Below are 286,660 nucleotides of genomic sequence, written 5' to 3'. Positions count from 1 at the left end.
TGTGCTCCTTGTCAGATGGAAGCAGCAGCACGCACATAGGAGTTTGGCAAGAACTAAAGAGCCACAGAAGAGCGTGGTCTAGCAAAATGAAACAGGAAAAAGCATTTGCTGCATGTGCCCTTGTTGTCGCCTAACAACAGGTAGCAGCATAAACCAGATGCGGGTGAAGATCTTGCAGGCGACTTCTAACGTCAAATGAGCAAACGGGCTTACCACAGCTGCGGTCCTCTGGCAGTCTGAAAGCTTTGCGCACAAGCCGGATGCTAAGCGCCTTCCTTTGCCTTTTGGCAGTGCTCGTGCATTGCCAGCACTAGGCGGGAATGGTCACTATCCCACAGACACGTTTCGTTGTGCCCGTTGCTAAGCGCTCTGGAGCACTGTTTATGACGTAAGCGGAACACCTCGCCGTTCCATTCTCAGAGCTCCTGAGTTAAGTATTCTGCGACTCTTGCTGCGAATGCCAGAGGAAAACATTTCCAATGTGTCTGGCAGGGAGAAACTGAACCTGGAGAACACCTTTGTCAGGAGCTTGCACCTGCACCTTACACACACACAGATTTGCAGCACATCTAAATGGCCAAGCTCTTTCTTAGACAAGTTGAAAGCTGCTGTCAGAAGGCTGTGCTCCTTGTCAGATGGCAGCAGCAGCACGCACATAGGAGTTTGGCAAGAACTAAAGAGCCACAGAAGAGCGTGGTCTAGCAAAATGAGGCAGGAAAAACGCTACATGTGCCCTTGTTGTCGCCTAACAACAGGTAGCAGCATAAACCAGATGCGGGTGAAGATCTTGCAGGCGACTTCTAACGTCAAATGAGCAAACGGGCTTACCACAGCTGCGGTCCTCTGGCAGTCTGAAAGCTTTGCGCACAAGCCGGATGCTAAGCGCCTTCCTTTGCCTTTTGGCAGTGCTCGTGCATTGCCAGCACTAGGCGGGAATGGTCACTATCCCACAGACACGTTTCGTTGTGCCCGTTGCTAAGCGCTCTGGAGCACTGTTTATGACGTAAGCGGAACACCTCTTGCCGTTCCATTCTCAGAGCTCCTGAGTTAATCAAACTGAGACTCTTGGTGCGAATGCCAGAGAAAAACATTTCCAATGTGTCTGGCAGGGAGAAACTGAACCTGGAGAACACCTTTGTCAGGAGCTTGAACCTGCACCTTAGACACACACAGATTTGCATCACATCTAAATGGCCAAGCTCTTTCTTAGACAAGTTGAAAGCTGCTGTCAGAAGGCTGTGCTCCTTGTCAGATGGAAGCAGCAGCACGCACATAGGAGTTTGGCAAGCACTAAAGAGCCACAGAAGAGCATGGACCAGGGAAATGAGGCAGGAAAAAGCATATCGCTACATGTGCCCTTGTTGTCGCCTAACAACAGGTAGCAGCATAAACCAGATGCGGGTGAAGATCTTGCAGGCGCCTTCTAACGTCAAATGAGCAAACGGGCTTACCACAGCTGCGGTCCTCTGGCAGTCTGAAAGCTTTGCGCACAAGCCGGATGCTAAGCGCCTTCCTTTGCCTTTTGGCAGTGCTCGTGCATTGCCAGCACTAGGCGGGAATGGTCACTATCCCACACACACGTTTCGTTGTGCCCGTTGCTAAGCGCTCTGGAGCACTGTTTATGACGTAAGCGGAACACCTCTTGCCGTTCCATTCTCAGAGCTCCTGAGTTAAGTAATCTGCGACTCTTGCTGCGAATGCCAGAGAAAGACATTTCCAATGTGTCTGGCATATAGAAACTGAACCTGGAGAACATCTTTGTCAGGAGCTTGCACCTGCACCTTACACACACACAGATTTGCATCACATCTAAATGGCCAAGCTCTTTCTTAGACAAGTTGAAAGCTGCTGTCAGAAGGCTGTGCTCCTTGTCAGATGGAAGCAGCAGCACGCACATAGGAGTTTGGCAAGCACTAAAGAGGCACAGAAGAGCGTGGTCTAGCAAAATGAGGCAGGAAAAACGCTACATGTGCCCTTGTTGTCGCCTAACAACAGGTAGCAGCATAAACCAGATGCGGGTGAAGATCTTGCATGCGACATCTGACATCAAATGAGCAAACGGGCTTACCACAGCTGCGGTGCTCTGGCAGTCTGAAAGCTTTGCGCACAAGCCGGATGCTAAGCGCCTTCCTTTGCCTTTTGGCAGTGCTCGTGCATTGCCAGCACTAGGCGGGAATGGTCACTATCCCAAAGACACGTTTCGTTGTGCTTATTGCTAAGCGCTCTGGAGCACTGTTTATGACGTAAGCGGAACACCTCTTGCTGTTCCATTCTCAGAGCTCCTGAGTTAATCAAACTGAGACTCTTGGTGCGAATGCCAGAGAAAAACATTTCCAATGTGTCTGGCAGGGAGAAACTGAACCTGGAGAACACCTTTGTCAGGAGCTTGCACCTGCACCTTAGACACACACAGATTTGCATCACATCTAAATGGCCAAGCTCTTTCTTAGACAAGTTGAAAGCTGCTGTCAGAAGGCTGTGCTCCTTGTCAGATGGAAGCAGCAGCACGCACATAGGAGTTTGGAAAGCACTAAAGAGCCACAGAAGAGCATGGCCCAGGGAAATGAGGCAGGAAAAAGCATATCGCTACATGTGCCCTTGTTGTCGCCTAACAACAGGTAGGAGCATAAACCAGATGCGGGTGAAGATCTTGCAGGCGACATCTAACGTCAAATGAGCAAACGGGCTTACCACAGCTGCGGTCCTCTGGCAGTCTGAAAGCTTTGCGCACAAGCCGGATGCTAAGCGCCTTCCTTTGCCTTTTGGCAGTGCTTGTGCATTGCCAGCACTAGGCGGGAATGGTCACTATCCCACAGACACGTTTCGTTGTGCCCATTGCTAAGCGCTCTGGAGCACTGTTTATGACGTAAGCGGAACACCTCTTGCCGTTCCATTCTCAGAGCTCCTGAGTTAAGTAATCTGCGACTCTTGCTGCGAATGCCAGAGAAAGACATTTCCAATGTGTCTGGCAGGGAGAAACTGAACCTGGAGAACACCTTTGTCAGGAGCTTGCACCTGCACCTTAGACACACACAGATTTGCATCACATCTAAATGGCCAAGCTCTTTCTTAGACAAGTTGAAAGCTGCTGTCAGAAGGCTGTGCTCCTTGTCAGATGGAAGCAGCAGCACGCACATAGGAGTTTGGCAAGAACTAAAGAGCCACAGAAGAGCGTGGTCTAGCAAAATGAGGCAGGAAAAATGCTACATGTGCCCTTGTTGTCGCCTAACAACAGGTAGCAGCATAAACCAGATGCGGGTGAAGATCTTGCAGGCGACTTCTAACGTCAAATGAGCAAACGGGCTTACCACAGCTGCGGTCCTCTGGCAGTCTGAAAGCTTTGCGCACAAGCCGGATGCTAAGCGCCTTCCTTTGCCTTTTGGCAGTGCTCGTGCATTGCCAGCACTAGGCGGGAATGGTCACTATCCCACAGACACGTTTCGTTGTGCCCGTTGCTAAGCGCTCTGGAGCACTGTTTATGACGTAAGCGGAACACCTCGCCGTTCCATTCTCAGAGCTCCTGAGTTAAGTAATCTGCTACTCTTGGTGCGAATGCCAGAGGAAAACATTTCCAATGTGTCTGGCAGGGAGAAACTGAACCTGGAGAACACCTTTGTCAGGAGCTTGCACCTGCACCTTAGACACACACAGATTTGCATCACATCTAAATGGCCAAGCTCTTTCTTAGACAAGTAGAAAGCTGCTGTCAGAAGGCTGTGCTCCTTGTCAGATGGAAGCAGCAGCATGCACATAGGAGTTTGGCAAGAACTAAAGAGCCACAGAAGAGCGTGGTCTAGCAAAATGAGGCAGGAAAAACGCTACATGTGCCCTTGTTGTCGCCTAACAACAGGTAGCAGCATAAACCAGATGCGGGTGAAGATCTTGCAGGCGACTTCTAACGTCAAATGAGCAAACGGGCTTACCACAGCTGCGGTCCTCTGGCAGTCTGAAAGCTTTGCGCACAAGCCGGATGCTAAGCGCCTTCCTTTGCCTTTTGGCAGTGCTCGTGCATTGCCAGCACTAGGCGGGAATGGTCACTATCCCACAGACACGTTTCGTTGTGCCCGTTGCTAAGCGCTCTGGAGCACTGTTTATGACGTAAGCGGAACACCTCTTGCCGTTCCATTCTCAGAGCTCCTGAGTTAAGTAATCTGCGACTCTTGCTGCGAATGCCAGAGAAAGACATTTCCAATGTGTCTGGCAGGGAGAAACTGAACCTGGAGAACACCTTTGTCAGGAGCTTGCACCTGCACCTTACACACACACAGATTTGCATCACACCTAAATGGCCAAGCTCTTTCTTAGGCAAGTTGAAAGCTGCTGTCAGAAGGCTGTGCTCCTTGTCAGATGGAAGCAGCAGCACGCACATAGCAGTTTGGCAAGCACTAAAGAGCCACAAAAGAGCGTGGTCTAGCAAAACGGGTCAGGAAAAAGCATTTCTTACATGTGCACTTGTTGTCGCCTAACAACAGGTAGCAGCATAAAGCAGATGCGGGTGAAGTTTATGCAGGCGCCTTCTAACGTCAAATGAGCAAGCGGGCTTACCACAGCTGCGGTCCTCTTGCAGTCTGAAAGCTTTGCACAGAAGCCGGATGCTAAGCGCCTTCCTTTGCCTTTTGGCAGTACTCGCGCATTGCCAGCACTAGGCGGGAATGGTCACTATCCCACAGACACGTTTCGTTGTGCCCGTTGCTAAGCGCTCTGGAGCACTGTTTATGACGTAAGCGGAACACCTCTTGCCGTTCCATTCTCAGAGCTCCTCAGTTAAGTAATCTGCGACTCTTGATGCGAATGCCAGAGGAAAACATTTCCAAAGTGTCTGGCATATAGAAACTGAACCTGGAGAAAACATTTGTCAGGAGCTTGCACCTGCACCTTAGACACACACAGATTTGCATCACATCTAAATGGCCAAGCTCTTTCTTAGGCAAGTTGAAAGCTGCTGTCAGAAGGCTGTGCTCCTTGTCAGATGGAAGCAGCAGCACGCACATAGGAGTTTGGCAAGAACTAAAGAGCCACAGAAGAGCGTGGTCTAGCAAAATGAGGCAGGAAAAACGCTACATGTGCCCTTGTTGTCGCCTAACAACAGGTAGCAGCATAAACCAGATGCGGGTGAAGATCTTGCAGGCGACTTCTAACGTCAAATGAGCAAACGGGCTTACCACAGCTGCGGTCCTCTGGCAGTCTGAAAGCTTTGCGCACAAGCCGGATGCTAAGCGCCTTCCTTTGCCTTTTGGCAGTGCTCGTGCATTGCCAGCACTAGGCGGGAATGGTCACTATCCCACAGACACGTTTCGTTGTGCCCGTTGCTAAGCGCTCTGGAGCACTGTTTATGACGTAAGCGGAACACCTCTTGCCGTTCCATTCTCAGAGCTCCTGAGTTAATCAAACTGAGACTCTTGGTGCGAATGCCAGAGAAAAACATTTCCAATGTGTCTGGCAGGGAGAAACTGAACCTGGAGAACACCTTTGTCAGGAGCTTGCACCTGCACCTTAGACACACACAGATTTGCATCACATCTAAATGGCCAAGCTCTTTCTTAGACAAGTTGAAAGCTGCTGTCAGAAGGCTGTGCTCCTTGTCAGATGGCAGCAGCAGCACGCACATAGCAGTTTGGCAAGAACTAAAGAGCCACAGAAGAGCGTGGTCTAGCAAAATGAGGCAGGAAAAACGCTACATGTGCCCTTGTTGTCGCCTAACAACAGGTAGCAGCATAAACCAGATGCGGGTGAAGATCTTGCAGGCGACTTCTAACGTCAAATGAGCAAACGGGCTTACCACAGCTGCGGTCCTCTTGCAGTCTGAAAGCTTTGCGCACAAGCCGGATGCTAAGCGCCTTCCTTTGCCTTTTGGCAGTGCTCGTGCATTGCCAGCACTAGGCGGGAATGGTCACTATCCCACAGACACGTTTCGTTGTGCCCGTTGCTAAGCGCTCTGGAGCACTGTTTATGACGTAAGCGGAACACCTCTTGCCGTTCCATTCTCAGAGCTCCTGAGTTAATCAAACTGAGACTCTTGGTGCGAATGCCAGAGAAAAACATTTCCAATGTGTCTGGCAGGGAGAAACTGAACCTGGAGAACACCTTTGTCAGGAGCTTGAACCTGCACCTTAGACACACACAGATTTGCATCACATCTAAATGGCCAAGCTCTTTCTTAGACAAGTTGAAAGCTGCTGTCAGAAGGCTGTGCTCCTTGTCAGATGGAAGCAGCAGCACGCACATAGGAGTTTGGCAAGCACTAAAGAGCCACAGAAGAGCATGGACCAGGGAAATGAGGCAGGAAAAAGCACATCGCTACATGTGCCCTTGTTGTCGCCTAACAACAGGTAGCAGCATAAACCAGATGCGGGTGAAGATCTTGCAGGCGACTTCTAACGTCAAATGAGCAAACGGGCTTACCACAGCTGCGGTCCTCTGGCAGTCTGAAAGCTTTGCGCACAAGCCGGATGCTAAGCGCCTTCCTTTGCCTTTTGGCAGTGCTCGTGCATTGCCAGCACTAGGCGGGAATGGTCACTATCCCACACACACGTTTCGTTGTGCCCGTTGCTAAGCGCTCTGGAGCACTGTTTATGACGTAAGCGGAACACCTCTTGCCGTTCCATTCTCAGAGCTCCTGAGTTAAGTAATCTGCGACTCTTGCTGCGAATGCCAGAGAAAGACATTTCCAATGTGTCTGGCATATAGAAACTGAACCTGGAGAACATCTTTGTCAGGAGCTTGCACCTGCACCTTACACACACACAGATTTGCATCACATCTAAATGGCCAAGCTCTTTCTTAGACAAGTTGAAAGCTGCTGTCAGAAGGCTGTGCTCCTTGTCAGATGGAAGCAGCAGCACGCACATAGGAGTTTGGCAAGAACTAAAGAGCCACAGAAGAGCGTGGTCTAGCAAAATGAGGCAGGAAAAACGCTACATGTGCCCTTGTTGTCGCCTAACAACAGGTAGCAGCATAAACCAGATGCGGGTGAAGATCTTGCAGGCGACATCTGACATCAAATGAGCAAACGGGCTTACCACAGCTGCGGTGCTCTGGCAGTCTGAAAGCTTTGCGCACAAGCCGGATGCTAAGCGCCTTCCTTTGCCTTTTGGCAGTGCTCGTGCATTGCCAGCACTAGGCGGGAATGGTCACTATCCCACAGACACGTTTCGTTGTGCTTATTGCTAAGCGCTCTGGAGCACTGTTTATGACGTAAGCGGAACACCTCTTGCTGTTCCATTCTCAGAGCTCCTGAGTTAATCAAACTGAGACTCTTGGTGCGAATGCCAGAGAAAAACATTTCCAATGTGTCTGGCAGGGAGAAACTGAACCTGGAGAACACCTTTGTCAGGAGCTTGCACCTGCACCTTAGACACACACAGATTTGCATCACATCTAAATGGCCAAGCTCTTTCTTAGACAAGTTGAAAGCTGCTGTCAGAAGGCTGTGCTCCTTGTCAGATGGAAGCAGCAGCACGCACATAGGAGTTTGGAAAGCACTAAAGAGCCACAGAAGAGCATGGCCTAAGGAAATGAGGCAGGAAAAAGCATATCGCTACATGTGCCCTTGTTGTCGCCTAACAACAGGTAGCAGCATAAACCAGATGCGGGTGAAGATCTTGCAGGCGACATCTAACGTCAAATGAGCAAACGGGCTTACCACAGCTGCGGTCCTCTGGCAGTCTGAAAGCTTTGCGCACAAGCCGGATGCTAAGCGCCTTCCTTTGCCTTTTGGCAGTGCTTGTGCATTGCCAGCACTAGGCGGGAATGGTCACTATCCCACAGACACGTTTCGTTGTGCCCATTGCTAAGCGCTCTGGAGCACTGTTTATGACGTAAGCGGAACACCTCTTGCCGTTCCATTCTCAGAGCTCCTGAGTTAAGTAATCTGCGACTCTTGCTGCGAATGCCAGAGAAAGACATTTCCAATGTGTCTGGCAGGGAGAAACTGAACCTGGAGAACACCTTTGTCAGGAGCTTGCACCTGCACCTTAGACACACACAGATTTGCATCACATCTAAATGGCCAAGCTCTTTCTTAGACAAGTTGAAAGCTGCTGTCAGAAGGCTGTGCTCCTTGTCAGATGGAAGCAGCAGCACGCACATAGGAGTTTGGCAAGAACTAAAGAGCCACAGAAGAGCGTGGTCTAGCAAAATGAGGCAGGAAAAACGCTACATGTGCCCTTGTTGTCGCCTAACAACAGGTAGCAGCATAAACCAGATGCGGGTGAAGATCTTGCAGGCGACTTCTAACGTCAAATGAGCAAACGGGCTTACCACAGCTGCGGTCCTCTGGCAGTCTGAAAGCTTTGCGCACAAGCCGGATGCTAAGCGCCTTCCTTTGCCTTTTGGCAGTGCTCGTGCATTGCCAGCACTAGGCGGGAATGGTCACTATCCCACAGACACGTTTCGTTGTGCCCGTTGCTAAGCGCTCTGGAGCACTGTTTATGACGTAAGCGGAACACCTCGCCGTTCCATTCTCAGAGCTCCTGAGTTAAGTAATCTGCTACTCTTGGTGCGAATGCCAGAGGAAAACATTTCCAATGTGTCTGGCAGGGAGAAACTGAACCTGGAGAACACCTTTGTCAGGAGCTTGCACCTGCACCTTAGACACACACAGATTTGCATCACATCTAAATGGCCAAGCTCTTTCTTAGACAAGTTGAAAGCTGCTGTCAGAAGGCTGTGCTCCTTGTCAGATGGAAGCAGCAGCACGCACATAGGAGTTTGGCAAGAACTAAAGAGCCACAGAAGAGCGTGGTCTAGCAAAATGAGGCAGGAAAAACGCTACATGTGCCCTTGTTGTCGCCTAACAACAGGTAGCAGCATAAACCAGATGCGGGTGAAGATCTTGCAGGCGACTTCTAACGTCAAATGAGCAAACGGGCTTACCACAGCTGCGGTCCTCTGGCAGTCTGAAAGCTTTGCGCACAAGCCGGATGCTAAGCGCCTTCCTTTGCCTTTTGGCAGTGCTCGTGCATTGCCAGCACTAGGCGGGAATGGTCACTATCCCACAGACACGTTTCGTTGTGCCCGTTGCTAAACGCTCTGGAGCACTGTTTATGACATAAGCGGAACACCTCTTGCTGTTCCATTCTCAGAGCTCCTGAGTTAATCAAACTGAGACTCTTGGTGCGAATGCCAGAGAAAAACATTTCCAATGTGTCTGGCAGGGAGAAACTGAACCTGGAGAACACCTTTGTCAGGAGCTTGCACCTGCACCTTAGACACACACAGATTTGCATCACATCTAAATGGCCAAGCTCTTTCTTAGACAAGTTGAAAGCTGCTGTCAGAAGGCTGTGCTCCTTGTCAGATGGAAGCAGCAGCACGCACATAGGAGTTTGGCAAGCACTAAAGAGCCACAGAAGAGCATGGACCAGGGAAATGAGGCAGGAAAAAGCATATCGCTACATGTGCCCTTGTTGTCGCCTAACAACAGGTAGCAGCATAAACCAGATGCGGGTGAAGATCTTGCAGGCGACTTCTAACGTCAAATGAGCAAACGGGCTTACCACAGCTGCGGTCCTCTGGCAGTCTGAAAGCTTTGCGCACAAGCCGGATGCTAAGCGCCTTCCTTTGCCTTTTGGCAGTGCTCGTGCATTGCCAGCACTAGGCGGGAATGGTCACTATCCCACAGACACGTTTCGTTGTGCCCGTTGCTAAGCGCTCTGGAGCACTGTTTATGACGTAAGCGGAACACCTCTTGCCGTTCCATTCTCAGAGCTCCTGAGTTAAGTAATCTGCGACTCTTGCTGCGAATGCCAGAGAAAGACATTTCCAATGTGTCTGGCATATAGAAACTGAACCTGGAGAACACCTTTGTCAGGAGCTTGCACCTGCACCTTACACACACACAGATTTGCATCACATCTAAATGGCCAAGCTCTTTCTTAGGCAAGTTGAAAGCTGCTGTCAGAAGGCTGTGCTCCTTGTCAGATGGAAGCAGCAGCACGCACATAGCAGTTTGGCAAGCACTAAAGAGCCACAAAAGAGCGTGGTCTAGCAAAACGGGTCAGGAAAAAGCATTTCTTACATGTGCACTTGTTGTCGCCTAACAACAGGTAGCAGCATAAAGCAGATGCGGGTGAAGTTTATGCAGGCGCCTTCTAACGTCAAATTAGCAAGCGGGCTTACCACAGCTGCGGTCCTCTTGCAGTCTGAAAGCTTTGCACAGAAGCCGGATGCTAAGCGCCTTCCTTTGCCTTTTGGCAGTGCTCGCGCATTGCCAGCACTAGGCGGGAATGGTCACTATCCCACAGACACGTTTCGTTGTGCCCGTTGCTAAGCGCTCTGGAGCACTGTTTATGACGTAAGCGGAACACCTCTTGCCGTTCCATTCTCAGAGCTCCTCAGTTAAGTAATCTGCGACTCTTGATGCGAATGCCAGAGGAAAACATTTCCAAAGTGTCTGGCATATAGAAACTGAAACTGGAGAAAACATTTGTCAGGAGCTTGCACCTGCACCTTAGACACACACAGATTTGCATCACATCTAAATGGCCAAGCTCTTTCTTAGACAAGTTGAAAGCTGCTGTCAGAAGGCTGTGCTCCTTGTCAGATGGAAGCAGCAGCACGCACATAGGAGTTTGGAAAGCACTAAAGAGCCACAGAAGAGCATGGCCCAGGGAAATGAGGCAAGAAAAAGCATATCGCTACATGTGCCCTTGTTGTCGCCTAACAACAGGTAGCAGCATAAACCAGATGCGGGTGAAGATCTTGCAGGCGACTTCTAACGTCAAATGAGCAAACGGGCTTACCACAGCTGCGGTCCTCTGGCAGTCTGAAAGCTTTGCGCACAAGCCGGATGCTAAGCGCCTTCCTTTGCCTTTTGGCAGTGCTTGTGCATTGCCAGCACTAGGCGGGAATGGTCACTATCCCACAGACACGTTTCGTTGTGCCCGTTGCTAAGCGCTCTGGAGCACTGTTTATGACGTAAGCGGAACACCTCTTGCCGTTCCATTCTCAGAGCTCCTGAGTTAAGTAATCTGCGACTCTTGCTGCGAATGCCAGAGAAAGACATTTCCAATGTGTCTGGCAGGGAGAAACTGAACCTGGAGAACACCTTTGTCAGGAGCTTGCACCTGCACCTTAGACACACACAGATTTGCATCACATCTAAATGGCCAAGCTCTTTCTTAGACAAGTTGAAAGCTGCTGTCAGAAGGCTGTGCTCCTTGTCAGATGGAAGCAGCAGCACGCACATAGGAGTTTGGCAAGAACTAAAGAGCCACAGAAGAGCGTGGTCTAGCAAAATGAGGCAGGAAAAACGCTACATGTGCCCTTGTTGTCGCCTAACAACAGGTAGCAGCATAAACCAGATGCGGGTGAAGATCTTGCAGGCGACTTCTAACGTCAAATGAGCAAACGGGCTTACCACAGCTGCGGTCCTCTGGCAGTCTGAAAGCTTTGCGCACAAGCCGGATGCTAAGCGCCTTCCTTTGCCTTTTGGCAGTGCTCGTGCATTGCCAGCACTAGGCGGGAATGGTCACTATCCCACAGACACGTTTCGTTGTGCCCGTTGCTAAGCGCTCTGGAGCACTGTTTATGACGTAAGCGGAACACCTCGCCGTTCCATTCTCAGAGCTCCTGAGTTAAGTAATCTGCTACTCTTGGTGCGAATGCCAGAGGAAAACATTTCCAGTGTGTCTGGCAGGGAGAAACTGAACCTGGAGAAAACCTTTGTCAGGAGCTTGCACCTGCACCTTAGACACACACAGATTTGCATCACATCTAAATGGCCAAGCTCTTTCTTAGACAAGTTGAAAGCTGCTGTCAGAAGGCTGTGCTCCTTGTCAGATGGAAGCAGCAGCACGCACATAGGAGTTTGGCAAGAACTAAAGAGCCACAGAAGAGCGTGGTCTAGCAAAATGAGGCAGGAAAAACGCTACATGTGCCCTTGTTGTCGCCTAACAACAGGTAGCAGCATAAACCAGATGCGGGTGAAGATCTTGCAGGCGACTTCTAACGTCAAATGAGCAAACGGGCTTACCACAGCTGCGGTCCTCTGGCAGTCTGAAAGCTTTGCGCACAAGCCGGATGCTAAGCGCCTTCCTTTGCCTTTTGGCAGTGCTCGTGCATTGCCAGCACTAGGCGGGAATGGTCACTATCCCACAGACACGTTTCGTTGTGCCCGTTGCTAAGCGCTCTGGAGCACTGTTTATGACGTAAGCGGAACACCTCTTGCCGTTCCATTCTCAGAGCTCCTGAGTTAATCAAACTGAGACTCTTGGTGCGAATGCCAGAGAAAAACATTTCCAATGTGTCTGGCAGGGAGAAACTGAACCTGGAGAACACCTTTGTCAGGAGCTTGCACCTGCACCTTAGACACACACAGATTTGCATCACATCTAAATGGCCAAGCTCTTTCTTAGACAAGTTGAAAGCTGCTGTCAGAAGGCTGTGCTCCTTGTCAGATGGCAGCAGCAGCACGCACATAGGAGTTTGGCAAGAACTAAAGAGCCACAGAAGAGCGTGGTCTAGCAAAATGAGGCAGGAAAAAGCATATCGCTACATGTGCTCTTGTTGTCGCCTAACAACAGGAGGCAGCATAAACCAGATGCGGGTGAAGTTCTTGCAGGCGCCTTCTAACGTCAAATGAGCAAGCGGGCTTACCACAGCTGCGGTCCTCTGGCAGTCTGAAAGCTTTGCGCACAAGCCGGGTGCTAAGCGCCTTCCTTTGCCTTTTGGCAGTGCTCGTGAATTGCCAGCACTAGGCGGGAATGGTCACTATCCCGCACACTGTTTCGTTGTGCCCGTTGCTAAGCGCTCTGGAGCACTGTTTATGACGTAAGCGGAACACCTCTTGCCGTTTCATTCTCAGAGCTCCTCAGTTAAGTATTCTGCGACTCTTGGTGGGAATGCCAGAGGAAAACATTTCCAATGTGTCTGGCAGATAGAAACTGAAACTGGAGAACACCTTTGTCAGGAGCTTGCACCTGCACCTTACACACACACAGATTTGCATCACATCTAAATGGCCAAGCTCTTCCTTAGACAAGTTGAAAGCTGCTGTCAGAAGGCTGTGCTCCTTGTCAGATGGAAGCAGCAGCACGCACATAGGAGTTTGGCAAGAACTAAAGAGCCACAGAAGAGCGTGGTCTAGCAAAACGGATCAGGAAAAAGCATTTGCTACATGTGCTCTTGTTGTCGCCTAACAACAGGTAGCAGCATAAACCAGATGCGGGTGAAGTTCTTGCAGGCGCCTTCTAACGTCAAATGAGCAAGCGGGCTTACCACAGCTGCGGTCCTCTGGCAGTCTGAAAGCTTTGCTCACAAGCCAGATGCAAAGCGCCTTCCTTTGCCTTTTGGCAGTGCTCGTGCATTGCCAGCACTAGGCGGGAATGGTCACTATCCCACAGACACGTTTCGTTGTGCCCGTTGCTAAGCGCTCTGGAGCACTGTTTATGACGTAAGCGGAACACCTCTTGCCGTTCCATTCTCAGAGCTCCTGGGTTAAGCAATCTGCAACTCTTGGCGTGAATGCCAGAGGAAAACACTTCCAATGTGTCTGACAGCGAGAAACTGAACCTGGAGAAAACCTTTGTCAGGAGCTTGCACCTGCACTTTACACACACACAGATTTGCATCACACCTAAATGGCCAAGCTCTTTCTTAGGCAAGTTGAAAGCTGCTGTCAGAAGGCTGTGCTCCTTGTCAGATGGAAGCAGCAGCACGCACATAGAAGTTTGGCAAGCACTAAAGAGCCACAAAAGAGCGTGGTCTAGCAAAACGGGTCAGGAAAAAGCATTTCTTACATGTGCACTTGTTGTCGCCTAACAACAGGTAGCAGCATAAAGCAGATGCGGGTGAAGTTTATGCAGGCGCCTTCTAACGTCAAATTAGCAAGCGGGCTTACCACAGCTGCGGTCCTCTTGCAGTCTGAAAGCTTTGCACAGAAGCCGGATGCTAAGCGCCTTCCTTTGCCTTTTGGCAGTGCTCGCGCATTGCCAGCACTAGGCGGGAATGGTCACTATCCCACAGACACGTTTCGTTGTGCCCGTTGCTAAGCGCTCTGGAGCACTGTTTATGACGTAAGCGGAACACCTCTTGCCGTTCCATTCTCAGAGCTCCTCAGTTAAGTAATCTGCGACTCTTGATGCGAATGCCAGAGGAAAACATTTCCAAAGTGTCTGGCATATAGAAACTGAAACTGGAGAAAACCTTTGTCAGGAGCTTGCACCTGCACCTTAGACACACACAGATTTGCATCACATCTAAATGGCCAAGCTCTTTCTTAGACAAGTTGAAAGCTGCTGTCAGAAGGCTGTGCTCCTTGTCAGATGGAAGCAGCAGCACGCACATAGCAGTTTGGCAAGCACTAAAGAGCCACAAAAGAGCGTGGTCTAGCAAAACGGGTCAGGAAAAAGCATTTGCTACATGTGCTCTTGTTGTCGCCTAACAACAGGTAGCAGCATAAACCAGATGCGGGTGAAGTTCTTGCAGGCGCCTTCTAACGTCAAATGAGCAAGCGGGCTTACCACAGCTGCGGTCCTCTGGCAGTCTGAAAGCTTTGCTCACAAGCCGGATGCTAAGCGCCTTCCTTTGCCTTTTGGCAGTGCTCGTGAATTGCCAGCACTAGGCGGGAATGGTCACTATCCCGCACACTGTTTCGTTGTGCCCGTTGCTAAGCGCTCTGGAGCACTGTTTATCACATAAGCGGAACACCTCTTGCCGTTCCATTCTCAGAGCTCCTGGGTTAAGCAATCTGCGACTCTTGGCGTGAATGCCAGAGGAAAACATTTCCAATGTGTCTGACAGGGAGAAACTGAAACTGGAGAACACCTTTTTCAGGAGCTTGCACCTGCACCTTACACACACACAGATTTGCATCACATCTAAATGGCCAAGCTCTTTCTTAGGCAAGTTGAAAGCTGCTGTCAGAAGGCTGTGCTCCTTATCAGATGGAAGCAGCAGCACGCACATAGCAGATTGGCAAGCACTACAGAGCCACAAAAGAGCGTCGTCTAGCAAAACGGGTCAGGAAAAAGCATTTGCTACATGTGCTCTTGTTGTCGCCTAACAACAGGTAGCAGCATAAACCAGATGGGGGTGAAGTTCTTGCAAGCGACATCTAACGTCAAATGAGCAAGCGGGCTTACCACAGCTGCGGTCCTCTGGCAGTCTGAAAGCTTTGCGCACAAGCCGGATGCTAAGCGCCTTCCTTTGCCTTTTGGCAGTGCTCCTGAATTGCCAACACTAGGCGGGAATGGTCACTATCCCACAGACACGTTTCGTTGTGCCCGTTGCTAAGCGCTCTGGAGCACTGTTTATGACGTAAGCGGAACACCTCTTGCCGTTCCATTCTCAGAGCTCCTCAGTAAAGTATTCTGCGACTCTTGGTGCGAATGCCAGAGGAAAACATTTCCAATGTGTCTGGCAGATAGAAACTGAAACTGGAGAACACCTTTGTCAGGAGCTTGCACCTGCACCTTACACACACACAGATTTGCATCACACCTAAATGGCCAAGCTCTTCCTTAGACAAGTTGAAAGCTGCTGTCAGAAGGCTGTGCTCCTTGTCAGATGGAAGCAGCAGCACGCACATAGCAGTTTGGAAAGCACTAAAGAGCCACAGAAGAGCGTGGTCTAGCAAAATGAAACAGGAAAAAGCATATCGCTACATGTGCCCTTGTTGTCGCCTAACAACAGGTAGCAGCATAAACCAGATGCGGGTGAAGATCTTGCAGGCGACTTCTAACGTCAAATGAGCAAACGGGCTTACCACAGCTGCGGTCCTCTGGCAGTCTGAAAGCTTTGCGCACAAGCCGGATGCTAAGCGCCTTCCTTTGCCTTTTGGCAGTGCTCGTGCATTGCCAGCACTAGGCGGGAATGGTCACTATCCCACAGACACGTTTCGTTGTGCCCGTTGCTAAGTGCTCTGGAGCACTGTTTATGACGTAAGAGGAACACCTCTTGCCGTTCCATTCTCAGAGCTCTTGAGTTAAGTAATCTGCTACTCTTGGTGCAAATGCCAGAGGAAAACATTTCCAATGTGTCTGGCAGGGAGAAACTGAACCTGGAGAACACCTTTGTCAGGAGCTTGCACCTGCACCTTAGACACACACAGATTTGCATCACATCTAAATGGCCAAGCTCTTTCTTAGACAAGTTGAAAGCTGCTGTCAGAAGGCTGTGCTCCTTGTCAGATGGAAGCAGCAGCACGCACATAGCAGTTTGGCAAGCACTAAAGAGCCACAGAAGAGCGTGGTCTAGCAAAATGAGGCAGGAAAAACGCTACATGTGCCCTTGTTGTCGCCTAACAACAGGTAGCAGCATAAACCAGATGCGGGTGAAGATCTTGCAGGCGACATCTAACGTGAAATGAGCAAACGGGCTTACCACAGCTGCGGTCCTCTGGCAGTCTGAAAGCTTTGCGCACAAGCCGGATGCTAAGCGCCTTCCTTTGCCTTTTGGCAGTGCTCGTGCATTGCCAGCACTAGGCGGGAATGGTCACTATCCCACAGACACGTTTCATTGTGCCCGTTGCTAAGCGCTCTGGAGCACTGTTTATGACGTAAGCGGAACACCTCTTGCCGTTCCATTCTCAGAGCTCCTGAGTTAATCAAACTGAGACTCTTGGTGCGAATGCCAGAGAAAAACATTTCCAATGTGTCTGGCAGGGAGAAACTGAACCTGGAGAACACCTTTGTCAGGAGCTTGCACCTGCACCTTAGACACACACAGATTTGCATCACATCTAAATGGCCAAGCTCTTTCTTAGACAAGTTGAAAGCTGCTGTCAGAAGGCTGTGCTCCTTGTCAGATGGAAGCAGCAGCACGCACATAGGAGTTTGGCAAGAACTAAAGAGCCACAGAAGAGCGTGGTCTAGCAAAATGAGGCAGGAAAAAGCATTTGCTACATGTGCTCTTGTTGTCGCCTAACAACAGGTAGCAGCATAAACCAGATGCGGGTGAAGTTCTTGCAGGCGCCTTCTAACGTCAAATGAGCAAGCGGGCTTACCACAGCTGCGGTCCTCTGGCAGTCTGAAAGCTTTGCGCACAAGCCGGATGCTAAGCGCCTTCCTTTGCCTTTTGGCAGTGCTCGTGAATTGCCAGCACTAGGCGGGAATGGTCACTATCCCGCACACTGTTTCGTTGTGCACGTTGCTAAGCGCTCTGGAGCACTGTTTATGACGTAAGCGGAACACCTCTTGCCGTTTCATTCTCAGAGCTCCTCAGTTAAGTATTCTGCGACACTTGGTGGGAATGCCAGAGGAAAACATTTCCAATGTGTCTGGCAGATAGAAACTGAAACTGGAGAACACCTTTGTCAGGAGCTTGCACCTGCACCTTACACACACACAGATTTGCATCACATCTAAATGGCCAAGCTCTTCCTTAGACAAGTTGAAAGCTGCTGTCAGAAGGCTGTGCTCCTTGTCAGATGGAAGCAGCAGCACGCACATAGCAGTTTGGCAAGAACTAAAGAGCCACAGAAGAGCGTGGTCTAGCAAAATGAGGCAGGAAAAAGCATTTGCTACATGTGCTCTTGTTGTCGCCTAACAACAGGTAGCAGCATAAACCAGATGCGGGTGAAGTTCTTGCAAGCGACTTCTAACGTCAAATGAGCAAACGGGCTTACCACAGCTGCGGTCCTCTGGCAGTCTGAAAGCTTTGCTCACAAGCCAGATGCAAAGCGCCTTCCTTTGCCTTTTGGCAGTGCTCGTGCATTGCCAGCACTAGGCGGGAATGGTCACTATCCCACAGACACGTTTCGTTGTGCCCGTTGCTAAGCGCTCTGGAGCACTGTTTATGACGTAAGCGGAACACCTCTTGCCGTTCCATTCTCAGAGCTCCTGGGTTAAGCAATCTGCGACTCTTGGTGGGAATGCCAGAGGAAAACATTTCCAATGTGTCTGGCAGGGAGAAACTGAACCTGGAGAACACCTTTGTCAGGAGCTTGCACCTGCACCTTAGACACACACAGATTTGCATCACATCTAAATGGCCAAGCTCTTTCTTAGACAAGTTGAAAGCTGCTGTCAGAAGGCTGTGCTCCTTGTCAGATGGAAGCAGCAGCACACACATAGGAGTTTGGCAAGAACTAAAGAGCCACAGAAGAGCGTGGTCTATCAAAATGAGGCAGGAAAAAGCATTTGCTACATGTGCTCTTGTTGTCGCCTAACAACAGGTAGCAGCATAAACCAGATGCGGGTGAAGTTCTTGCAGGCGCCTTCTAACGTCAAATGAGCAAGCGGGCTTACCACAGCTGCGGTCCTCTGGCAGTCTGAAAGCTTTGCGCACAAGCCGGATGCTAAGCGCCTTCCTTTGCCTTTTGGCAGTGCTCGTGCATTGCCAGCACTAGGCGGGAATGGTCACTATCCCACAGACACGTTTCGTTGTGCCCGTTGCTAAGCGCTCTGGAGCACTGTTTATGACGTAAGTGGAACACCTCTTGCCGTTTCATTCTCAGAGCTCCTCAGTTAAGTATTCTGCGACACTTGGTGGGAATGCCAGAGGAAAACATTTCCAATGTGTCTGGCAGATAGAAACTGAAACTGGAGAACACCTTTGTCAGGAGCTTGCACCTGCACCTTACACACACACAGATTTGCATCACATCTAAATGGCCAAGCTCTTCCTTAGACAAGTTGAAAGCTGCTGTCAGAAGGCTGTGCTCCTTGTCAGATGGAAGCAGCAGCACGCACATAGCAGTTTGGCAAGAACTAAAGAGCCACAGAAGAGCGTGGTCTAGCAAAATGAGGCAGGAAAAAGCATTTGCTACATGTACTCTTGTTGTCGCCTAACAACAGGTAGCAGCATAAACCAGATGTGGGTGAAGTTCTTGCAAGCGACTTCTAACGTCAAATGCGCAAGCGGGCTTACCACAGCTGCGGTCCTCTGGCAGTCTGAAAGCTTTGCTCACAAGCCAGATGCAAAGCGCCTTCCTTTGCCTTTTGGCAGTGCTCGTGCATTGCCAGCACTAGGCGGGAATGGTCACTATCCCACAGACACGTTTCGTTGTGCCCGTTGCTAAGCGCTCTGGAGCACTGTTTATGACGTAAGCGGAACACTTCTTGCCGTTCCATTCTCAGAGCTCCTCAGTTAAGTAATCTGCGACTCTTGATGCGAATGCCAGAGGAAAACATTTCCAAAGTGTCTGGCATATAGAAACTGAAACTGGAGAAAACCTTTGTCAGGAGCTTGCACCTGCATCTTAGACACACACAGATTTGCATCACATCTAAATGGCCAAGCTCTTTCTTAGACAAGTTGAAAGCTGCTGTCAGAAGGCTGTGCTCCTTGTCAGATGGAAGCAGCAGCACGCACATAGCAGTTTGGCAAGCACTAAAGAGCCACAAAAGAGCGTGGTCTAGCAAAATGAGGCAGGAAAAAGCATTTGCTACATGTGCTCTTGTTGTCGCCTAACAACAGGTAGCAGCATAAACCAGATGCGGGTGAAGTTCTTGCACCGACATCTAACGTCAAATGAGCAAGCGGGCTTACCACAGCTGCAGTTCTCTGGCAGTCTGAAAGCTTTGCACACAAGCCGGATGCTAAGCGCCTTCCTTTGCCTTTTGGCAGTGCTCGTGCATTGCCAGCACTAGGCGGGAATGGTCACTATCCCACAGACACGTTTCGTTGTGCCCGTTGCTAAGCGCTCTGGAGCACTGTTTATGACGTAAGCGGAACACCTCTTGCCGTTCCATTCTCAGAGCTCCTGGGTTAAGCAATCTGCAACTCTTGGCGTGAATGCCAGAGGAAAACACTTCCAATGTGTCTGACAGGGAGAAACTGAACCTGGAGAAAACCTTTGTCAGGAGCTTGCACCTGCACTTTACACACACACAGATTTGCATCACACCTAAATGGCCAAGCTCTTTCTTAGGCAAGTTGAAAGCTGCTGTCAGAAGGCTGTGCTCCTTGTCAGATTGAAGCAGCAGCACGCACATAGCAGTTTGGCAAGCACTAAAGAGCCACAAAAGAGCGTGGTCTAGCAAAACGGGTCAGGAAAAAGCATTTGCTACATGTGCTCTTGTTGTCGCCTAACAACAGGTAGCAGCATAAACCAGATGCGGGTGAAGTTCTTGCAGGCGCCTTCTAACGTCAAATGAGCAAGCGGGCTTACCACAGCTGCGGTCCTCTGGCAGTCTGAAAGCTTTGCGCACAAGCCAAATGCTAAGCGCCTTCCTTTGCCTTTTGGCAGTGCTCGTGAATTGCCAGCACTAGGCGGGAATGGTCACTATCCCGCACACTGTTTCGTTGTGCCCGTTGCTAAGCGCTCTGGAGCACTGCTTATCACATAAGCGGAACACCTCTTGCCGTTCCATTCTCAGAGCTCCTGGGTTAAGCAATCTGCGACTCTTGGCGTGAATGCCAGAGGAAAACATTTCCAAAGTGTCTGACAGGGAGAAACTGAAACTGGAGAACACCTTTTTCAGGAGCTTGCACCTGCACCTTAGACACACACAGATTTGCAGCACATCTAAATGGCCAAGCTCTTTCTTAGGCAAGTTGAAAGCTGCTGTCAGAAGGCTGTGCTCCTTGTCAGATGGAAGCAGCAGCACGCACATAGCAGATTGGCAAGCACTACAGAGCCTCAAAAGAGCGTGGTCTAGCAAAACGGGTCAGGAAAAAGCATTTGCTACATGTGCTCTTGTTGTCGCCTAACAACAGGTAGCAGCATAAACCAGATGCGGGTGAAGTTCTTGCAAGCGACTTCTAACGTCAAATGAGCAAGCGGGCTTACCACAGCTGCGGTCCTCTGGCAGTCTGAAAGCTTTGCGCACAAGCCGGATGCTAAGCGCCTTCCTTTGCCTTTTGGCAGTGCTCGTGCATTGCCAGCACTAGGCGGGAATGGTCACTATCCCACAGACACGTTTCGTTGTGCCCGTTGCTAAGCGCTCTGGAGCACTGTTTATGACGTAAGCGGAACACCTCTTGCCGTTCCATTCTCAGAGCTCCTGAGTTAAGTAATCTGCGACTCTTGCTGCGAATGCCAGAGAAAGACATTTCCAATGTGTCTGACAGGGAGAAACTGAACCTGGAGAACACCTTTGTCAGGAGCTTGCACCTGCACCTTAGACACACACAGATTTGCATCACATCTAAATGGCCAAGCTCTTTCTTAGGCAAGTTGAAAGCTGCTGTCAGAAGGCTGTGCTCCTTGTCAGATGGAAGCAGCAGCACGCACATAGGAGTTTGGCAAGAACTAAAGAGCCACAGAAGAGCGGGGTCTAGGAAAATGAGGCAGGAAAAACGCTACATGTGCCCTTGTTGTCGCCTAACAACAGGTAGCAGCATAAACCAGATGCGGGTGAAGATCTTGCAGGCGACTTCTAACGTCAAATGAGCAAACGGGCTTACCACAGCTGCGGTCCTCTGGCAGTCTGAAAGCTTTGCGCACAAGCCGGATGCTAAGCGCCTTCCTTTGCCTTTTGGCAGTGCTCGTGCATTGCCAGCACTAGGCGGGAATGGTCACTATCCCACAGACACGTTTCGTTGTGCCCGTTGCTAAGCGCTCTGGAGCACTGTTTATGACGTAAGCGGAACACCTCTTGCCGTTCCATTCTCAGAGCTCCTGAGTTAAGTAATCTGCGACTCTTGGTGCGAATGCCAGAGAAAGACATTTCCAATGTGTCTGACAGGGAGAAACTGAACCTGGAGAACACCTTTGTCAGGAGCTTGCACCTGCACCTTAGACACACACAGATTTGCATCACATCTAAATGGCCAAGCTCTTTCTTAGACAAGTTGAAAGCTGCTGTCAGAAGGCTGTGCTCCTTGTCAGATGGAAGCAGCAGCACGCACATAGCAGTTTGGCAAGAACTAAAGAGCCACAGAAGAGCGTGGTCTAGCAAAATGAGGCAGGAAAAACGCTACATGTGCCCTTGTTGTCGCCTAACAACAGGTAGCAGCATAAACCAGATGCGGGTGAAGATCTTGCACCGACATCTAACGTCAAATGAGCAAACGGGCTTACCACAGCTGCGGTCCTCTGGCAGTCTGAAAGCTTTCCGCACAAGCCGGATGCTAAGCGCCTTCCTTTGCCTTTTGGCAGTGCTCGTGCATTGCCAGCACTAGGCGGGAATGGTCACTATCCCACACACTGTTTCGTTGTGCCCGTTGCTAAGTGCTCTGGAGCACTGTTTATGACGTAAGAGGAACACCTCTTGCCGTTCCATTCTCAGAGCTCCTGAGTTAAGTAATCTGCTACTCTTGGTGCAAATGCCAGAGGAAAACATTTCCAATGTGTCTGGCAGGGAGAAACTGAACCTGGAGAACACCTTTGTCAGGAGCTTGCACCTGCACCTTAGACACACACAGATTTGCATCACATCTAAATGGCCAAGCTCTTTCTTAGACAAGTTGAAAGCTGCTGTCAGAAGGCTGTGCTCCTTGTCAGATGGAAGCAGCAGCACGCACATAGCAGTTTGGCAAGCACTAAAGAGCCACAGAAGAGCGTGGTCTAGCAAAATGAGGCAGGAAAAACGCTACATGTGCCCTTGTTGTCGCCTAACAACAGGTAGCAGCATAAACCAGATGCGGGTGAAGATCTTGCAGGCGACATCTAACGTGAAATGAGCAAACGGGCTTACCACAGCTGCGGTCCTCTGGCAGTCTGAAAGCTTTGCGCACAAGCCGGATGCTAAGCGCCTTCCTTTGCCTTTTGGCAGTGCTCGTGCATTGCCAGCACTAGGCGGGAATGGTCACTATCCCACAGACACGTTTCATTGTGCCCGTTGCTAAGCGCTCTGGAGCACTGTTTATGACGTAAGCGGAACACCTCTTGCCGTTCCATTCTCAGAGCTCCTGAGTTAATCAAACTGAGACTCTTGGTGCGAATGCCAGAGAAAAACATTTCCAATGTGTCTGGCAGGGAGAAACTGAACCTGGAGAACACCTTTGTCAGGAGCTTGCACCTGCACCTTAGACACACACAGATTTGCATCACATCTAAATGGCCAAGCTCTTTCTTAGACAAGTTGAAAGCTGCTGTCAGAAGGCTGTGCTCCTTGTCAGATGGAAGCAGCAGCACGCACATAGGAGTTTGGCAAGAACTAAAGAGCCACAGAAGAGCGTGGTCTAGCAAAATGAGGCAGGAAAAAGCATTTGCTACATGTGCTCTTGTTGTCGCCTAACAACAGGTAGCAGCATAAACCAGATGCGGGTGAAGTTCTTGCAGGCGCCTTCTAACGTCAAATGAGCAAGCGGGCTTACCACAGCTGCGGTCCTCTGGCAGTCTGAAAGCTTTGCGCACAAGCCGGATGCTAAGCGCCTTCCTTTGCCTTTTGGCAGTGCTCGTGAATTGCCAGCACTAGGCGGGAATGGTCACTATCCCGCACACTGTTTCGTTGTGCCCGTTGCTAAGCGCTCTGGAGCACTGTTTATGACGTAAGCGGAACACCTCTTGCCGTTCCATTCTCAGAGCTCCTGGGTTAAGCAATCTGCAACTCTTGGCGTGAATGCCAGAGGAAAACACTTCCAATGTGTCTGACAGGGAGAAACTGAACCTGGAGAAAACCTTTGTCAGGAGCTTGCACCTGCACTTTACACACACACAGATTTGCATCACACCTAAATGGCCAAGCTCTTTCTTAGGCAAGTTGAAAGCTGCTGTCAGAAGGCTGTGCTCCTTGTCAGATTGAAGCAGCAGCACGCACATAGCAGTTTGGCAAGCACTAAAGAGCCACAAAAGAGCGTGGTCTAGCAAAACGGGTCAGGAAAAAGCATTTGCTACATGTGCTCTTGTTGTCGCCTAACAACAGGTAGCAGCATAAACCAGATGCGGGTGAAGTTCTTGCAGGCGCCTTCTAACGTCAAATGAGCAAGCGGGCTTACCACAGCTGCGGTCCTCTGGCAGTCTGAAAGCTTTGCGCACAAGCCAAATGCTAAGCGCCTTCCTTTGCCTTTTGGCAGTGCTCGTGAATTGCCAGCACTAGGCGGGAATGGTCACTATCCCGCACACTGTTTCGTTGTGCCCGTTGCTAAGCGCTCTGGAGCACTGCTTATCACATAAGCGGAACACCTCTTGCCGTTCCATTCTCAGAGCTCCTGGGTTAAGCAATCTGCGACTCTTGGCGTGAATGCCAGAGGAAAACATTTCCAAAGTGTCTGACAGGGAGAAACTGAAACTGGAGAACACCTTTTTCAGGAGCTTGCACCTGCACCTTAGACACACACAGATTTGCAGCACATCTAAATGGCCAAGCTCTTTCTTAGGCAAGTTGAAAGCTGCTGTCAGAAGGCTGTGCTCCTTGTCAGATGGAAGCAGCAGCACGCACATAGCAGATTGGCAAGCACTACAGAGCCTCAAAAGAGCGTGGTCTAGCAAAACGGGTCAGGAAAAAGCATTTGCTACATGTGCTCTTGTTGTCGCCTAACAACAGGTAGCAGCATAAACCAGATGCGGGTGAAGTTCTTGCAAGCGACTTCTAACGTCAAATGAGCAAGCGGGCTTACCACAGCTGCGGTCCTCTGGCAGTCTGAAAGCTTTGCGCACAAGCCGGATGCTAAGCGCCTTCCTTTGCCTTTTGGCAGTGCTCGTGCATTGCCAGCACTAGGCGGGAATGGTCACTATCCCACAGACACGTTTCGTTGTGCCCGTTGCTAAGCGCTCTGGAGCACTGTTTATGACGTAAGCGGAACACCTCTTGCCGTTCCATTCTCAGAGCTCCTGAGTTAAGTAATCTGCGACTCTTGCTGCGAATGCCAGAGAAAGACATTTCCAATGTGTCTGACAGGGAGAAACTGAACCTGGAGAACACCTTTGTCAGGAGCTTGCACCTGCACCTTAGACACACACAGATTTGCATCACATCTAAATGGCCAAGCTCTTTCTTAGACAAGTTGAAAGCTGCTGTCAGAAGGCTGTGCTCCTTGTCAGATGGAAGCAGCAGCACGCACATAGGAGTTTGGCAAGAACTAAAGAGCCACAGAAGAGCGTGGTCTAGCAAAATGAGGCAGGAAAAACGCTACATGTGCCCTTGTTGTCGCCTAACAACAGGTAGCAGCATAAACCAGATGCGGGTGAAGATCTTGCAGGCGACTTCTAACGTCAAATGAGCAAACGGGCTTACCACAGCTGCGGTCCTCTGGCAGTCTGAAAGCTTTGCGCACAAGCCGGATGCTAAGCGCCTTCCTTTGCCTTTTGGCAGTGCTCGTGCATTGCCAGCACTAGGCGGGAATGGTCACTATCCCACAGACACGTTTCGTTGTGCCCGTTGCTAAGCGCTCTGGAGCACTGTTTATGACGTAAGCGGAACACCTCTTGCCGTTCCATTCTCAGAGCTCCTGAGTTAAGTAATCTGCGACTCTTGGTGCGAATGCCAGAGAAAGACATTTCCAATGTGTCTGACAGGGAGAAACTGAACCTGGAGAACACCTTTGTCAGGAGCTTGCACCTGCACCTTAGACACACACAGATTTGCATCACATCTAAATGGCCAAGCTCTTTCTTAGACAAGTTGAAAGCTGCTGTCAGAAGGCTGTGCTCCTTGTCAGATGGAAGCAGCAGCACGCACATAGCAGTTTGGCAAGAACTAAAGAGCCACAGAAGAGCGTGGTCTAGCAAAATGAGGCAGGAAAAACGCTACATGTGCCCTTGTTGTCGCCTAACAACAGGTAGCAGCATAAACCAGATGCGGGTGAAGATCTTGCACCGACATCTAACGTCAAATGAGCAAACGGGCTTACCACAGCTGCGGTCCTCTGGCAGTCTGAAAGCTTTCCGCACAAGCCGGATGCTAAGCGCCTTCCTTTGCCTTTTGGCAGTGCTCGTGCATTGCCAGCACTAGGCGGGAATGGTCACTATCCCGCACACTGTTTCGTTGTGCCCGTTGCTAAGTGCTCTGGAGCACTGTTTATGACGTAAGAGGAACACCTCTTGCCGTTCCATTCTCAGAGCTCCTGAGTTAAGTAATCTGCTACTCTTGGTGCAAATGCCAGAGGAAAACATTTCCAATGTGTCTGGCAGGGAGAAACTGAACCTGGAGAACACCTTTGTCAGGAGCTTGCACCTGCACCTTAGACACACACAGATTTGCATCACATCTAAATGGCCAAGCTCTTTCTTAGACAAGTTGAAAGCTGCTGTCAGAAGGCTGTGCTCCTTGTCAGATGGAAGCAGCAGCACGCACATAGCAGTTTGGCAAGCACTAAAGAGCCACAGAAGAGCGTGGTCTAGCAAAATGAGGCAGGAAAAACGCTACATGTGCCCTTGTTGTCGCCTAACAACAGGTAGCAGCATAAACCAGATGCGGGTGAAGATCTTGCAGGCGACATCTAACGTGAAATGAGCAAACGGGCTTACCACAGCTGCGGTCCTCTGGCAGTCTGAAAGCTTTGCGCACAAGCCGGATGCTAAGCGCCTTCCTTTGCCTTTTGGCAGTGCTCGTGCATTGCCAGCACTAGGCGGGAATGGTCACTATCCCACAGACACGTTTCATTGTGCCCGTTGCTAAGCGCTCTGGAGCACTGTTTATGACGTAAGCGGAACACCTCTTGCCGTTCCATTCTCAGAGCTCCTGAGTTAATCAAACTGAGACTCTTGGTGCGAATGCCAGAGAAAAACATTTCCAATGTGTCTGGCAGGGAGAAACTGAACCTGGAGAACACCTTTGTCAGGAGCTTGCACCTGCACCTTAGACACACACAGATTTGCATCACATCTAAATGGCCAAGCTCTTTCTTAGACAAGTTGAAAGCTGCTGTCAGAAGGCTGTGCTCCTTGTCAGATGGAAGCAGCAGCACGCACATAGGAGTTTGGCAAGAACTAAAGAGCCACAGAAGAGCGTGGTCTAGCAAAATGAGGCAGGAAAAAGCATTTGCTACATGTGCTCTTGTTGTCGCCTAACAACAGGTAGCAGCATAAACCAGATGCGGGTGAAGTTCTTGCAGGCGCCTTCTAACGTCAAATGAGCAAGCGGGCTTACCACAGCTGCGGTCCTCTGGCAGTCTGAAAGCTTTGCGCACAAGCCGGATGCTAAGCGCCTTCCTTTGCCTTTTGGCAGTGCTCGTGAATTGCCAGCACTAGGCGGGAATGGTCACTATCCCGCACACTGTTTCGTTGTGCCCGTTGCTAAGCGCTCTGGAGCACTGTTTATGACGTAAGCGGAACACCTCTTGCCGTTTCATTCTCAGAGCTCCTCAGTTAAGTATTCTGCGACACTTGGTGGGAATGCCAGAGGAAAACATTTCCAATGTGTCTGGCAGATAGAAACTGAAACTGGAGAACACCTTTGTCAGGAGCTTGCACCTGCACCTTACACACACACAGATTTGCATCACATCTAAATGGCCAAGCTCTTCCTTAGACAAGTTGAAAGCTGCTGTCAGAAGGCTGTGCTCCTTGTCAGATGGAAGCAGCAGCACGCACATAGGAGTTTGGCAAGAACTAAAGAGCCACAGAAGAGCGTGGTCTAGCAAAATGAGGCAGGAAAAAGCATTTGCTACATGTGCTCTTGTTGTCGCCTAACAACAGGTAGCAGCATAAACCAGATGCGGGTGAAGTTCTTGCAAGCGACTTCTAACGTCAAATGCGCAAGCGGGCTTACCACAGCTGCGGTCCTCTGGCAGTCTGAAAGCTTTGCTCACAAGCCAGATGCAAAGCGCCTTCCTTTGCCTTTTGGCAGTGCTCGTGCATTGCCAGCACTAGGCGGGAATGGTCACTATCCCACAGACACGTTTCGTTGTGCCCGTTGCTAAGCGCTCTGGAGCACTGTTTATGACGTAAGCGGAACACCTCTTGCCGTTCCATTCTCAGAGCTCCTGGGTTAAGCAATCTGCGACTCTTGGTGCGAATGCCAGAGGAAAACATTTCCAATGTGTCTGGCAGGGAGAAACTGAACCTGGAGAACACCTTTGTCAGGAGCTTGCACCTGCACCTTAGACACACACAGATTTGCATCACATCTAAATGGCCAAGCTCTTTCTTAGACAAGTTGAAAGCTGCTGTCAGAAGGCTGTGCTCCTTGTCAGATGGAAGCAGCAGCACGCACATAGGAGTTTGGCAAGAACTAAAGAGCCACAGAAGAGTGTGGTCTAGCAAAATGAGGCAGGAAAAAGCATTTGCTACATGTGCTCTTGTTGTCGCCTAACAACAGGTAGCAGCATAAACCAGATGCGGGTGAAGTTCTTGCAGGCGCCTTCTAACGTCAAATGAGCAAGCGGGCTTACCACAGCTGCGGTCCTCTGGCAGTCTGAAAGCTTTGCGCACAAGCCGGATGCTAAGCGCCTTCCTTTGCCTTTTGGCAGTGCTCGTGCATTGCCAGCACTAGGCGGGAATGGTCACTATCCCACAGACACGTTTCGTTGTGCCCGTTGCTAAGCGCTCTGGAGCACTGTTTATGACGTAAGCGGAACACCTCTTGCCGTTTCATTCTCAGAGCTCCTCAGTTAAGTATTCTGCGACACTTGGTGGGAATGCCAGAGGAAAACATTTCCAATGTGTCTGGCAGATAGAAACTGAAACTGGAGAACACCTTTGTCAGGAGCTTGCACCTGCACCTTACACACACACAGATTTGCATCACATCTAAATGGCCAAGCTCTTCCTTAGACAAGTTGAAAGCTGCTGTCAGAAGGCTGTGCTCCTTGTCAGATGGAAGCAGCAGCACGCACATAGGAGTTTGGCAAGAACTAAAGAGCCACAGAAGAGCGTGGTCTAGCAAAACGGATCAGGAAAAAGCATTTCTTACATGTGCACTTGTTGTCGCCTAACAACAGGTAGCAGCATAAAGCAGATGCGGGTGAAGTTTATGCAGGCGCCTTCTAACGTCATATGAGCAAGCAGGCTTACCACAGCTGCGGTCCTCTTGCAGTCTGAAAGCTTTGCGCACAAGCCGGATGCTAAGCGCCTTCCTTTGCCTTTTGGCAGTGCTCGTGCATTGCCAGCACTAGGCGGGAATGGTCACTATCCCACAGACACGTTTCGTTGTGCCCGTTGCTAAGCGCTCTGGAGCACTGTTTATGACGTAAGCGGAACACTTCTTGCCGTTCCATTCTCAGAGCTCCTCAGTTAAGTAATCTGCGACTCTTGATGCGAATGCCAGAGGAAAACATTTCCAAAGTGTCTGGCATATAGAAACTGAAACTGGAGAAAACCTTTGTCAGGAGCTTGCACCTGCATCTTAGACACACACAGATTTGCATCACATCTAAATGGCCAAGCTCTTTCTTAGACAAGTTGAAAGCTGCTGTCAGAAGGCTGTGCTCCTTGTCAGATGGAAGCAGCAGCACGCACATAGCAGTTTGGCAAGCACTAAAGAGCCACAAAAGAGCGTGGTCTAGCAAAATGAGGCAGGAAAAAGCATTTGCTACATGTGCTCTTGTTGTCGCCTAACAACAGGTAGCAGCATAAACCAGATGCGGGTGAAGTTCTTGCACCGACATCTAACGTCAAATGAGCAAGCGGGCTTACCACAGCTGCAGTTCTCTGGCAGTCTGAAAGCTTTGCACACAAGCCGGATGCTAAGCGCCTTCCTTTGCCTTTTGGCAGTGCTCGTGCATTGCCAGCACTAGGCGGGAATGGTCACTATCCCACAGACACGTTTCGTTGTGCCCGTTGCTAAGCGCTCTGGAGCACTGTTTATGACGTAAGCGGAACACCTCTTGCCGTTCCATTCTCAGAGCTCCTGGGTTAAGCAATCTGCAACTCTTGGCGTGAATGCCAGAGGAAAACACTTCCAATGTGTCTGACAGGGAGAAACTGAACCTGGAGAAAACCTTTGTCAGGAGCTTGCACCTTCACTTTACACACACACAGATTTGCATCACACCTAAATGGCCAAGCTCTTTCTTAGGCAAGTTGAAAGCTGCTGTCAGAAGGCTGTGCTCCTTGTCAGATTGAAGCAGCAGCACGCACATAGCAGTTTGGCAAGCACTAAAGAGCCACAAAAGAGCGTGGTCTAGCAAAACGGGTCAGGAAAAAGCATTTGCTACATGTGCTCTTGTTGTCGCCTAACAACAGGTAGCAGCATAAACCAGATGCGGGTGAAGTTCTTGCAGGCGCCTTCTAACGTCAAATGAGCAAGCGGGCTTACCACAGCTGCGGTCCTCTGGCAGTCTGAAAGCTTTGCGCACAAGCCAAATGCTAAGCGCCTTCCTTTGCCTTTTGGCAGTGCTCGTGCATTGCCAGCACTAGGCGGGAATGGTCACTATCCCACAGACACGTTTCGTTGTGCCCGTTGCTAAGCGCTCTGGAGCACTGCTTATCACATAAGCGGAACACCTCTTGCCGTTCCATTCTCAGAGCTCCTGGGTTAAGCAATCTGCGACTCTTGGTGCGAATGCCAGAGGAAAACATTTCCAATGTGTCTGGCAGATAGAAACTGAAACTGGAGAACACCTTTGTCAGGAGCTTGCACCTGCACTTTACACACACACAGATTTGCATCACATCTAAATGGCCAAGCTCTTTCTTAGACAAGTTGAAAGCTGCTGTCAGAAGGCTGTGCTCCTTGTCAGATGGAAGCAGCAGCACGCACATAGGAGTTTGGCAAGAACTAAAGAGCCACAGAAGAGTGTGGTCTAGCAAAATGAGGCAGGAAAAAGCATTTGCTACATGTGCTCTTGTTGTCGCCTAACAACAGGTAGCAGCATAAACCAGATGCGGGTGAAGTTCTTGCAGGCGCCTTCTAACGTCAAATGAGCAAGCGGGCTTACCACAGCTGCGGTCCTCTGGCAGTCTGAAAGCTTTGCGCACAAGCCGGATGCTAAGCGCCTTCCTTTGCCTTTTGGCAGTGCTCGTGAATTGCCAGCACTAGGCGGGAATGGTCACTACCCCACAGACACGTTTCGTTGTGCCCGTTGCTAAGCGCTCTGGAGCACTGTTTATGACGTAAGTGGAACACCTCTTGCCGTTTCATTCTCAGAGCTCCTCAGTTAAGTATTCTGCGACTCTTGGTGGGAATGCCAGAGGAAAACATTTCCAATGTGTCTGGCAGATAGAAACTGAAACTGGAGAACACCTTTGTCAGGAGCTTGCACATGCACCTTACACACACACAGATTTGCATCACATCTAAATGGCCAAGCTCTTTCTTAGACAAGTTGAAAGCTGCTGTCAGAAGGCTGTGCTCCTTGTCAGATGGAAGCAGCAGCACGCACATAGCAGTTTGGCAAGCACTAAAGAGCCACAAAAGAGCGTGGTCTAGCAAAATGAGGCAGGAAAAAGCATTTGCTACATGTGCTCTTGTTGTCGCCTAACAACAGGTAGCAGCATAAACCAGATGCGGGTGAAGTTCTTGCACCGACATCTAACGTCAAATGAGCAAGCGGGCTTACCACAGCTGCAGTTCTCTGGCAGTCTGAAAGCTTTGCACACAAGCCGGATGCTAAGCGCCTTCCTTTGCCTTTTGGCAGTGCTCGTGCATTGCCAGCACTAGGCGGGAATGGTCACTATCCCACAGACACGTTTCGTTGTGCCCGTTGCTAAGCGCTCTGGAGCACTGTTTATGACGTAAGCGGAACACCTCTTGCCGTTCCATTCTCAGAGCTCCTGGGTTAAGCAATCTGCAACTCTTGGCGTGAATGCCAGAGGAAAACACTTCCAATGTGTCTGACAGGGAGAAACTGAACCTGGAGAAAACCTTTGTCAGGAGCTTGCACCTGCACTTTACACACACACAGATTTGCATCACACCTAAATGGCCAAGCTCTTTCTTAGGCAAGTTGAAAGCTGCTGTCAGAAGGCTGTGCTCCTTGTCAGATGGAAGCAGCAGCACGCACATAGCAGTTTGGCAAGCACTAAAGAGCCACAAAAGAGCGTGGTCTAGCAAAACGGGTCAGGAAAAAGCATTTGCTACATGTGCTCTTGTTGTCGCCTAACAACAGGTAGCAGCATAAACCAGATGCGGGTGAAGTTCTTGCAGGCGCCTTCTAACGTCAAATGAGCAAGCGGGCTTACCACAGCTGCGGTCCTCTGGCAGTCTGAAAGCTTTGCGCACAAGCCAAATGCTAAGCGCCTTCCTTTGCCTTTTGGCAGTGCTCGTGAATTGCCAGCACTAGGCGGGAATGGTCACTATCCCGCACACTGTTTCGTTGTGCCCGTTGCTAAGCGCTCTGGAGCACTGCTTATCACATAAGCGGAACACCTCTTGCCGTTCCATTCTCAGAGCTCCTGGGTTAAGCAATCTGCGACTCTTGGCGTGAATGCCAGAGGAAAACATTTCCAAAGTGTCTGACAGGGAGAAACTGAAACTGGAGAACACCTTTTTCAGGAGCTTGCACCTGCACCTTACACACACACAGATTTGCATCACATCTAAATGGCCAAGCTCTTTCTTAGGCAAGTTGAAAGCTGCTGTCAGAAGGCTGTGCTCCTTGTCAGATGGAAGCAGCAGCACGCACATAGCAGATTGGCAAGCACTACAGAGCCTCAAAAGAGCGTGGTCTAGCAAAACGGGTCAGGAAAAAGCATTTGCTACATGTGCTCTTGTTGTCGCCTAACAACAGGTAGCAGCATAAACCAGATGCGGGTGAAGTTCTTGCAAGCGACATCTAACGTCAAATGAGCAAGCGGGCTTACCACAGCTGCGGTCCTCTGGCAGTCTGAAAGCTTTGCGCACAAGCCGGATGCTAAGCGCCTTCCTTTGCCTTTTGGCAGTGCTCGTGCATTGCCAGCACTAGGCGGGAATGGTCACTATCCCACAGACACGTTTCGTTGTGCCCGTTGCTAAGCGCTCTGGAGCACTGTTTATGACGTAAGCGGAACACCTCTTGCCGTTCCATTCTCAGAGCTCCTGGGTTAAGCAATCTGCGACTCTTGGTGCGAATGCCAGAGGAAAACATTTCCAATGTGTCTGGCATATAGAAACTGAAACTGGAGAACACCTTTGTCAGGAGCTTGCACCTGCACTTTACACACACACAGATTTGCATCACATCTAAATGGCCAAGCTCTTTCTTAGGCAAGTTGAAAGCTGCTGTCAGAAGGCTGTGCTCCTTGTCAGATGGAAGCAGCAGCACGCACATAGCAGATTGGCAAGCACTACAGAGCCACAAAAGAGCGTGGTCTAGCAAAACGGGTCAGGAAAAAGCATTTGCTACATGTGCTCTTGTTGTCGCCTAACAACAGGTAGCAGCATAAACCAGATGCGGGTGAAGTTCTTGCAGGCGACATCTAACGTCAAATGAGCAAGCGGGCTTACCACAGCTGCGGTCCTCTGGCAGTCTGAAAGCTTTGCTCACAAGCCAGATGCAAAGCGCCTTCCTTTGCCTTTTGGCAGTGCTCGTGCATTGCCAGCACTAGGCGGGAATGGTCGCTATCCCGCACACTGTTTCGTTGTGCCCGTTGCTAAGCGCTCTGGAGCACTGTTTATGACGTAAGCGGAACACCTCTTGCCGTTCCATTCTCAGAGCTCCTGGGTTAAGCAATCTGCGACTCTTGGCGTGAATGCCAGAGGAAAACATTTCCAATGTGTCTGGCAGATAGAAACTGAAACTGGAGAACACCTTTGTCAGGAGCTTGCACCTGCACCTTACACACACACAGATTTGCATCACATCTAAATGGCCAAGCTCTTCCTTAGACAAGTTGAAAGCTGCTGTCAGAAGGCTGTGCTCCTTGTCAGATGGAAGCAGCAGCACGCACATAGCAGTTTGGCAAGAACTAAAGAGCCACAGAAGAGCGTGGTCTAGCAAAATGAGGCAGGAAAAAGCATTTGCTACATGTGCTCTTGTTGTCGCCTAACAACAGGTAGCAGCATAAACCAGATGGGGGTGAAGTTCTTCAAGCGACTTCTAACGTCAAATGAGCAAGCGGGCTTACCACAGCTGCGGTCCTCTGGCAGTCTGAAAGCTTTGCGCACAAGCCGGATGCTAAGCGCCTTCCTTTGCCTTTTGGCAGTGCTCGTGCATTGCCAGCACTAGGCGGGAATGGTCACTATCCCACAGACACGTTTCATTGTGCCCGTTGCTAAGCGCTCTGGAGCACTGTTTATGACGTAAGCGGAACACCTCTTGCCGTTCCATTCTCAGAGCTCCTGAGTTAATCAAACTGAGACTCTTGGTGCGAATGCCAGAGAAAAACATTTCCAATGTGTCTGGCAGGGAGAAACTGAACCTGGAGAACACCTTTGTCAGGAGCTTGCACCTGCACCTTAGACACACACAGATTTGCATCACATCTAAATGGCCAAGCTCTTTCTTAGACAAGTTGAAAGCTGCTGTCAGAAGGCTGTGCTCCTTGTCAGATGGAAGCAGCAGCACGCACATAGGAGTTTGGCAAGAACTAAAGAGCCACAGAAGAGCGTGGTCTAGCAAAATGAGGCAGGAAAAAGCATTTGCTACATGTGCTCTTGTTGTCGCCTAACAACAGGTAGCAGCATAAACCAGATGCGGGTGAAGTTCTTGCAGGCGCCTTCTAACGTCAAATGAGCAAGCGGGCTTACCACAGCTGCGGTCCTCTGGCAGTCTGAAAGCTTTGCGGACAAGCCGGATGCTAAGCGCCTTCCTTTGCCTTTTGGCAGTGCTCGTGAATTGCCAGCACTAGGCGGGAATGGTCACTATCCCGCACACTGTTTCGTTGTGCCCGTTGCTAAGCGCTCTGGAGCACTGTTTATGACGTAAGCGGAACACCTCTTGCCGTTTCATTCTCAGAGCTCCTCAGTTAAGTATTCTGCGACACTTGGTGGGAATGCCAGAGGAAAACATTTCCAATGTGTCTGGCAGATAGAAACTGAAACTGGAGAACACCTTTGTCAGGAGCTTGCACCTGCACCTTACACACACACAGATTTGCATCACATCTAAATGGCCAAGCTCTTCCTTAGACAAGTTGAAAGCTGCTGTCAGAAGGCTGTGCTCCTTGTCAGATGGAAGCAGCAGCACGCACATAGCAGTTTGGCAAGAACTAAAGAGCCACAGAAGAGCGTGGTCTAGCAAAATGAGGCAGGAAAAAGCATTTGCTACATGTACTCTTGTTGTCGCCTAACAACAGGTAGCAGCATAAACCAGATGTGGGTGAAGTTCTTGCAAGCGACTTCTAACGTCAAATGCGCAAGCGGGCTTACCACAGCTGCGGTCCTCTGGCAGTCTGAAAGCTTTGCTCACAAGCCAGATGCAAAGCGCCTTCCTTTGCCTTTTGGCAGTGCTCGTGCATTGCCAGCACTAGGCGGGAATGGTCACTATCCCACAGACACGTTTCGTTGTGCCCGTTGCTAAGCGCTCTGGAGCACTGTTTATGACGTAAGCGGAACACCTCTTGCCGTTCCATTCTCAGAGCTCCTGGGTTAAGCAATCTGCGACTCTTGGTGCGAATGCCAGAGGAAAACATTTCCAATGTGTCTGGCAGATAGAAACTGAAACTGGAGAACACCTTTGTCAGGAGCTTGCACCTGCACTTTACACACACACAGATTTGCATCACATCTAAATGGCCAAGCTCTTTCTTAGACAAGTTGAAAGCTGCTGTCAGAAGGCTGTGCTCCTTGTCAGATGGAAGCAGCAGCACGCACATAGGAGTTTGGCAAGAACTAAAGAGCCACAGAAGAGTGTGGTCTAGCAAAATGAGGCAGGAAAAAGCATTTGCTACATGTGCTCTTGTTGTCGCCTAACAACAGGTAGCAGCATAAACCAGATGCGGGTGAAGTTCTTGCAGGCGCCTTCTAACGTCAAATGAGCAAGCGGGCTTACCACAGCTGCGGTCCTCTGGCAGTCTGAAAGCTTTGCGCACAAGCCGGATGCTAAGCGCCTTCCTTTGCCTTTTGGCAGTGCTCGTGAATTGCCAGCACTAGGCGGGAATGGTCACTACCCCACAGACACGTTTCGTTGTGCCCGTTGCTAAGCGCTCTGGAGCACTGTTTATGACGTAAGTGGAACACCTCTTGCCGTTTCATTCTCAGAGCTCCTCAGTTAAGTATTCTGCGACTCTTGGTGGGAATGCCAGAGGAAAACATTTCCAATGTGTCTGGCAGATAGAAACTGAAACTGGAGAACACCTTTGTCAGGAGCTTGCACCTGCACCTTACACACACACAGATTTGCATCACATCTAAATGGCCAAGCTCTTCCTTAGACAAGTTGAAAGCTGCTGTCAGAAGGCTGTGCTCCTTGTCAGATGGAAGCAGCAGCACGCACATAGGAGTTTGGCAAGAACTAAAGAGCCACAGAAGAGCGTGGTCTAGCAAAACGGATCAGGAAAAAGCATTTCTTACATGTGCACTTGTTGTCGCCTAACAACAGGTAGCAGCATAAAGCAGATGCGGGTGAAGTTTATGCAGGCGCCTTCTAACGTCATATGAGCAAGCAGGCTTACCACAGCTGCGGTCCTCTTGCAGTCTGAAAGCTTTGCGCACAAGCCGGATGCTAAGCGCCTTCCTTTGCCTTTTGGCAGTGCTCGTGCATTGCCAGCACTAGGCGGGAATGGTCACTATCCCACAGACACGTTTCGTTGTGCCCGTTGCTAAGCGCTCTGGAGCACTGTTTATGACGTAAGCGGAACACTTCTTGCCGTTCCATTCTCAGAGCTCCTCAGTTAAGTAATCTGCGACTCTTGATGCGAATGCCAGAGGAAAACATTTCCAATGTGTCTGGCATATAGAAACTGAAACTGGAGAAAACCTTTGTCAGGAGCTTGCACCTGCACCTTAGACACACACAGATTTGCATCACATCTAAATGGCCAAGCTCTTTCTTAGACAAGTTGAAAGCTGCTGTCAGAAGGCTGTGCTCCTTGTCAGATGGAAGCAGCAGCACGCACATAGCAGTTTGGCAAGCACTAAAGAGCCACAAAAGAGCGTGGTCTAGCAAAATGAGGCAGGAAAAAGCATTTGCTACATGTGCTCTTGTTGTCGCCTAACAACAGGTAGCAGCATAAACCAGATGCGGGTGAAGTTCTTGCACCGACATCTAACGTCAAATGAGCAAGCGGGCTTACCACAGCTGCAGTCCTCTGGCAGTCTGAAAGCTTTGCACACAAGCCGGATGCTAAGCGCCTTCCTTTGCCTTTTGGCAGTGCTCGTGCATTGCCAGCACTAGGCGGGAATGGTCACTATCCCACACACACGTTTCGTTGTGCCCGTTGCTAAGCGCTCTGGAGCACTGTTTATGACGTAAGCGGAACACCTCTTGCCGTTCCATTCTCAGAGCTCCTGGGTTAAGCAATCTGCAACTCTTGGCGTGAATGCCAGAGGAAAACACTTCCAATGTGTCTGACAGGGAGAAACTGAACCTGGAGAAAACCTTTGTCAGGAGCTTGCACCTGCACTTTACACACACACAGATTTGCATCACACCTAAATGGCCAAGCTCTTTCTTAGGCAAGTTGAAAGCTGCTGTCAGAAGGCTGTGCTCCTTGTCAGATTGAAGCAGCAGCACGCACATAGCAGTTTGGCAAGCACTACAGAGCCACAAAAGAGCGTGGTCTAGCAAAACGGGTCAGGAAAAAGCATTTGCTACATGTGCTCTTGTTGTCGCCTAACAACAGGTAGCAGCATAAACCAGATGCGGGTGAAGTTCTTGCAGGCGCCTTCTAACGTCAAATGAGCAAGCGGGCTTACCACAGCTGCGGTCCTCTGGCAGTCTGAAAGCTTTGCGCACAAGCCAAATGCTAAGCGCCTTCCTTTGCCTTTTGGCAGTGCTCGTGAATTGCCAGCACTAGGCGGGAATGGTCACTATCCCGCACACTGTTTCGTTGTGCCCGTTGCTAAGCGCTCTGGAGCACTGCTTATCACATAAGCGGAACACCTCTTGCCGTTCCATTCTCAGAGCTCCTGGGTTAAGCAATCTGCGACTCTTGGCGTGAATGCCAGAGGAAAACATTTCCAAAGTGTCTGACAGGGAGAAACTGAAACTGGAGAACACCTTTGTCAGGAGCTTGCACCTGCACCTTACACACACACAGATTTGCATCACATCTAAATGGCCAAGCTCTTTCTTAGGCAAGTTGAAAGCTGCTGTCAGAAGGCTGTGCTCCTTGTCAGATGGAAGCAGCAGCACGCACATAGCAGATTGGCAAGCACTACAGAGCCTCAAAAGAGCGTGGTCTAGCAAAACGGGTCAGGAAAAAGCATTTGCTACATGTGCTCTTGTTGTCGCCTAACAACAGGTAGCAGCATAAACCAGATGCGGGTGAAGTTCTTGCAAGCGACATCTAACGTCAAATGAGCAAGCGGGCTTACCACAGCTGCGGTCCTCTGGCAGTCTGAAAGCTTTGCGCACAAGCCGGATGCTAAGCGCCTTCCTTTGCCTTTTGGCAGTGCTCGTGCATTGCCAGCACTAGGCGGGAATGGTCACTATCCCACAGACACGTTTCGTTGTGCCCGTTGCTAAGCGCTCTGGAGCACTGCTTATCACATAAGCGGAACACCTCTTGCCGTTCCATTCTCAGAGCTCCTGGGTTAAGCAATCTGCGACTCTTGGTGCGAATGCCAGAGGAAAACATTTCCAATGTGTCTGACAGGGAGAAACTGAACCTGGAGAACACCTTTGTCAGGAGCTTGCACCTGCACTTTACACACACACAGATTTGCATCACATCTAAATGGCCAAGCTCTTTCTTAGACAAGTTGAAAGCTGCTGTCAGAAGGCTGTGCTCCTTGTCAGATGGAAGCAGCAGCACGCACATAGGAGTTTGGCAAGAACTAAAGAGCCACAGAAGAGCGTGGTCTAGCAAAATGAGGCAGGAAAAAGCATTTGCTACATGTGCTCTTGTTGTCGCCTAACAACAGGTAGCAGCATAAACCAGATGCGGGTGAAGTTCTTGCAGGCGCCTTCTAACGTCAAATGAGCAAGCGGGCTTACCACAGCTGCGGTCCTCTGGCATTCTGAAAGCTTTGCGCACAAGCCGGATGCTAAGCGCCTTCCTTTGCATTTTGGCAGTGCTCGTGAATTGCCAGCACTAGGCGGGAATGGTCACTACCCCACAGACACGTTTCGTTGTGCCCGTTGCTAAGCGCTCTGGAGCACTGTTTATGACGTAAGTGGAACACCTCTTGCCGTTTCATTCTCAGAGCTCCTCAGTTAAGTATTCTGCGACTCTTGGTGGGAATGCCAGAGGAAAACATTTCCAATGTGTCTGGCAGATAGAAACTGAAACTGGAGAACACCTTTGTCAGGAGCTTGCACCTGCACCTTACACACACACAGATATGCATCACATCTAAATGGCCAAGCTCTTCCTTAGACAAGTTGAAAGCTGCTGTCAGAAGGCTGTGCTCCTTGTCAGATGGAAGCAGCAGCACGCACATAGGAGTTTGGCAAGAACTAAAGAGCCACAGAAGAGCGTGGTCTAGCAAAACGGATCAGGAAAAAGCATTTCTTACATGTGCACTTGTTGTCGCCTAACAACAGGTAGCAGCATAAAGCAGATGCGGGTGAAGTTTATGCAGGCGCCTTCTAACGTCATATGAGCAAGCAGGCTTACCACAGCTGCGGTCCTCTTGCAGTTTGAAAATTTGCGCACAAGGCGGATGCTAAGCGCCTTCCTTTGCCTTTTGGCAGTGCTCGTGCATTGCCAGCACTAGGCGGGAATGGTCACTATCCCACAGACACGTTTCGTTGTGCCCGTTGCTAAGCGCTCTGGAGCACTGTTTATGACGTAAGCGGAACACTTCTTGCCGTTCCATTCTCAGAGCTCCTCAGTTAAGTAATCTGCGACTCTTGATGCGAATGCCAGAGGAAAACATTTCCAAAGTGTCTGGCATATAGAAACTGAAACTGGAGAAAACCTTTGTCAGGAGCTTGCACCTGCACCTTAGACACACACAGATTTGCATCACATCTAAATGGCCAAGCTCTTTCTTAGACAAGTTGAAAGCTGCTGTCAGAAGGCTGTGCTCCTTGTCAGATGGAAGCAGCAGCACGCACATAGCAGTTTGGCAAGCACTAAAGAGCCACAAAAGAGCGTGGTCTAGCAAAATGAGGCAGGAAAAAGCATTTGCTACATGTGCTCTTGTTGTCGCCTAACAACAGGTAGCAGCATAAACCAGATGCGGGTGAAGTTCTTGCACCGACATCTAACGTCAAATGAGCAAGCGGGCTTACCACAGCTGCAGTTCTCTGGTAGTCTGAAAGCTTTGCACACAAGCCGGATGCTAAGCGCCTTCCTTTGCCTTTTGGCAGTGCTCGTGCATTGCCAGCACTAGGCGGGAATGGTCACTATCCCACAGACACGTTTCGTTGTGCCCGTTGCTAAGCGCTCTGGAGCACTGTTTATGACGTAAGCGGAACACCTCTTGCCGTTCCATTCTCAGAGCTCCTGGGTTAAGCAATCTGCAACTCTTGGCGTGAATGCCAGAGGAAAACACTTCCAATGTGTCTGACAGGGAGAAACTGAACCTGGAGAAAACCTTTGTCAGGAGCTTGCACCTGCACTTTACACACACACAGATTTGCATCACACCTAAATGGCCAAGCTCTTTCTTAGGCAAGTTGAAAGCTGCTGTCAGAAGGCTGTGCTCCTTGTCAGATGGAAGCAGCAGCACGCACATAGCAGTTTGGCAAGCACTAAAGAGCCACAAAAGAGCGTGGTCTAGCAAAACGGGTCAGGAAAAAGCATTTGCTACATGTGCTCTTGTTGTCGCCTAACAACAGGTAGCAGCATAAACCAGATGCGGGTGAAGTTCTTGCAGGCGCCTTCTAACGTCAAATGAGCAAGCGGGCTTACCACAGCTGCGGTCCTCTGGCAGTCTGAAAGCTTTGCGCACAAGCCAAATGCTAAGCGCCTTCCTTTGCCTTTTGGCAGTGCTCGTGAATTGCCAGCACTAGGCGGGAATGGTCACTATCCCGCACACTGTTTCGTTGTGCCCGTTGCTAAGCGCTCTGGAGCACTGCTTATCACATAGGCGGAACACCTCTTGCCGTTCCATTCTCAGAGCTCCTGGGTTAAGCAATCTGCGACTCTTGGCGTGAATGCCAGAGGAAAACATTTCCAAAGTGTCTGACAGGGAGAAACTGAAACTGGAGAACACCTTTTTCAGGAGCTTGCACCTGCACCTTAGACACACACAGATTTGCATCACATCTAAATGGCCAAGCTCTTTCTTAGGCAAGTTGAAAGCTGCTGTCAGAAGGCTGTGCTCCTTGTCAGATGGAAGCAGCAGCACGCACATAGCAGATTGGCAAGCACTACAGAGCCTCAAAAGAGCGTGGTCTAGCAAAACGGGTCAGGAAAAAGCATTTGCTACATGTGCTCTTGTTGTCGCCTAACAACAGGTAGCAGCATAAACCAGATGCGGGTGAAGTTCTTGCAAGCGACATCTAACGTCAAATGAGCAAGCGGGCTTACCACAGCTGCGGTCCTCTGGCAGTCTGAAAGCTTTGCGCACAAGCCGCATGCTAAGCGCCTTCCTTTGCCTTTTGGCAGTGCTCGTGCATTGCCAGCACTAGGCGGGAATGGTCACTATCCCACAGACACGTTTCGTTGTGCCCGTTGCTAAGCGCTCTGGAGCACTGTTTATGACGTAAGCGGAACACCTCTTGCCGTTCCATTCTCAGAGCTCCTGGGTTAAGCAATCTGCGACTCTTGGTGCGAATGCCAGAGGAAAACATTTCCAATGTGTCTGGCATATAGAAACTGAAACTGGAGAACACCTTTGTCAGGAGCTTGCACCTGCACTTTACACACACACAGATTTGCATCACATCTAAATGGCCAAGCTCTTTCTTAGGCAAGTTGAAAGCTGCTGTCAGAAGGCTGTGCTCCTTGTCAGATGGAAGCAGCAGCACGCACATAGCAGATTGGCAAGCACTACAGAGCCACAAAAGAGCGTGGTCTAGCAAAACGGGTCAGGAAAAAGCATTTGCTACATGTGCTCTTGTTGTCGCCTAACAACAGGTAGCAGCATAAACCAGATGGGGGTGAAGTTCTTGCAGGCGACATCTAACGTCAAATGAGCAAGCGGGCTTACCACAGCTGCGGTCCTCTGGCAGTCTGAAAGCTTTGCTCACAAGCCAGATGCAAAGCGCCTTCCTTTGCCTTTTGGCAGTGCTCGTGCATTGCCAGCACTAGGCGGGAATGGTCACTATCCCGCACACTGTTTCGTTGTGCCCGTTGCTAAGCGCTCTGGAGCACTGTTTATGACGTAAGCGGAACACCTCTTGCCGTTCCATTCTCAGAGCTCCTGGGTTAAGCAATCTGCGACTCTTGGCGTGAATGCCAGAGGAAAACATTTCCAATGTGTCTGGCAGATAGAAACTGAAACTGGAGAACACCTTTGTCAGGAGCTTGCACCTGCACCTTACACACACACAGATTTGCATCACATCTAAATGGCCAAGCTCTTCCTTAGACAAGTTGAAAGCTGCTGTCAGAAGGCTGTGCTCCTTGTCAGATGGAAGCAGCAGCAGGCACATAGGAGTTTGGCAAGAACTAAAGAGCCACAGAAGAGCGTGGTCTAGCAAAATGAGGCAGGAAAAAGCATTTGCTACATGTGCTCTTGTTGTCGCCTAACAACAGGTAGCAGCATAAACCAGATGCGGGTGAAGTTCTTCAAGCGACTTCTAACGTCAAATGAGCAAGCGGGCTTACCACAGCTGCGGTCCTCTGGCAGTCTGAAAGCTTTGCGCACAAGCCGGATGCTAAGCGCCTTCCTTTGCCTTTTGGCAGTGCTCGTGCATTGCCAGCACTAGGCACGAATGGTCACTATCCCACAGACACGTTTCGTTGTGCCCGTTGCTAAGCGCTCTGGAGCACTGTTTATGACGTAAGCGGAACACCTCTTGCCGTTCCATTCTCAGAGCTCTTGGGTTAAGCAATCTGCGACTCTTGGTGCGAATGCCAGAGGATAACATTTCCAATGTGTCTGGAAGATAGAAACTGAAACTGGAGAACACCTTTGTCAGGAGCTTGCACCTGCACTTTACACACACACAGATTTGCATCACATCTAAATGGCCAAGCTCTTTCTTAGGCAAGTTGAAAGCTGCTGTCAGAAGGCTGTGCTCCTTGTCAGATGGAAGCAGCAGCACGCACATAGCAGTTTGGCAAGCACTAAAGAGCCACAGAAGAGCGTGGTCTAGCAAAATGAGGCAGGAAAAAGCATTTGCTACATGTGCTCTTGTTGTCGCCTAACAACAGGTAGCAGCATAAACCAGATGGGGGTGAAGTTCTTGCAAGCGACTTCTAACGTCAAATGAGCAAGCGGGCTTACCACAGCTGCGGTCCTCTGGCAGTCTGAAAGCTTTGCGCACAAGCCGGATGCTAAGCGCCTTCCTTTGCCTTTTGGCAGTGCTCGTGCATTGCCAGCACTAGGCGGGAATGGTCACTATCCCACAGACACGTTTCGTTGTGCCCGTTGCTAAGCGCTCTGGAGCACTGTTTATGACGTAAGCGGAACACCTCTTGCCGTTCCATTCTCAGAGCTCCTCAGTAAAGTATTCTGCGACTCTTGGTGCGAATGCCAGAGGAAAACATTTCCAATGTGTCTGACAGGGAGAAACTGAACCTGGAGAAAACCTTTGTCAGGAGCTTGCACCTGCAATTTACACACACACAGATTTGCATCACACCTAAATGGCCAAGCTCTTTCTTAGACAAGTTGAAAGCTGCTGTCAGAAGGCTGTGCTCCTTGTCAGATGGAAGCAGCAGCACGCACATAGCAGTTTGGCAAGAACTAAAGAGCCACAGAAGAGCGTGGTCTAGCAAAATGAGGCAGGAAAAAGCATTTGCTACATGTGCTCTTGTTGTCGCCTAACAACAGGTAGCAGCATAAACCAGATGCGGGTGAAGTTCTTGCAAGCGACTTCTAACGTCAAATGAGCAAGCGGGCTTACCACAGCTGCGGTCCTCTGGCAGTCTGAAAGCTTTGCGCACAAGCCGGATGCTAAGCGCCTTCCTTTGCCTTTTGTCAGTGCTCGTGCATCGCCAGCACTAGGCGGGAATGGTCACTATCCCACAGACACGTTTCGTTGTGCCCGTTGCTAAGCGCTCTGGAGCACTGTTTATGACGTAAGCGGAACACCTCTTGCCGTTCCATTCTCAGAGCTCCTGGGTTAAGCAATCTGCGACTCTTGGCGTGAATGCCAGAGGAAAACATTTCCAATGTGTCTGGCAAGGAGAAACTGAACCTGGAGAACACCTTTGTCAGGAGCTTGCACCTGCACTTTACACACACACAGATTTGTATCACATCTAAATGGCCAAGCTCTTTCTTAGGCAAGTTGAAAGCTGCTGTCAGAAGGCTGTGCTCCTTGTCAGATGGAAGCAGCAGCACGCACATAGCAGTTTGGCAAGCACTAAAGAGCCACAAAAGAGCGTGGTCTAGCAAAACGGGTCAGGAAAAAGCATTTGCTACATGTGCTCTTGTTGTCGCCTAACAACAGGTAGCAGCATAAACCAGATGGGGGTGAAGTTCTTGCAGGCGACATCTAACGTCAAATGAGCAAGCGGGCTTACCACAGCTGCGGTCCTCTGGCAGTCTGAAAGCTTTGCGCACAAGCCGGATGCTAAGCGCCTTCCTTTGCCTTTTGGCAGTGCTCGTGAATTGCCAGCACTAGGCGGGAATGGTCACTATCCCGCACACTGTTTCGTTGTGCCCGTTGCTAAGCGCTCAGGAGCACTGTTTATGACGTAAGCGGAACACCTCTTGCCGTTTCATTCTCAGAGCTCCTCAGTTAAGTATTCTGTGACTCTTGGTGCGAATGCCAGAGGAAAACATTTCCAATGTGTCTGGCAGATAGAAACTGAAACTGGAGAACACCTTTGTCAGGAGCTTGCACCTGCACCTTACACACACACAGATTTGCATCACATCTAAATGGCCAAGCTCTTCCTTAGACAAGTTGAAAGCTGCTGTCAGAAGGCTGTGCTCCTTGTCAGATGGAAGCAGCAGCACGCACATAGCAGTTTGGCAAGAACTAATGAGCCACAGAAGAGCGTGGTCTAGCAAAATGAGGCAGGAAAAAGCATTCGCGACTTTTGCCCTTCTTGTCGCCTAACAACAGGTAGCAGCATAAACCAGATGCGGGTGAAGTTCTTGCAGGCGACATCTAATGTCAAATGAGCAAGCGGGCTTACCACAGCTGCAGTCCTCTGGCAGTCTGAAAGCTTTGCGCACAGCCGGATGCTAAGCGCCTTCCTTTGCCTTTTGGCAGTGCTCGTGCATTGCCAGCACTAGGCGGGAATGGTCACTATCCCACAGACACGTTTCGTTGTGCCCGTTGCTAAGCGCTCTAGAGCACTGTTTATGACGTAAGCGGAACACCTCTTGCCGTTCCATTCTCAGAGCTCTTGGGTTAAGCAATCTGCGACTCTTGGTGCGAATGCCAGAGGATAACATTTCCAATGTGTCTGGCAGATAGAAACTGAAACTGGAGAACACCTTTGTCAGGAGCTTGCACCTGCACTTTACACACACACAGATTTGCATCACATCTAAATGGCCAAGCTCTTTCTTAGGCAAGTTGAAAGCTGCTGTCAGAAGGCTGTGCTCCTTGTCAGATGGAAGCAGCAGCACGCACATAGCAGTTTGGCAAGCACTAAAGAGCCACAGAAGAGCGTGGTCTAGCAAAATGAGGCAGGAAAAAGCAATTGCTACATGTGCTCTTGTTGTCGCCTAACAACAGGTAGCAGCATAAACCAGATGGGGGTGAAGTTCTTGCAAGCGACTTCTAACGTCAAATGAGCAAGCGGGCTTACCACAGCTGCGGTCCTCTGGCAGTCTGAAAGCTTTGCGCACAAGCCGGATGCTAAGCGCCTTCCTTTGCCTTTTGGCAGTGCTCGTGCATTGCCAGCACTAGGCGGGAATGGTCACTATCCCACAGACACGTTTCGTTGTGCCCGTTGCTAAGCGCTCTGGAGCACTGTTTATGACGTAAGCGGAACACCTCTTGCCGTTCCATTCTCAGAGCTCCTCAGTAAAGTATTCTGCGACTCTTGGTGCGAATGCCAGAGGAAAACATTTCCAATGTGTCTGACAGGGAGAAACTGAACCTGGAGAAAACCTTTGTCAGGAGCTTGCACCTGCAATTTACACACACACAGATTTGCATCACACCTAAATGGCCAAGCTCTTTCTTAGACAAGTTGAAAGCTGCTGTCAGAAGGCTGTGCTCCTTGTCAGATGGAAGCAGCAGCACGCACATAGCAGTTTGGCAAGAACTAAAGAGCCACAGAAGAGCGTGGTCTAGCAAAATGAGGCAGGAAAAAGCATTTGCTACATGTGCTCTTGTTGTCGCCTAACAACAGGTAGCAGCATAAACCAGATGCGGGTGAAGTTCTTGCAAGCGACTTCTAACGTCAAATGAGCAAGCGGGCTTACCACAGCTGCGGTCCTCTGGCAGTCTGAAAGCTTTGCGCACAAGCCGGATGCTAAGCGCCTTCCTTTGCCTTTTGTCAGTGCTCGTGCATCGCCAGCACTAGGCGGGAATGGTCACTATCCCACAGACACGTTTCGTTGTGCCCGTTGCTAAGCGCTCTGGAGCACTGTTTATGACGTAAGCGGAACACCTCTTGCCGTTCCATTCTCAGAGCTCCTGGGTTAAGCAATCTGCGACTCTTGGCGTGAATGCCAGAGGAAAACATTTCCAATGTGTCTGGCAAGGAGAAACTGAACCTGGAGAACACCTTTGTCAGGAGCTTGCACCTGCACTTTACACACACACAGATTTGTATCACATCTAAATGGCCAAGCTCTTTCTTAGGCAAGTTGAAAGCTGCTGTCAGAAGGCTGTGCTCCTTGTCAGATGGAAGCAGCAGCACGCACATAGCAGTTTGGCAAGCACTAAAGAGCCACAAAAGAGCGTGGTCTAGCAAAACGGGTCAGGAAAAAGCATTTGCTACATGTGCTCTTGTTGTCGCCTAACAACAGGTAGCAGCATAAACCAGATGGGGGTGAAGTTCTTGCAGGCGACATCTAACGTCAAATGAGCAAGCGGGCTTACCACAGCTGCGGTCCTCTGGCAGTCTGAAAGCTTTGCGCACAAGCCAAATGCTAAGCGCCTTCCTTTGCCTTTTGGCAGTGCTCGTGATTTGCCAGCACTAGGCGGGAATGGTCACTATCCCGCACACTGTTTCGTTGTGCCCGTTGCTAAGCGCTCAGGAGCACTGTTTATGACGTAAGCGGAACACCTCTTGCCGTTTCATTCTCAGAGCTCCTCAGTTAAGTATTCTGTGACTCTTGGTGCGAATGCCAGAGGAAAACATTTCCAATGTGTCTGGCAGATAGAAACTGAAACTGGAGAACACCTTTGTCAGGAGCTTGCACCTGCACCTTACACACACACAGATTTGCATCACATCTAAATGGCCAAGCTCTTCCTTAGACAAGTTGAAAGCTGCTGTCAGAAGGCTGTGCTCCTTGTCAGATGGAAGCATCAGCACGCACATAGCAGTTTGGCAAGAACTAAAGAGCCACAGAAGAGCGTGGTCTAGCAAAATGAGGCAGGAAAAAGCATTTGCTACATGTGCTCTTGTTGTCGCCTAACAACAGGTAGCAGCATAAACCAGATGGGGGTGAAGTTCTTGCAAGCGACTTCTAACGTCAAATGAGCAAGCGGGCTTACCACAGCTGCGGTCCTCTGGCATTCTGAAGGCTTTGCGCACAAGCCGGATGCTAAGCGCCTTCCTTTGCCTTTTGGCAGTGCTCGTGCATTGCCAGCACTAGGCGGGAATGGTCACTATCCCACAGACACGTTTCGTTGTGCCCGTTGCTAAGCGCTCTGGAGCACTGTTTATGACGTAAGCGGAACACCTCTTGCCGTTCCATTCTCAGAGCTCTTGGGTTAAGCAATCTGCGACTCTTGGTGCGAATGCCAGAGGATAACATTTCCAATGTGTCTGGCAGATAGAAACTGAAACTGGAGAACACCTTTGTCAGGAGCTTGCACCTGCACTTTACACACACACAGATTTGCATCACATCTAAATGGCCAAGCTCTTCCTTAGACAAGTTGAAAGCTGCTGTCAGAAGGCTGTGCTCCTTGTCAGATGGAAGCAGCAGCACGCACATAGCAGTTTGGCAAGCACTAAAGAGCCACAGAAGAGCGTGGTCTAGCAAAATGAGGCAGGAAAAAGCATTTGCTACATGTGCTCTTGTTGTCGCCTAACAACAGGTAGCAGCATAAACCAGATGGGGGTGAAGTTCTTGCAAGCGACTTCTAACGTCAAATGAGCAAGCGGGCTTACCACAGCTGCGGTCCTCTGGCATTCTGAAAGCTTTGCGCACAAGCCGGATGCTAAGCGCCTTCCTTTGCCTTTTGGCAGTGCTCGTGAATTGCCAGCACTAGGCGGGAATGGTCACTATCCCGCACACTGTTTCGTTGTGCCCGTTGCTAAGCGCTCAGGAGCACTGTTTATGACGTAAGCGGAACACCTCTTGCCGTTTCATTCTCAGAGCTCCTCAGTTAAGTATTCTGTGACTCTTGGTGCGAATGCCAGAGGAAAACATTTCCAATGTGTCTGGCAGATAGAAACTGAAACTGGAGAACACCTTTGTCAGGAGCTTGCACCTGCACCTTACACACACACAGATTTGCATCACATCTAAATGGCCAAGCTCTTCCTTAGACAAGTTGAAAGCTGCTGTCAGAAGGCTGTGCTCCTTGTCAGATGGAAGCAGCAGCACGCACATAGCAGTTTGGCAAGAACTAATGAGCCACAGAAGAGCGTGGTCTAGCAAAATGAGGCAGGAAAAAGCATTCGCGACTTTTGCCCTTCTTGTCGCCTAACAACAGGTAGCAGCATAAACCAGATGGGGGTGAAGTTCTTGCAGGCGACATCTAATGTCAAATGAGCAAGCGGGCTTACCACAGCTGCAGTCCTCTGGCAGTCTGAAAGCTTTGCGCACAAGCCGGATGCTAAGCGCCTTCCTTTGCCTTTTGGCAGTGCTCGTGCATTGCCAGCACTAGGCGGGAATGGTCACTATCCCACAGACACGTTTCGTTGTGCCCGTTGCTAAGCGCTCTAGAGCACTGTTTATGACGTAAGCGGAACACCTCTTGCCGTTCCATTCTCAGAGCTCTTGGGTTAAGCAATCTGCGACTCTTGGTGCGAATGCCAGAGGATAACATTTCCAATGTGTCTGGCAGATAGAAACTGAAACTGGAGAACACCTTTGTCAGGAGCTTGCACCTGCACTTTACACACACACAGATTTGCATCACATCTAAATGGCCAAGCTCTTTCTTAGGCAAGTTGAAAGCTGCTGTCAGAAGGCTGTGCTCCTTGTCAGATGGAAGCAGCAGCACGCACATAGCAGTTTGGCAAGCACTAAAGAGCCACAGAAGAGCGTGGTCTAGCAAAATGAGGCAGGAAAAAGCATTTGCTACATGTGCTCTTGTTGTCGCCTAACAACAGGTAGCAGCATAAACCAGATGGGGGTGAAGTTCTTGCAAGCGACTTCTAACGTCAAATGAGCAAGCGGGCTTACCACAGCTGCGGTCCTCTGGCAGTCTGAAAGCTTTGCGCACAAGCCGGATGCTAAGCGCCTTCCTTTGCCTTTTGGCAGTGCTCGTGCATTGCCAGCACTAGGCGGGAATGGTCACTATCCCACAGACACGTTTCGTTGTGCCCGTTGCTAAGCGCTCTGGAGCACTGTTTATGACGTAAGCGGAACACCTCTTGCCGTTCCATTCTCAGAGCTCCTCAGTAAAGTATTCTGCGACTCTTGGTGCGAATGCCAGAGGAAAACATTTCCAATGTGTCTGACAGGGAGAAACTGAACCTGGAGAAAACCTTTGTCAGGAGCTTGCACCTGCAATTTACACACACACAGATTTGCATCACACCTAAATGGCCAAGCTCTTTCTTAGACAAGTTGAAAGCTGCTGTCAGAAGGCTGTGCTCCTTGTCAGATGGAAGCAGCAGCACGCACATAGCAGTTTGGCAAGAACTAAAGAGCCACAGAAGAGCGTGGTCTAGCAAAATGAGGCAGGAAAAAGCATTTGCTACATGTGCTCTTGTTGTCGCCTAACAACAGGTAGCAGCATAAACCAGATGCGGGTGAAGTTCTTGCAAGCGACTTCTAACGTCAAATGAGCAAGCGGGCTTACCACAGCTGCGGTCCTCTGGCAGTCTGAAAGCTTTGCGCACAAGCCGGATGCTAAGCGCCTTCCTTTGCCTTTTGTCAGTGCTCGTGCATCGCCAGCACTAGGCGGGAATGGTCACTATCCCACAGACACGTTTCGTTGTGCCCGTTGCTAAGCGCTCTGGAGCACTGTTTATGACGTAAGCGGAACACCTCTTGCCGTTCCATTCTCAGAGCTCCTGGGTTAAGCAATCTGCGACTCTTGGCGTGAATGCCAGAGGAAAACATTTCCAATGTGTCTGGCAAGGAGAAACTGAACCTGGAGAACACCTTTGTCAGGAGCTTGCACCTGCACTTTACACACACACAGATTTGTATCACATCTAAATGGCCAAGCTCTTTCTTAGGCAAGTTGAAAGCTGCTGTCAGAAGGCTGTGCTCCTTGTCAGATGGAAGCAGCAGCACGCACATAGCAGTTTGGCAAGCACTAAAGAGCCACAAAAGAGCGTGGTCTAGCAAAACGGGTCAGGAAAAAGCATTTGCTACATGTGCTCTTGTTGTCGCCTAACAACAGGTAGCAGCATAAACCAGATGCGGGTGAAGTTCTTGCAGGCGCCTTCTAACGTCAAATGAGCAAGCGGGCTTACCACAGCTGCGGTCCTCTGGCAGTCTGAAAGCTTTGCGCACAAGCCGGATGCTAAGCGCCTTCCTTTGCCTTTTGGCAGTGCTCGTGAATTGCCAGCACTAGGCGGGAATGGTCACTATCCCGCACACTGTTTCGTTGTGCCCGTTGCTAAGCGCTCTGGAGCACTGTTTATGACGTAAGCGGAACACCTCTTGCCGTTTCATTCTCAGAGCTCCTCAGTTAAGTATTCTGTGACTCTTGGTGCGAATGCCAGAGGAAAACATTTCCAATGTGTCTGGCAGATAGAAACTGAAACTGGAGAACACCTTTGTCAGGAGCTTGCACCTGCACCTTAGACACACACAGATTTGCATCACATCTAAATGGCCAAGCTCTTCCTTAGACAAGTTGAAAGCTGCTGTCAGAAGGCTGTGCTCCTTGTCAGATGGAAGCATCAGCACGCACATAGCAGTTTGGCAAGAACTAAAGAGCCACAGAAGAGCGTGGTCTAGCAAAATGAGGCAGGAAAAAGCATTTGCTACATGTGCTCTTGTTGTCGCCTAACAACAGGTAGCAGCATAAACCAGATGGGGGTGAAGTTCTTGCAAGCGACTTCTAACGTCAAATGAGCAAGCGGGCTTACCACAGCTGCGGTCCTCTGGCATTCTGAAGGCTTTGCGCACAAGCCGGATGCTAAGCGCCTTCCTTTGCCTTTTGGCAGTGCTCGTGCATTGCCAGCACTAGGCGGGAATGGTCACTATCCCACAGACACGTTTCGTTGTGCCCGTTGCTAAGCGCTCTGGAGCACTGTTTATGACGTAAGCGGAACACCTCTTGCCGTTCCATTCTCAGAGCTCTTGGGTTAAGCAATCTGCGACTCTTGGTGCGAATGCCAGAGGATAACATTTCCAATGTGTCTGGCAGATAGAAACTGAAACTGGAGAACACCTTTGTCAGGAGCTTGCACCTGCACTTTACACACACACAGATTTGCATCACATCTAAATGGCCAAGCTCTTCCTTAGACAAGTTGAAAGCTGCTGTCAGAAGGCTGTGCTCCTTGTCAGATGGAAGCAGCAGCACGCACATAGCAGTTTGGCAAGCACTAAAGAGCCACAGAAGAGCGTGGTCTAGCAAAATGAGGCAGGAAAAAGCATTTGCTACATGTGCTCTTGTTGTCGCCTAACAACAGGTAGCAGCATAAACCAGATGGGGGTGAAGTTCTTGCAAGCGACTTCTAACGTCAAATGAGCAAGCGGGCTTACCACAGCTGCGGTCCTCTGGCATTCTGAAAGCTTTGCGCACAAGCCGGATGCTAAGCGCCTTCCTTTGCCTTTTGGCAGTGCTCGTGCATTGCCAGCACTAGGCGGGAATGGTCACTATCCCACAGACACGTTTCGTTGTGCCCGTTGCTAAGCGCTCTGGAGCACTGTTTATGACGTAAGCGGAACACCTCTTGCCGTTCCATTCTCAGAGCTCCTGGGTTAAGCAATCTGCGACTCTTGGCGTGAATGCCAGAGGAAAACATTTGCAATGTGTCTGGCAGATAGAAACTGAAACTGGAGAACACCTTTGTCAGGAGCTTGCACCTGCACTTTACACACACACAGATTTGTATCACATCTAAATGGCCAAGCTCTTTCTTAGGCAAGTTGAAAGCTGCTGTCAGAAGGCTGTGCTCCTTGTCAGATGGAAGCAGCAGCACGCACATAGCAGTTTGGCAAGCACTAAAGAGCCACAGAAGAGCGTGGTCTAGCAAAACGGGTCAGGAAAAAGCATTTGCTACATGTGCTCTTGTTGTCGCCTAACAACAGGTAGCAGCATAAACCAGATGGGGGTGAAGTTCTTGCAAGCGACATCTAACGTCAAATGAGCAAGCGGGCTTACCACAGCTGCGGTCCTCTGGCAGTCTGAAAGCTTTGCGCACAAGCCGGATGCTAAGCGCCTTCCTTTGCCTTTTGGCAGTGCTCGTGAATTGCCAGCACTAGGCGGGAATGGTCACTATCCCGCACACTGTTTCGTTGTGCCCGTTGCTAAGCGCTCTGGAGCACTGTTTATGACGTAAGCGGAACACCTCTTGCCGTTTCATTCTCAGAGCTCCTCAGTTAAGTATTCTGTGACTCTTGGTGCGAATGCCAGAGGAAAACATTTCCAATGTGTCTGGCAGATAGAAACTGAAACTGGAGAACACCTTTGTCAGGAGCTTGCACCTGCACCTTACACACACACAGATTTGCATCACATCTAAATGGCCAAGCTCTTCCTTAGACAAGTTGAAAGCTGCTGTCAGAAGGCTGTGCTCCTTGTCAGATGGAAGCAGCAGCACGCACATAGGAGTTTGGCAAGAACTAATGAGCCACAGAAGAGCGTGGTCTAGCAAAATGAGGCAGGAAAAAGCATTCGCGACTTTTGCCCTTCTTGTCGCCTAACAACAGGTAGCAGCATAAACCAGATGCGGGTGAAGTTCTTGCAGGCGACATCTAATGTCAAATGAGCAAGCGGGCTTACCACAGCTGCGGTCCTCTGGCAGTCTGAAAGCTTTGCGCACAAGCCGGATGCTAAGCGCCTTCCTTTGCCTTTTGGCAGTGCTCGTGAATTGCCAGCACTAGGCGGGAATGGTCACTATCCCGCACACTGTTTCGTTGTGCCCGTTGCTAAGCGCTCTGGAGCACTGTTTATGACGTAAGCGGAACACCTCTTGCCGTTTCATTCTCAGAGCTCCTCAGTTAAGTATTCTGTGACTCTTGGTGCGAATGCCAGAGGAAAACATTTCCAATGTGTCTGGCAGATAGAAACTGAAACTGGAGAACACCTTTGTCAGGAGCTTGCAGCTGCACCTTACACACACACAGATTTGCATCACATCTAAATGGCCAAGCTCTTCCTTAGACAAGTTGAAAGCTGCTGTCAGAAGGCTGTGCTCCTTGTCAGATGGAAGCAGCAGCACGCACATAGCAGTTTGGCAAGCACTAAAGAGCCACAAAAGAGCGTGGTCTAGCAAAATGGGTCAGGAAAAAGCATTTGCTACATGTGCTCTTGTTGTCGCCTAACAACAGGTAGCAGCATAAACCAGATGGGGGTGAAGTTCTTGCAAGCGACATCTAACGTCAAATGAGCAAGCGGGCTTACCACAGCTGCGGTCCTCTGGCAGTCTGAAAGCTTTGCGCACAAGCCGGATGCTAAGCGCCTTCCTTTGCCTTTTGGCAGTGCTCGTGAATTGCCAGCACTAGGCGGGAATGGTCACTATCCCGCACACTGTTTCGTTGTGCCCGTTGCTAAGCGCTCTGGAGCACTGTTTATGACGTAAGCGGAACACCTCTTGCCGTTTCATTCTCAGAGCTCCTCAGTTAAGTATTCTGTGACTCTTGGTGCGAATGCCAGAGGAAAACATTTCCAATGTGTCTGGCAGATAGAAACTGAAACTGGAGAACACCTTTGTCAGGAGCTTGCACCTGCACCTTACACACACACAGATTTGCATCACATCTAAATGGCCAAGCTCTTCCTTAGACAAGTTGAAAGCTGCTGTCAGAAGGCTGTGCTCCTTGTCAGATGGAAGCAGCAGCACGCACATAGCAGTTTGGCAAGAACTAATGAGCCACAGAAGAGCGTGGTCTAGCAAAATGAGGCAGGAAAAAGCATTCGCGACTTTTGCCCTTCTTGTCGCCTAACAACAGGTAGCAGCATAAACCAGATGCGGGTGAAGTTCTTGCAAGCGACTTCTAACGTCAAATGAGCAAGCGGGCTTACCACAGCTGCGGTCCTCTGGCAGTCTGAAAGCTTTGCACACAAGCCGGATGCTAAGCGCCTTCCTTTGCCTTTTGGCAGTGCTCGTGCATTGCCAGCACTAGGCGGGAATGGTCACTATCCCGCAGACACGTTTCGTTGTGCCCGTTGCTAAGCGCTCTGGAGCACTGTTTATGACGTAAGCGGAACACCTCTTGCCGTTCCATTCTCAGAGCTCCTCAGTTAAGCAATCTGCGACTCTTGGCGTGAATGCCAGAGGAAAACATTTCCAATGTGTCTGACAGGGAGAAACTAAACCTGGAGAAAACCTTTCTCAGGAGCTTGCACCTGCACTTTACACACACACAGATTTGCATCACACCTAAATGGCCAAGCTCTTTCTTAGGCAAGTTGAAAGCTGCTGTCAGAAGGCTGTGCTCCTTGTCAGATGGAAGCAGCAGCACGCACATAGCAGTTTGGCAAGAACTAATGAGCCACAGAAGAGCGTGGTCTAGCAAAATGAGGCAGGAAAAAGCATTCGCGACTTTTGCCCTTCTTGTCGCCTAACAACAGGTAGCAGCATAAACCAGATGCGGGTGAAGTTCTTGCAGGCGACATCTAATGTCAAATGAGCAAGCGGGCTTACCACAGCTGCAGTCCTCTGGCAGTCTGAAAGATTTGCGCACAGCCGGATGCTAAGCGCCTTCCTTTGCCTTTTGGCAGTGCTCGTGCATTGCCAGCACTAGGCAGGAATGGTCACTATCCCACAGACACGTTTCGTTGTGCCCGTTGCTAAGCGCTCTAGAGCACTGTTTATGACGTAAGCGGAACACCTCTTGCCGTTCCATTCTCAGAGCTCCTCAGTTAAGTATTCTGCGACTCTTGGTGGGAATGCCAGAGGAAAACATTTCCAATGTGTCTGGCAGATAGAAACTGAAACTGGAGAACACCTTTGTCAGGAGCTTGCAGCTGCACCTTACACACACACAGATTTGCATCACATCTAAATGGCCAAGCTCTTCCTTAGACAAGTTGAAAGCTGCTGTCAGAAGGCTGTGCTCCTTGTCAGATGGAAGCAGCAGCACGCACATAGCAGTTTGGCAAGCACTAAAGAGCCACAAAAGAGCGTGGTCTAGCAAAACGGGTCAGGAAAAAGCATTTGCTACATGTGCTCTTGTTGTCGCCTAACAACAGGTAGCAGCATAAACCAGATGGGGGTGAAGTTCTTGCAAGCGACATCTAACGTCAAATGAGCAAGCGGGCTTACCACAGCTGCGGTCCTCTGGCAGTCTGAAAGCTTTGCGCACAAGCCGGATGCTAAGCGCCTTCCTTTGCCTTTTGGCAGTGCTCGTGAATTGCCAGCACTAGGCGGGAATGGTCACTATCCCGCACACTGTTTCGTTGTGCCCGTTGCTAAGCGCTCTGGAGCACTGTTTATGACGTAAGCGGAACACCTCTTGCCGTTTCATTCTCAGAGCTCCTCAGTTAAGTATTCTGTGACTCTTGGTGCGAATGCCAGAGGAAAACATTTCCAATGTGTCTGGCAGATAGAAACTGAAACTGGAGAACACCTTTGTCAGGAGCTTGCACCTGCACCTTACACACACACAGATGTGCATCACATCTAAATGGCCAAGCTCTTCCTTAGACAAGTTGAAAGCTGCTGTCAGAAGGCTGTGCTCCTTGTCAGATGGAAGCAGCAGCACGCACATAGCAGTTTGGCAAGAACTAATGAGCCACAGAAGAGCGTGGTCTAGCAAAATGAGGCAGGAAAAAGCATTCGCGACTTTTGCCCTTCTTGTCGCCTAACAACAGGTAGCAGCATAAACCAGATGCGGGTGAAGTTCTTGCAAGCGACTTCTAACGTCAAATGAGCAAGCGGGCTTACCACAGCTGCGGTCCTCTGGCAGTCTGAAAGCTTTGCGCACAAGCCGGATGCTGAGCGCCTTCCTTTGCCTTTTGGCAGTGCTCGTGCATTGCCAGCACTAGGCAGGAATGGTCACTATCCCACAGACACGTTTCGTTGTGCCCGTTGCTAAGCGCTCTGGAGCACTGTTTATGACGTAAGCGGAACACCTCTTGCCGTTCCATTCTCAGAGCTCCTGGGTTAAGCAATCTGCGACTCTTGGCGTGAATGCCAGAGGAAAACATTTGCAATGTGTCTGGCAGATAGAAACTGAAACTGGAGAACACCTTTGTCAGGAGCTTGCACCTGCACTTTACACACACACAGATTTGTATCACATCTAAATGGCCAAGCTCTTTCTTAGGCAAGTTGAAAGCTGCTGTCAGAAGGCTGTGCTCCTTGTCAGATGGAAGCAGCAGCACGCACATAGCAGTTTGGCAAGCACTAAAGAGCCACAAAAGAGCGTGGTCTAGCAAAACGGGTCAGGAAAAAGCATTTGCTACATGTGCTCTTGTTGTCGCCTAACAACAGGTAGCAGCATAAACCAGATGGGGGTGAAGTTCTTGCAAGCGACATCTAACGTCAAATGAGCAAGCGGGCTTACCACAGCTGCGGTCCTCTGCCAGTCTGAAAGCTTTGCGCACAAGCCGGATGCTAAGCGCCTTCCTTTGCCTTTTGGCAGTGCTCGTGAATTGCCAGCACTAGGCGGGAATGGTCACTATCCCGCACACTGTTTCGTTGTGCCCGTTGCTAAGCGCTCTGGAGCACTGTTTATGACGTAAGCGGAACACCTCTTGCCGTTTCATTCTCAGAGCTCCTCAGTTAAGTATTCTGTGACTCTTGGTGCGAATGCCAGAGGAAAACATTTCCAATGTGTCTGGCAGATAGAAACTGAAACTGGAGAACACCTTTGTCAGGAGCTTGCACCTGCACCTTACACACACACAGATTTGCATCACATCTAAATGGCCAAGCTCTTCCTTAGACAAGTTGAAAGCTGCTGTCAGAAGGCTGTGCTCCTTGTCAGATGGAAGCAGCAGCACGCACATAGCAGTTTGGCAAGAACTAATGAGCCACAGAAGAGCGTGGTCTAGCAAAATGAGGCAGGAAAAAGCATTCGCGACTTTTGCCGTTCTTGTCGCCTAACAACAGGTAGCAGCATAAACCAGATGCGGGTGAAGTTCTTGCAGGCGACATCTAATGTCAAATGAGCAAGCGGGCTTACCACAGCTGCAGTCCTCTGGCAGTCTGAAAGCTTTTCGCACAGCCGGATGCTAAGCGCCTTCCTTTGCCTTTTGGCAGTGCTCGTGCATTGCCAGCACTAGGCGGGAATGGTCACTATCCCACAGACACGTTTCGTTGTGCCCGTTGCTAAGCGCTCTGGAGCACTGTTTATGACGTAAGCGGAACACCTCTTGCCGTTCCATTCTCAGAGCTCCTCAGTTAAGTATTCTGCGACTCTTGGTGGGAATGCCAGAGGAAAACATTTCCAATGTGTCTGGCAGATAGAAACTGAAACTGGAGAACACCTTTGTCAGGAGCTTGCAGCTGCACCTTACACACACACAGATTTGCATCACATCTAAATGGCCAAGCTCTTCCTTAGACAAGTTGAAAGCTGCTGTCAGAAGGCTGTGCTCCTTGTCAGATGGAAGCAGCAGCACGCACATAGCAGTTTGGCAAGAACTAAAGAGCCACAGAAGAGCGTGGTCTAGCAAAATGAGGCAGGAAAAAGCATTCGCGACTTTTGCCGTTCTTGTCGCCTAACAACAGGTAGCAGCATAAACCAGATGCGGGTGAAGTTCTTGCAGGCGCCTTCTAACGTCAAATGAGCAAGCGGGCTTACCACAGCTGCAGTCCTCTGGCAGTCTGAAAGCTTTGCGCACAGCCGGATGCTAAGCGCCTTCCTTTGCCTTTTGGCAGTGCTCGTGCATTGCCAGCACTAGGCGGGAATGGTCACTATCCCACAGACACGTTTCGTTGTGCCCGTTGCTAAGCGCTCTGGAGCACTGTTTATGACGTAAGCGGAACACCTCTTGCCGTTCCATTCTCAGAGCTCCTGGGTTAAGCAATCTGCGACTCTTGGCGTGAATGCCAGAGGAAAACATTTCCAATGTGTCTGACAGGGAGAAACTGAACCTGGAGAAAACCTTTGTCAGGAGCTTGCACCTGCACTTTACACACACACAGATTTGCATCACACCTAAATGGCCAAGCTCTTTCTTAGGCAAGTTGAAAGCTTCTGTCAGAAGGCTGTGCTCCTTGTCAGATGGAAGCAGCAGCACGCACATAGCAGTTTGGCAAGAACTAAAGAGCCACAGAAGAGCGTGGTCTAGCAAAATGAGGCAGGAAAAAGCATTTGCTACATGTGCTCTTGTTGTCGCCTAACAACAGGTAGCAGCATAAACCAGATGCGGGTGAAGTTCTTGCGGTCGCCTTCTAACGTCAAATGAGCAAGCGGGCTTACCACAGCTGCGGTCCTCTGGCAGTCTGAAAGCTTTGCGCACAAGCCGGATGCTAAGCGCCTTCCTTTGCCTTTTGGCAGTGCTCGTGCATTGCCAGCACTAGGCGGGAATGGTCACTATCCCACAGACACGTTTCGTTGTGCCCGTTGCTAAGCGCTCTGGAGCACTGTTTATGACGTAAGCGGAACACCTCTTGCCGTTCCATTCTCAGAGCTCCTGGGTTAAGCAATCTGCGACTCTTGGCGTGAATGCCAGAGGAAAACATTTCCAATGTGTCTGGCAGATAGAAACTGAAACTGGAGAACACCTTTGTCAGGAGCTTGCACCTGCACTTTACACACACACAGATTTGTATCACATCTAAATGGCCAAGCTCTTTCTTAGGCAAGTTGAAAGCTGCTGTCAGAAGGCTGTGCTCCTTGTCAGATGGAAGCAGCAGCACGCACATAGCAGTTTGGCAAGCACTACAGAGCCACAAAAGAGCGTGGTCTAGCAAAACGGGTCAGGAAAAAGCATTTGCTACATGTGCTCTTGTTGTCGCCTAACAACAGGTAGCAGCATAAACCAGATGGGGGTGAAGTTCTTGCAAGCGACATCTAACGTCAAATGAGCAAGCGGGCTTACCACAGCTGCGGTCCTCTGGCAGTCTGAAAGCTTTGCGCACAGCCGGATGCTAAGTGCCTTCCTTTGCCTTTTGGCAGTGCTCGTGCATTGCCAGCACTAGGCGGGAATGGTCACTATCCCACAGACACGTTTCGTTGTGCCCGTTGCTAAGCGCTCTGGAGCACTGTTTATGACGTAAGCGGAACACCTCTTGCCGTTCCATTCTCAGAGCTCCTGGGTTAAACAATTTGCGACTCTTGGCGTGAATGCCAGAGGAAAACATTTTTCCAATGTGTCTGACAGGGAGAAACTGAACCTGGAGAAAACCCTTGTCAGGAGCTTGCACCTGCACTTTACACACACACAGATTTGCATCACATCTAAATGGCCAAGCTCTTTCTTAGGCAAGTTGAAAGCTGCTGTCAGAAGGCTGTGCTCCTTGTCAGATGGAAGCAGCAGCACGCACATAGCAGTTTGGCAAGCACTAAAGAGCCACAGAAGAGCGTGGTCTAGCAAAATGAGGCAGGAAAAAGCATTTGCTACATGTGCTCTTGTTGTCGCCTAACAACAGGTAGCAGCATAAACCAGATGGGGGTGAAGTTCTTGCAGGCGCCTTCTAACGTCAAATGAGCAAGCGGGCTTACCACAGCTGCAGTCCTCTGGCAGTCTGAAAGCTTTGCACACAAGCCGGATGCTAAGCGCCTTCCTTTGCCTTTTGGCAGTGCTCGTGCATTGCCAGCACTAGGCGGGAATGGTCACTATCCCACAGACACGTTTCGTTCTGGCCGTTGCTAAGCGCTCTGGAGCACTGTTTATGACGTAAGCGGAACACCTCTTGCCGTTCCATTCTCAGAGCTCCTCAGTTAAGTATTCTGCGACTATTGGTGGGAATGCCAGAGGAAAACATTTCCAATGTGTCTGGCAGATAGAAACTGAAACTGGAGAACACCTTTGTCAGGAGCTTGCACCTGCACCTTACACACACACAGATTTACATCACATCTAAATGGCCAAGCTCTTCCTTAGACAAGTTGAAAGCTGCTGTCAGAAGGCTGTGCTCCTTGTCAGATGGAAGCAGCAGCACGCACATAGCAGTTTGGCAAGAACTAAAGAGCCACAGAAGAGCGTGGTCTAGCAAAATGAGGCAGGAAAAAGCATTTGCTACATGTGCTCTTGTTGTCGCCTAACAACAGGTAGCAGCATAAACCAGATGGGGGTGAAGTTCTTGCAAGCGACTTCTAACGTCAAATGAGCAAGCGGGCTTACCACAGCTGCGGTCCTCTGGCATTCTGAAGGCTTTGCGCACAAGCCGGATGCTAAGCGCCTTCCTTTGCCTTTTGGCAGTGCTCGTGCATTGCCAGCACTAGGCGGGAATGGTCACTATCCCACAGACACGTTTCGTTGTGCCCGTTGCTAAGCGCTCTGGAGCACTGTTTATGACGTAAGCGGAACACCTCTTGCCGTTCCATTCTCAGAGCTCCTGGGTTAAGCAATCTGCGACTCTTGGCGTGAATGCCAGAGGAAAACATTTCCAATGTGTCTGACAGGGAGAAACTGAACCTGGAGAAAACCTTTGTCAGGAGCTTGCACCTGCACTTTACACACACACAGATTTGCATCACACCTAAATGGCCAAGCTCTTTCTTAGGCAAGTTGAAAGCTGCTGTCAGAAGGCTGTGCTCCTTGTCAGATGGAAGCAGCAGCACGCACATAGCAGTTTGGCAAGAACTAAAGAGCCACAGAAGAGCGTGGTCTAGCAAAATGAGGCAGGAAAAAGCATTTGCTACATGTGCTCTTGTTGTCGCCTAACAACAGGTAGCAGCATAAACCAGATGGGGGTGAAGTTCTTGCAAGCGACATCTAACGTCAAATGAGCAAGCGGGCTTACCACAGCTGCGGTCCTCTGGCAGTCTGAAAGCTTTGCGCACAAGCCGGATGCTAAGCGCCTTCCTTTGCCTTTTGGCAGTGCTCGTGAATTGCCAGCACTAGGCGGGAATGGTCACTATCCCGCACACTGTTTCGTTGTGCCCGTTGCTAAGCGCTCTGGAGCACTGTTTATGACGTAAGCGGAACACCTCTTGCCGTTTCATTCTCAGAGCTCCTCAGTTAAGTATTCTGCGACTCTTGGTGGGAATGCCAGAGGAAAACATTTCCAATGTGTCTGGCAGATAGAAACTGAAACTGGAGAACACCTTTGTCAGGAGCTTGCACCTGCACCTTACACACACACAGATTTGCATCACATCTAAATGGCCAAGCTCTTCCTTAGACAAGTTGAAAGCTGCTGTCAGAAGGCTGTGCTCCTTGTCAGATGGAAGCAGCAGCACGCACATAGCAGTTTGGCAAGAACTAATGAGCCACAGAAGAGCGTGGTCTAGCAAAATGAGGCAGGAAAAAGCATTCGCGACTTGTGCCCTTCTTGTCGCCTAACAACAGGTAGCAGCATAAACCAGATGGGGGTGAAGTTTATGCAAGCGACTTCTAACGTCAAATGAGCAAGCGGGCTTACCACAGCTGCGGTCCTCTGGCAGTCTGAAAGCTTTGCGCACAAGCCGGATGCTAAGCGCCTTCCTTTGCCTTTTGGCAGTGCTCGTGCATTGCCAGCACTAGGCGGGAATGGTCACTATCCCACAGACACGTTTCATTGTGCCCGTTGCTAAGCGCTCTGGAGCACTGTTTATGACGTAAGCGGAACACCTCTTGCCGTTTCATTCTCAGAGCTCCTGGGTTAAGTATTCTGCGACTCTTGGTGGGAATGCCAGAGGAAAACATTTCCAATGTGTCTGGCAGATAGAAACTGAAACTGGAGAACACCTTTGTCAGGAGCTTGCACCTGCACCTTACACACACACAGATTTGCATCACACCTAAATGGCCAAGCTCTTCCTTAGACAAGTTGAAAGCTGCTGTCAGAAGGCTGTGCTCCTTGTCAGATGGAAGCAGCAGCACGCACATAGCAGTTTGGCAAGCACTAAAGAGCCACAGAAGAGCGTGGTCTAGCAAAATGAGGCAGGAAAAAGCATTTGCTACATGTGCTCTTGTTGTCGCCTAACAACAGGTAGCAGCATAAACCAGATGCGAGTGAAGTTCTTGCAAGCGACATCTAACGTCAAATGAGCAAGCGGGCTTACCACAGCTGCGGTCCTCTGGCAGTCTGAAAGCTTTGCGCACAAGCCGGATGCTAAGCGCCTTCCTTTGCCTTTTGGCAGTGCTCGTGCATTGCCAGCACTAGGCGGGAATGGTCACTATCCCACAGACACGTTTCGTTGTGCCCGTTGCTAAGCGCTCTGGAGCACTGTTTATGACGTAAGCGGAACACCTCTTGCCGTTCCATTCTCAGAGCTCCTGGGTTAAGCAATCTGCGACTCTTGGCGTGAATGCCAGAGGAAAACATTTCCAATGTGTCTGGCAGATAGAAACTGAAACTGGAGAACACCTTTGTCAGGAGCTTGCACCTGCACCTTACACACACACAGATTTGCATCACATCTAAATGGCCAAGCTCTTCCTTAGACAAGTTGAAAGCTGCTGTCAGAAGGCTGTGCTCCTTGTCAGATGGAAGCAGCAGCACGCACATAGGAGTCTGGCAAGAACTAATGAGCCACAGAAGAGCGTGGTCTAGCAAAATGAGGCAGGAAAAAGCATTCGCGACTTGTGCCCTTCTTGTCGCCTAACAACAGGTAGCAGCATAAACCAGATGCGGGTGAAGTTCTTGCAGGCGACATCTAATGTCAAATGAGCAAGCGGGCTTACCACAGCTGCGGTCCTCTGGCAGTCTGAAAGCTTTGCGCACAGCCGGATGCTAAGTGCCTTCCTTTGCCTTTTGGCAGTGCTCGTGCATTGCCAGCACTAGGCGGGAATGGTCACTATCCCACAGACACGTTTCGTTGTGCCCGTTGCTAAGCGCTCTGGAGCACTGTTTATGACGTAAGCGGAACACCTCTTGCCGTTCCATTCTCAGAGCTCCTGGGTTAAACAATTTGCGACTCTTGGCGTGAATGCCAGAGGAAAACATTTTTCCAATGTGTCTGACAGGGAGAAACTGAACCTGGAGAAAACCCTTGTCAGGAGCTTGCACCTGCACTTTACACACACACAGATTTGCATCACATCTAAATGGCCAAGCTCTTTCTTAGGCAAGTTGAAAGCTGCTGTCAGAAGGCTGTGCTCCTTGTCAGATGGAAGCAGCAGCACGCACATAGCAGTTTGGCAAGCACTAAAGAGCCACAGAAGAGCGTGGTCTAGCAAAATGAGGCAGGAAAAAGCATTTGCTACATGTGCTCTTGTTGTCGCCTAACAACAGGTAGCAGCATAAACCAGATGGGGGTGAAGTTCTTGCAGGCGCCTTCTAACGTCAAATGAGCAAGCGGGCTTACCACAGCTGCAGTCCTCTGGCAGTCTGAAAGCTTTGCACACAAGCCGGATGCTAAGCGCCTTCCTTTGCCTTTTGGCAGTGCTCGTGCATTGCCAGCACTAGGCGGGAATGGTCACTATCCCACAGACACGTTTCGTTCTGGCCGTTGCTAAGCGCTCTGGAGCACTGTTTATGACGTAAGCGGAACACCTCTTGCCGTTCCATTCTCAGAGCTCCTGGGTTAAGCAATCTGCGACTCTTGGCGTGAATGCCAGAGGAAAACATTTCCAATGTGTCTGGCAGATAGAAACTGAAACTGGAGAACACCTTTGTCAGGAGCTTGCACCTGCACTTTACACACACACAGATTTGTATCACATCTAAATGGCCAAGCTCTTTCTTAGGCAAGTTGAAAGCTGCTGTCAGAAGGCTGTGCTCCTTGTCAGATGGAAGCAGCAGCACGCACATAGCAGTTTGGCAAGCACTACAGAGCCACAAAAGAGCGTGGTCTAGCAAAACGGGTCAGGAAAAAGCATTTGCTACATGTGCTCTTGTTGTCGCCTAACAACAGGTAGCAGCATAAACCAGATGGGGGTGAAGTTCTTGCAAGCGACATCTAACGTCAAATGAGCAAGCGGGCTTACCACAGCTGCGGTCCTCTGGCAGTCTGAAAGCTTTGCGCACAAGCCGGATGCTAAGTGCCTTCCTTTGCCTTTTGGCAGTGCTCGTGAATTGCCAGCACTAGGCGGGAATGGTCACTATCCCGCACACTGTTTCGTTGTGCCCGTTGCTAAGCGCTCTGGAGCACTGTTTATGACGTAAGCGGAACACCTCTTGCCGTTTCATTCTCAGAGCTCCTCAGTTAAGTATTCTGCGACTCTTGGTGGGAATGCCAGAGGAAAACATTTCCAATGTGTCTGGCAGATAGAAACTGAAACTGGAGAACACCTTTGTCAGGAGCTTGCACCTGCACCTTACACACACACAGATTTGCATCACATCTAAATGGCCAAGCTCTTCCTTAGACAAGTTGAAAGCTGCTGTCAGAAGGCTGTGCTCCTTGTCAGATGGAAGCAGCAGCACGCACATAGCAGTTTGGCAAGAACTAATGAGCCACAGAAGAGCGTGGTCTAGCAAAATGAGGCAGGAAAAAGCATTCGCGACTTGTGCCCTTCTTGTCGCCTAACAACAGGTAGCAGCATAAACCAGATGCGGGTGAAGTTCTTGCAGGCGACATCTAACGTCAAATGAGCAAGCGGGCTTACCACAGCTGCAGTCCTCTGGCAGTCTGAAAGCTTTGCGCACAAGCCGGATGCTAAGCGCCTTCCTTTGCCTTTTGGCAGTGCTCGTGCATTGCCAGCACTAGGCGGGAATGGTCACTATCCCACAGACACGTTTCGTTGTGCCCGTTGCTAAGCGCTCTGGAGCACTGTTTATGACGTAAGCGGAACACCTCTTGCCGTTCCATTCTCAGAGCTCCTGGGTTAAGCAATCTGCGACTCTTGGCGTGAATGCCAGAGGAAAACATTTCCAATGTGTCTGACAGGGAGAAACTGAACCTGGAGAAAACCCTTGTCAGGAGCTTGCACCTGCACTTTACACACACACAGATTTGCATCACACCTAAATGGCCAAGCTCTTTCTTAGGCAAGTTGAAAGCTGCTGTCAGAAGGCTGTGCTCCTTGTCAGATGGAAGCAGCAGCACGCACATAGCAGTCTGGCAAGAACTAAAGAGCCACAGAAGAGCGTGGTCTAGCAAAATGAGGCAGGAAAAAGCATTTGCTACATGTGCTCTTGTTGTCGCCTAACAACAGGTAGCAGCATAAACCAGATGCGGGTGAAGTTTATGCAAGCGACTTCTAACGTCAAATGAGCAAGCGGGCTTACCACAGCTGCGGTCCTCTGGCAGTCTGAAAGCTTTGCGCACAAGCCGGATGCTAAGCGCCTTCCTTTGCCTTTTGGCAGTGCTCGTGAATTGCCAGCACTAGGCGGGAATGGTCACTATCCCGCACACTGTTTCGTTGTGCCCGTTGCTAAGCGCTCTGGAGCACTGTTTATGACGTAAGCGGAACACCTCTTGCCGTTTCATTCTCAGAGCTCCTCAGTTAAGTATTCTGCGACTCTTGGTGGGAATGCCAGAGGAAAACATTTCCAATGTGTCTGGCAGATAGAAACTGAAACTGGAGAACACCTTTGTCAGGAGCTTGCACCTGCACCTTACACACACACAGATTTGCATCACATCTAAATGGCCAAGCTCTTCCTTAGACAAGTTGAAAGCTGCTGTCAGAAGGCTGTGCTCCTTGTCAGATGGAAGCAGCAGCACGCACATAGCAGTTTGGCAAGAACTAATGAGCCACAGAAGAGCGTGGTCTAGCAAAATGAGGCAGGAAAAAGCATTCGCGACTTTTGCCCTTCTGGTCGCCTAACAACAGGTAGCAGCATAAACCAGATGCGGGTGAAGTTCTTGCAAGCGACTTCTAACGTCAAATGAGCAAGCGGGCTTACCACAGCTGCGGTCCTCTGGCAGTCTGAAAGCTTTGCGCACAAGCCGGATGCTGAGCGCCTTCCTTTGCCTTTTGGCAGTGCTCGTGCATTGCCAGCACTAGGCAGGAATGGTCACTATCCCACAGACACGTTTCGTTGTGCCCGTTGCTAAGCGCTCTGGAGCACTGTTTATGACGTAAGCGGAACACCTCTTGCCGTTCCATTCTCAGAGCTCCTGGGTTAAGCAATCTGCGACTCTTGGCGTGAATGCCAGAGGAAAACATTTGCAATGTGTCTGGCAGATAGAAACTGAAACTGGAGAACACCTTTGTCAGGAGCTTGCACCTGCACTTTACACACACACAGATTTGTATCACATCTAAATGGCCAAGCTCTTTCTTAGGCAAGTTGAAAGCTGCTGTCAGAAGGCTGTGCTCCTTGTCAGATGGAAGCAGCAGCACGCACATAGCAGTTTGACAAGCACTAAAGAGCCACAGAAGAGCGTGGTCTAGCAAAACGGGTCAGGAAAAAGCATTTGCTACATGTGCTCTTGTTGTCGCCTAACAACAGGTAGCAGCATAAACCAGATGGGGGTGAAGTTCTTGCAAGCGACATCTAACGTCAAATGAGCAAGCGGGCTTACCACAGCTGCGGTCCTCTGGCAGTCTGAAAGCTTTGCGCACAAGCCGGATGCTAAGCGCCTTCCTTTGCCTTTTGGCAGTGCTCGTGAATTGCCAGCACTAGGCGGGAATGGTCACTATCCCGCACACTGTTTCGTTGTGCCCGTTGCTAAGCGCTCTGGAGCACTGTTTATGACGTAAGCGGAACACCTCTTGCCGTTTCATTCTCAGAGCTCCTCAGTTAAGTATTCTGTGACTCTTGGTGCGAATGCCAGAGGAAAACATTTCCAATGTGTCTGGCAGATAGAAACTGAAACTGGAGAACACCTTTGTCAGGAGCTTGCACCTGCACCTTACACACACACAGATTTGCATCACATCTAAATGGCCAAGCTCTTCCTTAGACAAGTTGAAAGCTGCTGTCAGAAGGCTGTGCTCCTTGTCAGATGGAAGCAGCAGCACGCACATAGCAGTTTGGCAAGAACTAATGAGCCACAGAAGAGCGTGGTCTAGCAAAATGAGGCAGGAAAAAGCATTCGCGACTTTTGCCCTTCTTGTCGCCTAACAACAGGTAGCAGCATAAACCAGATGCGGGTGAAGTTCTTGCAGGCGACATCTAATGTCAAATGAGCAAGCGGGCTTACCACAGCTGCAGTCCTCTGGCAGTCTGAAAGCTTTTCGCACAGCCGGATGCTAAGCGCCTTCCTTTGCCTTTTGGCAGTGCTCGTGAATTGCCAGCACTAGGCGGGAATGGTCACTATCCCACAGACACGTTTCGTTGTGCCCGTTGCTAAGCGCTCTAGAGCACTGTTTATGACGTAAGCGGAACACCTCTTGCCGTTCCATTCTCAGAGCTCCTGGGTTAAGCAATCTGCGACTCTTGGCGTGAATGCCAGAGGAAAACATTTCCAATGTGTCTGACAGGGAGAAACTAAACCTGGAGAAAACCTTTGTCAGGAGCTTGCACCTGCACTTTACACACACACAGATTTGCATCACACATAAATGGCCAAGCTCTTTCTTAGGCAAGTTGAAAGCTGCTGTCAGAAGGCTGTGCTCCTTGTCAGATGGAAGCATCAGCACGCACATAGCAGTTTGGCAAGAACTAAAGAGCCACAGAAGAGCGTGGTCTAGCAAAATGAGGCAGGAAAAAGCATTTGCTACATGTGCTCTTGTTGTCGCCTAACAACAGGTAGCAGCATAAACCAGATGGGGGTGAAGTTCTTGCGGTCGCCTTCTAACGTCAAATGAGCAAACGGGCTTACCACAGCTGCGGTCCTCTGGCAGTCTGAAAGCTTTGCGCACAAGCCGGATGCTAAGCGCCTTCCTTTGCCTTTTGGCAGTGCTCGTGCATTGCCAGCACTAGGCGGGAATGGTCACTATCCCACAGACACGTTTCGTTGTGCCCGTTGCTAAGCGCTCTGGAGCACTGTTTATGACGTAAGCGAAACACCTCTTGCCGTTCCATTCTCAGAGCTCCTGGGTTAAGCAATCTGCGACTCTTGGCGTGAATGCCAGAGGAAAACATTTCCAATGTGTCTGGCAGATAGAAACTGAAACTGGAGAACACCTTTGTCAGGAGCTTGCACCTGCACTTTACACACAAACAGATTTGTATCACATCTAAATGGCCAAGCTCTTTCTTAGGCAAGTTGAAAGCTGCTGTCAGAAGGCTGTGCTCCTTGTCAGATGGAAGCAGCAGCACGCACATAGCAGTTTGGCAAGCACTACAGAGCCACAAAAGAGCGTGGTCTAGCAAAACGGGTCAGGAAAAAGCATTTGCTACATGTGCTCTTGTTGTCGCCTAACAACAGGTAGCAGCATAAACCAGATGGGGGTGAAGTTCTTGCAAGCGACTTCTAATGTCAAATGAGCAAGCGGGCTTACCACAGCTGCAGTCCTCTGGCAGTCTGAAAGCTTTGCGCACAGCCGGATGCTAAGCGCCTTCCTTTGCCTTTTGGCAGTGCTCGTGCATTGCCAGCACTAGGCGGGAATGGTCACTATCCCACAGACACGTTTCGTTGTGCCCGTTGCTAAGCGCTCTGGAGCACTGTTTATGACGTAAGCGGAACACCTCTTGCCGTTCCATTCTCAGAGCTCCTCAGTTAAGTATTCTGCGACTCTTGGTGGGAATGCCAGAGGAAAACATTTCCAATGTGTCTGGCAGATAGAAACTGAAACTGGAGAACACCTTTGTCAGGAGCTTGCACCTGCACCTTACACACACACAGATTTGCATCACATCTAAATGGCCAAGCTCTTCCTTAGACAAGTTGAAAGCTGCTGTCAGAAGGCTGTGCTCCTTGTCAGATGGAAGCAGCAGCACGCACATAGCAGTTTGGCAAGAACTAAAGAGCCACAGAAGAGCGTGGTCTAGCAAAATGAGGCAGGAAAAAGCATTTGCTACATGTGCTCTTGTTGTCGCCTAACAACAGGTAGCAGCATAAACCAGATGGGGGTGAAGTTCTTGCAAGCGACTTCTAACGTCAAATGAGCAAGCGGGCTTACCACAGCTGCGGTCCTCTGGCAGTCTGAAAGCTTTGCGCACAAGCCGGATGCTGAGCGCCTTCCTTTGCCTTTTGGCAGTGCTCGTGCATTGCCAGCACTAGGCAGGAATGGTCACTATCCCACAGACACGTTTCGTTGTGCCCGTTGCTAAGCGCTCTGGAGCACTGTTTATGACGTAAGCGGAACACCTCTTGCCGTTCCATTCTCAGAGCTCCTGGGTTAAGCAATCTGCGACTCTTGGCGTGAATGCCAGAGGAAAACATTTGCAATGTGTCTGGCAGATAGAAACTGAAACTGGAGAACACCTTTGTCAGGAGCTTGCACCTGCACTTTACACACACACAGATTTGTATCACATCTAAATGGCCAAGCTCTTTCTTAGGCAAGTTGAAAGCTGCTGTCAGAAGGCTGTGCTCCTTGTCAGATGGAAGCAGCAGCACGCACATAGCAGTTTGGCAAGCACTAAAGAGCCACAAAAGAGCGTGGTCTAGCAAAACGGGTCAGGAAAAAGCATTTGCTACATGTGCTCTTGTTGTCGCCTAACAACAGGTAGCAGCATAAACCAGATGGGGCTGAAGTTCTTGCAAGCGACATCTAACGTCAAATGAGCAAGCGGGCTTACCACAGCTGCGGTCCTCTGGCAGTCTGAAAGCTTTGCGCACAAGCCGGATGCTAAGCGCCTTCCTTTGCCTTTTGGCAGTGCTCGTGAATTGCCAGCACTAGGCGGGAATGGTCACTATCCCGCACACTGTTTCGTTGTGCCCGTTGCTAAGCGCTCTGGAGCACTGTTTATGACGTAAGCGGAACACCTCTTGCCGTTTCATTCTCAGAGCTCCTCAGTTAAGTATTCTGTGACTCTTGGTGCGAATGCCAGAGGAAAACATTTCCAATGTGTCTGGCAGATAGAAACTGAAACTGGAGAACACCTTTGTCAGGAGCTTGCACCTGCACCTTACACACACACAGATTTGCATCACATCTAAATGGCCAAGCTCTTCCTTAGACAAGTTGAAAGCTGCTGTCAGAAGGCTGTGCTCCTTGTCAGATGGAAGCAGCAGCACGCACATAGCAGTTTGGCAAGAACTAATGAGCCACAGAAGAGCGTGGTCTAGCAAAATGAGGCAGGAAAAAGCATTCGCGACTTTTGCCGTTCTTGTCGCCTAACAACAGGTAGCAGCATAAACCAGATGCGGGTGAAGTTCTTGCAGGCGACATCTAATGTCAAATGAGCAAGCGGGCTTACCACAGCTGCAGTCCTCTGGCAGTCTGAAAGCTTTTCGCACAGCCGGATGCTAAGCGCCTTCCTTTGCCTTTTGGCAGTGCTCGTGCATTGCCAGCACTAGGCGGGAATGGTCACTATCCCACAGACACGTTTCGTTGTGCCCGTTGCTAAGCGCTCTGGAGCACTGTTTATGACGTAAGCGGAACACCTCTTGCCGTTTCATTCTCAGAGCTCCTGGGTTAAGTATTCTGCGACTCTTGGTGGGAATGCCAGAGGAAAACATTTCCAATGTGTCTGGCAGATAGAAACTGAAACTGGAGAACACCTTTGTCAGGAGCTTGCACCTGCACCTTACACACACACAGATTTGCATCACATCTAAATGGCCAAGCTCTTCCTTAGACAAGTTGAAAGCTGCTGTCAGAAGGCTGTGCTCCTTGTCAGATGGAAGCAGCAGCACGCACATAGCAGTTTGGCAAGAACTAATGAGCCACAAAAGAGCGTGGTCTAGCAAAATGAGGCAGGAAAAAGCATTCGCGACTTGTGCCCTTCTTGTCGCCTAACAACAGGTAGCAGCATAAACCAGATGCGGGTGAAGTTCTTGCAGGCGACATCTAATGTCAAATGAGCAAGCGGGCTTACCACAGCTGCAGTCCTCTGGCAGTCTGAAAGCTTTGCGCACAGCCGGATGCTAAGCGCCTTCCTTTGCCTTTTGGCAGTGCTCGTGCATTGCCAGCACTAGGCGGGAATGGTCACTATCCCACAGACACGTTTCGTTGTGCCCGTTGCTAAGCGCTCTGGAGCACTGTTTATGACGTAAGCGGAACACCTCTTGCCGTTCCATTCTCAGAGCTCCTCAGTTAAGTATTCTGCGACTCTTGGTGGGAATGCCAGAGGAAAACATTTCCAATGTGTCTGGCAGATAGAAACTGAAACTGGAGAACACCTTTGTCAGGAGCTTGCACCTGCACCTTAGACACACACAGATTTGCATCACATCTAAATGGCCAAGCTCTTCCTTAGACAAGTTGAAAGCTGCTGTCAGAAGGCTGTGCTCCTTGTCAGATGGAAGCAGCAGCACGCACATAGCAGTTTGGCAAGCACTAAAGAGCCACAGAAGAGCGTGGTCTAGCAAAATGAGGCAGGAAAAAGCATTTGCTACATGTGCTCTTGTTGTCGCCTAACAACAGGTAGCAGCATAAACCAGATGGGGGTGAAGTTCTTGCAAGCGACTTCTAACGTCAAATGAGCAAGCGGGCTTACCACAGCTGCGGTCCTCTGGCATTCTGAAGGCTTTGCGCACAAGCCGGATGCTAAGCGCCTTCCTTTGCCTTTTGGCAGTGCTCGTGCATTGCCAGCACTAGGCGGGAATGGTCACTATCCCACAGACACGTTTCGTTGTGCCCGTTGCTAAGCGCTCTGGAGCACTGTTTATGACGTAAGCGGAACACCTCTTGCCGTTCCATTCTCAGAGCTCCTCAGTAAAGTATTCTGCGACTCTTGGTGCGAATGCCAGAGGAAAACATTTCTAATGTGTCTGGCAGATAGAAACTGAACCTGGAGAAAACCTTTGTCAGGAGCTTGCACCTGCAATTTACACACACACAGATTTGCATCACACCTAAATGGCCAAGCTCTTTCTTAGGCAAGTTGAAAGCTGCTGTCAGAAGGCTGTGCTCCTTGTCAGATGGAAGCATCAGCACGCACATAGCAGTTTGGCAAGAACTAAAGAGCCACAGAAGAGCGTGGTCTAGCAAAATGAGGCAGGAAAAAGCATTTGCTACATGTGCTCTTGTTGTCGCCTAACAACAGGTAGCAGCATAAACCAGATGCGGGTGAAGTTCTTGCAAGCGACTTCTAACGTCAAATGAGCAAGCGGGCTTACCACAGCTGCGGTCCTCTGGCAGTCTGAAAGCTTTGCGCACAAGCCGGATGCTGAGCGCCTTCCTTTGCCTTTTGGCAGTGCTCGTGCATTGCCAGCACTAGGCAGGAATGGTCACTATCCCACAGACACGTTTCGTTGTGCCCGTTGCTAAGCGCTCTGGAGCACTGTTTATGACGTAAGCGGAACACCTCTTGCCGTTCCATTCTCAGAGCTCCTGGGTTAAGCAATCTGCGACTCTTGGCGTGAATGCCAGAGGAAAACATTTGCAATGTGTCTGGCAGATAGAAACTGAAACTGGAGAACACCTTTGTCAGGAGCTTGCACCTGCACTTTACACACACACAGATTTGTATCACATCTAAATGGCCAAGCTCTTTCTTAGGCAAGTTGAAAGCTGCTGTCAGAAGGCTGTGCTCCTTGTCAGATGGAAGCAGCAGCACGCACATAGCAGTTTGGCAAGCACTAAAGAGCCACAAAAGAGCGTGGTCTAGCAAAACGGGTCAGGAAAAAGCATTTGCTACATGTGCTCTTGTTGTCGCCTAACAACAGGTAGCAGCATAAACCAGATGGGGCTGAAGTTCTTGCAAGCGACATCTAACGTCAAATGAGCAAGCGGGCTTACCACAGCTGCGGTCCTCTGGCAGTCTGAAAGCTTTGCGCACAAGCCGGATGCTAAGCGCCTTCCTTTGCCTTTTGGCAGTGCTCGTGAATTGCCAGCACTAGGCGGGAATGGTCACTATCCCGCACACTGTTTCGTTGTGCCCGTTGCTAAGCGCTCTGGAGCACTGTTTATGACGTAAGCGGAACACCTCTTGCCGTTCCATTCTCAGAGCTCCTCAGTTAAGTATTCTGCGACTCTTGGTGGGAATGCCAGAGGAAAACATTTCCAATGTGTCTGGCAGATAGAAACTGAAACTGGAGAACACCTTTGTCAGGAGCTTGCAGCTGCACCTTACACACACACAGATTTGCATCACATCTAAATGGCCAAGCTCTTCCTTAGACAAGTTGAAAGCTGCTGTCAGAAGGCTGTGCTCCTTGTCAGATGGAAGCAGCAGCACGCACATAGCAGTTTGGCAAGAACTAAAGAGCCACAGAAGAGCGTGGTCTAGCAAAATGAGGCAGTAAAAAGCAGTCGCGACTTATGCCCTTCTTGTCGCCTAACAACAGGTAGCAGCATAAACCAGATGCGGGTGAAGTTCTTGCAGGCGCCTTCTAACGTCAAATGAGCAAGCGGGCTTACCACAGCTGCGGTCCTCTGGCAGTCTGAAAGCTTTGCGCACAAGCCGGATGCTAAGCGCCTTCCTTTGCCTTTTGGCAGTGCTCGTGCATTGCCAGCACTAGGCGGGAATGGTCACTATCCCACAGACACGTTTCGTTGTGCCCGTTGCTAAGCGCTCTGGAGCACTGTTTATGACGTAAGCGGAACACCTCTTGCCGTTTCATTCTCAGAGCTCCTGGGTTAAGCAATCTGCGACTCTTGGCGTGAATGCCAGAGGAAAACATTTCCAATGTGTCTGGCAGATAGAAACTGAAACTGGAGAACACCTTTGTCAGGAGCTTGCACCTGCACTTTACACACACACAGATTTGTATCACATCTAAATGGCCAAGCTCTTTCTTAGGCAAGTTGAAAGCTGCTGTCAGAAGGCTGTGCTCCTTGTCAGATGGAAGCAGCAGCACGCACATAGCAGTTTGGCAAGCACTACAGAGCCACAAAAGAGCGTGGTCTAGCAAAACGGGTCAGGAAAAAGCATTTGCTACATGTGCTCTTGTTGTCGCCTAACAACAGGTAGCAGCATAAACCAGATGGGGGTGAAGTTCTTGCAAGCGACATCTAACGTCAAATGAGCAAGCGGGCTTACCACAGCTGCGGTCCTCTGGCAGTCTGAAAGCTTTGCGCACAAGCCGGATGCTAAGCGCCTTCCTTTGCCTTTTGGCAGTGCTCGTGCATTGCCAGCACTAGGCGGGAATGGTCACTATCCCACAGACACGTTTCGTTGTGCCCGTTGCTAAGCGCTCTGGAGCACTGTTTATGACGTAAGCGGAACACCTCTTGCCGTTCCATTCTCAGAGCTCCTGGGTTAAGCAATCTGCGACTCTTGGCGTGAATGCCAGAGGAAAACATTTCCAATGTGTCTGGCAGATAGAAACTGAAACTGGAGAACACCTTTGTCAGGAGCTTGCACCTGCACTTTACACACACACAGATTTGTATCACATCTAAATGGCCAAGCTCTTTCTTAGGCAAGTTGAAAGCTGCTGTCAGAAGGCTGTGCTCCTTGTCAGATGGAAGCAGCAGCACGCACATAGCAGTTTGGCAAGCACTACAGAGCCACAAAAGAGCGTGGTCTAGCAAAACGGGTCAGGAAAAAGCATTTGCTACATGTGCTCTTGTTGTCGCCTAACAACAGGTAGCAGCATAAACCAGATGGGGGTGAAGTTCTTGCAAGCGACATCTAACGTCAAATGAGCAAGCGGGCTTACCACAGCTGCGGTCCTCTGGCAGTCTGAAAGCTTTGCGCACAAGCCGGATGCTAAGCGCCTTCCTTTGCCTTTTGGCAGTGCTCGTGCATTGCCAGCACTAGGCGGGAATGGTCACTATCCCACAGACACGTTTCGTTGTGCCCGTTGCTAAGCGCTCTGGAGCACTGTTTATGACGTAAGCGGAACACCTCTTGCCGTTCCATTCTCAGAGCTCCTGGGTTAAGCAATCTGCGACTCTTGGCGTGAATGCCAGAGGAAAACATTTCCAATGTGTCTGGCAGATAGAAACTGAAACTGGAGAACACCTTTGTCAGGAGCTTGCACCTGCACTTTACACACACACAGATTTGTATCACATCTAAATGGCCAAGCTCTTTCTTAGGCAAGTTGAAAGCTGCTGTCAGAAGGCTGTGCTCCTTGTCAGATGGAAGCAGCAGCACGCACATAGCAGTTTGGCAAGCACTACAGAGCCACAAAAGAGCGTGGTCTAGCAAAACGGGTCAGGAAAAAGCATTTGCTACATGTGCTCTTGTTGTCGCCTAACAACAGGTAGCAGCATAAACCAGATGGGGGTGAAGTTCTTGCAAGCGACATCTAACGTCAAATGAGCAAGCGGGCTTACCACAGCTGCGGTCCTCTGGCAGTCTGAAAGCTTTGCGCACAAGCCGGATGCTAAGCGCCTTCCTTTGCCTTTTGGCAGTGCTCGTGCATTGCCAGCACTAGGCGGGAATGGTCACTATCCCACAGACACGTTTCGTTGTGCCCGTTGCTAAGCGCTCTGGAGCACTGTTTATGACGTAAGCGGAACACCTCTTGCCGTTTCATTCTCAGAGCTCCTGGGTTAAGCAATCTGCGACTCTTGGCGTGAATGCCAGAGGAAAACATTTCCAATGTGTCTGGCAGATAGAAACTGAAACTGGAGAACACCTTTGTCAGGAGCTTGCACCTGCACCTTACACACACACAGATTTGCATCACATCTAAATGGCCAAGCTCTTCCTTAGACAAGTTGAAAGCTGCTGTCAGAAGGCTGTGCTCCTTGTCAGATGGAAGCAGCAGCACGCACATAGCAGTTTGGCAAGAACTAATGAGCCACAGAAGAGCGTGGTCTAGCAAAATGAGGCAGGAAAAAGCATTCGCGACTTTTGCCGTTCTTGTCGCCTAACAACAGGTAGCAGCATAAACCAGATGCGGGTGAAGTTCTTGCAGGCGACATCTAATGTCAAATGAGCAAGCGGGCTTACCACAGCTGCAGTCCTCTGGCAGTCTGAAAGCTTTTCGCACAGCCGGATGCTAAGCGCCTTCCTTTGCCTTTTGGCAGTGCTCGTGCATTGCCAGCACTAGGCGGGAATGGTCACTATCCCACAGACACGTTTCGTTGTGCCCGTTGCTAAGCGCTCTGGAGCACTGTTTATGACGTAAGCGGAACACCTCTTGCCGTTTCATTCTCAGAGCTCCTCAGTTAAGTATTCTGCGACTCTTGGTGGGAATGCCAGAGGAAAACTTTTCCAATGTGTCTGGCAGATAGAAACTGAAACTGGAGAACACCTTTGTCAGGAGCTTGCACCTGCACCTTACACACACACAGATTTGCATCACATCTAAATGGCCAAGCTCTTCCTTAGACAAGTTGAAAGCTGCTGTCAGAAGGCTGTGCTCCTTGTCAGATGGAAGCAGCAGCACGCACATAGCAGTTTGGCAAGAACTAATGAGCCACAAAAGAGCGTGGTCTAGCAAAATGAGGCAGGAAAAAGCATTCGCGACTTGTGCCCTTCTTGTCGCCTAACAACAGGTAGCAGCATAAACCAGATGCGGGTGAAGTTCTTGCAGGCGACATCTAATGTCAAATGAGCAAGCGGGCTTACCACAGCTGCAGTCCTCTGGCAGTCTGAAAGCTTTGCGCACAGCCGGATGCTAAGCGCCTTCCTTTGCCTTTTGGCAGTGCTCGTGCATTGCCAGCACTAGGCGGGAATGGTCACTATCCCACAGACACGTTTCGTTGTGCCCGTTGCTAAGCGCTCTGGAGCACTGTTTATGACGTAAGCGGAACACCTCTTGCCGTTCCATTCTCAGAGCTCCTCAGTTAAGTATTCTGCGACTCTTGGTGGGAATGCCAGAGGAAAACATTTCCAATGTGTCTGGCAGATAGAAACTGAAACTGGAGAACACCTTTGTCAGGAGCTTGCACCTGCACCTTACACACACACAGATTTGCATCACATCTAAATGGCCAAGCTCTTCCTTAGACAAGTTGAAAGCTGCTGTCAGAAGGCTGTGCTCCTTGTCAGATGGAAGCAGCAGCACGCACATAGCAGTTTGGCAAGAACTAAAGAGCCACAGAAGAGCGTGGTCTAGCAAAATGAGGCAGGAAAAAGCATTTGCTACATGTGCTCTTGTTGTCGCCTAACAACAGGTAGCAGCATAAACCAGATGGGGGTGAAGTTCTTGCAAGCGACTTCTAACGTCAAATGAGCAAGCGGGCTTACCACAGCTGCGGTCCTCTGGCATTCTGAAGGCTTTGCGCACAAGCCGGATGCTAAGCGCCTTCCTTTGCCTTTTGGCAGTGCTCGTGCATTGCCAGCACTAGGCGGGAATGGTCACTATCCCACAGACACGTTTCGTTGTGCCCGTTGCTAAGCGCTCTGGAGCACTGTTTATGACGTAAGCGGAACACCTCTTGCCGTTCCATTCTCAGAGCTCCTCAGTAAAGTATTCTGCGACTCTTGGTGCGAATGCCAGAGGAAAACATTTCTAATGTGTCTGGCAGATAGAAACTGAACCTGGAGAAAACCTTTGTCAGGAGCTTGCACCTGCAATTTACACACACACAGATTTGCATCACACCTAAATGGCCAAGCTCTTTCTTAGGCAAGTTGAAAGCTGCTGTCAGAAGGCTGTGCTCCTTGTCAGATGGAAGCATCAGCACGCACATAGCAGTTTGGCAAGAACTAAAGAGCCACAGAAGAGCGTGGTCTAGCAAAATGAGGCAGGAAAAAGCATTTGCTACATGTGCTCTTGTTGTCGCCTAACAACAGGTAGCAGCATAAACCAGATGCGGGTGAAGTTCTTGCAAGCGACTTCTAACGTCAAATGAGCAAGCGGGCTTACCACAGCTGCGGTCCTCTGGCAGTCTGAAAGCTTTGCGCACAAGCCGGATGCTGAGCGCCTTCCTTTGCCTTTTGGCAGTGCTCGTGCATTGCCAGCACTAGGCAGGAATGGTCACTATCCCACAGACACGTTTCGTTGTGCCCGTTGCTAAGCGCTCTGGAGCACTGTTTATGACGTAAGCGGAACACCTCTTGCCGTTCCATTCTCAGAGCTCCTGGGTTAAGCAATCTGCGACTCTTGGCGTGAATGCCAGAGGAAAACATTTGCAATGTGTCTGGCAGATAGAAACTGAAACTGGAGAACACCTTTGTCAGGAGCTTGCACCTGCACTTTACACACACACAGATTTGTATCACATCTAAATGGCCAAGCTCTTTCTTAGGCAAGTTGAAAGCTGCTGTCAGAAGGCTGTGCTCCTTGTCAGATGGAAGCAGCAGCACGCACATAGCAGTTTGGCAAGCACTAAAGAGCCACAAAAGAGCGTGGTCTAGCAAAACGGGTCAGGAAAAAGCATTTGCTACATGTGCTCTTGTTGTCGCCTAACAACAGGTAGCAGCATAAACCAGATGGGGCTGAAGTTCTTGCAAGCGACATCTAACGTCAAATGAGCAAGCGGGCTTACCACAGCTGCGGTCCTCTGGCAGTCTGAAAGCTTTGCGCACAAGCCGGATGCTAAGCGCCTTCCTTTGCCTTTTGGCAGTGCTCGTGAATTGCCAGCACTAGGCGGGAATGGTCACTATCCCGCACACTGTTTCGTTGTGCCCGTTGCTAAGCGCTCTGGAGCACTGTTTATGACGTAAGCGGAACACCTCTTGCCGTTTCATTCTCAGAGCTCCTCAGTTAAGTATTCTGTGACTCTTGGTGCGAATGCCAGAGGAAAACATTTCCAATGTGTCTGGCAGATAGAAACTGAAACTGGAGAACACCTTTGTCAGGAGCTTGCACCTGCACCTTACACACACACAGATTTGCATCACATCTAAATGGCCAAGCTCTTCCTTAGACAAGTTGAAAGCTGCTGTCAGAAGGCTGTGCTCCTTGTCAGATGGAAGCAGCAGCACGCACATAGCAGTTTGGCAAGAACTAATGAGCCACAGAAGAGCGTGGTCTAGCAAAATGAGGCAGGAAAAAGCATTCGCGACTTTTGCCGTTCTTGTCGCCTAACAACAGGTAGCAGCATAAACCAGATGCGGGTGAAGTTCTTGCAGGCGACATCTAATGTCAAATGAGCAAGCGGGCTTACCACAGCTGCAGTCCTCTGGCAGTCTGAAAGCTTTTCGCACAGCCGGATGCTAAGCGCCTTCCTTTGCCTTTTGGCAGTGCTCGTGCATTGCCAGCACTAGGCGGGAATGGTCACTATCCCACAGACACGTTTCGTTGTGCCCGTTGCTAAGCGCTCTGGAGCACTGTTTATGACGTAAGCGGAACACCTCTTGCCGTTCCATTCTCAGAGCTCCTCAGTTAAGTATTCTGCGACTCTTGGTGGGAATGCCAGAGGAAAACATTTCCAATGTGTCTGGCAGATAGAAACTGAAACTGGAGAACACCTTTGTCAGGAGCTTGCAGCTGCACCTTACACACACACAGATTTGCATCACATCTAAATGGCCAAGCTCTTCCTTAGACAAGTTGAAAGCTGCTGTCAGAAGGCTGTGCTCCTTGTCAGATGGAAGCAGCAGCACGCACATAGCAGTTTGGCAAGAACTAAAGAGCCACAGAAGAGCGTGGTCTAGCAAAATGAGGCAGTAAAAAGCATTCGCGACTTATGCCCTTCTTGTCGCCTAACAACAGGTAGCAGCATAAACCAGATGCGGGTGAAGTTCTTGCAGGCGCCTTGTAACGTCAAATGAGCAAGCGGGCTTACCACAGCTGCGGTCCTCTGGCAGTCTGAAAGCTTTGCGCACAAGCCGGATGCTAAGCGCCTTCCTTTGCCTTTTGGCAGTGCTCGTGCATTGCCAGCACTAGGCGGGAATGGTCACTATCCCACAGACACGTTTCGTTGTGCCCGTTGCTAAGCGCTCTGGAGCACTGTTTATGACGTAAGCGGAACACCTCTTGCCGTTCCATTCTCAGAGCTCCTGGGTTAAGCAATCTGCGACTCTTGGCGTGAATGCCAGAGGAAAACATTTCCAATGTGTCTGGCAGATAGAAACTGAAACTGGAGAACACCTTTGTCAGGAGCTTGCACCTGCACTTTACACACACACAGATTTGTATCACATCTAAATGGCCAAGCTCTTTCTTAGGCAAGTTGAAAGCTGCTGTCAGAAGGCTGTGCTCCTTGTCAGATGGAAGCAGCAGCACGCACATAGCAGTTTGGCAAGCACTACAGAGCCACAAAAGAGCGTGGTCTAGCAAAACGGGTCAGGAAAAAGCATTTGCTACATGTGCTCTTGTTGTCGCCTAACAACAGGTAGCAGCATAAACCAGATGGGGGTGAAGTTCTTGCAAGCGACACCTAACGTCAAATGAGCAAGCGGGCTTACCACAGCTGCGGTCCTCTGGCAGTCTGAAAGCTTTGCGCACAAGCCGGATGCTAAGCGCCTTCCTTTGCCTTTTGGCAGTGCTCGTGCATTGCCAGCACTAGGCGGGAATGGTCACTATCCCACAGACACGTTTCGTTGTGCCCGTTGCTAAGCGCTCTGGAGCACTGTTTATGACGTAAGCGGAACACCTCTTGCCGTTCCATTCTCAGAGCTCCTCAGTTAAGTATTCTGCGACTCTTGGTGGGAATGCCAGAGGAAAACATTTCCAATGTGTCTGGCAGATAGAAACTGAAACTGGAGAACACCTTTGTCAGGAGCTTGCAGCTGCACCTTACACACACACAGATTTGCATCACATCTAAATGGCCAAGCTCTTCCTTAGACAAGTTGAAAGCTGCTGTCAGAAGGCTGTGCTCCTTGTCAGATGGAAGCAGCAGCACGCACATAGCAGTTTGGCAAGAACTAAAGAGCCACAGAAGAGCGTGGTCTAGCAAAATGAGGCAGTAAAAAGCAGTCGCGACTTATGCCCTTCTTGTCGCCTAACAACAGGTAGCAGCATAAACCAGATGCGGGTGAAGTTCTTGCAGGCGCCTTCTAACGTCAAATGAGCAAGCGGGCTTACCACAGCTGCGGTCCTCTGGCAGTCTGAAAGCTTTGCGCACAAGCCGGATGCTAAGCGCCTTCCTTTGCCTTTTGGCAGTGCTCGTGCATTGCCAGCACTAGGCGGGAATGGTCACTATCCCACAGACACGTTTCGTTGTGCCCGTTGCTAAGCGCTCTGGAGCACTGTTTATGACGTAAGCGGAACACCTCTTGCCGTTTCATTCTCAGAGCTCCTGGGTTAAGCAATCTGCGACTCTTGGCGTGAATGCCAGAGGAAAACATTTCCAATGTGTCTGGCAGATAGAAACTGAAACTGGAGAACACCTTTGTCAGGAGCTTGCACCTGCACTTTACACACACACAGATTTGTATCACATCTAAATGGCCAAGCTCTTTCTTAGGCAAGTTGAAAGCTGCTGTCAGAAGGCTGTGCTCCTTGTCAGATGGAAGCAGCAGCACGCACATAGCAGTTTGGCAAGCACTACAGAGCCACAAAAGAGCGTGGTCTAGCAAAACGGGTCAGGAAAAAGCATTTGCTACATGTGCTCTTGTTGTCGCCTAACAACAGGTAGCAGCATAAACCAGATGGGGGTGAAGTTCTTGCAAGCGACATCTAACGTCAAATGAGCAAGCGGGCTTACCACAGCTGCGGTCCTCTGGCAGTCTGAAAGCTTTGCGCACAAGCCGGATGCTAAGCGCCTTCCTTTGCCTTTTGGCAGTGCTCGTGCATTGCCAGCACTAGGCGGGAATGGTCACTATCCCACAGACACGTTTCGTTGTGCCCGTTGCTAAGCGCTCTGGAGCACTGTTTATGACGTAAGCGGAACACCTCTTGCCGTTCCATTCTCAGAGCTCCTGGGTTAAGCAATCTGCGACTCTTGGCGTGAATGCCAGAGGAAAACATTTCCAATGTGTCTGGCAGATAGAAACTGAAACTGGAGAACACCTTTGTCAGGAGCTTGCACCTGCACTTTACACACACACAGATTTGTATCACATCTAAATGGCCAAGCTCTTTCTTAGGCAAGTTGAAAGCTGCTGTCAGAAGGCTGTGCTCCTTGTCAGATGGAAGCAGCAGCACGCACATAGCAGTTTGGCAAGCACTACAGAGCCACAAAAGAGCGTGGTCTAGCAAAACGGGTCAGGAAAAAGCATTTGCTACATGTGCTCTTGTTGTCGCCTAACAACAGGTAGCAGCATAAACCAGATGGGGGTGAAGTTCTTGCAAGCGACATCTAACGTCAAATGAGCAAGCGGGCTTACCACAGCTGCGGTCCTCTGGCAGTCTGAAAGCTTTGCGCACAAGCCGGATGCTAAGCGCCTTCCTTTGCCTTTTGGCAGTGCTCGTGCATTGCCAGCACTAGGCGGGAATGGTCACTATCCCACAGACACGTTTCGTTGTGCCCGTTGCTAAGCGCTCTGGAGCACTGTTTATGACGTAAGCGGAACACCTCTTGCCGTTCCATTCTCAGAGCTCCTCAGTTAAGTATTCTGCGACTCTTGGTGGGAATGCCAGAGGAAAACATTTCCAATGTGTCTGGCAGATAGAAACTGAAACTGGAGAACACCTTTGTCAGGAGCTTGCAGCTGCACCTTACACACACACAGATTTGCATCACACCTAAATGGCCAAGCTCTTCCTTAGACAAGTTGAAAGCTGCTGTCAGAAGGCTGTGCTCCTTGTCAGATGGAAGCAGCAGCACGCACATAGCAGTTTGGCAAGAACTAAAGAGCCACAGAAGAGCGTGGTCTAGCAAAATGAGGCAGTAAAAAGCATTCGCGACTTATGCCCTTCTTGTCGCCTAACAACAGGTAGCAGCATAAACCAGATGCGGGTGAAGTTCTTGCAGGCGCCTTCTAACGTCAAATGAGCAAGCGGGCTTACCACAGCTGCGGTCCTCTGGCAGTCTGAAAGCTTTGCGCACAAGCCGGATGCTAAGCGCCTTCCTTTGCCTTTTGGCAGTGCTCGTGCATTGCCAGCACTAGGCGGGAATGGTCACTATCCCACAGACACGTTTCGTTGTGCCCGTTGCTAAGCGCTCTGGAGCACTGTTTATGACGTAAGCGGAACACCTCTTGCCGTTCCATTCTCAGAGCTCCTGGGTTAAGCAATCTGCGACTCTTGGCGTGAATGCCAGAGGAAAACATTTCCAATGTGTCTGGCAGATAGAAACTGAAACTGGAGAACACCTTTGTCAGGAGCTTGCACCTGCACTTTACACACACACAGATTTGTATCACATCTAAATGGCCAAGCTCTTTCTTAGGCAAGTTGAAAGCTGCTGTCAGAAGGCTGTGCTCCTTGTCAGATGGAAGCAGCAGCACGCACATAGCAGTTTGGCAAGCACTACAGAGCCACAAAAGAGCGTGGTCTAGCAAAACGGGTCAGGAAAAAGCATTTGCTACATGTGCTCTTGTTGTCGCCTAACAACAGGTAGCAGCATAAACCAGATGGGGGTGAAGTTCTTGCAAGCGACATCTAACGTCAAATGAGCAAGCGGGCTTACCACAGCTGCGGTCCTCTGGCAGTCTGAAAGCTTTGCGCACAAGCCGGATGCTAAGTGCCTTCCTTTGCCTTTTGGCAGTGCCCGTGCATTGCCAGCACTAGGCGGGAATGGTCACTCTCCCGCACACTGTTTCGTTGTGCCCGTTGCTAAGCGCTCTGGAGCACTGTTTATGACGTAAGCGGAACACCTCTTGCCGTTCCATTCTCAGAGCTCCTGGGTTAAGCAATCTGCGACTCTTGGCGTGAATGCCAGAGGAAAACATTTCCAATGTGTCTGGCAGATAGAAACTGAAACTGGAGAACACCTTTATCAGGAGCTTGCACCTGCACTTTACACACACACAGATTTGTATCACATCTAAATGGCCAAGCTCTTTCTTAGGCAAGTTGAAAGCTGCTGTCAGAAGGCTGTGCTCCTTGTCAGATGGAAGCAGCAGCACGCACATAGCAGTTTGGCAAGCACTACAGAGCCACAAAAGAGCGTGGTCTAGCAAAACGGGTCAGGAAAAAGCATTTGCTACATGTGCTCTTGTTGTCGCCTAACAACAGGTAGCAGCATAAACCAGATGGGGGTGAAGTTCTTGCAAGCGACATCTAACGTCAAATGAGCAAGCGGGCTTACCACAGCTGCGGTCCTCTGGCAGTCTGAAAGCTTTGCGCACAAGCCGGATGCTAAGCGCCTTCCTTTGCCTTTTGGCAGTGCTCGTGAATTGCCAGCACTAGGCGGGAATGGTCACTATCCCGCACACTGTTTCGTTGTGCCCGTTGCTAAGCGCTCAGGAGCACTGTTTATGACGTAAGCGGAACACCTCTTGCCGTTTCATTCTCAGAGCTCCTCAGTTAAGTATTCTGCGACTCTTGGTGGGAATGCCAGAGGAAAACATTTCCAATGTGTCTGGCAGATAGAAACTGAAACTGGAGAACACCTTTGTCAGGAGCTTGCACCTGCACCTTACACACACACAGATTTGCATCACATCTAAATGGCCAAGCTCTTCCTTAGACAAGTTGAAAGCTGCTGTCAGAAGGCTGTGCTCCTTGTCAGATGGAAGCAGCAGCACGCACATAGCAGTTTGGCAAGAACTAATGAGCCACAGAAGAGCGTGGTCTAGCAAAATGAGGCAGGAAAAAGCATTCGCGACTTGTGCCCTTCTTGTCGCCTAACAACAGGTAGCAGCATAAACCAGATGCGGGTGAAGTTCTTGCAGGCGACATCTAACGTCAAATGAGCAAGCGGGCTTACCACAGCTGCAGTCCTCTGGCAGTCTGAAAGCTTTGCGCACAAGCCAAATGCTAAGCGCCTTCCTTTGCCTTTTGGCAGTGCTCGTGCATTGCCAGCACTAGGCGGGAATGGTCACTATCCCACAGACACGTTTCGTTGTGCCCGTTGCTAAGCGCTCTGGAGCACTGTTTATGACGTAAGCGGAACACCTCTTGCCGTTCCATTCTCAGAGCTCCTGGGTTAAGCAATCTGCGACTCTTGGCGTGAATGCCAGAGGAAAACATTTCCAATGTGTCTGACAGGGAGAAACTGAACCTGGAGAAAACCCTTGTCAGGAGCTTGCACCTGCACTTTACACACACACAGATTTGCATCACACCTAAATGGCCAAGCTCTTTCTTAGGCAAGTTGAAAGCTGCTGTCAGAAGGCTGTGCTCCTTGTCAGATGGAAGCAGCAGCACGCACATAGGAGTCTGGCAAGAACTAAAGAGCCACAGAAGAGCGTGGTCTAGCAAAATGAGGCAGGAAAAAGCATTCGCGACTTGTGCTCTTGTTGTCGCCTAACAACAGGTAGCAGCATAAACCAGATGGGGGTGAAGTTTATGCAAGCGAATTCTAACGTCAAATGAGCAAGCGGGCTTACCACAGCTGCGGTCCTCTGGCAGTCTGAAAGCTTTGCGCACAAGCCGGATGCTAAGCGCCTTCCTTTGCCTTTTGGCAGTGCTCGTGCATTGCCAGCACTAGGCGGGAATGGTCACTATCCCACAGACACGTTTCATTGTGCCTGTTGCTAAGCGCTCTGGAGCACTGTTTATGACGTAAGCGGAACACCTCTTGCCGTTTCATTCTCAGAGCTCCTGGGTTAAGTATTCTGCGACTCTTGGTGGGAATGCCAGAGGAAAACATTTCCAATGTGTCTGGCAGATAGAAACTGAAACTGGAGAACACCTTTGTCAGGAGCTTGCACCTGCACCTTACACACACACAGATTTGCATCACACCTAAATGGCCAAGCTCTTCCTTAGACAAGTTGAAAGCTGCTGTCAGAAGGCTGTGCTCCTTCTCAGATGGAAGCAGCAGCACGCACATAGCAGTTTGGCAAGAACTAATGAGCCACAGAAGAGCGTGGTCTAGCAAAATGAGGCAGGAAAAAGCATTCGCGACTTGTGCCCTTCTTGTCGCCTAACAACAGGTAGCAGCATAAACCAGATGCGGGTGAAGTTCTTGCAGGCGACATCTAATGTCAAATGAGCAAGCGGGCTTACCACAGCTGCAGTCCTCTGGCAGTCTGAAAGCTTTGCGCACAGCCGGATGCTAAGCACCTTCCTTTGCCTTTTGGCAGTGCTCGTGCATTGCCAGCACTAGGCGGGAATGGTCACTATCCCACAGACACGTTTCGTTGTGCCCGTTGCTAAGCGCTCTGGAGCACTGTTTATGACGTAAGCGGAACACCTCTTGCCGTTCCATTCTCAGAGCTCCTGGGTTAAGCAATCTGCGACTCTTGGCGTGAATGCCAGAGGAAAACATTTCCAATGTGTCTGACAGGGAGAAACTGAACCTGGAGAAAACCCTTGTCAGGAGCTTGCACCTGCACTTTACACACACACAGATTTGCATCACACCTAAATGGCCAAGCTCTTTCTTAGGCAAGTTGAAAGCTGCTGTCAGAAGGCTGTGCTCCTTGTCAGATGGAAGCAGCAGCACGCACATAGCAGTTTGGCAAGCACTAAAGAGCCACAGAAGAGCGTGGTCTAGCAAAATGAGGCAGGAAAAAGCATTTGCTACATGTGCTCTTGTTGTCGCCTAACAACAGGTAGCAGCATAAACCAGATGCGAGTGAAGTTCTTGCAAGCGACATCTAACGTCAAATGAGCAAGCGGGCTTACCACAGCTGCGGTCCTCTGGCAGTCTGAAAGCTTTGCGCACAAGCCGGATGCTAAGCGCCTTCCTTTGCCTTTTGGCAGTGCTCGTGCATTGCCAGCACTAGGCGGGAATGGTCACTATCCCACAGACACGTTTCGTTGTGCCCGTTGCTAAGCGCTCTGGAGCACTGTTTATGACGTAAGCGGAACACCTCTTGCCGTTCCATTCTCAGAGCTCCTGGGTTAAGCAATCTGCGACTCTTGGCGTGAATGCCAGAGGAAAACATTTCCAATGTGTCTGGCAGATAGAAACTGAAACTGGAGAACACCTTTGTCAGGAGCTTGCACCTGCACCTTACACACACACAGATTTGCATCACATCTAAATGGCCAAGCTCTTCCTTAGACAAGTTGAAAGCTGCTGTCAGAAGGCTGTGCTCCTTGTCAGATGGAAGCAGCAGCACGCACATAGGAGTCTGGCAAGAACTAATGAGCCACAGAAGAGCGTGGTCTAGCAAAATGAGGCAGGAAAAAGCATTCGCGACTTGTGCCCTTCTTGTCGCCTAACAACAGGTAGCAGCATAAACCAGATGCGGGTGAAGTTCTTGCAGGCGACATCTAATGTCAAATGAGCAAGCGGGCTTACCACAGCTGCGGTCCTCTGGCAGTCTGAAAGCTTTGCGCACAGCCGGATGCTAAGCGCCTTCCTTTGCCTTTTGGCAGTGCTCGTGCATTGCCAGCACTAGGCGGGAATGGTCACTATCCCACAGACACGTTTCGTTGTGCCCGTTGCTAAGCGCTCTGGAGCACTGTTTATGACGTAAGCGGAACACCTCTTGCCGTTCCATTCTCAGAGCTCCTGGGTTAAACAATTTGCGACTCTTGGCGTGAATGCCAGAGGAAAACATTTTTCCAATGTGTCTGACAGGGAGAAACTGAACCTGGAGAAAACCCTTGTCAGGAGCTTGCACCTGCACTTTACACACACACAGATTTGCATCACACCTAAATGGCCAAGCTCTTTCTTAGGCAAGTTGAAAGCTGCTGTCAGAAGGCTGTGCTCCTTGTCAGATGGAAGCAGCAGCACGCACATAGCAGTTTGGCAAGCACTAAAGAGCCACAGAAGAGCGTGGTCTAGCAAAATGAGGCAGGAAAAAGCATTTGCTACATGTGCTCTTGTTGTCGCCTAACAACAGGTAGCAGCATAAACCAGATGCGGGTGAAGTTCTTGCAGGCGCCTTCTAACGTCAAATGAGCAAACGGGCTTACCACAGCTGCAGTCCTCTGGCAGTCTGAAAGCTTTGCACACAAGCCGGATGCTAAGCGCCTTCCTTTGCCTTTTGGCAGTGCTCGTGCATTGCCAGCACTAGGCGGGAATGGTCACTATCCCACAGACACGTTTCGTTCTGGCCGTTGCTAAGCGCTCTGGAGCACTGTTTATGACGTAAGCGGAACACCTCTTGCCGTTTCATTCTCAGAGCTCCTCAGTTAAGTATTCTGCGACTCTTGGTGGGAATGCCAGAGGAAAACATTTCCAATGTGTCTGGCAGATAGAAACTGAACCTGGAGAACACCTTTGTCAGGAGCTTGCACCTGCACCTTACACACACACAGATTTGCATCACATCTAAATGGCCAAGCTCTTCCTTAGACAAGTTGAAAGCTGCTGTCAGAAGGCTGTGCTCCTTGTCAGATGGAAGCAGCAGCACGCACATAGCAGTTTGGCAAGAACTAAAGAGCCACAGAAGAGCGTGGTCTAGCAAAATGAGGCAGGAAAAAGCATTTGCTACATGTGCTCTTGTTGTCGCCTAACAACAGGTAGCAGCATAAACCAGATGCGGGTGAAGTTCTTGCAAGCGACATCTAACGTCAAATGAGCAAGCGGGCTTACCACAGCTGCGGTCCTCTGGCAGTCTGAAAGCTTTGCGCACAAGCCGGATGCTAAGTGCCTTCCTTTGCCTTTTGGCAGTGCCCGTGCATTGCCAGCACTAGGCGGGAATGGTCACTCTCCCGCACACTGTTTCGTTGTGCCCGTTGCTAAGCGCTCTGGAGCACTGTTTATGACGTAAGCGGAACACCTCTTGCCGTTCCATTCTCAGAGCTCCTGGGTTAAGCAATCTGCGACTCTTGGCGTGAATGCCAGAGGAAAACATTTCCAATGTGTCTGGCAGATAGAAACTGAAACTGGAGAACACCTTTGTCAGGAGCTTGCACCTGCACTTTACACACACACAGATTTGTATCACATCTAAATGGCCAAGCTCTTTCTTAGGCAAGTTGAAAGCTGCTGTCAGAAGGCTGTGCTCCTTGTCAGATGGAAGCAGCAGCACGCACATAGCAGTTTGGCAAGCACTACAGAGCCACAAAAGAGCGTGGTCTAGCAAAACGGGTCAGGAAAAAGCATTTGCTACATGTGCTCTTGTTGTCGCCTAACAACAGGTAGCAGCATAAACCAGATGGGGGTGAAGTTCTTGCAAGCGACATCTAACGTCAAATGAGCAAGCGGGCTTACCACAGCTGCGGTCCTCTGGCAGTCTGAAAGCTTTGCGCACAAGCCGGATGCTAAGCGCCTTCCTTTGCCTTTTGGCAGTGCTCGTGAATTGCCAGCACTAGGCGGGAATGGTCACTATCCCGCACACTGTTTCGTTGTGCCCGTTGCTAAGCGCTCTGGAGCACTGTTTATGACGTAAGCGGAACACCTCTTGCCGTTTCATTCTCAGAGCTCCTCAGTTAAGTATTCTGCGACTCTTGGTGGGAATGCCAGAGGAAAACATTTCCAATGTGTCTGGCAGATAGAAACTGAAACTGGAGAACACCTTTGTCAGGAGCTTGCACCTGCACCTTACACACACACAGATTTGCATCACATCTAAATGGCCAAGCTCTTCCTTAGACAAGTTGAAAGCTGCTGTCAGAAGGCTGTGCTCCTTGTCAGATGGAAGCAGCAGCACGCACATAGCAGTTTGGCAAGAACTAATGAGCCACAGAAGAGCGTGGTCTAGCAAAATGAGGCAGGAAAAAGCATTCGCGACTTGTGCCCTTCTTGTCGCCTAACAACAGGTAGCAGCATAAACCAGATGCGGGTGAAGTTCTTGCAGGCGACATCTAACGTCAAATGAGCAAGCGGGCTTACCACAGCTGCAGTCCTCTGGCAGTCTGAAAGCTTTGCGCACAAGCCGGATGCTAAGCGCCTTCCTTTGCCTTTTGGCAGTGCTCGTGAATTGCCAGCACTAGGCGGGAATGGTCACTATCCCACAGACACGTTTCGTTGTGCCCGTTGCTAAGCGCTCTGGAGCACTGTTTATGACGTAAGCGGAACACCTCTTGCCGTTCCATTCTCAGAGCTCCTGGGTTAAGCAATCTGCGACTCTTGGCGTGAATGCCAGAGGAAAACATTTCCAATGTGTCTGACAGGGAGAAACTGAACCTGGAGAAAACCCTTGTCAGGAGCTTGCACCTGCACTTTACACACACACAGATTTGCATCACACCTAAATGGCCAAGCTCTTTCTTAGGCAAGTTGAAAGCTGCTGTCAGAAGGCTGTGCTCCTTGTCAGATGGAAGCAGCAGCACGCACATAGGAGTCTGGCAAGAACTAAAGAGCCACAGAAGAGCGTGGTCTAGCAAAATGAGGCAGGAAAAAGCATTTGCTACATGTGCTCTTGTTGTCGCCTAACAACAGGTAGCAGCATAAACCAGATGGGGGTGAAGTTTATGCAAGCGACTTCTAACGTCAAATGAGCAAGCGGGCTTACCACAGCTGCGGTCCTCTGGCAGTCTGAAAGCTTTGCGCACAAGCCGGATGCTAAGCGCCTTCCTTTGCCTTTTGGCAGTGCTCGTGCATTGCCAGCACTAGGCGGGAATGGTCACTATCCCACAGACACGTTTCATTGTGCCCGTTGCTAAGCGCTCTGGAGCACTGTTTATGACGTAAGCGGAACACCTCTTGCCGTTTCATTCTCAGAGCTCCTGGGTTAAGTATTCTGCGACTCTTGGTGGGAATGCCAGAGGAAAACATTTCCAATGTGTCTGGCAGATAGAAACTGAAACTGGAGAACACCTTTGTCAGGAGCTTGCACCTGCACCTTACACACACACAGATTTGCATCACACCTAAATGGCCAAGCTCTTCCTTAGACAAGTTGAAAGCTGCTGTCAGAAGGCTGTGCTCCTTGTCAGATGGAAGCAGCAGCACGCACATAGCAGTTTGGCAAGCACTAAAGAGCCACAGAAGAGCGTGGTCTAGCAAAATGAGGCAGGAAAAAGCATTTGCTACATGTGCTCTTGTTGTCGCCTAACAACAGGTAGCAGCATAAACCAGATGCGAGTGAAGTTCTTGCAAGCGACATCTAACGTCAAATGAGCAAGCGGGCTTACCACAGCTGCGGTCCTCTGGCAGTCTGAAAGCTTTGCGCACAAGCCGGATGCTAAGCGCCTTCCTTTGCCTTTTGGCAGTGCTCGTGCATTGCCAGCACTAGGCGGGAATGGTCACTATCCCACAGACACGTTTCGTTGTGCCCGTTGCTAAGCGCTCTGGAGCACTGTTTATGACGTAAGCGGAACACCTCTTGCCGTTCCATTCTTAGAGCTCCTGGGTTAAGCAATCTGCGACTCTTGGCGTGAATGCCAGAGGAAAACATTTCCAATGTGTCTGGCAGATAGAAACTGAAACTGGAGAACACCTTTGTCAGGAGCTTGCACCTGCACCTTACACACACACAGATTTGCATCACATCTAAATGGCCAAGCTCTTCCTTAGACAAGTTGAAAGCTGCTGTCAGAAGGCTGTGCTCCTTGTCAGATGGAAGCAGCAGCACGCACATAGGAGTCTGGCAAGAACTAATGAGCCACAGAAGAGCGTGGTCTAGCAAAATGAGGCAGGAAAAAGCATTCGCGACTTGTGCCCTTCTTGTCGCCTAACAACAGGTAGCAGCATAAACCAGATGCGGGTGAAGTTCTTGCAGGCGACATCTAATGTCAAATGAGCAAGCGGGCTTACCACAGCTGCGGTCCTCTGGCAGTCTGAAAGCTTTGCGCACAGCCGGATGCTAAGTGCCTTCCTTTGCCTTTTGGCAGTGCTCGTGCATTGCCAGCACTAGGCGGGAATGGTCACTATCCCACAGACACGTTTCGTTGTGCCCGTTGCTAAGCGCTCTGGAGCACTGTTTATGACGTAAGCGGAACACCTCTTGCCGTTCCATTCTCAGAGCTCCTGGGTTAAACAATTTGCGACTCTTGGCGTGAATGCCAGAGGAAAACATTTTTCCAATGTGTCTGACAGGGAGAAACTGAACCTGGAGAAAACCCTTGTCAGGAGCTTGCACCTGCACTTTACACACACACAGATTTGCATCACATCTAAATGGCCAAGCTCTTTCTTAGGCAAGTTGAAAGCTGCTGTCAGAAGGCTGTGCTCCTTGTCAGATGGAAGCAGCAGCACGCACATAGCAGTTTGGCAAGCACTAAAGAGCCACAGAAGAGCGTGGTCTAGCAAAATGAGGCAGGAAAAAGCATTTGCTACATGTGCTCTTGTTGTCGCCTAACAACAGGTAGCAGCATAAACCAGATGGGGGTGAAGTTCTTGCAGGCGCCTTCTAACGTCAAATGAGCAAGCGGGCTTACCACAGCTGCAGTCCTCTGGCAGTCTGAAAGCTTTGCACACAAGCCGGATGCTAAGCGCCTTCCTTTGCCTTTTGGCAGTGCTCGTGCATTGCCAGCACTAGGCGGGAATGGTCACTATCCCACAGACACGTTTCGTTGTGCCCGTTGCTAAGCGCTCTGGAGCACTGTTTATGACGTAAGCGGAACACCTCTTGCCGTTTCATTCTCAGAGCTCCTCAGTTAAGTATTCTGCGACTCTTGGTGGGAATGCCAGAGGAAAACATTTCCAATGTGTCTGGCAGATAGAAACTGAAACTGGAGAACACCTTTGTCAGGAGCTTGCACCTGCACCTTACACACACACAGATTTGCATCACATCTAAATGGCCAAGCTCTTCCTTAGACAAGTTGAAAGCTGCTGTCAGAAGGCTGTGCTCCTTGTCAGATGGAAGCAGCAGCACGCACATAGCAGTTTGGCAAGAACTAAAGAGCCACAGAAGAGCGTGGTCTAGCAAAATGAGGCAGGAAAAAGCATTTGCTACATGTGCTCTTGTTGTCGCCTAACAACAGGTAGCAGCATAAACCAGATGCGGGTGAAGTTCTTGCAAGCGACATCTAACGTCAAATGAGCAAGCGGGCTTACCACAGCTGCGGTCCTCTGGCAGTCTGAAAGCTTTGCGCACAAGCCGGATGCTAAGTGCCTTCCTTTGCCTTTTGGCAGTGCCCGTGCATTGCCAGCACTAGGCGGGAATGGTCACTCTCCCGCACACTGTTTCGTTGTGCCCGTTGCTAAGCGCTCTGGAGCACTGTTTATGACGTAAGCGGAACACCTCTTGCCGTTCCATTCTCAGAGCTCCTGGGTTAAGCAATCTGCGACTCTTGGCGTGAATGCCAGAGGAAAACATTTCCAATGTGTCTGGCAGATAGAAACTGAAACTGGAGAACACCTTTGTCAGGAGCTTGCACCTGCACTTTACACACACACAGATTTGTATCACATCTAAATGGCCAAGCTCTTTCTTAGGCAAGTTGAAAGCTGCTGTCAGAAGGCTGTGCTCCTTGTCAGATGGAAGCAGCAGCACGCACATAGCAGTTTGGCAAGCACTACAGAGCCACAAAAGAGCGTGGTCTAGCAAAACGGGTCAGGAAAAAGCATTTGCTACATGTGCTCTTGTTGTCGCCTAACAACAGGTAGCAGCATAAACCAGATGGGGGTGAAGTTCTTGCAAGCGACATCTAACGTCAAATGAGCAAGCGGGCTTACCACAGCTGCGGTCCTCTGGCAGTCTGAAAGCTTTGCGCACAAGCCGGATGCTAAGCGCCTTCCTTTGCCTTTTGGCAGTGCTCGTGAATTGCCAGCACTAGGCGGGAATGGTCACTATCCCGCACACTGTTTCGTTGTGCCCGTTGCTAAGCGCTCTGGAGCACTGTTTATGACGTAAGCGGAACACCTCTTGCCGTTTCATTCTCAGAGCTCCTCAGTTAAGTATTCTGCGACTCTTGGTGGGAATGCCAGAGGAAAACATTTCCAATGTGTCTGGCAGATAGAAACTGAAACTGGAGAACACCTTTGTCAGGAGCTTGCACCTGCACCTTACACACACACAGATTTGCATCACATCTAAATGGCCAAGCTCTTCCTTAGACAAGTTGAAAGCTGCTGTCAGAAGGCTGTGCTCCTTGTCAGATGGAAGCAGCAGCACGCACATAGCAGTTTGGCAAGAACTAATGAGCCACAGAAGAGCGTGGTCTAGCAAAATGAGGCAGGAAAAAGCATTCGCGACTTGTGCCCTTCTTGTCGCCTAACAACAGGTAGCAGCATAAACCAGATGCGGGTGAAGTTCTTGCAGGCGACATCTAACGTCAAATGAGCAAGCGGGCTTACCACAGCTGCAGTCCTCTGGCAGTCTGAAAGCTTTGCGCACAAGCCGGATGCTAAGCGCCTTCCTTTGCCTTTTGGCAGTGCTCGTGCATTGCCAGCACTAGGCGGGAATGGTCACTATCCCACAGACACGTTTCGTTGTGCCCGTTGCTAAGCGCTCTGGAGCACTGTTTATGACGTAAGCGGAACACCTCTTGCCGTTCCATTCTCAGAGCTCCTGGGTTAAGCAATCTGCGACTCTTGGCGTGAATGCCAGAGGAAAACATTTCCAATGTGTCTGACAGGGAGAAACTGAACCTGGAGAAAACCCTTGTCAGGAGCTTGCACCTGCACTTTACACACACACAGATTTGCATCACACCTAAATGGCCAAGCTCTTTCTTAGGCAAGTTGAAAGCTGCTGTCAGAAGGCTGTGCTCCTTGTCAGATGGAAGCAGCAGCACGCACATAGGAGTCTGGCAAGAACTAAAGAGCCACAGAAGAGCGTGGTCTAGCAAAATGAGGCAGGAAAAAGCATTTGCTACATGTGCTCTTGTTGTCGCCTAACAACAGGTAGCAGCATAAACCAGATGGGGGTGAAGTTCTTGCAGGCGCCTTCTAACGTCAAATGAGCAAGCGGGCTTACCACACCTGCAGTCCTCTGGCAGTCTGAAAGCTTTGCACACAAGCCGGATGCTAAGCGCCTTCCTTTGCCTTTTGGCAGTGCTCGTGCATTGCCAGCACTAGGCGGGAATGGTCACTATCCCACAGACACGTTTCGTTCTGGCCGTTGCTAAGCGCTCTGGAGCACTGTTTATGACGTAAGCGGAACACCTCTTGCCGTTTCATTCTCAGAGCTCCTCAGTTAAGTATTCTGCGACTCTTGGTGGGAATGCCAGAGGAAAACATTTCCAATGTGTCTGGCAGATAGAAACTGAAACTGGAGAACCCCTTTGTCAGGAGCTTGCACCTGCACCTTACACACACACAGATTTGCATCACATCTAAATGGCCAAGCTCTTCCTTAGACAAGTTGAAAGCTGCTGTCAGAAGGCTGTGCTCCTTGTCAGATGGAAGCATCAGCACGCACATAGCAGTTTGGCAAGCACTAAAGAGCCACAGAAGAGCGTGGTCTAGCAAAATGAGGCAGGAAAAAGCATTCGCGACTTGTGCCCTTCTTGTCGCCTAACAACAGGTAGCAGCATAAACCAGATGCGGGTGAAGTTCTTGCAGGCGACATCTAATGTCAAATGAGCAAGCCGGCTTACCACAGCTGCAGTCCTCTGGCAGTCTGAAAGCTTTGCGCACAGCCGGATGCTAAGCGCCTTCCTTTGCCTTTTGGCAGTGCTCGTGCATTGCCAGCACTAGGCGGGAATGGTCACTATCCCACAGACACGTTTCGTTGTGCCCGTTGCTAAGCGCTCTGGAGCACTGTTTATGACGTAAGCGGAACACCTCTTGCCGTTCCATTCTCAGAGCTCCTGGGTTAAGCAATCTGCGACTCTTGGCGTGAATGCCAGAGGAAAACATTTCCAATGTGTCTGGCAGATAGAAACTGAAACTGGAGAAAACCCTTGTCAGGAGCTTGCACCTGCACTTTACACACACACAGATTTGCATCACACCTAAATGGCCAAGCTCTTTCTTAGGCAAGTTGAAAGCTGCTGTCAGAAGGCTGTGCTCCTTGTCAGATGGAAGCAGCAGCACGCACATAGCAGTTTGGCAAGAACTAAAGAGCCACAGAAGAGCGTGGTCTAGCAAAATGAGGCAGGAAAAAGCATTCGCGACTTGTGCTCTTGTTGTCGCCTAACAACAGGTAGCAGCATAAACCAGATGCGGGTGAAGTTCTTGCGGGCGACATCTAATGTCAAATGAGCAAGCCGGCTTACCACAGCTGCAGTCCTCTGGCAGTCTGAAAGCTTTGCGCTCAGCCGGATGCTAAGCACCTTCCTTTGCCTTTTGGCAGTGCTCGTGCATTGCCAGCACTAGGCGGGAATGGTCACTATCCCACAGACACGTTTCGTTGTGCCCGTTGCTAAGCGCTCTGGAGCACTGTTTATGACGTAAGCGGAACACCTCTTGCCGTTCCATTCTCAGAGCTCCTGGGTTAAGCAATCTGCGACTCTTGGCGTGAATGCCAGAGGAAAACATTTCCAATGTGTCTGACAGGGAGAAACTGAACCTGGAGAACACCTTTGTCAGGAGCTTGCACCTGCACTTTACACACACACAGATTTGTATCACATCTAAATGGCCAAGCTCTTTCTTAGGCAAGTTGAAAGCTGCTGTCAGAAGGCTGTGCTCCTTGTCAGATGGAAGCAGCAGCACGCACATAGCAGTTTGGCAAGCACTACAGAGCCACAAAAGAGCGTGGTCTAGCAAAACGGGTCAGGAAAAAGCATTTGCTACATGTGCTCTTGTTGTCGCCTAACAACAGGTAGCAGCATAAACCAGATGGGGGTGAAGTTCTTGCAAGCGACATCTAACGTCAAATGAGCAAGCGGGCTTACCACAGCTGCGGTCCTCTGGCAGTCTGAAAGCTTTGCGCACAAGCCGGATGCTAAGCGCCTTCCTTTGCCTTTTGGCAGTGCTCGTGAATTGCCAGCACTAGGCGGGAATGGTCACTATCCCGCACACTGTTTCGTTGTGCACGTTGCTAAGCGCTCTGGAGCACTGTTTATGACGTAAGCGGAACACCTCTTGCCGTTTCATTCTCAGAGCTCCTCAGTTAAGTATTCTGTGACTCTTGGTGCGAATGCCAGAGGAAAACATTTCCAATGTGTCTGGCAGATAGAAACTGAAACTGGAGAACACCTTTGTCAGGAGCTTGCACCTGCACCTTACACACACACAGATTTGCATCACATCTAAATGGCCAAGCTCTTCCTTAGACAAGTTGAAAGCTGCTGTCAGAAGGCTGTGCTCCTTGTCAGATGGAAGCAGCAGCACGCACATAGCAGTTTGGCAAGAACTAATGAGCCACAGAAGAGCGTGGTCTAGCAAAATGAGGCAGGAAAAAGCATTCGCGACTTTTGCCGTTCTTGTCGCCTAACAACAGGTAGCAGCATAAACCAGATGCGGGTGAAGTTCTTGCAGGCGACATCTAATGTCAAATGAGCAAGCGGGCTTACCACAGCTGCAGTCCTCTGGCAGTCTGAAAGCTTTGCGCACAGCCGGATGCTAAGCGCCTTCCTTTGCCTTTTGGCAGTGCTCGTGCATTGCCAGCACTAGGCGGGAATGGTCACTATCCCACAGACACGTTTCGTTGTGCCCGTTGCTAAGCGCTCTGGAGCACTGTTTATGACGTAAGCGGAACACCTCTTGCCGTTCCATTCTCAGAGCTCCTCAGTTAAGTATTCTGCGAGTCTTGGTGGGAATGCCAGAGGAAAACATTTCCAATGTGTCTGGCAGATAGAAACTGAAACTGGAGAACACCTTTGTCAGGAGCTTGCACCTGCACCTTACACACACACAGATTTGCATCACATCTAAATGGCCAAGCTCTTCCTTAGACAAGTTGAAAGCTGCTGTCAGAAGGCTGTGCTCCTTGTCAGATGGAAGCAGCAGCACGCACATAGCAGTTTGGCAAGAACTAAAGAGCCACAGAAGAGCGTGGTCTAGCAAAATGAGGCAGGAAAAAGCATTCGCGACTTATGCCCTTCTTGTCGCCTAACAACAGGTAGCAGCATAAACCAGATGCGGGTGAAGTTCTTGCAGGCGCCTTCTAACGTCAAATGAGCAAGCGGGCTTACCACAGCTGCAGTCCTCTGGCAGTCTGAAAGCTTTGCGCACAGCCGGATGCTAAGCGCCTTCCTTTGCCTTTTGGCAGTGCTCGTGCATTGCCAGCACTAGGCGGGAATGGTCACTATCCCACAGACACGTTTCGTTGTGCCCGTTGCTAAGTGCTCTGGAGCACTGTTTATGACGTAAGCGGAACACCTCTTGCCGTTCCATTCTCAGAGCTCCTGGGTTAAGCAATCTGCGACTCTTGGCGTGAATGCCAGAGGAAAACATTTCCAATGTGTCTGACAGGGAGAAACTGAACCTGGAGAAAACCTTTGTCAGGAGCTTGCACCTGCACCTTAGACACACACAGATTTGCATCACATCTAAATGGCCAAGCTCTTCCTTAGGCAAGTTGAAAGCTGCTGTCAGAAGGCTGTGCTCCTTGTCAGATGGAAGCAGCAGCACGCACATAGCAGTTTGGCAAGAACTAAAGAGCCACAGAAGAGCGTGGTCTAGCAAAATGAGGCAGGAAAAAGCATTTGCTACATGTGCTCTTCTTGTCGCCTAACAACAGGTAGCAGCATAAACCAGATGCGGGTGAAGTTTATGCAAGCGCCTTCTAACGTCAAATGAGCAAGCGGGCTTACCACAGCTGCGGTCCTCTGGCAGTCTGAAAGCTTTGCACACAAGCCGGATGCTAAGCGCCTTCCTTTGCCTTTTGGCAGTGCTCGTGCATTGCCAGCACTAGGCGGGAATGGTCACTTACCCAGAGACACGTTTCGTTGTGCCCGTTGCTAAGCGCTCTGGAGCACTGTTTATGACGTAAGCGGAACACCTTTTGCCGTTTCATTCTCAGAGCTCCTGGGTTAAGTATTCTGCGACTCTTGGTGGGAATGCCAGAGGAAAACATTTCCAATGTGTCTGGCAGATAGAAACTGAAACTGGAGAACACCTTTGTCAGGAGCTTGCACCTGCACCTTACACACACACAGATTTGCATCACATCTAAATGGCCAAGCTCTTCCTTAGACAAGTTGAAAGCTGCTGTCAGAAGGCTGTGCTCCTTGTCAGATGGAAGCAGCAGCACGCACATAGCAGTTTGGCAAGAACTAAAGAGCCACAGAAGAGCGTGGTCTAGCAAAATGAGGCAGGAAAAAGCATTTGCTACATGTGCTCTTGTTGTCGCCTAACAACAGGTAGCAGCATAAACCAGATGCGGGTGAAGTTCTTGCAAGCGACATCTAACGTCAAATGAGCAAGCGGGCTTACCACAGCTGCGGTCCTCTGGCAGTCTGAAAGCTTTGCGCACAAGCCGGATGCTAAGTGCCTTCCTTTGCCTTTTGGCAGTGCTCGTGCATTGCCAGCACTAGGCGGGAATGGTCACTCTCCCGCACACTGTTTCGTTGTGCCCGTTGCTAAGCGCTCTGGAGCACTGTTTATGACGTAAGCGGAACACCTCTTGCCGTTTCATTCTCAGAGCTCCTGGGTTAAGTATTCTGCGACTCTTGGTGGGAATGCCAGAGGAAAACATTTCCAATGTGTCTGGCAGATAGAAACTGAAACTGGAGAACACCTTTGTCAGGAGCTTGCACCTGCACCTTACATACACACAGATTTGCATCACATCTAAATGGCCAAGCTCTTCCTTAGACAAGTTGAAAGCTGCTGTCAGAAGGCTGTGCTCCTTGTCAGATGGAAGCAGCAGCACGCACATAGCAGTTTGGCAAGAACTAAAGAGCCACAGAAGAGCGTGGTCTAGCAAAATGAGGCAGGAAAAAGCATTTGCTACATGTGCTCTTGTTGTCGCCTAACAACAGGTAGCAGCATAAACCAGATGGGGGTGAAGTTCTTGCAGGCGCCTTCTAACGTCAAATGAGCAAGCGGGCTTACCACAGCTGCGGTCCTCTGGCAGTCTGAAAGCTTTGCGCACAAGCCGGATGCTAAGCGCCTTCCTTTGCCTTTTGGCAGTGCTCGTGCATTGCCAGCACTAGGCGGGAATGGTCACTATCCCACAGACACGTTTCGTTGTGCCCGTTGCTAAGCGCTCTGGAGCACTGTTTATGACGTAAGCGGAACACCTCTTGCCGTTCCATTCTCAGAGCTCCTGGGTTAAGCAATCTGCGACTCTTGGCGTGAATGCCAGAGGAAAACATTTCCAATGTGTCTGGCAGATAGAAACTGAAACTGGAGAACACCTTTGTCAGGAGCTTGCACCTGCACCTTACACACACACAGATTTGCATCACACCTAAATGGCCAAGCTCTTCCTTAGACAAGTTGAAAGCTGCTGTCAGAAGGCTGTGCTCCTTGTCAGATGGAAGCAGCAGCACGCACATAGCAGTTTGGCAAGAACTAAAGAGCCACAGAAGAGCGTGGTCTAGCAAAATGAGGCAGGAAAAAGCATTCACGACTTGTGCCCTTCTTGTCGCCTAACAACAGGTAGCAGCATAAACCAGATGCGGGTGAAGTTCTTGCAGGCGACATCTAATGTCAAATGAGCAAGCGGGCTTACCACAGCTGCGGTCCTCTGGCAGTCTGAAAGCTTTGCGCACAAGCCGGATGCTAAGTGCCTTCCTTTGCCTTTTGGCAGTGCTCGTGCATTGCCAGCACTAGGCGGGAATGGTCACTATCCCGCACACTGTTTCGTTGTGCCCGTTGCTAAGCGCTCTGGAGCACTGTTTATGACGTAAGCGGAACACCTCTTGCCGTTCCATTCTCAGAGCTCCTGGGTTAAGCAATCTGCGACTCTTGGCGTGAATGCCAGAGGAAAACATTTCCAATGTGTCTGGCAGATAGAAACTGAAACTGGAGAAAACCCTTGTCAGGAGCTTGCACCTGCACTTTACACACACACAGATTTGCATCACACCTAAATGGCCAAGCTCTTTCTTAGGCAAGTTGAAAGCTGCTGTCAGAAGGCTGTGCTCCTTGTCAGATGGAAGCAGCAGCACGCACATAGGAGTCTGGCAAGAACTAAAGAGCCACAGAAGAGCATGGCCCAGGGAAATGAGGCAGGAAAAAGCATATCGCTACATGTGCCCTTGTTGTCGCCTAACAACAGGTAGCAGCATAAACCAGATGGGGGTGAAGTTCTTGCACCGACATCTAACATCAAATGAGCAAACGGGCTTACCACAGCTGCGGTCCTCTGGCAGTCTGAAAGCTTTGCGCACAAGCCGGATGCTAAGCGCCTTCCTTTGCCTTTTGGCAGTGCTCGTGCATTGCCAGCACTAGGCGGGAATGGTCACTATCCCAGAGACACGTTTCGTTGTGCCCGTTGCTAAGCGCTCTGGAGCACTGTTTATGACGTAAGCGGAACACCTCTTGCCGTTCCATTCTCAGAGCTCCTCAGTAAAGTATTCTGCGACTCTTGGTGCGAATGCCAGAGGAAAACATTTCCAATGTGTCTGGCAGATAGAAACTGAAACTGGAGAACACCTTTGTCAGGAGCTTGCACCTGCACCTTACACACACACAGATTTGCATCACACCTAAATGGCCAAGCTCTTCCTTAGACAAGTTGAAAGCTGCTGTCAGAAGGCTGTGCTCCTTGTCAGATGGAAGCAGCAGCACGCACATAGCAGTTTGGCAAGAACTAAAGAGCCACAGAAGAGCGTGGTCTAGCAAAATGAGGCAGGAAAAAGCATTCGCGACTTGTGCCCTTCTTGTCGCCTAACAACAGGTAGCAGCATAAACCAGATGCGGGTGAAGTTCTTGCAGGCGACATCTAACGTCAAATGAGCAAGCGGGCTTACCACAGCTGCGGTCCTCTGGCAGTCTGAAAGCTTTGCTCACAAGCCAGATGCAAAGCGCCTTCCTTTGCCTTTTGGCAGTGCTCGTGCATTGCCAGCACTAGGCGGGAATGGTCACTATCCCGCACACTGTTTCGTTGTGCCCGTTGCTAAGCGCTCTGGAGCACTGTTTATGACATAAGCGGAACACCTCTTGCCGTTCCATTCTCAGAGCTCCTCAGTAAAGTATTCTGCGACTCTTGGTGGGAATGCCAGAGGAAAACATTTCCAATGTGTCTGGCAGATAGAAACTGAAACTGGAGAACACCTTTGTCAGGAGCTTGCAGCTGCACCTTACACACACACAGATTTGCATCACATCTAAATGGCCAAGCTCTTCCTTAGACAAGTTGAAAGCTGCTGTCAGAAGGCTGTGCTCCTTGTCAGATGGAAGCAGCAGCACGCACATAGCAGTTTGGCAAGAACTAAAGAGCCACAGAAGAGCGTGGTCTAGCAAAATGAGGCAGGAAAAAGCATTTGCTACATGTGCTCTTGTTGTCGCCTAACAACAGGTAGCAGCATAAACCAGATGCAGGTGAAGTTCTTGCAAGCGACTTCTAACGTCAAATGAGCAAGCGGGCTTACCACAGCTGCGGTCCTCTGGCAGTCTGAAAGCTTTGCGCACAAGCCGGATGCTAAGTGCCTTCCTTTGCCTTTTGGCAGTGCCCGTGCATTGCCAGCACTAGGCGGGAATGGTCACTATCCCGCACACTGTTTCGTTGTGCCCGTTGCTAAGCGCTCTGGAGCACTGTTTATGACGTAAGCGGAACACCTCTTGCCGTTTCATTCTCAGAGCTCCTCAGTTAAGTATTCTGCGACTCTTGGTGGGAATGCCAGAGGAAAACATTTCCAATGTGTCTGGCAGATAGAAACTGAAACTGGAGAACACCTTTGTCAGGAGCTTGCACCTGCACTTTACACACACACAGATTTGCATCACACCTAAATGGCCAAGCTCTTTCTTAGGCAAGTTGAAAGCTGCTGTCAGAAGGCTGTGCTCCTTGTCAGATGGAAGCAGCAGCACGCACATAGGAGTTTGGCAAGAACTAAAGAGCCACAGAAGAGCGTGGTCTAGCAAAATGAGGCAGGAAAAAGCATTTGCTACATGTGCTCTTGTTGTCGCCTAACAAAAGGCAGCAGCATAAACCAGATGGAGGTGAAGTTCTTGCAGGCGACATCTAACGTCAAATGAGCAAGCGGGCTTACCACAGCTGCGGTCCTCTGGCAGTCTGAAAGCTTTGCGCACAAGCCGGATGCTAAGCGCCTTCCTTTGCCTTTTGGCAGTGCTCGTGCATTGCCAGCACTAGGCGGGAATGGTCACTATCCCACAGACACGTTTCGTTGTGCCCGTTGCTAAGCGCTCTGGAGCACTGTTTATGACGTAAGCGGAACACCTCTTGCCGTTCCATTCTCAGAGCTCCTGGGTTAAGCAATCTGCGACTCTTGGTGGGAATGCCAGAGGAAAACATTTCCAATGTGTCTGGCAGATAGAAACTGAAACTGGAGAACACCTTTGTCAGGAGCTTGCACCTGCACTTTACACACACACAGATTTGCATCACATCTAAATGGCCAAGCTCTTTCTTAGGCAAGTTGAAAGCTGCTGTCAGAAGGCTGTGCTCCTTGTCAGATGGGAGCAGCAGCACGCACATAGCAGTTTGGCAAGCACTAAAGAGCCACAGAAGAGCGTGGTCTAGCAAAATGAGGCAGGAAAAAGCATTTGCTACATGTGCTCTTGTTGTCGCCTAACAACAGGTAGCAGCACAAACCAGATGCGGGTGAAGTTCTTGCAAGCGACTTCTAACGTCAAATGAGCAAGCGGGCTTACCACAGCTGCGGTCCTCTGGCATTCTGAAAGCTTTGCGCATAAGCCGGATGCTAAGCGCCTTCCTTTGCCTTTTGGCAGTGCTCGTGCATTGCCAGCACTAGGCGGGAATGGTCACTATCCCACTGACACGTTTCGTTGTGCCCGTTGCTAAGCGCTCTGGAGCACTGTTTATGACGTAAGCGGAACACCTCTTGCCGTTCCATTCTCAGAGCTCCTCAGTAAAGTATTCTGCGACCCTTGGTGCGAATGCCAGAGGAAAACATTTCCAATGTGTCTGGCAGATAGAAACTGAAACTGGAGAAAACCTTTGTCAGGAGCTTGCACCTGCACTTTACACACACACAGATTTGCATCACATCTAAATGGCCAAGCTCTTTCTTAGACAAGTTGAAAGCTGCTGTCAGAAGGCTGTGCTCCTTGTCAGATGGAAGCAGCAGCACGCACATAGCAGTTTGGCAAGCACTAAAGAGCCACAAAAGAGCGTGGTCTAGCAAAAAGAGGCAGGAAAAAGCATTCGCGACTTGTGCTCTTGTTGTCGCCTAACAACAGGTAGCAGCATAAACCAGATGGGGGTTAAGTTCTTGCAGGCGCCTTCTAACGTCAAATGAGCAAGCGGGCTTACCACAGCTGCGGTCCTCTGGCAGTCTGAAAGCTTTGCGCACAAGCCGGATGCTAAGCGCCTTCCTTTGCCTTTTGGCAGTGCTCGTGCATTGCCAGCACTAGGCGGGAATGGTCACTATCCCACAGACACGTTTCGTTGTGCCCGTTGCTAAGAGCTCTGGAGCACTGTTTATGACGTAAGCGGAACACCTCTTGCCGTTCCATTCTCAGAGCTCCTGGGTTAAGCAATCTGCGACTCTTGGCGTGAATGCCAGAGGAAAACATTTCCAATGTGTCTGGCATATAGAAACTGAAACTGGAGAACACCTTTGTCAGGAGCTTGCAGCTGCACCTTACACACACACAGATTTGCATCACATCTAAATGGCCAAGCTCTTCCTTAGACAAGTTGAAAGCTGCTGTCAGAAGGCTGTGCTCCTTGTCAGATGGAAGCAGCAGCACGCACATAGCAGTTTGGCAAGAACTAAAGAGCCACAGAAGAGCGTGGTCTAGCAAAATGAGGCAGGAAAAAGCATTCGCGACTTGTGCCCTTCTTGTCGCCTAACAACAGGTAGCAGCATAAACCAGATGGGGGTGAAGTTCTTGCAAGCGACTTCTAACGTCAAATGAGCAAGCGGGCTTATCACAGCTGCTGTCCTCTGCCAGTCTGAAAGCTTTGCGCACAAGCCGCATGCTAAGCGCCTTCCTTTGCCTTTTGGCAGTGCTCGTGCATTGCCAGCACTAGGCGGGAATGGTCACTATCCCACAGACACGTTTCGTTGTGCCCGTTGCTAAGCGCTCTGGAGCACTGTTTATGACGTAAGCGGAACACCTCTTGCCGTTCCATTCTCAGAGCTCCTGGGTTAAGCAATCTGCGACTCTTGGTGCGAATGCCAGAGGAAAACATTTGCAATGTGTCTGGCATATAGAAACTGAAACTGGAGAACACCTTTGTCAGGAGCTTGCACCTGCACTTTACACACACACAGATTTGCATCACACCTAAATGGCCAAGCTCTTTTTAGGCAAGTTGAAAGCTGCTGTCAGAAGGCTGTGCTCCTTGTCAGATGGAAGCAGCAGCACGCACATAGCAGTTTGGCAAGCACTAAAGAGCCACAAAAGAGCGTGGTCTAGCAAAATGAGGCAGGAAAAAGCATTTGCTACATGTGCTCTTGTTGTCGCCTAACAACAGGTAGCAGCATAAACCAGATGCGGGTGAAGTTCTTGCAGGCAACATCTAACGTCAAATGAGCAAGCGGGCTTACCACAGCTGCGGTCCTCTGGCAGTCTGAAAGCTTTGCTCACAAGCCAGATGCAAAGCGCCTTCCTTTGCCTTTTGGCAGTGCTCGTGCATTGCCAGCACTAGGCGGGAATGGTCACTATCCCACAGACACGTTTCGTTGTGCCCGTTGCTAAGCGCTCTGGAGCACTGTTTATGACGTAAGCGGAACACCTCTTGCCGTTCCATTCTCAGAGCTCCTGGGTTAAGCAATCTGCAACTCTTGGCGTGAATGCCAGCGGAAAACATTTCCAATGTGTCTGACAGGGAGAATCTGAAACTGGAGAATACCTTTGTCAGGAGCTTGCACCTGCACTTTACACACACACAGATTTGCATCACATCTAAATGGCCAAGCTCTTTCTTAAGCAAGTTGAAAGCTGCTGTCAGAAGGCTGTGCTCCTTGTCAGATGGAAGCAGCAGCACGCACATAGCAGTTTGGCAAGCACTAAAGAGCCACAAAAGAGCGTGGTCTAGCAAAACGGGTCAGGAAAAAGCATTTGCTACATGTGCTCTTGTTGTCGCCTAACAACAGGTAGCAGCATAAACCAGATGCGGGTGAAGTTCTTGCAGGCGACATCTAACGTCAAATGAGCAAGCGGGCTTACCACAGCTGCGGTCCTCTGCCAGTCTGAAAGCTTTGCGCACAAGCCGGATGCTAAGCGCCTTCCTTTGCCTTTTGGCAGTGCTCGTGCATTGCCAGCACTAGGCGGGAATGGTCACTATCCCACAGACACGTTTCGTTGTGCCCGTTGCTAAGCGCTCTGGAGCACTGTTTATGACGTAAGCGGAACACCTCTTGCCGTTTCATTCTCAGAGCTCCTCAGTTAAGTATTCTGCGACTCTTGGTGGGAATGCCAGAGGAAAACATTTCCAATGTGTCTGGCAGATAGAAACTGAAACTGGAGAACACCTTTGTCAGGAGCTTGCAGCTGCACCTTACACACACACAGATTTGCATCACACCTAAATGGCCAAGCTCTTTCTTAGGCAAGTTGAAAGCTGCTGTCAGAAGGCTGTGCTCCTTGTCAGATGAAAGCAGCAGCACGCACATAGCAGTTTGGCAAGAACTAAAGAGCCACAGAAGAGCGTGGTCTAGCAAAATGAGGCAGGAAAAAGCATTTGCTACATGTGCTCTTGTTGTCGCCTAACAACAGGTAGCAGCATAAACCAGATGCGGGTGAAGTTCTTGCAGGCGACATCTAACGTCAAATGAGCAAGCGGGCTTACCACAGCTGCAGTCCTCTGGCAGTCTGAAAGCTTTGCGCACAAGCCGGATGCTAAGCGCCTTCCTTTGCCTTTTGGCAGTGCTCGTGCATTGCCAGCACTAGGCGGGAATGGTCACTATCCCACAGACACGTTTCGTTGTGCCCGTTGCAAAGCGCTCTGGAGCACTGTTTATGACGTAAGCGGAACACCTCTTGCCGTTCCATTCTCAGAGCTCCTGGGTTAAACAATGTGCGACACTTGGCATGAATGCCAGAGGAAAACATTTCCAATGTGTCTGACAGGGAGAAACTGAACCTGGAGAACACCTTTGTCAGGAGCTTGCACCTGCACCTTACACACACACAGATTTGCATCACATCTAAATGGCCAAGCTCTTCCTTAGACAAGTTGAAAGCTGCTGTCAGAAGGCTGTGCTCCTTGTCAGATGGAAGCAGCAGCACGCACATAGCAGTTTGGCAAGCACTAAAGAGCCACAAAAGAGCGTGGTCTAGCAAAACGGGTCAGGAAAAAGCATTTGCTACATGTGCTCTTGTTGTCGCCTAACAAAAGGTAGCAGCATAAACCAGATGCGGGTGAAGTTCTTGCAGGCGACATCTAACGTCAAATGAGCAAGCGGGCTTACCACAGCTGCGGTCCTCTGGCAGTCTGAAAGCTTTGCGCACAAGCCGGATGCTAAGCGCCTTCCTTTGCCTTTTGGCAGTGCTCGTGCATTGCCAGCACTAGGCGGGAATGGTCACTATCCCACAGACACGTTTCGTTGTGCCCGTTGCTAAGCGCTCTGGAGCACTGTTTATGACGTAAGCGGAACACCTCTTGCCGTTTCATTCTCAGAGCTCCTCAGTTAAGTATTCTGCGACTCTTGGTGGGAATGCCAGAGGAAAACATTTCCAATGTGTCTGGCAGATAGAAACTGAAACTGGAGAACACCTTTGTCAGGAGCTTGCACCTGCACTTTACACACACACAGATTTGCATCACACCTAAATGGCCAAGCTCTTTCTTAGGCAAGTTGAAAGCTGCTGTCAGAAGGCTGTGCTCCTTGTCAGATGGAAGCAGCAGCACGCACATAGGAGTTTGGCAAGAACTAAAGAGCCACAGAAGAGCGTGGTCTAGCAAAATGAGGCAGGAAAAAGCATTTGCTACATGTGCTCTTGTTGTCGCCTAACAAAAGGCAGCAGCATAAACCAGATGGGGGTGAAGTTCTTGCAGGCGACATCTAACGTCAAATGAGCAAGCGGGCTTACCACAGCTGCGGTCCTCTGGCAGTCTGAAAGCTTTGCGCACAAGCCGGATGTTAAGCGCCTTCCTTTGCCTTTTGGCAGTGCTCGTGCATTGCCAGCACTAGGCGGGAATGGTCACTATCCCACAGACACGTTTCGTTGTGCCCGTTGCTAAGCGCTCTGGAGCACTGTTTATGACGTAAGCGGAACACCTCTTGCCGTTCCATTCTCAGAGCTCCTGGGTTAAGCAATCTGCGACTCTTGGTGCGAATGCCAGAGGATAACATTTCCAATGTGTCTGGCATATAGAAACTGAAACTGGAGAACACCTTTGTCAGGAGCTTGCACCTGCACTTTACACACACACAGATTTGCATCACATCTAAATGGCCAAGCTCTTTCTTAGGCAAGTTGAAAGCTGCTGTCAGAAGGCTGTGCTCCTTGTCAGATGGGAGCAGCAGCACGCACATAGCAGTTTGGCAAGCACTAAAGAGCCACAGAAGAGCGTGGTCTAGCAAAATGAGGCAGGAAAAAGCATTTGCTACATGTGCTCTTGTTGTCGCCTAACAACAGGTAGCAGCATAAACCAGATGCGGGTGAAGTTCTTGCAGGCGCCTTCTAACGTCAAATGAGCAAGCGGGCTTACCACAGCTGCGGTCCTCTGGCAGTCTGAAAGCTTTGCGCACAAGCCGGATGCTAAGCGCCTTCCTTTGCCTTTTGGCAGTGCTCGTGCATTGCCACCACTAGGCGGGAATGGTCACTATCCCACAGACACGTTTCGTTGTGCCCGTTGCTAAGCGCTCTGGAGCACTGTTTATGACGTAAGCGGAACACCTCTTGCCGTTCCATTCTCAGAGCTCCTCAGTAAAGTATTCTGCGACTCTTAATGCGAATGCCAGAGGAAAACATTTCCAATGTGTCTGGCAGATAGAAACTGAAACTGGAGAACACCTTTGTCAGGAGCTTGCACCTGCACCTTACACACACACAGATTTGCATCACACCTAAATGGCCAAGCTCTTCCTTAGACAAGTTGAAAGCTGCTGTCAGAAGGCTGTGCTCCTTGTCAGATGGAAGCAGCAGCACGCACATAGCAGTTTGGCAAGAACTAAAGAGCCACAGAAGAGCGTGGTCTAGCAAAATGAGGCAGGAAAAAGCATTTGCTACATGTGCTCTTGTTGTCGCCTAACAACAGGTAGCAGCACAAACCAGATGCGGGTGAAGTTCTTGCAAGCGACTTCTAACGTCAAATGAGCAAGCGGGCTTACCACAGCTGCGGTCCTCTGGCATTCTGAAAGCTTTGCGCATAAGCCGGATGCTAAGCGCCTTCCTTTGCCTTTTGGCAGTGCTCGTGCATTGCCAGCACTAGGCGGGAATGGTCACTATCCCACAGACACGTTTCGTTGTGCCCGTTGCTAAGTGCTCTGGAGCACTGTTTATGACGTAAGCGGAACACCTCTTGCCGTTCCATTCTCAGAGCTCCTGGGTTAAGCAATGTGCGACACTTGGCATGAATGCCAGAGGAAAACATTTCCAATGTGTCTGACAGGGAGAAACTGAACCTGGAGAACACCTTTGTCAGGAGCTGGCACCTGCACCTTACACACACACAGATTTGCAGCACATCTAAATGGCCAAGCTCTTCCTTAGACAAGTTGAAAGCTGCTGTCAGAAGGCTGTGCTCCTTGTCAGATGGAAGCAGCAGCACGCACATAGGAGTTTGGCAAGAACTAAAGAGCCACAGAAGAGCGTGGTCTAGCAAAATGAGGCAGGAAAAAGCATTTGCTACATGTGCTCTTGTTGTCGCCTAACAACAGGGAGCAGCATAAACCAGATGGGGGTTAAGTTCTTGCAAGCGACTTCTAACGTCAAATGAGCAAGCGGGCTTACCACAGCTGCGGTCCTCTGGCAGTCTGAAAGCTTTGCACACAAGCCGGATGCTAAGCGCCTTCCTTTGCCTTTTGGCAGTGCTCGTGAATTGCCAGCACTAGGCGGGAATGGTCACTATCCCGCACACTGTTTCGTTGTGCCCGTTGCTAAGCGCTCTGGAGCACTGTTTATGACGTAAGCGGAACACCTCTTGCCGTTTCATTCTCAGAGCTCCTCAGTTAAGTATTCTGCGACTCTTGGTGGGAATGCCAGAGGAAAACATTTCCAATGTGTCTGGCAGATAGAAACTGAAACTGGAGAACACCTTTGTCAGGAGCTTGCACCTGCACCTTACACACACACAGATTTGCATCACATCTAAATGGCCAAGCTCTTCCTTAGACAAGTTGAAAGCTGCTGTCAGAAGGCTGTGCTCCTTGTCAGATGGAAGCAGCAGCACGCACATAGGAGTTTGGCAAGAACTAAAGAGCCACAGAAGAGCGTGGTCTAGCAAAATGAGGCAGGAAAAAGCATTCGCGACTTGTGCCCTTCTTGTCGCCTAACAACAGGTAGCAGCATAAACCAGATGCGGGTGAAGTTCTTGCAGGCGACATCTAACGTCAAATGAGCAAGCGGGCTTACCACAGCTGCAGTCCTCTGGCAGTCTGAAAGCTTTGCGCACAAGCCGGATGCTAAGCGCCTTCCTTTGCCTTTTGGCAGTGCTCGTGCATTGCCAGCACTAGGCGGGAATGGTCACTATCCCACAGACACGTTTCGTTGTGCCCGTTGCTAAGAGCTCTGGAGCACTGTTTATGACGTAAGCGGAACACCTCTTGCCGTTCCATTCTCAGAGCTCCTGGGTTAAGCAATCTGCGACTCTTGGCGTGAATGCCAGAGGAAAACATTTCCAATGTGTCTGGCATATAGAAACTGAAACTGGAGAACACCTTTGTCAGGAGCTTGCAGCTGCACCTTACACACACACAGATTTGCATCACATCTAAATGGCCAAGCTCTTCCTTAGACAAGTTGAAAGCTGCTGTCAGAAGGCTGTGCTCCTTGTCAGATGGAAGCAGCAGCACGCACATAGCAGTTTGGCAAGCACTAAAGAGCCACAGAAGAGCGTGGTCTAGCAAAATGAGGCAGGAAAAAGCATTTGCTACATGTGCTCTTGTTGTCGCCTAACAACAGGTAGCAGCATAAACCAGATGGGGGTGAAGTTCTTGCAAGCGACTTCTAACGTCAAATGAGCAAGCGGGCTTACCACAGCTGCGGTCCTCTGGCATTCTGAAAGCTTTGCGCACAAGCCGGATGCTAAGCGCCTTCCTTTGCCTTTTGGCAGTGCTCGTGCATTGCCAGCACTAGGTGGGAATGGTCACTATCCCACAGACACGTTTCGTTGTGCCCGTTGCTAAGTGCTCTGGAGCACTGTTTATGACGTAAGCGGAACACCTCTTGCCGTTCCATTCTCAGAGCTCCTGGGTTAAGCAATCTGCGACTCTTGGCGTGAATGCCAGAGGAAAACATTTCCAATGTGTCTGACAGGGAGAAACTGAACCTGGAGAAAACCTTTGTCAGGAGCTTGCACCTGCACTTTACACACACACAGATTTGCATCACACCTAAATGGCCAAGCTCTTTCTTAGGCAAGTTGAAAGCTGCTGTCAGAAGGCTGTGCTCCTTGTCAGATGGAAGCAGCAGCACGCACATAGCAGTTTGGCAAGCACTAAAGAGCCACAAAAGAGCGTGGTCTAGCAAAATGAGGCAGGAAAAAGCATTTGCTACATGTGCCCTTGTTGTCGCCTAACAACAGGTAGCAGCATAAACCAGATGCGGGTGAAGTTCTTGCAGGCAACATCTAACGTCAAATGAGCAAGCGGGCTTACCACAGCTGCGGTCCTCTGGCAGTCTGAAAGCTTTGCTCACAAGCCAGATGCAAAGCGCCTTCCTTTGCCTTTTGGCAGTGCTCGTGCATTGCCAGCACTAGGCGGGAATGGTCACTATCCCACAGACACGTTTCGTTGTGCCCGTTGCTAAGCGCTCTGGAGCACTGTTTATGACGTAAGCGGAACACCTCTTGCCGTTCCATTCTCAGAGCTCCTGGGTTAAGCAATCTGCAACTCTTGGCGTGAATGCCAGAGGAAAACATTTCCAATGTGTCTGACAGGGAGAAACTGAAACTGGAGAATACCTTTGTCAGGAGCTTGCACCTGCACTTTACACACACACAGATTTGCATCACACCTAAATGGCCAAGCTCTTTCTTAGGCAAGTTGAAAGCTGCTGTCAGAAGGCTGTGCTCCTTGTCAGATGGAAGCAGCAGCACGCACATAGCAGTTTGGCAAGAACTAAAGAGCCACAAAAGAGCGTGGTCTAGCAAAACGGGTCAGGAAAAAGCATTTGCTACATGTGCTCTTGTTGTCGCCTAACAACAGGTAGCAGCATAAACCAGATGCGGGTGAAGTTCTTGCAGGCGACATCTAACGTCAAATGAGCAAGCGGGCTTACCACAGCTGCGGTCCTCTGCCAGTCTGAAAGCTTTGCGCACAAGCCGGATGCTAAGCGCCTTCCTTTGCCTTTTGGCAGTGCTCGTGCATTGCCAGCACTAGGCGGGAATGGTCACTATCCCACAGACACGTTTCGTTGTGCCCGTTGCTAAGAGCTCTGGAGCACTGTTTATGACGTAAGCGGAACACCTCTTGCCGTTTCATTCTCAGAGCTCCTCAGTTAAGTATTCTGCGACTCTTGGTGCGAATGCCAGAGGAAAACATTTCCAATGTGTCTGGCAGATAGAAACTGAAACTGGAGAACACCTTTGTCAGGAGCTTGCACCTGCACCTTACACACACACAGATTTGCATCACATCTAAATGGCCGAGCTCTTCCTTAGACAAGTTGAAAGCTGCTGTCAGAAGGCTGTGCTCCTTGTCAGATGGAAGCAGCAGCACGCACATAGCAGTTTGGCAAGAACTAAAGAGCCACAGAAGAGCGTGGTCTAGCAAAATGAGGCAGGAAAAGGCATTTGCGACTTGTGCTCTTGTTGTCGCCTAACAACAGGTAGCAGCCTAAACCAGATGCGGGTGAAGTTCTTGCAGGCGACATCTAACGTCAAATGAGCAAGCGGGCTTACCACAGCTGCAGTCCTCTGGCAGTCTGAAAGCTTTGCTCACAGCCGGATGCTAAGCGCCTTCCTTTGCCTTTTGGCAGTGCTCGTGCATTGCCAGCACTAGGCGGGAATGGTCACTATCCCACAGACACGTTTCGTTGTGCCCGTTGCTAAGCGCTCTGGAGCACTGTTTATGACGTAAGCGGAACACCTCTTGCCGTTCCATTCTCAGAGCTCCTGGGTTAAGCAATGTGCGACACTTGGCATGAATGCCAGAGGAAAACATTTCCAATGTGTCTGACAGGGAGAAACTGAACCTGGAGAACACCTTTGTCAGGAGCTGGCACCTGCACCTTACACACACACAGATTTGCATCACATCTAAATGGCCAAGCTCTTCCTTAGACAAGTTGAAAGCTGCTGTCAGAAGGCTGTGCTCCTTGTCAGATGGAAGCAGCAGCACGCACATAGGAGTTTGGCAAGAACTAAAGAGCCACAGAAGAGCGTGGTCTAGCAAAATGAGGCAGGAAAAAGCATTTGCTACATGTGCTCTTGTTGTCGCCTAACAACAGGGAGCAGCATAAACGAGATGGGGGTTAAGTTCTTGCAAGCGACTTCTAACGTCAAATGAGCAAGCGGGCTTACCACAGCTGCGGTCCTCTGGCAGTCTGAAAGCTTTGCACACAAGCCGGATGCTAAGCGCCTTCCTTTGCCTTTTGGCAGTGCTCGTGAATTGCCAGCACTAGGCGGGAATGGTCACTATCCCGCACACTGTTTCGTTGTGCCCGTTGCTAAGCGCTCTGGAGCACTGTTTATGACGTAAGCGGAACACCTCTTGCCGTTTCATTCTCAGAGCTCCTCAGTTAAGTATTCTGCGACTCTTGGTGGGAATGCCAGAGGAAAACATTTCCAATGTGTCTGGCAGATAGAAACTGAAACTGGAGAACACCTTTGTCAGGAGCTTGCACCTGCACCTTACACACACACAGATTTGCATCACATCTAAATGGCCAAGCTCTTCCTTAGACAAGTTGAAAGCTGCTGTCAGAAGGCTGTGCTCCTTGTCAGATGGAAGCAGCAGCACGCACATAGCAGTTTGGCAAGAACTAAAGAGCCACAGAAGAGCGTGGTCTAGCAAAATGAGGCAGGAAAAAGCATTCGCGACTTGTGCCCTTCTTGTCGCCTAACAACAGGTAGCAGCATAAACCAGATGCGGGTGAAGTTCTTGCAGGCGACATCTAACGTCAAATGAGCAAGCGGGCTTACCACAGCTGCAGTCCTCTGGCAGTCTGAAAGCTTTGCGCACAAGCCGGATGCTAAGCGCCTTCCTTTGCCTTTTGGCAGTGCTCGTGCATTGCCAGCACTAGGCGGGAATGGTCACTATCCCACAGACACGTTTCGTTGTGCCCGTTGCTAAGAGCTCTGGAGCACTGTTTATGACGTAAGCGGAACACCTCTTGCCGTTCCATTCTCAGAGCTCCTGGGTTAAGCAATCTGCGACTCTTGGCGTGAATGCCAGAGGAAAACATTTCCAATGTGTCTGGCAGATAGAAACTGAAACTGGAGAACACCTTTGTCAGGAGCTTGCACCTGCACCTTACACACACACAGATTTGCATCACATCTAAATGGCCAAGCTCTTCCTTAGACAAGTTGAAAGCTGCTGTCAGAAGGCTGTGCTCCTTGTCAGATGGAAGCAGCAGCACGCACATAGCAGTTTGGCAAGCACTAAAGAGCCACAGAAGAGCGTGGTCTAGCAAAATGAGGCAGGAAAAAGCATTTGCTACATGTGCTCTTGTTGTCGCCTAACAACAGGTAGCAGCATAAACCAGATGGGGGTGAAGTTCTTGCAAGCGACTTCTAACGTCAAATGAGCAAGCGGGCTTATCACAGCTGCTGTCCTCTGCCAGTCTGAAAGCTTTGCGCACAAGCCGCATGCTAAGCGCCTTCCTTTGCCTTTTGGCAGTGCTCGTGCATTGCCAGCACTAGGCGTGAATGGTCACTATCCCACAGACACGTTTCGTTGTGCCCGTTGCTAAGCGCTCTGGAGCACTGTTTATGACGTAAGCGGAACACCTCTTGCCGTTCCATTCTCAGAGCTCCTGGGTTAAGCAATCTGCGACTCTTGGTGCGAATGCCAGAGGAAAACATTTGCAATGTGTCTGGCATATAGAAACTGAAACTGGAGAACACCTTTGTCAGGAGCTTGCACCTGCACTTTACACACACACAGATTTGCATCACACCTAAATGGCCAAGCTCTTTCTTAGGCAAGTTGAAAGCTGCTGTCAGAAGGCTGTGCTCCTTGTCAGATGGAAGCAGCAGCACGCACATAGCAGTTTGGCAAGCACTAAAGAGCCACAGAAGAGCGTGGTCTAGCAAAATGAGGCAGGAAAAAGCATTTGCTACATGTGCTCTTGTTGTCGCCTAACAACAGGTAGCAGCATAAACCAGATGGGGGTGAAGTTCTTGCAAGCGACTTCTAACGTCAAATGAGCAAGCGGGCTTACCACAGCTGCGGTCCTCTGGCATTCTGAAAGCTTTGCGCACAAGCCGGATGCTAAGCGCCTTCCTTTGCCTTTTGGCAGTGCTCGTGCATTGCCAGCACTAGGTGGGAATGGTCACTATCCCACAGACACGTTTCGTTGTGCCCGTTGCTAAGCGCTCTGGAGCACTGTTTATGACGTAAGCGGAACACCTCTTGCCGTTCCATTCTCAGAGCTCCTGGGTTAAGCAATCTGCGACTCTTGGCGTGAATGCCAGAGGAAAACATTTCCAATGTGTCTGACAGGGAGAAACTGAACCTGGAGAAAACCTTTGTCAAGAGCTTGCACCTGCACTTTACACACACACAGATTTGCATCACACCTAAATGGCCAAGCTCTTTTTAGGCAAGTTGAAAGCTGCTGTCAGAAGGCTGTGCTCCTTGTCAGATGGAAGCAGCAGCACGCACATAGCAGTTTGGCAAGCACTAAAGAGCCACAAAAGAGCGTGGTCTAGCAAAATGAGGCAGGAAAAAGCATTTGCTACATGTGCTCTTGTTGTCGCCTAACAACAGGTAGCAGCATAAACCAGATGCGGGTGAAGTTCTTGCAGGCGACATCTAACGTCAAATGAGCAAGCGGGCTTACCACAGCTGCGGTCCTCTGCCAGTCTGAAAGCTTTGCGCACAAGCCGGATGCTAAGCGCCTTCCTTTGCCTTTTGGCAGTGCTCGTGCATTGCCAGCACTAGGTGTGAATGGTCACTATCCCGCACACTGTTTCGTTGTGCCCGTTGCTAAGCGCTCTGGAGCACTGTTTATGACGTAAGCGGAACACCTCTTGCCGTTTCATTCTCAGAGCTCCTCAGTTAAGTATTCTGCGACTCTTGGTGGGAATGCCAGAGGAAAACATTTCCAATGTGTCTGGCAGATAGAAACTGAAACTGGAGAACACCTTTGTCAGGAGCTTGCACCTGCACCTTACACACACACAGATTTGCATCACATCTAAATGGCCAAGCTCTTCCTTAGACAAGTTGAAAGCTGCTGTCAGAAGGCTGTGCTCCTTGTCAGATGGAAGCAGCAGCACGCACATAGCAGTTTGGCAAGAACTAAAGAGCCACAGAAGAGCGTGGTCTAGCAAAATGAGGCAGGAAAAAGCATTCGCGACTTGTGCCCTTCTTGTCGCCTAACAACAGGTAGCAGCATAAACCAGATGCGGGTGAAGTTCTTGCAGGCGACATCTAACGTCAAATGAGCAAGCGGGCTTACCACAGCTGCAGTCCTCTGGCAGTCTGAAAGCTTTGCGCACAAGCCGGATGCTAAGCGCCTTCCTTTGCCTTTTGGCAGTGCTCGTGCATTGCCAGCACTAGGTGGGAATGGTCACTATCCCACAGACACGTTTCGTTGTGCCCGTTGCTAAGTGCTCTGGAGCACTGTTTATGACGTAAGCGGAACACCTCTTGCCGTTCCATTCTCAGAGCTCCTGGGTTAAGCAATCTGCGACTCTTGGCGTGAATGCCAGAGGAAAACATTTCCAATGTGTCTGACAGGGAGAAACTGAACCTGGAGAAAACCTTTGTCAAGAGCTTGCACCTGCACTTTACACACACACAGATTTGCATCACACCTAAATGGCCAAGCTCTTTTTAGGCAAGTTGAAAGCTGCTGTCAGAAGGCTGTGCTCCTTGTCAGATGGAAGCAGCAGCACGCACATAGCAGTTTGGCAAGCACTAAAGAGCCACAAAAGAGCGTGGTCTAGCAAAATGAGGCAGGAAAAAGCATTTGCTACATGTGCTCTTGTTGTTGCCTAACAACAGGTAGCAGCATAAACCAGATGCGGGTGAAGTTCTTGCAGGCAACATCTAACGTCAAATGAGCAAGCGGGCTTACCACAGCTGCGGTCCTCTGGCAGTCTGAAAGCTTTGCTCACAAGCCAGATGCAAAGCGCCTTCCTTTGCCTTTTGGCAGTGCTCGTGCATTGCCAGCACTAGGCGGGAATGGTCACTATCCCACAGACACGTTTCGTTGTGCCCGTTGCTAAGCGCTCTGGAGCACTGTTTATGACGTAAGCGGAACACCTCTTGCCGTTCCATTCTCAGAGCTCCTGGGTTAAGCAATCTGCAACTCTTGGCGTGAATGCCAGAGGAAAACATTTCCAATGTGTCTGACAGGGAGAAACTGAAACTGGAGAATACCTTTGTCAGGAGCTTGCACCTGCACTTTACACACACACAGATTTGCATCACACCTAAATGGCCAAGCTCTTTCTTAGGCAAGTTGAAAGCTGCTGTCAGAAGGCTGTGCTCCTTGTCAGATGGAAGCAGCAGCACGCACATAGCAGTTTGGCAAGAACTAAAGAGCCACAAAAGAGCGTGGTCTAGCAAAACGGGTCAGGAAAAAGCATTTGCTACATGTGCTCTTGTTGTCGCCTAACAACAGGTAGCAGCATAAACCAGATGCGGGTGAAGTTCTTGCAGGCGACATCTAACGTCAAATGAGCAAGCGGGCTTACCACAGCTGCTGTCCTCTGCCAGTCTGAAAGCTTTGCGCACAAGCCGGATGCTAAGCGCCTTCCTTTGCCTTTTGGCAGTGCTCGTGCATTGCCAGCACTAGGCGGGAATGGTCACTATCCCACAGACACGTTTCGTTGTGCCCGTTGCTAAGAGCTCTGGAGCACTGTTTATGACGTAAGCGGAACACCTCTTGCCGTTTCATTCTCAGAGCTCCTCAGTTAAGTATTCTGCGACTCTTGGTGGGAATGCCAGAGGAAAACATTTCCAATGTGTCTGGCAGATAGAAACTGAAACTGGAGAACACCTTTGTCAGGAGCTTGCACCTGCACCTTACACACACACAGATTTGCATCACATCTAAATGGCCGAGCTCTTCCTTAGACAAGTTGAAAGCTGCTGTCAGAAGGCTGTGCTCCTTGTCAGATGGAAGCAGCAGCACGCACATAGCAGTTTGGCAAGAACTAAAGAGCCACAGAAGAGCGTGGTCTAGCAAAATGAGGCAGGAAAAGGCATTTGCGACTTGTGCTCTTGTTGTCGCCTAACAACAGGTAGCAGCATAAACCAGATGCGGGTGAAGTTCTTGCAGGCGACATCTAACGTCAAATGAGCAAGCGGGCTTACCACAGCTGCAGTCCTCTGGCAGTCTGAAAGCTTTGCTCACAGCCGGATGCTAAGCGCCTTCCTTTGCCTTTTGGCAGTGCTCGTGCATTGCCAGCACTAGGCGGGAATGGTCACTATCCCACAGACACGTTTCGTTGTGCCCGTTGCTAAGCGCTCTGGAGCACTGTTTATGACGTAAGCGGAACACCTCTTGCCGTTCCATTCTCAGAGCTCCTGGGTTAAGCAATGTGCGACACTTGGCATGAATGCCAGAGGAAAACATTTCCAATGTGTCTGACAGGGAGAAACTGAACCTGGAGAACACCTTTGTCAGGAGCTGGCACCTGCACCTTACACACACACAGATTTGCATCACATCTAAATGGCCAAGCTCTTCCTTAGACAAGTTGAAAGCTGCTGTCAGAAGGCTGTGCTCCTTGTCAGATGCAAGCAGCAGCACGCACATAGGAGTTTGGCAAGAACTAAAGAGCCACAGAAGAGCGTGGTCTAGCAAAATGAGGCAGGAAAAAGCATTTGCTACATGTGCTCTTGTTGTCGCCTAACAACAGGTAGCAGCATAAACGAGATGGGGGTTAAGTTCTTGCAAGCGACTTCTAACGTCAAATGAGCAAGCGGGCTTACCACAGCTGCGGTCCTCTGGCAGTCTGAAAGCTTTGCACACAAGCCGGATGCTAAGCGCCTTCCTTTGCCTTTTGGCAGTGCTCGTGAATTGCCAGCACTAGGCGGGAATGGTCACTATCCCGCACACTGTTTCGTTGTGCCCGTTGCTAAGCGCTCTGGAGCACTGTTTATGACGTAAGCGGAACACCTCTTGCCGTTTCATTCTCAGAGCTCCTCAGTTAAGTATTCTGCGACTCCTGGTGGGAATGCCAGAGGAAAACATTTCCAATGTGTCTGGCAGATAGAAACTGAAACTGGAGAACACCTTTGTCAGGAGCTTGCACCTGCACCTTACACACACACAGATTTGCATCACATCTAAATGGCCAAGCTCTTCCTTAGACAAGTTGAAAGCTGCTGTCAGAAGGCTGTGCTCCTTGTCAGATGGAAGCAGCAGCACGCACATAGCAGTTTGGCAAGAACTAAAGAGCCACAGAAGAGCGTGGTCTAGCAAAATGAGGCAGGAAAAAGCATTCGCGACTTGTGCCCTTCTTGTCGCCTAACAACAGGTAGCAGCATAAACCAGATGCGGGTGAAGTTCTTGCAGGCGACATCTAACGTCAAATGAGCAAGCGGGCTTACCACAGCTGCAGTCCTCTGGCAGTCTGAAAGCTTTGCGCACAAGCCGGATGCTAAGCGCCTTCCTTTGCCTTTTGGCAGTGCTTGTGCATTGCCAGCACTAGGCGTGAATGGTCACTATCCCACAGACACGTTTCGTTGTGCCCGTTGCTAAGCGCTCTGGAGCACTGTTTATGACGTAAGCGGAACACCTCTTGCCGTTCCATTCTCAGAGCTCCTGGGTTAAGCAATCTGCGACTCTTGGTGCGAATGCCAGAGGAAAACATTTGCAATGTGTCTGGCATATAGAAACTGAAACTGGAGAACACCTTTGTCAGGAGCTTGCACCTGCACTTTACACACACACAGATTTGCATCACACCTAAATGGCCAAGCTCTTTCTTAGGCAAGTTGAAAGCTGCTGTCAGAAGGCTGTGCTCCTTGTCAGATGGAAGCAGCAGCACGCACATAGCAGTTTGGCAAGCACTAAAGAGCCACAGAAGAGCGTGGTCTAGCAAAATGAGGCAGGAAAAAGCATTTGCTACATGTGCTCTTGTTGTCGCCTAACAACAGGTAGCAGCATAAACCAGATGGGGGTGAAGTTCTTGCAAGCGACTTCTAACGTCAAATGAGCAAGCGGGCTTACCACAGCTGCGGTCCTCTGGCATTCTGAAAGCTTTGCGCACAAGCCGGATGCTAAGCGCCTTCCTTTGCCTTTTGGCAGTGCTCGTGCATTGCCAGCACTAGGTGGGAATGGTCACTATCCCACAGACACGTTTCGTTGTGCCCGTTGCTAAGCGCTCTGGAGCACTGTTTATGACGTAAGCGGAACACCTCTTGCCGTTCCATTCTCAGAGCTCCTGGGTTAAGCAATCTGCGACTCTTGGCGTGAATGCCAGAGGAAAACATTTCCAATGTGTCTGACAGGGAGAAACTGAACCTGGAGAAAACCTTTGTCAAGAGCTTGCACCTGCACTTTACACACACACAGATTTGCATCACACCTAAATGGCCAAGCTCTTTTTAGGCAAGTTGAAAGCTGCTGTCAGAAGGCTGTGCTCCTTGTCAGATGGAAGCAGCAGCACGCACATAGCAGTTTGGCAAGCACTAAAGAGCCACAAAAGAGCGTGGTCTAGCAAAATGAGGCAGGAAAAAGCATTTGCTACATGTGCTCTTGTTGTCGCCTAACAACAGGTAGCAGCATAAACCAGATGCGGGTGAAGTTCTTGCAGGCGACATCTAACGTCAAATGAGCAAGCGGGCTTACCACAGCTGCGGTCCTCTGCCAGTCTGAAAGCTTTGCGCACAAGCCGGATGCTAAGCGCCTTCCTTTGCCTTTTGGCAGTGCTCGTGCATTGCCAGCACTAGGCGGGAATGGTCACTATCCCACAGACACGTTTCGTTGTGCCCGTTGCTAAGCGCTCTGGAGCACTGTTTATGACGTAAGCGGAACACCTCTTGCCGTTTCATTCTCAGAGCTCCTCAGTTAAGTATTCTGCGACTCTTGGTGGGAATGCCAGAGGAAAACATTTCCAATGTGTCTGGCAGATAGAAACTGAAACTGGAGAACACCTTTGTCAGGAGCTTGCACCTGCACCTTACACACACACAGATTTGCATCACATCTAAATGGCCAAGCTCTTCCTTAGACAAGTTGAAAGCTGCTGTCAGAAGGCTGTGCTCCTTGTCAGATGGAAGCAGCAGCACGCACATAGCAGTTTGGCAAGAACTAAAGAGCCACAGAAGAGCGTGGTCTAGCAAAATGAGGCAGGAAAAAGCATTTGCTACATGTGCTCTTGTTGTCGCCTAACAACAGGTAGCAGCATAAACCAGATGGGGGTGAAGTTCTTGCAGGCGACATCTAACGTCAAATGAGCAAGCGGGCTTACCACAGCTGCAGTCCTCTGGCAGTCTGAAAGCTTTGCTCACAGCCGGATGCTAAGCGCCTTCCTTTGCCTTTTGGCAGTGCTCGTGCATTGCCAGCACTAGGCGGGAATGGTCACTATCCCACAGACACGTTTCGTTGTGCCCGTTGCTAAGCGCTCTGGAGCACTGTTTATGACGTAAGCGGAACACCTCTTGCCGTTCCATTCTCAGAGCTCCTGGGTTAAGCAATGTGCGACACTTGGCATGAATGCCAGAGGAAAACATTTCCAATGTGTCTGACAGGGAGAAACTGAACCTGGAGAACACCTTTGTCAGGAGCTGGCACCTGCACCTTACACACACACAGATTTGCATCACATCTAAATGGCCAAGCTCTTCCTTAGACAAGTTGAAAGCTGCTGTCAGAAGGCTGTGCTCCTTGTCAGATGGAAGCAGCAGCACGCACATAGGAGTTTGGCAAGAACTAAAGAGCCACAGAAGAGCGTGGTCTAGCAAAATGAGGCAGGAAAAAGCATTTGCTACATGTGCTCTTGTTGTCGCCTAACAACAGGGAGCAGCATAAACCAGATGGGGGTTAAGTTCTTGCAAGCGACTTCTAACGTCAAATGAGCAAGCGGGCTTACCACAGCTGCGGTCCTCTGGCAGTCTGAAAGCTTTGCGCACAAGCCGGATGCTAAGCGCCTTCCTTTGCCTTTTGGCAGTGCTCGTGAATTGCCAGCACTAGGCGGGAATGGTCACTATCCCGCACACTGTTTCGTTGTGCCCGTTGCTAAGCGCTCTGGAGCACTGTTTATGACGTAAGCGGAACACCTCTTGCCGTTTCATTCTCAGAGCTCCTCAGTTAAGTATTCTGCGACTCTTGGTGGGAATGCCAGAGGAAAACATTTCCAATGTGTCTGGCAGATAGAAACTGAAACTGGAGAACACCTTTGTCAGGAGCTTGCACCTGCACCTTACACACACACAGATTTGCATCACATCTAAATGGCCAAGCTCTTCCTTAGACAAGTTGAAAGCTGCTGTCAGAAGGCTGTGCTCCTTGTCAGATGGAAGCAGCAGCACGCACATAGCAGTTTGGCAAGAACTAAAGAGCCACAGAAGAGCGTGGTCTAGCAAAATGAGGCAGGAAAAAGCATTCGCGACTTGTGCCCTTCTTGTCGCCTAACAACAGGTAGCAGCATAAACCAGATGCGGGTGAAGTTCTTGCAGGCGACATCTAACGTCAAATGAGCAAGCGGGCTTACCACAGCTGCAGTCCTCTGGCAGTCTGAAAGCTTTGCGCACAAGCCGGATGCTAAGCGCCTTCCTTTGCCTTTTGGCAGTGCTCGTGCATTGCCAGCACTAGGCGGGAATGGTCACTATCCCACAGACACGTTTCGTTGTGCCCGTTGCTAAGCGCTCTGGAGCACTGTTTATGACGTAAGCGGAACACCTCTTGCCGTTCCATTCTCAGAGCTCCTGGGTTAAGCAATCTGCGACACTTGGCATGAATGCCAGAGGAAAACATTTCCAATGTGTCTGGCAGATAGAAACTGAACCTGGAGAACACCTTTGTCAGGAGCTTGCACCTGCACTTTACACACACACAGATTTGCATCACACCTAAATGGCCAAGCTCTTTCTTAGGCAAGTTGAAAGCTGCTGTCAGAAGGCTGTGCTCCTTGTCAGATGGAAGCAGCAGCACGCACATAGGAGTTTGGCAAGAACTAAAGAGCCACAGAAGAGCGTGGTCTAGCAAAATGAGGCAGGAAAAAGCATTTGCTACATGTGCTCTTGTTGTCGCCTAACAAAAGGCAGCAGCATAAACCAGATGGGGGTGAAGTTCTTGCAGGCGACATCTAACGTCAAATGAGCAAGCGGGCTTACCACAGCTGCGGTCCTCTGCCAGTCTGAAAGCTTTGCGCACAAGCCGGATGCTAAGCGCCTTCCTTTGCCTTTTGGCAGTGCTCGTGCATTGCCAGCACTAGGCGGGAATGGTCACTATCCCACAGACACGTTTCGTTGTGCCCGTTGCTAAGCGCTCTGGAGCACTGTTTATGACGTAAGCGGAACACCTCTTGCCGTTCCATTCTCAGAGCTCCTGGGTTAAGCAATCTGCGACTCTTGGTGCGAATGCCAGAGGATAACATTTCCACTGTGTCTGGCAGATAGAAATTGAAACTGGAGAACACCTTTGTCAGGAGCTTGCACCTGCACTTTACACACACACAGATTTGCATCACATCTAAATTGCCAAGCTCTTTCTTAGGCAAGTTGAAAGCTGCTGTCAGAAGGCTGTGCTCCTTGTCAGATGGGAGCAGCAGCACGCACATAGCAGTTTGGCAAGCACTAAAGAGCCACAGAAGAGCGTGGTCTAGCAAAATGAGGCAGGAAAAAGCATTTGCTACATGTGCTCTTGTTGTCGCCTAACAACAGGTAGCAGCATAAACCAGATGGGGGTGAAGTTCTTGCAGGCGCCTTCTAACGTCAAATGAGCAAGCGGGCTTACCACAGCTGCGGTCCTCTGGCAGTCTGAAAGCTTTGCGCACAAGCCGGATGCTAAGCGCCTTCCTTTGCCTTTTGGCAGTGCTCGTGCATTGCCAGCACTAGGCGGGAATGGTCACTATCCCACAGACACGTTTCGTTGTGCCCGTTGCTAAGCGCTCTGGAGCACTGTTTATGACGTAAGCGGAACACCTCTTGCCGTTCCATTCTCAGAGCTCCTCAGTAAAGTATTCTGCGACCCTTGGTGCGAATGCCAGAGGAAAACATTTCCAATGTGTCTGGCATATAGAAACTGAAACTGGAGAAAACCTTTGTCAGGAGCTTGCACCTGCACTTTACACACACACAGATTTGCATCACATCTAAATGGCCAAGCTCTTTCTTAGACAAGTTGAAAGCTGCTGTCAGAAGGCTGTGCTCCTTGTCAGATGGAAGCAGCAGCACGCACATAGCAGTTTGGCAAGCACTAAAGAGCCACAAAAGAGCGTGGTCTAGCAAAAAGAGGCAGGAAAAAGCATTCGCGACTTGTGCTCTTGTTGTCGCCTAACAACAGGTAGCAGCATAAACCAGATGGGGGTTAAGTTCTTGCAGGCGCCTTCTAACGTCAAATGAGCAAGCGGGCTTACCACAGCTGCGGTCCTCTGGCAGTCTGAAAGCTTTGCGCACAAGCCGGATGCTAAGCGCCTTCCTTTGCCTTTTGGCAGTGCTCGTGCATTGCCAGCACTAGGCGGGAATGGTCACTATCCCACAGACACGTTTCGTTGTGCCCGTTGCTAAGCGCTCTGGAGCACTGTTTATGACGTAAGCGGAACACCTCTTGCCGTTCCATTCTCAGAGCTCCTGGGTTAAGCAATCTGCGACTCTTGGTGCGAATGCCAGAGGAAAACATTTGCAATGTGTCTGGCATATAGAAACTGAAACTGGAGAACACCTTTGTCAGGAGCTTGCACCTGCACTTTACACACACACAGATTTGCATCACACCTAAATGGCCAAGCTCTTTCTTAGGCAAGTTGAAAGCTGCTGTCAGAAGGCTGTGCTCCTTGTCAGATGGAAGCAGCAGCACGCACATAGCAGTTTGGCAAGCAATAAAGAGCCACAGAAGAGCGTGGTCTAGCAAAATGAGGCAGGAAAAAGCATTTGCTACATGTGCTCTTGTTGTCGCCTAACAACAGGTAGCAGCATAAACCAGATGCGGGTGAAGTTCTTGCAGGCGCCTTCTAACGTCAAATGAGCAAGCGGGCTTACCACAGCTGCGGTCCTCTGGCAGTCTGAAAGCTTTGCGCACAAGCCGGATGCTAAGCGCCTTCCTTTGCCTTTTGGCAGTGCTCGTGCATTGCCAGCACTAGGCGGGAATGGTCACTATCCCACAGACACGTTTCGTTGTGCCCGTTGCTAAGCGCTCTGGAGCACTGTTTATGACGTAAGCGGAACACCTCTTGCCGTTCCATTCTCAGAGCTCCTCAGTAAAGTATTCTGCGACTCTTAATGCGAATGCCAGAGGAAAACATTTCCAATGTGTCTGGCAGATAGAAACTGAAACTGGAGAACACCTTTGTCAGGAGCTTGCACCTGCACCTTACACACACACAGATTTGCATCACACCTAAATGGCCAAGCTCTTCCTTAGACAAGTTGAAAGCTGCTGTCAGAAGGCTGTGCTCCTTGTCAGATGGAAGCAGCAGCACGCACATAGCAGTTTGGCAAGAACTAAAGAGCCACAGAAGAGCGTGGTCTAGCAAAATGAGGCAGGAAAAAGCATTTGCTACATGTGCTCTTGTTGTCGCCTAACAACAGGTAGCAGCACAAACCAGATGCGGGTGAAGTTCTTGCAAGCGACTTCTAACGTCAAATGAGCAAGCGGGCTTACCACAGCTGCGGTCCTCTGGCATTCTGAAAGCTTTGCGCACAAGCCGGATGCTAAGCGCCTTCCTTTGCCTTTTGGCAGTGCTCGTGCATTGCCAGCACTAGGCGGGAATGGTCACTATCCCACACACACGTTTCGTTGTGCCCGTTGCTAAGCGCTCTGGAGCACTGTTTATGACGTAAGCGGAACACCTCTTGCCGTTCCATTCTCAGAGCTCCTCAGTAAAGTATTCTGCGACCCTTGGTGCGAATGCCAGAGGAAAACATTTCCAATGTGTCTGGCAGATAGAAACTGAAACTGGAGAAAACCTTTGTCAGGAGCTTGCACCTGCACTTTACACACACACAGATTTGCATCACATCTAAATGGCCAAGCTCTTTCTTAGACAAGTTGAAAGCTGCTGTCAGAAGGCTGTGCTCCTTGTCAGATGGAAGCAGCAGCACGCACATAGCAGTTTGGCAAGCACTAAAGAGCCACAAAAGAGCGTGGTCTAGCAAAATGAGGCAGGAAAAAGCATTCGCGACTTGTGCTCTTGTTGTCGCCTAACAACAGGTAGCAGCATAAACCAGATGGGGGTGAAGTTCTTGCAGGCGCCTTCTAACGTCAAATGAGCAAGCGGGCTTACCACAGCTGCGGTCCTCTGGCAGTCTGAAAGCTTTGCGCACAAGCCGCATGCTAAGCGCCTTCCTTTGCCTTTTGGCAGTGCTCGTGCATTGCCAGCACTAGGCGGGAATGGTCACTATCCCACAGACACGTTTCGTTGTGCCCGTTGCTAAGAGCTCTGGAGCACTGTTTATGACGTAAGCGGAACACCTCTTGCCGTTCCATTCTCAGAGCTCCTGGGTTAAGCAATCTGCGACTCTTGGCGTGAATGCCAGAGGAAAACATTTCCAATGTGTCTGGCATATAGAAACTGAAACTGGAGAACACCTTTGTCAGGAGCTTGCACCTGCACCTTACACACACACAGATTTGCATCACATCTAAATGGCCAAGCTCTTCCTTAGACAAGTTGAAAGCTGCTGTCAGAAGGCTGTGCTCCTTGTCAGATGGAAGCAGCAGCACGCACATAGCAGTTTGGCAAGCACTAAAGAGCCACAGAAGAGCGTGGTCTAGCAAAATGAGGCAGGAAAAAGCATTTGCTACATGTGCTCTTGTTGTCGCCTAACAACAGGTAGCAGCATAAACCAGATGGGGGTGAAGTTCTTGCAAGCGACTTCTAACGTCAAATGAGCAAGCGGGCTTATCACAGCTGCTGTCCTCTGCCAGTCTGAAAGCTTTGCGCACAAGCCGCATGCTAAGCGCCTTCCTTTGCCTTTTGGCAGTGCTCGTGCATTGCCAGCACTAGGCGGGAATGGTCACTATCCCACAGACACGTTTCGTTGTGCCCGTTGCTAAGCGCTCTGGAGCACTGTTTATGACGTAAGCGGAACACCTCTTGCCGTTCCATTCTCAGAGCTCCTCAGTAAAGTATTCTGCGACCCTTGGTGCGAATGCCAGAGGAAAACATTTCCAATGTGTATGGCAGATAGAAACTGAAACTGGAGAACACCTTTGTCAGGAGCTTGCACCTGCACTTTACACACACACAGATTTGAATCACACCTAAATGGCCAAGCTCTTCCTTAGACAAGTTGAAAGCTGCTGTCAGAAGGCTGTGCTCCTTGTCAGATGGAAGCAGCAGCACGCACATAGCAGTTTGGCAAGCACTAAAGAGCCACAGAAGAGCGTGGTCTAGCAAAATGAGGCAGGAAAAAGCATTCGCGACTTGTGCCCTTCTTGTCGCCTAACAACAGGTAGCAGCATAAACCAGATGGGGGTGAAGTTCTTGCAGGCGACATCTAACGTCAAATGAGCAAGCGGGCTTACCACAGCTGCAGTCCTCTGGCAGTCTGAAAGATTTGCGCACAGCCGGATGCTAAGCGCCTTCCTTTGCCTTTTGGCAGTGCTCGTGCATTGCCAGCACTAGGCGGGAATGGTCACTATCCCACAGACACGTTTCGTTGTGCCCGTTGCTAAGCGCTCTGGAGCACTGTTTATGACGTAAGCGGAACACCTCTTGCCGTTCCATTCTCAGAGCTCCTGGGTTAAGCAATCTGCGACTCTTGGCGTGAATGCCAGAGGAAAACATTTCCAATGTGTCTGACAGGGAGAAACTGAACCTGGAGAAAACCTTTGTCAGGAGCTTGCACCTGCACTTTACACACACACAGGTTTGCATCACACCTAAATGGCCAAGCTCTTTCTTAGGCAAGTTGAAAGCTGCTGTCAGAAGGCTGTGCTCCTTGTCAGATGGAAGCAGCAGCACGCACATAGCAGTTTGGCAAGAACTAAAGAGCCACAGAAGAGCGTGGTCTAGCAAAATGAGGCAGGAAAAAGCATTTGCTACATGTGCTCTTGTTGTCGCCTAACAACAGGTAGCAGCATAAACCAGATGGGGGTGAAGTTCTTGCAAGCGACTTCTAACGTCAAATGAGCAAGCGGGCTTACCACAGCTGCGGTCCTCTGCCAGTCTGAAAGCTTTGCTCACAAGCCAGATGCAAAGCGCCTTCCTTTGCCTTTTGGCAGTGCTTGTGCATTGCCAGCACTAGGCGGGAATTGTCACTATCCCGCAGACACGTTTCGTTGTGCCCGTTGCTAAGCGCTCTGGAGCACTGTTTATGACGAAAGCGGAACACCTCTTGCCGTTCCATTCTCAGAGCTCCTGGGTTAAGCAATCTGCGACTCTTGGCGTGAATGCCAGAGGAAAACATTTCCAATGTGTCTGGCAGATAGAAACTGAACCTGGAGAACACCTTTGTCAGGAGCTTGCACCTGCACCTTACACACACACAGATTTGCATCACATCTAAATGGCCAAGCTCTTCCTTAGACAAGTTGAAAGCTGCTGTCAGAAGGCTGTGCTCCTTGTCAGATGGAAGCAGCAGCACGCACATAGCAGTTTGGCAAGCACTAAAGAGCCACAAAAGAGCGTGGTCTAGCAAAATGAGGCAGGAAAAAGCATTTGCTACATGTGCTCTTGTTGTCGCCTAACAACAGGTAGCAGCATAAACCAGATGCGGGTGAAGTTCTTGCAGGCGACATCTAACGTCAAATGAGCAAGCGGGCTTACCACAGCTGCGGTCCTCTGGCAGTCTGAAAGCTTTGCTCACAAGCCAGATGCAAAGCGCCTTCCTTTGCCTTCTGGCAGTGCTCGTGCATTGCCAGCACTAGGCGGGAATTGTCACTATCCCACAGACACGTTTCGTTGTGCCCGTTGCTAAGCGCTCTGGAGCACTGTTTATGACGTAAGCGGAACACCTCTTGCCGTTCCATTCTCAGAGCTCCTGGGTTAAGCAATCTGCGACTCTTAGCGTGAATGCCAGAGGAAAACATTTCCAATGTGTCTGACAGGGAGAAACTAAAACTGGAGAACACCTTTGTCAGGAGCTTGCACCTGCACTTTACACACACACAGATTTGCATCACATCTAAATGGCCAAGCTCTTTCTTAGGCAAGTTGAAAGCTGCTGTCAGAAGGCTGTGCTCCTTGTCAGATGGAAGCAGCAGCACGCACATAGCAGATTGGCAAGCACTACAGAGCCACAAAAGAGCGTGGTCTAGCAAAACGGGTCAGGAAAAAGCATTTGCTACATGTGCTCTTGTTGTCGCCTAACAACAGGTAGCAGCATAAACCAGATGGGGGTTAAGTTCTTGCAAGCGACATCTAACGTCAAATGAGCAAGCGGGCTTACCACAGCTGCGGTCCTCTTGCAGTCTGAAAGCTTTGCGCACAAGCCGGATGCTAAGCGCCTTCCTTTGCCTTTTGGCAGTGCTCGTGAATTGCCAGCACTAGGCGGGAATGGTCACTATCCCGCACACTGTTTCGTTGTGCCCGTTGCTAAGCGCTCTGGAGCACTGTTTATGACGTAAGCGGAACACCTCTTGCCGTTCCAATTTCAGAGCTCCTCAGTTAAGTATTCTGCGACTCTTGGTGGGAATGCCAGAGGAAAACATTTCCAATGTGTCTGGCAGATAGAAACTGAAACTGGAGAACACCTTTGTCAGGAGCTTGCACCTGCACTTTACACACACACAGATTTGAATCACACCTAAATGGCCAAGCTCTTTCTTAGGCAAGTTGAAAGCTGCTGTCAGAAGGCTGTGCTCCTTGTCAGATGGAAGCAGCAGCACGCACATAGCAGTTTGGCAAGCACTAAAGAGCCACAAAAGAGCGTGGTCTAGCAAAATGAGGCAGGAAAAAGCATTTGCTACATGTGCTCTTGTTGTCGCCTAACAACAGGTAGCAGCATAAACCAGATGGGGGTGAAGTTCTTGCAAGCGACATCTAACGTCAAATGAGCAAGCGGGCTTACCACAGCTGCGGTCCTCTGGCAGTCTGAAAGCTTTGCGCACAAGCCGGATGCTAAGCACCTTCCTTTGCCTTTTGGCAGTGCTCGTGAATTGCCAGCACTAGGCGGGAATGGTCACTATCCCGCACACTGTTTCGTTGTGCCTGTTGCCAAACGCTCTGGAGCACTGTTTATGACGAAAGCGGAACACCTCTTGCCGTTCCATTCTCAGAGCTCCTGGGTTAAGCAATCTGCGACTCTTGGCGTGAATGCCAGAGGAAAACATTTCCAATGTGTCTGGCAGATAGAAACTGAAACTGGAGAACACCTTTGTCAGGAGCTTGCACCTGCACCTTACACACACACAGATTTGCATCACATCTAAATGGCCAAGCTCTTCCTTAGACAAGTTGAAAGCTGCTGTCAGAAGGCTGTGCTCCTTGTCAGATGGAAGCAGCAGCTCGCACATAGCAGTTTGGCAAGAACTAAAGAGCCACAGAAGAGCGTGGTCTAGCAAAATGAGGCAGGAAAAAGCATTCGCGACTTGTGCCCTTCTTGTCGCCTAACAACAGGTAGCAGCATAAACCAGATGCGGGTGAAGTTCTTGCAGGCGACATCTAACGTCAAATGAGCAAGCGGGCTTACCACAGCTGCAGTCCTCTGGCAGTCTGAAAGATTTGCGCACAGCCGGATGCTAAGCGCCTTCCTTTGCCTTTTGGCAGTGCTCGTGCATTGCCAGCACTAGGCGGGAATGGTCACTTACCCAGAGACACGTTTCGTTGTGCCCGTTGCTAAGCGCTCTGGAGCACTGTTTATGACGTAAGCGGAACACCTCTTGCCGTTCCATTCTCAGAGCTCCTCAGTTAAGTATTCTGCGACTCTTGGTGCGAATGCCAGAGGAAAACATTTCCAATGTGTATGGCAGATAGAAACTGAAACTGGAGAACACCTTTGTCAGGAGCTTGCACCTGCACTTTACACACACACAGATTTGCATCACATCTAAATGGCCAAGCTCTTTCTTAGACAAGTTGAAAGCTGCTGTCAGAAGGCTGTGCTCCTTGTCAGATGGAAGCAGCAGCACGCACATAGCAGTTTGGCAAGCACTACAGAGCCACAAAAGAGCGTGGTCTAGCAAAATGAGGCAGGAAAAAGCATTTGCGACTTGTGCTCTTGTTGTCGCCTAACAACAGGTAGCAGCATAAACCAGATGCGGGTGAAGTTCTTGCAGGCGACTTCTAACGTCAAATGAGCAAGCGGGCTTACCACAGCTGCAGTTCTCTGGCAGTCTGAAAGCTTTGCACACAAGCCGGATGCTAAGCGCCTTCCTTTGCCTTTTGGCAGTGCTCGTGCATTGCCAGCACTAGGCGGGAATGGTCACTATCCCACAGACACGTTTCGTTGTGCCCGTTGCTAAGCGCTCTGGAGCACTGTTTATGACGTAAGCGGAACACCTCTTGCCGTTCCATTCTCAGAGCTCCTGGGTTAAGCAATCTGCGACTCTTGGTGCGAATGCCAGAGGAAAACATTTCCAATGTGTCTGGCAGATAGAAACTGAAACTGGAGAACACCTTTGTCAGGAGCTTGCACCTGCACCTTAGACACACACAGATTTGCATCACATCTAAATGGCCAAGCTCTTCCTTAGACAAGTTGAAAGCTGCTGTCAGAAGGCTGTGCTCCTTGTCAGATGGAAGCAGCAGCACGCACATAGCAGTTTGGCAAGAACTAAAGAGCCACAGAAGAGCGTGGTCTAGCAAAATGAAACAGGAAAAAGCATTTGCTACATGTGCTCTTGTTGTCGCCTAACAACAGGTAGCAGCATAAACCAGATGCGGGTGAAGTTCTTGCAGGCGACATCTAACGTCAAATGAGCAAGCGGGCTTACCACAGCTGCGGTCCTCTGGCAGTCTGAAAGCTTTGCTCACAAGCCAGATGCAAAGCGCCTTCCTTTGCCTTTTGGCAGTGCTCGTGCATTGCCAGCACTAGGCGGGAATGGTCACTATCCCACAGACACGTTTCGTTGTGCCCGTTGCTAAGCGCTCTGGAGCACTGTTTTTGACGTAAGCGGAACACCTCTTGCCGTTCCATTCTCAGAGCTCCTGGGTTAAGCAATCTGCGACTCTTGGTGCGAATGCCAGAGGAAAACATTTCCAATGTGTCTGGCATATAGAAACTGAAACTGGAGAACACCTTTGTCAGGAGCTTGCACCTGCACCTTACACACACACAGATTTGCATCACATCTAAATGGCCAAGCTCTTCCTTAGGCAAGTTGAAAGCTGCTGTCAGAAGGCTGTGCTCCTTGTCAGATGGAAGCAGCAGCACGCACATAGCAGATTGGCAAGCACTACAGAGCCACAAAAAAGCGTGGTCTAGCAAAACGGGTCAGGAAAAAGCATTTGCTACATGTGCTCTTGTTGTCGCCTAACAACAGGTAGCAGCATAAACCAGATGAGGTTGAAGTTCTTGCAAGCGACATCTAACGTCAAATGAGCAAGCGGGCTTACCACAGCTGCGGTCCTCTGGCAGTCTGAAAGCTTTGCGCACAAGCCGGATGCTAAGCGCCTTCCTTTGCCTTTTGGCAGTGCTCGTGCATTGCCAGCACTAGGCGGGAATGGTCACTATCCCCCACACTGTTTCGTTGTGCCCGTTGCTAAGCGCTCTGGAGCACTGTTTATGACGTAAACGGAACACCTCTTGCCGTTTCATTCTCAGAGCTCCTCAGTTAAGTATTCTGCGACTCTTGGTGGGAATGCCAGAGGAAAACATTTCCAATGTGTCTGGCAGATAGAAACTGAAACTGGAGAACACCTTTGTCAGGAGCTTGCACCTGCACCTTACACACACACAGATTTGCATCACATCTAAATGGCCAAGCTCTTCCTTAGACAAGTTGAAAGCTGCTGTCAGAAGGCTGTGCTCCTTGTCAGATGGAAGCAGCAGCACGCACATAGCAGTTTGGCAAGAACTAAAGAGCCACAGAAGAGCGTGGTCTAGCAAAATGAGGCAGGAAAAAGCATTTGCTACATGTGCTCTTGTTGTCGCCTAACAACAGGTAGCAGCATAAACCAGATGCGGGTGAAGTTCTTGCAGGCGACATCTAACGTCAAATGAGCAAGCGGGCTTACCACAGCTGCGGTCCTCTGGCAGTCTGAAAGCTTTGCTCACAAGCCAGATGCAAAGCGCCTTCCTTTGCCTTTTGGCAGTGCTCGTGCATTGCCAGCACTAGGCGGGAATGGTCACTATCCCACAGACACGTTTCGTTGTGCCCGTTGCTAAGCGCTCTGGAGCACTGTTTTTGACGTAAGCGGAACACCTCTTGCCGTTCCATTCTCAGAGCTCCTGGGTTAAGCAATCTGCGACTCTTGGTGCGAATGCCAGAGGAAAACATTTCCAATGTGTCTGACAGGGAGAAACTGAACCTGGAGAAAACCTTTGTCAGGAGCTTGCACCTGCACTTTACACACACACAGATTTGCATCACACCTAAATGGCCAAGCTCTTTCTTAGGCAAGTTGAAAGCTGCTGTCAGAAGGCTGTGCTCCTTGTCAGATGGAAGCAGCAGCACGCACATAGCAGTTTGGCAAGAACTAAAGAGCCACAGAAGAGCGTGGTCTAGCAAAATGAGGCAGGAAAAAGCATTCGCGACTTGTGCCCTTCTTGTCGCCTAACAACAGGTAGCAGCATAAACCAGATGCGGGTGAAGTTCTTGCAGGCGACATCTAACGTCAAATGAGCAAGCGGGCTTACCACAGCTGCAGTCCTCTGGCAGTCTGAAAGATTTGCGCACAGCCGGATGCTAAGCGCCTTCCTTTGCCTTTTGGCAGTGCTCGTGCATTGCCAGCACTAGGCGGGAATGGTCACTATCACACAGACACGTTTCGTTGTGCCCGTTGCTAAGCGCTCTGGAGCACTGTTTATGACGTAAGCGGAACACCTCTTGCCGTTCCATTCTCAGAGCTCCTCAGTTAAGTATTCTGCGACTCTTGGTGCGAATGCCAGAGGAAAACATTTCCAATGTGTATGGCAGATAGAAACTGAAACTGGAGAACACCTTTGTCAGGAGCTTGCACCTGCACCTTACACACACACAGATTTGCATCACATCTAAATGGCCAAGCTCTTTCTTAGACAAGTTGAAAGCTGCTGTCAGAAGGCTGTGCTCCTTGTCAGATGGAAGCAGCAGCACGCACATAGCAGTTTGGCAAGCACTACAGAGCCACAAAAGAGCGTGGTCTAGCAAAATGAGGCAGGAAAAAGCATTTGCGACTTGTGCTCTTGTTGTTGCCTAACAACAGGTAGCAGCATAAACCAGATGCGGGTGAAGTTCTTGCAGGCGCCTTCTAACGTCAAATGAGCAAGCGGGCTTACCACAGCTGCAGTCCTCTGGCAGTCTGAAAGCTTTGCGCACAAGCCGGATGCTAAGCGTCTTCCTTTGCCTTTTGGCAGTGCTCGTGCATTGCCAGCACTAGGCGGGAATGGTCACTAGCCCACAGACACGTTTCGTTGTGCCCGTTGCTAAGCGCTCTGGAGCACTGTTTATGACGTAAGCGGAACACCTCTTGCCGTTCCATTCTCAGAGCTCCTGGGTTAAGCAATCTGCGACACTTGGCATGAATGCCAGAGGAAAACATTTCCAATGTGTCTGACAGGGAGAAACTGAACCTGGAGAACACCTTTGTCAGGAGCTTGCACCTGCACTTTACACACACACAGATTTGCATCACACCTAAATGGCCAAGCTCTTTCTTAGGCAAGTTGAAAGCTGCTGTCAGAAGGCTGTGCTCCTTGTCAGATGGAAGCAGCAGCACGCACATAGCAGTTTGGCAAGCACTAAAGAGCCACAGAAGAGCGTGGTCTAGCAAAACGGGTCAGGAAAAAGCATTTGCTACATGTGCTCTTGTTGTCGCCTAACAACAGGTAGCAGCACAATCCAGATGCGGGTGAAGTTCTTGCAGGCAACATCTAACGTCAAATGAGCAAGCGGGCTTACCACAGCTGCGGTCCTCTGGCAGTCTGAAAGCTTTGCGCACAAGCCGGATGCTAAGCGCCTTCCTTTGCCTTTTGGCAGTGCTCGTGCATTGCCAGCACTAGGCGAGAATGGTCACTATCCCACAGACACGTTTCGTTGTGCCCGTTGCTAAGCGCTCTGGAGCTCTGTTTATGACGTAAGCGGAACACCTCTTGCCGTTCCATTCTCAGAGCTCCTCAGTAAAGTATTCTGCGACTCTTGGTGCGAATGCCAGAGGAAAACATTTCCAATGTGTCTGGCAGATAGAAACTGAAACTGGAGAACACCTTTGTCAGGAGCTTGCACCTGCACCTTACACACACACAGATTTGCATCACATCTAAATGGCCAAGCTCTTCCTTAGACAAGTTGAAAGCTGCTGTCAGAAGGCTGTGCTCCTTGTCAGATGGAAGCAGCAGCACGCACATAGCAGTTTGGCAAGCACTAAAGAGCCACAGAAGAGCGTGGTCTAGCAAAATGAGGCAGGAAAAAGCATTTGCGACTTGTGCTCTTGTTGTCACCTAACAACAGGTAGCAGCATAAACCAGATGCGGGTGAAGTTCTTGCAGGCGACTTCTAACGTCAAATGAGCAAGCGGGCTTACCACAGCTGCAGTTCTCTGGCAGTCTGAAAGCTTTGCACACAAGCCGGATGCTAAGCGCCTTCCTTTGCCTTTTGGCAGTGCTCGTGCATTGCCAGCACTAGGCGGGAATGGTCACTATCCCACACACACGTTTCGTTGTGCCCGTTGCTAAGCGCTCTGGAGCACTGTTTATGACGTAAGCGGAACACCTCTTGCCGTTCCATTCTCAGAGCTCCTGGGTTAAGCAATCTGCGACTCTTGGCATGAAGGCCAGAGGAAAACATTTCCAATGTGTCTGGCATATAGAAACTGAAACTGGAGAACACCATTGTCAGGAGCTTGCACCTGCACTTTACACACACACAGATTTGCATCACACCTAAATGGCCAAGCTCTTCCTTAGACAAGTTGAAAGCTGCTGTCAGAAGGCTGTGCTCCTTGTCAGATGGAAGCAGCAGCACGCACATAGCAGTTTGGCAAGCACTAAAGAGCCACAAAAGAGCGTGGTCTAGCAAAATGAGGCAGGAAAAAGCATTTGCTACATGTGCTCTTGTTGTCGCCTAACAACAGGTAGCAGCATAAACCAGATGCGGGTGAAGTTCTTGCAGGCGACAGCTAACGTCAAATGAGCAAGCGGGCTTACCACAGCTGCGGTCCTCTGGCAGTCTGAAAGCTTTGCGCACAAGCCGGATGCTAAGCGCCTTCCTTTGCCTTTTGGCAGTGCTCGTGCATTGCCAGCACTAGGCGGGAATGGTCACTAGCCCACAGACACGTTTCGTTGTGCCCGTTGCTAAGCGCTCTGGAGCACTGTTTATGACGAAAGCGGAACACCTCTTGCCGTTCCATTCTCAGAGCTCCTGGGTTAAGCAATCTGCGACTCTTGGTGCGAATGCCAGAGGAAAACATTTCCAATGTGTCTGGCAGATAGAAACTGAAACTGGAGAACACCTTTGTCAGGAGCTTGCACCTGCACCTTACACACACACAGATTTGCATCACATCTAAATGGCCAAGCTCTTCCTTAGACAAGTTGAAAGCTGCTGTCAGAAGGCTGTGCTCCTTGTCAGATGGAAGCAGCAGCACGCACATAGGAGTTTGGCAAGAACTAAATAGCCACAGAAGAGCGTGGTCTAGCAAAATGGGCCAGGAAAAAGCATTTGATACATGTGCTCTTGTTGTCGCCTAACAACAGGTAGCAGCATAAACCAGATGCGGGTGAAGTTCTTGCAGGCGACATCTAACGTCAAATGAGCAAGCGGGCTTACCACAGCTGCGGTCCTCTGGCAGTCTGAAAGCTTTGCTCACAAGCCAGATGCAAAGCGCCTTCCTTTGCCTTTTGGCAGTGCTCGTGCATTGCCAGCACTAGGCGGGAATGGTCACTATCCCACAGACACGTTTCGTTGTGCCCGTTGCTAAGCGCTCTGGAGCTCTGTTTATGACGTAAGCGGAACACCTCTTGCCGTTCCATTCTCAGAGCTCCTCAGTAAAGTATTCTGCGACTCTTGGTGCGAATGCCAGAGGAAAACATTTCCAATGTGTCTGGCAGATAGAAACTGAAACTGGAGAACACCTTTGTCAGGAGCTTGCACCTGCACCTTAGACACACACAGATTTGCATCACATCTAAATGGCCAAGCTCTTCCTTAGACAAGTTGAAAGCTGCTGTCAGAAGGCTGTGCTCCTTGTCAGATGGAAGCAGCAGCACGCACATAGCAGTTTGGCAAGCACTAAAGAGCCACAGAAGAGCGTGGTCTAGCAAAATGAGGCAGGAAAAAGCATTTGCGACTTGTGCTCTTGTTGTCACCTAACAACAGGTAGCAGCATAAACCAGATGCGGGTGAAGTTCTTGCAGGCGACTTCTAACGTCAAATGAGCAAGCGGGCTTACCACAGCTGCAGTTCTCTGGCAGTCTGAAAGCTTTGCGCACAAGCCGGATGCTAAGCGCCTTCCTTTGCCTTTTGGCAGTGCTCGTGCATTGCCAGCACTAGGCGGGAATGGTCACTATCCCACAGACACGTTTCGTTGTGCCCGTTGCTAAGCGCTCTGGAGCACTGTTTATGACGTAAGCGGAACACCTCTTGCCGTTCCATTCTCAGAGCTCCTGGGTTAAGCAATCTGCGACTCTTGGCGTGAAGGCCAGAGGAAAACATTTCCAATGTGTCTGGCATATAGAAACTGAAACTGGAGAACACCATTGTCAGGAGCTTGCACCTGCACTTTACACACACACAGATTTGCATCACACCTAAATGGCCAAGCTCTTCCTTAGACAAGTTGAAAGCTGCTGTCAGAAGGCTGTGCTCCTTGTCAGATGGAAGCAGCAGCACGCACATAGCAGTTTGGCAAGCACTAAAGAGCCACAAAAGAGCGTGGTCTAGCAAAATGAGGCAGGAAAAAGCATTTGCTACATGTGCTCTTGTTGTCGCCTAACAACAGGTAGCAGCATAAACCAGATGGGGGTGAAGTTCTTGCAGGCGACAGCTAACGTCAAATGAGCAAGCGGGCTTACCACAGCTGCGGTCCTCTGGCAGTCTGAAAGCTTTGCGCACAAGCCGGATGCTAAGCGCCTTCCTTTGCCTTTTGGCAGTGCTCGTGCATTGCCAGCACTAGGCGGGAATGGTCACTAGCCCACAGACACGTTTCGTTGTGCCCGTTGCTAAGCGCTCTGGAGCACTGTTTATGACGAAAGCGGAACACCTCTTGCCGTTCCATTCTCAGAGCTCCTGGGTTAAGCAATCTGCGACTCTTGGTGCGAATGCCAGAGGAAAACATTTCCAATGTGTCTGGCAGATAGAAACTGAAACTGGAGAACACCTTTGTCAGGAGCTTGCAGCTGCACCTTACACACACACAGATTTGCATCACATCTAAATGGCCAAGCTCTTCCTTAGACAAGTTGAAAGCTGCTGTCAGAAGGCTGTGCTCCTTGTCAGATGGAAGCAGCAGCACGCACATAGGAGTTTGGCAAGAACTAAATAGCCACAGAAGAGCGTGGTCTAGCAAAATGGGCCAGGAAAAAGCATTTGATACATGTGCTCTTGTTGTCGCCTAACAACAGGTAGCAGCATAAACCAGATGCGGGTGAAGTTCTTGCAGGCGACATCTAACGTCAAATGAGCAAGCGGGCTTACCACAGCTGCGGTCCTCTGGCAGTCTGAAAGCTTTGCTCACAAGCCAGATGCAAAGCGCCTTCCTTTGCCTTTTGGCAGTGCTCGTGCATTGCCAGCACTAGGCGGGAATGGTCACTATCCCACAGACACGTTTCGTTGTGCCCGTTGCTAAGCGCTCTGGAGCACTGTTTTTGACGTAAGCGGAACACCTCTTGCCGTTCCATTCTCAGAGCTCCTGGGTTAAGCAATCTGCGACTCTTGGTGCGAATGCCAGAGGAAAACATTTCCAATGTGTCTGGCATATAGAAACTGAAACTGGAGAACACCTTTGTCAGGAGCTTGCACCTGCACTTTACACACACACAGATTTGCATCACACCTAAATGGCCAAGCTCTTCCTTAGACAAGTTGAAAGCTGCTGTCAGAAGGCTGTGCTCCTTGTCAGATGGAAGCAGCAGCACGCACATAGCAGTTTGGCAAGCACTAAAGAGCCACAAAAGAGCGTGGTCTAGCAAAATGAGGCAGGAAAAAGCATTTGCTACATGTGCTCTTGTTGTCGCCTAACAACAGGTAGCAGCATAAACCAGATGGGGGTGAAGTTCTTGCAGGCGACAGCTAACGTCAAATGAGCAAGCGGGCTTACCACAGCTGCGGTCCTCTGGCAGTCTGAAAGCTTTGCGCACAAGCCGGATGCTAAGCGCCTTCCTTTGCCTTTTGGCAGTGCTCGTGCATTGCCAGCACTAGGCGGGAATGGTCACTAGCCCACAGACACGTTTCGTTGTGCCCGTTGCTAAGCGCTCTGGAGCACTGTTTATGACGAAAGCGGAACACCTCTTGCCGTTCCATTCTCAGAGCTCCTGGGTTAAGCAATCTGCGACTCTTGGTGCGAATGCCAGAGGAAAACATTTCCAATGTGTCTGGCAGATAGAAACTGAAACTGGAGAACACCTTTGTCAGGAGCTTGCAGCTGCACCTTACACACACACAGATTTGCATCACATCTAAATGGCCAAGCTCTTCCTTAGACAAGTTGAAAGCTGCTGTCAGAAGGCTGTGCTCCTTGTCAGATGGAAGCAGCAGCACGCACATAGGAGTTTGGCAAGAACTAAATAGCCACAGAAGAGCGTGGTCTAGCAAAATGGGCCAGGAAAAAGCATTTGATACATGTGCTCTTGTTGTCGCCTAACAACAGGTAGCAGCATAAACCAGATGCGGGTGAAGTTCTTGCAGGCGACATCTAACGTCAAATGAGCAAGCGGGCTTACCACAGCTGCGGTCCTCTGGCAGTCTGAAAGCTTTGCTCACAAGCCAGATGCAAAGCGCCTTCCTTTGCCTTTTGGCAGTGCTCGTGCATTGCCAGCACTAGGCGGGAATGGTCACTATCCCACAGACACGTTTCGTTGTGCCCGTTGCTAAGCGCTCTGGAGCACTGTTTTTGACGTAAGCGGAACACCTCTTGCCGTTCCATTCTCAGAGCTCCTGGGTTAAGCAATCTGCGACTCTTGGTGCGAATGCCAGAGGAAAACATTTCCAATGTGTCTGGCATATAGAAACTGAAACTGGAGAACACCTTTGTCAGGAGCTTGCACCTGCACCTTACACACACACAGATTTGCATCACATCTAAATGGCCAAGCTCTTTCTTAGGCAAGTTGAAAGCTGCTGTCAGAAGGCTGTGCTCCTTGTCAGATGGAAGCAGCAGCACGCACATAGCAGATTGGCAAGCACTAGAGCCACAAAAAAGCGTGGTCTAGCAAAACGGGTCAGGAAAAAGCATTTGCTACATGTGCTCTTGTTGTCGCCTAACAACAGGTAGCAGCATAAACCAGATGAGGTTGAAGTTCTTGCAAGCGACATCTAACGTCAAATGAGCAAGCGGGCTTACCACAGCTGCGGTCCTCTGGCAGTCTGAAAGCTTTGCGCACAAGCCGGATGCTAAGCGCCTTCCTTTGCCTTTTGGCAGTGCTCGTGCATTGCCAGCACTAGGCGGGAATGGTCACTATCCCGCACACTGTTTCGTTGTGCCCGTTGCTAAGCGCTCTGGAGCACTGTTTATGACGTAAACGGAACACCTCTTGCCGTTTCATTCTCAGAGCTCCTCAGTTAAGTATTCTGCGACTCTTGGTGGGAATGCCAGAGGAAAACATTTCCAACGTGTCTGGCAGATAGAAACTGAAACTGGAGAACACCTTTGTCAGGAGCTTGCACCTGCACCTTAGACACACACAGATTTGCATCACATCTAAATGGCCAAGCTCTTCCTTAGGCAAGTTGAAAGCTGCTGTCAGAAGGCTGTGCTCCTTGTCAGATGGAAGCAGCAGCACGCACATAGCAGTTTGGCAAGAACTAAAGAGCCACAGAAGAGCGTGGTCTAGCAAAATGAGGCAGGAAAAAGCATTCGCGACTTGTGCCCTTCTTGTCGCCTAACAACAGGTAGCAGCATAAACCAGATGCGGGTGAAGTTCTTGCAGGCGACATCTAACGTCAAATGAGCAAGCGGGCTTACCACAGCTGCAGTCCTCTGGCAGTCTGAAAGCTTTGCGCACAGCCGGATGCTAAGCGCCTTCCTTTGCCTTTTGGCAGTGCTCGTGCATTGCCAGCACTAGGCGGGAATGGTCACTATCCCACAGACACGTTTCGTTGTGCCCGTTGCTAAGCGCTCTGGAGCACTGTTTATGACGTAAGCGGAACACCTCTTGCCGTTCCATTCTCAGAGCTCCTGGGTTAAGCAATCTGCGACTCTTGGCGTGAATGCCAGAGGAAAACATTTGCAATGTGTCTGGCAGATAGAAACTGAAACTGGAGAACACCTTTGTCAGGAGCTTGCACCTGCACCTTACACACACACAGATTTGCATCACATCTAAATGGCCAAGCTCTTCCTTAGACAAGTTGAAAGCTGCTGTCAGAAGGCTGTGCTCCTTGTCAGATGGAAGCAGCAGCACGCACATAGCAGTTTGGCAAGCACTAAAGAGCCACAGATGAGCGTGGTCTGGCAAAATGAGGCAGGAAAAAGCATTTGCGACTTGTGCTCTTGTTGTCGCCTAACAACAGGTAGCAGCATAAACCAGATGGGGGTGAAGTTCTTGCAGGCGCCTTCTAACGTCAAATGAGCAAGCGGGCTTACCACAGCTGCAGTTCTCTGGCAGTCTGAAAGCTTTGCACACAAGCCGGATGCTAAGCGCCTTCCTTTGCCTTTTGGCAGTGCTCGTGCATTGCCAGCACTAGGCGGGAATGGTCACTATCCCACAGACACGTTTCGTTGTGCCCGTTGCTAAGCGCTCTGGAGCACAGTTTATGACGTAAGCGGAACACCTCTTGCCGTTCCATTCTCAGAGCTCCTGGGTTAAGCAATCTGCGACTCTTGGCGTGAATGCCAGAGGAAAACATTTCCAATGTGTCTGGCAGATAGAAACTGAAACTGGAGAACACCTTTGTCAGGAGCTTGCAGCTGCACCTTACACACACACAGATTTGCATCACATCTAAATGGCCAAGCTCTTTCTTAGGCAAGTTGAAAGCTGCTGTCAGAAGGCTGTGCTCCTTGTCAGATGGAAGCAGCAGCACGCACATAGCAGTTTGGCAAGCACTAAAGAGCCACAGAAGAGCGTGGTCTAGCAAAATGAGGCAGGAAAAAGCATTCGCGACTTGTGCCCTTCTTGTCGCCTAACAACAGGTAGCAGCATAAACCAGATGCGGGTGAAGTTCTTGCAGGTGACATCTAACGTCAAATGAGCAAGCGGGCTTACCACAGCTGCGGTCCTCTGGCAGTCTGAAAGCTTTGCGCACAAGCCGGATGCTAAGCACCTTCCTTTGCCTTTTGGCAGTGCTCGTGCATTGCCAGCACTAGGCGGGAATGGTCACTATCCCACAGACACGTTTCGTTGTGCCCGTTGCTAAGCGCTCTGGAGCACAGTTTATGACGTAAGCGGAACACCTCTTGCCGTTCCATTCTCAGACCTCCTGGGTTAAGCAATCTGCGACTCTTGGCGTGAATGCCAGAGGAAAACATTTCCAATGTGTCTGACAGGGAGAAACTGAACCTGGAGAAAACCTTTGTCAGGAGCTTGCACCTGCACTTTACACACACACAGATTTGCATCACACCTAAATGGCCAAGCTCTTCCTTAGACAAGTTGAAAGCTGCTGTCAGAAGGCTGTGCTCCTTGTCAGATGGAAGCAGCAGCACGCACATAGCAGTTTGGCAAGCACTAAAGAGCCACAGAAGAGCGTGGTCTAGCAAAACGGGTCAGGAAAAAGCATTTGCGACTTGTGCTCTTGTTGTCGCCTAACAACAGGTAGCAGCATAAACCAGATGGGGGTGAAGTTCTTGCAGGCGACATCTAACATCAAATGAGCAAGCGGGCTTTTCACAGCTGCAGTTCTCTGGCAGTCTGAAAGCTTTGCACACAAGCCGGATGCTAAGCGCCTTCCTTTGCCTTTTGGCAGTGCTCGTGCATTGCGAGCACTAGGCGGGAATGGTCACTATCCCACAGACACGTTTCGTTGTGCCCGTTGCTAAGCGCTCTGGAGCACTGTTTATGACGTAAGCGGAACACCTCTTGCCGTTCCATTCTCAGAGCTCCTGGGTTAAGCAATCTGCAACTCTTGGCGTGAATGCCAGAGGAAACCATTTCCAATGTGTCTGGCATATAGAAACTGAAACTGGAGAACACCTTTGTCAGGAGCTTGCACCTGCACTTTTCACACACACAGATTTGCATCACATCTAAATGGCCAAGCTCTTTCTTAGGCAAGTTGAAAGCTGCTGTCAGAAGGCTGTGCTCCTTGTCAGATGGAAGCAGCAGCACGCACATAGCAGATTGGCAAGCACTACAGAGCCACAAAAGAGCGTGGTCTAGCAAAACGGGTCAGGAAAAAGCATTTGCTACATGTGCTCTTGTTGTCACCTAACAACAGGTAGCAGCATAAACCAGATGCGGGTGAAGTTCTTGCAAGCGACATCTAACGTCAAATGAGCAAGCGGGCTTACCACAGCTGCGGTCCTCTGGCAGTCTGAAAGCTTTGCGCACAAGCCGGATGCTAAGCGCCTTCCTTTGCCTTTTGGCAGTGCTCGTGCATTGCCAGCACTAGGCGGGAATGGTCACTATCCCTCAGACACGTTTCGTTGTGCCCGTTGCTAAGCGCTCTGGAGCACTGTTTATGACGTAAGCGGAACACCTCTTGCCGTTCCATTCTCAGAGCTCCTGGGTTAAGCAATCTGCGACTCTTGGCGTGAAGGCCAGAGGAAAACATTTCCAATGTGTCTGGCAGATAGAAACTGAAACTGGAGAACACCTTTGTCAGGAGCTTGCACCTGCACTTTACACACACACAGATTTGCATCACATCTAAATGGCCAAGCTCTTTCTTAGGCAAGTTGAAAGCTGCTGTCAGAAGGCTGTGCTCCTTGTCAGATGGAAGCAGCAGCACGCACATAGCAGTTTGGCAAGCATTACAGAGCCACAAAAGAGCGTGGTCTAGCAAAATGAGGCAGGAAAAAGCATTTGCTACATGTGCTCTTGTTGTCGCCTAACAACAGGTAGCAGCATAAACCAGATGCGGGTGAAGTTCTTGCAAGCGACTTCTAACGTCAAATGAGCAAGCGGGCTTACCACAGCTGCGGTCCTCTGGCAGTCTGAAAGCTTTGCGCACAAGCCGGATGCTAAGCGCCTTCCTTTGCCTTTTGGCAGTGCTCGTGCATTGCCAGCACTAGGCGGGAATGGTCACTATCCCGCACACTGTTTCGTTGTGCCCGTTGCTAAGCGCTCTGGAGCACTGTTTATGACGTAAGCGGAACACCTCTTGCCGTTCCATTCTCAGAGCTCCTCAGTAAAGTATTCTGCGACTCTTGGTGCGAATGCCAGAGGAAAACATTTCCAATGTGTCTGGCAGATAGAAACTGAAACTGGAGAACACCTTTGTCAGGAGCTTGCACCTGCACCTTAGACACACACAGATTTGCATCACATCTAAATGGCCAAGCTCTTCCTTAGACAAGTTGAAAGCTGCTGTCAGAAGGCTGTGCTCCTTGTCAGATGGAAGCAGCAGCACGCACATAGCAGTTTGGCAAGAACTAAAGAGCCACAGAAGAGCGTGGTCTAGCAAAATGAGGCAGGAAAAAGCATTTGCTACATGTGCTCTTGTTGTCGCCTAACAACAGGTAGCAGCATAAACCAGATGGGGGTGAAGTTCTTGCAAGCGACTTCTAACGTCAAATGAGCAAGCGGGCTTACCACAGCTGCAGTCCTCTGGCAGTCTGAAAGCTTTGCGCACAAGCCGGATGCTAAGCGCCTTCCTTTGCCTTTTGGCAGTGCCCGTGCATTGCCAGCACTAGGCGGGAATGGTCACTATCCCACAGACACGTTTCGTTGTGCCCGTTGCTAAGCGCTCTGGAGCACTGTTTATGACGTAAGCGGAACACCTCTTGCCGTTCCATTCTCAGAGCTCCTGGGTTAAGTATTCTGCGACTCTTGGTGGGAATGCCAGAGGAAAACATTTCCAATGTGTCTGGCAGATAGAAACTGAAACTGGAGAACACCTTTGTCAGGAGCTTGCACCTGCACTTTACACACACACAGATTTGCATCACATCTAAATGGACAAGCTCTTTCTTAGGCAAGTTGAAAGCTGCTGTCAGAAGGCTGTGCTCCTTGTCAGATGGAAGCAGCAGCACGCACATAGCAGATTGGCAAGCACTACAGAGCCACAAAAGAGCATGGTCTAGCAAAACGGGTCAGGAAAAAGCATTTGCTACATGTGCTCTTGTTGTCGCCTAACAACAGGTAGCAGCATAAACCAGATGCGGGTGAAGTTCTTGCAGGCGCATTCTAACGTCAAATGAGCAAGCGGGCTTACCACAGCTGCGGTCCTCTGGCAGTCTGAAAGTTTTGCGCACAAGCCGGATGCTAAGCGCCTTCCTTTGCCTTTTGGCAGTGCTCGTGCATTGCCAGCACTAGGCGGGAATGGTCACTATCCCACAGACACGTTTCGTTGTGCCCGTTGCTAAGCGCTCTGGAGCACTGTTTATGACGTAAGCGGAACACCTCTTGCCGTTCCATTCTCAGAGCTCCTCAGTAAAGTATTCTGCTACTCTTGGTGCGAATGCCAGAGGAAAACATTTCCAATGTGTCTGGCAGATAGAAACTGAAACTGGAGAACACCTTTGTCAGGAGCTTGCACCTGCACCTTACACACACACAGATTTGCATCACATCTAAATGGCCAAGCTCTTTCTTAGGCAAGTTGAAAGCTGCTGTCAGAAGGCTGTGCTCCTTGTCAGATGGAAGCAGCAGCACGCACATAGCAGTTTGGCAAGCACTAAAGAGCCACAGAAGAGCGTGGTCTAGCAAAATGAGGCAGGAAAAAGCATTCGCGACTTGTGCCCTTCTTGTCGCCTAACAACAGGTAGCAGCATAAACCAGATGCGGGTGAAGTTCTTGCAGGTGACATCTAACGTCAAATGAGCAAGCGGGCTTACCACAGCTGCAGTCCTCTGGCAGTCTGAAAGCTTTGCGCACAAGCCGGATGCTAAGCATCTTCCTTTGCCTTTTGGCAGTGCTCGTGCATTGCCAGCACTAGGCGGGAATGGTCACTATCCCACAGACACGTTTCGTTGTGCCCGTTGCTAAGCGCTCTGGAGCACAGTTTATGACGTAAGCGGAACACCTCTTGCCGTTCCATTCTCAGACCTCCTGGGTTAAGCAATCTGCGACTCTTGGCGTGAATGCCAGAGGAAAACATTTCCAATGTGTCTGACAGGGAGAAACTGAACCTGGAGAAAACCTTTGTCAGGAGCTTGCACCTGCACTTTACACACACACAGATTTGCATCACACCTAAATGGCCAAGCTCTTTCTTAGGCAAGTTGAAAGCTGCTGTCAGAAGGCTGTGCTCCTTGTCAGATGGAAGCAGCAGCACGCACATAGGAGTTTGGCAAGCACTAAAGAGCCACAAAAGAGCGTGGTCTAGCAAAACGGGTCAGGAAAAAGCATTTGCGACTTGTGCTCTTGTTGTCGCCTAACAACAGGTAGCAGCATAAACCAGATGCGGGTGAAGTTCTTGCAGGCGCATTCTAACGTCAAATGAGCAAGCGGGCTTACCACAGCTGCGGTCCTCTGGCAGTCTGAAAGCTTTGCGCACAAGCCGGATGCTAAGCGCCTTCCTTTGCCTTTTGGCAGTGCTCGTGCATTGCCAGCACTAGGCGGGAATGGTCACTATCCCACAGACACGTTTCGTTGTGCCCGTTGCTAAGCGCTCTGGAGCACTGTTTATGACGTAAGCGGAACACCTCTTGCCGTTCCATTCTCAGAGCTCCTGGGTTAAGCAATCTGCGACTCTTGGCGTGAATGCCAGAGGAAAACATTTCCAATGTGTCTGGCAGATAGAAACTGAAACTGGAGAACACCTTTGTCAGGAGCTTGCACCTGCACTTTACACACACACAGATTTGCATCACATCTAAATGGCCAAGCTCTTTCTTAGGCAAGTTGAAAGCTGCTGTCAGAAGGCTGTGCTCCTTGTCAGATGGAAGCAGCAGCACGCACATAGCAGTTTGGCAAGCATTACAGAGCCACAAAAGAGCGTGGTCTAGCAAAATGAGGCAGGAAAAAGCATTTGCTACATGTGCTCTTGTTGTCGCCTAACAACAGGTAGCAGCATAAACCAGATGCGGGTGAAGTTCTTGCAAGCGACTTCTAACGTCAAATGAGCAAGCGGGCTTACCACAGCTGCAGTCCTCTGGCAGTCTGAAAGCTTTGCGCACAAGCCGGATGCTAAGCGCCTTCCTTTGCCTTTTGGCAGTGCCCGTGCATTGCCAGCACTAGGCGGGAATGGTCACTATCCCACAGACACGTTTCGTTGTGCCCGTTGCTAAGCGCTCTGGAGCACTGTTTATGACGTAAGCGGAACACCTCTTGCCGTTCCATTCTCAGAGCTCCTGGGTTAAGTATTCTGCGACTCTTGGTGGGAATGCCAGAGGAAAACATTTCCAATGTGTCTGGCAGATAGAAACTGAAACTGGTGAACACCTTTGTCAGGAGCTTGCACCTGCACCTTACACACACACAGATTTGCATCACACCTAAATGGCCAAGCTCTTTCTTAGGCAAGTTGAAAGCTGCTGTCAGAAGGCTGTGCTCCTTGTCAGATGGAAGCAGCAGCACGCACATAGCAGATTGGCAAGCACTACAGAGCCACAAAAGAGCGTGGTCTAGCAAAATGAGGCAGGAAAAAGCATTCGCGACTTGTGCCCTTCTTGTCGCCTAACAACAGGTAGCAGCATAAACCAGATGCGGGTGAAGTTCTTGCAGGCGACATCTAACGTCAAATGAGCAAGCGGGCTTACCACAGCTGCAGTCCTCTGGCAGTCTGAAAGCTTCGCGCACAGCCGGATGCTAAGCACCTTCCTTTGCCTTTTGGCAGTGCTCGTGCATTGCCAGCACTAGGCGGGAATGGTCACTATCCCACAGACACGTTTCGTTGTGCCCGTTGCTAAGCGCTCTGGAGCACTGTTTATGACGTAAGCGGAACACCTCTTGCCGTTCCATTCTCAGAGCTCCTGGGTTAAGCAATCTGCGACTCTTGGCGTGAATGCCAGAGGAAAACATTTCCAATATGTCTGGCATATAGAATCTGAAACTGGAGAACACCTTTGTCAGGAGCTTGCACCTGCACTTTACACACACACAGATTTGCATCACACCTAAATGGCCAAGCTCTTTCTTAGGCAAGTTGAAAGCTGCTGTCAGAAGACTGTGCTCCTTGTCAGATGGAAGCAGCAGCACGCACATAGCAGATTGGCAAGCACTACAGAGCCACAAAAGAGCGTGGTCTAGCAAAACGGGTCAGGAAAAAGCATTTGCTACATGTGCTCTTGTTGTCGCCTAACAACAGGTAGCAGCATAAACCAGATGGGGGTGAAGTTCTTGCAAGCGACATCTAACGTCAAATGAGCAAGCGGGCTTACCACAGCTGCGGTCCTCTGGCAGTCTGAAAGCTTTGCGCACAAGCCGGATGCTAAGCGCCTTCCTTTGCCTTTTGGCAGTGCTCGTGAATTGCCAGCACTAGGTGTGAATGGTCACTATCCCGCACACTGTTCCGTTGTGCCCGTTGCTAAGCGCTCTGGAGCACTGTTTATGACGTAAGCGGAACACCTCTTGCCGTTTCATTCTCAGAGCTCCTCAGTTAAGTATTCTGCGACTCTTGGTGGGAATGTCAGAGGAAAACATTTCCAATGTGTCTGGCAGATAGAAACTGAAACTGGAGAACACCTTTGTCAGGAGCTTGCACCTGCACCTTACACACACACAGATTTGCATCACATCTAAATGGCCAAGCTCTTCCTTAGACAAGTTGAAAGCTGCTGTCAGAAGGCTGTGCTCCTTGTCAGATGGAAGCAGCAGCACGCACATAGGAGTTTGGCAAGCACTAAAGAGCCACAGAAGAGCGTGGTCTAGCAAAATGAGGCAGGAAAAAGCATTCGCGACTTGTGCCCTTCTTGTCGCCTAACAACAGGTAGCAGCATAAACCAGATGCGGGTGAAGTTCTTGCAGGCGACATCTAACGTCAAATGAGCAAGCGGGCTTACCACAGCTGCGGTCCTCTGGCAGTCTGAAAGCTTTGCTCACAAGCCAGATGCAAAGCGCCTTCCTTTGCCTTTTGTCAGTGCTCGTGCATTGCCAGCACTAGGCGGGAATGGTCACTATCCCACAGACACGTTTCGTTGTGCCCGTTGCTAAGCGCTCTGGAGCACTGTTTATGACGTAAGCGGAACACCTCTTGCCGTTCCATTCTCAGAGCTCCTGGGTTAAGCAATCTGCGACTCTTGGTGCGAATGCCAGAGGAAAACATTTCCAATGTGTCTGGCAGATAGAAACTGAAACTGGAGAACACCTTTGTCAGGAGCATGCACCTGCACTTTACACACACACAGATTTGCATCACACCTAAATGGCCAAGCTCTTTCTTAGGCAAGTTGAAAGCTGCTGTCAGAAGGCTGTGCTCCTTGTCAGATGGAAGCAGCAGCACGCACATAGGAGTTTGGCAAGAACTAAAGAGCCACAAAAGAGCGTGGTCTAGCAAAATGAGGCAGGAAAAAGCATTTGCTACATGTGCTCTTGTTGTCGCCTAACAACAGGTAGCAGCATAAACCAGATGGGGGTGAAGTTCTTGCAAGCGACTTCTAACGTCAAATGAGCAAGCGGGCTTACCACAGCTGCAGTCCTCTGGCAGTCTGAAAGCTTTGCGCACAAGCCGGATGCTAAGCGCCTTCCTTTGCCTTTTGGCAGTGCCCGTGCATTGCCAGCACTAGGCGGGAATGGTCACTATCCCACAGACACGTTTCGTTGTGCCCGTTGCTAAGCGCTCTGGAGCACAGTTTATGACGTAAGCGGAACACCTCTTGCCGTTCCATTCTCAGAGCTCCTCAGTAAAGTATTCTGCGACTCTTGGTGGGAATGCCAGAGGAAAACATTTCCAATGTGTCTGGCAGATAGAAACTGAAACTGGAGAACACCTTTGTCAGGAGCTTGCACCTGCACCTTACACACACACAGATTTGCATCACATCTAAATGGCCAAGCTCTTCCTTAGACAAGTTGAAAGCTGCTGTCAGAAGGCTGTGCTCCTTGTCAGATGGAAGCAGCAGCACGCACATAGCAGTTTGGCAAGCACTAAAGAGCCACAGAAGAGCGTGGTCTAGCAAAATGAGGCAGGAAAAAGCATTTGCGACTTGTGCTCTTGTTGTCGCCTAACAACAGGTAGCAGCATAAACCAGATGCGGGTGAAGTTCTTGCAAGCGACATCTAATGTCAAATGAGCAAGCGGGCTTACCACAGCTGCAGTTCTCTGGCAGTCTGAAAGCTTTGCACACAAGCCGGATGTTAAGCGCCTTCCTTTGCCTTTTGGCAGTGCTCGTGCATTGCCAGCACTAGGCGTGAATGGTCACTATCCCACAGACACGTTTCGTTGTGCCCGTTGCTAAGCGCTCTGGAGCACTGTTTATGACGTAAGCGGAACACCTCTTGCCGTTCCATTCTCAGAGCTCCTGGGTTAAGCAATCTGCGACTCTTGGTGCGAATGCCAGAGGAAAACATTTCCAATGTGTCTGGCAGATAGAAACTGAAACTGGAGAACACCTTTGTCAGGAGCATGCACCTGCACTTTACACACACACAGATTTGCATCACACCTAAATGGCCAAGCTCTTTCTTAGGCAAGTTGAAAGCTGCTGTCAGAAGGTTGTGCTCCTTGTCAGATGGAAGCAGCAGCACGCACATAGCAGATTGGCAAGCACTACAGAGCCACAAAAGAGCGTGGTCTAGCAAAATGAAACAGGAAAAAGCATTCGCGACTTGTGCCCTTCTTGTCGCCTAACAACAGGTAGCAGCATAAACCAGATGCGGGTGAAGTTCTTGCAGGCGACAGCTAACGTCAAATGAGCAAGTGGGCTTACCACAGCTGCAGTCCTCTGGCAGTCTGAAAGCTTTGCGCACAGCCGGATGCTAAGCACCTTCCTTTGCCTTTTGGCAGTGCTCGTGCATTGCCAGCACTAGGCGGGAATGGTCACTATCCCACAGACACGTTTCGTTGTGCTCGTTGCTAAGCGCTCTGGAGCACAGTTTATGACGTAAGCGGAACACCTCTTGCCGTTCCATTCTCAGAGCTCCTCAGTAAAGTATTCTGCGACTCTTGGTGGGAATGCCAGAGGAAAACATTTCCAATGTGTCTGGCAGATAGAAACTGAAACTGGAGAACACCTTTGTCAGGAGCTTGCACCTGCACCTTACACACACACAGATTTGCATCACACCTAAATGGCCAAGCTCTTTCTTCGGCAAGTTGAAAGCTGCTGTCAGAAGGCTGTGCTCCTTGTCAGATGGAAGCAGCAGCACGCACATAGCAGATTGGCAAGCACTACAGAGCCACAGAAGAGCGTGGTCTAGCAAAACGGGTCAGGAAAAAGCATTTGCTACATGTGCTCTTGTTGTCGCCTAACAACAGGTAGCAGCATAAACCAGATGGGGGTGAAGTTCTTGCAGGCGACATCTAACATCAAATGAGCAAGCGGGCTTACCACAGCTGCGGTCCTCTGGCAGTCTGAAAGCTTTGCGCACAAGCCGGATGCTAAGCGCCTTCCTTTGCCTTTTGGCAGTGCTCGTGCATTGCCAGCACTAGGCGGGAATGGTCACTATCCCACAGACACGTTTCGTTGTGCCCGTTGCTAAGCGCTCTGGAGCACTGTTTATGACGTAAGCGGAACACCTCTTGCCGTTCCATTCTCAGAGCTCCTGGGTTAAGCAATCTGCGACTCTTGGCGTGAATGCCAGAGGAAAACATTTCCAATGTGTCTGGCATATAGAAACTGAAACTGGAGAACACCTTTGTCAGGAGCTTGCACCTGCACTTTACACACACACAGATTTGCATCACATCTAAATGGCCAAGCTCTTTCTTAGGCAAGTTGAAAGCTGCTGTCAGAAGGCTGTGCTCCTTGTCAGATGGAAGCAGCAGCACGCACATAGCAGATTGGCAAGCACTACAGAGCCACAAAAGAGCGTGGTCTAGCAAAACGGGTCAGGAAAAAGCATTTGCTACATGTGCTCTTGTTGTCGCCTAACAACAGGTAGCAGCATAAACCAGATGGGGGTGAAGTTCTTGCAAGCGACATCTAACGTCAAATGAGCAAGCGGGCTTACCACAGCTGCGGTCCTCTGGCAGTCTGAAAGCTTTGCGCACAAGCCGGATGCTAAGCGCCTTCCTTTGCCTTTTGGCAGTGCTCGTGAATTGCCAGCACTAGGTGTGAATGGTCACTATCCCGCACACTGTTCCGTTGTGCCCGTTGCTAAGCGCTCTGGAGCACTGTTTATGACGTAAGCGGAACACCTCTTGCCGTTTCATTCTCAGAGCTCCTCAGTTAAGTATTCTGCGACTCTTGGTGGGAATGTCAGAGGAAAACATTTCCAATGTGTCTGGCAGATAGAAACTGAAACTGGAGAACACCTTTGTCAGGAGCTTGCACCTGCACCTTACACACACACAGATTTGCATCACATCTAAATGGCCAAGCTCTTCCTTAGACAAGTTGAAAGCTGCTGTCAGAAGGCTGTGCTCCTTGTCAGATGGAAGCAGCAGCACGCACATAGGAGTTTGGCAAGCACTAAAGAGCCACAGAAGAGCGTGGTCTAGCAAAATGAGGCAGGAAAAAGCATTCGCGACTTGTGCCCTTCTTGTCGCCTAACAACAGGTAGCAGCATAAACCAGATGCGGGTGAAGTTCTTGCAGGCGACATCTAACGTCAAATGAGCAAGCGGGCTTACCACAGCTGCGGTCCTCTGGCAGTCTGAAAGCTTTGCTCACAAGCCAGATGCAAAGCACCTTCCTTTGCCTTTTGTCAGTGCTCGTGCATTGCCAGCACTAGGCGGGAGTGGTCACTATCCCACAGACACGTTTCGTTGTGCCCGTTGCTAAGCGCTCTGGAGCACTGTTTATGACGTAAGCGGAACACCTCTTGCCGTTCCATTCTCAGAGCTCCTGGGTTAAGCAATCTGCGACTCTTGGTGCGAATGCCAGAGGAAAACATTTCCAATGTGTCTGGCAGATAGAAACTGAAACTGGAGAACACCTTTGTCAGGAGCATGCACCGGCACTTTACACACACACAGATTTGCATCACATCTAAATGGCCAAGCTCTTTCTTAGGCAAGTTGAAAGCTGCTGTCAGAAGGCTGTGCTCCCTGTCAGATGGAAGCAGCAGCACGCACATAGGAGTTTGGCAAGAACTAAAGAGCCACAAAAGAGCGTGGTCTAGCAAAATGAGGCAGGAAAAAGCATTTGCTACATGTGCTCTTGTTGTCGCCTAACAACAGGTAGCAGCATAAACCAGATGGGGGTGAAGTTCTTGCAAGCGACATCTAACGTCAAATGAGCAAGCGGGCTTACCACAGCTGCGGTCCTCTGGCAGTCTGAAAGCTTTGCGCACAAGCCAGATGCAAAGCGCCTTCCTTTGCCTTTTGGCAGTGCTCGTGAATTGCCAGCACTAGGTGTGAATGGTCACTATCCCGCACACTGTTCCGTTGTGCCCGTTGCTAAGCGCTCTGGAGCACTGTTTATGACGTAAGCGGAACACCTCTTGCCGTTTCATTCTCAGAGCTCCTCAGTTAAGTATTCTGCGACTCTTGGTGGGAATGTCAGAGGAAAACATTTCCAATGTGTCTGGCAGATAGAAACTGAAACTGGAGAACACCTTTGTCAGGAGCTTGCACCTGCACCTTACACACACACAGATTCGCATCACATCTAAATGGCCAAGCTCTTCCTTAGACAAGTTGAAAGCTGCTGTCAGAAGGCTGTGCTCCTTGTCAGATGGAAGGAGCAGCACGCACATAGCAGATTGGCAAGCACTACAGAGCCACAAAAGAGCGTGGTCTAGCAAAACGGGTCAGGAAAAAGCATTCGCGACTTGTGCCCTTCTTGTCGCCTAACAACAGGTAGCAGCATAAACCAGATGCGGGTGAAGTTCTTGCAGGCGCATTCTAACGTCAAATGAGCAAGCGGGCTTACCACAGCTGCGGTCCTCTGGCAGTCTGAAAGCTTTGCTCACAAGCCAGATGCAAAGCGCCTTCCTTTGCCTTTTGTCAGTGCTCGTGCATTGCCAGCACTAGGCGGGAATGGTCACTATCCCACAGACACGTTTCGTTGTGCCCGTTGCTAAGCGCTCTGGAGCACTGTTTATGACGTAAGCGGAACACCTCTTGCCGTTCCATTCTCAGAGCTCCTGGGTTAAGCAATCTGCGACTCTTGGTGGGAATGCAGAGGAAAACATTTCCAAAGTGTCTGGCAGATAGAAACTGAAACTGGAGAACACCTTTGTCAGGAGCATGCACCTGCACTTTACACACACACAGATTTACATCACATCTAAATGGCCAAGCTCTTTCTTAGGCAAGTTGAAAGCTGCTGTCAGAAGGCTGTGCTCCTTGTCAGATGGAAGGAGCAGCACGCACATAGGAGTTTGGCAAGCACTAAAGAGCCACAAAAGAGCGTGGTCTAGCAAAATGAGGCAGGAAAAAGCATTCGCGACTTGTGCCCTTGTTGTCGCCTAACAACAGGTAGCAGCATAAACCAGATGGGGGTGAAGTTCTTGCAAGCGACATCTAACGTCAAATGAGCAAGCGGGCTTACCACAGCTGCAGTTCTCTGGCAGTCTGAAAGCTTTGCACACAAGCCGGATGCTAAGCGCCTTCCTTTGCCTTTTGGCAGTGCTCGTGAATTGCCAGCACTAGGCGGGAATGGTCACTATCCCGCACACTGTTCCGTTGTGCCCGTTGCTAAGCGCTCTGGAGCACTGTTTATGACGTAAGCGGAACACCTCTTGCCGTTCCATTCTCAGAGCTCCTGGGTTAAGCAATCTGCGACTCTTGGCGTGAATGCCAGAGGAAAACATTTCCAATGTGTCTGGCATATAGAAACTGAAACTGGAGAACACCTTTGTCAGGAGCTTGCACCTGCACTTTACACACACACAGATTTGCATCACATCTAAATGGCCAAGCTCTTTCTTAGGCAAGTTGAAAGCTGCTGTCAGAAGGCTGTGCTCCTTGTCAGATGGAAGCAGCAGCACGCACATAGCAGATTGGCAAGCACTACAGAGCCACAAAAGAGCGTGGTCTAGCAAAACGGGTCAGGAAAAAGCATTTGCTACATGTGCTCTTGTTGTCGCCTAACAACAGGTAGCAGCATAAACCAGATGGGGGTGAAGTTCTTGCAAGCGACATCTAACGTCAAATGAGCAAGCGGGCTTACCACAGCTGCGGTCCTCTGGCAGTCTGAAAGCTTTGCGCACAAGCCGGATGCTAAGCGCCTTCCTTTGCCTTTTGGCAGTGCTCGTGAATTGCCAGCACTAGGTGTGAATGGTCACTATCCCGCACACTGTTCCGTTGTGCCCGTTGCTAAGCGCTCTGGAGCACTGTTTATGACGTAAGCGGAACACCTCTTGCCGTTTCATTCTCAGAGCTCCTCAGTTAAGTATTCTGCGACTCTTGGTGGGAATGTCAGAGGAAAACATTTCCAATGTGTCTGGCAGATAGAAACTGAAACTGGAGAACACCTTTGTCAGGAGCTTGCAGCTGCACCTTACACACACACAGATTTGCATCACATCTAAATGGCCAAGCTCTTCCTTAGACAAGTTGAAAGCTGCTGTCAGAAGGCTGTGCTCCTTGTCAGATGGAAGCAGCAGCACGCACATAGGAGTTTGGCAAGCACTAAAGAGCCACAGAAGAGCGTGGTCTAGCAAAATGAGGCAGGAAAAAGCATTCGCGACTTGTGCCCTTCTTGTCGCCTAACAACAGGTAGCAGCATAAACCAGATGCGGGTGAAGTTCTTGCAGGCGACATCTAACGTCAAATGAGCAAGCGGGCTTACCACAGCTGCGGTCCTCTGGCAGTCTGAAAGCTTTGCTCACAAGCCAGATGCAAAGCACCTTCCTTTGCCTTTTGTCAGTGCTCGTGCATTGCCAGCACTAGGCGGGAGTGGTCACTATCCCACAGACACGTTTCGTTGTGCCCGTTGCTAAGCGCTCTGGAGCACTGTTTATGACGTAAGCGGAACACCTCTTGCCGTTCCATTCTCAGAGCTCCTGGGTTAAGCAATCTGCGACTCTTGGTGCGAATGCCAGAGGAAAACATTTCCAATGTGTCTGGCAGATAGAAACTGAAACTGGAGAACACCTTTGTCAGGAGCATGCACCGGCACTTTACACACACACAGATTTGCATCACATCTAAATGGCCAAGCTCTTTCTTAGGCAAGTTGAAAGCTGCTGTCAGAAGGCTGTGCTCCCTGTCAGATGGAAGCAGCAGCACGCACATAGGAGTTTGGCAAGAACTAAAGAGCCACAAAAGAGCGTGGTCTAGCAAAATGAGGCAGGAAAAAGCATTTGCTACATGTGCTCTTGTTGTCGCCTAACAACAGGTAGCAGCATAAACCAGATGGGGGTGAAGTTCTTGCAAGCGACATCTAACGTCAAATGAGCAAGCGGGCTTACCACAGCTGCGGTCCTCTGGCAGTCTGAAAGCTTTGCGCACAAGCCAGATGCAAAGCGCCTTCCTTTGCCTTTTGGCAGTGCTCGTGAATTGCCAGCACTAGGTGTGAATGGTCACTATCCCGCACACTGTTCCGTTGTGCCCGTTGCTAAGCGCTCTGGAGCACTGTTTATGACGTAAGCGGAACACCTCTTGCCGTTTCATTCTCAGAGCTCCTCAGTTAAGTATTCTGCGACTCTTGGTGGGAATGTCAGAGGAAAACATTTCCAATGTGTCTGGCAGATAGAAACTGAAACTGGAGAACACCTTTGTCAGGAGCTTGCACCTGCACCTTACACACACACAGATTCGCATCACATCTAAATGGCCAAGCTCTTCCTTAGACAAGTTGAAAGCTGCTGTCAGAAGGCTGTGCTCCTTGTCAGATGGAAGGAGCAGCACGCACATAGCAGATTGGCAAGCACTACAGAGCCACAAAAGAGCGTGGTCTAGCAAAACGGGTCAGGAAAAAGCATTCGCGACTTGTGCCCTTCTTGTCGCCTAACAACAGGTAGCAGCATAAACCAGATGCGGGTGAAGTTCTTGCAGGCGCATTCTAACGTCAAATGAGCAAGCGGGCTTACCACAGCTGCGGTCCTCTGGCAGTCTGAAAGCTTTGCTCACAAGCCAGATGCAAAGCGCCTTCCTTTGCCTTTTGTCAGTGCTCGTGCATTGCCAGCACTAGGCGGGAATGGTCACTATCCCACAGACACGTTTCGTTGTGCCCGTTGCTAAGCGCTCTGGAGCACTGTTTATGACGTAAGCGGAACACCTCTTGCCGTTCCATTCTCAGAGCTCCTGGGTTAAGCAATCTGCGACTCTTGGTGGGAATGCAGAGGAAAACATTTCCAAAGTGTCTGGCAGATAGAAACTGAAACTGGAGAACACCTTTGTCAGGAGCATGCACCTGCACTTTACACACACACAGATTTGCATCACATCTAAATGGCCAAGCTCTTTCTTAGGCAAGTTGAAAGCTGCTGTCAGAAGGCTGTGCTCCTTGTCAGATGGAAGGAGCAGCACGCACATAAGAGTTTGGAAAGAACTAAAGAGCCACAAAAGAGCGTGGTCTAGCAAAATGAGGCAGGAAAAAGCATTTGCTACATGTGTTCTTGTTGTCGCCTAACAACAGGTAGCAGCATAAACCAGATGCGGGTGAAGTTCTTGCAAGCGACTTCTAACGTCAAATGAGCAAGCGGGCTTACCACAGCTGCGGTCCTCTGGCATTCTGAAAGCTTTGCGCACAAGCCGGATGCTAAGCGCCTTCCTTTGCCTTTTGGCAGTGCTCGTGCATTGCCAGCACTAGGCGGGAATGGTCACTATCCCACAGACACTTTTCGTTGTGCCCGTTGCTAAGCGCTCTGGAGCACTGTTTATGACGTAAGCGGAACACCTCTTGCCGTTCCATTCTCAGAGCTCCTGGGTTAAGCAATCTGCGACTCTTGGTGGGAATGCCAGAGGAAAACATTTCCAATGTGTCTGGCAGATAGAAACTGAAACTGGAGAACACCTTTGTCAGGAGCTTGCACCTGCACTTTACACACACACAGATTTGCATCACATCTAAATGGCCAAGCTCTTTCTTAGGCAAGTTGAAAGCTGCTGTCAGAAGGCTGTGCTCCTTGTCAGATGGAAGCAGCAGCACGCACATAGCAGATTGGCAAGCACTACAGAGCCACAAAAGAGCGTGGTCTAGCAAAATGAGGCAGGAAAAAGCATTCGCGACTTGTGCCCTTGTTGTCGCCTAACAACAGGTAGCAGCATAAACCAGATGCGGGTGAAGTTCTTGCAAGCGACATCTAACGTCAAATGAGCAAGCGGGCTTACCACAGCTGCAGTTCTCTGGCAGTCTGAAAGCTTTGCACACAAGCCGGATGCTAAGCGCCTTCCTTTGCCTTTTGGCAGTGCTCGTGCATTGCCAGCACTAGGCGGGAATGGTCACTATCCCACAGACACGTTTCGTTGTGCCCGTTGCTAAGCGCTCTGGAGCACTGTTTATGACGTAAGCGGAACACCTCTTGCCGTTCCATTCTCAGAGCTCCTGGGTTAAGCAATCTGCGACTCTTAGCGTGAATGCCAGAGGAAAACATTTCCAATGTGTCTGACAGGGAGAAACTGAACCTGGAGAACACCTTTGTCAGGAGCTTGCACCTGCACTTTACACACACACAGATTTGCATCACACCTAAATGGCCAAGCTCTTTCTTAGGCAAGTTGAAAGCTGCTGTCAGAAGGCTGTGCTCCTTGTCAGATGGAAGCAGCAGCACGCACATAGCAGTTTGGCAAGCACTAAAGAGCCACAAAAGAGCGTGGTCTAGCAAAACGGGTCAGGAAAAAGCATTTGTTACATGTGCTCTTGTTGTCGCCTAACAACAGGTAGCAGCATAAACCAGATGGGGGTGAAGTTCTTGCAGGCGCCTTCTAACGTCAAATGAGCAAGCGGGCTTACCACAGCTGCAGTCCTCTGGCAGTCTGAAAGCTTTGCGCACAAGCCGGATGCTAAGCGCCTTCCTTTGCCTTTTGGCAGTGCTCGTGCATTGCCAGCACTAGGTGTGAATGGTCACTATCCCGCACACTGTTCCGTTGTGCCCGTTGCTAAGCGCTCTGGAGCACTGTTTATGACGTAAGCGGAACACCTCTTGCCGTTTCATTCTCAGAGCTCCTCAGTTAAGTATTCTGCGACTCTTGGTGGGAATGCCAGAGGAAAACATTTCCAATGTGTCTGGCAGATAGAAACTGAAACTGGAGAACACCTTTGTCAGGAGCTTGCACCTGCACCTTACACACACACAGATTTGCATCACATCTAAATGGCCAAGCTCTTCCTTAGACAAGTTGAAAGCTGCTGTCAGAAGGCTGTGCTCCTTGTCAGATGGAAGCAGCAGCACGCACATAGCAGTTTGGCAAGCACTAAAGAGCCACAGAAGAGCGTGGTCTAGCAAAATGAGGCAGGAAAAAGCATTCGCGACTTGTGCCCTTCTTGTCGCCTAACAACAGGTAGCAGCATAAACCAGATGGGGGTGAAGTTCTTGCAGGCGACATCTAACGTCAAATGAGCAAGCGGGCTTACCACAGCTGCGGTCCTCTGGCATTCTGAAAGCTTAGCGCACAAGCCGGAGTCTAAGCGCCTTCCTTTGCCTTTTGGCAGTGCTCGTGCATTGCCAGCACTAGGCGGGAATGGTCACTATCCCACAGACACGTTTCGTTGTGCCCGTTGCTAAGCGCTCTGGAGCACTGTTTATGACGTAAGCGGAACACCTCTTGCCGTTCCATTCTCAGAGCTCCTCAGTAAAGTATTCTGCGACTCTTGGTGCGAATGCCAGAGGAAAACATTTCCAATGTGTCTGGCAGATAGAAACTGAAACTGGAGAACACCTTTGTCAGGAGCTTGCAGCTGCACCTTACACACACACAGATTTGCATCACATCTAAATGGCCAAGCTCTTCCTTAGACAAGTTGAAAGCTGCTGTCAGAAGGCTGTGCTCCTTGTCAGATGGAAGCAGCAGCACGCACATAGCAGTTTGGCAAGCACTAAAGAGCCACAGAAGAGCGTGGTCTAGCAAAATGAGGCAGGAAAAAGCATTTGCGACTTGTGCTCTTGTTGTCGCCTAACAACAGGTAGCAGCATAAACCAGATGGGGGTGAAGTTCTTGCAGGCGACATCTAACGTCAAATGAGCAAGCGGGCTTACCACAGCTGCAGTTCTCTGGCAGTCTGAAAGCTTTGCTCACAAGCCGGATGCAAAGCGCCTTCCTTTTCCTTTTGGCAGTGCTCGTGCATTGCCAGCACTAGGCGGGAATGGTCATTATCCCACAGACACGTTTCGTTGTGCCCGTTGCTAAGCGCTCTGGAGCACTGTTTATGACGTAAGCAGAACACCTCTTGCCGTTCCATTCTCAGAGCTCCTGGGTTAAGCAATCTGCGACTCTTGGTGCGAATGCCAGAGGAAAACATTTCCAATGTGTCTGGCAGATAGAAACTGAAACTGGAGAACACCTTTGTCAGGAGCTTGCACCTGCACCTTACACACACACAGATTTGCATCACATCTAAATGGCCAAGCTCTTCCTTAGACAAGTTGAAAGCTGCTGTCAGAAGGCTGTGCTCCTTGTCAGATGGAAGCAGCAGCACGCACATAGCAGATTGGCAAGCACTACAGAGCCACAAAAGAGCGTGGTCTAGCAAAACGGGTCAGGAAAAAGCATTCGCGACTTGTGCCCTTCTTGTCGCCTAACAACAGGTAGCAGCATAAACCAGATGCGGGTGAAGTTCTTGCAGGCGCATTCTAACGTCAAATGAGCAAGCGGGCTTACCACAGCTGCGGTCCTCTGGCAGTCTGAAAGCTTTGCTCACAAGCCAGATGCAAAGCGCCTTCCTTTGCCTTTTGTCAGTGCTCGTGCATTGCCAGCACTAGGCGGGAATGGTCACTATCCCACAGACACGTTTCGTTGTGCCCGTTGCTAAGCGCTCTGGAGCACTGTTTATGACGTAAGCGGAACACCTCTTGCCGTTCCATTCTCAGAGCTCCTGGGTTAAGCAATCTGCGACTCTTGGTGGGAATGCAGAGGAAAACATTTCCAAAGTGTCTGGCAGATAGAAACTGAAACTGGAGAACACCTTTGTCAGGAGCATGCACCTGCACTTTACACACACACAGATTTACATCACATCTAAATGGCCAAGCTCTTTCTTAGGCAAGTTGAAAGCTGCTGTCAGAAGGCTGTGCTCCTTGTCAGATGGAAGCAGCAGCACGCACATAGGAGTTTGGAAAGAACTAAAGAGCCACAAAAGAGCGTGGTCTAGCAAAATGAGGAAGGAAAAAGCATTTGCTACATGTGCTCTTGTTGTCGCCTAACAACAGGTAGCAGCATAAACCAGATGCGGGTGAAGTTCTTGCAGGCGACTTCTAACGTCAAATGAGCAAGCGGGCTTACCACAGCTGCGGTCCTCTGGCAGTCTGAAAGCTTTGCGCACAAGCCGGATGCTAAGCGACTTCCTTTGCCTTTTGGCAGTGCTCGTGCATTGCCAGCACTAGGCGGGAATGGTCACTATCCCACAGACACTTTTCGTTGTGCCCGTTGCTAAGCGCTCTGGAGCACTGTTTATGACGTAAGCGGAACACCTCTTGCCGTTCCATTCTCAGAGCTCCTCAGTAAAGTATTCTGCGACTCTTGGTGCGAATGCCAGAGGAAAACATTTCCAATGTGTCTGGCAGATAGAAACTGAAACTGGAGAACACCTTTGTCAGGAGCTTGCACCTGCACCTTACACACACACAGATTTGCATCACATCTAAATGGCCAAGCTCTTCCTTAGACAAGTTGAAAGCTGCTGTCAGAAGGCTGTGCTCCTTGTCAGATGGAAGCAGCAGCACGCACATAGCAGTTTGGCAAGCACTAAAGAGCCACAGAAGAGTGTGGTCTAGCAAAATGAGGCAGGAAAAAGCATTTGCTACATGTGCTCTTGTTGTCGCCTAACAACAGGTAGCAGCATAAACCAGATGGGGGTGAAGTTCTTGCAGGCGACATCTAACGTCAAATGAGCAAGCGGGCTTACCACAGCTGCAGTTCTCTGGCAGTCTGAAAGCTTTGCACACAAGCCGGATGCTAAGCGCCTTCCTTTGCCTTTTGGCAGTGCTCGTGCATTGCCAGCACTAGGCGGGAATGGTCATTATCCCACAGACACGTTTCGTTGTGCCCGTTGCTAAGCGCTCTGGAGCACTGTTTATGACGTAAGCGGAACACCTCTTGCCGTTCCATTCTCAGAGCTCCTGGGTTAAGCAATCTGCGACTCTTGGCGTGAATGCCAGAGGAAAACATTTCCAATGTGTCTGGCAGATAGAAACTGAAACTGGAGAACACCTTTGTCAGGAGCTTGCACCTGCACTTTACACACACACAGATTTGCATCACATCTAAATGGACAAGCTCTTTCTTAGGCAAGTTGAAAGCTGCTGTCAGAAGGCTGTGCTCCTTGTCAGATGGAAGCAGCAGCACGCACATAGCAGATTGGCAAGCACTACAGAGCCACAAAAGAGCGTGGTCTAGCAAAATGAGGCAGGAAAAAGCGTTCGCGACTTGTGCCCTTGTTGTCGCCTAACAACAGGTAGCAGCATAAACCAGATGGGGGTGAAGTTCTTGCAGGTGACATCTAACGTCAAATGAGCAAGTGGGCTTACCACAGCTGCAGTCCTCTGGCAGTCTGAAAGCTTTGCGCACAGCCGGATGCTAAGCACCTTCCTTTGCCTTTTGGCAGTGCTCGTGAATTGCCAGTACTAGGCGGGAATGGTCACTATCCCACAGACACGTTTCGTTGTGCCCGTTGCTAAGCGCTCTGGAGCACTGTTTATGACGTAAGCGGAACACCTCTTGCCGTTCCATTCTCAGAGCTCCTGGGTTAAGCAATCTGTGACACTTGGAATGAATGCCAGAGGAAAACATTTCCAATGTGTCTGACAGGGAGAAACTGAACCTGGAGAACACCTTTGTCAGGAGCTTGCACCTGCACCTTACACACACACAGATTTGCATCACATCTAAATGGCCAAGCTCTTCCTTAGACAAGTTGAAAGCTGCTGTCAGAAGGCTGTGCTCCTTGTCAGATGGAAGCAGCAGCACGCACATAGCAGTTTGGCAAGCACTAAAGAGCCACAGAAGAGCGTGGTCTAGCAAAATGAGGCAGGAAAAAGCATTCGCGACTTGTGCTCTTGTTGTCGCCTAACAACAGGTAGCAGCATAAACCAGATGCGGGTGAAGTTCTTGCAGGCGACATCTAACGTCAAATGAGCAAGCGGGCTTACCACAGCTGCAGTCCTCTGGCAGTCTGAAAGCTTTGCGCACAGCCGGATGCTAAGCGCCTTCCTTTGCCTTTTGGCAGTGCTCGTGCATTGCCAGCACTAGGCGGGAATGGTCACTATCCCACAGACACGTTTCGTTGTGCCCGTTGCTAAGCGCTCTGGAGCACTGTTTATGACGAAAGCGGAACACCTCTTGCCGTTCCATTCTCAGAGCTCCTCAGTTAAGCAATCTGCGACTCTTGGCATGAATGCCAGAGGAAAACATTTCCAATGTGTCTGGCAGATAGAAACTGAAACTGGAGAACACCTTTGTCAGGAGCTTGCACCTGCACCTTACACACACACAGATTTGCATCACATCTAAATGGCCAAGCTCTTCCTTAGACAAGTTGAAAGCTGCTGTCAGAAGGCTGTGCTCCTTGTCAGATGGAAGCAGCAGCACGCACATAGCAGTTTGGCAAGCACTAAAGAGCCACAGAAGAGTGTGGTCTAGCAAAATGAGGCAGGAAAAAGCATTTGCTACATGTGCTCTTGTTGTCGCCTAACAACAGGTAGCAGCATAAACCAGATGGGGGTGAAGTTCTTGCAGGCGACATCTAACGTCAAATGAGCAAGCGGGCTTACCACAGCTGCAGTTCTCTGGCAGTCTGAAAGCTTTGCACACAAGCCGGATGCTAAGCGCCTTCCTTTGCCTTTTGGCAGTGCTCGTGCATTGCCAGCACTAGGCGGGAATGGTCATTATCCCACAGACACGTTTCGTTGTGCCCGTTGCTAAGCGCTCTGGAGCACTGTTTATGACGTAAGCGGAACACCTCTTGCCGTTCCATTCTCAGAGCTCCTGGGTTAAGCAATCTGCGACTCTTGGCGTGAATGCCAGAGGAAAACATTTCCAATGTGTCTGGCAGATAGAAACTGAAACTGGAGAACACCTTTGTCAGGAGCTTGCACCTGCACTTTACACACACACAGATTTGCATCACATCTAAATGGACAAGCTCTTTCTTAGGCAAGTTGAAAGCTGCTGTCAGAAGGCTGTGCTCCTTGTCAGATGGAAGCAGCAGCACGCACATAGCAGATTGGCAAGCACTACAGAGCCACAAAAGAGCGTGGTCTAGCAAAATGAGGCAGGAAAAAGCGTTCGCGACTTGTGCCCTTGTTGTCGCCTAACAACAGGTAGCAGCATAAACCAGATGGGGGTGAAGTTCTTGCAGGTGACATCTAACGTCAAATGAGCAAGTGGGCTTACCACAGCTGCAGTCCTCTGGCAGTCTGAAAGCTTTGCGCACAGCCGGATGCTAAGCACCTTCCTTTGCCTTTTGGCAGTGCTCGTGAATTGCCAGTACTAGGCGGGAATGGTCACTATCCCACAGACACGTTTCGTTGTGCCCGTTGCTAAGCGCTCTGGAGCACTGTTTATGACGTAAGCGGAACACCTCTTGCCGTTCCATTCTCAGAGCTCCTGGGTTAAGCAATCTGTGACACTTGGAATGAATGCCAGAGGAAAACATTTCCAATGTGTCTGACAGGGAGAAACTGAACCTGGAGAACACCTTTGTCAGGAGCTTGCACCTGCACCTTACACACACACAGATTTGCATCACATCTAAATGGCCAAGCTCTTCCTTAGACAAGTTGAAAGCTGCTGTCAGAAGGCTGTGCTCCTTGTCAGATGGAAGCAGCAGCACGCACATAGCAGTTTGGCAAGCACTAAAGAGCCACAGAAGAGCGTGGTCTAGCAAAATGAGGCAGGAAAAAGCATTCGCGACTTGTGCTCTTCTTGTCGCCTAACAACAGGTAGCAGCATAAACCAGATGCGGGTGAAGTTCTTGCAGGCGACATCTAACGTCAAATGAGCAAGCGGGCTTACCACAGCTGCAGTCCTCTGGCAGTCTGAAAGCTTTGCGCACAGCCGGATGCTAAGCGCCTTCCTTTGCCTTTTGGCAGTGCTCGTGCATTGCCAGCACTAGGCGGGAATGGTCACTATCCCACAGACACGTTTCGTTGTGCCCGTTGCTAAGCGCTCTGGAGCACTGTTTATGACGTAAGCGGAACACCTCTTGCCGTTCCATTCTCAGAGCTCCTCAGTTAAGCAATCTGCGACTCTTGGCATGAATGCCAGAGGAAAACATTTCCAATGTGTCTGGCAGATAGAAACTGAAACTGGAGAACACCTTTGTCAGGAGCTTGCACCTGCACCTTACACACACACAGATTTGCATCACATCTAAATGGCCAAGCTCTTCCTTAGACAAGTTGAAAGCTGCTGTCAGAAGGTTGTGCTCCTTGTCAGATGGAAGCAGCAGCACGCACATAGCAGTTTGGCAAGAACTAAAGAGCCACAGAAGAGCGTGGTCTAGCAAAATGAGGCAGGAAAAAGCATTCGCGACTTGTGCCCTTCTTGTCGCCTAACAACAGGTAGCAGCATAAACCAGATGCGGGTGAAGTTCTTGCAGGCGACATCTAACGTCAAATGAGCAAGCGGGCTTACCACAGCTGCAGTCCTCTGGCAGTCTGAAAGCTTTGCGCACAGCCGGATGCTAAGCGCCTTCCTTTGCCTTTTGGCAGTGCTCGTGCATTGCCAGCACTAGGCGGGAATGGTCACTATCCCACAGACACTTTTCGTTGTGCCCATTGCTAAGCGCTCTGGAGCACTGTTTATGACGTAAGTGGAACACCTCTTGCCGTTCCATTCTCAGAGCTCCTGGGTTAAGCAATCTGCGACTCTTGGCGTGAATGCCAGAGGAAAACATTTCCAATGTGTCTGACAGGGAAAAACTGAACCTGGAGAACACCTTTGTCAGGAGCTTGCACCTGCACTTTACACACACACAGATTTGCATCACACCTAAATGGCCAAGCTCTTTCTTAGGCAAGTTGAAAGCTGCTGTCAGAAGGCTGTGCTCCTTGTCAGATGGAAGCAGCAGCACGCACATAGCAGTTTGGCAAGCACTAAAGAGCCACAAAAGAGCGTGGTCTAGCAAAACGGGTCAGGAAAAAGCATTTGCTACATGTGCTCTTGTTGTCCCCTAACAACAGGTAGCAGCATAAACCAGATGCGGGTGAAGTTCTTGCAGGCTCATTCTAACGTCAAATGGGCAAGCGGGCTTACCACAGCTGCGGTCCTCTGGCAGTCTGAAAGCTTTGCGCACAAGCCGGATGCTAAGCGTCTTCCTTTGCCTTTTGGCAGTGCTCGTGCATTGCCAGCACTAGGCGGGAATGGTCACTATCCCACAGGCACGTTTCGTTGTGCCCGTTGCTAAGCGCTCTGGAGCACAGTTTATGACGTAAGCGGAACACCTCTTGCCGTTCCATTCTCAGAGCTCCTCAGTAAAGTATTCTGCGACTCTTGGTGGGAATGCCAGAGGAAAACATTTCCAATGTGTCTGACAGGGAGAAACTGAAACTGGAGAAAACCTTTGTCAGGAGCTTGCACCTGCACTTTACACACACACAGATTTGCATCACATCTAAATGGCCAAGCTCTTCCTTAGACAAGTTGAAAGCTGCTGTCAGAAGGCTGTGCTCCTTGTCAGATGGAAGGAGCAGCATGCACATAGGAGTTTGGCAAGCACTAAAGAGCCACAGAAGAGCGTGGTCTAGCAAAACGGGTCAGGAAAAAGCATTTGCTACATGTGCTCTTGTTGTCCCCTAACAACAGGTAGCAGCATAAACCAGATGCGGGTGAAGTTCTTGCAAGCGACTTCTAACGTCAAATGAGCAAGCGGGCTTACCACAGCTGCAGTCCTCTGGCAGTCTGAAAGCTTTGCGCACAAGCCGGATGCTAAGCGCCTTCCTTTGCCTTTTGGCAGTGCCCGTGCATTGCCAGCACTAGGCGGGAATGGTCACTATCCCACAGACACGTTTCGTTGTGCCCGTTGCTAAGCGCTCTGGAGCACAGTTTATGACGTAAGCGGAACACCTCTTGCCGTTCCATTCTCAGAGCTCCTCAGTAAAGTATTCTGCGACTCTTGGTGGGAATGCCAGAGGAAAACATTTCCAATGTGTCTGGCAGATAGAAACTGAAACTGGAGAACACCTTTGTCAGGAGCTTGCACCTGCACCTTACACACACACAGATTTGCATCACATCTAAATGGCCAAGCTCTTCCTTAGACAAGTTGAAAGCTGCTGTCAGAAGGCTGTGCTCCTTGTCAGATGGAAGCAGCAGCACGCACATAGCAGTTTGGCAAGCACTAAAGAGCCACAGAAGAGCGTGGTCTAGCAAAATGAGGCAGGAAAAAGCATTTGCGACTTGTGCTCTTGTTGTCGCCTAACAACAGGTAGCAGCATAAACCAGATGCGGGTGAAGTTCTTGCAAGCGACATCTAATGTCAAATGAGCAAGCGGGCTTACCACAGCTGCAGTTCTCTGGCAGTCTGAAAGCTTTGCACACAAGCCGGATGCTAAGCGCCTTCCTTTGCCTTTTGGCAGTGCTCGTGCATTGCCAGCACTAGGCGTGAATGGTCACTATCCCACAGACACGTTTCGTTGTGCCCGTTGCTAAGCGCTCTGGAGCACTGTTTATGACGTAAGCGGAACACCTCTTGCCGTTCCATTCTCAGAGCTCCTGGGTTAAGCAATCTGCGACTCTTAGCGTGAATGCCAGAGGAAAACATTTCCAATGTGTCTGACAGGGAGAAACTGAACCTGGAGAACACCTTTGTCAGGAGCTTGCACCTGCACTTCACACACACACAGATTTGCATCACACCTAAATGGCCAAGCTCTTTCTTAGGCAAGTTGAAAGCTGCTGTCAGAAGGCTGTGCTCCTTGTCAGATGGAAGCAGCAGCACGCACATAGCAGTTTGGCAAGCACTAAAGAGCCACAAAAGAGCGTGGTCTAGCAAAACGGGTCAGGAAAAAGCATTTGTTACATGTGCTCTTGTTGTCGGCTAACAACAGGTAGCAGCATAAACCAGATGGGGGTGAAGTTCTTGCAGGCGCCTTCTAACGTCAAATGAGCAAGCGGGCTTACCACAGCTGCAGTCCTCTGGCAGTCTGAAAGCTTTGCGCACAAGCCGGATGCTAAGCGCCTTCCTTTGCCTTTTGGCAGTGCTCGTGCATTGCCAGCACTAGGCGGGAATGGTCACTATCCCACAGACACGTTTCGTTGTGCCCGTTGCTAAGCGCTCTGGAGCACTGTTTATGACGTAAGCGGAACACCTCTTGCCGTTCCATTCTCAGAGCTCCTGGGTTAAGCAATCTGCGACTCTTGGCGTGAATGCCAGAGGAAAACATTTCCAATGTGTCTGGCATATAGAAACTGAAACTGGAGAACACCTTTGTCAGGAGCTTGCACCTGCACTTTACACACACACAGATTTGCATCACATCTAAATGGCCAAGCTCTTTCTTAGGCAAGTTGAAAGCTGCTGTCAGAAGGCTGTGCTCCTTGTCAGATGGAAGCAGCAGCACGCACATAGCAGATTGGCAAGCACTACAGAGCCACAAAAGAGCGTGGTCTAGCAAAACGGGTCAGGAAAAAGCATTTGCTACATGTGCTCTTGTTGTCGCCTAACAACAGGTAGCAGCATAAACCAGATGGGGGTGAAGTTCTTGCAAGCGACATCTAACGTCAAATGAGCAAGCGGGCTTACCACAGCTGCGGTCCTCTGGCAGTCTGAAAGCTTTGCGCACAAGCCGGATGCTAAGCGCCTTCCTTTGCCTTTTGGCAGTGCTCGTGAATTGCCAGCACTAGGTGGGAATGGTCACTATCCCGCACACTGTTCCGTTGTGCCCGTTGCTAAGCGCTCTGGAGCACTGTTTATGACGTAAGCGGAACACGTCTTGCCGTTTCATTCTCAGAGCTCCTCAGTTAAGTATTCTGCGACTCTTGGTGCGAATGCCAAAGGAAAACGTTTCCAATGTGTCTGGCAGATAGAAACTGAAACTGGAGAACACCTTTGTCAGGAGCTTGCACCTGCACCTTACACACACACAGATTTGCATCACATCTAAATGGCCAAGCTCTTCCTTAGACAAGTTGAAAGCTGCTGTCAGAAGGCTGTGCTCCTTGTCAGATGGAAGCAGCAGCACGCACATAGCAGTTTGGCAAGCACTAAAGAGCCACAGAAGAGCGTGGTCTAGCAAAATGAGGCAGGAAAAAGCATTTGCGACTTGTGCTCTTGTTGTCGCCTAACAACAGGTAGCAGCATAAACCAGATGCGGGTGAAGTTCTTGCAAGCGACATCTAACGTCAAATGAGCAAGCGGGCTTACCACAGCTGCAGTTCTCTGGCAGTCTGAAAGCTTTGCACACAAGCCGGATGTTAAGCGCCTTCCTTTGCCTTTTGGCAGTGCTCGTGCATTGCCAGCACTAGGCGGGAATGGTCACTATCCCACAGACACGTTTCGTTGTGCCCGTTGCTAAGCGCTCTGGAGCACTGTTTATGACGTAAGCGGAACACCTCTTGCCGTTCCATTCTCAGAGCTCCTGGGTTAAGCAATCTGCGACTCTTAGCGTGAATGCCAGAGGAAAACATTTCCAATGTGTCTGACAGGGAGAAACTGAACCTGGAGAACACCTTTGTCAGGAGCTTGCACCTGCACTTTACACACACACAGATTTGCATCACACCTAAATGGCCAAGCTCTTTCTTAGGCAAGTTGAAAGCTGCTGTCAGAAGGTTGTGCTCCTTGTCAGATGGAAGCAGCAGCACGCACATAGCAGTTTGGCAAGCACTAAAGAGCCACAAAAGAGCGTGGTCTAGCAAAACGGGTCAGGAAAAAGCATTTGTTACATGTGCTCTTGTTGTCGGCTAACAACAGGTAGCAGCATAAACCAGATGGGGGTGAAGTTCTTGCAGGCGCCTTCTAACGTCAAATGAGCAAGCGGGCTTACCACAGCTGCAGTCCTCTGGCAGTCTGAAAGCTTTGCGCACAAGCCGGATGCTAAGCGCCTTCCTTTGCCTTTTGGCAGTGCTCGTGCATTGCCAGCACTAGGCGGGAATGGTCACTATCCCACAGACACGTTTCGTTGTGCCCGTTGCTAAGCGCTCTGGAGCACTGTTTATGACGTAAGCGGAACACCTCTTGCCGTTCCATTCTCAGAGCTCCTGGGTTAAGCAATCTGCGACTCTTGGCGTGAATGCCAGAGGAAAACATTTCCAATGTGTCTGGCATATAGAAACTGAAACTGGAGAACACCTTTGTCAGGAGCTTGCACCTGCACTTTACACACACACAGATTTGCATCACATCTAAATGGCCAAGCTCTTTCTTAGGCAAGTTGAAAGCTGCTGTCAGAAGGCTGTGCTCCTTGTCAGATGGAAGCAGCAGCACGCACATAGCAGATTGGCAAGCACTACAGAGCCACAAAAGAGCGTGGTCTAGCAAAACGGGTCAGGAAAAAGCATTTGCTACATGTGCTCTTGTTGTCGCCTAACAACAGGTAGCAGCATAAACCAGATGGGGGTGAAGTTCTTGCAAGCGACATCTAACGTCAAATGAGCAAGCGGGCTTACCACAGCTGCGGTCCTCTGGCAGTCTGAAAGCTTTGCGCACAAGCCGGATGCTAAGCGCCTTCCTTTGCCTTTTGGCAGTGCTCGTGAATTGCCAGCACTAGGTGTGAATGGTCACTATCCCGCACACTGTTCCGTTGTGCCCGTTGCTAAGCGCTCTGGAGCACTGTTTATGACGTAAGCGGAACACCTCTTGCCGTTCCATTCTCAGAGCTCCTCAGTTAAGTATTCTGCGACTCTTGGTGGGAATGTCAGAGGAAAACATTTCCAATGTGTCTGGCAGATAGAAACTGAAACTGGAGAACACCTTTGTCAGGAGCTTGCACCTGCACCTTAGACACACACAGATTTGCATCACATCTAAATGGCCAAGCTCTTCCTTAGACAAGTTGAAAGCTGCTGTCAGAAGGCTGTGCTCCTTGTCAGATGGAAGCAGCAGCACGCACATAGGAGTTTGGCAAGCACTAAAGAGCCACAGAAGAGCGTGGTCTAGCAAAATGAGGCAGGAAAAAGCATTCGCGACTTGTGCCCTTCTTGTCGCCTAACAACAGGTAGCAGCATAAACCAGATGCGGGTGAAGTTCTTGCAGGCGACATCTAACGTCAAATGAGCAAGTGGGCTTACCACAGCTGCAGTCCTCTGGCAGTCTGAAAGCTTTGCGCACAGCCGGATGCTAAGCACCTTCCTTTGCCTTTTGGCAGTGCTCGTGCATTGCCAGCACTAGGCGGGAATGGTCACTATCCCACAGACACGTTTCGTTGTGCTCGTTGCTAAGCGCTCTGGAGCACAGTTTATGACGTAAGCGGAACACCTCTTGCCGTTCCATTCTCAGAGCTCCTCAGTAAAGTATTCTGCGACTCTTGGTGGGAATGCCAGAGGAAAACATTTCCAATGTGTCTGGCAGATAGAAACTGAAACTGGAGAACACCTTTGTCAGGAGCTTGCACCTGCACCTTACACACACACAGATTTGCATCACACCTAAATGGCCAAGCTCTTTCTTCGGCAAGTTGAAAGCTGCTGTCAGAAGGCTGTGCTCCTTGTCAGATGGAAGCAGCAGCACGCACATAGCAGATTGGCAAGCACTACAGAGCCACAGAAGAGCGTGGTCTAGCAAAACGGGTCAGGAAAAAGCATTTGCTACATGTGCTCTTGTTGTCGCCTAACAACAGGTAGCAGCATAAACCAGATGGGGGTGAAGTTCTTGCAGGCGACATCTAACATCAAATGAGCAAGCGGGCTTACCACAGCTGCGGTCCTCTGGCAGTCTGAAAGCTTTGCGCACAAGCCGGATGCTAAGCGCCTTCCTTTGCCTTTTGGCAGTGCTCGTGCATTGCCAGCACTAGGCGGGAATGGTCACTATCCCACAGACACGTTTCGTTGTGCCCGTTGCTAAGCGCTCTGGAGCACTGTTTATGACGTAAGCGGAACACCTCTTGCCGTTCCATTCTCAGAGCTCCTGGGTTAAGCAATCTGCAACTCTTGGCGTGAATGCCAGAGGAAACCATTTCCAATGTGTCTGGCATATAGAAACTGAAACTGGAGAACACCTTTGTCAGGAGCTTGCACCTGCACCTTACACACACACAGATTTGCATCACATCTAAATGGCCAAGCTCTTTCTTAGGCAAGTTGAAAGCTGCTGTCAGAAGGCTGTGCTCCTTGTCAGATGGAAGCAGCAGCACGCACATAGCAGATTGGCAAGCACTACAGAGCCACAAAAGAGCGTGGTCTAGCAAAACGGGTCAGGAAAAAGCATTTGCTACATGTGCTCTTGTTGTCGCCTAACAACAGGTAGCAGCATAAACCAGACGGGGGTGAAGTTCTTGCAAGCGACATCTAACGTCAAATGAGCAAGCGGGCTTACCACAGCTGCGGTCCTCTGGCAGTCTGAAAGCTTTGCGCACAAGCCGGATGCTAAGCGCCTTCCTTTGCCTTTTGGCAGTGCTCGTGAATTGCCAGCACTAGGCGGGAATGGTCACTATCCCGCACACTGTTCCGTTGTGCCCGTTGCTAAGCGCTCTGGAGCACTGTTTATGACGTAAGCGGAACACCTCTTGCCGTTCCATTCTCAGAGCTCCTGGGTTAAGCAATCTGCGACTCTTGGCGTGAATGCCAGAGGAAAACATTTCCAATGTGTCTGGCATATAGAAACTGAAACTGGAGAACACCTTTGTCAGGAGCTTGCACCTGCACTTTACACACACACAGATTTGCATCACATCTAAATGGCCAAGCTCTTTCTTAGGCAAGTTGAAAGCTGCTGTCAGAAGGCTGTGCTCCTTGTCAGATGGAAGCAGCAGCACGCACATAGCAGATTGGCAAGCACTACAGAGCCACAAAAGAGCGTGGTCTAGCAAAACGGGTCAGGAAAAAGCATTTGCTACATGTGCTCTTGTTGTCGCCTAACAACAGGTAGCAGCATAAACCAGATGGGGGTGAAGTTCTTGCAAGCGACATCTAACGTCAAATGAGCAAGCGGGCTTACCACAGCTGCGGTCCTCTGGCAGTCTGAAAGCTTTGCGCACAAGCCGGATGCTAAGCGCCTTCCTTTGCCTTTTGGCAGTGCTCGTGAATTGCCAGCACTAGGTGTGAATGGTCACTATCCCGCACACTGTTCCGTTGTGCCCGTTGCTAAGCGCTCTGGAGCACTGTTTATGACGTAAGCGGAACACCTCTTGCCGTTTCATTCTCAGAGCTCCTCAGTTAAGTATTCTGCGACTCTTGGTGGGAATGTCAGAGGAAAACATTTCCAATGTGTCTGGCAGATAGAAACTGAAACTGGAGAACACCTTTGTCAGGAGCTTGCACCTGCACCTTACACACACACAGATTTGCATCACATCTAAATGGCCAAGCTCTTCCTTAGACAAGTTGAAAGCTGCTGTCAGAAGGCTGTGCTCCTTGTCAGATGGAAGCAGCAGCACGCACATAGGAGTTTGGCAAGCACTAAAGAGCCACAGAAGAGCGTGGTCTAGCAAAATGAGGCAGGAAAAAGCATTCGCGACTTGTGCCCTTCTTGTCGCCTAACAACAGGTAGCAGCATAAACCAGATGCGGGTGAAGTTCTTGCAGGCGACATCTAACGTCAAATGAGCAAGCGGGCTTACCACAGCTGCGGTCCTCTGGCAGTCTGAAAGCTTTGCTCACAAGCCAGATGCAAAGCACCTTCCTTTGCCTTTTGTCAGTGCTCGTGCATTGCCAGCACTAGGCGGGAGTGGTCACTATCCCACAGACACGTTTCGTTGTGCCCGTTGCTAAGCGCTCTGGAGCACTGTTTATGACGTAAGCGGAACACCTCTTGCCGTTCCATTCTCAGAGCTCCTGGGTTAAGCAATCTGCGACTCTTGGTGCGAATGCCAGAGGAAAACATTTCCAATGTGTCTGGCAGATAGAAACTGAAACTGGAGAACACCTTTGTCAGGAGCATGCACCGGCACTTTACACACACACAGATTTGCATCACATCTAAATGGCCAAGCTCTTTCTTAGGCAAGTTGAAAGCTGCTGTCAGAAGGCTGTGCTCCCTGTCAGATGGAAGCAGCAGCACGCACATAGGAGTTTGGCAAGAACTAAAGAGCCACAAAAGAGCGTGGTCTAGCAAAATGAGGCAGGAAAAAGCATTTGCTACATGTGCTCTTGTTGTCGCCTAACAACAGGTAGCAGCATAAACCAGATGGGGGTGAAGTTCTTGCAAGCGACATCTAACGTCAAATGAGCAAGCGGGCTTACCACAGCTGCGGTCCTCTGGCAGTCTGAAAGCTTTGCGCACAAGCCGGATGCTAAGCGCCTTCCTTTGCCTTTTGGCAGTGCTCGTGAATTGCCAGCACTAGGTGTGAATGGTCACTATCCCGCACACTGTTCCGTTGTGCCCGTTGCTAAGCGCTCTGGAGCACTGTTTATGACGTAAGCGGAACACCTCTTGCCGTTTCATTCTCAGAGCTCCTCAGTTAAGTATTCTGCGACTCTTGGTGGGAATGTCAGAGGAAAACATTTCCAATGTGTCTGGCAGATAGAAACTGAAACTGGAGAACACCTTTGTCAGGAGCTTGCACCTGCACCTTACACACACACAGATTCGCATCACATCTAAATGGCCAAGCTCTTCCTTAGACAAGTTGAAAGCTGCTGTCAGAAGGCTGTGCTCCTTGTCAGATGGAAGGAGCAGCACGCACATAGCAGATTGGCAAGCACTACAGAGCCACAAAAGAGCGTGGTCTAGCAAAACGGGTCAGGAAAAAGCATTCGCGACTTGTGCCCTTCTTGTCGCCTAACAACAGGTAGCAGCATAAACCAGATGCGGGTGAAGTTCTTGCAGGCGCATTCTAACGTCAAATGAGCAAGCGGGCTTACCACAGCTGCGGTCCTCTGGCAGTCTGAAAGCTTTGCTCACAAGCCAGATGCAAAGCGCCTTCCTTTGCCTTTTGTCAGTGCTCGTGCATTGCCAGCACTAGGCGGGAATGGTCACTATCCCACAGACACGTTTCGTTGTGCCCGTTGCTAAGCGCTCTGGAGCACTGTTTATGACGTAAGCGGAACACCTCTTGCCGTTCCATTCTCAGAGCTCCTGGGTTAAGCAATCTGCGACTCTTGGTGGGAATGCAGAGGAAAACATTTCCAAAGTGTCTGGCAGATAGAAACTGAAACTGGAGAACACCTTTGTCAGGAGCATGCACCTGCACTTTACACACACACAGATTTACATCACATCTAAATGGCCAAGCTCTTTCTTAGGCAAGTTGAAAGCTGCTGTCAGAAGGCTGTGCTCCTTGTCAGATGGAAGGAGCAGCACGCACATAAGAGTTTGGAAAGAACTAAAGAGCCACAAAAGAGCGTGGTCTAGCAAAATGAGGCAGGAAAAAGCATTTGCTACATGTGTTCTTGTTGTCGCCTAACAACAGGTAGCAGCATAAACCAGATGCGGGTGAAGTTCTTGCAAGCGACTTCTAACGTCAAATGAGCAAGCGGGCTTACCACAGCTGCGGTCCTCTGGCATTCTGAAAGCTTTGCGCACAAGCCGGATGCTAAGCGCCTTCCTTTGCCTTTTGGCAGTGCTCGTGCATTGCCAGCACTAGGCGGGAATGGTCACTATCCCACAGACACTTTTCGTTGTGCCCGTTGCTAAGCGCTCTGGAGCACTGTTTATGACGTAAGCGGAACACCTCTTGCCGTTCCATTCTCAGAGCTACTGGGTTAAGCAATCTGCGACTCTTGGTGGGAATGCCAGAGGAAAACATTTCCAATGTGTCTGGCAGATAGAAACTGAAACTGGAGAACACCTTTGTCAGGAGCTTGCACCTGCACTTTACACACACACAGATTTGCATCACATCTAAATGGCCAAGCTCTTTCTTAGGCAAGTTGAAAGCTGCTGTCAGAAGGCTGTGCTCCTTGTCAGATGGAAGCAGCAGCACGCACATAGCAGATTGGCAAGCACTACAGAGCCACAAAAGAGCGTGGTCTAGCAAAATGAGGCAGGAAAAAGCATTCGCGACTTGTGCCCTTGTTGTCGCCTAACAACAGGTAGCAGCATAAACCAGATGCGGGTGAAGTTCTTGCAAGCGACATCTAACGTCAAATGAGCAAGCGGGCTTACCACAGCTGCAGTTCTCTGGCAGTCTGAAAGCTTTGCACACAAGCCGGATGCTAAGCGCCTTCCTTTGCCTTTTGGCAGTGCTCGTGCATTGCCAGCACTAGGCGGGAATGGTCACTATCCCACAGACACGTTTCGTTGTGCCCGTTGCTAAGCGCTCTGGAGCACTGTTTATGACGTAAGCGGAACACCTCTTGCCGTTCCATTCTCAGAGCTCCTGGGTTAAGCAATCTGCGACTCTTAGCGTGAATGCCAGAGGAAAACATTTCCAATGTGTCTGACAGGGAGAAACTGAACCTGGAGAACACCTTTGTCAGGAGCTTGCACCTGCACTTTACACACACACAGATTTGCATCACACCTAAATGGCCAAGCTCTTTCTTAGGCAAGTTGAAAGCTGCTGTCAGAAGGCTGTGCTCCTTGTCAGATGGAAGCAGCAGCACGCACATAGCAGTTTGGCAAGCACTAAAGAGCCACAAAAGAGCGTGGTCTAGCAAAACGGGTCAGGAAAAAGCATTTGTTACATGTGCTCTTGTTGTCGCCTAACAACAGGTAGCAGCATAAACCAGATGGGGGTGAAGTTCTTGCAGGCGCCTTCTAACGTCAAATGAGCAAGCGGGCTTACCACAGCTGCAGTCCTCTGGCAGTCTGAAAGCTTTGCGCACAAGCCGGATGCTAAGCGCCTTCCTTTGCCTTTTGGCAGTGCTCGTGCATTGCCAGCACTAGGTGTGAATGGTCACTATCCCGCACACTGTTCCGTTGTGCCCGTTGCTAAGCGCTCTGGAGCACTGTTTATGACGTAAGCGGAACACCTCTTGCCGTTTCATTCTCAGAGCTCCTCAGTTAAGTATTCTGCGACTCTTGGTGGGAATGCCAGAGGAAAACATTTCCAATGTGTCTGGCAGATAGAAACTGAAACTGGAGAACACCTTTGTCAGGAGCTTGCACCTGCACCTTACACACACACAGATTTGCATCACATCTAAATGGCCAAGCTCTTCCTTAGACAAGTTGAAAGCTGCTGTCAGAAGGCTGTGCTCCTTGTCAGATGGAAGCAGCAGCACGCACATAGCAGTTTGGCAAGCACTAAAGAGCCACAGAAGAGCGTGGTCTAGCAAAATGAGGCAGGAAAAAGCATTCGCGACTTGTGCCCTTCTTGTCGCCTAACAACAGGTAGCAGCATAAACCAGATGCGGGTGAAGTTCTTGCAGGCGACATCTAACGTCAAATGAGCAAGCGGGCTTACCACAGCTGCGGTCCTCTGGCAGTCTGAAAGCTTTGCTCACAAGCCAGATGCAAAGCGCCTTCCTTTGCCTTTTGTCAGTGCTCGTGCATTGCCAGCACTAGGCGGGAATGGTCACTATCCCACAGACACGTTTCGTTGTGCCCGTTGCTAAGCGCTCTGGAGCACTGTTTATGACGTAAGCGGAACACCTCTTGCCGTTCCATTCTCAGAGCTCCTGGGTTAAGCAATCTGCGACTCTTGGTGGGAATGCCAGAGGAAAACATTTCCAATGTGTCTGGCAGATAGAAACTGAAACTGGAGAACACCTTTGTCAGGAGCATGCACCTGCACTTTACACACACACAGATTTGCATCACATCTAAATGGCCAAGCTCTTTCTTAGGCAAGTTGAAAGCTGCTGTCAGAAGGCTGTGCTCCTTGTCAGATGGAAGCAGCAGCACGCACATAGCAGTTTGGCAAGAACTAAAGAGCCACAAAAGAGCGTGGTCTAGCAAAATGAGGCAGGAAAAAGCATTTGCTACATGTGCTCTTGTTGTCGCCTAACAACAGGTAGCAGCATAAACCAGATGCGGGTGAAGTTCTTGCAAGCGACTTCTAACGTCAAATGAACAAGCGGGCTTACCACAGCTGCGGTCCTCTGGCATTCTGAAAGCTTAGCGCACAAGCCGGAGTCTAAGCGCCTTCCTTTGCCTTTTGGCAGTGCTCGTGCATTGCCAGCACTAGGCGGGAATGGTCACTATCCCACAGACACGTTTCGTTGTGCCCGTTGCTAAGCGCTCTGGAGCACTGTTTATGACGTAAGCGGAACACCTCTTGCCGTTCCATTCTCAGAGCTCCTCAGTAAAGTATTCTGCGACTCTTGGTGCGAATGCCAGAGGAAAACATTTCCAATGTGTCTGGCAGATAGAAACTGAAACTGGAGAACACCTTTGTCAGGAGCTTGCAGCTGCACCTTACACACACACAGATTTGCATCACATCTAAATGGCCAAGCTCTTCCTTAGACAAGTTGAAAGCTGCTGTCAGAAGGCTGTGCTCCTTGTCAGATGGAAGCAGCAGCACGCACATAGCAGTTTGGCAAGCACTAAAGAGCCACAGAAGAGCGTGGTCTAGCAAAATGAGGCAGGAAAAAGCATTTGCGACTTGTGCTCTTGTTGTCGCCTAACAACAGGTAGCAGCATAAACCAGATGCGGGTGAAGTTCTTGCAGGCGACATCTAACGTCAAATGAGCAAGCGGGCTTACCACAGCTGCAGTTCTCTGGCAGTCTGAAAGCTTTGCTCACAAGCCGGATGCAAAGCGCCTTCCTTTTCCTTTTGGCAGTGCTCGTGCATTGCCAGCACTAGGCGGGAATGGTCATTATCCCACAGACACGTTTCGTTGTGCCCGTTGCTAAGCGCTCTGGAGCACTGTTTATGACGTAAGCAGAACACCTCTTGCCGTTCCATTCTCAGAGCTCCTGGGTTAAGCAATCTGCGACTCTTGGTGCGAATGCCAGAGGAAAACATTTCCAATGTGTCTGGCAGATAGAAACTGAAACTGGAGAACACCTTTGTCAGGAGCTTGCACCTGCACCTTACACACACACAGATTTGCATCACATCTAAATGGCCAAGCTCTTCCTTAGACAAGTTGAAAGCTGCTGTCAGAAGGCTGTGCTCCTTGTCAGATGGAAGCAGCAGCACGCACATAGCAGATTGGCAAGCACTACAGAGCCACAAAAGAGCGTGGTCTAGCAAAACGGGTCAGGAAAAAGCATTCACGACTTGTGCCCTTCTTGTCGCCTAACAACAGGTAGCAGCATAAACCAGATGCGGGTGAAGTTCTTGCAGGCGCATTCTAACGTCAAATGAGCAAGCGGGCTTACCACAGCTGCGGTCCTCTGGCAGTCTGAAAGCTTTGCTCACAAGCCAGATGCAAAGCGCCTTCCTTTGCCTTTTGTCAGTGCTCGTGCATTGCCAGCACTAGGCGGGAATGGTCACTATCCCACAGACACGTTTCGTTGTGCCCGTTGCTAAGCGCTCTGGAGCACTGTTTATGACGTAAGCGGAACACCTCTTGCCGTTCCATTCTCAGAGCTCCTGGGTTAAGCAATCTGCGACTCTTGGTGGGAATGCAGAGGAAAACATTTCCAATGTGTCTGGCAGATAGAAACTGAAACTGGAGAACACCTTTGTCAGGAGCATGCACCTGCACTTTACACACACACAGATTTACATCACATCTAAATGGCCAAGCTCTTTCTTAGGCAAGTTGAAAGCTGCTGTCAGAAGGCTGTGCTCCTTGTCAGATGGAAGCAGCAGCACGCACATAGGAGTTTGGAAAGAACTAAAGAGCCACAAAAGAGCGTGGTCTAGCAAAATGAGGCAGGAAAAAGCATTTGCTACATGTGCTCTTGTTGTCGCCTAACAACAGGTAGCAGCATAAACCAGATGCGGGTGAAGTTCTTGCAGGCGACTTCTAACGTCAAATGAGCAAGCGGGCTTACCACAGCTGCGGTCCTCTGGCAGTCTGAAAGCTTTGCGCACAAGCCGGATGCTAAGCGACTTCCTTTGCCTTTTGGCAGTGCTCGTGCATTGCCAGCACTAGGCGGGAATGGTCACTATCCCACAGACACTTTTCGTTGTGCCCGTTGCTAAGCGCTCTGGAGCACTGTTTATGACGTAAGCGGAACACCTCTTGCCGTTCCATTCTCAGAGCTCCTCAGTAAAGTATTCTGCGACTCTTGGTGCGAATGCCAGAGGAAAACATTTCCAATGTGTCTGGCAGATAGAAACTGAAACTGGAGAACACCTTTGTCAGGAGCTTGCACCTGCACCTTACACACACACAGATTTGCATCACATCTAAATGGCCAAGCTCTTCCTTAGACAAGTTGAAAGCTGCTGTCAGAAGGCTGTGCTCCTTGTCAGATGGAAGCAGCAGCACGCACATAGCAGTTTGGCAAGCACTAAAGAGCCACAGAAGAGTGTGGTCTAGCAAAATGAGGCAGGAAAAAGCATTTGCTACATGTGCTCTTGTTGTCGCCTAACAACAGGTAGCAGCATAAACCAGATGGGGGTGAAGTTCTTGCAGGCGACATCTAACGTCAAATGAGCAAGCGGGCTTACCACAGCTGCAGTTCTCTGGCAGTCTGAAAGCTTTGCACACAAGCCGGATGCTAAGCGCCTTCCTTTGCCTTTTGGCAGTGCTCGTGCATTGCCAGCACTAGGCGGGAATGGTCATTATCCCACAGACACGTTTCGTTGTGCCCGTTGCTAAGCGCTCTGGAGCACTGTTTATGACGTAAGCGGAACACCTCTTGCCGTTCCATTCTCAGAGCTCCTGGGTTAAGCAATCTGCGACTCTTGGCGTGAATGCCAGAGGAAAACATTTCCAATGTGTCTGGCAGATAGAAACTGAAACTGGAGAACACCTTTGTCAGGAGCTTGCACCTGCACTTTACACACACACAGATTTGCATCACATCTAAATGGACAAGCTCTTTCTTAGGCAAGTTGAAAGCTGCTGTCAGAAGGCTGTGCTCCTTGTCAGATGGAAGCAGCAGCACGCACATAGCAGATTGGCAAGCACTACAGAGCCACAAAAGAGCGTGGTCTAGCAAAATGAGGCAGGAAAAAGCGTTCGCGACTTGTGCCCTTGTTGTCGCCTAACAACAGGTAGCAGCATAAACCAGATGGGGGTGAAGTTCTTGCAGGTGACATCTAACGTCAAATGAGCAAGTGGGCTTACCACAGCTGCAGTCCTCTGGCAGTCTGAAAGCTTTGCGCACAGCCGGATGCTAAGCACCTTCCTTTGCCTTTTGGCAGTGCTCGTGAATTGCCAGTACTAGGCGGGAATGGTCACTATCCCACAGACACGTTTCGTTGTGCCCGTTGCTAAGCGCTCTGGAGCACTGTTTATGACGTAAGCGGAACACCTCTTGCCGTTCCATTCTCAGAGCTCCTGGGTTAAGCAATCTGTGACACTTGGAATGAATGCCAGAGGAAAACATTTCCAATGTGTCTGACAGGGAGAAACTGAACCTGGAGAACACCTTTGTCAGGAGCTTGCACCTGCACCTTACACACACACAGATTTGCATCACATCTAAATGGCCAAGCTCTTCCTTAGACAAGTTGAAAGCTGCTGTCAGAAGGCTGTGCTCCTTGTCAGATGGAAGCAGCAGCACGCACATAGCAGTTTGGCAAGCACTAAAGAGCCACAGAAGAGCGTGGTCTAGCAAAATGAGGCAGGAAAAAGCATTCGCGACTTGTGCTCTTCTTGTCGCCTAACAACAGGTAGCAGCATAAACCAGATGCGGGTGAAGTTCTTGCAGGCGACATCTAACGTCAAATGAGCAAGCGGGCTTACCACAGCTGCAGTCCTCTGGCAGTCTGAAAGCTTTGCGCACAGCCGGATGCTAAGCGCCTTCCTTTGCCTTTTGGCAGTGCTCGTGCATTGCCAGCACTAGGCGGGAATGGTCACTATCCCACAGACACGTTTCGTTGTGCCCGTTGCTAAGCGCTCTGGAGCACTGTTTATGACGTAAGCGGAACACCTCTTGCCGTTCCATTCTCAGAGCTCCTCAGTTAAGCAATCTGCGACTCTTGGCATGAATGCCAGAGGAAAACATTTCCAATGTGTCTGGCAGATAGAAACTGAAACTGGAGAACACCTTTGTCAGGAGCTTGCACCTGCACCTTACACACACACAGATTTGCATCACATCTAAATGGCCAAGCTCTTCCTTAGACAAGTTGAAAGCTGCTGTCAGAAGGTTGTGCTCCTTGTCAGATGGAAGCAGCAGCACGCACATAGCAGTTTGGCAAGCACTAAAGAGCCACAGAAGAGCGTGGTCTAGCAAAATGAGGCAGGAAAAAGCATTCGCGACTTGTGCCCTTCTTGTCGCCTAACAACAGGTAGCAGCATAAACCAGATGCGGGTGAAGTTCTTGCAGGCGACATCTAACGTCAAATGAGCAAGCGGGCTTACCACAGCTGCAGTCCTCTGGCAGTCTGAAAGCTTTGCGCACAGCCGGATGCTAAGCGCCTTCCTTTGCCTTTTGGCAGTGCTCGTGCATTGCCAGCACTAGGCGGGAATGGTCACTATCCCACAGACACTTTTCGTTGTGCCCATTGCTAAGCGCTCTGGAACACTGTTTATGACGTAAGTGGAACACCTCTTGCCGTTCCATTCTCAGAGCTCCTGGGTTAAGCAATCTGCGACTCTTGGCGTGAATGCCAGAGGAAAACATTTCCAATGTGTCTGACAGGGAAAAACTGAACCTGGAGAACACCTTTGTCAGGAGCTTGCACCTGCACTTTACACACACACAGATTTGCATCACACCTAAATGGCCAAGCTCTTTCTTAGGCAAGTTGAAAGCTGCTGTCAGAAGGCTGTGCTCCTTGTCAGATGGAAGCAGCAGCACGCACATAGCAGTTTGGCAAGCACTAAAGAGCCACAAAAGAGCGTGGTCTAGCAAAACGGGTCAGGAAAAAGCATTTGCTACATGTGCTCTTGTTGTCCCCTAACAACAGGTAGCAGCATAAACCAGATGCGGGTGAAGTTCTTGCAGGCTCATTCTAACGTCAAATGGGCAAGCGGGCTTACCACAGCTGCGGTCCTCTGGCAGTCTGAAAGCTTTGCGCACAAGCCGGATGCTAAGCGTCTTCCTTTGCCTTTTGGCAGTGCTCGTGCATTGCCAGCACTAGGCGGGAATGGTCACTATCCCACAGGCACGTTTCGTTGTGCCCGTTGCTAAGCGCTCTGGAGCACAGTTTATGACGTAAGCGGAACACCTCTTGCCGTTCCATTCTCAGAGCTCCTCAGTAAAGTATTCTGCGACTCTTGGTGGGAATGCCAGAGGAAAACATTTCCAATGTGTCTGACAGGGAGAAACTGAAACTGGAGAAAACCTTTGTCAGGAGCTTGCACCTGCACTTTACACACACACAGATTTGCATCACACCTAAATGGCCAAGCTCTTCCTTAGACAAGTTGAAAGCTGCTGTCAGAAGGCTGTGCTCCTTGTCAGATGGAAGGAGCAGCATGCACATAGGAGTTTGGCAAGCACTAAAGAGCCACAGAAGAGCGTGGTCTAGCAAAACGGGTCAGGAAAAAGCATTTGCTACATGTGCTCTTGTTGTCCCCTAACAACAGGTAGCAGCATAAACCAGATGCGGGTGAAGTTCTTGCAGGCGCCTTCTTTCGTCAAATGAGCAAGCGGGCTTACCACTGCTGCAGTTCTCTGGCAGTCTGAAAGCTTTGCGCACAAGCCGGATGCTAAGCGCCTTCCTTTGCCTTTTGGCAGTGCTCGTGAATTGCCAGCACTAGGCGGGAATGGTCACTCTCCCGCACACTGTTTCGTTGTGCCCGTTGCTAAGCGCTATGGAGCACTGTTTATGACGTAAGCGGAACACCTCTTGCCGTTTCATTCTCAGAGCTCCTCAGTTAAGTATTCTGCGACTCTTGGTGCGAATGCCAGAGGAAAACATTTCCAATGTGTCTGGCATATAGAAACTGAAACTGGAGAACACCTTTGTCAGGAGCTTGCACCTGCACCTTACACACACACAGATTTGCATCACATCTAAATGGCCAAGCTCTTCCTTAGACAAGTTGAAAGCTGCTGTCAGAAGGCTGTGCTCCTTGTCAGATGGAAGCAGCAGCACGCACATAGCAGTTTGGCAAGAACTAAAGAGCCACAGAAGAGCGTGGTCTAGCAAAATGAGGCAGGAAAAAGCATTCGCGACTTGTGCCCTTCTTGTCGCCTAACAACAGGTAGCAGCATAAACCAGATGCGGGTGAAGTTCTTGCAGGCGACATCTAACGTCAAATGAGCAAGCGGGCTTACCACAGCTGCAGTCCTCTGGCAGTCTGAAAGCTTTGCGCACAGCCGGATGCTAAGCGCCTTCCTTTGCCTTTTGGCAGTGCTCGTGCATTGCCAGCACTAGGCGGGAATGGTCACTTACCCAGAGACACGTTTCGTTGTGCCCGTTGCTAAGCGCTCTGGAGCACTGTTTATGACGTAAGCGGAACACCTCTTGCCGTTCCATTCTCAGAGCTCCTGGGTTAAGCAATCTGCAACTCTTGGCGTGAATGCCAGAGGAAAACATTTCCAATGTGTCTGACAGGGAGAAACTGAACCTGGAGAACACCTTTGTCAGGAGCTTGCACCTGCACTTTACACACACACAGATTTGCATCACACCTAAATGGCCAAGCTCTTTCTTAGGCAAGTTGAAAGCTGCTGTCAGAAGGCTGTGCTCCTTGTCAGATGGAAGCAGCAGCACGCACATAGCAGTTTGGCAAGCACTAAAGAGCCACAAAATAGCGTGGTCTAGCAAAACGGGTCAGGAAAAAGCATTTGCTACATGTGCTCTTCTTGTCCCCTAACAACAGGTAGCAGCATAATCCAGATGCGGGTGAAGTTCTTGCAGGCGCCTTCTATCGTCAAATGAGCAAGCGGGCTTACCACAGCTGCAGTCCTCTGGCAGTCTGAAAGCTTTGCGCACAAGCCTGATGCTAAGCGCCTTCCTTTGCCTTTTGGCAGTGCTCGTGCATTGCCAGCACTAGGCGGGAATGGTCACTATCTCGCACACTGTTTCGTTGTGCCCATTGCTAAGCGCTCTGGAGCACTGTTTATGACGTAAGCGGAACACCTCTTGCCGTTCCATTCTCAGAGCTCCTGGGTTAAGCAATCTGCGACTCTTGGCGTGAATGCCAGAGGAAAACATTTCCAATGTGTCTGGCATATAGAATCTGAAACTGGAGAACACCTTTGTCAGGAGCTTGCACCTGCACTTTACACACACACAGATTTGCATCACATCTAAATGGCCAAGCTCTTTCTTAGGCAAGTTGAAAGCTGCTGTCAGAAGGCTGTGCTCCTTGTCAGATGGAAGCAGCAGCACGCACATAGCAGATTGGCAAGCACTACAGAGCCACAAAAGAGCGTGGTCTAGCAAAACGGGTCAGGAAAAAGCATTTGCTACATGTGCTCTTGTTGTTGCCTAACAACAGGTAGCAGCATAAACCAGATGCGGGTGAAGTTCTTGCAGGCGACATCTAACGTCAAATGAGCAAGCGGGCTTACCACAGCTGCGGTCCTCTGGCAGTCTGAAAGCTTTGCGCACAAGCCGGATGCTAAGCGCCTTCCTTTGCCTTTTGGCAGTGCTCGTGAATTGCCAGCACTAGGCGGGAATGGTCACAATCCCGCACACTGTTTCGTTGTGCCCGTTGGTAAGCACTCTGGAGCACTGTTTATGACGTAAGCGGAACACCTCTTGCCGTTCCATTCTCAGAGCTCCTGGGTTAAGCAATCTGCGACTCTTGGCGTGAATGCCAGAGGAAAACATTTCCAATGTGTCTGGCATATAGAAACTGAAACTGGAGAACACCTTTGTCAGGAGCTTGCACCTGCACTTTACACACACACAGATTTGCATCACATCTAAATGGCCAAGCTCTTCCTTAGACAAGCTGAAAGCTGCTGTCAGAAGGCTGTGCTCCTTGTCAGATGGAAGCAGCAGCACGCACATAGCAGTTTGGCAAGAACTAAAGAGCCACAGAAGAGCGTGGTCTAGCAAAATGAGGCATGAAAAAGCATTCGCGACTTGTGCCCTTCTTGTCGCCTAACAACAGGTAGCAGCATAAACCAGATGCGGGTGAAGTTCTTGCAGGCGACATCTAACGTCAAATGAGCAAGCGGGCTTACCACAGCTGCAGTCCTCTGGCAGTCTGAAAGCTTTGCGCACAGCCGGATGCTAAGCGCCTTCCTTTGCCTTTTGGCAGTGCTCGTGCATTGCCAGCACTAGGCGGGAATGGTCACTATCCCACAGACACGTTTCGTTGTGCCCGTTGCTAAGCGCTCTGGAGCACTGTTTATGACGTAAGCGGAACACCTCTTGCCGTTCCATTCTCAGAGCTCCTGGGTTAAGCAATCTGCAACTCTTGGCGTGAATGCCAGAGGAAAACATTTCCAATGTGTCTGACAGGGAGAAACTGAACCTGGAGAACACCATTGTCAGGAGCTTGCACCTGCACTTTACACACACACAGATTTGCATCACACCTAAATGGCCAAGCTCTTTCTTAGGCAAGTTGAAAGCTGCTGTCAGAAGGCTGTGCTCCTTGTCAGATGGAAGCAGCAGCACGCACATAGCAGTTTGGCAAGCACTAAAGAGCCACAAAATAGCGTGGTCTAGCAAAACGGGTCAGGAAAAAGCATTTGCTACATGTGCTCTTGTTGTCCCCTAACAACAGGTAGCAGCATAAACCAGATGCGGGTGAAGTTCTTGCAGGCGCCTTCTATCGTCAAATGAGCAAGCGGGCTTACCACAGCTGCGGTCCTCTGGCAGTCTGAAAGCTTTGCGCACAAGCCTGATGCTAAGCGCCTTCCTTTGCCTTTTGGCAGTGCTCGTGAATTGCCAGCACTAGGCGGGAATGGTCACTATCCCGCACACTGTTTCGTTGTGCCCATTGCTAAGCGCTCTGGAGGACTGTTTATGACGTAAGCGGAACACCTCTTGCCGTTTCATTCTCAGAGCTCCTCAGTTAAGTATTCTGCGACTCTTGGTGGGAATGCCAGAGGAAAACATTTCCAATGTGTCTGGCAGATAGAAACTGAAACTGGAGAACACCTTTGTCAGGAGCTTGCACCTGCACCTTACACACACACAGATTTGCATCACATCTAAATGGCCAAGCTCTTCCTTAGACAAGTTGAAAGCTGCTGTCAGAAGGCTGTGCTCCTTGTCAGATGGAAGCAGCAGCACGCACATAGCAGTTTGGCAAGCACTAAAGAGCCACAGAAGAGTGTGGTCTAGCAAAATGAGGCAGGAAAAAGCATTTGCGACTTGTGCTCTTGTTGTCGCCTAACAACAGGTAGCAGCATAAACCAGATGGGGGTGAAGTTCTTGCAGGCGACATCTAACGTCAAATGAGCAAGCGGGCTTACCACAGCTGCAGTTCTCTGGCAGTCTGAAAGCTTTGCACACAAGCCGGATGCTAAGCGCCTTCCTTTGCCTTTTGGCAGTGCTCGTGCATTGCCAGCACTAGGCGGGAATGGTCATTATCCCACAGACACGTTTCGTTGTGCCCGTTGCTAAGCGCTCTGGAGCACTGTTTATGACGTAAGCGGAACACCTCTTGCCGTTCCATTCTCAGAGCTCCTGGGTTAAGCAATCTGCGACTCTTGGCGTGAATGCCAGAGGAAAACATTTCCAATGTGTCTGGCAGATAGAAACTGAAACTGGAGAACACCTTTGTCAGGAGCTTGCACCTGCACTTTACACACACACAGATTTGCATCACATCTAAATGGACAAGCTCTTTCTTAGGCAAGTTGAAAGCTGCTGTCAGAAGGCTGTGCTCCTTGTCAGATGGAAGCAGCAGCACGCACATAGCAGATCGGCAAGCACTACAGAGCCACAAAAGAGCGTGGTCTAGCAAAATGAGGCAGGAAAAAGCATTCGCGACTTGTGCCCTTCTTGTCGCCTAACAACAGGTAGCAGCATAAACCAGATGGGGGTGAAGTTCTTGCAGGTGACATCTAACGTCAAATGAGCAAGTGGGCTTACCACAGCTGCAGTCCTCTGGCAGTCTGAAAGCTTTGCGCACAGCCGGATGCTAAGCACCTTCCTTTGCCTTTTGGCAGTGCTCGTGCATTGCCAGCACTAGGCGGGAATGGTCACTATCCCACAGACACGTTTCGTTGTGCCCGTTGCTAAGCGCTCTGGAGCACAGTTTATGACGTAAGCGGAACACCTCTTGCCGTTCCATTCTCAGAGCTCCTCAGTAAAGTATTCTGCGACTCTTGGTGGGAATGCCAGAGGAAAACATTTCCAATGTGTCTGGCAGATAGAAACTGAAACTGGAGAACACCTTTGTCAGGAGCTTGCACCTGCACCTTACACACACACAGATTTGCATCACACCTAAATGGCCAAGCTCTTTCTTCGGCAAGTTGAAAGCTGCTGTCAGAAGGCTGTGCTCCTTGTCAGATGGAAGCAGCAGCACGCACATAGCAGTTTGGCAAGCACTACAGAGCCACAGAAGAGCGTGGTCTAGCAAAACGGGTCAGGAAAAAGCATTTGCTACATGTGCTCTTGTTGTCGCCTAACAACAGGTAGCAGCATAAACCAGATGGGGGTGAAGTTCTTGCAGGCGACATCTAACATCAAATGAGCAAGCGGGCTTACCACAGCTGCGGTCCTCTGGCAGTCTGAAAGCTTTGCGCACAAGCCGGATGCTAAGCGCCTTCCTTTGCCTTTTGGCAGTGCTCGTGCATTGCCAGCACTAGGCGGGAATGGTCACTATCCCACAGACACGTTTCGTTGTGCCCGTTGCTAAGCGCTCTGGAGCACTGTTTATGACGTAAGCGGAACACCTCTTGCCGTTCCATTCTCAGAGCTCCTGGGTTAAGCAATCTGCAACTCTTGGCGTGAATGCCAGAGGAAACCATTTCCAATGTGTCTGGCATATAGAAACTGAAACTGGAGAACACCTTTGTCAGGAGCTTGCACCTGCACCTTACACACACACAGATTTGCATCACATCTAAATGGCCAAGCTCTTTCTTAGGCAAGTTGAAAGCTGCTGTCAGAAGGCTGTGCTCCTTGTCAGATGGAAGCAGCAGCACGCACATAGCAGATTGGCAAGCACTATAGAGCCACAAAAGAGCGTGGTCTAGCAAAACGGGTCAGGAAAAAGCATTTGCTACATGTGCTCTTGTTGTCGCCTAAGAACAGGTAGCAGCATAAACCAGATGCGGGTGAAGTTCTTGCAAGCGACATCTAACGTCAAATGAGCAAGCGGGCTTACCACAGCTGCGGTCCTCTGGCAGTCTGAAAGCTTTGCGCACAAGCCGGATGCTAAGCGCCTTCCTTTGCCTTTTGGCAGTGCTCGTGAATTGCCAGCACTAGGCGGGAATGGTCACTATCCCGCACACTGTTTCGTTGTGCCCGTTGCTAAGCGCTCTGGAGCACTGTTTATGACGTAAGCGGAACACGTCTTGCCGTTTCATTCTCAGAGCTCCTCAGTTAAGTATTCTGCGACGCTTGGTGCGAATGCCAAAGGAAAACGTTTCCAATGTGTCTGGCAGATAGAAACTGAAACTGGAGAACACCTTTGTCAGGAGCTTGCACCTGCACCTTACACACACACAGATTTGCATCACATCTAAATGGCCAAGCTCTTCCTTAGACAAGTTGAAAGCTGCTGTCAGAAGGCTGTGCTCCTTGTCAGATGGAAGCAGCAGCACGCACATAGCAGTTTGGCAAGCACTAAAGAGCCACAGAAGAGCGTGGTCTAGCAAAATGAGGCAGGAAAAAGCATTTGCGACTTGTGCTCTTGTTGTCGCCTAACAACAGGTAGCAGCATAAACCAGATGCGGGTGAAGTTCTTGCAGGCGACATCTAACGTCAAATGAGCAAGCGGGCTTACCACAGCTGCAGTTCTCTGGCAGTCTGAAAGCTTTGCACACAAGCCGGATGCTAAGCGCCTTCCTTTGCCTTTTGGCAGTGCTCGTGAATTGCCAGTACTAGGCGGGAATGGTCACTATCCCACAGACACGTTTCGTTGTGCCCGTTGCTAAGCGCTCTGGAGCACTGTTTATGACGTAAGCGGAACACCTCTTGCCGTTCCATTCTCAGAGCTCCTGGGTTAAGCAATCTGTGACACTTGGAATGAATGCCAGAGGAAAACATTTCCAATGTGTCTGACAGGGAGAAACTGAACCTGGAGAAAACCTTTGTCAGGAGCTTGCACCTGCACTTTACACACACACAGATTTGCATCACTTCTAAATGGCCAAGCTCTTTCTTAGGCAAGTTGAAAGCTGCTGTCAGAAGGCTGTGCTCCTTGTCAGATGGAAGCAGCAGCACGCACATAGCAGATTGGCAAGCACTACAGAGCCACAAAAGAGCGTGGTCTAGCAAAACGGGTCAGGAAAAAGCATTTGCTACATGTGCTCTTGTTGTCGCCTAACAACAGGTAGCAGCATAAACCAGATGCGGGTGAAGTTCTTGCAAGCGACATCTAACGTCAAATGAGCAAGCGGGCTTACCACAGCTGCGGTCCTCTGGCAGTCTGAAAGCTTTGCGCACAAGCCGGATGCTAAGCGCCTTCCTTTGCCTTTTGGCAGTGCTCGTGAATTGCCAGCACTAGGCGGGAATGGTCACTATCTCGCACACTGTTCCGTTGTGCCCGTTGCTAAGCGCTCTGGAGCACTGTTTATGACGAAAGCGGAACACGTCTTGCCGTTTCATTCTCAGAGCTCCTCAGTTAAGTATTCTGCGACTCTTGGTGCGAATGCCAAAGGAAAACGTTTCCAATGTGTCTGGCAGATAGAAACTGAAACTGGAGAACACCTTTGTCAGGAGCTTGCACCTGCACCTTACACACACACAGATTTGCATCACATCTAAATGGCCAAGCTCTTCCTTAGACAAGCTGAAAGCTGCTGTCAGAAGGCTGTGCTCCTTGTCAGATGGAAGCAGCAGCACGCACATAGCAGTTTGGCAAGAACTAAAGAGCCACAGAAGAGCGTGGTCTAGCAAAATGAGGCAGGAAAAAGCATTCGCGACTTGTGCCCTTCTTGTCGCCTAACAACAGGTAGCAGCATAAACCAGATGCGGGTGAAGTTCTTGCAGGCGACATCTAACGTCAAATGAGCAAGCGGGCTTACCACAGCTGCAGTCCTCTGCCAGTCTGAAAGCTTTGCGCACAGCCGGATGCTAAGCGCCTTCCTTTGCCTTTTGGCAGTGCTCGTGCATTGCCAGCACTAGGCGGGAATGGTCACTATCCCACAGACACGTTTCGTTGTGCCCGTTGCTAAGCGCTCTGGAGCACTGTTTATGACGTAAGCGGAACACCTCTTGCCGTTCCATTCTCAGAGCTCCTGGGTTAAGCAATCTGCAACTCTTGGTGTGAATGCCAGAGGAAAACATTTCCAATGTGTCTGACAGGGAGAAACTGAACCTGGAGAACACCATTGTCAGGAGCTTGCACCTGCACTTTACACACACACAGATTTGCATCACACCTAAATGGCCAAGCTCTTTCTTAGGCAAGTTGAAAGCTGCTGTCAGAAGGCTGTGCTCCTTGTCAGATGGAAGCAGCAGCACGCACATAGCAGTTTGGCAAGCACTAAAGAGCCACAAAATAGCGTGGTCTAGCAAAACGGGTCAGGAAAAAGCATTTGCTACATGTGCTCTTGTTGTCCCCTAACAACAGGTAGCAGCATAAACCAGATGCGGGTGAAGTTCTTGCAGGCGCCTTCTATCGTCAAATGAGCAAGCGGGCTTACCACAGCTGCAGTCCTCTGGCAGTCTGAAAGCTTTGCGCACAAGCCTGATGCTAAGCGCGTTCCTTTGCCTTTTGGCAGTGCTCGTGAATTGCCAGCACTAGGCGGGAATGGTCACTATCCCGCACACTGTTTCGTTGTGCCCATTGCTAAGCGCTCTGGAGCACTGTTTATGACGTAAGCGGAACACCTCTTGCCGTTTCATTCTCAGAGCTCCTCAGTTAAGTATTCTGCGACTCTTGGTGGGAATGCCAGAGGAAAACATTTCCAATGTGTCTGGCAGATAGAAACTGAAACTGGAGAACACCTTTGTCAGGAGCTTGCACCTGCACCTTACACACACACAGATTTGCATCACATCTAAATGGCCAAGCTCTTCCTTAGACAAGTTGAAAGCTGCTGTCAGAAGGCTGTGCTCCTTGTCAGATGGAAGCAGCAGCACGCACATAGCAGTTTGGCAAGCACTAAAGAGCCACAGAAGAGTGTGGTCTAGCAAAATGAGGCAGGAAAAAGCATTTGCGACTTGTGCTCTTGTTGTCGCCTAACAACAGGTAGCAGCATAAACCAGATGGGGGTGAAGTTCTTGCAGGCGACATCTAACGTCAAATGAGCAAGCGGGCTTACCACAGCTGCAGTTCTCTGGCAGTCTGAAAGCTTTGCACACAAGCCGGATGCTAAGCGCCTTCCTTTGCCTTTTGGCAGTGCTCGTGCATTGCCAGCACTAGGCGGGAATGGTCATTATCCCACAGACACGTTTCGTTGTGCCCGTTGCTAAGCGCTCTGGAGCACTGTTTATGACGTAAGCGGAACACCTCTTGCCGTTCCATTCTCAGAGCTCCTGGGTTAAGCAATCTGCGACTCTTGGCGTGAATGCCAGAGGAAAACATTTCCAATGTGTCTGGCATATAGAAACTGAAACTGGAGAACACCTTTGTCAGGAGCTTGCACCTGCACTTTACACACACACAGATTTGCATCACATCTAAATGGCAAAGCTCTTTCTTAGGCAAGTTGAAAGCTGCTGTCAGAAGGCTGTGCTCCTTGTCAGATGGAAGCAGCAGCACGCACATAGCAGATTGGCAAGCACTACAGAGCCACAAAAGAGCGTGGTCTAGCAAAATGAGGCAGGAAAAAGCATTCGCGACTTGTGCCCTTCTTGTCGCCTAACAACAGGTAGCAGCATAAACCAGATGGGGGTGAAGTTCTTGCAGGTGACATCTAACGTCAAATGAGGAAGTGGGCTTACCACAGCTGCAGTCCTCTGGCAGTCTGAAAGCTTCGCGCACAGCCGGATGCTAAGCACCTTCCTTTGCCTTTTGGCAGTGCTCGTGCATTGCCAGCACTAGGCGGGAATGGTCACTATCCCACAGACACGTTTCGTTGTGCCCGTTGCTAAGCGCTCTGGAGCACAGTTTATGACGTAAGCGGAACACCTCTTGCCGTTCCATTCTCAGAGCTCCTCAGTAAAGTATTCTGCGACTCTTGGTGGGAATGCCAGAGGAAAACATTTCCAATGTGTCTGGCAGATAGAAACTGAAACTGGAGAACACCTTTGTCAGGAGCTTGCACCTGCACCTTACACACACACAGATTTGCATCACACCTAAATGGCCAAGCTCTTTCTTCGGCAAGTTGAAAGCTGCTGTCAGAAGGCTGTGCTCCTTGTCAGATGGAAGCAGCAGCACGCACATAGCAGTTTGGCAAGCACTACAGAGCCACAAAAGAGCGTGGTCTAGCAAAACGGGTCAGGAAAAAGCATTTGCTACATGTGCTCTTGTTGTCGCCTAACAACAGGTAGCAGCATAAACCAGATGCGGGTGAAGTTCTTGCAGGCGACATCTAACATCAAATGAGCAAGCGGGCTTACCACAGCTGCGGTTCTCTGGCAGTCTGAAAGCTTTGCGCACAAGCCGGATGCTAAGCGCCTTCCTTTGCCTTTTGGCAGTGCTCGTGCATTGCCAGCACTAGGCGGGAATGGTCACTATCCCACAGACACGTTTCGTTGTGCCCGTTGCTAAGCGCTCTGGAGCACTGTTTATGACGTAAGCGGAACACCTCTTGCCGTTCCATTCTCAGAGCTCCTGGGTTAAGCAATCTGCGACTCTTGGTGCGAATGCCAGAGGAAAACATTTCCAATGTGTCTGGCATATAGAAACTGAAACTGGAGAACACCTTTGTCAGGAGCTTGCACCTGCACTTTACACACACACAGATTTGCATCACATCTAAATGGACAAGCTCTTTCTTAGGCAAGTTGAAAGCTGCTGTCAGAAGGCTGTGCTCCTTGTCAGATGGAAGCAGCAGCACGCACATAGCAGATTGGCAAGCACTACAGAGCCACAAAAGAGCGTGGTCTAGCAAAACGGGTCAGGAAAAAGCATTTGCTACATGTGCTCTTGTTGTCGCCTAACAACAGGTAGCAGCATAAACCAGATGGGGGTGAAGTTCTTGCAAGCGACATCTAACGTCAAATGAGCAAGCGGGCTTACCACAGCTGCGGTCCTCTGGCAGTCTGAAAGCTTTGCGCACAAGCCGGATGCTAAGCGCCTTCCTTTGCCTTTTGGCAGTGCTCGTGAATTGCCAGCACTAGGCGGGAATGGTCACTATCCCGCACACTGTTCCGTTGTGCCCGTTGCTAAGCGCTCTGGAGCACTGTTTATGACGTAAGCGGAACACGTCTTGCCGTTTCATTCTCAGAGCTCCTCAGTTAAGTATTCTGCGACTCTTGGTGCGAATGCCAAAGGAAAACGTTTCCAATGTGTCTGGCAGATAGAAACTGAAACTGGAGAACACCTTTGTCAGGAGCTTGCACCTGCACCTTACACACACACAGATTTGCATCACATCTAAATGGCCAAGCTCTTCCTTAGACAAGTTGAAAGCTGCTGTCAGAAGGCTGTGCTCCTTGTCAGATGGAAGCAGCAGCACGCACATAGCAGTTTGGCAAGCACTAAAGAGCCACAGAAGAGCGTGGTCTAGCAAAATGAGGCAGGAAAAAGCATTTGCGACTTGTGCTCTTGTTGTCGCCTAACAACAGGTAGCAGCATTAACCAGATGCGGGTGAAGTTCTTGCAAGCGACATCTAACGTCAAATGAGCAAGCGGGCTTACCACAGCTGCAGTTCTCTGGCAGTCTGAAAGCTTTGCACACAAGCCGGATGCTAAGCGCCTTCCTTTGCCTTTTGGCAGTGCTCGTGCATTGCCAGCACTAGGCGGGAATGGTCACTATCCCACAGACACGTTTCGTTGTGCCCGTTGCTAAGCGCTCTGGAGCACTGTTTATGACGTAAGCGGAACACCTCTTGCCGTTCCATTCTCAGAGCTCCTGGGTTAAGCAATCTGCGACTCTTAGCGTGAATGCCAGAGGAAAACATTTCCAATGTGTCTGACAGGGAGAAACTGAACCTGGAGAACACCTTTGTCAGGAGCTTGCACCTGCACTTTACACACACACAGATTTGCATCACACCTAAATGGCCAAGCTCTTTCTTAGGCAAGTTGAAAGCTGCTGTCAGAAGGCTGTGCTCCTTGTCAGATGGAAGCAGCAGCACGCACATAGCAGTTTGGCAAGCACTAAAGAGCCACAAAATAGCGTGGTCTAGCAAAACGGGTCAGGAAAAAGCATTTGTTACATGTGCTCTTGTTGTCGGCTAACAACAGGTAGCAGCATAAACCAGATGGGGGTGAAGTTCTTGCAGGCGCCTTCTAACGTCAAATGAGCAAGCGGGCTTACCACAGCTGCAGTCCTCTGGCAGTCTGAAAGCTTTGCGCACAAGCCGGATGCTAAGCGCCTTCCTTTGCCTTTTGGCAGTGCTCGTGCATTGCCAGCACTAGGCGTGAATGGTCACTATCCCACAGACACGTTTCGTTGTGCCCGTTGCTAAGCGCTCTGGAGCACTGTTTATGACGTAAGCGGAACACCTCTTGCCGTTTCATTCTCAGAGCTCCTCAGTTAAGTATTCTGCGACTCTTGGTGCGAATGCCAAAGGAAAACATTTCCAATGTGTCTGGCAGATAGAAACTGAAACTGGAGAACACCTTTGTCAGGAGCTTGCACCTGCACCTTACACATACACAGATTTGCATCACATCTAAATGGCCAAGCTCTTCCTTAGACAAGTTGAAAGCTGCTGTCAGAAGGCTGTGCTCCTTGTCAGATGGAAGCAGCAGCACACACATAGCAGTTTGGCAAGAGCTAAAGAGCCACAGAAGAGCGTGGTCTAGCAAAATGAGGCAGGAAAAAGCATTTGCGACTTGTGCTCTTGTTGTCGCCTAACAACAGGTAGCAGCATAAACCAGATGGGGGTGAAGTTCTTGCAGGCGACATCTAACATCAAATGAGCAAGCGGGCTTACCACAGCTGCAGTTCTCTGGCAGTCTGAAAGCTTTGCACACAAGCCGGATGCTAAGCGCCTTCCTTTGCCTTTTGGCAGTGCTCGTGAATTGCCAGTACTAGGCGGGAATGGTCACTATCCCACAGACACGTTTCGTTGTGCCCGTTGCTAAGCGCTCTGGAGCACTGTTTATGACGTAAGCGGAACACCTCTTGCCGTTCCATTCTCAGAGCTCCTGGGTTAAGCAATCTGTGACACTTGGAATGAATGCCAGAGGAAAACATTTCCAATGTGTCTGACAGGGAGAAACTGAACCTGGAGAAAACCTTTGTCAGGAGCTTGCACCTGCACTTTACACACACACAGATTTGCATCACATCTAAATGGCCAAGCTCTTTCTTAGGCAAGTTGAAAGCTGCTGTCAGAAGGCTGTGCTCCTTGTCAGATGGAAGCAGCAGCACGCACATAGCAGATTGGCAAGCACTACAGAGCCACAAAAGAGCGTGGTCTAGCAAAACGGGTCAGGAAAAAGCATTTGCTACATGTGCTCTTGTTGTCGCCTAACAACAGGTAGCAGCATAAACCAGATGGGGGTGAAGTTCTTGCAGGCGCCTTCTATCGTCAAATGAGCAAGCGGGCTTACCACAGCTGCGGTCCTCTGGCAGTCTGAAAGCTTTGCGCACAAGCCGGATGCTAAGCGCCTTCCTTTGCCTTTTGGCAGTGCTCGTGAATTGCCAGCACTAGGCGGGAATGGTCACTATCCCGCACACTGTTTCGTTGTGCCCGTTGCTAAGCGCTCTGGAGCACTGTTTATGACGTAAGCGGAACACCTCTTGCCGTTCCATTCTCAGAGCTCCTCAGTTAAGCAATCTGCGACTCTTGGCATGAATGCCAGAGGAAAACATTTCCAATGTGTCTGGCAGATAGAAACTGAAACTGGAGAACACCTTTGTCAGGAGCTTGCACCTGCACCTTACACACACACAGATTTGCATCACATCTAAATGGCCAAGCTCTTTCTTAGGCAAGTTGAAAGCTGCTGTCAGAAGGCTGTGCTCCTTGTCAGATGGAAGCAGCAGCACGCACATAGCAGTTTGGCAAGAACTAAAGAGCCACAGAAGAGCGTGGTCTAGCAAAATGAGGCAGGAAAAAGCATTTGCGACTTGTGCTCTTGTTGTCGCCTAACAACAGGTAGCAGCATAAACCAGATGCGGGTGAAGTTCATGCAAGCGACATCTAACGTCAAATGAGCAAGCGGGCTTACCACAGCTGCAGTTCTCTGGCAGTCTGAAAGCTTTGCACACAAGCCGGATGCTAAGCGCCTTCCTTTGCCTTTTGGCAGTGCTCGTGCATTGCCAGCACTAGGCGGGAATGGTCACTATCCCACAGACACGTTTCGTTGTGCCCGTTGCTAAGCGCTCTGGAGCACTGTTTATGACGTAAGCGGAACACCTCTTGCCGTTCCATTCTCAGAGCTCCTGGGTTAAGCAATCTGCGACTCTTAGCGTGAATGCCAGAGGAAAACATTTCCAATGTGTCTGGCAGATAGAAACTGAACCTGGAGAACACCTTTGTCAGGAGCTTGCACCTGCACTTTACACACACACAGATTTGCATCACACCTAAATGGCCAAGCTCTTTCTTAGGCAAGTTGAAAGCTGCTGTCAGAAGGCTGTGCTCCTTGTCAGATGGAAGCAGCAGCACGCACATAGCAGTTTGGCAAGCACTAAAGAGCCACAAAAGAGCGTGGTCTAGCAAAACAGGTCAGGAAAAAGCATTTGTTACATGTGCTCTTGTTGTCGGCTAACAACAGGTAGCAGCATAAACCAGATGGGGGTTAAGTTCTTGCAGGCGCCTTCTAACGTCAAATGAGCAAGCGGGCTTACCACAGCTGCAGTTCTCTGGCAGTCTGAAAGCTTTGCGCACAAGCCGGATGCTAAGCGCCTTCCTTTGCCTTTTGGCAGTGCTCGTGCATTGCCAGCACTAGGCGGGAATGGTCACTATCCCACAGACACGTTTCGTTGTGCCCGTTGCTAAGCGCTCTGGAGCACTGTTTATGACGTAAGCGGAACACCTCTTGCCGTTTCATTCTCAGAGCTCCTCAGTTAAGTATTCTGCGACTCTTGGTGCGAATGCCAAAGGAAAACATTTCCAATGTGTCTGGCAGATAGAAACTGAAACTGGAGAACACCTTTGTCAGGAGCTTGCACCTGCACCTTACACATACACAGATTTGCATCACATCTAAATGGCCAAGCTCTTCCTTAGACAAGTTGAAAGCTGCTGTCAGAAGGCTGTGCTCCTTGTCAGATGGAAGCAGCAGCACGCACATAGCAGTTTGGCAAGAGCTAAAGAGCCACAGAAGAGCGTGGTCTAGCAAAATGAGGCAGGAAAAAGCATTTGCGACTTGTGCTCTTGTTGTCGCCTAACAACAGGTAGCAGCATAAACCAGATGGGGGTGAAGTTCTTGCAAGCGACTTCTAACGTCAAATGAGCAAGCGGGCTTACCACAGCTGCAGTTCTCTGGCAGTCTGAAAGCTTTGCACACAAGCCGGATGCTAAGCGCCTTCCTTTGCCTTTTGTCAGTGCTCGTGCATTGCCAGCACTAGGCGGGAATGGTCACTATCCCACAGACACGTTTCGTTGTGCCCGTTGCTAAGCGCTCTGGAGCACTGTTTATGACGTAAGCGGAACACCTCTTGCCGTTCCATTGTCAGAGCTCCTGGGTTAAGCAATCTGCGACTCTTGGCGTGAATGCCACAGGAAAACATTTCCAATGTGTCTGGCATATAGAATCTGAAACTGGAGAACACCTTTGTCAGGAGCTTGCACCTGCATTTTATACACACACAGATTTGCATCACATCTAAATGGCCAAGCTCTTTCTTAGGCAAGTTGAAAGCTGCTGTCAGAAGGCTGTGCTCCTTGTCAGATGGAAGCAGCAGCACGCACATAGCAGATTGGCAAGCACTACAGAGCCACAAAAGAGCGTGGTCTAGCAAAACGGGTCAGGAAAAAGCATTTGCTACATGTGCTCTTGTTGTCGCCTAACAACAGGTAGCAGCATAAACCAGATGGGGGTGAAGTTCTTGCAAGCGACATCTAACGTCAAATGAGCAAGCGGGCTTACCACAGCTGCGGTCCTCTGGCAGTCTGAAAGCTTTGCGCACAAGCCGGATGCTAAGCGCCTTCCTTTGCCTTTTGGCAGTGCTCGTGAATTGCCAGCACTAGGCGGGAATGGTCACAATCCCGCACACTGTTTCGTTGTGCCCGTTGCTAAGCACTCTGGAGCACTGTTTATGACGTAAGCGGAACACCTCTTGCCGTTCCATTCTCAGAGCTCCTGGGTTAAGCAATCTGCGACTCTTGGCGTGAATGCCAGAGGAAAACATTTCCAATGTGTCTGGCATATAGAAACTGAAACTGGAGAACACCTTTGTCAGGAGCTTGCACCTGCACTTTACACACACACAGATTTGCATCACATCTAAATGGCCAAGCTCTTTCTTAGGCAAGTTGAAAGCTGCTGTCAGAAGGCTGTGCTCCTTGTCAGATGGAAGCAGCAGCACGCACATAGCAGATTGGCAAGCACTACAGAGCCACAAAAGAGCGTGGTCTGGCAAAACGGGTCAGGAAAAAGCATTCGCGACTTGTGCCCTTCTTGTCGCCTAACAACAGGTAGCAGCATAAACCAGATGCAGGTTAAGTTCTTGCAGGCGCCTTCTAACGTCAAATGAGCAAGCGGGCTTACCACAGCTGCGGTCCTCTGGCAGTCTGAAAGCTTTGCGCACAAGCCGGATGCTAAGTGCCTTCCTTTGCCTTTTGGCAGTGCTCGTGAATTGCCAGCACTAGGCGGGAATGGTCACAATCCCGCACACTGTTTCGTTGTGCCCGTTGCTAAGCACTCTGGAGCACTGTTTATGACGTAAGCGGAACACCTCTTGCCGTTCCATTCTCAGAGCTCCTGGGTTAAGCAATCTGCGACTCTTGGCGTGAATGCCACAGGAAAACATTTCCAATGTGTCTGGCAGATAGAAACTGAAACTGGAGAACACCTTTGTCAGGAGCTTGCACCTGCACCTTACACATACACAGATTTGCATCACATCTAAATGGCCAAGCTCTTTCTTAGGCAAGTTGAAAGCTGCTGTCAGAAGGCTGTGCTCCTTGTCAGATGGAAGCAGCAGCACGCACATAGCAGTTTGGCAAGAGCTAAAGAGCCACAGAAGAGCGTGGTCTAGCAAAATGAGGCAGGAAAAAGCATTTGCGACTTGTGCTCTTGTTGTCGCCTAACAACAGGTAGCAGCATAAACCAGATGCGGGTGAAGTTCTTGCAAGCGACTTCTAACGTCAAATGCGCAAGCGGGCTTACCACAGATGCGGTCCTCTGGCAGTCTGAAAGCTTTGCACACAAGCCGGATGCTAAGCGCCTTCCTTTGCCTTTTGGCAGTGCTCGTGAATTGCCAGTACTAGGCGGGAATGGTCACTATCCCACAGACACGTTTCGTTGTGCCCGTTGCTAAGCGCTCTGGAGCACTGTTTATGACGTAAGCGGAACACCTCTTGCCGTTCCATTCTCAGAGCTCCTGGGTTAAGCAATCTGTGACACTTGGAATGAATGCCAGAGGAAAACATTTCCAATGTGTCTGACAGGGAGAAACTGAACCTGGAGAAAACCTTTGTCAGGAGCTTGCACCTGCACTTTACACACACACAGATTTGCATCACATCTAAATGGCCAAGCTCTTTCTTAGGCAAGTTGAAAGCTGCTGTCAGAAGGCTGTGCTCCTTGTCAGATGGAAGCAGCAGCACGCACATAGCAGTTTGGCAAGCACTAAAGAGCCACAAAAGAGCGTGGTCTAGCAAAACAGGTCAGGAAAAAGCATTTGTTACATGTGCTCTTGTTGTCGCCTAACAACAGGTAGCAGCATAAACCAGATGCGGGTGAAGTTCATGCAAGCGACATCTAACGTCAAATGAGCAAGCGGGCTTACCACAGCTGCAGTTCTCTGGCAGTCTGAAAGCTTTGCACACAAGCCGGATGCTAAGCGCCTTCCTTTGCCTTTTGGCAGTGCTCGTGCATTGCCAGCACTAGGCGGGAATGGTCACTATCCCACAGACACGTTTCGTTGTGCCCGTTGCTAAGCGCTCTGGAGCACTGTTTATGACGTAAGCGGAACACCTCTTGCCGTTCCATTCTCAGAGCTCCTGGGTTAAGCAATCTGCGACTCTTAGCGTGAATGCCAGAGGAAAACATTTCCAATGTGTCTGGCAGATAGAAACTGAACCTGGAGAACACCTTTGTCAGGAGCTTGCACCTGCACTTTACACACACACAGATTTGCATCACACCTAAATGGCCAAGCTCTTTCTTAGGCAAGTTGAAAGCTGCTGTCAGAAGGCTGTGCTCCTTGTCAGATGGAAGCAGCAGCACGCACATAGCAGTTTGGCAAGCACTAAAGAGCCACAAAAGAGCGTGGTCTAGCAAAACAGGTCAGGAAAAAGCATTTGTTACATGTGCTCTTGTTGTCGGCTAACAACAGGTAGCAGCATAAACCAGATGGGGGTTAAGTTCTTGCAGGCGCCTTCTAACGTCAAATGAGCAAGCGGGCTTACCACAGCTGCAGTTCTCTGGCAGTCTGAAAGCTTTGCGCACAAGCCGGATGCTAAGCGCCTTCCTTTGCCTTTTGGCAGTGCTCGTGCATTGCCAGCACTAGGCGGGAATGGTCACTATCCCACAGACACGTTTCGTTGTGCCCGTTGCTAAGCGCTCTGGAGCACTGTTTATGACGTAAGCGGAACACCTCTTGCCGTTTCATTCTCAGAGCTCCTCAGTTAAGTATTCTGCGACTCTTGGTGCGAATGCCAAAGGAAAACATTTCCAATGTGTCTGGCAGATAGAAACTGAAACTGGAGAACACCTTTGTCAGGAGCTTGCACCTGCACCTTACACATACACAGATTTGCATCACATCTAAATGGCCAAGCTCTTCCTTAGACAAGTTGAAAGCTGCTGTCAGAAGGCTGTGCTCCTTGTCAGATGGAAGCAGCAGCACGCACATAGCAGTTTGGCAAGAGCTAAAGAGCCACAGAAGAGCGTGGTCTAGCAAAATGAGGCAGGAAAAAGCATTTGCGACTTGTGCTCTTGTTGTCGCCTAACAACAGGTAGCAGCATAAACCAGATGGGGGTGAAGTTCTTGCAAGCGACTTCTAACGTCAAATGAGCAAGCGGGCTTACCACAGCTGCAGTTCTCTGGCAGTCTGAAAGCTTTGCACACAAGCCGGATGCTAAGCGCCTTCCTTTGCCTTTTGTCAGTGCTCGTGCATTGCCAGCACTAGGCGGGAATGGTCACTATCCCACAGACACGTTTCGTTGTGCCCGTTGCTAAGCGCTCTGGAGCACTGTTTATGACGTAAGCGGAACACCTCTTGCCGTTCCATTGTCAGAGCTCCTGGGTTAAGCAATCTGCGACTCTTGGCGTGAATGCCACAGGAAAACATTTCCAATGTGTCTGGCATATAGAATCTGAAACTGGAGAACACCTTTGTCAGGAGCTTGCACCTGCATTTTATACACACACAGATTTGCATCACATCTAAATGGCCAAGCTCTTTCTTAGGCAAGTTGAAAGCTGCTGTCAGAAGGCTGTGCTCCTTGTCAGATGGAAGCAGCAGCACGCACATAGCAGATTGGCAAGCACTACAGAGCCACAAAAGAGCGTGGTCTAGCAAAACGGGTCAGGAAAAAGCATTTGCTACATGTGCTCTTGTTGTCGCCTAACAACAGGTAGCAGCATAAACCAGATGGGGGTGAAGTTCTTGCAAGCGACATCTAACGTCAAATGAGCAAGCGGGCTTACCACAGCTGCGGTCCTCTGGCAGTCTGAAAGCTTTGCGCACAAGCCGGATGCTAAGCGCCTTCCTTTGCCTTTTGGCAGTGCTCGTGAATTGCCAGCACTAGGCGGGAATGGTCACAATCCCGCACACTGTTTCGTTGTGCCCGTTGCTAAGCACTCTGGAGCACTGTTTATGACGTAAGCGGAACACCTCTTGCCGTTCCATTCTCAGAGCTCCTGGGTTAAGCAATCTGCGACTCTTGGCGTGAATGCCAGAGGAAAACATTTCCAATGTGTCTGGCATATAGAAACTGAAACTGGAGAACACCTTTGTCAGGAGCTTGCACCTGCACTTTACACACACACAGATTTGCATCACATCTAAATGGCCAAGCTCTTTCTTAGGCAAGTTGAAAGCTGCTGTCAGAAGGCTGTGCTCCTTGTCAGATGGAAGCAGCAGCACGCACATAGCAGATTGGCAAGCACTACAGAGCCACAAAAGAGCGTGGTCTGGCAAAACGGGTCAGGAAAAAGCATTCGCGACTTGTGCCCTTCTTGTCGCCTAACAACAGGTAGCAGCATAAACCAGATGCGGGTGAAGTTCTTGCAGGCGCCTTCTAACGTCAAATGAGCAAGCGGGCTTACCACAGCTGCGGTCCTCTGGCAGTCTGAAAGCTTTGCGCACAAGCCGGATGCTAAGTGCCTTCCTTTGCCTTTTGGCAGTGCTCGTGAATTGCCAGCACTAGGCGGGAATGGTCACAATCCCGCACACTGTTTCGTTGTGCCCGTTGCTAAGCACTCTGGAGCACTGTTTATGACGTAAGCGGAACACCTCTTGCCGTTCCATTCTCAGAGCTCCTGGGTTAAGCAATCTGCGACTCTTGGCGTGAATGCCACAGGAAAACATTTCCAATGTGTCTGGCAGATAGAAACTGAAACTGGAGAACACCTTTGTCAGGAGCTTGCACCTGCACCTTACACATACACAGATTTGCATCACATCTAAATGGCCAAGCTCTTTCTTAGGCAAGTTGAAAGCTGCTGTCAGAAGGCTGTGCTCCTTGTCAGATGGAAGCAGCAGCACGCACATAGCAGTTTGGCAAGAGCTAAAGAGCCACAGAAGAGCGTGGTCTAGCAAAATGAGGCAGGAAAAAGCATTTGCGACTTGTGCTCTTGTTGTCGCCTAACAACAGGTAGCAGCATAAACCAGATGCGGGTGAAGTTCTTGCAAGCGACTTCTAACGTCAAATGCGCAAGCGGGCTTACCACAGATGCGGTCCTCTGGCAGTCTGAAAGCTTTGCACACAAGCCGGATGCTAAGCGCCTTCCTTTGCCTTTTGGCAGTGCTCGTGAATTGCCAGTACTAGGCGGGAATGGTCACTATCCCACAGACACGTTTCGTTGTGCCCGTTGCTAAGCGCTCTGGAGCACTGTTTATGACGTAAGCGGAACACCTCTTGCCGTTCCATTCTCAGAGCTCCTGGGTTAAGCAATCTGTGACACTTGGAATGAATGCCAGAGGAAAACATTTCCAATGTGTCTGACAGGGAGAAACTGAACCTGGAGAAAACCTTTGTCAGGAGCTTGCACCTGCACTTTACACACACACAGATTTGCATCACATCTAAATGGCCAAGCTCTTTCTTAGGCAAGTTGAAAGCTGCTGTCAGAAGGCTGTGCTCCTTGTCAGATGGAAGCAGCAGCACGCACATAGCAGTTTGGCAAGAACTAAAGAGCCACAGAAGAGCGTGGTCTAGCAAAATGAGGCAGGAAAAAGCATTTGCGACTTGTGCTCTTGTTGTCGCCTAACAACAGGTAGCAGCATAAACCAGATGCGGGTGAAGTTCTTGCAAGCGACATCTAACGTCAAATGAGCAAGCGGGCTTACCACAGCTGCAGTTCTCTGGCAGTCTGAAAGCTTTGCACACAAGCCGGATGCTAAGCGCCTTCCTTTGCCTTTTGGCAGTGCTCGTGCATTGCCAGCACTAGGCGGGAATGGTCACTATCCCACAGACACGTTTCGTTGTGCCCGTTGCTAAGCGCTCTGGAGCACTGTTTATGACGTAAGCGGAACACCTCTTGCCGTTCCATTCTCAGAGCTCCTGGGTTAAGCAATCTGCGACTCTTAGCGTGAATGCCAGAGGAAAACATTTCCAATGTGTCTGGCAGATAGAAACTGAACCTGGAGAACACCTTTGTCAGGAGCTTGCACCTGCACTTTACACACACACAGATTTGCATCACACCTAAATGGCCAAGCTCTTTCTTAGGCAAGTTGAAAGCTGCTGTCAGAAGGCTGTGCTCCTTGTCAGATGGAAGCAGCAGCACGCACATAGCAGTTTGGCAAGCACTAAAGAGCCACAAAAGAGCGTGGTCTAGCAAAACAGGTCAGGAAAAAGCATTTGTTACATGTGCTCTTGTTGTCGGCTAACAACAGGTAGCAGCATAAACCAGATGGGGGTTAAGTTCTTGCAGGCGCCTTCTAACGTCAAATGAGCAAGCGGGCTTACCACAGCTGCAGTTCTCTGGCAGTCTGAAAGCTTTGCGCACAAGCCGGATGCTAAGCGCCTTCCTTTGCCTTTTGGCAGTGCTCGTGCATTGCCAGCACTAGGCGGGAATGGTCACTATCCCACAGACACGTTTCGTTGTGCCCGTTGCTAAGCGCTCTGGAGCACTGTTTATGACGTAAGCGGAACACCTCTTGCCGTTTCATTCTCAGAGCTCCTCAGTTAAGTATTCTGCGACTCTTGGTGCGAATGCCAAAGGAAAACATTTCCAATGTGTCTGGCAGATAGAAACTGAAACTGGAGAACACCTTTGTCAGGAGCTTGCACCTGCACCTTACACATACACAGATTTGCATCACATCTAAATGGCCAAGCTCTTCCTTAGACAAGTTGAAAGCTGCTGTCAGAAGGCTGTGCTCCTTGTCAGATGGAAGCAGCAGCACGCACATAGCAGTTTGGCAAGAGCTAAAGAGCCACAGAAGAGCGTGGTCTAGCAAAATGAGGCAGGAAAAAGCATTTGCGACTTGTGCTCTTGTTGTCGCCTAACAACAGGTAGCAGCATAAACCAGATGGGGGTGAAGTTCTTGCAAGCGACTTCTAACGTCAAATGAGCAAGCGGGCTTACCACAGCTGCAGTTCTCTGGCAGTCTGAAAGCTTTGCACACAAGCCGGATGCTAAGCGCCTTCCTTTGCCTTTTGTCAGTGCTCGTGCATTGCCAGCACTAGGCGGGAATGGTCACTATCCCACAGACACGTTTCGTTGTGCCCGTTGCTAAGCGCTCTGGAGCACTGTTTATGACGTAAGCGGAACACCTCTTGCCGTTCCATTGTCAGAGCTCCTGGGTTAAGCAATCTGCGACTCTTGGCGTGAATGCCACAGGAAAACATTTCCAATGTGTCTGGCATATAGAATCTGAAACTGGAGAACACCTTTGTCAGGAGCTTGCACCTGCATTTTATACACACACAGATTTGCATCACATCTAAATGGCCAAGCTCTTTCTTAGGCAAGTTGAAAGCTGCTGTCAGAAGGCTGTGCTCCTTGTCAGATGGAAGCAGCAGCACGCACATAGCAGATTGGCAAGCACTACAGAGCCACAAAAGAGCGTGGTCTAGCAAAACGGGTCAGGAAAAAGCATTTGCTACATGTGCTCTTGTTGTCGCCTAACAACAGGTAGCAGCATAAACCAGATGGGGGTGAAGTTCTTGCAAGCGACATCTAACGTCAAATGAGCAAGCGGGCTTACCACAGCTGCGGTCCTCTGGCAGTCTGAAAGCTTTGCGCACAAGCCGGATGCTAAGCGCCTTCCTTTGCCTTTTGGCAGTGCTCGTGAATTGCCAGCACTAGGCGGGAATGGTCACAATCCCGCACACTGTTTCGTTGTGCCCGTTGCTAAGCACTCTGGAGCACTGTTTATGACGTAAGCGGAACACCTCTTGCCGTTCCATTCTCAGAGCTCCTGGGTTAAGCAATCTGCGACTCTTGGCGTGAATGCCAGAGGAAAACATTTCCAATGTGTCTGGCATATAGAAACTGAAACTGGAGAACACCTTTGTCAGGAGCTTGCACCTGCACTTTACACACACACAGATTTGCATCACATCTAAATGGCCAAGCTCTTTCTTAGGCAAGTTGAAAGCTGCTGTCAGAAGGCTGTGCTCCTTGTCAGATGGAAGCAGCAGCACGCACATAGCAGATTGGCAAGCACTACAGAGCCACAAAAGAGCGTGGTCTGGCAAAACGGGTCAGGAAAAAGCATTCGCGACTTGTGCCCTTCTTGTCGCCTAACAACAGGTAGCAGCATAAACCAGATGCAGGTTAAGTTCTTGCAGGCGCCTTCTAACGTCAAATGAGCAAGCGGGCTTACCACAGATGCGGTCCTCTGGCAGTCTGAAAGCTTTGCACACAAGCCGGATGCTAAGCGCCTTCCTTTGCCTTTTGGCAGTGCTCGTGAATTGCCAGTACTAGGCGGGAATGGTCACTATCCCACAGACACGTTTCGTTGTGCCCGTTGCTAAGCGCTCTGGAGCACTGTTTATGACGTAAGCGGAACACCTCTTGCCGTTCCATTCTCAGAGCTCCTGGGTTAAGCAATCTGTGACACTTGGAATGAATGCCAGAGGAAAACATTTCCAATGTGTCTGACAGGGAGAAACTGAACCTGGAGAAAACCTTTGTCAGGAGCTTGCACCTGCACTTTACACACACACAGATTTGCATCACATCTAAATGGCCAAGCTCTTTCTTAGGCAAGTTGAAAGCTGCTGTCAGAAGGCTGTGCTCCTTGTCAGATGGAAGCAGCAGCACGCACATAGCAGTTTGGCAAGAACTAAAGAGCCACAGAAGAGCGTGGTCTAGCAAAATGAGGCAGGAAAAAGCATTTGCGACTTGTGCTCTTGTTGTCGCCTAACAACAGGTAGCAGCATAAACCAGATGCGGGTGAAGTTCTTGCAAGCGACATCTAACGTCAAATGAGCAAGCGGGCTTACCACAGCTGCAGTTCTCTGGCAGTCTGAAAGCTTTGCACACAAGCCGGATGCTAAGCGCCTTCCTTTGCCTTTTGGCAGTGCTCGTGCATTGCCAGCACTAGGCGGGAATGGTCACTATCCCACAGACACGTTTCGTTGTGCCCGTTGCTAAGCGCTCTGGAGCACTGTTTATAACGTAAGCGGAACACCTCTTGCCGTTCCATTCTCAGAGCTCCTGGGTTAAGCAATCTGCGACTCTTAGCGTGAATGCCAGAGGAAAACATTTCCAATGTGTCTGGCAGATAGAAACTGAACCTGGAGAACACCTTTGTCAGGAGCTTGCACCTGCACTTTACACACACACAGATTTGCATCACACCTAAATGGCCAAGCTCTTTCTTAGGCAAGTTGAAAGCTGCTGTCAGAAGGCTGTGCTCCTTGTCAGATGGAAGCAGCAGCACGCACATAGCAGTTTGGCAAGCACTAAAGAGCCAAAAAAGAGCGTGGTCTAGCAAAACGGGTCAGGAAAAAGCATTTGTTACATGTGCTCTTGTTGTCGGCTAACAACAGGTAGCAGCATAAACCAGATGGGGGTGAAGTTCTTGCAGGCGCCTTCTAACGTCAAATGAGCAAGCGGGCTTACCACAGCTGCAGTTCTCTGGCAGTCTGAAAGCTTTGCGCACAAGCCGGATGCTAAGCGCCTTCCTTTGCCTTTTGGCAGTGCTCGTGCATTGCCAGCACTAGGCGGGAATGGTCACTATCCCACAGACACGTTTCGTTGTGCCCGTTGCTAAGCGCTCTGGAGCACTGTTTATGACGTAAGCGGAACACCTCTTGCCGTTTCATTCTCAGAGCTCCTCAGTTAAGTATTCTGCGACTCTTGGTGCGAATGCCAAAGGAAAACATTTCCAATGTGTCTGGCAGATAGAAACTGAAACTGGAGAACACCTTTGTCAGGAGCTTGCACCTGCACCTTACACATACACAGATTTGCATCACATCTAAATGGCCAAGCTCTTCCTTAGACAAGTTGAAAGCTGCTGTCAGAAGGCTGTGCTCCTTGTCAGATGGAAGCAGCAGCACGCACATAGCAGTTTGGCAAGAGCTAAAGAGCCACAGAAGAGCGTGGTCTAGCAAAATGAGGCAGGAAAAAGCATTTGCGACTTGTGCTCTTGTTGTCGCCTAACAACAGGTAGCAGCATAAACCAGATGGGGGTGAAGTTCTTGCAAGCGACTTCTAACGTCAAATGAGCAAGCGGGCTTACCACAGCTGCAGTTCTCTGGCAGTCTGAAAGCTTTGCACACAAGCCGGATGCTAAGCGCCTTCCTTTGCCTTTTGTCAGTGCTCGTGCATTGCCAGCACTAGGCGGGAATGGTCACTATCCCACAGACACGTTTCGTTGTGCCCGTTGCTAAGCGCTCTGGAGCACTGTTTATGACGTAAGCGGAACACCTCTTGCCGTTCCATTCTCAGAGCTCCTGGGTTAAGCAATCTGCGACTCTTGGCGTGAATGCCACAGGAAAACATTTCCAATGTGTCTGGCATATAGAATCTGAAACTGGAGAACACCTTTGTCAGGAGCTTGCACCTGCATTTTATACACACACAGATTTGCATCACATCTAAATGGCCAAGCTCTTTCTTAGGCAAGTTGAAAGCTGCTGTCAGAAGGCTGTGCTCCTTGTCAGATGGAAGCAGCAGCACGCACATAGCAGATTGGCAAGCACTACAGAGCCACAAAAGAGCATGGTCTAGCAAAACGGGTCAGGAAAAAGCATTTGCTACATGTGCTCTTGTTGTCGCCTAACAACAGGTAGCAGCATAAACCAGATGGGGGTGAAGTTCTTGCAAGCGACATCTAACGTCAAATGAGCAAGCGGGCTTACCACAGCTGCGGTCCTCTGGCAGTCTGAAAGCTTTGCGCACAAGCCGGATGCTAAGCGCCTTCCTTTGCCTTTTGGCAGTGCTCGTGAATTGCCAGCACTAGGCGGGAATGGTCACAATCCCGCACACTGTTTCGTTGTGCCCGTTGCTAAGCACTCTGGAGCACTGTTTATGACGTAAGCGGAACACCTCTTGCCGTTCCATTCTCAGAGCTCCTGGGTTAAGCAATCTGCGACTCTTGGCGTGAATGCCAGAGGAAAACATTTCCAATGTGTCTGGCATATAGAAACTGAAACTGGAGAACACCTTTGTCAGGAGCTTGCACCTGCACTTTACACACACACAGATTTGCATCACATCTAAATGGCCAAGCTCTTTCTTAGGCAAGTTGAAAGCTGCTGTCAGAAGGCTGTGCTCCTTGTCAGATGGAAGCAGCAGCACGCACATAGCAGATTGGCAAGCACTACAGAGCCACAAAAGAGCGTGGTCTGGCAAAACGGGTCAGGAAAAAGCATTCGCGACTTGTGCCCTTCTTGTCGCCTAACAACAGGTAGCAGCATAAACCAGATGCAGGTTAAGTTCTTGCAGGCGCCTTCTAACGTCAAATGAGCAAGCGGGCTTACCACAGCTGCGGTCCTCTGGCAGTCTGAAAGCTTTGCGCACAAGCCGGATGCTAAGTGCCTTCCTTTGCCTTTTGGCAGTGCTCGTGAATTGCCAGCACTAGGCGGGAATGGTCACAATCCCGCACACTGTTTCGTTGTGCCCGTTGCTAAGCACTCTGGAGCACTGTTTATGACGTAAGCGGAACACCTCTTGCCGTTCCATTCTCAGAGCTCCTGGGTTAAGCAATCTGCGACTCTTGGCGTGAATGCCAAAGGAAAACATTTCCAATGTGTCTGGCAGATAGAAACTGAAACTGGAGAACACCTTTGTCAGGAGCTTGCACCTGCACCTTACACATACACAGATTTGCATCACATCTAAATGGCCAAGCTCTTTCTTAGGCAAGTTGAAAGCTGCTGTCAGAAGGCTGTGCTCCTTGTCAGATGGAAGCAGCAGCACGCACATAGCAGTTTGGCAAGAGCTAAAGAGCCACAGAAGAGCGTGGTCTAGCAAAATGAGGCAGGAAAAAGCATTTGCGACTTGTGCCCTTGTTGTCGCCTAACAACAGGTAGCAGCATAAACCAGATGCGGGTGAAGTTCTTGCAAGCGACTTCTAACGTCAAATGCGCAAGCGGGCTTACCACAGATGCGGTCCTCTGGCAGTCTGAAAGCTTTGCACACAAGCCGGATGCTAAGCGCCTTCCTTTGCCTTTTGGCAGTGCTCGTGAATTGCCAGTACTAGGCGGGAATGGTCACTATCCCACAGACACGTTTCGTTGTGCCCGTTGCTAAGCGCTCTGGAGCACTGTTTATGACGTAAGCGGAACACCTCTTGCCGTTCCATTCTCAGAGCTCCTGGGTTAAGCAATCTGTGACACTTGGAATGAATGCCAGAGGAAAACATTTCCAATGTGTCTGACAGGGAGAAACTGAACCTGGAGAAAACCTTTGTCAGGAGCTTGCACCTGCACTTTACACACACACAGATTTGCATCACATCTAAATGGCCAAGCTCTTTCTTAGGCAAGTTGAAAGCTGCTGTCAGAAGGCTGTGCTCCTTGTCAGATGGAAGCAGCAGCACGCACATAGCAGTTTGGCAAGAACTAAAGAGCCACAGAAGAGCGTGGTCTAGCAAAATGAGGCAGGAAAAAGCATTTGCGACTTGTGCTCTTGTTGTCGCCTAACAACAGGTAGCAGCATAAACCAGATGCGGGTGAAGTTCTTGCAAGCGACATCTAACGTCAAATGAGCAAGCGGGCTTACCACAGCTGCAGTTCTCTGGCAGTCTGAAAGCTTTGCACACAAGCCGGATGCTAAGCGCCTTCCTTTGCCTTTTGGCAGTGCTCATGCATTGCCAGCACTAGGCGGGAATGGTCACTATCCCACAGACACGTTTCGTTGTGCCCGTTGCTAAGCGCTCTGGAGCACTGTTTATGACGTAAGCGGAACACCTCTTGCCGTTCCATTCTCAGAGCTCCTGGGTTAAGCAATCTGCGACTCTTAGCGTGAATGCCAGAGGAAAACATTTCCAATGTGTCTGACAGGGAGAAACTGAACCTGGAGAACACCTTTGTCAGGAGCTTGCACCTGCACTTTACACACACACAGATTTGCATCACACCTAAATGGCCAAGCTCTTTCTTAGGCAAGTTGAAAGCTGCTGTCAGAAGGCTGTGCTCCTTGTCAGATGGAAGCAGCAGCACGCACATAGCAGTTTGGCAAGCACTACAGAGCCACAAAAGAGCGTGGTCTAGCAAAACGGGTCAGGAAAAAGCATTTGTTACATGTGCTCTTGTTGTCGGCTAACAACAGGTAGCAGCATAAACCAGATGGGGGTGAAGTTCTTGCAGGCGCCTTCTAACGTCAAATGAGCAAGCGGGCTTACCACAGCTGCAGTTCTCTGGCAGTCTGAAAGCTTTGCGCACAAGCCGGATGCTAAGCGCCTTCCTTTGCCTTTTGGCAGTGCTCGTGCATTGCCAGCACTAGGCGGGAATGGTCACTATCCCACAGACACGTTTCGTTGTGCCCGTTGCTAAGCGCTCTGGAGCACTGTTTATGACGTAAGCGGAACACCTCTTGCCGTTTCATTCTCAGAGCTCCTCAGTTAAGTATTCTGCGACTCTAGGTGCGAATGCCAAAGGAAAACATTTCCAATGTGTCTGGCAGATAGAAACTGAAACTGGAGAACACCTTTGTCAGGAGCTTGCACCTGCACCTTACACATACACAGATTTGCATCACATCTAAATGGCCAAGCTCTTCCTTAGACAAGTTGAAAGCTGCTGTCAGAAGGCTGTGCTCCTTGTCAGATGGAAGCAGCAGCACGCACATAGCAGTTTGGCAAGAGCTAAAGAGCCACAGAAGAGCGTGGTCTAGCAAAATGAGGCAGGAAAAAGCATTTGCGACTTGTGCTCTTGTTGTCGCCTAACAACAGGTAGCAGCATAAACCAGATGCGGGTGAAGTTCTTGCAAGCGACTTCTAACGTCAAATGCGCAAGCGGGCTTACCACAGATGCGGTCCTCTGGCAGTCTGAAAGCTTTGCACACAAGCCGGATGCTAAGCGCCTTCCTTTGCCTTTTGGCAGTGCTCGTGAATTGCCAGTACTAGGCGGGAATGGTCACTATCCCACAGACACGTTTCGTTGTGCCCGTTGCCAAGCGCTCTGGAGCACTGTTTATGACGTAAGCGGAACACCTCTTGCCGTTCCATTCTCAGAGCTCCTGGGTTAAGCAATCTGTGACACTTGGAATGAATGCCAGAGGAAAACATTTCCAATGTGTCTGACAGGGAGAAACTGAACCTGGAGAAAACCTTTGTCAGGAGCTTGCACCTGCACTTTACACACACACAGATTTGCATCACATCTAAATGGCCAAGCTCTTTCTTAGGCAAGTTGAAAGCTGCTGTCAGAAGGCTGTGCTCCTTGTCAGATGGAAGCAGCAGCACGCACATAGCAGATTGGCAAGCACTACAGAGCCACAAAAGAGCGTGGTCTAGCAAAACGGGTCAGGAAAAAGCATTTGCTACATGTGCTCTTGTTGTCGCCTAACAACAGGTAGCAGCATAAACCAGATGCGGGTGAAGTTCTTGCAGGCGACATCTAACGTCAAATGAGCAAGCGGGCTTACCACAGCTGCAGTCCTCTGGCAGTCTGAAAGCTTTGCGCACAGCCGGATGCTAAGCGCCTTCCTTTGCCTTTTGGCAGTGCTCGTGCATTGCCAGCACTAGGCGGGAATGGTCACTATCCCACAGACACGTTTCGTTGTGCCCGTTGCTAAGCGCTCTGGAGCACTGTTTATGACGTAAGCGGAACACCTCTTGCCGTTCCATTCTCAGAGCTCCTCAGTTAAGCAATCTGCGACTCTTGGCATGAATGCCAGAGGAAAACATTTCCAATGTGTCTGGCAGATAGAAACTGAAACTGGAGAACACCTTTGTCAGGAGCTTGCACCTGCACCTTACACACACACAGATTTGCATCACATCTAAATGGCCAAGCTCTTCCTTAGACAAGTTGAAAGCTGCTGTCAGAAGGCTGTGCTCCTTGTCAGATGGAAGCAGCAGCATGCACATAGGAGTTTGGCAAGCACTAAAGAGCCACAGAAGAGCGTGGTCTAGCAAAACGGGTCAGGAAAAAGCATTTGCTACATGTGCTCTTGTTGTCCCCTAACAACAGGTAGCAGCATAAACCAGATGCGGGTGAAGTTCTTGCAGGCGCCTTCTTTCGTCAAATGAGCAAGCGGGCTTACCACTGCTGCAGTTCTCTGGCAGTCTGAAAGCTTTGCGCACAAGCCGGATGCTAAGCGCCTTCCTTTGCCTTTTGGCAGTGCTCGTGAATTGCCAGCACTAGGCGGGAATGGTCACTATCCCGCACACTGTTTCGTTGTGCCCGTTGCTAAGCGCTATGGAGCATTGTTTATGACGTAAGCGGAACACCTCTTGCCGTTTCATTCTCAGAGCTCCTCAGTTAAGTATTCTGCGACTCTTGGTGCGAATGCCAGAGGAAAACATTTCCAATGTGTCTGGCATATAGAAACTGAAACTGGAGAACACCTTTGTCAGGAGCTTGCACCTGCACCTTACACACACACAGATTTGCATCACGTCTAAATGGCCAAGCTCTTCCTTAGACAAGTTGAAAGCTGCTGTCAGAAGGCTGTGCTCCTTGTCAGATGGAAGCAGCAGCACGCACATAGCAGTTTGGCAAGAACTAAAGAGCCACAGAAGAGCGTGGTCTAGCAAAATGAGGCAGGAAAAAGCATTCGCGACTTGTGCCCTTCTTGTCGCCTAACAACAGGTAGCAGCATAAACCAGATGCGGGTGAAGTTCTTGCAGGCGACATCTAACGTCAAATGAACAAGCGGGCTTACCACAGCTGCAGTCCTCTGGCAGTCTGAAAGCTTTGCGCACAGCCGGATGCTAAGCGCCTTCCTTTGCCTTTTGGCAGTGCTCGTGCATTGCCAGCACTAGGCGGGAATGGTCACTTACCCAGAGACACGTTTCGTTGTGCCCGTTGCTAAGCGCTCTGGAGCACTGTTTATGACGTAAGCGGAACACCTCTTGCCGTTCCATTCTCAGAGCTCCTGGGTTAAGCAATCTGCAACTCTTGGCGTGAATGCCAGAGGAAAACATTTCCAATGTGTCTGACAGGGAGAAACTGAACCTGGAGAACACCTTTGTCAGGAGCTTGCACCTGCACTTTACACACACACAGATTTGCATCACACCTAAATGGCCAAGCTCTTTCTTAGGCAAGTTGAAAGCTGCTGTCAGAAGGCTGTGCTCCTTGTCAGATGGAAGCAGCAGCACGCACATAGCAGTTTGGCAAGCACTAAAGAGCCACAAAATAGCGTGGTCTAGCAAAACGGGTCAGGAAAAAGCATTTGCTACATGTGCTCTTGTTGTCCCCTAACAACAGGTAGCAGCATAAACCAGATGCGGGTGAAGTTCTTGCAGGCGACTTCTATCGTCAAATGAGCAAGCGGGCTTACCACAGCTGCAGTCCTCTGGCAGTCTGAAAGCTTTGCGCACAAGCCTGATGCTAAGCGCCTTCCTTTGCCTTTTGGCAGTGCTCGTGCATTGCCAGCACTAGGCGGGAATGGTCACTATCCCGCACACTGTTTCGTTGTGCCCATTGCTAAGCGCTCTGGAGCACTGTTTATGACGTAAGCGGAACACCTCTTGCCGTTTCATTCTCAGAGCTCCTCAGTTAAGTATTCTGCGACTCTTGGTGGGAATGCCAGAGGAAAACATTTCCAATGTGTCTGGCAGATAGAAACTGAAACTGGAGAACACCTTTGTCAGGAGCTTGCACCTGCACCTTACACACACACAGATTTGCATCACATCTAAATGGCCAAGCTCTTCCTTAGACAAGTTGAAAGCTGCTGTCAGAAGGCTGTGCTCCTTGTCAGATGGAAGCAGCAGCACGCACATAGCAGTTTGGCAAGCACTAAAGAGCCACAGAAGAGCGTGGTCTAGCAAAATGAGTCAGGAAAAAGCATTTGCGACTTGTGCTCTTGTTGTCGTCTAACAACAGGTAGCAGCATAAACCAGATGGGGGTGAAGTTCTTGCAGGCGACATCTAACGTCAAATGAGCAAGAGGGCTTACCACAGCTGCAGTTCTCTGGCAGTCTGAAAGCTTTGCACACAAGCCGGATGCTAAGCGCCTTCCTTTGCCTTTTGTCAGTGCTCGTGCATTGCCAGCACTAGGCGGGAATGGTCACTATCCCACAGACACGTTTCGTTGTGCCCGTTGCTAAGCGCTCTGGAGCACTGTTTATGACGTAAGCGGAACACCTCTTGCCGTTCCATTCTCAGAGCTCCTGGGTTAAGCAATCTGCGACTCTTGGCGTGAATGCCAGAGGAAAACATTTCCAATGTGTCTGGCATATAGAATCTGAAACTGGAGAACACCTTTGTCAGGAGCTTGCACCTGCATTTTATACACACACAGATTTGCATCACATCTAAATGGCCAAGCTCTTTCTTAGGCAAGTTGAAAGCTGCTGTCAGAAGGCTGTGCTCCTTGTCAGATGGAAGCAGCAGCACGCACATAGCAGATTGGCAAGCACTACAGAGCCACAAAAGAGCGTGGTCTAGCAAAACGGGTCAGGAAAAAGCATTTGCTACATGTGCTCTTGTTGTCGCCTAACAACAGGTAGCAGCATAAACCAGATGGGGGTGAAGTTCTTGCAAGCGACATCTAACGTCAAATGAGCAAGCAAGCTTACCACAGCTGCGGTCCTCTGGCAGTCTGAAAGCTTTGCGCACAAGCCGGATGCTAAGCGCCTTCCTTTGCCTTTTGGCAGTGCTCGTGAATTGCCAGCACTAGGCGGGAATGGTCACAATCCCGCACACTGTTTCGTTGTGCCCGTTGCTAAGCACTCTGGAGCACTGTTTATGACGTAAGCGGAACACCTCTTGCCGTTCCATTCTCAGAGCTCCTGGGTTAAGCAATCTGCGACTCTTGGCGTGAATGCCAGAGGAAAACATTTCCAATGTGTCTGGCAGATAGAAACTGAACCTGGAGAACACCTTTGTCAGGAGCTTGCACCTGCACTTTACACACACACAGATTTGCATCACACCTAAATGGCCAAGCTCTTTCTTAGGCAAGTTGAAAGCTGCTGTCAGAAGGCTGTGCTCCTTGTCAGATGGAAGCAGCAGCACGCACATAGCAGTTTGGCAAGCACTAAAGAGCCAAAAAAGAGCGTGGTCTAGCAAAACGGGTCAGGAAAAAGCATTTGTTACATGTGCTCTTGTTGTCGGCTAACAACAGGTAGCAGCATAAACCAGATGGGGGTGAAGTTCTTGCAGGCGCCTTCTAACGTCAAATGAGCAAGCGGGCTTACCACAGCTGCAGTTCTCTGGCAGTCTGAAAGCTTTGCGCACAAGCCGGATGCTAAGCGCCTTCCTTTGCCTTTTGGCAGTGCTCGTGCATTGCCAGCACTAGGCGGGAATGGTCACTATCCCACAGACACGTTTCGTTGTGCCCGTTGCTAAGCGCTCTGGAGCACTGTTTATGACGTAAGCGGAACACCTCTTGCCGTTTCATTCTCAGAGCTCCTCAGTTAAGTATTCTGCGACTCTTGGTGCGAATGCCAAAGGAAAACATTTCCAATGTGTCTGGCAGATAGAAACTGAAACTGGAGAACACCTTTGTCAGGAGCTTGCACCTGCACCTTACACATACACAGATTTGCATCACATCTAAATGGCCAAGCTCTTCCTTAGACAAGTTGAAAGCTGCTGTCAGAAGGCTGTGCTCCTTGTCAGATGGAAGCAGCAGCACGCACATAGCAGTTTGGCAAGAGCTAAAGAGCCACAGAAGAGCGTGGTCTAGCAAAATGAGGCAGGAAAAAGCATTTGCGACTTGTGCTCTTGTTGTCGCCTAACAACAGGTAGCAGCATAAACCAGATGGGGGTGAAGTTCTTGCAAGCGACTTCTAACGTCAAATGAGCAAGCGGGCTTACCACAGCTGCAGTTCTCTGGCAGTCTGAAAGCTTTGCACACAAGCCGGATGCTAAGCGCCTTCCTTTGCCTTTTGTCAGTGCTCGTGCATTGCCAGCACTAGGCGGGAATGGTCACTATCCCACAGACACGTTTCGTTGTGCCCGTTGCTAAGCGCTCTGGAGCACTGTTTATGACGTAAGCGGAACACCTCTTGCCGTTCCATTCTCAGAGCTCCTGGGTTAAGCAATCTGCGACTCTTGGCGTGAATGCCACAGGAAAACATTTCCAATGTGTCTGGCATATAGAATCTGAAACTGGAGAACACCTTTGTCAGGAGCTTGCACCTGCATTTTATACACACACAGATTTGCATCACATCTAAATGGCCAAGCTCTTTCTTAGGCAAGTTGAAAGCTGCTGTCAGAAGGCTGTGCTCCTTGTCAGATGGAAGCAGCAGCACGCACATAGCAGATTGGCAAGCACTACAGAGCCACAAAAGAGCGTGGTCTAGCAAAACGGGTCAGGAAAAAGCATTTGCTACATGTGCTCTTGTTGTCGCCTAACAACAGGTAGCAGCATAAACCAGATGGGGGTGAAGTTCTTGCAAGCGACATCTAACGTCAAATGAGCAAGCGGGCTTACCACAGCTGCGGTCCTCTGGCAGTCTGAAAGCTTTGCGCACAAGCCGGATGCTAAGCGCCTTCCTTTGCCTTTTGGCAGTGCTCGTGAATTGCCAGCACTAGGCGGGAATGGTCACAATCCCGCACACTGTTTCGTTGTGCCCGTTGCTAAGCACTCTGGAGCACTGTTTATGACGTAAGCGGAACACCTCTTGCCGTTCCATTCTCAGAGCTCCTGGGTTAAGCAATCTGCGACTCTTGGCGTGAATGCCAGAGGAAAACATTTCCAATGTGTCTGGCATATAGAAACTGAAACTGGAGAACACCTTTGTCAGGAGCTTGCACCTGCACTTTACACACACACAGATTTGCATCACATCTAAATGGCCAAGCTCTTTCTTAGGCAAGTTGAAAGCTGCTGTCAGAAGGCTGTGCTCCTTGTCAGATGGAAGCAGCAGCACGCACATAGCAGATTGGCAAGCACTACAGAGCCACAAAAGAGCGTGGTCTGGCAAAACGGGTCAGGAAAAAGCATTCGCGACTTGTGCCCTTCTTGTCGCCTAACAACAGGTAGCAGCATAAACCAGATGCAGGTTAAGTTCTTGCAGGCGCCTTCTAACGTCAAATGAGCAAGCGGGCTTACCACAGCTGCGGTCCTCTGGCAGTCTGAAAGCTTTGCGCACAAGCCGGATGCTAAGTGCCTTCCTTTGCCTTTTGGCAGTGCTCGTGAATTGCCAGCACTAGGCGGGAATGGTCACAATCCCGCACACTGTTTCGTTGTGCCCGTTGCTAAGCACTCTGGAGCACTGTTTATGACGTAAGCGGAACACCTCTTGCCGTTCCATTCTCAGAGCTCCTGGGTTAAGCAATCTGCGACTCTTGGCGTGAATGCCAAAGGAAAACATTTCCAATGTGTCTGGCAGATAGAAACTGAAACTGGAGAACACCTTTGTCAGGAGCTTGCACCTGCACCTTACACATACACAGATTTGCATCACATCTAAATGGCCAAGCTCTTTCTTAGGCAAGTTGAAAGCTGCTGTCAGAAGGCTGTGCTCCTTGTCAGATGGAAGCAGCAGCACGCACATAGCAGTTTGGCAAGAGCTAAAGAGCCACAGAAGAGCGTGGTCTAGCAAAATGAGGCAGGAAAAAGCATTTGCGACTTGTGCCCTTGTTGTCGCCTAACAACAGGTAGCAGCATAAACCAGATGCGGGTGAAGTTCTTGCAGGCGACATCTAACGTCAAATGAACAAGCGGGCTTACCACAGCTGCAGTCCTCTGGCAGTCTGAAAGCTTTGCGCACAGCCGGATGCTAAGCGCCTTCCTTTGCCTTTTGGCAGTGCTCGTGCATTGCCAGCACTAGGCGGGAATGGTCACTTACCCAGAGACACGTTTCGTTGTGCCCGTTGCTAAGCGCTCTGGAGCACTGTTTATGACGTAAGCGGAACACCTCTTGCCGTTCCATTCTCAGAGCTCCTGGGTTAAGCAATCTGCAACTCTTGGCGTGAATGCCAGAGGAAAACATTTCCAATGTGTCTGACAGGGAGAAACTGAACCTGGAGAACACCTTTGTCAGGAGCTTGCACCTGCACTTTACACACACACAGATTTGCATCACACCTAAATGGCCAAGCTCTTTCTTAGGCAAGTTGAAAGCTGCTGTCAGAAGGCTGTGCTCCTTGTCAGATGGAAGCAGCAGCACGCACATAGCAGTTTGGCAAGCACTAAAGAGCCACAAAATAGCGTGGTCTAGCAAAACGGGTCAGGAAAAAGCATTTGCTACATGTGCTCTTGTTGTCCCCTAACAACAGGTAGCAGCATAAACCAGATGCGGGTGAAGTTCTTGCAGGCGACTTCTATCGTCAAATGAGCAAGCGGGCTTACCACAGCTGCAGTCCTCTGGCAGTCTGAAAGCTTTGCGCACAAGCCTGATGCTAAGCGCCTTCCTTTGCCTTTTGGCAGTGCTCGTGCATTGCCAGCACTAGGCGGGAATGGTCACTATCCCGCACACTGTTTCGTTGTGCCCATTGCTAAGCGCTCTGGAGCACTGTTTATGACGTAAGCGGAACACCTCTTGCCGTTTCATTCTCAGAGCTCCTCAGTTAAGTATTCTGCGACTCTTGGTGGGAATGCCAGAGGAAAACATTTCCAATGTGTCTGGCAGATAGAAACTGAAACTGGAGAACACCTTTGTCAGGAGCTTGCACCTGCACCTTACACACACACAGATTTGCATCACATCTAAATGGCCAAGCTCTTCCTTAGACAAGTTGAAAGCTGCTGTCAGAAGGCTGTGCTCCTTGTCAGATGGAAGCAGCAGCACGCACATAGCAGTTTGGCAAGCACTAAAGAGCCACAGAAGAGCGTGGTCTAGCAAAATGAGTCAGGAAAAAGCATTTGCGACTTGTGCTCTTGTTGTCGTCTAACAACAGGTAGCAGCATAAACCAGATGGGGGTGAAGTTCTTGCAGGCGACATCTAACGTCAAATGAGCAAGAGGGCTTACCACAGCTGCAGTTCTCTGGCAGTCTGAAAGCTTTGCACACAAGCCGGATGCTAAGCGCCTTCCTTTGCCTTTTGTCAGTGCTCGTGCATTGCCAGCACTAGGCGGGAATGGTCACTATCCCACAGACACGTTTCGTTGTGCCCGTTGCTAAGCGCTCTGGAGCACTGTTTATGACGTAAGCGGAACACCTCTTGCCGTTCCATTCTCAGAGCTCCTGGGTTAAGCAATCTGCGACTCTTGGCGTGAATGCCAGAGGAAAACATTTCCAATGTGTCTGGCATATAGAATCTGAAACTGGAGAACACCTTTGTCAGGAGCTTGCACCTGCATTTTATACACACACAGATTTGCATCACATCTAAATGGCCAAGCTCTTTCTTAGGCAAGTTGAAAGCTGCTGTCAGAAGGCTGTGCTCCTTGTCAGATGGAAGCAGCAGCACGCACATAGCAGATTGGCAAGCACTACAGAGCCACAAAAGAGCGTGGTCTAGCAAAACGGGTCAGGAAAAAGCATTTGCTACATGTGCTCTTGTTGTCGCCTAACAACAGGTAGCAGCATAAACCAGATGGGGGTGAAGTTCTTGCAAGCGACATCTAACGTCAAATGAGCAAGCAAGCTTACCACAGCTGCGGTCCTCTGGCAGTCTGAAAGCTTTGCGCACAAGCCGGATGCTAAGCGCCTTCCTTTGCCTTTTGGCAGTGCTCGTGAATTGCCAGCACTAGGCGGGAATGGTCACAATCCCGCACACTGTTTCGTTGTGCCCGTTGCTAAGCACTCTGGAGCACTGTTTATGACGTAAGCGGAACACCTCTTGCCGTTCCATTCTCAGAGCTCCTGGGTTAAGCAATCTGCGACTCTTGGCGTGAATGCCAGAGGAAAACATTTCCAATGTGTCTGGCAGATAGAAACTGAACCTGGAGAACACCTTTGTCAGGAGCTTGCACCTGCACTTTACACACACACAGATTTGCATCACACCTAAATGGCCAAGCTCTTTCTTAGGCAAGTTGAAAGCTGCTGTCAGAAGGCTGTGCTCCTTGTCAGATGGAAGCAGCAGCACGCACATAGCAGTTTGGCAAGCACTAAAGAGCCAAAAAAGAGCGTGGTCTAGCAAAACGGGTCAGGAAAAAGCATTTGTTACATGTGCTCTTGTTGTCGGCTAACAACAGGTAGCAGCATAAACCAGATGGGGGTGAAGTTCTTGCAGGCGCCTTCTAACGTCAAATGAGCAAGCGGGCTTACCACAGCTGCAGTTCTCTGGCAGTCTGAAAGCTTTGCGCACAAGCCGGATGCTAAGCGCCTTCCTTTGCCTTTTGGCAGTGCTCGTGCATTGCCAGCACTAGGCGGGAATGGTCACTATCCCACAGACACGTTTCGTTGTGCCCGTTGCTAAGCGCTCTGGAGCACTGTTTATGACGTAAGCGGAACACCTCTTGCCGTTTCATTCTCAGAGCTCCTCAGTTAAGTATTCTGCGACTCTTGGTGCGAATGCCAAAGGAAAACATTTCCAATGTGTCTGGCAGATAGAAACTGAAACTGGAGAACACCTTTGTCAGGAGCTTGCACCTGCACCTTACACATACACAGATTTGCATCACATCTAAATGGCCAAGCTCTTCCTTAGACAAGTTGAAAGCTGCTGTCAGAAGGCTGTGCTCCTTGTCAGATGGAAGCAGCAGCACGCACATAGCAGTTTGGCAAGAGCTAAAGAGCCACAGAAGAGCGTGGTCTAGCAAAATGAGGCAGGAAAAAGCATTTGCGACTTGTGCTCTTGTTGTCGCCTAACAACAGGTAGCAGCATAAACCAGATGGGGGTGAAGTTCTTGCAAGCGACTTCTAACGTCAAATGAGCAAGCGGGCTTACCACAGCTGCAGTTCTCTGGCAGTCTGAAAGCTTTGCACACAAGCCGGATGCTAAGCGCCTTCCTTTGCCTTTTGTCAGTGCTCGTGCATTGCCAGCACTAGGCGGGAATGGTCACTATCCCACAGACACGTTTCGTTGTGCCCGTTGCTAAGCGCTCTGGAGCACTGTTTATGACGTAAGCGGAACACCTCTTGCCGTTCCATTCTCAGAGCTCCTGGGTTAAGCAATCTGCGACTCTTGGCGTGAATGCCACAGGAAAACATTTCCAATGTGTCTGGCATATAGAATCTGAAACTGGAGAACACCTTTGTCAGGAGCTTGCACCTGCATTTTATACACACACAGATTTGCATCACATCTAAATGGCCAAGCTCTTTCTTAGGCAAGTTGAAAGCTGCTGTCAGAAGGCTGTGCTCCTTGTCAGATGGAAGCAGCAGCACGCACATAGCAGATTGGCAAGCACTACAGAGCCACAAAAGAGCGTGGTCTAGCAAAACGGGTCAGGAAAAAGCATTTGCTACATGTGCTCTTGTTGTCGCCTAACAACAGGTAGCAGCATAAACCAGATGGGGGTGAAGTTCTTGCAAGCGACATCTAACGTCAAATGAGCAAGCGGGCTTACCACAGCTGCGGTCCTCTGGCAGTCTGAAAGCTTTGCGCACAAGCCGGATGCTAAGCGCCTTCCTTTGCCTTTTGGCAGTGCTCGTGAATTGCCAGCACTAGGCGGGAATGGTCACAATCCCGCACACTGTTTCGTTGTGCCCGTTGCTAAGCACTCTGGAGCACTGTTTATGACGTAAGCGGAACACCTCTTGCCGTTCCATTCTCAGAGCTCCTGGGTTAAGCAATCTGCGACTCTTGGCGTGAATGCCAGAGGAAAACATTTCCAATGTGTCTGGCATATAGAAACTGAAACTGGAGAACACCTTTGTCAGGAGCTTGCACCTGCACTTTACACACACACAGATTTGCATCACATCTAAATGGCCAAGCTCTTTCTTAGGCAAGTTGAAAGCTGCTGTCAGAAGGCTGTGCTCCTTGTCAGATGGAAGCAGCAGCACGCACATAGCAGATTGGCAAGCACTACAGAGCCACAAAAGAGCGTGGTCTGGCAAAACGGGTCAGGAAAAAGCATTCGCGACTTGTGCCCTTCTTGTCGCCTAACAACAGGTAGCAGCATAAACCAGATGCAGGTTAAGTTCTTGCAGGCGCCTTCTAACGTCAAATGAGCAAGCGGGCTTACCACAGCTGCGGTCCTCTGGCAGTCTGAAAGCTTTGCGCACAAGCCGGATGCTAAGTGCCTTCCTTTGCCTTTTGGCAGTGCTCGTGAATTGCCAGCACTAGGCGGGAATGGTCACAATCCCGCACACTGTTTCGTTGTGCCCGTTGCTAAGCACTCTGGAGCACTGTTTATGACGTAAGCGGAACACCTCTTGCCGTTCCATTCTCAGAGCTCCTGGGTTAAGCAATCTGCGACTCTTGGCGTGAATGCCAAAGGAAAACATTTCCAATGTGTCTGGCAGATAGAAACTGAAACTGGAGAACACCTTTGTCAGGAGCTTGCACCTGCACCTTACACATACACAGATTTGCATCACATCTAAATGGCCAAGCTCTTTCTTAGGCAAGTTGAAAGCTGCTGTCAGAAGGCTGTGCTCCTTGTCAGATGGAAGCAGCAGCACGCACATAGCAGTTTGGCAAGAGCTAAAGAGCCACAGAAGAGCGTGGTCTAGCAAAATGAGGCAGGAAAAAGCATTTGCGACTTGTGCCCTTGTTGTCGCCTAACAACAGGTAGCAGCATAAACCAGATGCGGGTGAAGTTCTTGCAAGCGACTTCTAACGTCAAATGCGCAAGCGGGCTTACCACAGATGCGGTCCTCTGGCAGTCTGAAAGCTTTGCACACAAGCCGGATGCTAAGCGCCTTCCTTTGCCTTTTGGCAGTGCTCGTGAATTGCCAGTACTAGGCGGGAATGGTCACTATCCCACAGACACGTTTCGTTGTGCCCGTTGCTAAGCGCTCTGGAGCACTGTTTATGACGTAAGCGGAACACCTCTTGCCGTTCCATTCTCAGAGCTCCTGGGTTAAGCAATCTGTGACACTTGGAATGAATGCCAGAGGAAAACATTTCCAATGTGTCTGACAGGGAGAAACTGAACCTGGAGAAAACCTTTGTCAGGAGCTTGCACCTGCACTTTACACACACACAGATTTGCATCACATCTAAATGGCCAAGCTCTTTCTTAGGCAAGTTGAAAGCTGCTGTCAGAAGGCTGTGCTCCTTGTCAGATGGAAGCAGCAGCACGCACATAGCAGTTTGGCAAGAACTAAAGAGCCACAGAAGAGCGTGGTCTAGCAAAATGAGGCAGGAAAAAGCATTTGCGACTTGTGCTCTTGTTGTCGCCTAACAACAGGTAGCAGCATAAACCAGATGCGGGTGAAGTTCTTGCAAGCGACATCTAACGTCAAATGAGCAAGCGGGCTTACCACAGCTGCAGTTCTCTGGCAGTCTGAAAGCTTTGCACACAAGCCGGATGCTAAGCGCCTTCCTTTGCCTTTTGGCAGTGCTCGTGAATTGCCAGTACTAGGCGGGAATGGTCACTATCCCACAGACACGTTTCGTTGTGCCCGTTGCTAAGCGCTCTGGAGCACTGTTTATGACGTAAGCGGAACACCTCTTGCCGTTCCATTCTCAGAGCCCCTGGGTTAAGCAATCTGTGACACTTGGAATGAATGCCAGAGGAAAACATTTCCAATGTGTCTGACAGGGAGAAACTGAACCTGGAGAAAACCTTTGTCAGGAGCTTGCACCTGCACTTTACACACACACAGATTTGCATCACATCTAAATGGCCAAGCTCTTTCTTAGGCAAGTTGAAAGCTGCTGTCAGAAGGCTGTGCTCCTTGTCAGATGGAAGCAGCAGCACGCACATAGCAGATTGGCAAGCACTACAGAGCCACAAAAGAGCGTGGTCTAGCAAAACGGGTCAGGAAAAAGCATTTGCTACATGTGCTCTTGTTGTCGCCTAACAACAGGTAGCAGCATAAACCAGATGGGGGTGAAGTTCTTGCAGGCGCCTTCTATCGTCAAATGAGCAAGCGGGCTTACCACAGCTGCGGTCCTCTGGCAGTCTGAAAGCTTTGCGCACAAGCCGGATGCTAAGCGCCTTCCTTTGCCTTTTGGCAGTGCTCGTGAATTGCCAGCACTAGGCGGGAATGGTCACAATCCCGCACACTGTTTCGTTGTGCCCGTTGCTAAGCGCTCTGGAGCACTGTTTATGACGTAAGCGGAACACCTCTTGCCGTTTCATTCTCAGAGCTCCTCAGTTAAGTATTCTGCGACTCTTGGTGGGAATGCCAGAGGAAAACATTTCCAATGTGTCTGGCAGATAGAAACTGAAACTGGAGAACACCTTTGTCAGGAGCTTGCACCTGCACCTTACACACACACAGATTTGCATCACATCTAAATGGCCAAGCTCTTCCTTAGACAAGTTGAAAGCTGCTGTCAGAAGGCTGTGCTCCTTGTCAGATGGAAGCAGCAGCACGCACATAGCAGTTTGGCAAGCACTAAAGAGCCACAGAAGAGCGTGGTCTAGCAAAATGAGGCAGGAAAAAGCATTCGCGACTTGTGCTCTTCTTGTCGCCTAACAACAGGTAGCAGCATAAACCAGATGCGGGTGAAGTTCTTGCAGGCGACATCTAACGTCAAATGAGCAAGCGGGCTTACCACAGCTGCAGTCCTCTGGCAGTCTGAAAGCTTTGCGCACAGCCGGATGCTAAGCGCCTTCCTTTGCCTTTTGGCAGTGCTCGTGCATTGCCAGCACTAGGCGGGAATGGTCACTATCCCACAGACACGTTTCGTTGTGCCCGTTGCTAAGCGCTCTGGAGCACTGTTTATGACGTAAGCGGAACACCTCTTGCCGTTCCATTCTCAGAGCTCCTCAGTTAAGCAATCTGCGACTCTTGGCATGAATGCCAGAGGAAAACATTTCCAATGTGTCTGGCAGATAGAAACTGAAACTGGAGAACACCTTTGTCAGGAGCTTGCACCTGCACCTTACACACACACAGATTTGCATCACATCTAAATGGCCAAGCTCTTCCTTAGACAAGTTGAAAGCTGCTGTCAGAAGGCTGTGCTCCTTGTCAGATGGAAGCAGCAGCATGCACATAGTAGTTTGGCAAGCACTACAGAGCCACAAAATAGCGTGGTCTAGCAAAACGGGTCAGGAAAAAGCATTTGCTACATGTGCTCTTGTTGTCCCCTAACAACAGGTAGCAGCATAAACCAGATGCGGGTGAAGTTCTTGCAGGCGCCTTCTTTCGTCAAATGAGCAAGCGGGCTTACCACTGCTGCAGTTCTCTGGCAGTCTGAAAGCTTTGCGCACAAGCCGGATGCTAAGCGCCTTCCTTTGCCTTTTGGCAGTGCTCGTGAATTGCCAGCACTAGGCGGGAATGGTCACTATCCCACAGACACGTTTCGTTGTGCCCGTTGCTAAGCGCTATGGAGCACTGTTTATGACGTAAGCGGAACACCTCTTGCTGTTTCATTCTCAGAGCTCCTCAGTTAAGTATTCTGCGACTCTTGGTGCGAATGCCAGAGGAAAACATTTCCAATGTGTCTGGCATATAGAAACTGAAACTGGAGAACACCTTTGTCAGGAGCTTGCACCTGCACCTTACACACACACAGATTTGCATCACATCTAAATGGCCAAGCTCTTCCTTAGACAAGTTGAAAGCTGCTGTCAGAAGGCTGTGCTCCTTGTCAGATGGAAGCAGCAGCACGCACATAGCAGTTTGGCAAGAACTAAAGAGCCACAGAAGAGCGTGGTCTAGCAAAATGAGGCAGGAAAAAGCATTCGCGACTTGTGCCCTTCTTGTCGCCTAACAACAGGTAGCAGCATAAACCAGATGCGGGTGAAGTTCTTGCAGGCGACAGCTAACGTCAAATGAGCAAGCGGGCTTACCACAGCTGCAGTCCTCTGGCAGTCTGAAAGCTTTGCGCACAGCCGGATGCTAAGCGCCTTCCTTTGCCTTTTGGCAGTGCTCGTGCATTGCCAGCACTAGGCGGGAATGGTCACTTACCCAGAGACACGTTTCGTTGTGCCCGTTGCTAAGCGCTCTGGAGCACTGTTTATGACGTAAGCGGAACACCTCTTGCCGTTCCATTCTCAGAGCTCCTGGGTTAAGCAATCTGCAACTCTTGGCGTGAATGCCAGAGGAAAACATTTCCAATGTGTCTGACAGGGAGAAACTGAACCTGGAGAACACCTTTGTCAGGAGCTTGCACCTGCACTTTACACACACACAGATTTGCATCACACCTAAATGGCCAAGCTCTTTCTTAGGCAAGTTGAAAGCTGCTGTCAGAAGGCTGTGCTCCTTGTCAGATGGAAGCAGCAGCACGCACATAGCAGTTTGGCAAGCACTAAAGAGCCACAGAAGAGCGTGGTCTAGCAAAATGAGGCAGGAAAAAGCATTTGCTACATGTGCTCTTGTTGTCGTCTAACAACAGGTAGCAGCATAAACCAGATGGGGGTGAAGTTCTTGCAGGCGACATCTAACGTCAAATGAGCAAGCGGGCTTACCACAGCTGCAGTTCTCTGGCAGTCTGAAAGCTTTGCACACAAGCCGGATGCTAAGCGCCTTCCTTTGCCTTTTGTCAGTGCTCGTGCATTGCCAGCACTAGGCGGGAATGGTCACTATCCCACACACACGTTTCGTTGTGCCCGTTGCTAAGCGCTCTGGAGCACTGTTTATGACGTAAGCGGAACACCTCTTGCCGTTCCATTCTCAGAGCTCCTGGGTTAAGCAATCTGCGACTCTTGGCGTGAATGCCAGAGGAAAACATTTCCAATGTGTCTGGCATATAGAATCTGAAACTGGAGAACACCTTTGTCAGGAGCTTGCACCTGCATTTTATGCACACACAGATTTGCATCACATCTAAATGGCCAAGCTCTTTCTTAGGCAAGTTGAAAGCTGCTGTCAGAAGGCTGTGCTCCTTGTCAGATGGAAGCAGCAGCACGCACATAGCAGATTGGCAAGCACTACAGAGCCACAAAAGAGCGTGGTCTAGCAAAACGGGTCAGGAAAAAGCATTTGCTACATGTGCTCTTGTTGTCGCCTAACAACAGGTAGCAGCATAAACCAGATGGGGGTGAAGTTCTTGCAAGCGACATCTAACGTCAAATGAGCAAGCGGGCTTACCACAGCTGCGGTCCTCTGGCAGTCTGAAAGCTTTGCGCACAAGCCGGATGCTAAGCGCCTTCCTTTGCCTTTTGGCAGTGCTCGTGAATTGCCAGCACTAGGCGGGAATGGTCACAATCCCGCACACTGTTTCGTTGTGCCCGTTGCTAAGCACTCTGGAGCACTGTTTATGACGTAAGCGGAACACCTCTTGCCGTTCCATTCTCAGAGCTCCTGGGTTAAGCAATCTGCGACTCTTGGCGTGAATGCCAGAGGAAAACATTTCCAATGTGTCTGGCATATAGAAACTGAAACTGGAGAACACCTTTGTCAGGAGCTTGCACCTGCACTTTACACACACACAGATTTGCATCACATCTAAATGGCCAAGCTCTTCCTTAGACAAGCTGAAAGCTGCTGTCAGAAGGCTGTGCTCCTTGTCAGATGGAAGCAGCAGCACGCACATAGCAGTTTGGCAAGAACTAAAGAGCCACAGAAGAGCGTGGTCTAGCAAAATGAGGCAGGAAAAAGCATTTGCGACTTGTGCTCTTGTTGTCGCCTAACAACAGGTAGCAGCATAAACCAGATGCGGGTGAAGTTCTTGCAGGCGACATCTAACGTCAAATGAGCAAGCGGGCTTACCACAGCTGCAGTCCTCTGGCAGTCTGAAAGCTTTGCGCACAGCCGGATTCTAAGCGCCTTCCCTTGCCTTTTGGCAGTGCTCGTGCATTGCCAGCACTAGGCGGGAATGGTCACTATCCCACAGACACGTTTCGTTGTGCCCGTTGCTAAGCGCTCTGGAGCACTGTTTATGACGTAAGCAGAACACCTCTTGCCGTTCCATTCTCAGAGCTCCTCAGTTAAGCAATCTGCAACTCTTGGCGTGAATGCCAGAGGAAAACATTTCCAATGTGTCTGACAGGGAGAAACTGAACCTGGAGAACACCATTGTCAGGAGCTTGCACCTGCACTTTACACACACACAGATTTGCATCACACCTAAATGGCCAAGCTCTTTCTTAGGCAAGTTGAAAGCTGCTGTCAGAAGGCTGTGCTCCTTGTCAGATGGAAGCAGCAGCACGCACATAGCAGTTTGGCAAGCACTAAAGAGCCACAAAGTAGCGTGGTCTAGCAAAACGGGTCAGGAAAAAGCATTTGCTACATGTGCTCTTGTTGTCCCCTAACAACAGGTAGCAGCATAAACCAGATGCGGGTGAAGTTCTTGCAGGCGCCTTCTATCGTCAAATGAGCAAGCGGGCTTACCACAGCTGCAGTCCTCTGGCAGTCTGAAAGCTTTGCGCACAAGCCTGATGCTAAGCGCGTTCCTTTGCCTTTTGGCAGTGCCCGTGAATTGCCAGCACTAGGCGGGAATGGTCACTATCCCGCACACTGTTTCGTTGTGCCCATTGCTAAGCGCTCTGGAGCACTGTTTATGACGTAAGCGGAACACCTCTTGCCGTTTCATTCTCAGAGCTCCTCAGTTAAGTATTCTGCGACTCTTGGTGGGAATGCCAGAGGAAAACATTTCCAATGTGTCTGGCAGATAGAAACTGAAACTGGAGAACACCTTTGTCAGGAGCTTGCACCTGCACCTTACACACACACAGATTTGCATCACATCTAAATGGCCAAGCTCTTCCTTAGACAAGTTGAAAGCTGCTGTCAGAAGGCTGTGCTCCTTGTCAGATGGAAGCAGCAGCACGCACATAGCAGATTGGCAAGCACTACAGAGCCACAAAAGAGCGTGGTCTAGCAAAACGGGTCAGGAAAAAGCATTTGCTACATGTGCTCTTGTTGTCGCCTAACAACAGGTAGCAGCATAAACCAGATGGGGGTGAAGTTCTTGCAAGCGACATCTAACGTCAAATGAGCAAGCGGGCTTACCACAGCTGCGGTCCTCTGGCAGTCTGAAAGCTTTGCGCACAAGCCGGATGCTAAGCGCCTTCCTTTGCCTTTTGGCAGTGCTCGTGAATTGCCAGCACTAGGCGGGAATGGTCACAATCCCGCACACTGTTTCGTTGTGCCCGTTGCTAAGCACTCTGGAGCACTGTTTATGACGTAAGCGGAACACCTCTTGCCGTTCCATTCTCAGAGCTCCTGGGTTAAGCAATCTGCGACTCTTGGCGTGAATGCCAGAGGAAAACATTTCCAATGTGTCTGGCATATAGAAACTGAAACTGGAGAACACCTTTGTCAGGAGCTTGCACCTGCACTTTACACACACACAGATTTGCATCACATCTAAATGGCCAAGCTCTTCCTTAGACAAGCTGAAAGCTGCTGTCAGAAGGCTGTGCTCCTTGTCAGATGGAAGCAGCAGCACGCACATAGCAGTTTGGCAAGAACTAAAGAGCCACAGAAGAGCGTGGTCTAGCAAAATGAGGCAGGAAAAAGCATTTGCGACTTGTGCTCTTGTTGTCGCCTAACAACAGGTAGCAGCATAAACCAGATGCGGGTGAAGTTCTTGCAGGCGACATCTAACGTCAAATGAGCAAGCGGGCTTACCACAGCTGCAGTCCTCTGGCAGTCTGAAAGCTTTGCGCACAGCCGGATTCTAAGCGCCTTCCCTTGCCTTTTGGCAGTGCTCGTGCATTGCCAGCACTAGGCGGGAATGGTCACTATCCCACAGACACGTTTCGTTGTGCCCGTTGCTAAGCGCTCTGGAGCACTGTTTATGACGTAAGCAGAACACCTCTTGCCGTTCCATTCTCAGAGCTCCTCAGTTAAGCAATCTGCAACTCTTGGCGTGAATGCCAGAGGAAAACATTTCCAATGTGTCTGACAGGGAGAAACTGAACCTGGAGAACACCATTGTCAGGAGCTTGCACCTGCACTTTACACACACACAGATTTGCATCACACCTAAATGGCCAAGCTCTTTCTTAGGCAAGTTGAAAGCTGCTGTCAGAAGGCTGTGCTCCTTGTCAGATGGAAGCAGCAGCACGCACATAGCAGTTTGGCAAGCACTAAAGAGCCACAAAGTAGCGTGGTCTAGCAAAACGGGTCAGGAAAAAGCATTTGCTACATGTGCTCTTGTTGTCCCCTAACAACAGGTAGCAGCATAAACCAGATGCGGGTGAAGTTCTTGCAGGCGCCTTCTATCGTCAAATGAGCAAGCGGGCTTACCACAGCTGCAGTCCTCTGGCAGTCTGAAAGCTTTGCGCACAAGCCTGATGCTAAGCGCGTTCCTTTGCCTTTTGGCAGTGCCCGTGAATTGCCAGCACTAGGCGGGAATGGTCACTATCCCGCACACTGTTTCGTTGTGCCCATTGCTAAGCGCTCTGGAGCACTGTTTATGACGTAAGCGGAACACCTCTTGCCGTTTCATTCTCAGAGCTCCTCAGTTAAGTATTCTGCGACTCTTGGTGGGAATGCCAGAGGAAAACATTTCCAATGTGTCTGGCAGATAGAAACTGAAACTGGAGAACACCTTTGTCAGGAGCTTGCACCTGCACCTTACACACACACAGATTTGCATCACATCTAAATGGCCAAGCTCTTCCTTAGACAAGTTGAAAGCTGCTGTCAGAAGGCTGTGCTCCTTGTCAGATGGAAGCAGCAGCACGCACATAGCAGTTTGGCAAGCACTAAAGAGCCACAGAAGAGCGTGGTCTAGCAAAATGAGTCAGGAAAAAGCATTTGCGACTTGTGCTCTTGTTGTCGTCTAACAACAGGTAGCAGCATAAACCAGATGCGGGTGAAGTTCTTGCAGGCGACATCTAACGTCAAATGAGCAAGCGGGCTTACCACAGCTGCAGTTCTCTGGCAGTCTGAAAGCTTTGCACACAAGCCGGATGCTAAGCGCCTTCCTTTGCCTTTTGTCAGTGCTCGTGCATTGCCAGCACTAGGCGGGAATGGTCACTATCCCACAGACACGTTTCGTTGTGCCCGTTGCTAAGCGCTCTGGAGCACTGTTTATGACGTAAGCGGAACACCTCTTGCCGTTCCATTCTCAGAGCTCCTGGGTTAAGCAATCTGCGACTCTTGGCGTGAATGCCAGAGGAAAACATTTCCAATGTGTCTGGCATATAGAATCTGAAACTGGAGAACACCTTTGTCAGGAGCTTGCACCTGCATTTTATGCACACACAGATTTGCATCACATCTAAATGGCCAAGCTCTTTCTTAGGCAAGTTGAAAGCTGCTGTCAGAAGGCTGTGCTCCTTGTCAGATGGAAGCAGCAGCACGCACATAGCAGATTGGCAAGCACTACAGAGCCACAAAAGAGCGTGGTCTAGCAAAACGGGTCAGGAAAAAGCATTTGCTACATGTGCTCTTGTTGTCGCCTAACAACAGGTAGCAGCATAAACCAGATGGGGGTGAAGTTCTTGCAAGCGACATCTAACGTCAAATGAGCAAGCGGGCTTACCACAGCTGCGGTCCTCTGGCAGTCTGAAAGCTTTGCGCACAAGCCGGATGCTAAGCGCCTTCCTTTGCCTTTTGGCAGTGCTCGTGAATTGCCAGCACTAGGCGGGAATGGTCACAATCCCGCACACTGTTTCGTTGTGCCCGTTGCTAAGCACTCTGGAGCACTGTTTATGACGTAAGCGGAACACCTCTTGCCGTTCCATTCTCAGAGCTCCTGGGTTAAGCAATCTGCGACTCTTGGCGTGAATGCCAGAGGAAAACATTTCCAATGTGTCTGGCATATAGAAACTGAAACTGGAGAACACCTTTGTCAGGAGCTTGCACCTGCACTTTACACACACACAGATTTGCATCACATCTAAATGGCCAAGCTCTTTCTTAGGCAAGTTGAAAGCTGCTGTCAGAAGGCTGTGCTCCTTGTCAGATGGAAGCAGCAGCACGCACATAGCAGATTGGCAAGCACTACAGAGCCACAAAAGAGCGTGGTCTAGCAAAACGGGTCAGGAAAAAGCATTCGCGACTTGTGCCCTTCTTGTCGCCTAACAACAGGTAGCAGCATAAACCAGATGCAGGTTAAGTTCTTGCAGGCGCCTTCTAACGTCAAATGAGCAAGCGGGCTTACCACAGCTGCGGTCCTCTGGCAGTCTGAAAGCTTTGCGCACAAGCCGGATGCTAAGTGCCTTCCTTTGCCTTTTGGCAGTGCTCGTGCATTGCCAGCACTAGGCGGGAATGGTCACTATCCCACAGACACGTTTCGTTGTGCCCGTTGCTAAGCGCTCTGGAGCACTGTTTATGACGTAAGCGGAACACCTCTTGCCGTTCCATTCTCAGAGCTCCTGGGTTAAGCAATCTGCAACTCTTGGCGTGAATGCCAGAGGAAAACATTTCCAATGTGTCTGACAGGATGAAACTGAAACTGGAGAACACCTTTGTCAGGAGCTTGCACCTGCACCTTACACACACACAGATTTGCATCACATCTAAATGGCCAAGCTCTTCCTTAGACAAGTTGAAAGCTGCTGTCAGAAGGCTGTGCTCCTTGTCAGATGGAAGCAGCAGCACGCACATAGCAGTTTGGCAAGAACTAAAGAGCCACAGAAGAGCGTGGTCTAGCAAAATGAGGCAGGAAAAAGCATTCGCGACTTGTGCCCTTCTTGTCGCCTAACAACAGGTAGCAGCATAAACCAGATGCGGGTGAAGTTCTTGCAGGCGACAGCTAACGTCAAATGAGCAAGCGGGCTTACCACAGCTGCAGTCCTCTGGCAGTCTGAAAGCTTTGCGCACAGCCGGATGCTAAGCGCCTTCCTTTGCCTTTTGGCAGTGCTCGTGCATTGCCAGCACTAGGCGGGAATGGTCACTTACCCAGAGACACGTTTCGTTGTGCCCGTTGCTAAGCGCTCTGGAGCACTGTTTATGACGTAAGCGGAACACCTCTTGCCGTTCCATTCTCAGAGCTCCTGGGTTAAGCAATCTGCAACTCTTGGCGTGAATGCCAGAGGAAAACATTTCCAATGTGTCTGACAGGGAGAAACTGAACCTGGAGAACACCTTTGTCAGGAGCTTGCACCTGCACTTTACACACACACAGATTTGCATCACACCTAAATGGCCAAGCTCTTTCTTAGGCAAGTTGAAAGCTGCTGTCAGAAGGCTGTGCTCCTTGTCAGATGGAAGCAGCAGCACGCACATAGCAGATTGGCAAGCACTACAGAGCCACAAAAGAGCGTGGTCTAGCAAAACGGGTCAGGAAAAAGCATTTGCTACATGTGCTCTTGTTGTCGCCTAACAACAGGTAGCAGCATAAACCAGATGGGGGTGAAGTTCTTGCAAGCGACATCTAACGTCAAATGAGCAAGCGGGCTTACCACAGCTGCGGTCCTCTGGCAGTCTGAAAGCTTTGCGCACAAGCCGGATGCTAAGCGCCTTCCTTTGCCTTTTGGCAGTGCTCGTGAATTGCCAGCACTAGGCGGGAATGGTCACAATCCCGCACACTGTTTCGTTGTGCCCGTTGCTAAGCACTCTGGAGCACTGTTTATGACGTAAGCGGAACACCTCTTGCCGTTCCATTCTCAGAGCTCCTGGGTTAAGCAATCTGCGACTCTTGGCGTGAATGCCAGAGGAAAACATTTCCAATGTGTCTGGCATATAGAAACTGAAACTGGAGAACACCTTTGTCAGGAGCTTGCACCTGCACTTTACACACACACAGATTTGCATCACATCTAAATGGCCAAGCTCTTTCTTAGGCAAGTTGAAAGCTGCTGTCAGAAGGTTGTGCTCCTTGTCAGATGGAAGCAGCAGCACGCACATAGCAGATTGGCAAGCACTACAGAGCCACAAAAGAGCGTGGTCTAGCAAAACGGGTCAGGAAAAAGCATTCGCGACTTGTGCCCTTCTTGTCGCCTAACAACAGGTAGCAGCATAAACCAGATGCAGGTTAAGTTCTTGCAGGCGCCTTCTAACGTCAAATGAGCAAGCGGGCTTACCACAGCTGCGGTCCTCTGGCAGTCTGAAAGCTTTGCGCACAAGCCGGATGCTAAGTGCCTTCCTTTGCCTTTTGGCAGTGCTCGTGCATTGCCAGCACTAGGCGGGAATGGTCACTATCCCACAGACACGTTTCGTTGTGCCCGTTGCTAAGCGCTCTGGAGCACTGTTTATGACGTAAGCGGAACACCTCTTGCCGTTCCATTCTCAGAGCTCCTGGGTTAAGCAATCTGCAACTCTTGGCGTGAATGCCAGAGGAAAACATTTCCAATGTGTCTGACAGGGAGAAACTGAAACTGGAGAACACCTTTGTCAGGAGCTTGCACCTGCACCTTACACACACACAGATTTGCATCACATCTAAATGGCCAAGCTCTTTCTTAGGCAAGTTGAAAGCTGCTGTCAGAAGGCTGTGCTCCTTGTCAGATGGAAGCAGCAGCACGCACATAGCAGATTGGCAAGCACTACAGAGCCACAAAAGAGCGTGGTCTAGCAAAACGGGTCAGGAAAAAGCATTTGCTACATGTGCTCTTGTTGTCGCCTAACAACAGGTAGCAGCATAAACCAGATGCGGGTGAAGTTCTTGCAAGCGACATCTAACGTCAAATGAGCAAGCGGGCTTACCACAGCTGCGGTCCTCTGGCAGTCTGAAAGCTTTGCGCACAAGCCGGATGCTAAGCGCCTTCCTTTGCCTTTTGGCAGTGCTCGTGAATTGCCAGCACTAGGCGGGAATGGTCACAATCCCGCACACTGTTTCGTTGTGCCCGTTGGTAAGCACTCTGGAGCACTGTTTATGACGTAAGCGGAACACCTCTTGCCGTTCCATTCTCAGAGCTCCTGGGTTAAGCAATCTGCGACTCTTGGCGTGAATGCCAGAGGAAAACATTTCCAATGTGTCTGGCATATAGAAACTGAAACTGGAGAACACCTTTGTCAGGAGCTTGCACCTGCACTTTACACACACACAGATTTGCATCACATCTAAATGGCCAAGCTCTTCCTTAGACAAGCTGAAAGCTGCTGTCAGAAGGCTGTGCTCCTTGTCAGATGGAAGCAGCAGCACGCACATAGCAGTTTGGCAAGAACTAAAGAGCCACAGAAGAGCGTGGTCTAGCAAAATGAGGCAGGAAAAAGCATTTGCGACTTGTGCTCTTGTTGTCGCCTAACAACAGGTAGCAGCATAAACCAGATGCGGGTGAAGTTCTTGCAGGCGACATCTAACGTCAAATGAGCAAGCGGGCTTACCACAGCTGCAGTCCTCTGGCAGTCTGAAAGCTTTGCGCACAGCCGGATTCTAAGCGCCTTCCTTTGCCTTTTGGCAGTGCTCGTGCATTGCCAGCACTAGGCGGGAATGGTCACTATCCCACAGACACGTTTCGTTGTGCCCGTTGCTAAGCGCTCTGGAGCACTGTTTATGACGTAAGCAGAACACCTCTTGCCGTTCCATTCTCAGAGCTCCTCAGTTAAGCAATCTGCAACTCTTGGCGTGAATGCCAGAGGAAAACATTTCCAATGTGTCTGACAGGGAGAAACTGAACCTGGAGAACACCATTGTCAGGAGCTTGCACCTGCACTTTACACACACACAGATTTGAATCACACCTAAATGGCCAAGCTCTTTCTTAGGCAAGTTGAAAGCTGCTGTCAGAAGGCTGTGCTCCTTGTCAGATGGAAGCAGCAGCACGCACATAGCAGTTTGGCAAGCACTAAAGAGCCACAAAAGAGCGTGGTCTAGCAAAACGGGTCAGGAAAAAGCATTTGCTACATGTGCTCTTGTTGTCCCCTAACAACAGGTAGCAGCATAAACCAGATGCGGGTGAAGTTCTTGCAGGCGCCTTCTATCGTCAAATGAGCAAGCGGGCTTACCACAGCTGCAGTCCTCTGGCAGTCTGAAAGCTTTGCGCACAAGCCTGATGCTAAGCGCCTTCCTTTGCCTTTTGGCAGTGCTCGTGAATTGCCAGCACTAGGCGGGAATGGTCACTATCCCGCACACTGTTTCGTTGTGCCCATTGCTAAGCGCTCTGGAGCACTGTTTATGACGTAAGCGGAACACCTCTTGCCGTTTCATTCTCAGAGCTCCTCAGTTAAGTATTCTGCGACTCTTCGTGCGAATGCCAGAGGAAAACATTTCCAATGTGTCTGGCAGATAGAAACTGAAACTGGAGAACACCTTTGTCAGGAGCTTGCACCTGCACCTTACACACACACAGATTTGCATCACATCTAAATGGCCAAGCTCTTCCTTAGACAAGTTGAAAGCTGCTGTCAGAAGGCTGTGCTCCTTGTCAGATGGAAGCAGCAGCACGCACATAGCAGTTTGGCAAGCACTAAAGAGCCACAGAAGAGCGTGGTCTAGCAAAATGAGTCAGGAAAAAGCATTTGCGACTTGTGCTCTTGTTGTCGTCTAACAACAGGTAGCAGCATAAACCAGATGCGGGTGAAGTTCTTGCAGGCGACATCTAACGTCAAAAGAGCAAGCGGGCTTACCACAGCTGCAGTTCTCTGGCAGTCTGAAAGCTTTGCACACAAGCCGGATGCTAAGCGCCTTCCTTTGCCTTTTGGCAGTGCTCGTGCATTGCCAGCACTAGGCGGGAATGGTCACTATCCCACAGACACGTTTCGTTGTGCCCGTTGCTAAGCGCTCTGGAGCACTGTTTATGACGTAAGCGGAACACCTCTTGCCGTTCCATTCTCAGAGCTCCTGGGTTAAGCAATCTGCGACTCTTGGCGTGAATGCCAGAGGAAAACATTTCCAATGTGTCTGGCATATAGAATCTGAAACTGGAGAACACCTTTGTCAGGAGCTTGCACCTGCATTTTATACACACACAGATTTGCATCACATCTAAATGGCCAAGCTCTTTCTTAGGCAAGTTGAAAGCTGCTGTCAGAAGGCTGTGCTCCTTGTCAGATGGAAGCAGCAGCACGCACATAGCAGATTGGCAAGCACTACAGAGCCACAAAAGAGCGTGGTCTAGCAAAACGGGTCAGGAAAAAGCATTTGCTACATGTGCTCTTGTTGTCGCCTAACAACAGGTAGCAGCATAAACCAGATGGGGGTGAAGTTCTTGCAAGCGACATCTAACGTCAAATGAGCAAGCGGGCTTACCACAGCTGCGGTCCTCTGGCAGTCTGAAAGCTTTGCGCACAAGCCGGATGCTAAGCGCCTTCCTTTGCCTTTTGGCAGTGCTCGTGAATTGCCAGCACTAGGCGGGAATGGTCACAATCCCGCACACTGTTTCGTTGTGCCCGTTGCTAAGCACTCTGGAGCACTGTTTATGACGTAAGCGGAACACCTCTTGCCGTTCCATTCTCAGAGCTCCTGGGTTAAGCAATCTGCGACTCTTGGCGTGAATGCCAGAGGAAAACATTTCCAATGTGTCTGGCATATAGAAACTGAAACTGGAGAACACCTTTGTCAGGAGCTTGCACCTGCACTTTACACACACACAGATTTGCATCACATCTAAATGGCCAAGCTCTTTCTTAGGCAAGTTGAAAGCTGCTGTCAGAAGGCTGTGCTCCTTGTCAGATGGAAGCAGCAGCACGCACATAGCAGATTGGCAAGCACTACAGAGCCACAAAAGAGCGTGGTCTAGCAAAACGGGTCAGGAAAAAGCATTCGCGACTTGTGCCCTTCTTGTCGCCTAACAACAGGTAGCAGCATAAACCAGATGCAGGTTAAGTTCTTGCAGGCGCCTTCTAACGTCAAATGAGCAAGCGGGCTTACCACAGCTGCGGTCCTCTGGCAGTCTGAAAGCTTTGCGCACAAGCCGGATGCTAAGTGCCTTCCTTTGCCTTTTGGCAGTGCTCGTGCATTGCCAGCACTAGGCGGGAATGGTCACTATCCCACAGACACGTTTCGTTGTGCCCGTTGCTAAGCGCTCTGGAGCACTGTTTATGACGTAAGCGGAACACCTCTTGCCGTTCCATTCTCAGAGCTCCTGGGTTAAGCAATCTGCAACTCTTGGCGTGAATGCCAGAGGAAAACATTTCCAATGTGTCTGACAGGGAGAAACTGAAACTGGAGAAAACCTTTGTCAGGAGCTTGCACCTGCACTTTACACACACACAGATTTGCATCACACCTAAATGGCCAAGCTCTACTTAGACAAGTTGAAAGCTGCTGTCAGAAGGCTGTGCTCCTTGTCAGATGGAAGCAGCAGCACGCACATAGCAGTTTGGCAAGAACTAAAGAGCCACAGAAGAGCGTGGTCTAGCAAAACGTGTCAGGAAAAAGCATTTGTACATGTGCTCTTGTTGTCGCCTAACAACAGGTAGCAGCATAAACCAGATGCGGGTGAAGTTCTTGCAAGCGACTTCTAACGTCAAATGAGCAAGCGGGCTTACCACAGCTGCGGTCCTCTGGCAGTCTGAAAGCTTTGCGCACAAGCCGGATGCTAAGCGCCTTCCTTTGCCTTTTGGCAGTGCTCGTGCATTGCCAGCACTAGGCGGGAATGGTCACTATCCCACAGACACGTTTCGTTGTGCCCGTTGCTAAGCGCTCTGGAGCACTGTTTATGACGTAAGCGGAACACCTCTTGCCGTTCCATTCTCAGAGCTCCTCAGTTAAGTAATCTGCGACTCTTGGCGTGAATGCCAGAGGAAAACATTTCCAAAGTGTCTGGCATATAGAAACTGAAACTGGAGAACACCTTTGTCAGGAGCTTGCACCTGCACTTTACACACACACAGATTTGCATCACATCTAAATGGCCAAGCTCTTTCTTAGACAAGTTGAAAGCTGCTGTCAGAAGGCTGTGCTCCTTGTCAGATGGAAGCAGCAGCACGCACATAGGAGTTTGGCAAGCACTAAAGAGCCACAGAAGAGCGTGGTCTAGCAAAATGAGGCAGGAAAAAGCATTTGCGACTTGTGCTCTTGTTGTCTCTTAACAACAAATAGCAGCATAAACCAGATGCGGGTGAAGTTCTTGCAAGCGACTTCTAACGTCAAATGAGCAAGCGGGCTTACCACAGCTGCGGTCCTCTGGCAGTCTGAAAGCTTTGCGCACAAGCCGGATGCTAAGCGCCTTCCTTTTCCTTTTGGCAGTGCTCGTGCATTGCCAGCACTAGGCGGGAATGGTCACTATCCCACAGACACGTTTCGTTGTGCCCGTTGCTAAGCGCTCTGGAGCACTGTTTATGACGTAAGCGGAACACCTCTTGCCGTTCCATTCTCAGAGCTCCTGGGTTAAGCAATCTGCGACTCTTAGCGTGAATGCCAGAGGAAAACATTTCCAATGTGTCTGACAGGGAGAAACTGAACCTGGAGAACACCTTTGTCAGGAGCTTGCACCTGCACTTTACACACACACAGATTTGCATCACACCTAAATGGCCAAGCTTTTTCTTAGGCAAGTTGAAAGCTGCTGTCAGAAGGCTGTGCTCCTTGTCAGATGGAAGCAGCAGCACGCACATAGCAGATTGGCAAGCACTACAGAGCCACAAAAGAGCGTGGTCTAGCAAAACGGGTCAGGAAAAAGCATTTGCTACATGTGCTCTTGTTGTCGCCTAACAACAGGTAGCAGCATAAACCAGATGGGGGTGAAGTTCTTGCAAGCGACATCTAACGTCAAATGAGCAAGCGGGCTTACCACAGCTGCGGTCCTCTGGCAGTCTGAAAGCTTTGCGCACAAGCCGGATGCTAAGCGCCTTCCTTTGCCTTTTGGCAGTGCTCGTGAATTGCCAGCACTAGGCGGGAATGGTCACAATCCCGCACACTGTTTCGTTGTGCCCGTTGCTAAGCACTCTGGAGCACTGTTTATGACGTAAGCGGAACACCTCTTGCCGTTCCATTCTCAGAGCTCCTGGGTTAAGCAATCTGCGACTCTTGGCGTGAATGCCAGAGGATAACATTTCCAATGTGTCTGGCAGATAGAAACTGAAACTGGAGAACACCTTTGTCAGGAGCTTGCACCTGCACTTTACACACACACAGATTTGCATCACATCTAAATGGCCAAGCTCTTCCTTAGACAAGCTGAAAGCTGCTGTCAGAAGGCTGTGCTCCTTGTCAGATGGAAGCAGCAGCACGCACATAGCAGTTTGGCAAGAACTAAAGAGCCACAGAAGAGCGTGGTCTAGCAAAATGAGGCATGAAAAAGCATTCGCGACTTGTGCCCTTCTTGTCGCCTAACAACAGGTAGCAGCATAAACCAGATGCGGGTGAAGTTCTTGCAGGCGACATCTAACGTCAAATGAGCAAGCGGGCTTACCACAGCTGCAGTCCTCTGGCAGTCTGAAAGCTTTGCGCACAGCCGGATGCTAAGCGCCTCCCTTTGCCTTTTGGCAGTGCTCGTGCATTGCCAGCACTAGGCGGGAATGGTCACTATCCCACAGACACGTTTCGTTGTGCCCGTTGCTAAGCGCTCTGGAGCACTGTTTATGACGAAAGCGGAACACCTCTTGCCGTTCCATTCTCAGAGCTCCTGGGTTAAGCAATCTGCAACTCTTGGCGTGAATGCCAGAGGAAAACATTTCCAATGTGTCTGACAGGGAGAAACTGAACCTGGAGAACACCATTGTCAGGAGCTTGCACCTGCACTTTACACACACACAGATTTGCATCACACCTAAATGGCCAAGCTCTTTCTTAGGCAAGTTGAAAGCTGCTGTCAGAAGGCTGTGCTCCTTGTCAGATGGAAGCAGCAGCACGCACATAGCAGTTTGGCAAGAACTAAAGAGCCACAGAAGAGCGTGGTCTAGCAAAATGAGTCAGGAAAAAGCATTTGCGACTTGTGCTCTTGTTGTCGTCTAACAACAGGTAGCAGCATAAACCAGATGGGGGTGAAGTTCTTGCAGGCGACATCTAACGTCAAATGAGCAAGCGGGCTTACCACAGCTGCAGTTCTCTGGCAGTCTGAAAGCTTTGCACACAAGCCGGATGCTAAGCGCCTTCCTTTGCCTTTTGTCAGTGCTCGTGCATTGCCAGCACTAGGCGGGAATGGTCACTATCCCACAGACACGTTTCGTTGTGCCCGTTGCTAAGCGCTCTGGAGCACTGTTTATGACGTAAGCGGAACACCTCTTGCCGTTCCATTCTCAGAGCTCCTGGGTTAAGCAATCTGCGACTCTTGGCGTGAATGCCAGAGGAAAACATTTCCAATGTGTCTGGCATATAGAATCTGAAACTGGAGAACACCTTTGTCAGGAGCTTGCACCTGCATTTTATACACACACAGATTTGCATCACATCTAAATGGCTAAGCTCTTTCTTAGGCAAGTTGAAAGCTGCTGTCAGAAGGCTGTGCTCCTTGTCAGATGGAAGCAGCAGCACGCACATAGCAGATTTGCAAGCACTACAGAGCCACAAAAGAGCGTGGTCTAGCAAAACGGGTCAGGAAAAAGCATTTGCTACATGTGCTCTTGTTGTCGCCTAACAACAGGTAGCAGCATAAACCAGATGGGGGTGAAGTTCTTGCAAGCGACATCTAACGTCAAATGAGCAAGCGGGCTTACCACAGCTGCGGTCCTCTGGCATTCTGAAAGCTTTGCGCACAAGCCAGATGCTAAGCGCCTTCCTTTGCCTTTTGGCAGTGCTCGTGCATTGCCAGCACTAGGCGGGAATGGTCACTATCCCACAGACACGTTTCGTTGTGCCCGTTGCTAAGCACTCTGGAGCACTGTTTATGACGTAAGCGGAACACCTCTTGCCGTTCCATTCTCAGAGCTCCTGGGTTAAGCAATCTGCGACTCTTGCTGCGAATGCCAGAGGAAAACATTTCCAATGTGTCTGGCAGATAGAAACTGAAACTGGTGAACACCTTTGTCAGGAGCTTGCACCTGCACCTTACACACACACAGATTTGCATCACACCTAAATGGCCAAGCTCTTTCTTAGGCAAGTTGAAAGCTGCTGTCAGAAGGCTGTGCTCCTTGTCAGATGGAAGCAGCAGCACGCACATAGCAGTTTGGCAAGCACTAAAGAGCCACAAAAGAGCGTGGTCTAGCAAAATGAGGCAGGAAAAAGCATTCGCGACTTGTGCCCTTCTTGTCGCCTAACAACAGGTAGCAGCATAAACCAGATGGGGGTGAAGTTCTTGCAGGCGACATCTAACGTCAAATGAGCAAGCGGGCTTACCACACCTGCAGTCCTCTGGCAGTCTGAAAGCTTCGCGCACAGCCGGATGCTAAGCGCCTTCCTTTGCCTTTTGGCAGTGCTCGTGCATTGCCAGCACTAGGCGGGAATGGTCACTATCCCACAGACACGTTTCGTTGTGCCCGTTGCTAAGCGCTCTGGAGCACTGTTTATGACGTAAGCGGAACACCTCTTGCCGTTCCATTCTCAGAGCTCCTCAGTAAAGTATTCTGCGACTCTTGGTGCGAATGCCAGAGGAAAACATTTCCAATGTGTCTGGCAGATAGAAACTGAAACTGGAGAACACCTTTGTCAGGAGCTTGCACCTGCACCTTACACACACACAGATTTGCATCACACCTAAATGGCCAAGCTCTTTCTTAGGCAAGTTGAAAGCTGCTGTCAGAAGGCTGTGCTCCTTGTCAGATGGAAGCAGCAGCTCGCACATAGCAGTTTGGCAAGCACTAAAGAGCCACAAAAGAGCGTGGTCTAGCAAAATGAGGCAGGAAAAAGCATTTGCTACATGTGCTCTTGTTGTCGCCTAACAACAGGTAGCAGCATAAACCAGATGCGGGTGAAGTTCTTGCAGGCGACATCTAACGTCAAATGAGCAAGCGGGCTTACCACAGCTGCAGTTCTCTGGCAGTCTGAAAGCTTTGCACACAAGCCGGATGCAAAGCGCCTTCCTTTGCCTTTTGGCAGTGCTCGTGCATTGCCAGCACTAGGCGGGAATGGTCATTATCCCACAGACACGTTCCGTTGTGCCCGTTGCTAAGCGCTCTGGAGCACTGTTTATGACGTAAGCAGAACACCTCTTGCCGTTCCATTCTCAGAGCTCCTGGGTTAAGCAATCTGCGACTCTTGGTGCGAATGCCAGAGGAAAACATTTCCAATGTGTCTGGCATATAGAAACTGAAACTGGAGAACACCTTTGTCAGGAGCTTGCACCTGCACTTTACACACACACAGATTTGCATCACATCTAAATGGACAAGCTCTTTCTTAGGCAAGTTGAAAGCTGCTGTCAGAAGGCTGTGCTCCTTGTCAGATGGAAGCAGCAGCACGCACATAGCAGATTGGCAAGCACTACAGAGCCACAAAAGAGCGTGGTCTAGCAAAACGGGTCAGGAAAAAGCATTTGCTACATGTGCTCTTGTTGTCGCCTAACAACAGGTAGCAGCATAAACCAGATGCGGGTGAAGTTCTTGCAGGCGCATTCTAACGTCAAATGAGCAAGCGGGCTTACCACAGATGCGGTCCTCTGGCAGTCTGAAAGCTTTGCACACAAGCCGGATGCTAAGCGCCTTCCTTTGCCTTTTGGCAGTGCTCGTGCATTGCCAGCACTAGGCGGGAATGGTCACTATCCCACAGACACGTTTCGTTGTGCCCGTTGCTAAGCGCTCTGGAGCACTGTTTATGACGTAAGCGGAACACCTCTTGCCGTTCCATTCTCAGAGCTCCTGGGTTAAGCAATCTGCGACTCTTGGTGGGAATGCCAGAGGAAAACATTTCCAATGCGTCTGGCAGATAGAAACTGAAACTGGAGAACACCTTTGTCAGGAGCTTGCACCTGCACCTTACACACACACAGATTTGCATCACATCTAAATGGCCAAGCTCTTCCTTAGACAAGTTGAAAGCTGCTGTCAGAAGGCTGTGCTCCTTGTCAGATGGAAGCAGCAGCACGCACATAGCAGTTTGGCAAGCACTAAAGAGCCACAGAAGAGTGTGGCCTAGCAAAATGAAACAGGAAAAAGCATTTGCTACATGTGCCCTTGTTGTCGCCTAACAACAGGTAGCAGCATAAACCAGATGCGGTTGAAGTTCTTGCAGGCGACAGCTAACGTCAAATGAGCAAGCGGGCTTACCACAGCTGCGGTCCTCTGGCAGTCTGAAAGCTTTGCGCACAAGCCGGATTCCAAGTTCCTCCCTTGGCCTTTTGGCAGTGCTCGTGCATTGCCAGCACTAGGCGGGAATGGTCACTATCACACAGACACGTTTCGTTGTGCCCGTAGCTAAGCGCTCTGGAGCACTGTTTATGACGTAAGCGGAACACCTCTTGCCGTTCCATTCTCAGAGCTCCTCAGTAAAGTATTCTGCGACTCTTGGTGCGAATGCCAGAGGAAAACATTTCCAATGTGTCTGGCAGATAGAAACTGAAACTGGAGAACACCTTTGTCAGGAGCTTGCACCTGCACCTTACACACACACAGATTTGCATCACATCTAAATGGCCAAGCTCTTCCTTAGACAAGTTGAAAGCTGCTGTCAGAAGGCTGTGCTCCTTGTCAGATGGAAGCAGCAGCACGCACATAGCAGTTTGGCAAGCACTAAAGAGCCACAGAAGAGCGTGGTCTAGCAAAATGAGGCAGGAAAAAGCATTTGCGACTTGTGCTCTTGTTGTCGCCTAACAACAGGTAGCAGCATAAACCAGATGCGGGTGAAGTTCTTGCAGGCGACATCTAACGTCAAATGAGCAAGCGGGCTTACCACAGCTGCAGTTCTCTGGCAGTCTGAAAGCTTTGCACACAAGCCGGATGCTAAGCGCCTTCCTTTGCCTTTTGGCAGTGCTCGTGCATTGCCAGCACTAGGCGGGAATGGTCATTATCCCACAGACACGTTTCGTTGTGCCCGTTGCTAAGCGCTCTGGAGCACTGTTTATGACGTAAGCAGAACACCTCTTGCCGTTCCATTCTCAGAGCTCCTGGGTTAAGCAATCTGCGACTCTTGGTGCGAATGCCAGAGGAAAACATTTCCAATGTGTCTGGCAGATAGAAACTGAAACTGGAGAACACCTTTGTCAGGAGCTTGCACCTGCACTTTACACACACACAGATTTGCATCACATCTAAATGGACAAGCTCTTTCTTAGGCAAGTTGAAAGCTGCTGTCAGAAGGCTGTGCTCCTTGTCAGATGGAAGCAGCAGCACGCACATAGCAGATTGGCAAGCACTACAGAGCCACAAAAGAGCGTGGTCTAGCAAAACGGGTCAGGAAAAAGCATTTGCTACATGTGCTCTTGTTGTCGCCTAACAACAGGTAGCAGCATAAACCAGATGCGGGTGAAGTTCTTGCAGGCGCATTCTAACGTCAAATGAGCAAGCGGGCTTACCACAGCTGCGGTCCTCTGGCAGTCTGAAAGCTTTGCGCACAAGCCGGATGCTAAGCGCCTTCCTTTGCCTTTTGGCAGTGCTCGTGCATTGCCAGCACTAGGCGGGAATGGTCACTATCCCACAGACACGTTTCGTTGTGCCCGTTGCTAAGCGCTCTGGAGCACTGTTTATGACGTAAGCGGAACACCTCTTGCCGTTCCATTCTCAGAGCTCCTCAGTAAAGTATTCTGCGACTCTTGGTGCGAATGCCAGAGGAAAACATTTCCAATGTGTCTGGCAGATAGAAACTGAAACTGGAGAACACCTTTGTCAGGAGCTTGCACCTGCACCTTACACACACACAGATTTGCATCACATCTAAATGGCCAAGCTCTTCCTTAGACAAGTTGAAAGCTGCTGTCAGAAGGCTGTGCTCCTTGTCAGATGGAAGCAGCAGCACGCACATAGCAGTTTGGCAAGCACTAAAGAGCCACAGAAGAGCGTGGTCTAGCAAAATGAGTCAGGAAAAAGCATTTGCGACTTGTGCTCTTGTTGTCGCCTAACAACAGGTAGCAGCATAAACCAGATGCGGGTGAAGTTCTTGCAGGCGACATCTAACGTCAAATGAGCAAGCGGGCTTACCACAGCTGCAGTTCTCTGGCAGTCTGAAAGCTTTGCACACAAGCCGGATGCAAAGCGCCTTCCTTTGCCTTTTGGCAGTGCTCGTGCATTGCCAGCACTAGGCGGGAATGGTCATTATCCCACAGACACATTTCGTTGTGCCCGTTGCTAAGCGCTCTGGAGCACTGTTTATGACGTAAGCAGAACACCTCTTGCCGTTCCATTCTCAGAGCTCCTGGGTTAAGCAATCTGCGACTCTTGGTGCGAATGCCAGAGGAAAACATTTCCAATGTGTCTGGCATATAGAAACTGAAACTGGAGAACACCTTTGTCAGGAGCTTGCACCTGCACTTTACACACACACAGATTTGCATCACATCTAAATGGACAAGCTCTTTCTTAGGCAAGTTGAAAGCTGCTGTCAGAAGGCTGTGCTCCTTGTCAGATGGAAGCAGCAGCACGCACATAGCAGATTGGCAAGCACTACAGAGCCACAAAAGAGCGTGGTCTAGCAAAACGGGTCAGGAAAAAGCATTTGCTACATGTGCTCTTGTTGTCGCCTAACAACAGGTAGCAGCATAAACCAGATGCGGGTGAAGTTCTTGCAGGCGCATTCTAACGTCAAATGAGCAAGCGGGCTTACCACAGCTGCGGTCCTCTGGCAGTCTGAAAGCTTTGCACACAAGCCGGATGCTAAGCGCCTTCCTTTGCCTTTTGTCAGTGCTCGTGCATTGCCAGCACTAGGCGGGAATGGTCACTATCCCACAGACACGTTTCGTTGTGCCCGTTGCTAAGCGCTCTGGAGCACTGTTTATGACGTAAGCGGAACACCTCTTGCCGTTCCATTCTCAGAGCTCCTCAGTAAAGTATTCTGCGACTCTTGGTGCGAATGCCAGAGGAAAACATTTCCAATGTGTCTGGCAGATAGAAACTGAAACTGGAGAACACCTTTGTCAGGAGCTTGCACCTGCACCTTACACACACACAGATTTGCATCACACCTAAATGGCCAAGCTCTTTCTTAGGCAAGTTGAAAGCTGCTGTCAGAAGGCTGTGCTCCTTGTCAGATGGAAGCAGCAGCTCGCACATAGCAGTTTGGCAAGCACTACAGAGCCACAAAAGAGCGTGGTCTAGCAAAATGAGGCAGGAAAAAGCATTTGCTACATGTGCTCTTGTTGTCGCCTAACAACAGGTAGCAGCATAAACCAGATGCGGGTGAAGTTCTTGCAGGCGACATCTAACGTCAAATGAGCAAGCGGGCTTACCACAGCTGCGGTCCTCTGGCAGTCTGAAAGCTTTGCTCACAAGCCAGATGCTAAGCGCCTTCCTTTGCCTTTTGGCAGTGCTCGTGCATTGCCAGCACTAGGCGGGAATGGTCACTATCCCACAGACACGTTTCGTTGTGCCCGTTGCTAAGCGCTCTGGAGCACTGTTTATGACGTAAGCGGAACACCTCTTGCCGTTCCATTCTCAGAGCTCCTGGGTTAAGCAATCTGCGACTCTTGGTGGGAATGCCAGAGGAAAACATTTCCAATGCGTCTGGCAGATAGAAACTGAAACTGGAGAACACCTTTGTCAGGAGCATGCACCTGCACTTTACACACACACAGATTTGCATCACATCTAAATGGACAAGCTCTTTCTTAGACAAGTTGAAAGCTGCTGTCAGAAGGCTGTGCTCCTTGTCAGATGGAAGCTGCAGCACGCACATAGCAGTTTGGCAAGAACTAAAGAGCCACAAAAGAGCGTGGTCTAGCAAAATGAGGCAGGAAAAAGCATTTGCTACATGTGCTCTTGTTGTCGCCTAACAACAGGTAGCAGCATAAACCAGATGCGGGTGAAGTTCTTGCAAGCGACTTCTAACGTCAAATGAGCAAGCGGGCTTACCACAGCTGCGGTCCTCTGGCAGTCTGAAAGCTTTGCACACAAGCCGGATGCTAAGCGCCTTCCTTTGCCTTTTGGCAGTGCTCGTGCATTGCCAGCACTAGGTGGGAATGGTCACTATCACACACACACGTTTCGTTGTGCCCGTTGCTAAGCGCTCTGGAGCACTGTTTATGACGTAAGCGGAACACCTCTTGCCGTTCCATTCTCAGAGCTCCTCAGTAAAGTATTCTGCGACTCTTGGTGCGAATGCCAGAGGAAAACATTTCCAATGTGTCTGGCAGATAGAAACTGAAACTGGAGAACACCTTTGTCAGGAGCTTGCACCTGCACCTTACACACACACAGATTTGCATCACATCTAAATGGCCAAGCTCTTCCTTAGACAAGTTGAAAGCTGCTGTCAGAAGGCTGTGCTCCTTGTCAGATGGAAGCAGCAGCACGCACATAGCAGTTTGGCAAGCACTAAAGAGCCACAGAAGAGCGTGGTCTAGCAAAATGAGGCAGGAAAAAGCATTTGCGACTTGTGCTCTTGTTGTCGCCTAACAACAGGTAGCAGCATAAACCAGATGGGGGTGAAGTTCTTGCAGGCGACATCTAACGTCAAATGAGCAAGCGGGCTTACCACAGCTGCAGTTCTCTGGCAGTCTGAAAGCTTTGCACACAAGCCGGATGCAAAGCGCCTTCCTTTGCCTTTTGGCAGTGCTCGTGCATTGCCAGCACTAGGCGGGAATGGTCATTATCCCACAGACACGTTTCGTTGTGCCCGTTGCTAAGCGCTCTGGAGCACTGTTTATGACGAAAGCGGAACACCTCTTGCCGTTCCATTCTCAGAGCTCCTCAGTTAAGCAATCTGCGACTCTTGCTGCGAATGCCAGAGGAAAACATTTCCAATGCGTCTGGCAGATAGAAACTGAACCTGGAGAACAACTTTGTCAGGAGCTGGCACCTGCACCTTACACACACACGGGTTTGCAGCACATCTAAATGGCCAAGCTCTTTCTTAGGCAAGTTGAAAGCTGCTGTCAGAAGGTTGTGCTCCTTGTCAGATGGAAGCAGCAGCACGCACATAGCAGTTTGGCAAGCACTAAAAAGCCACAGAAGAGTGTGGCCTAGCAAAATGAAACAGGAAAAAGCATTTGCGACTTGTGCCCTTGTTGTCGCCTAACAACAGGTAGCAGCATAAACCAGATGCGGGTGAAGTTCTTGCAGGCGACAGCTAACGTCAAATGAGCAAGCGGGCTTACCACAGATGCGGTCCTCTGGCAGTCTGAAAGCTTTGCGCACAAGCCGGATTGTAAGCGCCTCCCTTGGCCTTTTGGCAGTGCTCGTGCATTGCCAGCACTAGGCGGGAATGGTCACTATCCCGCACACACGTTTCGTTGTGCCCGTTGCCAAGCGCTCTGGAGCACTGTTTATGACGAAAGCGGAACACCTCTTGCCGTTCCATTCTCAGAGCTCCTCAGTTAAGCAATCTGCGACTCTTGCTGCGAATGCCAGAGGAAAACATTTCCAATGCGTCTGGCAGATAGAAACTGAACCTGGAGAACAACTTTGTCAGGAGCTGGCACCTGCACCTTACACACACACGGGTTTGCAGCACATCTAAATGGCCAAGCTCTTTCTTAGGCAAGTTGAAAGCTGCTGTCAGAAGGTTGTGCTCCTTGTCAGATGGAAGCAGCAGCACGCACATAGCAGTTTGGCAAGCACTAAAGAGCCACAGAAGAGTGTGGCCTAGCAAAATGAAACAGGAAAAAGCATTTGCTACATGTGCCCTTGTTGTCGCCTAACAACAGGTAGCAGCATAAACCAGATGCGGGTGAAGTTCTTGCAGGCGACAGCTAACGTCAAATGAGCAAGCGGGCTTACCACAGCTGCGGTCCTCTGGCAGTCTGAAAGCTTTGCGCACAAGCCGGATTCCAAGTTCCTCCCTTGGCCTTTTGGCAGTGCTCGTGCATTGCGAGCACTAGGCGTGAATGGTCACTATCCCACACACACGTTTCGTTGTGCCCGTTGCCAAACGCTCTGGAGCACTGTTTATGACGAAAGCGGAACACCTCTTGCCGTTCCATTCTCAGAGCTCCTCAGTTAAGCAATCTACGACTCTTGGTGCGAATGCCAGAGGAAAACATTTCCAATGTGTCTGGCAGGGAGAAACTGAACCTGGAGAACAACTTTGTCAGGAGCTTGCACCTGCACCTTACACACACACAGATTTGCAGCACATCTAAATGGCCAAGCTCTTTCTTAGGCAAGTTGAAAGCTGCTGTCAGAAGGTTGTGCTCCTTGTCAGATGGAAGCAGCAGCACGCACATAGCAGTTTGGCAAGCACTAAAGAGCCACAGAAGAGTGTGGCCTAGCAAAATGAAACAGGAAAAAGCATTTGCTACATGTGCCCTTGTTGTCGCCTAACAACAGGTAGCAGCATAAACCAGATGCGGGTGAAGTTCTTGCAGGCGACAGCTAACGTCAAATGAGCAAGCGGGCTTACCACAGATGCGGTCCTCTGGCAGTCTGAAAGCTTTGCGCACAAGCCGGATTGTAAGCGCCTCCCTTGGCCTTTTGGCAGTGCTCGTGCATTGCGAGCACTAGGCGTGAATGGTCACTATCCCACACACACGTTTCGTTGTGCCCGTTGCCAAGCGCTCTGGAGCACTGTTTATGACGAAAGCGGAACACCTCTTGCCGTTCCATTCTCAGAGCTCCTCAGTTAAGCAATCTGCGACTCTTGCTGCGAATGCCAGAGGAAAACATTTCCAATGCGTCTGGCAGATAGAAACTGAACCTGGAGAACAACTTTGTCAGGAGCTGGCACCTGCACCTTACACACACACGGGTTAGCAGCACATCTAAATGGCCAAGCTCTTTCTTAGGCAAGTTGAAAGCTGCTGTCAGAAGGTTGTGCTCCTTGTCAGATGGAAGCAGCAGCATGCACATAGCAGTTTGGCAAGCACTAAAGAGCCACATAAGAGTGTCGCCTAGCAAAATGAAACAGGAAAAAGCATTTGCTACATGTGCCCTTGTTGTCGCCTAACAACAGGTAGCAGCATAAACCAGATGCGGGTGAAGTTCTTGCAGGCGACAGCTAACGTCAAATGAGCAAGCAGGCTTACCACAGCTGCGGTCCTCTGGCAGTCTGAAAGCTTTGCGCACAAGCCGGATTCCAAGTGCCTCCCTTGGCCTTTTGGCAGTGCTCGTGCATTGCGAGCACTAGGCGTGAATGGTCACTATCCCGCACACACGTTTCGTTGTGCCCGTTGCCAAACGCTCTGGAGCACTGTTTATGACGAAAGCGGAACACCTCTTGCCGTTCCATTCTCAGAGCTCCTCAGTTAAGCAATCTACGACTCTTGGTGCGAATGCCAGAGGAAAACATTTCCAATGTGTCTGGCAGATAGAAACTGAAACTGGAGAACAACTTTGTCAGGAGCTGGCACCTGCACCTTACACACACACAGATTTGCAGCACATCTAAATGGCCAAGCTCTTTCTTAGGCAAGTTGAAAGCTGCTGTCAGAAGGTTGTGCTCCTTGTCAGATGGAAGCAGCAGCACGCACATAGCAGTTTGGCAAGCACTAAAGAGCCACAGAAGAGTGTGGCCTAGCAAAATGAAACAGGAAAAAGCATTTGCTACATGTGCCCTTGTTGTCGCCTAACAACAGGTAGCAGCATAAACCAGATGCGGGTGAAGTTCTTGCAGGCGACAGCTAACGTCAAATGAGCAAGCGGGCTTACCACAGATGCGGTCCTCTGGCAGTCTGAAAGCTTTGCGCACAAGCCGGATTCCAAGTGCCTCCCTTGGCCTTTTGGCAGTGCTCATGCATTGCGAGCACTAGGCGTGAATGGTCACTATCCCACACACACGTTTCGTTGTGCCCGTTGCCAAGCGCTCTGGAGCACTGTTTATGACGAAAGCGGAACACCTCTTGCCGTTCCATTCTCAGAGCTCCTCAGTTAAGCAATCTGCGACTCTTGCTGCGAATGCCAGAGGAAAACATTTCCAATGCATCTGGCAGATAGAAACTGAACCTGGAGAACAACTTTGTCAGGAGCTGGCACCTGCACCTTACACACACACAGATTTGCAGCACATCTAAATGGCCAAGCTCTTTCTTAGGCAAGTTGAAAGCTGCTGTCAGAAGGTTGTGCTCCTTGTCAGATGGAAGCAGCAGCACGCACATAGCAGTTTGGCAAGCACTAAAGAGCCACAGAAGAGTGTGGCCTAGCAAAATGAAACAGGAAAAAGCATTTGCTACATGTGCCCTTGTTGTCGCCTAACAACAGGTAGCAGCATAAACCAGATGCGGTTGAAGTTCTTGCAGGCGACAGCTAACGTCAAATGAGCAAGCAGGCTTACCACAGCTGCGGTCCTCTGGCAGTCTGAAAGCTTTGCGCACAAGCCGGATTCCAAGTTCCTCCCTTGGCCTTTTGGCAGTGCTCGTGCATTGCGAGCACTAGGCGTGAATGGTCACTATCCCACACACACGTTTCATTGTGCCCGTTGCCAAGCGCTCTGGAGCACTGTTTATGACGAAAGCGGAACACCTCTTGCCGTTCCATTCTCAGAGCTCCTCAGTTAAGCAATCTACGACTCTTGGTGCGAATGCCAGAGGAAAACATTTCCAATGTGTCTGGCAGGGAGAAACTGAACCTGGAGAACAACTTTGTCAGGAGCTTGCACCTGCACCTTACACACACACAGATTTGCATCACATCTAAATGGCCAAGCTCTTTCTTAGGCAAGTTGAAAGCTGCTGTCAGAAGGTTGTGCTCCTTGTCAGATGGAAGCAGCAGCACGCACATAGCAGTTTGGCAAGCACTAAAGAGCCACAGAAGAGTGTGGCCTAGCAAAATGAAACAGGAAAAAGCATTTGCTACCTGTGCCTTTGTTGTCGCCTAACAACAGGTAGCAGCATAAACCAGATGCGGGTGAAGTTCTTGCAGGCGACAGCTAACGTCAAATGAGCAAGCGGGCTTACCACAGATGCGGTCCTCTGGCAGTCTGAAAGCTTTGCGCACAAGCCGGATTGTAAGCGCCTCCCTTGGCCTTTTGGCAGTGCTCGTGCATTGCGAGCACTAGGCGTGAATGGTCACTATCCCACACACACGTTTCGTTGTGCCCGTTGCCAAGCGCTCTGGAGCACTCTTTATGACGAAAGCGGAACACCTCTTGCCGTTCCATTCTCAGAGCTCCTCAGTTAAGCAATCTACGACTCTTGGTGCGAATGCCAGAGGAAAACATTTCCAATGTGTCTGGCAGATAGAAACTGAAACTGGAGAACAACTTTGTCAGGAGCTGGCACCTGCACCTTACACACACACAGATTTGCAGCACATCTAAATGGCCAAGCTCTTTCTTAGGCAAGTTGAAAGCTGCTGTCAGAAGGTTGTGCTCCTTGTCAGATGGAAGCAGCAGCACGCACATAGCAGTTTGGCAAGCACTAAAGAGCCACAGAAGAGTGTGGCCTAGCAAAATGAAACAGGAAAAAGCATTTGCTACATGTGCCCTTGTTGTCGCCTAACAACAGGTAGCAGCATAAACCAGATGCGGGTGAAGTTCTTGCAGGCGACAGCTAACGTCAAATGAGCAAGCGGGCTTACCACAGATGCGGTCCTCTGGCAGTCTGAAAGCTTTGCGCACAAGCCGGATTCCAAGTTCCTCCCTTTGCCTTTTGGCAGTGCTCGTGCATTGCGAGCACTAGGCGTGAATGGTCACTATCCCACACACACGTTTCATTGTGCCCGTTGCCAAGCGCTCTGGAGCACTGTTTATGACGAAAGCGGAACACCTCTTGCCGTTCCATTCTCAGAGCTCCTCAGTTAAGCAATCTACGACTCTTGGTGCGAATGCCAGAGGAAAACATTTCCAATGTGTCTGGCAGGGAGAAACTGAACCTGGAGAACAACTTTGTCAGGAGCTTGCACCTGCACCTTACACACACACAGATTTGCATCACATCTAAATGGCCAAGCTCTTTCTTAGGCAAGTTGAAAGCTGCTGTCAGAAGGTTGTGCTCCTTGTCAGATGGAAGCAGCAGCACGCACATAGCAGTTTGGCAAGCACTAAAGAGCCACAGAAGAGTGTGGCCTAGCAAAATGAAACAGGAAAAAGCATTTGCTACCTGTGCCTTTGTTGTCGCCTAACAACAGGTAGCAGCATAAACCAGATGCGGGTGAAGTTCTTGCAGGCGACAGCTAACGTCAAATGAGCAAGCGGGCTTACCACAGATGCGGTCCTCTGGCAGTCTGAAAGCTTTGCGCACAAGCCGGATTGTAAGCGCCTCCCTTGGCCTTTTGGCAGTGCTCGTGCATTGCGAGCACTAGGCGTGAATGGTCACTATCCCACACACACGTTTCGTTGTGCCCGTTGCCAAGCGCTCTGGAGCACTGTTTATGACGAAAGCGGAACACCTCTTGCCGTTCCATTCTCAGAGCTCCTCAGTTAAGCAATCTGCGACTCTTGCTGCGAATGCCAGTGGAAAACATTTCCAATGCGTCTGGCAGATAGAAACTGAACCTGGAGAACAACTTTGTCAGGAGCTGGCACCTGCACCTTACACACACACAGATTTGCAGCACATCTAAATGGCCAAGCTCTTTCTTAGGCAAGTTGAAAGCTGCTGTCAGAAGGTTGTGCTCCTTGTCAGATGGAAGCAGCAGCACGCACATAGCAGTTTGGCAAGCACTAAAGAGCCACAGAAGAGTGTGGCCTAGCAAAATGAAACAGGAAAAAGCATTTGCTACATGTGCCCTTGTTGTCGCCTAACAACAGGTAGCAGCATAAACCAGATGCGGTTGAAGTTCTTGCAGGCGACAGCTAACGTCAAATGAGCAAGCAGGCTTACCACAGCTGCGGTCCTCTGGCAGTCTGAAAGCTTTGCGCACAAGCCGGATTCCAAGTTCCTCCCTTGGCCTTTTGGCAGTGCTCGTGCATTGCGAGCACTAGGCGTGAATGGTCACTATCCCACACACACGTTTCATTGTGCCCGTTGCCAAGCGCTCTGGAGCACTGTTTATGACGAAAGCGGAACACCTCTTGCCGTTCCATTCTCAGAGCTCCTCAGTTAAGCAATCTACGACTCTTGGTGCGAATGCCAGAGGAAAACATTTCCAATGTGTCTGGCAGGGAGAAACTGAACCTGGAGAACAACTTTGTCAGGAGCTTGCACCTGCACCTTACACACACACAGATTTGCATCACATCTAAATGGCCAAGCTCTTTCTTAGGCAAGTTGAAAGCTGCTGTCAGAAGGTTGTGCTCCTTGTCAGATGGAAGCAGCAGCACGCACATAGCAGTTTGGCAAGCACTAAAGAGCCACAGAAGAGTGTGGCCTAGCAAAATGAAACAGGAAAAAGCATTTGCTACCTGTGCCTTTGTTGTCGCCTAACAACAGGTAGCAGCATAAACCAGATGCGGGTGAAGTTCTTGCAGGCGACAGCTAACGTCAAATGAGCAAGCGGGCTTACCACAGATGCGGTCCTCTGGCAGTCTGAAAGCTTTGCGCACAAGCCGGATTGTAAGCGCCTCCCTTGGCCTTTTGGCAGTGCTCGTGCATTGCGAGCACTAGGCGTGAATGGTCACTATCCCACACACACGTTTCGTTGTGCCCGTTGCCAAGCGCTCTGGAGCACTCTTTATGACGAAAGCGGAACACCTCTTGCCGTTCCATTCTCAGAGCTCCTCAGTTAAGCAATCTACGACTCTTGGTGCGAATGCCAGAGGAAAACATTTCCAATGTGTCTGGCAGATAGAAACTGAAACTGGAGAACAACTTTGTCAGGAGCTGGCACCTGCACCTTACACACACACAGATTTGCAGCACATCTAAATGGCCAAGCTCTTTCTTAGGCAAGTTGAAAGCTGCTGTCAGAAGGTTGTGCTCCTTGTCAGATGGAAGCAGCAGCACGCACATAGCAGTTTGGCAAGCACTAAAGAGCCACAGAAGAGTGTGGCCTAGCAAAATGAAACAGGAAAAAGCATTTGCTACATGTGCCCTTGTTGTCGCCTAACAACAGGTAGCAGCATAAACCAGATGCGGGTGAAGTTCTTGCAAGCGACAGCTAACGTCAAATGAGCAAGCGGGCTTACCACAGATGCGGTCCTCTGGCAGTCTGAAAGCTTTGCGCACAAGCCGGATTCCAAGTTCCTCCCTTTGCCTTTTGGCAGTGCTCGTGCATTGCGAGCACTAGGCGTGAATGGTCACTATCCCACACACACGTTTCATTGTGCCCGTTGCCAAGCGCTCTGGAGCACTGTTTATGACGAAAGCGGAACACCTCTTGCCGTTCCATTCTCAGAGCTCCTCAGTTAAGCAATCTACGACTCTTGGTGCGAATGCCAGAGGAAAACATTTCCAATGTGTCTGGCAGGGAGAAACTGAACCTGGAGAACAACTTTGTCAGGAGCTTGCACCTGCACCTTACACACACACAGATTTGCATCACATCTAAATGGCCAAGCTCTTTCTTAGGCAAGTTGAAAGCTGCTGTCAGAAGGTTGTGCTCCTTGTCAGATGGAAGCAGCAGCACGCACATAGCAGTTTGGCAAGCACTAAAGAGCCACAGAAGAGTGTGGCCTAGCAAAATGAAACAGGAAAAAGCATTTGCTACCTGTGCCTTTGTTGTCGCCTAACAACAGGTAGCAGCATAAACCAGATGCGGGTGAAGTTCTTGCAGGCGACAGCTAACGTCAAATGAGCAAGCGGGCTTACCACAGATGCGGTCCTCTGGCAGTCTGAAAGCTTTGCGCACAAGCCGGATTGTAAGCGCCTCCCTTGGCCTTTTGGCAGTGCTCGTGCATTGCGAGCACTAGGCGTGAATGGTCACTATCCCACACACACGTTTCGTTGTGCCCGTTGCCAAGCGCTCTGGAGCACTGTTTATGACGAAAGCGGAACACCTCTTGCCGTTCCATTCTCAGAGCTCCTCAGTTAAGCAATCTGCGACTCTTGCTGCGAATGCCAGTGGAAAACATTTCCAATGCGTCTGGCAGATAGAAACTGAACCTGGAGAACAACTTTGTCAGGAGCTTGCACCTGCACCTTACACACACACAGATTTGCATCACATCTAAATGGCCAAGCTCTTTCTTAGGCAAGTTGAAAGCTGCTGTCAGAAGGTTGTGCTCCTTGTCAGATGGAAGCAGCAGCACGCACATAGCAGTTTGGCAAGCACTAAAGAGCCACAGAAGAGTGTGGCCTAGCAAAATGAAACAGGAAAAAGCATTTGCTACATGTGCCCTTGTTGTCGTCTAACAACAGGTAGCAGCATAAACCAGATGCGGGTGAAGTTCTTGCAGGCGACAGCTAACGTCAAATGAGCAAGCGGGCTTACCACAGCTGCGGTCCTCTGGCAGTCTGAAAGCTTTGCGCACAAGCCGGATTCTAAGCGCCTCCCTTGGCCTTTTGGCAGTGCTCGTGCATTGCGAGCACTAGGTGTGAATGGTCACTATCCCACACACACGTTTCGTTGTGCCCGTTGCCAAGCGCTCTGGAGCACTGTTTATGACGAAAGCAGAACACCTCTTGCCGTTCCATTCTCAGAGCTCCTCAGTTAAGCAATCTATGACTCTTGGTGCGAATGCCAGAGGAAAACATTTCCAATGTGTCTGGCAGGGAGAATCTGAACCTGGAGAACACCTTTGTCAGGAGCTTGCACCTGCACCTTACACACACACAGATTTGCAGCACATCTAAATGGCCAAGCTCTTTCTTAGGCAAGTTGAAAGCTGCTGTCAGAAGGTTGTGCTCCTTGTCAGATGGAAGCAGCAGCACGCACATAGCAGTTTGGCAAGCACTAAAGAGCCACAGAAGAGTGTGGCCTAGCAAAATGAAACAGGAAAAAGCATTTGCTACTTGTGCCCTTGTTGTCGCCTAACAACAGGTAGCAGCATAAACCAGATGCGGGTGAAGTTCTTGCAGGCGACAGCTAACGTCAAATGAGCAAGCGGGCTTACCACAGATGCGGTCCTCTGGCAGTCTGAAAGCTTTGCGCACAAGCCGGATTGTAAGCGCCTCCCTTGGCCTTTTGGCAGTGCTCGTGCATTGCGAGCACTAGGCGTGAATGGTCACTATCCCACACACACGTTTCGTTGTGCCCGTTGCCAAGCGCTCTGGAGCACTGTTTATGACGAAAGCGGAACACCTCTTGCCGTTCCATTCTCAGAGCTCCTCAGTTAAGCAATCTGCGACTCTTGCTGCGAATGCCAGAGGAAAACATTTCCAATGCATCTGGCAGATAGAAACTGAACCTGGAGAACAACTTTGTCAGGAGCTTGCACCTGCACCTTACACACACACAGATTTGCAGCACATCTAAATGGCCAAGCTCTTTCTTAGGCAAGTTGAAAGCTGCTGTCAGAAGGCTGTGCTCCTTGTCAGATGGAAGCAGCAGCACGCACGTAGCAGTTTGGCAAGCACTAAAGAGCCACAGAAGAGTGTGGCCTAGCAAAATGAAACAGGAAAAAGCATTTGCTACATGTGCCCTTGTTGTCGCCTAACAACAGGTAGCAGCATAAACCAGATGCGGGTGAAGTTCTTGCAGGCGACAGCTAACGTCAAATGAGCAAGCAGGCTTACCACAGCTGCGGTCCTCTGGCAGTCTGAAAGCTTTGCGCACAAGCCGGATTCCAAGTGCCTCCCTTGGCCTTTTGGCAGTGCTCGTGCATTGCGAGCACTAGGCGTGAATGGTCACTATCCCACACACACGTTTCGTTGTGCCCGTTGCCAACGCTCTGGAGCACTGTTTATGACGAAAGCGGAACGCCTCTTGCCGTTCCATTCTCAGAGCTCCTCAGTTAAGCAATCTATGACTCTTGGTGCGAATGCCATTGGAAAACATTTCCAATGTGTCTGGCAGGGAGAAACTGAACCTGGAGAACAACTTTGTCAGGAGCTGGCACCTGCACCTTACACACACACGGGTTAGCAGCACATCTAAATGGCCAAGCTCTTTCTTAGGCAAGTTGAAAGCTGCTGTCAGAAGGTTGTGCTCCTTGTCAGATGGAAGCAGCAGCATGCACATAGCAGTTTGGCAAGCACTAAAGAGCCACAGAAGAGTGTGGCCTAGCAAAATGAAACAGGAAAAAGCATTTGCTACATGTGCCCTTGTTGTCGCCTAACAACAGGTAGCAGCATAAACCAGATGCGGGTGAAGTTCTTGCAGGCGACAGCTAACGTCAAATGAGCAAGCGGGCTTACCACAGATGCGGTCCTCTGGCAGTCTGAAAGCTTTGCGCACAAGCCGGATTCCAAGTGCCTCCCTTGGCCTTTTGGCAGTGCTCATGCATTGCGAGCACTAGGCGTGAATGGTCACTATCCCACACACACGTTTCGTTGTGCCCGTTGCCAAGCGCTCTGGAGCACTCTTTATGACGAAAGCGGAACACCTCTTGCCGTTCCATTCTCAGAGCTCCTCAGTTAAGCAATCTGCGACTCTTGCTGCGAATGCCAGAGGAAAACATTTCCAATGCATCTGGCAGATAGAAACTGAACCTGGAGAACAACTTTGTCAGGAGCTTGCACCTGCACCTTACACACACACAGATTTGCAGCACATCTAAATGGCCAAGCTCTTTCTTAGGCAAGTTGAAAGCTGCTGTCAGAAGGTTGTGCTCCTTGTCAGATGGAAGCAGCAGCACGCACATAGCAGTTTGGCAAGCACTAAAGAGCCACAGAAGAGTGTCGCCTAGCAAAATGAAACAGGAAAAAGCATTTGCTACATGTGCCCTTGTTGTCGCCTAACAACAGGTAGCAGCATAAACCAGATGCGGGTGAAGTTCTTGCAGGCGACAGCTAACGTCAAATGAGCAAGCGGGCTTACCACAGCTGCGGTCCTCTGGCAGTCAGAAAGCTTTGCGCACAAGCCGGATTGTAAGCGCCTCCCTTGGCCTTTTGGCAGTGCTCGTGCATTGCCAGCACTAGGCGCGAATGGTCACTATCCCGCACACACGTTTCGTTGTGCCCGTTGCCAAGCGCTCTGGAGCACTGTTTATGACGAAAGCGGAACACCTCTTGCCGTTCCATTCTCAGAGCTCCTCAGTTAAGCAATCTGCGACTCTTGCTGCGAATGCCAGAGGAAAACATTTCCAATGCGTCTGGCAGATAGAAACTGAACCTGGAGAACAACTTTGTCAGGAGCTGGCACCTGCACCTTACACACACACGGGTTAGCAGCACATCTAAATGGCCAAGCTCTTTCTTAGGCAAGTTGAAAGCTGCTGTCAGAAGGTTGTGCTCCTTGTCAGATGGAAGCAGCAGCATGCACATAGCAGTTTGGCAAGCACTAAAGAGCCACAGAAGAGTGTGGCCTAGCAAAATGAAACAGGAAAAAGCATTTGCTACATGTGCCCTTGTTGTCGCCTAACAACAGGTAGCAGCATAAACCAGATGCGGGTGAAGTTCTTGCAGGCGACAGCTAACGTCAAATGAGCAAGCGGGCTTACCACAGATGCGGTCCTCTGGCAGTCTGAAAGCTTTGCGCACAAGCCGGATTCCAAGTGCCTCCCTTGGCCTTTTGGCAGTGCTCATGCATTGCGAGCACTAGGCGTGAATGGTCACTATCCCACACACACGTTTCGTTGTGCCCGTTGCCAAGCGCTCTGGAGCACTGTTTATGACGAAAGCGGAACACCTCTTGCCGTTCCATTCTCAGAGCTCCTCAGTTAAGCAATCTGCGACTCTTGCTGCGAATGCCAGAGGAAAACATTTCCAATGCGTCTGGCAGATAGAAACTGAACCTGGAGAACAACTTTGTCAAGAGCTTGCACCTGCACCTTACACACACACAGATTTGCAGCACATCTAAATGGCCAAGCTCTTTCTTAGGCAAGTTGAAAGCTGCTGTCAGAAGGTTGTGCTCCTTGTCAGATGGAAGCAGCAGCACGCACATAGCAGTTTGGCAAGCACTAAAGAGCCACAGAAGAGTGTGGCCTAGCAAAATGAAACAGGAAAAAGCATTTGCTACATGTGCCCTTGTTGTCGCCTAACAACAGGTAGCAGCATAAACCAGATGCGGGTGAAGTTCTTGCAGGCGACAGCTAACGTCAAATGAGCAAGCGGGCTTACCACAGATGCGGTCCTCTGGCAGTCTGAAAGCTTTGCCCACAAGCCGGATTCTAAGCGCCTCCCTTGGCCTTTTGGCAGTGCTCGTGCATTGCGAGCACTAGGCGTGAATGGTCACTATCCCGCACACACGTTTCGTTGTGCCCGTTGCCAAGCGCTCTGGAGCACTGTTTATGACGAAAGCGGAACACCTCTTGCCGTTCCATTCTCAGAGCTCCTCAGTTAAGCAATCTGCGACTCTTGCTGCGAATGCCAGAGGAAAACATTTCCAATGCGTCTGGCAGATAGAAACTGAACCTGGAGAACAACTTTGCCAGGAGCTGGCACCTGCACCTTACACACACACGGGTTTGCAGCACATCTAAATGGCCAAGCTCTTTCTTAGGCAAGTTGAAAGCTGCTGTCAGAAGGTTGTGCTCCTTGTCAGATGGAAGCAGCAGCACGCACATAGCAGTTTGGCAAGCACTAAAAAGCCACAGAAGAGTGTGGCCTAGCAAAATGAAACAGGAAAAAGCATTTGCTACTTGTGCCCTTGTTGTCGCCTAACAACAGGTAGCAGCATAAACCAGATGCGGGTGAAGTTCTTGCAGGCGACAGCTAACGTCAAATGAGCAAGCGGGCTTACCACAGATGCGGTCCTCTGGCAGTCTGAAAGCTTTGCCCACAAGCCGGATTCTAAGCGCCTCCCTTGGCCTTTTGGCAGTGCTCGTGCATTGCGAGCACTAGGCGTGAATGGTCACTATCCCACACACACGTTTCGTTGTGCCCGTTGCCAAGCGCTCTGGAGCACTGTTTATGACGAAAGCGGAACACCTCTTGCCGTTCCATTCTCAGAGCTCCTCAGTTAAGCAATCTGCGACTCTTGCTGCGAATGCCAGAGGAAAACATTTCCAATGCGTCTGGCAGATAGAAACTGAACCTGGAGAACAACTTTGTCAGGAGCTGGCACCTGCACCTTACACACACACGGGTTAGCAGCACATCTAAATGGCCAAGCTCTTTCTTAGGCAAGTTGAAAGCTGCTGTCAGAAGGTTGTGCTCCTTGTCAGATGGAAGCAGCAGCATGCACATAGCAGTTTGGCAAGCACTAAAGAGCCACAGAAGAGTGTCGCCTAGCAAAATGAAACAGGAAAAAGCATTTGCTACATGTGCCCTTGTTGTCGCCTAACAACAGATAGCAGCATAAACCAGATGCGGGTGAAGTTCTTGCAGGCGACAGCTAACGTCAAATGAGCAAGCGGGCTTACCACAGATGCGGTCCTCTGGCAGTCTGAAAGCTTTGCCCACAAGCCGGATTCTAAGCGCCTCCCTTGGCCTTTTGGCAGTGCTCGTGCATTGCGAGCACTAGGCGTGAATGGTCACTATCCCGCACACACGTTTCGTTGTGCCCGTTGCCAAGCGCTCTGGAGCACTGTTTATGACGAAAGCGGAACACCTCTTGCCGTTCCATTCTCAGAGCTCCTCAGTTAAGCAATCTGCGACTCTTGCTGCGAATGCCAGAGGAAAACATTTCCAATGCGTCTGGCAGATAGAAACTGAACCTGGAGAACAACTTTGTCAGGAGCTGGCACCTGCACCTTACACACACACGGGTTAGCAGCACATCTAAATGGCCAAGCTCTTTCTTAGGCAAGTTGAAAGCTGCTGTCAGAAGGTTGTGCTCCTTGTCAGATGGAAGCAGCAGCATGCACATAGCAGTTTGGCAAGCACTAAAGAGCCACAGAAGAGTGTGGCCTAGCAAAATGAAACAGGAAAAAGCATTTGCTACATGTGCCCTTGTTGTCGCCTAACAACAGGTAGCAGCATAAACCAGATGCGGGTGAAGTTCTTGCAGGCGACAGCTAACGTCAAATGAGCAAGCGGGCTTACCACAGCTGCGGTCCTCTGGCAGTCTGAAAGCTTTGCGCACAAGCCGGATTCCAAGTGCCTCCCTTGGCCTTTTGGCAGTGCTCATGCATTGCGAGCACTAGGCGTGAATGGTCACTATCCCACACACACGTTTCGTTGTGCCCGTTGCCAAGCGCTCTGGAGCACTGTTTATGACGAAAGCGGAACACCTCTTGCCGTTCCATTCTCAGAGCTCCTCAGTTAAGCAATCTGCGACTCTTGCTGCGAATGCCAGAGGAAAACATTTCCAATGCGTCTGGCAGATAGAAACTGAACCTGGAGAACAACTTTGTCAAGAGCTTGCACCTGCACCTTACACACACACAGATTTGCAGCACATCTAAATGGCCAAGCTCTTTCTTAGGCAAGTTGAAAGCTGCTGTCAGAAGGTTGTGCTCCTTGTCAGATGGAAGCAGCAGCACGCACATAGCAGTTTGGCAAGCACTAAAGAGCCACAGAAGAGTGTGGCCTAGCAAAATGAAACAGGAAAAAGCATTTGCTACATGTGCCCTTGTTGTCGCCTAACAACAGGTAGCAGCATAAACCAGATGCGGGTGAAGTTCTTGCAGGCGACAGCTAACGTCAAATGAGCAAGCGGGCTTACCACAGATGCGGTCCTCTGGCAGTCTGAAAGCTTTGCCCACAAGCCGGATTGTAAGCGCCTCCCTTGGCCTTTTGGCAGTGCTCGTGCATTGCGAGCACTAGGCGTGAATGGTCACTATCCCGCACACACGTTTCGTTGTGCCCGTTGCCAAGCGCTCTGGAGCACTGTTTATGACGAAAGCGGAACACCTCTTGCCGTTCCATTCTCAGAGCTCCTCAGTTAAGCAATCTGCGACTCTTGCTGCGAATGCCAGAGGAAAACATTTCCAATGCGTCTGGCAGATAGAAACTGAACCTGGAGAACAACTTTGTCAGGAGCTGGCACCTGCACCTTACACACACACGGGTTAGCAGCACATCTAAATGGCCAAGCTCTTTCTTAGGCAAGTTGAAAGCTGCTGTCAGAAGGTTGTGCTCCTTGTCAGATGGAAGCAGCAGCATGCACATAGCAGTTTGGCAAGCACTAAAGAGCCACAGAAGAGTGTGGCCTAGCAAAATGAAACAGGAAAAAGCATTTGCTACATGTGCCCTTGTTGTCGCCTAACAACAGGTAGCAGCATAAACCAGATGCGGGTGAAGTTCTTGCAGGCGACAGCTAACGTCAAATGAGCAAGCGGGCTTACCACAGCTGCGGTCCTCTGGCAGTCTGAAAGCTTTGCGCACAAGCCGGATTCCAAGTGCCTCCCTTGGCCTTTTGGCAGTGCTCATGCATTGCGAGCACTAGGCGTGAATGGTCACTATCCCACACACACGTTTCGTTGTGCCCGTTGCCAAGCGCTCTGGAGCACTGTTTATGACGAAAGCGGAACACCTCTTGCCGTTCCATTCTCAGAGCTCCTCAGTTAAGCAATCTGCGACTCTTGCTGCGAATGCCAGAGGAAAACATTTCCAATGCGTCTGGCAGATAGAAACTGAACCTGGAGAACAACTTTGTCAAGAGCTTGCACCTGCACCTTACACACACACAGATTTGCAGCACATCTAAATGGCCAAGCTCTTTCTTAGGCAAGTTGAAAGCTGCTGTCAGAAGGTTGTGCTCCTTGTCAGATGGAAGCAGCAGCACGCACATAGCAGTTTGGCAAGCACTAAAGAGCCACAGAAGAGTGTGGCCTAGCAAAATGAAACAGGAAAAAGCATTTGCTACATGTGCCCTTGTTGTCGCCTAACAACAGGTAGCAGCATAAACCAGATGCGGGTGAAGTTCTTGCAGGCGACAGCTAACGTCAAATGAGCAAGCGGGCTTACCACAGCTGCGGTCCTCTGGCAGTCTGAAAGCTTTGCCCACAAGCCGGATTCTAAGCGCCTCCCTTGGCCTTTTGGCAGTGCTCGTGCATTGCGAGCACTAGGCGTGAATGGTCACTATCCCGCACACACGTTTCGTTGTGCCCGTTGCCAAGCGCTCTGGAGCACTGTTTATGACGAAAGCGGAACACCTCTTGCCGTTCCATTCTCAGAGCTCCTCAGTTAAGCAATCTGCGACTCTTGCTGCGAATGCCAGAGGAAAACATTTCCAATGCGTCTGGCAGATAGAAACTGAACCTGGAGAACAACTTTGCCAGGAGCTGGCACCTGCACCTTACACACACACGGGTTTGCAGCACATCTAAATGGCCAAGCTCTTTCTTAGGCAAGTTGAAAGCTGCTGTCAGAAGGTTGTGCTCCTTGTCAGATGGAAGCAGCAGCACGCACATAGCAGTTTGGCAAGCACTAAAAAGCCACAGAAGAGTGTGGCCTAGCAAAATGAAACAGGAAAAAGCATTTGCTACTTGTGCCCTTGTTGTCGCCTAACAACAGGTAGCAGCATAAACCAGATGCGGGTGAAGTTCTTGCAGGCGACAGCTAACGTCAAATGAGCAAGCGGGCTTACCACAGATGCGGTCCTCTGGCAGTCTGAAAGCTTTGCCCACAAGCCGGATTCTAAGCGCCTCCCTTGGCCTTTTGGCAGTGCTCGTGCATTGCGAGCACTAGGCGTGAATGGTCACTATCCCACACACACGTTTCGTTGTGCCCGTTGCCAAGCGCTCTGGAGCACTGTTTATGACGAAAGCGGAACACCTCTTGCCGTTCCATTCTCAGAGCTCCTCAGTTAAGCAATCTGCGACTCTTGCTGCGAATGCCAGAGGAAAACATTTCCAATGCGTCTGGCAGATAGAAACTGAACCTGGAGAACAACTTTGTCAGGAGCTGGCACCTGCACCTTACACACACACGGGTTAGCAGCACATCTAAATGGCCAAGCTCTTTCTTAGGCAAGTTGAAAGCTGCTGTCAGAAGGTTGTGCTCCTTGTCAGATGGAAGCAGCAGCATGCACATAGCAGTTTGGCAAGCACTAAAGAGCCACAGAAGAGTGTCGCCTAGCAAAATGAAACAGGAAAAAGCATTTGCTACATGTGCCCTTGTTGTCGCCTAACAACAGGTAGCAGCATAAACCAGATGCGGGTGAAGTTCTTGCAGGCGACAGCTAACGTCAAATGAGCAAGCGGGCTTACCACAGATGCGGTCCTCTGGCAGTCTGAAAGCTTTGCGCACAAGCCGGATTCCAAGTGCCTCCCTTGGCCTTTTGGCAGTGCTCATGCATTGCGAGCACTAGGCGTGAATGGTCACTATCCCACACACACGTTTCGTTGTGCCCGTTGCCAAGCGCTCTGGAGCACTGTTTATGACGAAAGCGGAACACCTCTTGCCGTTCCATTCTCAGAGCTCCTCAGTTAAGCAATCTGCGACTCTTGCTGCGAATGCCAGAGGAAAACATTTCCAATGCGTCTGGCAGATAGAAACTGAACCTGGAGAACAACTTTGTCAGGAGCTTGCACCTGCACCTTACACACACACAGATTTGCAGCACATCTAAATGGCCAAGCTCTTTCTTAGGCAAGTTGAAAGCTGCTGTCAGAAGGTTGTGCTCCTTGTCAGATGGAAGCAGCAGCACGCACATAGCAGTTTGGCAAGCACTAAAGAGCCACAGAAGAGTGTGGCCTAGCAAAATGAAACAGGAAAAAGCATTTGCTACATGTGCCCTTGTTGTCGCCTAACAACAGGTAGCAGCATAAACCAGATGCGGGTGAAGTTCTTGCAGGCGACAGCTAACGTCAAATGAGCAAGCGGGCTTACCACAGATGCGGTCCTCTGGCAGTCTGAAAGCTTTGCGCACAAGCCGGATTGTAAGCGCCTCCCTTGGCCTTTTGGCAGTGCTCGTGCATTGCGAGCACTAGGCATGAATGGTCACTATCCCACACACACGTTTCATTGTGCCCGTTGCCAAGCGCTCTGGAGCACTGTTTATGACGAAAGCGGAACACCTCTTGCCGTTCCATTCTCAGAGCTCCTCAGTTAAGCAATCTGCGACTCTTGCTGCGAATGCCAGAGGAAAACATTTCCAATGCGTCTGGCAGATAGAAACTGAACCTGGAGAACAACTTTGTCAGGAGCTGGCACCTGCACCTTACACACACACGGGTTAGCAGCACATCTAAATGGCCAAGCTCTTTCTTAGGCAAGTTGAAAGCTGCTGTCAGAAGGTTGTGCTCCTTGTCAGATGGAAGCAGCAGCATGCACATAGCAGTTTGGCAAGCACTAAAGAGCCACAGAAGAGTGTTGCCTAGCAAAATGAAACAGGAAAAAGCATTTGCTACATGTGCCCTTGTTGTCGCCTAACAACAGGTAGCAGCATAAACCAGATGCGGGTGAAGTTCTTGCAGGCGACAGCTAACGTCAAATGAGCAAGCGGGCTTACCACAGATGCGGTCCTCTGGCAGTCTGAAAGCTTTGCGCACAAGCCGGATTCCAAGTGCCTCCCTTGGCCTTTTGGCAGTGCTCATGCATTGCGAGCACTAGGCGTGAATGGTCACTATCCCACACACACGTTTCGTTGTGCCCGTTGCCAAGCGCTCTGGAGCACTGTTTATGACGAAAGCGGAACACCTCTTGCCGTTCCATTCTCAGAGCTCCTCAGTTAAGCAATCTGCGACTCTTGCTGCGAATGCCAGAGGAAAACATTTCCAATGCGTCTGGCAGATAGAAACTGAACCTGGAGAACAACTTTGTCAAGAGCTTGCACCTGCACCTTACACACACACAGATTTGCAGCACATCTAAATGGCCAAGCTCTTTCTTAGGCAAGTTGAAAGCTGCTGTCAGAAGGTTGTGCTCCTTGTCAGATGGAAGCAGCAGCACGCACATAGCAGTTTGGCAAGCACTAAAGAGCCACAGAAGAGTGTGGCCTAGCAAAATGAAACAGGAAAAAGCATTTGCTACATGTGCCCTTGTTGTCGCCTAACAACAGGTAGCAGCATAAACCAGATGCGGGTGAAGTTCTTGCAGGCGACAGCTAACGTCAAATGAGCAAGCGGGCTTACCACAGATGCGGTCCTCTGGCAGTCTGAAAGCTTTGCCCACAAGCCGGATTCTAAGCGCCTCCCTTGGCCTTTTGGCAGTGCTCGTGCATTGCGAGCACTAGGCGTGAATGGTCACTATCCCGCACACACGTTTCGTTGTGCCCGTTGCCAAGCGCTCTGGAGCACTGTTTATGACGAAAGCGGAACACCTCTTGCCGTTCCATTCTCAGAGCTCCTCAGTTAAGCAATCTGCGACTCTTGCTGCGAATGCCAGAGGAAAACATTTCCAATGCGTCTGGCAGATAGAAACTGAACCTGGAGAACAACTTTGCCAGGAGCTGGCACCTGCACCTTACACACACACGGGTTTGCAGCACATCTAAATGGCCAAGCTCTTTCTTAGGCAAGTTGAAAGCTGCTGTCAGAAGGTTGTGCTCCTTGTCAGATGGAAGCAGCAGCACGCACATAGCAGTTTGGCAAGCACTAAAAAGCCACAGAAGAGTGTGGCCTAGCAAAATGAAACAGGAAAAAGCATTTGCTACTTGTGCCCTTGTTGTCGCCTAACAACAGGTAGCAGCATAAACCAGATGCGGGTGAAGTTCTTGCAGGCGACAGCTAACGTCAAATGAGCAAGCGGGCTTACCACAGATGCGGTCCTCTGGCAGTCTGAAAGCTTTGCCCACAAGCCGGATTCTAAGCGCCTCCCTTGGCCTTTTGGCAGTGCTCGTGCATTGCGAGCACTAGGCGTGAATGGTCACTATCCCGCACACACGTTTCGTTGTGCCCGTTGCCAAGCGCTCTGGAGCACTGTTTATGACGAAAGCGGAACACCTCTTGCCGTTCCATTCTCAGAGCTCCTCAGTTAAGCAATCTGCGACTCTTGCTGCGAATGCCAGAGGAAAACATTTCCAATGCGTCTGGCAGATAGAAACTGAACCTGGAGAACAACTTTGTCAGGAGCTGGCACCTGCACCTTACACACACACGGGTTAGCAGCACATCTAAATGGCCAAGCTCTTTCTTAGGCAAGTTGAAAGCTGCTGTCAGAAGGTTGTGCTCCTTGTCAGATGGAAGCAGCAGCATGCACATAGCAGTTTGGCAAGCACTAAAGAGCCACAGAAGAGTGTGGCCTAGCAAAATGAAACAGGAAAAAGCATTTGCTACATGTGCCCTTGTTGTCGCCTAACAACAGGTAGCAGCATAAACCAGATGCGGGTGAAGTTCTTGCAGGCGACAGCTAACGTCAAATGAGCAAGCGGGCTTACCACAGATGCGGTCCTCTGGCAGTCTGAAAGCTTTGCGCACAAGCCGGATTGTAAGCGCCTCCCTTGGCCTTTTGGCAGTGCTCGTGCATTGCGAGCACTAGGCGTGAATGGTCACTATCCCGCACACACGTTTCGTTGTGCCCGTTGCCAAGCGCTCTGGAGCACTGTTTATGACGAAAGCGGAACACCTCTTGCCGTTCCATTCTCAGAGCTCCTCAGTTAAGCAATCTGCGACTCTTGCTGCGAATGCCAGAGGAAAACATTTCCAATGCGTCTGGCAGATAGAAACTGAACCTGGAGAACAACTTTGTCAGGAGCTGGCACCTGCACCTTACACACACACGGGTTAGCAGCACATCTAAATGGCGAAGCTCTTTCTTAGGCAAGTTGAAAGCTGCTGTCAGAAGGTTGTGCTCCTTGTCAGATGGAAGCAGCAGCATGCACATAGCAGTTTGGCAAGCACTAAAGAGCCACAGAAGAGTGTCGCCTAGCAAAATGAAACAGGAAAAAGCATTTGCTACATGTGCCCTTGTTGTCGCCTAACAACAGGTAGCAGCATAAACCAGATGCGGGTGAAGTTCTTGCAGGCGACAGCTAACGTCAAATGAGCAAGCGGGCTTACCACAGATGCGGTCCTCTGGCAGTCTGAAAGCTTTGCGCACAAGCCGGATTGTAAGCGCCTCCCTGGGCCTTTTGGCAGTGCTCATGCATTGCGAGCACTAGGCGTGAATGGTCACTATCCCACACACACGTTTCGTTGTGCCCGTTGCCAAGCGCTCTGGAGCACTCTTTATGACGAAAGCGGAACACCTCTTGCCGTTCCATTCTCAGAGCTCCTCAGTTAAGCAATCTGCGACTCTTGCTGCGAATGCCAGAGGAAAACATTTCCAATGCGTCTGGCAGATAGAAACTGAACCTGGAGAACAACTTTGCCAGGAGCTGGCACCTGCACCTTACACACACACGGGTTTGCAGCACATCTAAATGGCCAAGCTCTTTCTTAGGCAAGTTGAAAGCTGCTGTCAGAAGGTTGTGCTCCTTGTCAGATGGAAGCAGCAGCACGCACATAGCAGTTTGGCAAGCACTAAAAAGCCACAGAAGAGTGTGGCCTAGCAAAATGAAACAGGAAAAAGCATTTGCTACTTGTGCCCTTGTTGTCGCCTAACAACAGGTAGCAGCATAAACCAGATGCGGGTGAAGTTCTTGCAGGCGACAGCTAACGTCAAATGAGCAAGCGGGCTTACCACAGATGCGGTCCTCTGGCAGTCTGAAAGCTTTGCCCACAAGCCGGATTCTAAGCGCCTCCCTTGGCCTTTTGGCAGTGCTCGTGCATTGCGAGCACTAGGCGTGAATGGTCACTATCCCACACACACGTTTCGTTGTGCCCGTTGCCAAGCGCTCTGGAGCACTGTTTATGACGAAAGCGGAACACCTCTTGCCGTTCCATTCTCAGAGCTCCTCAGTTAAGCAATCTGCGACTCTTGCTGCGAATGCCAGAGGAAAACATTTCCAATGCGTCTGGCAGATAGAAACTGAACCTGGAGAACAACTTTGTCAGGAGCTGGCACCTGCACCTTACACACACACGGGTTAGCAGCACATCTAAATGGCCAAGCTCTTTCTTAGGCAAGTTGAAAGCTGCTGTCAGAAGGTTGTGCTCCTTGTCAGATGGAAGCAGCAGCATGCACATAGCAGTTTGGCAAGCACTAAAGAGCCACAGAAGAGTGTCGCCTAGCAAAATGAAACAGGAAAAAGCATTTGCTACATGTGCCCTTGTTGTCGCCTAACAACAGGTAGCAGCATAAACCAGATGCGGGTGAAGTTCTTGCAGGCGACAGCTAACGTCAAATGAGCAAGCGGGCTTACCACAGATGCGGTCCTCTGGCAGTCTGAAAGCTTTGCGCACAAGCCGGATTCCAAGTGCCTCCCTTGGCCTTTTGGCAGTGCTCATGCATTGCGAGCACTAGGCGTGAATGGTCACTATCCCACACACACGTTTCGTTGTGCCCGTTGCCAAGCGCTCTGGAGCACTGTTTATGACGAAAGCGGAACACCTCTTGCCGTTCCATTCTCAGAGCTCCTCAGTTAAGCAATCTGCGACTCTTGCTGCGAATGCCAGAGGAAAACATTTCCAATGCGTCTGGCAGATAGAAACTGAACCTGGAGAACAACTTTGTCAGGAGCTTGCACCTGCACCTTACACACACACAGATTTGCAGCACATCTAAATGGCCAAGCTCTTTCTTAGGCAAGTTGAAAGCTGCTGTCAGAAGGTTGTGCTCCTTGTCAGATGGAAGCAGCAGCACGCACATAGCAGTTTGGCAAGCACTAAAGAGCCACAGAAGAGTGTGGCCTAGCAAAATGAAACAGGAAAAAGCATTTGCTACATGTGCCCTTGTTGTCGCCTAACAACAGGTAGCAGCATAAACCAGATGCGGGTGAAGTTCTTGCAGGCGACAGCTAACGTCAAATGAGCAAGCGGGCTTACCACAGATGCGGTCCTCTGGCAGTCTGAAAGCTTTGCGCACAAGCCGGATTGTAAGCGCCTCCCTTGGCCTTTTGGCAGTGCTCGTGCATTGCGAGCACTAGGCATGAATGGTCACTATCCCACACACACGTTTCATTGTGCCCGTTGCCAAGCGCTCTGGAGCACTGTTTATGACGAAAGCGGAACACCTCTTGCCGTTCCATTCTCAGAGCTCCTCAGTTAAGCAATCTGCGACTCTTGCTGCGAATGCCAGAGGAAAACATTTCCAATGCGTCTGGCAGATAGAAACTGAACCTGGAGAACAACTTTGTCAGGAGCTGGCACCTGCACCTTACACACACACGGGTTAGCAGCACATCTAAATGGCCAAGCTCTTTCTTAGGCAAGTTGAAAGCTGCTGTCAGAAGGTTGTGCTCCTTGTCAGATGGAAGCAGCAGCATGCACATAGCAGTTTGGCAAGCACTAAAGAGCCACAGAAGAGTGTTGCCTAGCAAAATGAAACAGGAAAAAGCATTTGCTACATGTGCCCTTGTTGTCGCCTAACAACAGGTAGCAGCATAAACCAGATGCGGGTGAAGTTCTTGCAGGCGACAGCTAACGTCAAATGAGCAAGCGGGCTTACCACAGATGCGGTCCTCTTGCAGTCTGAAAGCTTTGCGCACAAGCCGGATTCCAAGTGCCTCCCTTGGCCTTTTGGCAGTGCTCATGCATTGCGAGCACTAGGCGTGAATGGTCACTATCCCACACACACGTTTCGTTGTGCCCGTTGCCAAGCGCTCTGGAGCACTGTTTATGACGAAAGCGGAACACCTCTTGCCGTTCCATTCTCAGAGCTCCTCAGTTAAGCAATCTGCGACTCTTGCTGCGAATGCCAGAGGAAAACATTTCCAATGCGTCTGGCAGATAGAAACTGAACCTGGAGAACAACTTTGTCAAGAGCTTGCACCTGCACCTTACACACACACAGATTTGCAGCACATCTAAATGGCCAAGCTCTTTCTTAGGCAAGTTGAAAGCTGCTGTCAGAAGGTTGTGCTCCTTGTCAGATGGAAGCAGCAGCACGCACATAGCAGTTTGGCAAGCACTAAAGAGCCACAGAAGAGTGTGGCCTAGCAAAATGAAACAGGAAAAAGCATTTGCTACATGTGCCCTTGTTGTCGCCTAACAACAGGTAGCAGCATAAACCAGATGCGGGTGAAGTTCTTGCAGGCGACAGCTAACGTCAAATGAGCAAGCGGGCTTACCACAGATGCGGTCCTCTGGCAGTCTGAAAGCTTTGCCCACAAGCCGGATTCTAAGCGCCTCCCTTGGCCTTTTGGCAGTGCTCGTGCATTGCGAGCACTAGGCGTGAATGGTCACTATCCCGCACACACGTTTCGTTGTGCCCGTTGCCAAGCGCTCTGGAGCACTGTTTATGACGAAAGCGGAACACCTCTTGCCGTTCCATTCTCAGAGCTCCTCAGTTAAGCAATCTGCGACTCTTGCTGCGAATGCCAGAGGAAAACATTTCCAATGCGTCTGGCAGATAGAAACTGAACCTGGAGAACAACTTTGCCAGGAGCTGGCACCTGCACCTTACACACACACGGGTTTGCAGCACATCTAAATGGCCAAGCTCTTTCTTAGGCAAGTTGAAAGCTGCTGTCAGAAGGTTGTGCTCCTTGTCAGATGGAAGCAGCAGCACGCACATAGCAGTTTGGCAAGCACTAAAAAGCCACAGAAGAGTGTGGCCTAGCAAAATGAAACAGGAAAAAGCATTTGCTACTTGTGCCCTTGTTGTCGCCTAACAACAGGTAGCAGCATAAACCAGATGCGGGTGAAGTTCTTGCAGGCGACAGCTAACGTCAAATGAGCAAGCGGGCTTACCACAGATGCGGTCCTCTGGCAGTCTGAAAGCTTTGCCCACAAGCCGGATTCTAAGCGCCTCCCTTGGCCTTTTGGCAGTGCTCGTGCATTGCGAGCACTAGGCGTGAATGGTCACTATCCCGCACACACGTTTCGTTGTGCCCGTTGCCAAGCGCTCTGGAGCACTGTTTATGACGAAAGCGGAACACCTCTTGCCGTTCCATTCTCAGAGCTCCTCAGTTAAGCAATCTGCGACTCTTGCTGCGAATGCCAGAGGAAAACATTTCCAATGCGTCTGGCAGATAGAAACTGAACCTGGAGAACAACTTTGTCAGGAGCTGGCACCTGCACCTTACACACACACGGGTTAGCAGCACATCTAAATGGCCAAGCTCTTTCTTAGGCAAGTTGAAAGCTGCTGTCAGAAGGTTGTGCTCCTTGTCAGATGGAAGCAGCAGCATGCACATAGCAGTTTGGCAAGCACTAAAGAGCCACAGAAGAGTGTGGCCTAGCAAAATGAAACAGGAAAAAGCATTTGCTACATGTGCCCTTGTTGTCGCCTAACAACAGGTAGCAGCATAAACCAGATGCGGGTGAAGTTCTTGCAGGCGACAGCTAACGTCAAATGAGCAAGCGGGCTTACCACAGATGCGGTCCTCTGGCAGTCTGAAAGCTTTGCGCACAAGCCGGATTGTAAGCGCCTCCCTTGGCCTTTTGGCAGTGCTCGTGCATTGCGAGCACTAGGCGTGAATGGTCACTATCCCACACACACGTTTCGTTGTGCCCGTTGCCAAGCGCTCTGGAGCACTGTTTATGACGAAAGCGGAACACCTCTTGCCGTTCCATTCTCAGAGCTCCTCAGTTAAGCAATCTGCGACTCTTGCTGCGAATGCCAGAGGAAAACATTTCCAATGCGTCTGGCAGATAGAAACTGAACCTGGAGAACAACTTTGTCAGGAGCTGGCACCTGCACCTTACACACACACGGGTTAGCAGCACATCTAAATGGCGAAGCTCTTTCTTAGGCAAGTTGAAAGCTGCTGTCAGAAGGTTGTGCTCCTTGTCAGATGGAAGCAGCAGCATGCACATAGCAGTTTGGCAAGCACTAAAGAGCCACAGAAGAGTGTCGCCTAGCAAAATGAAACAGGAAAAAGCATTTGCTACATGTGCCCTTGTTGTCGCCTAACAACAGGTAGCAGCATAAACCAGATGTGGGTGAAGTTCTTGCAGGCGACAGCTAACGTCAAATGAGTAAGCGGGCTTACCACAGATGCGGTCCTCTGGCAGTCTGAAAGCTTTGCGCACAAGCCGGATTGTAAGCGCCTCCCTGGGCCTTTTGGCAGTGCTCATGCATTGCGAGCACTAGGCGTGAATGGTCACTATCCCACACACACGTTTCGTTGTGCCCGTTGCCAAGCGCTCTGGAGCACTCTTTATGACGAAAGCGGAACACCTCTTGCCGTTCCATTCTCAGAGCTCCTCAGTTAAGCAATCTGCGACTCTTGCTGCGAATGCCAGAGGAAAACATTTCCAATGCGTCTGGCAGATAGAAACTGAACCTGGAGAACAACTTTGTCAGGAGCTGGCACCTGCACCTTACACACACACGGGTTAGCAGCACATCTAAATGGCCAAGCTCTTTCTTAGGCAAGTTGAAAGCTGCTGTCAGAAGGTTGTGCTCCTTGTCAGATGGAAGCAGCAGCATGCACATAGCAGTTTGGCAAGCACTAAAGAGCCACAGAAGAGTGTCGCCTAGCAAAATGAAACAGGAAAAAGCATTTGCTACATGTGCCCTTGTTGTCGCCTAACAACAGATAGCAGCATAAACCAGATGCGGGTGAAGTTCTTGCAGGCGACAGCTAACGTCAAATGAGCAAGCGGGCTTACCACAGATGCGGTCCTCTGGCAGTCTGAAAGCTTTGCCCACAAGCCGGATTCTAAGCGCCTCCCTTGGCCTTTTGGCAGTGCTCGTGCATTGCGAGCACTAGGCGTGAATGGTCACTATCCCGCACACACGTTTCGTTGTGCCCGTTGCCAAGCGCTCTGGAGCACTGTTTATGACGAAAGCGGAACACCTCTTGCCGTTCCATTCTCAGAGCTCCTCAGTTAAGCAATCTGCGACTCTTGCTGCGAATGCCAGAGGAAAACATTTCCAATGCGTCTGGCAGATAGAAACTGAACCTGGAGAACAACTTTGTCAGGAGCTGGCACCTGCACCTTACACACACACGGGTTAGCAGCACATCTAAATGGCCAAGCTCTTTCTTAGGCAAGTTGAAAGCTGCTGTCAGAAGGCTGTGCTCCTTGTCAGATGGAAGCAGCAGCATGCACATAGCAGTTTGGCAAGCACTAAAGAGCCACAGAAGAGTGTGGCCTAGCAAAATGAAACAGGAAAAAGCATTTGCTACATGTGCCCTTGTTGTCGCCTAACAACAGGTAGCAGCATAAACCAGATGCGGGTGAAGTTCTTGCAGGCGACAGCTAACGTCAAATGAGCAAGCGGGCTTACCACAGATGCGGTCCTCTGGCAGTCTGAAAGCTTTGCGCACAAGCCGGATTCCAAGTGCCTCCCTTGGCCTTTTGGCAGTGCTCATGCATTGCGAGCACTAGGCGTGAATGGTCACTATCCCACACACACGTTTCGTTGTGCCCGTTGCCAAGCGCTCTGGAGCACTGTTTATGACGAAAGCGGAACACCTCTTGCCGTTCCATTCTCAGAGCTCCTCAGTTAAGCAATCTGCGACTCTTGCTGCGAATGCCAGAGGAAAACATTTCCAATGCGTCTGGCAGATAGAAACTGAACCTGGAGAACAACTTTGTCAGGAGCTTGCACCTGCACCTTACACACACACAGATTTGCAGCACATCTAAATGGCCAAGCTCTTTCTTAGGCAAGTTGAAAGCTGCTGTCAGAAGGTTGTGCTCCTTGTCAGATGGAAGCAGCAGCACGCACATAGCAGTTTGGCAAGCACTAAAGAGCCACAGAAGAGTGTGGCCTAGCAAAATGAAACAGGAAAAAGCATTTGCTACATGTGCCCTTGTTGTCGCCTAACAACAGGTAGCAGCATAAACCAGATGCGGGTGAAGTTCTTGCAGGCGACAGCTAACGTCAAATGAGCAAGCGGGCTTACCACAGATGCGGTCCTCTGGCAGTCTGAAAGCTTTGCGCACAAGCCGGATTGTAAGCGCCTCCCTTGGCCTTTTGGCAGTGCTCGTGCATTGCGAGCACTAGGCATGAATGGTCACTATCCCACACACACGTTTCATTGTGCCCGTTGCCAAGCGCTCTGGAGCACTGTTTATGACGAAAGCGGAACACCTCTTGCCGTTCCATTCTCAGAGCTCCTCAGTTAAGCAATCTGCGACTCTTGCTGCGAATGCCAGAGGAAAACATTTCCAATGCGTCTGGCAGATAGAAACTGAACCTGGAGAACAACTTTGTCAGGAGCTGGCACCTGCACCTTACACACACACGGGTTAGCAGCACATCTAAATGGCCAAGCTCTTTCTTAGGCAAGTTGAAAGCTGCTGTCAGAAGGTTGTGCTCCTTGTCAGATGGAAGCAGCAGCATGCACATAGCAGTTTGGCAAGCACTAAAGAGCCACAGAAGAGTGTTGCCTAGCAAAATGAAACAGGAAAAAGCATTTGCTACATGTGCCCTTGTTGTCGCCTAACAACAGGTAGCAGCATAAACCAGATGCGGGTGAAGTTCTTGCAGGCGACAGCTAACGTCAAATGAGCAAGCGGGCTTACCACAGATGCGGTCCTCTGGCAGTCTGAAAGCTTTGCGCACAAGCCGGATTCCAAGTGCCTCCCTTGGCCTTTTGGCAGTGCTCATGCATTGCGAGCACTAGGCGTGAATGGTCACTATCCCACACACACGTTTCGTTGTGCCCGTTGCCAAGCGCTCTGGAGCACTGTTTATGACGAAAGCGGAACACCTCTTGCCGTTCCATTCTCAGAGCTCCTCAGTTAAGCAATCTGCGACTCTTGCTGCGAATGCCAGAGGAAAACATTTCCAATGCGTCTGGCAGATAGAAACTGAACCTGGAGAACAACTTTGTCAAGAGCTTGCACCTGCACCTTACACACACACAGATTTGCAGCACATCTAAATGGCCAAGCTCTTTCTTAGGCAAGTTGAAAGCTGCTGTCAGAAGGTTGTGCTCCTTGTCAGATGGAAGCAGCAGCACGCACATAGCAGTTTGGCAAGCACTAAAGAGCCACAGAAGAGTGTGGCCTAGCAAAATGAAACAGGAAAAAGCATTTGCTACATGTGCCCTTGTTGTCGCCTAACAACAGGTAGCAGCATAAACCAGATGCGGGTGAAGTTCTTGCAGGCGACAGCTAACGTCAAATGAGCAAGCGGGCTTACCACAGATGCGGTCCTCTGGCAGTCTGAAAGCTTTGCCCACAAGCCGGATTCTAAGCGCCTCCCTTGGCCTTTTGGCAGTGCTCGTGCATTGCGAGCACTAGGCGTGAATGGTCACTATCCCGCACACACGTTTCGTTGTGCCCGTTGCCAAGCGCTCTGGAGCACTGTTTATGACGAAAGCGGAACACCTCTTGCCGTTCCATTCTCAGAGCTCCTCAGTTAAGCAATCTGCGACTCTTGCTGCGAATGCCAGAGGAAAACATTTCCAATGCGTCTGGCAGATAGAAACTGAACCTGGAGAACAACTTTGTCAGGAGCTGGCACCTGCACCTTACACACACACGGGTTAGCAGCACATCTAAATGGCCAAGCTCTTTCTTAGGCAAGTTGAAAGCTGCTGTCAGAAGGTTGTGCTCCTTGTCAGATGGAAGCAGCAGCATGCACATAGCAGTTTGGCAAGCACTAAAGAGCCACAGAAGAGTGTGGCCTAGCAAAATGAAACAGGAAAAAGCATTTGCTACATGTGCCCTTGTTGTCGCCTAACAACAGGTAGCAGCATAAACCAGATGCGGGTGAAGTTCTTGCAGGCGACAGCTAACGTCAAATGAGCAAGCGGGCTTACCACAGATGCGGTCCTCTGGCAGTCTGAAAGCTTTGCGCACAAGCCGGATTGTAAGCGCCTCCCTTGGCCTTTTGGCAGTGCTCGTGCATTGCGAGCACTAGGCGTGAATGGTCACTATCCCACACACACGTTTCGTTGTGCCCGTTGCCAAGCGCTCTGGAGCACTGTTTATGACGAAAGCGGAACACCTCTTGCCGTTCCATTCTCAGAGCTCCTCAGTTAAGCAATCTGCGACTCTTGCTGCGAATGCCAGAGGAAAACATTTCCAATGCGTCTGGCAGATAGAAACTGAACCTGGAGAACAACTTTGTCAGGAGCTGGCACCTGCACCTTACACACACACGGGTTAGCAGCACATCTAAATGGCGAAGCTCTTTCTTAGGCAAGTTGAAAGCTGCTGTCAGAAGGTTGTGCTCCTTGTCAGATGGAAGCAGCAGCATGCACATAGCAGTTTGGCAAGCACTAAAGAGCCACAGAAGAGTGTCGCCTAGCAAAATGAAACAGGAAAAAGCATTTGCTACATGTGCCCTTGTTGTCGCCTAACAACAGGTAGCAGCATAAACCAGATGCGGGTGAAGTTCTTGCAGGCGACAGCTAACGTCAAATGAGCAAGCGGGCTTACCACAGATGCGGTCCTCTGGCAGTCTGAAAGCTTTGCGCACAAGCCGGATTGTAAGCGCCTCCCTGGGCCTTTTGGCAGTGCTCATGCATTGCGAGCACTAGGCGTGAATGGTCACTATCCCACACACACGTTTCGTTGTGCCCGTTGCCAAGCGCTCTGGAGCACTCTTTATGACGAAAGCGGAACACCTCTTGCCGTTCCATTCTCAGAGCTCCTCAGTTAAGCAATCTGCGACTCTTGCTGCGAATGCCAGAGGAAAACATTTCCAATGCGTCTGGCAGATAGAAACTGAACCTGGAGAACAACTTTGTCAGGAGCTGGCACCTGCACCTTACACACACACGGGTTAGCAGCACATCTAAATGGCCAAGCTCTTTCTTAGGCAAGTTGAAAGCTGCTGTCAGAAGGTTGTGCTCCTTGTCAGATGGAAGCAGCAGCATGCACATAGCAGTTTGGCAAGCACTAAAGAGCCACAGAAGAGTGTCGCCTAGCAAAATGAAACAGGAAAAAGCATTTGCTACATGTGCCCTTGTTGTCGCCTAACAACAGGTAGCAGCATAAACCAGATGCGGGTGAAGTTCTTGCAGGCGACAGCTAACGTCAAATGAGCAAGCGGGCTTACCACAGATGCGGTCCTCTGGCAGTCTGAAAGCTTTGCCCACAAGCCGGATTCTAAGCGCCTCCCTTGGCCTTTTGGCAGTGCTCGTGCATTGCGAGCACTAGGCGTGAATGGTCACTATCCCGCACACACGTTTCGTTGTGCCCGTTGCCAAGCGCTCTGGAGCACTGTTTATGACGAAAGCGGAACACCTCTTGCCGTTCCATTCTCAGAGCTCCTCAGTTAAGCAATCTGCGACTCTTGCTGCGAATGCCAGAGGAAAACATTTCCAATGCGTCTGGCAGATAGAAACTGAACCTGGAGAACAACTTTGTCAGGAGCTGGCACCTGCACCTTACACACACACGGGTTAGCAGCACATCTAAATGGCCAAGCTCTTTCTTAGGCAAGTTGAAAGCTGCTGTCAGAAGGCTGTGCTCCTTGTCAGATGGAAGCAGCAGCATGCACATAGCAGTTTGGCAAGCACTAAAGAGCCACAGAAGAGTGTGGCCTAGCAAAATGAAACAGGAAAAAGCATTTGCTACATGTGCCCTTGTTGTCGCCTAACAACAGGTAGCAGCATAAACCAGATGCGGGTGAAGTTCTTGCAGGCGACAGCTAACGTCAAATGAGCAAGCGGGCTTACCACAGATGCGGTCCTCTGGCAGTCTGAAAGCTTTGCGCACAAGCCGGATTCCAAGTGCCTCCCTTGGCCTTTTGGCAGTGCTCATGCATTGCGAGCACTAGGCGTGAATGGTCACTATCCCACACACACGTTTCGTTGTGCCCGTTGCCAAGCGCTCTGGAGCACTGTTTATGACGAAAGCGGAACACCTCTTGCCGTTCCATTCTCAGAGCTCCTCAGTTAAGCAATCTGCGACTCTTGCTGCGAATGCCAGAGGAAAACATTTCCAATGCGTCTGGCAGATAGAAACTGAACCTGGAGAACAACTTTGTCAGGAGCTGGCACCTGCACCTTACACACACACGGGTTAGCAGCACATCTAAATGGCCAAGCTCTTTCTTAGGCAAGTTGAAAGCTGCTGTCAGAAGGTTGTGCTCCTTGTCAGATGGAAGCAGCAGCATGCACATAGCAGTTTGGCAAGCACTAAAGAGCCACAGAAGAGTGTGGCCTAGCAAAATGAAACAGGAAAAAGCATTTGCTACATGTGCCCTTGTTGTCGCCTAACAACAGGTAGCAGCATAAACCAGATGCGGGTGAAGTTCTTGCAGGCGACAGCTAACGTCAAATGAGCAAGCGGGCTTACCACAGATGCGGTCCTCTGGCAGTCTGAAAGCTTTGCGCACAAGCCGGATTCCAAGTGCCTCCCTTGGCCTTTTGGCAGTGCTCATGCATTGCGAGCACTAGGCGTGAATGGTCACTATCCCACACACACGTTTCGTTGTGCCCGTTGCCAAGCGCTCTGGAGCACTGTTTATGACGAAAGCGGAACACCTCTTGCCGTTCCATTCTCAGAGCTCCTCAGTTAAGCAATCTGCGACTCTTGCTGCGAATGCCAGAGGAAAACATTTCCAATGCGTCTGGCAGATAGAAACTGAACCTGGAGAACAACTTTGTCAAGAGCTTGCACCTGCACCTTACACACACACAGATTTGCAGCACATCTAAATGGCCAAGCTCTTTCTTAGGCAAGTTGAAAGCTGCTGTCAGAAGGTTGTGCTCCTTGTCAGATGGAAGCAGCAGCACGCACATAGCAGTTTGGCAAGCACTAAAGAGCCACAGAAGAGTGTGGCCTAGCAAAATGAAACAGGAAAAAGCATTTGCTACATGTGCCCTTGTTGTCGCCTAACAACAGGTAGCAGCATAAACCAGATGCGGGTGAAGTTCTTGCAGGCGACAGCTAACGTCAAATGAGCAAGCGGGCTTACCACAGATGCGGTCCTCTGGCAGTCTGAAAGCTTTGCCCACAAGCCGGATTCTAAGCGCCTCCCTTGGCCTTTTGGCAGTGCTCGTGCATTGCGAGCACTAGGCGTGAATGGTCACTATCCCGCACACACGTTTCGTTGTGCCCGTTGCCAAGCGCTCTGGAGCACTGTTTATGACGAAAGCGGAACACCTCTTGCCGTTCCATTCTCAGAGCTCCTCAGTTAAGCAATCTACGACTCTTGCTGCGAATGCCAGAGGAAAACATTTCCAATGCGTCTGGCAGATAGAAACTGAACCTGGAGAACAACTTTGTCAGGAGCTGGCACCTGCACCTTACACACACACGGGTTAGCAGCACATCTAAATGGCCAAGCTCTTTCTTAGGCAAGTTGAAAGCTGCTGTCAGAAGGTTGTGCTCCTTGTCAGATGGAAGCAGCAGCATGCACATAGCAGTTTGGCAAGCACTAAAGAGCCACAGAAGAGTGTCGCCTAGCAAAATGAAACAGGAAAAAGCATTTGCTACATGTGCCCTTGTTGTCGCCTAACAACAGGTAGCAGCATAAACCAGATGCGGGTGAAGTTCTTGCAGGCGACAGCTAACGTCAAATGAGCAAGCGGGCTTACCACAGATGCGGTCCTCTGGCAGTCTGAAAGCTTTGCGCACAAGCCGGATTCCAAGTGCCTCCCTTGGCCTTTTGGCAGTGCTCATGCATTGCGAGCACTAGGCGTGAATGGTCACTATCCCACACACACGTTTCGTTGTGCCCGTTGCCAAGCGCTCTGGAGCACTGTTTATGACGAAAGCGGAACACCTCTTGCCGTTCCATTCTCAGAGCTCCTCAGTTAAGCAATCTGCGACTCTTGCTGCGAATGCCAGAGGAAAACATTTCCAATGCGTCTGGCAGATAGAAACTGAACCTGGAGAACAACTTTGTCAGGAGCTTGCACCTGCACCTTACACACACACAGATTTGCAGCACATCTAAATGGCCAAGCTCTTTCTTAGGCAAGTTGAAAGCTGCTGTCAGAAGGTTGTGCTCCTTGTCAGATGGAAGCAGCAGCACGCACATAGCAGTTTGGCAAGCACTAAAGAGCCACAGAAGAGTGTGGCCTAGCAAAATGAAACAGGAAAAAGCATTTGCTACATGTGCCCTTGTTGTCGCCTAACAACAGGTAGCAGCATAAACCAGATGCGGGTGAAGTTCTTGCAGGCGACAGCTAACGTCAAATGAGCAAGCGGGCTTACCACAGATGCGGTCCTCTGGCAGTCTGAAAGCTTTGCGCACAAGCCGGATTCCAAGTGCCTCCCTTGGCCTTTTGGCAGTGCTCATGCATTGCGAGCACTAGGCGTGAATGGTCACTATCCCACACACACGTTTCGTTGTGCCCGTTGCCAAGCGCTCTGGAGCACTGTTTATGACGAAAGCGGAACACCTCTTGCCGTTCCATTCTCAGAGCTCCTCAGTTAAGCAATCTGTGACTCTTGCTGCGAATGCCAGAGGAAAACATTTCCAATGCGTCTGGCAGATAGAAACTGAACCTGGAGAACAACTTTGTCAGGAGCTTGCACCTGCACCTTACACACACACAGATTTGCAGCACATCTAAATGGCCAAGCTCTTTCTTAGGCAAGTTGAAAGCTGCTGTCAGAAGGTTGTGCTCCTTGTCAGATGGAAGCAGCAGCATGCACATAGCAGTTTGGCAAGCACTAAAGAGCCACAGAAGAGTGTCGCCTAGCAAAATGAAACAGGAAAAAGCATTTGCTACATGTGCCCTTGTTGTCGCCTAACAACAGGTAGCAGCATAAACCAGATGCGGGTGAAGTTCTTGCAGGCGACAGCTAACGTCAAATGAGCAAGCGGGCTTACCACAGATGCGGTCCTCTGGCAGTCTGAAAGCTTTGCGCACAAGCCGGATTGTAAGCGCCTCCCTGGGCCTTTTGGCAGTGCTCATGCATTGCGAGCACTAGGCGTGAATGGTCACTATCCCACACACACGTTTCGTTGTGCCCGTTGCCAAGCGCTCTGGAGCACTCTTTATGACGAAAGCGGAACACCTCTTGCCGTTCCATTCTCAGAGCTCCTCAGTTAAGCAATCTGCGACTCTTGCTGCGAATGCCAGAGGAAAACATTTCCAATGCGTCTGGCAGATAGAAACTGAACCTGGAGAACAACTTTGTCAGGAGCTGGCACCTGCACCTTACACACACACGGGTTAGCAGCACATCTAAATGGCCAAGCTCTTTCTTAGGCAAGTTGAAAGCTGCTGTCAGAAGGTTGTGCTCCTTGTCAGATGGAAGCAGCAGCATGCACATAGCAGTTTGGCAAGCACTAAAGAGCCACAGAAGAGTGTCGCCTAGCAAAATGAAACAGGAAAAAGCATTTGCTACATGTGCCCTTGTTGTCGCCTAACAACAGGTAGCAGCATAAACCAGATGCGGGTGAAGTTCTTGCAGGCGACAGCTAACGTCAAATGAGCAAGCGGGCTTACCACAGATGCGGTCCTCTGGCAGTCTGAAAGCTTTGCCCACAAGCCGGATTGTAAGCGCCTCCCTTGGCCTTTTGGCAGTGCTCGTGCATTGCGAGCACTAGGCGTGAATGGTCACTATCCCGCACACACGTTTCGTTGTGCCCGTTGCCAAGCGCTCTGGAGCACTGTTTATGACGAAAGCGGAACACCTCTTGCCGTTCCATTCTCAGAGCTCCTCAGTTAAGCAATCTGCGACTCTTGCTGCGAATGCCAGAGGAAAACATTTCCAATGCGTCTGGCAGATAGAAACTGAACCTGGAGAACAACTTTGTCAGGAGCTGGCACCTGCACCTTACACACACACGGGTTAGCAGCACATCTAAATGGCCAAGCTCTTTCTTAGGCAAGTTGAAAGCTGCTGTCAGAAGGTTGTGCTCCTTGTCAGATGGAAGCAGCAGCATGCACATAGCAGTTTGGCAAGCACTAAAGAGCCACAGAAGAGTGTGGCCTAGCAAAATGAAACAGGAAAAAGCATTTGCTACATGTGCCCTTGTTGTCGCCTAACAACAGGTAGCAGCATAAACCAGATGCGGGTGAAGTTCTTGCAGG

This window comes from Poecile atricapillus, chromosome 5, assembly GCF_030490865.1.
Source record: "Poecile atricapillus isolate bPoeAtr1 chromosome 5, bPoeAtr1.hap1, whole genome shotgun sequence".
In the NCBI taxonomy this organism is placed as follows: domain Eukaryota; kingdom Metazoa; phylum Chordata; class Aves; order Passeriformes; family Paridae; genus Poecile; species Poecile atricapillus.
This window is presented reverse-complemented; position numbering follows the sequence as displayed.